At 33.3% G+C, this 244620-nt stretch overlaps 18 protein-coding genes, 3 long non-coding RNA genes, 1 other non-coding gene and 1 pseudogene across 30 annotated transcripts; 17 read left to right on the forward strand and 6 right to left on the reverse strand.

The window, feature by feature from the left end:
• Positions 1–16372: 16372 nt before the first annotated feature.
• On the reverse strand, positions 16373–19278 carry LOC144564979 (NAC domain-containing protein 90-like). Of its 2 annotated transcripts, none has more exons than XM_078314587.1 (3): positions 18992–19278; positions 16862–17154; positions 16373–16710 (listed from the first exon to the last, which is right to left on the reverse strand). In XM_078314587.1, the coding sequence occupies exons 1-3, from the start codon at positions 19188–19190 to the stop codon at positions 16447–16449; spliced, it is 756 nt and encodes a 251-aa protein (XP_078170713.1). In that variant the 5' UTR covers positions 19191–19278; the 3' UTR covers positions 16373–16446. The 2 variants fall into 2 exon arrangements, with proteins under 2 accessions (XP_078170713.1, XP_078170721.1); XM_078314595.1 differs by having other exon boundaries at positions 16892–17154; positions 18992–19226.
• An 8782-nt stretch (positions 19279–28060) lies between these two features.
• Positions 28061–29829, forward strand: LOC144564994 (NAC domain-containing protein 90-like). Its single transcript, XM_078314608.1, has 3 exons — positions 28061–28360; positions 28776–29068; positions 29423–29829. Exons 1-3 carry the CDS (start codon positions 28204–28206, stop codon positions 29654–29656), a joined length of 684 nt encoding a protein of 227 aa, XP_078170734.1. The 5' UTR covers positions 28061–28203; the 3' UTR covers positions 29657–29829.
• Positions 29830–32366: 2537 nt separating this feature from the next.
• LOC144551237 (uncharacterized) lies at positions 32367–33209 on the reverse strand. Its single transcript, XR_013510785.1, has 2 exons — positions 32911–33209; positions 32367–32870 (listed from the first exon to the last, which is right to left on the reverse strand). It is a non-coding gene; the product is annotated as an uncharacterized LOC144551237 (long non-coding RNA).
• A 179-nt stretch (positions 33210–33388) lies between these two features.
• On the reverse strand, positions 33389–34450 carry LOC144551243 (uncharacterized). Its single transcript, XM_078299138.1, has one exon. The coding sequence runs from the start codon at positions 34301–34303 to the stop codon at positions 33611–33613; it is 693 nt and encodes a 230-aa protein (XP_078155264.1). The 5' UTR covers positions 34304–34450; the 3' UTR covers positions 33389–33610.
• A 7561-nt stretch (positions 34451–42011) lies between these two features.
• LOC144564285 (uncharacterized) lies at positions 42012–44665 on the forward strand. The gene is made up of 4 exons (XM_078313876.1): positions 42012–42187; positions 42365–44344; positions 44446–44621; positions 44662–44665. Exons 2-4 carry the CDS (start codon positions 42380–42382, stop codon positions 44663–44665), a joined length of 2145 nt encoding a protein of 714 aa, XP_078170002.1. The 5' UTR covers positions 42012–42187; positions 42365–42379.
• Positions 44666–44684: 19 nt separating this feature from the next.
• On the forward strand, positions 44685–45627 carry LOC144546572 (uncharacterized). Its single transcript, XM_078295138.1, has 2 exons — positions 44685–45262; positions 45334–45627. The coding sequence occupies exons 1-2, from the start codon at positions 44713–44715 to the stop codon at positions 45516–45518; spliced, it is 735 nt and encodes a 244-aa protein (XP_078151264.1). The 5' UTR covers positions 44685–44712; the 3' UTR covers positions 45519–45627.
• A 3936-nt stretch (positions 45628–49563) lies between these two features.
• On the forward strand, positions 49564–49643 carry TRNAL-UAG (transfer RNA leucine (anticodon UAG)). The gene has a single exon. It is a non-coding gene; the product is annotated as a tRNA-Leu (tRNA).
• Positions 49644–55564: 5921 nt separating this feature from the next.
• On the forward strand, positions 55565–57622 carry LOC144551251 (ubiquitin-ribosomal protein eL40 fusion protein). Its single transcript, XM_078299151.1, has 5 exons — positions 55565–55824; positions 56213–56299; positions 56719–56821; positions 57224–57290; positions 57387–57622. Exons 1-5 carry the CDS (start codon positions 55722–55724, stop codon positions 57411–57413), a joined length of 387 nt encoding a protein of 128 aa, XP_078155277.1. The 5' UTR covers positions 55565–55721; the 3' UTR covers positions 57414–57622.
• Positions 57623–63686: 6064 nt separating this feature from the next.
• On the forward strand, positions 63687–65686 carry LOC144564294 (uncharacterized; annotated as a pseudogene). Its single transcript, XR_013514592.1, has 3 exons — positions 63687–64559; positions 64909–65052; positions 65555–65686. The product of XR_013514592.1 is annotated as an uncharacterized LOC144564294 (transcript).
• Positions 65687–66633: 947 nt separating this feature from the next.
• On the forward strand, positions 66634–147075 carry LOC144551308 (uncharacterized). The gene is made up of 3 exons (XR_013510798.1): positions 66634–67788; positions 67969–68239; positions 147065–147075. It is a non-coding gene; the product is annotated as an uncharacterized LOC144551308 (long non-coding RNA).
• Positions 71044–73293, forward strand: LOC144551284 (uncharacterized). Its single transcript, XM_078299200.1, has 2 exons — positions 71044–71193; positions 72950–73293. Exons 1-2 carry the CDS (start codon positions 71103–71105, stop codon positions 73291–73293), a joined length of 435 nt encoding a protein of 144 aa, XP_078155326.1. The 5' UTR covers positions 71044–71102.
• Positions 88488–88913, forward strand: LOC144551215 (uncharacterized). The gene is made up of 2 exons (XR_013510779.1): positions 88488–88606; positions 88697–88913. It is a non-coding gene; the product is annotated as an uncharacterized LOC144551215 (long non-coding RNA).
• On the reverse strand, positions 88623–93056 carry LOC144551201 (Polynucleotidyl transferase, ribonuclease H-like superfamily protein). Of its 2 annotated transcripts, XM_078299090.1 has the most exons (9): positions 93004–93056; positions 92708–92867; positions 92524–92595; positions 92046–92169; positions 91737–91824; positions 91410–91547; positions 90874–90961; positions 89188–89308; positions 88623–88912 (listed from the first exon to the last, which is right to left on the reverse strand). In XM_078299090.1, the coding sequence occupies exons 2-9, from the start codon at positions 92787–92789 to the stop codon at positions 88732–88734; spliced, it is 894 nt and encodes a 297-aa protein (XP_078155216.1). In that variant the 5' UTR covers positions 92790–92867; positions 93004–93056; the 3' UTR covers positions 88623–88731. The 2 variants fall into 2 exon arrangements, with proteins under 2 accessions (XP_078155216.1, XP_078155207.1); XM_078299081.1 differs by lacking the exon at positions 93004–93056 and having other exon boundaries at positions 92708–92929.
• Positions 109617–115206, forward strand: LOC144551269 (rho GTPase-activating protein 4-like). The gene is made up of 5 exons (XM_078299176.1): positions 109617–110374; positions 112032–112152; positions 112255–112374; positions 112461–112691; positions 114411–115206. Exons 1-5 carry the CDS (start codon positions 110022–110024, stop codon positions 114963–114965), a joined length of 1380 nt encoding a protein of 459 aa, XP_078155302.1. The 5' UTR covers positions 109617–110021; the 3' UTR covers positions 114966–115206.
• On the forward strand, positions 117187–118358 carry LOC144551278 (FANTASTIC four-like protein (DUF3049)). Its single transcript, XM_078299188.1, has one exon. It carries the CDS (start codon positions 117500–117502, stop codon positions 118199–118201), a length of 702 nt encoding a protein of 233 aa, XP_078155314.1. The 5' UTR covers positions 117187–117499; the 3' UTR covers positions 118202–118358.
• On the forward strand, positions 125825–134532 carry CPSRP54 (chloroplast signal recognition particle 54 kDa subunit). 2 transcript variants are annotated; one of them, XR_013510791.1, is made up of 16 exons: positions 125825–126062; positions 126441–126549; positions 127040–127107; positions 127221–127322; positions 127603–127755; positions 128052–128129; positions 128677–128802; positions 130475–130577; positions 130711–130811; positions 131085–131222; positions 132116–132259; positions 133182–133257; positions 133341–133426; positions 133860–133985; positions 134239–134434; positions 134466–134532. XR_013510791.1 is itself a non-coding variant. In XM_078299161.1 (15 exons), the coding sequence occupies exons 1-15, from the start codon at positions 125907–125909 to the stop codon at positions 134332–134334; spliced, it is 1662 nt and encodes a 553-aa protein (XP_078155287.1). In that variant the 5' UTR covers positions 125825–125906; the 3' UTR covers positions 134335–134532. The 2 variants fall into 2 exon arrangements, 1 of the variants encoding a protein (XP_078155287.1); XM_078299161.1 differs by having other exon boundaries at positions 134239–134532.
• On the forward strand, positions 137720–139680 carry LOC144551221 (small ribosomal subunit protein eS25w). The gene is made up of 4 exons (XM_078299105.1): positions 137720–137831; positions 137941–138018; positions 138633–138767; positions 139362–139680. Exons 1-4 carry the CDS (start codon positions 137829–137831, stop codon positions 139473–139475), a joined length of 330 nt encoding a protein of 109 aa, XP_078155231.1. The 5' UTR covers positions 137720–137828; the 3' UTR covers positions 139476–139680.
• Positions 140979–142973, forward strand: LOC144551292 (uncharacterized). 2 transcript variants are annotated; one of them, XM_078299220.1, is made up of 5 exons: positions 140979–141111; positions 141644–141669; positions 141931–142005; positions 142398–142502; positions 142845–142973. In XM_078299220.1, the coding sequence occupies exons 2-5, from the start codon at positions 141652–141654 to the stop codon at positions 142959–142961; spliced, it is 315 nt and encodes a 104-aa protein (XP_078155346.1). In that variant the 5' UTR covers positions 140979–141111; positions 141644–141651; the 3' UTR covers positions 142962–142973. The 2 variants fall into 2 exon arrangements, with proteins under 2 accessions (XP_078155346.1, XP_078155338.1); XM_078299212.1 differs by having other exon boundaries at positions 141013–141115.
• Positions 147076–156855: 9780 nt separating the features above from the next.
• On the forward strand, positions 156856–159308 carry LOC144551230 (uncharacterized). The gene is made up of 2 exons (XM_078299118.1): positions 156856–157293; positions 157753–159308. The coding sequence occupies exons 1-2, from the start codon at positions 156970–156972 to the stop codon at positions 159304–159306; spliced, it is 1878 nt and encodes a 625-aa protein (XP_078155244.1). The 5' UTR covers positions 156856–156969; the 3' UTR covers positions 159307–159308.
• Positions 159309–161045: 1737 nt separating this feature from the next.
• On the reverse strand, positions 161046–165007 carry LOC144565003 (alpha carbonic anhydrase 7-like). Its single transcript, XM_078314618.1, has 6 exons — positions 164890–165007; positions 164273–164487; positions 163883–163989; positions 161975–162077; positions 161600–161779; positions 161046–161413 (listed from the first exon to the last, which is right to left on the reverse strand). The coding sequence occupies exons 1-6, from the start codon at positions 164990–164992 to the stop codon at positions 161276–161278; spliced, it is 846 nt and encodes a 281-aa protein (XP_078170744.1). The 5' UTR covers positions 164993–165007; the 3' UTR covers positions 161046–161275.
• Positions 165008–200080: 35073 nt separating this feature from the next.
• On the forward strand, positions 200081–200672 carry LOC144565011 (uncharacterized). Its single transcript, XM_078314625.1, has one exon. The coding sequence runs from the start codon at positions 200158–200160 to the stop codon at positions 200587–200589; it is 432 nt and encodes a 143-aa protein (XP_078170751.1). The 5' UTR covers positions 200081–200157; the 3' UTR covers positions 200590–200672.
• A 22400-nt stretch (positions 200673–223072) lies between these two features.
• On the forward strand, positions 223073–233088 carry TGA9 (bZIP transcription factor family protein). 2 transcript variants are annotated; one of them, XM_078299238.1, is made up of 13 exons: positions 223073–223201; positions 223306–223497; positions 224519–224607; positions 224978–225054; positions 225222–225425; positions 227514–227567; positions 228062–228121; positions 228233–228310; positions 228410–228452; positions 228631–228902; positions 229356–229595; positions 231575–231717; positions 232793–233088. In XM_078299238.1, the coding sequence occupies exons 2-13, from the start codon at positions 223415–223417 to the stop codon at positions 232872–232874; spliced, it is 1425 nt and encodes a 474-aa protein (XP_078155364.1). In that variant the 5' UTR covers positions 223073–223201; positions 223306–223414; the 3' UTR covers positions 232875–233088. The 2 variants fall into 2 exon arrangements, with proteins under 2 accessions (XP_078155364.1, XP_078155372.1); XM_078299246.1 differs by lacking the exon at positions 223073–223201 and having other exon boundaries at positions 223272–223497; positions 225225–225425.
• Positions 233089–235710: 2622 nt separating this feature from the next.
• On the reverse strand, positions 235711–240099 carry LOC144551326 (uncharacterized). 3 transcript variants are annotated; one of them, XM_078299269.1, is made up of 5 exons: positions 239965–240099; positions 239620–239673; positions 238892–239040; positions 236618–237198; positions 235711–236067 (listed from the first exon to the last, which is right to left on the reverse strand). In XM_078299269.1, the coding sequence occupies exons 4-5, from the start codon at positions 237159–237161 to the stop codon at positions 235901–235903; spliced, it is 711 nt and encodes a 236-aa protein (XP_078155395.1). In that variant the 5' UTR covers positions 237162–237198; positions 238892–239040; positions 239620–239673; positions 239965–240099; the 3' UTR covers positions 235711–235900. The 3 variants fall into 3 exon arrangements, with proteins under 3 accessions (XP_078155395.1, XP_078155404.1, XP_078155386.1); XM_078299278.1 differs by lacking the exons at positions 239620–239673; positions 239965–240099 and having other exon boundaries at positions 238892–239067; XM_078299260.1 differs by lacking the exons at positions 238892–239040; positions 239620–239673; positions 239965–240099 and having other exon boundaries at positions 236618–238788.
• Between the last annotated feature and the right edge of the window lie 4521 nt (positions 240100–244620).

Raw genomic sequence — 244620 nt, forward strand, 5'->3', positions numbered from 1 at the left:
GTGTGATAATCGGGTCGTCCTTGCGTGGCGATTCGCCGGGTTTTCATGTACGGGCATGGATTCCCAGAGTGTGGAATTTTAAAACCTTTTGAAATGAGTTAAAAAGGGGCGGGAATAAAAACTGGTTATTTTAAAGTGATTTGCATATCCGAATTGATAGGGACATGGGGAAAAATTCAAAAACCTTTTTTTTATGTTATTTGGGGAATTAAATGCATTGATTTGTAAAAGCACCGGGCTGGAACTAAATCCCGCACTGAGAGTTAGTTCGATCTCTCACCGTACCACCTGTTATGTGGGTTCCAGGAAACGAAGAAGAAAGCATGGAGGAAGGCCGCGGGTGAGGAAATTAGCGGAAGTTGTTAAGATAGCCACTCTCTGTTTATTTTATATTTGTATGAACAATATATTGTGTGGACATGGCAGTGACTGTTTGACTAGCCATGTCTGACATATTGTCCCTTTTCTGTTTGTTTGTGAACTCCATTTATTTTTAAACAAAGTGGCTTGTTGAATGTTTTTATTGATGATGTATGTGATGTGCTTAACGCCTAGCGCATAAATGCGCGGCGGGTTGTCCGGGGGTGTGACAGGATATGTCCATTCTGCTGGTATACATATATGTGATCTAGCTATTTTATATATACTGCTATATATATATATATATGAGGTGGGCTACGGTGAGTTGCGAAGTAAAACGCGTTTCTACTTCACGCCGTATTTTTATTTTGAAAGTCAAAACGATCGATCCGAACTGTTAGATGTTTAATCCATATTGAAATGTGCTTGGAGACCAAATTTTACATTTTTTTGAATTTTTTTACTATTTATTAAGCATTTTTGAAAATTGTTGTTTTGCTGTGAACAGTAAAAAACAGTAAAATTTTCTGGACCATCAGATCAGCGACTTTCAAAATTGCTTAATAAATAGTAAAAAAATTCCAAAAAATATAAAATTTGGTCTCCAAGCACATTTCAATATGGAGAACAAGATGAACGGTTCGGATCGACGTTTTGAACTTAAAAATCACAAAATATGAGCGTGAAGTAAAATAGTCGCTTTACTTCGCAACTCACCGTAGCCCATCTCTCTCTCTATATATATATATATATATATATATATAGAGAGAGAGAGAGTACGGCTAACGCGCTTCCTCTAGCATATGGGCCGAAATGCTTCCGGTGGAAAGTTGAAATTTCAAAATCCAAAAAGTCGATCTGAACCGTTCATCTTCTTCTCCATATTAATATCTGCTTGGAGACCAAATTTTACATTTTTCTGAATTTTTTTACTATTTATTAAGCCACTTTGAAAATTGTTGATCTAACGGTGGCTTACCAAACAGTAAAAATCAGAAGCTACCGTTGGATCAGCGATTTTCAAAATGGCTTAATAAATAGTAAAAAATTTCAGAAAAATGTAAAATTTGGTCTCCAAGCAGATATTAATATGGAGAAGAAGATGAACGGTTCAGATCGACTTTTTGGATTTTGAAATTTCAACTTTCCACCGGAAGCATTTCGGCCCATATGCTAGAGGAAGCGCGTTAGCCGTACTATATATATATATATATATATATATATATACTAGTAATCGTGCCCGTGCACAGCAATGGAAGCAAATTATATAGTAGAAAACATTAAGCTCCTTAATAAGGAGGAGAGATAATTTAAATCAAATTTGTAGAGAAAAATAGTTAAATATTATATTTATCTACAAGATAACACATGTGAACTCTAGTGTAGTGGTAAGAATTTTGGCACCAACAGAACCCAACTGGGTTCGAATCCCGCCTTCAGCAGAAAAAAAGAAAAAGGGTGCGCAGTGCACAGGCTCAGTCCGCAGGTGCCGTGCGTGGTTCAGAGGCGCGGTCCACGGGTGCGGCGCGCGGTGCACAGGCTCAGTCCGCAGGTGCCGTGCGTGGTTCAGAGGCGCGATCCACGAGTGCGACGCGCGGTCTATAGGCACTGGGATCATATGCGGCGCAGCACTGGGATCATTTGCGGCGCGACCAATGCATACTTAAGTGTTGAAGCTCATAATTTGGAAAATTCATCTATGTGTGATCTGGAAATTCAACGGCTGAGCATCATTCCGAAAAAAAAACAGTAAATTAGGACCCTTGCAGGATCTAGACATTAAGCTCCTTAATAAGGAGGAGAGATATATATGGCTTTGTTGGTTTATAATTAATGTTCTTATGTTACTGATATATATATATATATATATATATGTTGTTTATTGTTGGGTATTATATGCATTATGCATGTTGTCTGTTTATATATTAGTTAATTGATTGCATGTTTAAAATTGTTGGTTCAAATGGTGGGGTGCAAAAATGGCTAGCTAATGGAGGCTAGCTAGCTTCTAATGGGGGCATAATTAAAAATATATATGGAAATCACCAACGGCTCAAATTAAAACAAATGCCAAAGGTAAGATACGAACGCCGACGCAAATAAAAACACAAACGATGGTGTATGTGACCTTTTTCCATCGGCAAACATATCCAAAAGTCGCCGTGTTAAGAACCTTTGCTATCGCTTTAAAAACGCAAGCGATGGCATTGAACGCGCAACGGACCCCGTTTACAACGCCTGTTATATAAGAAACGCCATCGGTTGGTTAATCTAAGCGATAGTAACGTGCGCAACACCATCGGGTATGACCAGATGGCAAAAGGGAACACATTTCCTATCGGGGCGATATGCATCGGATCGGACCCCGATGGCGCAACGCGATTCTAACCGATATAAAAGGGTTTTTTTGTAGTAGTGATATTTGATTGTGGACTAAAGCTAAGGAGGTCTAAGTTGATTATTCCAATTTAGGCCGGTCTAAATTAATTATGTTTGGTTGATGTCTAAACTTATAGTTTGACTTAAGCTATTCTTTGTTTGGTAAGAGTTTGGTGACTTAAGATATGATTTTTTGTTTTTATAAAAAAATTGCAACTAGTTGGTAAAACAAAAAGATTGTTTTCTCAAAAAAAAAAAATGCACTCTAATAAAATTGCATACTGGAACCATATATACTTAAACGTTAAAAAAAATATGAAATATGCATCATGTGGAGTGATTTTTTTTTTAATATATGTATGAGAAGTGCATATTCAATGAAAATCATACATTATTCAAACTCATACTTTTACAAAAAGAAGCAACAACTAAAATGTAAAAAAAGTCATACAATAGAATAAGTTCATACATAATTAAAGTTACAATTAAAATAAAAAGAAAATATTTAAATAAGTTTATAGGTGATAACAGTCAAAACTAGAGGGATTCATAATATAGAATGGTGACGATAGAAATGGAAGGGTAAAATTTCCAAATCTTCTCCATCACTTCAATTTGCGCCTCCAAGTAGTTAAGGTACCTCAATAGGTGGTTTAGTTTAGGCACGTTTAGACCAGCTTAACTTTAGACTTACGCTTAGTTAGACCAACCTATATAATTAATGCTTGTTTGATGGAATAACTGAGACTTAAAGATCTTATTCCATTATGTAGTCCACATCCAAACAAGATATAGGAGACTAATATTCCACCGAACAAAAAGAAGTCAATTATAGACATGAACAGATGCACTTGTACATGTCAATTGTCCTCATTCTTTCTCTGAATTTTATAATCATGTCATATTCTTATGTATTAGAAGTCAGAATACTACAAGTATTCTCTAAAATTTGCCTCCAAAATTAGCAAAAGAACTGAAAAAAAACTCGATATTGGTAATCTGTGGAGCTCTACTAATAGTTGCAATGTTGTGTATCTATTCAACATGAATGGTTTATCAACTATTGGTATGAGAATAACTTACAAGTGTGCCTTCTGCTCAAGTCTCCATTGAACATATAGCAACAATAATTAGATATACATACCAAACGTGACAACATAATGGAATATCCCCAGATCGAACAACTGCTAGTATTAGACAAATACTAAAAAACACTACATAAATATCAAACTGCAAAATGAAAGAATCTAAAAGTATTACATTTAGCACCAATACTGGATGTATACGACATGCCAACAATGTTACCTTCATGAGAGAGAGCTTCTCTAACTGGCGCCTTGACCTCTGGATCACATAAATATATAGCTCCCCCTAACTTCTTCCTGCCATCTGCATAATAGTTGAAAACACAACAGTTGGGCGAGTTACCTTGGAAGTACAATAGTTGGAAGACGCCACGGTCAGCAGGCACCGCCATGGCCAAATATTTCTTTTGTGGGGCGGAATTGAATTATGAAAATGTCTTTTCAATTGCCATACTCATTTCAAACATAATAATTGATTCTCATAGCTCAAAATTTTACCTCCCTCCTGATTATAGAGGAACATTCCAACGTGGAGAGTAACGATTACAAAGTCAAATGAATTCTTCCAAATATAAAATATAAAATAATCAAATCGGGATACTTAACTTATACTACACAGGCAAATTATCACGTTTCCATTATCGTGAAATTATGATATAAGAAAATTGAAGATTCGTGATTTTTCAGGATAGTTGCTATATAAAAGCAGTCTCCATTATTAAAAATAAAAAAAATAAAAAACATTCAATTTCTCGGGGACGCAATTTATACACTAGCAGACAATTTCTTTGCCGATTTTTTTATTTATATCCAAAATTAAAATTAAATTTCAAAAAATAACCGTTTCGTTACCGTATTTTCAAAAGTACCCAAACCGGAAAAAAAATTTCCAGAATCAACCTCTAAAACCGAAAAAAAAATTTCCGAAAAATCGATTCTAAAACCAGAAAAAATTTATCCAGTTTTAGAATCCGGCAAAAATTTTTCCGAACTTAGCTCCCAAATCCGGAAATAAAATTTCCGGACTCGGAATTACCCTACATTAGGACCTGGGGGGTCCTTCCCCATGAACCCGTATCCTCTCAGGTATTGCACAATTATTGCAGAGGATGACTTACTTAACGGTTTGAGATTAAATCTCAACCGGCTTGGGATTCGGGTCACTGTAGGGGGCCCCATTTTTGGGCTTTGAGATTCGTGCCAAGTTAAAAATTACGGTTCAGATCTAGTAATTGTAAAAGATTCCCTTATCAGGTATTGGAGAGGATATATTTTCCTTCCCCATGGTGCTCCCTCCTCACCCCCTCACTCTTCAATCAAGGTATTTTTTTTAATTTATATTTATAATATATTTAATTATTTAATTTTAAATATTTTAGAATAATGTCCAAATAATTTAGAAATTTAGAAAATACCAAAATGGTGTAAAATAATTTAGAAAAATACCAAAATGGTGTAGAATAATTTAGAAAATACCAAAATAGTGTAGAATAATTTAGAAAATACCGAAATGGTGTAGAATAATTTAGAAAATACTAAAATGGTCTAGAATAATTTAGAAAATACCAAAATGGTGTAGAATAATTTAGAAAATACCAAAATGGTCTAGAATAATTTAGAAAATACCAAAATGGTGTAGAATAATTTAGAAAATACCAAAATGGTCTAGAATAATTTAGAAAATACCAAAATGGTCTATAATAATTTTGAAAATACCAAAATGATCTAGAATAATTTAGAAAATACCAAAATAGTCTAGAATAATTTAGAAAATATCAAAATGGTCTAGAATAATTTAGAAAACACCAAAATGGTCTATAATAGTTTAGAAAATACCAAATGGTCTAGGAAATTGCCATATTAATGTAGAAAATTGTTCGATTAATTTAGAATTGTTTTAGGGATCTCTTTTCTTTTTGGGTCCCTTTCGGAGCTCTGACTGTCTGATCGATCGGCTCTTCGATTCAGGTTTTTTTATTTTTATTTTTATTATTTTAATTTTAATTTATAATATAATTAATTAGTTCATTTTAAATGGTTTAGAATATTGTCTTATTAATTTAGAAAATACCAAAATAGTCTAGAATAATTTAGAAAACACCAAAATGGTCTAGAATAATTTAGAAAATACCAAAATAGTCAAGAATAATTTAGAAAATACCAAAATGGTCTAGTATAATTTAGAAAATACCAAAATGGTCCTGAATTTAGAAAATACCAAAATGGTCCAGAAAATTGCCCTATTAATTTAGAAAATTGTTTGATTAATACCAAAATGGTGTAGAATAATTTAGAAAATACCAAAATGGTCGAGAATAATTTAGAAAATACCAAAATAGTCTAGAATAATATAGAAAAATGCAAGATGATTTACAATATTGTTCGAATTTTGTAGTATGGCAGACGAAGTACTTCAGCATAAATTTAGCCCCTTGTTGTGGATAGCTCACGACAATTATCGGGTATCTGAGGCATCTAAGGAGGTAAGCATTTACTTATTTCATTTTTCATAACTCGGTAAGTAATCAAATTATATTGTAATTAATTTTTTTCCTACTTTAGAGTAATGATATTTTAACTGTGAGACACTATCGGCACAAATGCGAGTATAACGAGAAGTACGCCCCGTAATTAATTCGAATGGGCTTATATCAGATCACGACATTGCCCGATATCGCTCTCGATGCGGCCCTCATTCACGGACTTGTCGAGCGGTAGCGTTCGGAGACGCGCACCTTTCATCTTCCCTTCGGAGAGATGACAGGTATTAACTAATTCAAATATATTTTTTTTAATTCCTTACTGACAAGTCAAATAAATTAGAGTTACGCTGGAGGATGTGAGTTGTCTGTGGGGTTTGCCAATTTCGGGGGATCCGGTAACGGGAATTATAGACTCGGCGAGTTTCCAAGGCCGACTGTATGAGTTGCTAGGCGTCAAAGATCATGAAGTCAAGGGGTTAATGAAAAAGAGGGGAAAGGATACGTGCGACATGCTTGTGGCCAAAAAAGCGCTCCGTGAGCGCTTCAAAAAATTACCAATAGATGCGACCGACGAACAATTGAAGTGGTTAGTATTTTTTTTATTTACAACCCTATTCGTATTTTATATTTTCAATAATGTACTCACATTCTAAAATTGACGATTAGGTATGTCCGTGAATTTATCATCGACATGCTAGGGAATACCATGTTTGCTGACACTAGCGGGGACGGGATACCGCTGTGGTATCTCAGCATGGTGGAAAATTTGGACGAGCCGAGGAATTACAATTGGGGCGGAGCTGTTCTCGCGTATTTATACTGAAACCTATGCCTCGCATCCAGTCCTTCATGCCACTCCATGCATGGTCCCACCATGCTTCTGCAACACTGGTCGTGGTCCCACCATGCTTCTACAACCAATTTCAAAGTCTTGTAACATCTCCTACAACCTCCTAGGTTTGCATTTGTTCACTGCAGCTATGAACCTGTCGCTAACCTCTCTCTTTCGGCCCACGTGCTTGAAAAGGTTTTCGGCAACATGTTGAGAGCAATACCGATGCACACATTGATCGGTAAACTCATCCCATCCGAGATTCGGATCCTGGAACATGGCTTTAATCTCCAAATGTCTATCCGATATGATACAAAAGAATCGATTATCTCCAATTACTTCCAACCTCAACCATCTCATAAAAATCTCCCAGTTGTCTGACAATCACAAAGGCAACCATCTCATAAAAAATCCCTTCTAATGGTCTTATCAATCGCAAGGGCAACCATCTCTGTTGTAAGCTGACAATGATCGGTACGTGTTGTCAATACTGTGCACATATGGGGAATTGCTTGTTTGGAAATAATCCAAGATTCTGAAAGACCGTTCTACTTCGCGCACACCATAAATTTACAAAATGCATCTTTGCACACCACCTCGTAACGTCTAGGTTCACTTCTAAGAACCTTACACTCACAATTCTTCTCAAGATGAAACTCATTGATTGCTATCCTTATAGCCATTTTCGACTCATAAACTACACCCTTAGCCAATGGATTATCGAATTTTTTTTATCTGCCGAAAAAATCGACATCCGCAGGCCGAAAACTGGATATGTCATTGAAACTGTCAACCGGATGTGTCATATTTTCCCGATCAGTTATCAGGTACTGTGATTGACGGGATTGCGTTTGACGGGACTGTGATTGTGACTGGTTGGGCTGTCCAATATCATCGTCAGAACCCGATGACTCACAGGAGAGCATCTGATCTCCACTCTCCAAACTATCAGAATCAATTGCATCCACAGGTACATGCGAATAATCACGTACCTGTCTGCGGACCACACTGGTACTGGGTCAGGGTCTCATTGGTACATCCACAGAGTGTCGATTGGTACTAGGTTGGGATCTAACTGGTATTGGGTCAGGATCCACAGGATTCTGACTGGTACTGGGTTGGGGCCTAACTGGTTGATCCACAGAGTTGCTACCGATAATGGGTCGGGGTCTCATTGGTACATCCACAGAGTGCCGACCGGTGTTAGATCGGGATCTAACTGGTATTGGGTCAGGATCCACAGGATTCCAACTGGTACTAGGTTGGGATCGAGGTTTAGGAATATGACTGGTAAAGTTCGGTTCCAATTCTACATATAACTCCAGAACCGGTAACCTTTGTGGAAAAGACGACACAATTCCTAAAATCATTTCGAACGATTGTTAGTTCATTACCGGTACTAATTGGTAGTCACGTTGGCCATCGGTGGACATATTAAACCTGGCTTAGATTTCCAGATTTGCTTGACTAGAATTGTACCCAACAAATTTATAAATCTCATTCCGAAGATAATCAAAACTGTAGTTCACGGTTAGCGGTAATGAGTATTTAGCTCGGGTACTGTAAAAGACCCCGTCATCATTGTATTGGGTTTCCCCTCCAATAAAAAATTTCACACAAATAGTTGTCATTTTTAGTTTCGATTGGTCTGGCAATTTAAAAAATAACAACATATAAGTAATTAAAAATTGTCCGGCCTCTGAAAACTTTTCTACACCATTTTGGATATTCTAAAATTATTCTACACCATTTTGGAATTTTAAAAATTAATAGGGCAACATTCTAAACTATTTTGGAATTTTTTAAATTATTCCAAACCATTTTGGAAGGTTCTAAAAAATTCTAAATTTTCTGGACAATATTATAAAAAATATATATATATATATATATTTTGGAATGAACTAATTAATTATAATTTAAATTTAAATTAAATTAAAGAAAATAAAATAACCTCAATCGAAGAGCCGATCGATCAAACAGTCAGAGCTCTGTAAACGAAAAGGAAAGAGGTTCCTAAAACATTTCTAAATCATTTTAGAATTTTTTAAATTATTCTAGACTATTTTGGAAATTTTTAAATTATTCTATACCATTTTGATTTTTTTTAATTAATAGGACAATATTCTAAATTTAAATAATTTTAAATTAAATAATTATAAATTTAAATAATTTAAAATTAAATAATTAGAAATTTATATAATTAGAAATTTAAATAATTTAAAATTAAATAACTTACTGTGAGAGAGTTGAGAGTGAAAGCGAGAGACGACACTCCGCGATTTTTATAAACGAATTCAATGCGAGTTCGGAAAAAAAAAATTCCGGTTAAAAACCGGAAAAACATTTTCCGGTTTGGGTACTTTTGGAAATACAGACCCGAATCGTTTGTTTTTTGAAATTTGATTTATATTTTGGATATAAATAAAAAAATTCGGATTTCTTTGTTTATGCAATACTTGAGATTTTTCTTATTTTATTGTGTAATTTTTTTAGTTGTTGTCCATCTATTTTTTTTCTGTGCATTTATTATTTAAATTATTTTCTTAATTATATAGTATTATACTATATTTTTCATCTACTATTGAGGAGGGTTCAAATGCCTCCATTTTTTGTGCATCCACCACGCCTTCATTTTTAAAAGTGTTAATAAATCAAAATTTAAATCATAAACGTCAAAATGAAACCGTTTGATATGATCTATGTTATTTTATCTATGTATTCATAAAAAAATATTACATTTTGATTTTGTTTTTATGTGAATCAATCATTTGAAAAAACAATGTTTAGAAATTATCTACATTAGTACGTTTTTACAAGATCTTAATGATAACCAAAACAAAGTTGAAATGTCATAATTTATTACACGTGTATAGATAAAATGATGTATATCATATCCAACAATTATTTTGACTTCTAAATTTTAAATTTTGAGTTATTAAAGTTCTTAAAAATGGAGGTATGATGGAGGCACAAAAAATAAAAGCATTTCAACCCTCCTCATTTACAAAATGTTCATGACAGTTGAACCATAACAAAATTAGGATTGCAGGACATTTGAAACTAATATATTGCAGAGTTGACCCCTGTAAGATATGAACTGGCCAACTGGGTACGTAGAATTCCTAGTCTGGATGTTCCCCGCAGTATCTCTCTCAATGCTCTAAATTACCGAATTGAGGTGGCACACATTATATATCCCTCTCAAGGCCTTCTACTAATTTGTGGTTTGGTTTCAAAAAAAAAAAGAAAAGTAAATGAAACTAAATCAGCAAGATGCTTTTCCATTTCGATTAAATTGGCGTTATTAGAAGCTTCTTTGGTCTGAACCCGGAAATTGCGCAGGAAATGGATGCGCGATGTTGATGCTAATAATAAAATTTGGTCAAAAAAAAAAAAAATAGTATGTCAACGATAAAGCACATAATAAACGCGGGCATCGTGTAGAAGTTGGAGAGAAAATATGTTAAAAAAGATGATATAATTAAATGAGTGAGTCTATGGTACTATGTATATCACGAGTTGTTACTGTGCTATGACTCTATATTCGAGTTTTTAAATCCTAACGGTCGATCCGAACCGTTTATCTTGTTCTCCATATTAATATGTGTTTGGAAACCAAATTTTACATTTTTTGAAAATGTTTAACTATATTTTTAGATATTTAGAAAATCACTTGATCTGAAAATTCTGGACCATCCAAAAACAGTGATTTTCAATAAATCTAAACAAATAGTAAAAAAAATTTCAAAAAATGTAAAATTTGGTCTCCAAACACATATTAATATGGAGAACAAGATGAACGGTTCAGATCGACCGTTAGGATTTGAAAACTCGAATATAGAGCCGTAGCACGGTAACAAATCGTAATATGCATAGTACCATAGACTCACTCTAATTAAATTTTGTGAAACAAATAGTTTTCTTATATATATTGTTTATGCCACATAGTCTGATGAACCAAACTCTTCAAGTCGTTATATATATGAATGGTATCAGCTGAGGTAACAGAATATTTCTGTTTGAATCTAGACCGTTCAATGACGATCCACACGACTATTAGCGGGCTCCATGTGCTCCACTTTGAACCGGATTGACTCAGATCCCGATCAGACGGCTGTGATTCAAAACAAAAATATTCTGTTACCTCATAAGACGCGTTCTGACTCAAGACTCAAAATTTGAAAGAAACCTCGACAATGATATTTTAATTTGATATGGTAGGTGTGTGTTTTACTCTACTTTTACACTCGTAAATTTATTTTATTAAAACTTATTATTAAAATAATTAAATTATGGCATCCAAAATTATTTCATCCCACCTTTCTGGAATAATATATTGGAAGCCCAGTCGATGATTCCCCGGAGAAAAACGGTCAATCCGCATGCGCCAAAACATTAAAATATAAGTCAATGGACTAGGGGTGTCAATGATAAAGTTTTAACCAACCCGTATTTGATAATACGGATATGGATGATTTTTTTTTCTTTAAATAAATGTATAAAGGTACGAATAAAACCTATGTCATACTTGTTATCTTGTAAGATAATTATATAAAATAAAATTATATCATAATGTTTGAGCAATAGTTAGTGATGATAAAATTTATTCGCATGATATTTCATATGATAATGTTTGAGTAATAATTAGTGATGTATTATTATCGTTTAATGATTTTTTTTTGCTATAAGAAAAATATTAAACATATTACTTTTTATTTAAATATCTTGTTATTTCGTTTAATACTTGAATTTGTCCGAAGAGATATTCGTGTTTTGAAATTATCCTGCTTTATAAAAAAAAAAAAAAAAAACAACAACTTAGTTGGAATTGATTGCACATTTGTTTATTTTATTAGTAATGTAATTGCATATGTGTGAAATGAAAGAGATTTGATGTTCTATTTGTAAAATATAATATATAATAAAATTAATTATTATATTAGTATTATTCGTTATCCGATAATTTTAACAGACAATAATAAAGTAGATAAAGTCATTTTTTAATGAGTAATGGTAGAGTATGAAATAAACTCAATTTTTAATAAATATGAGTACGAAAATACTTCCATCCTGACTCTACATGTATCGTATCCTTGAGACTGCTACAATGGACCCTCATGTTACCATGTTTTTTCATGTAAAATGTTGCTAGGTCGAGTTACCTTATAGCTTTCTTCCTCGATGAATAATTGGTCTCTTCATGAATTATTTGGTCTTGGGTTTGCTCCAAGTCTATATTAGACCTTAGACGTCCGTAAACATAATAACCAGACCTATATATTAGTGATAATATCTTATTTTTGGGTCCTCAATTTTTATATTTCTTGACAAAAGAGACAAATATTAACCGAACTCTCTAAAGGAACAGGACAACAATTTGCTTCTTTATTTTATTTTATTGGAAAATCAGGAAGTGTAAATAATTTAGCTTTTTCATGATGCGCAAGGATTATAATTGAATTTGGCATATTTGTTTTACTAACGCCATTATTTATTAGGAACTTACGGAAATTGTAAAGTTTGTTTTGGGGGAGAGGAAGAGGCGAATTTTTTTATTAATAACATATAAAATAATTAAATTAAACAGATTAACATGGTTTTAATCAATTTTTCAAGAACAATTCTATTGGATTATCCAGTGGAATTGAATTGGTCCAATATAACATGAATTGGCCCAATGCAACATTAATTCCGCTCGATTATCCAGACAGAAGTTTGTCTTGTTTATGTCTCTTTGTCACACTATTACCTATATATAACATTAATTTCCTGGAATATTCTTCCCTTCAATTTTTCCATTTCTGTCCTCCCTATAAAGATTTATATGTACACCTGACAATGAAATCAGAGCCTGCTCTCTTATACCGGTACCGAACTTGCCAAATGCATGCGCACCTGATATGAGAAGATCCACCTTATAACGGTACGGAAAAGAAAAAACAATAACTATTTAGCTTTTACAAAGACATAATCCTTCCATTGGAAAATAAACAGGCTATAATTTGGAAAATTCACAAAGTGCATGCTAATGTAAATGATACAGAAGTACCAACCAGACCATAGTTACACTTCACAGTACTACCATTCAGATCATTCAGTGATTCAGATACACTACTCAGAACTCATGTTAATTAGTTTCATGCATTTTATAAGTCAGCGAAAACAATAGTTCAAATGCAGGTTGTGCTGCTTCCTGGCACAACCTCATGTAAATACACATCTAACGCTCTTTCCAGTGAATTTGGATGTTGAGGGATAACTCTTGAACTTGAATTAGGCTGAGTGGTTAATTAATAAAAACTATCTGAAGAACTCTAGCTGGTTCAGTAAGATGATGTAAACAATAATTTTGATTTAACCATTAGCTCAGCCTTTTTTTCTTTTTTCTTTTTTTTTGCGGTGGACAAACTTTTATCTGACTAGCTACATAATCAGAGATAACTGAGTGATACTGAATCCATTATATATGTTGAAGTCAGCATCAAATTAAGGCCCAAGCCATTATTAATTTCCATGAAGATATTAAGAATTGTTTAGAAACTACTAAATAAAATATCTTGTAGTGGAGGATGTAGAAATCTCTAGAGGAAGCCAAAAATATCTTAGGTCTAGATATTTCCTTAGCTCTTATAGAACAAGTATAAATAGGAGGGCATGGTAAATGTTTGAAGACAAGTTCTATGGAGTAGTTCTTTCTTGAGTCAAGATGTATAGTAGCTAAGTTTTAGGATAGTTGTAGTATGTTTAGTAGTCGGTATAGTGTGAGTGTTTGAGTAATATTTTGTAATGTTATTTTTAGTAATAGTATAATTAACAAGTGGTATCAGAGCCAGGTTAGGTCATGTTGGCTAGAAGGTTCGGATAACTCGTGAGTCTGTCGTTGTGTCGAATTTGTGTAACCTCTTAGTTTGTCGTGGTGTCGAAATGTCAGACTTGAGTAGCATGAGTGGTTTGATTGAGAAGTTGAATAATTATAATTATAGAGACTGGCGTACATGTATTATGTCATATTTGTAGGGTCAAGATTTGTGGGAAATTGTGGATGGTGATGAGATCGAACTGCCATCGAATTCAATCTGAGCTTACAAGAAGTGGAAGGTGAAGGCGGGTCGAGCGTTATTTGTGCTGAAGGCTACGGTGGACAAGAACCTACTATCTCACATTGAAGATGTGGAGACACCAAAAGAGTCATGGGATATTTTTGCCGCGTTGTTTTCAAGAAAGAACACAAGTCGGCTGCAACTGCTCGAGAGGGAGCTGATGAATATCTCCCAAGGTGACAAGACTGTAAGTGAGTATTTTCTTAAAGTAAAGAATTTGTGTAGGGAGATTGAGCAGCTAGGCGCCAATGCAAAAATTGGCAAGGATAGAATGCGGCTGATAATCCTGAATGGCATGAGGCTGGAGTACAGCGCCTTCATCAAGGATGGGCAATGCAACCAACCCTGCTGGAACTAGAGAATTTGTTGGCCAGTCAGGAAGCTCTTGCCAAGCAGCTGGCAGGTTTGACGGTGAAGCACGAAGAGGAGAAGGCCCTGTATAGTGGTCAACGTGAAGAGTCGAGAAGGAACCGGTATCGACGACAACCTAAGACGGAGAAGGTCTGTCATGAACAATGCAAGAGGTGTTCATCTTCATGAGAGCTCCTAAAGGCCAAGAGGTCAAAGGAGCCGAGAGTAGTGAATACCGGAGTCAAAGAGTGGAGTGCTACAATTGCGGACGACGAGGGAGTGCCAGTTCAGGAAAAATGAAGGAAGTTTTGTGGTGATCACGAAGGAGAAGGCACCAAAGGAGGTCTCAAGTGAAGAAGAGTGGGACGCAATAGCGACTGTTGTGATGCAGTAGGTGTCCGACGTAGAGGACGTCGAAGAGGCTGATGAGCCTGAGGATGAGGAGATCGACTTTGAGTCATGGTTCTTTGAAGAACCGGTCGAGAAGGAGAACAGAGTTGTAAGGTGCGTGGTGACTGATGAGAAGAAGCCACAAGAGAGCACTGAGTTGAAGGTCATCACCAAGGAGGGTGATGATAACGAGATGACACATGGAAGTGTAGCTGTTGTGGAGAAGATTGCAGAACGAGAGTTCGTGCAAGTAGATGCAGCTCGTCAAGTGAACTGTCGAGATAAGATAATTTGACGATGACTTGTGCCAAGGTAGTGTGAGAATAATTTTCCAGAACCCTTCTATTTTGAAGATGACTATTATGGAAGATTGAGCGCAGATGTTTGAGCAATTTTATGCTCAAAAAATTGAAAGGAGCAAGAAACATGACGACCCAGATAAACGTGGAGTACCGAAAATCAAGACAACACCGAATTGGTGCTGAGGGAGAGTGTTGAAGTCAGCACCAAATTAATTTCTATGAAGATATCAAGAATTGTCTAGAAATTAGTAAATAAAATATCTTGTAGTGTAGGTTGTAAAAATCTCTAGAGGAAACCAAAAATATCTTAGGTCTAGATGTTTCCTTATTTTTTATAGAGCAAGTATAAATAGGAGAGCATGGTAAATGTTTGAAGACAAGTTATATGGAGTAGTTCTCTCTTGAGTCAAAATGTAGTAGTTAAGTTTTAGGATAGTTGTAGTATATTTAATATTCGGTATAGTGTGAGTGCTTGAGTAATATTTTGTATGTTATTTTTAGTAATAGTATAATCAACAGTATATACGAGCAAAAACAATTCAAATGGCTAAGGTTGCCCATCTGAATTATCACTTGATTAATTTAATATGTTCTTCATAATCATATATAGGAGCATTCTAGTGCTCAGACAATGGTTTAGGACTTTTTACCATATAGTGTAGCTTTCAAGTTTCAATTACCCTCTTTTAGAGATCATTTTTTATGATATATAGATTGTCTTATTTAAAATCAAACAAATTTTGTTCATGTCTCTCCCATTTTTACTTGTAACACAAGTCGCATCAGCAACTAGCCCAATTAGTCCTCTGAAAATCAAATGAGCTGCCACAAGACCAATTACATAATTGTTTCTGCCAACTTACACTGATTAAAAGAAAAAAAATAAACAAAGGAAAAATAATATTTTTTTCTGTATATCCTTAATTAAGTGTTGCCCAATTGCATAATTCTGACCATAAGCTCATCATATGCCATGTTTGACAAAGACATCAATTAGTAAGTCATGGTCAAGAATTTATATTTCTTTAGCCACTATCAGGATTTAAAAAAAAAAAAATATATATATATATATATAGGACTATGTCAAGTCTTTGAAGCTCTAAAATGATTTTAATAACCGTCTTCTATATATACTGACCAACACATTCTATACAAACAATTATTTCAGAACCAGTTTAAATCTAGATCAAGCTCATTAAGGAGACTCCAGTCTAGTGTTTGCTCAGAAACAAGAAGATCAGAGCTTTCATCGCCAGAAGAGGATCTACGGCTACATTCAGTTTGTTTTGATGCATTTGTGTTAGGTGGGGATGCTTCCTTTGTGATCTGACAGTTATCAACACTAATTGGATTGGTGGGACGGCGATCAAAGGATCGAATTGTGGCTGTTTTAACATAGACCCTGCACAGACTGAATTCCTTTCTCAGCTGCAAGAAATAAAAGCGATTCATTTTAGATGGATATAAAGATCATATAAACGGGCTATATTTTTTGTCTGTATCTTTGAATTGAATTATTGGAAATGAAGTATTATATGATTGTAAACTGATCGAATAATTACGAAAGAGAAATTCATACGACTGGCACATGATTTGGTAAACCACACACATTGTGTTGGAGTGCCTTGTACTCGTTCATCTTCCAATTGGTTTTGGTACCGGTGGGGACTCTGCCCTGGTAAAACACCATTGTTCGCTTCACACCGATAATGCTATTGCTCGATGAGAACACATAAGTAGGCGATCCTGTTGCTTTCCAGTACCCAGAAAGGGTCATGCGGGTCGGCCTCCCGCCTTGCATCTCCCTTTCCTGTCTCGGGCAAAAGAAGAACCATTGCTCTGGATCTGTTCTGTTGCCTTCTCCCGCAACCGCTGCATATAAATTAGCATAGTAAATTTCAGAAATTTGAACACTTTATAAGTTGCGCAAATGGGGAAGCTCCTTATTCCTTATAAATGAGTTAATTGTTCATAATACAAAACAAATTAAGATAAGTTAGACGTTAAACTAAAAAGTTTCTTAACTTTTAACATATTAATTTGATATGATTGTTTCCAGAGACTATTATTAAGTTAGACTTGGCCAATAGCACCATCATTGGACGTCTTTATCGGAAAAAAAAAAGCGTTGAAGTTACTAGATATGAAAGAATTGAATGGAATACGACGTGTACAGAGAGAGAACTTAATTGGCAGCTCCTCGGCTCTAGGGGTGTCAATGGGTATGATACAGGTAGAATGAAAGCATTTTCATACCCATACTCACTAAAAATGATCTTACTCATATCATATTCTTATCTATTAATATTTGACCTTACACTATCTCACTCTTATCCGTTAAAATTATCGGGTAATGAAACGATAGCAGGTGAATAACGAATAATACTACTATAATAATTAGTTTTATTATATTTTACAAACAGAACATCAAAACTCATTTATTTCTCACATATGCAATAATATTACTAATAAAAAATAAAAATAAATGTGCAATCAATTTCAACTAAATTGTATTTTTTATAAAACAAGAGAATTCAAAAACAAAAATATATCTTCCGACAAATTTAATTATTTAATTAAAGAACAAGACATACAAATAAAAATAATATTTTTAATATTTTCTTACAACAAAAACAATACACTAAATAACAGAAGTACTCACTAATTATTGCTCAAACATTATCATATTATTATATTTTATATAATTACCCTATATGGTAACGGGTACGAAATAGCATTTATCCATATCCTTACCTGTTTAGCTAAAAAAAAAAATCCTTACCCATACCCAATAAACTAATAAAAAAAAATCTTACCCATACCTGTCTAATCAAATTACGGTATGAGTCGGATAAACGGCTAAACGGGTATCATTGACACCCCTACTCGGCTCCTCCCAACATTCTTAGTGAGAGAAACAATTTCCGAGAGAGAGAGAAGCACTTGGCAGCCAAGGTTTAAAAAAATAGAGAGAGAGAAAAGTCATAAAACAAAAGAAGAAAAAAGAGAGAGAATCATAACAAGAAAGTTCTTACGTAGGTGCCTTGGGATTTATAGGAAGAAAAAAAATTCTTAGGTGGGGACGCTTTCTAGAGATGCTAAATTTAATAGGAGTTTACAGTCACAGTCAACATCTGTTGAACAATATTCTTTCAATCAAAACAAAATATTGAACAGTATTCTCAGAAAATGCTAGATAAAACTGTGATAACTAATCTAGACAAAAAGAAAAAAAGCTTGTGATAATTTTTTTAATAGAATTAGACAATAAAGGCTCGACTCATATTCCTTTCTGAAATTAGAAAAAAAAAAAAAACTGTAATAACTTGAAATTTGCTCCCCCATCACCAATAATAAATATATATAACATTTTGCATCTTGCTATTTTTTGTATCTCAAATTGCAACTGAGAGCTAAGCTCGTTATATATCGTACTTCGGCAAGAGCAAAATCAACATGATTACCATCGCCATTATGTATATAAAGAAAGAAGAAAATCATCACAAGTTGATTTTAGACTGGCATGCCTAAAGCATTATTATACGAGCAACTGGTAAAACATCATTCATGAATCTTTCCTCCTAACTTTTTTTAATGAAATCTTTATTTCGAATTTAAGCAAGCAAGGACACCATTGGGAAGTGATTGGGAAAAGAAAAAAAAAAAAAAAAAACAGTTGAGATGGAGAAGTAAGAAGTTAAGAACTAACATTGAAGATCCCTTGGGTGGTAATTATATACATCGAGCACCGGGATAATCCTTTCGATATCTGCTCGCGTGTTTTCCAATTTGTGGTGAAGATAAAACATCAGAAGCTCTTCTTCTGTCGGGTAAAATCTATAACCAGGTGTGTTCATGTTGAGCTCGTCGTTAATTTTCGACAGAAATCTATATAGATAAATGATCATATATTAACTCAAATCTAGTTATTCTTGCTTTGTAAACAAAAGCAATATATATATATGTATAAATTGGTTCAGCAACTGTGGCGATTCTGAGGAGAAATGGTATGTGGTATTGCAGTAGGAGAAATGCCTAGATAACATGTATTTATAGAGGCGACAGGGAAAATAATAAGAAATAAATTAAAAAAATAAGAAGAAACAGAGATGCAACAGGGGAGGTGTTTCTTTGAATAACTTCGACGAAATTTCAAGTCAACCGGAGAGACCAGGTCTCTACAATCTAATAAATTCAGAAGGACCCTCCAATAGTACAACCCTGATATTTGTATTGAAATTAAATATTAGCCTACGGGCTTTAAATGACAAATATATATATATATATATATATATAGTAAGGCTACGCTACTTCGCGAATTAAACAAGATGTTTTAATTCGCGCTCATATCTCTAGTTTCGAAGTCCAAATAGCCGATCAAAACCGTTAGATGTTTAATCTATATTAAAATGTGCTTGGAGACCAAATTTTACATTTTTTAGAATTTTTTTATTATTTATTAAGATGGTTTGAAAATCTCTGTTTTTAATAGTGCAGAATTTTAATAAAAACAGCGATTTTCAAACCATCTTAATAAATAGTAAAAAAATTCAAAAAAATGTAAAATTTGGTCTCCAAGCACATTTTAATATAAATTAAACATCTAACGGTTTGGATCAGCTATTTGGACTTCAAAACTAGAGATATGAGCGCGAATTAAAACATCTCGTTTAATTCGTGAAGTAGCGTAGCCTTACTCTATATATATATATATGAGCTAGTCTACGGTGAGTTGCGAAGTAAAACGCGTTTCTACTTCACGCTGTATTTTTTTTTAAAGTCCAAATTACCGATCCGAACCGTTAGATATTTAATCCATATTGAAATGTTCTTGGAGACCAAATTTTACATTTTTTGGAATTTTTTTACTATTTATTAAGCATTTTTTAAAATTGTTGTTTTGCTGTGAACAGTAAAAAACAGTAAAATTTTCTGGACCATCAGATCAGCGACTTTCAAAATTGCTTAATAAATAGTAAACAAATTCCAAAAAATGTAAAATTTGGTCTCCAAGCACATTTCAATATGGAGAACAAGATGAACGGTTCAGATCGACATTTTGAACTTTAAAATCGCAAAATATGAGCGTGAAGTAAAATAGTCGCTTTACTTCGCAACTCACCGTAGCCCACTTCTCTCTCTCTCTCTCTCTCTCTCTCTCTCTATATATATATATATATATATATATAGGACTTGGCTACGGTGCTATGGGTAGCTAAGAGGCCTCCCGTGCTACGGCTCAATATTCGACTTTTCAAAATTCTAACGGTCGATCCGAACCGTTCATCTTGTTCTCCATATTAATATGTGCTTGGAGACCAAATTTTATATTTTTTGGAAAATTTTTACTATTTTTTTAGATTTATTGAAAATAGCTGTTTTTCAGACAAATCTGGACCATAAAAAACAGCAATATTCAATAAATCTAAAAAAATAGTAAAAACTTTCCAAAAAATGTAAAATTTGGTCTCCAAACACATATTAATATGGAGAACAAGATTAACGGTTTGGATCGACTGTTAGAATTTTGAAAAGTCGAATATTGAGCCGTAGCACGGGAGGCCTCTTAGCTACCCATAGCATATTAGCCAAATCCTATATATATATATTCTCTTTTTAATTGTACTGCAAAGAATTATACACGAATGTTTGCCGTGTCTGCATGGCATGTTAAGTGTCATGAATTATATTCAACACCATTCCCTTTCGTATGAATAATCAAGAGTTGGTATAAATTATAAATGACTAATCAAGAGCCGTTAGCTCTATGGTAAACATTTCCCTTTCTCATGAATAATGCTCGTCTACTATATAGGTCCAAATTGCCATCTTGATTAATCGTTTCGAATCTTTCAAGAACATGCAATTTGGCACTTTATGTACTGGTCTGTACTCCCTAGTTAGATATATATGTTTGTAAAAACAAAATAAGTACGGACTAATGCAGGAAAGCCTACCCGGAATAAAACAACTCCGAAGAAACAAAGAAGTTTCTAGTTAATGAACAAGCAAAACTTGTCTAAAAATATAAACAAAAATGTACTTTTTGCTACAATATATTTCAGCATGCCGAGATCAAAGTGTGTACTGGAAAATAACAACTACTGAACAAAAAAATGACATGACGTGCTAGATTTTGTCACGGAATAACATGGCATGCATGTCTTGTAAATCGTCATTGATACGCACAACACATCACGTGACACAATTTGAAATAGTATATAACATGATACGGAACGGTGTGCTACACGTTATAAAACGTTTCATATGATCATGTACTTGTATAAGCACGCGGTGACAAGGGCGTAGCCATAATTTTTATCAAAAATAAGCATCTTTATGATACAACTAAAAAGAAGTAGCAAAAAAAAAAAAGAATTACCGGTGCATATCATAATTTAGGAGTAGTATTCACATAAATTGATCAATTTTAAAGTTTTCAACATAACAAAAATCACAGCATTAATCCAAAATAAACAAGAAATATCAAGATAACAGAAATAAACATCAAAGATTTCAACCAAGTCAAAAGTTTATAACAAATATTATTTTACAAAGTAGAAAATAAATATATTAATGCTACGTAGTAGAAAAGATTTCAACCAAGTCAAAAGTTTATAACAAATATTATTTTACAAAGTAGAAAAGATTTCAACTAACCAAATAATCATTATCCATTAATCTCCTATTGAATTTCTTAATCAATTCTTCACAGTAGTATTCATTACCTCGGACTCAATGAAATTGCTAATTCAGAAATTGTGGTTTGTGAATTACAGATTTCTGATTTATAAAATAATTGGTACCAATTACCAAAGGAAATTGCATATTATAATTTGATAGAATATTTAGGTTTGCCTCACTGAGCATCAAAGCACAATACACACAAAGTCAGCACGGATACGGAGGGGAATTGAGCTGTTCAGAGTTGCCTATGCGTTCGAGTCCAAGTTTTTTTCTCTGCGGTATGTCTTTTTTCTCCTCTGTGATCTATGTTCAGAGTCGCACGCATTTATCTTCGTCTTCGCCTATTTCAGTGTGCCTCAGAATTACCTATTTCGCCTTCGCTATTCTTTATGAACAAATTGGTAGTTCTAAGGCTAGAATTTCCCCTCTCTCTGCTTGTTTTAACTTTCTAGACCTCTGTCTCTATCTCTCTCTCTCTCTTTTAATATCTTCGTACAGGTTGCAAAGTCATGAACGAAGCTTAAACTCTTGATCTTTGAATAGTCACAATCTTAGAACTTTTTTTCCTAGCCTACTATACTATTGTCTGTCCCATCTCGACTTCTCGATCTCTCTCTCTCAATTTTTGCACCCTTCGCCTAAAAGGAAAATTATTAATACTGTGGAAAGATTGAAAAATTATATCAATGTGAAGAATTTTTTTTGTAATGTTTGGATCTTCTCATGCCATGACGTTACTGTACAAAAGTGGAGCCATGTTATCACAGAGATAGGCAGACATTATTTTAGGTTTTAATTTTTAGTACAAATTTAGTATAAACTTTTATTTGTTAAACATGTGCGTTTAATTTGAATTCTATTTTCTCATCAAATTTGGATCTAAAATTTATTAATTCATCTAATATGATGTGAACTTATAATTTCAAACACAACAGAACAGAAAAAAACTTAATAAAATCGTATAATTCCAAACACAACATAAACATAACTAAACAGAAGAAGATGAAGAAAATTCTGCTAAAATTCCCTACACAGCTTTAATTATGACCTATTAAACCAAGGAGAATCTGTTGTATACGTAGTCAGTGTTGCATCGAACTATCTGGCCCCACCAAAAAAAGAGTTTGCCATATTTTCTCCCTTTTGAGTTTTGAGTCAACAAGCAAGAGAAAGATTTCTCAAGGGAAGATAATTTCGTGGTAAAAGTTCGCATGTTAGGTCCAACACAGTAGTGTTGCATTAGGAACAGAGACTAGTCAGTACTAGAGAAAATTTAACCCGCCGCACGCGGCTTCTAGTGAAGATCGAAGAGAAGCAAAATTAAAGTACTGACATTGATTTTGGATCTTGCAAAATTGCATTATTGATTCGTTCTTTGAAAGAAGAAACAAATAATTGGGGCTAATTAATTTCATCCAACGACACGGGCTTTACCCGCATTAATATTTTAATTTTAACATTCAATTTTGATTTTTGACTTGTCCATTCATAAGACCATAACTATTCATAATTGTAGGAAAAACTGAGTATACAAGTTACACAAGCATTTAATTGATTATGACTTATTATTGTGCGTCAGGTTGCTTATATATATGACAAATAAATAGGTATCTAAGTCCAGAATTATACAGAAACAACTTACATTACGGTGACCAAACTAAAATCTTTATAGTTTAGCATTTCTTTTGCGAAAAAGGTAACCCATTAACACTAGAAATTAACCCAGGTTTCGAGTTTTCATACCAAAAAATTATAACCACGCATCAAAATGAAAAAAAAAAAAAAAAAAAAAAACATATTTATTTATTTAAAAAGGAGTAGGGTTAAAATGCTCATTGATTTTGTGCCTCATTCATTCTTATTTTTGTTTTTAAAGACTAAACATGCAATTTGAACAGCTCAACATGATATTCATAGTAAAATATACTTTGAGACTGAATTTTATATTTTATTTTTTATCTATTTATCCTTTTTTAGATAAATACAAAATCAGTGTTTTTGGATTAAAAAAAAACAATGATTTTGTACCTATCTATTAAATAGTAAATAATTTTTAAGAAAATATAAAATTTGATCTCCAAATACGTTTTAATATAGATGCCATATTGCCATGTTGAACAGTTTGAATCATCAGTTTGGATTTTGAAAATGAAGACAAGGATATGGAGCATTTTAACCCTACTTTTTATAAAAATATTATTAAAATAATATATTTTTTTAGATGGATTGTAGTTGGATTTTGATTTGGTGGAAACTGGAAAGTAAGGAACTGAATTGTGAATTCGGGTCCTTTAGAGAATTTTCAGTCTCACACGCCACCTGAATTAATGGCTACACAAAAGGTTTTGGGTAGAAGGACAAGGGATTTGTTTTATAAATCGTAAGTAGAAAAAAAAAAATTAACAAACTAACCTGATGGTTTTAATTTTTACAAAAACCATAAGTATTATTGAGATGGGAATTTGGCCCGGATTTTTTTTTTGTGTGCGCGCCGAAAGTTATCTCAGTTCCATGATATTTTCTATTTTTCACTAAAACCCATGTGACATGTTAGTAGGGGTGGCAACGAACCGAACCGAACCGAACTTACCTTAGGTTTGAGTTTAATTAATTTCGAACCGAACCTGGTTTGATTCGTTTCGAACCGAATCCATTTCGAATCGAATTAATTGCGAACTACACATTATTCGAATCGAACCCGAATCGAATCACGAACTAAATTATTTTTTAGCAGCCCTAGTTATACCGGTAGTTTATACATTAATTTTTTCTCGCGGGACAAAATTCACATGGCTTCCTTTTACTGGTATGAACTATGAAATAAGTGTTTTTAAGTTGAAAAATTGTTCATGAAAAAATACATCAGAGACGGCTTTCCTTGTATGAAATATGAGAGACGACCGAAGAGAGAGGAGAGACAGTCATCTAGGCCGGAGAGAGGAGCGACAGCCGGAGAGACAGCCAGTCGCCGAGAGCGTCGGCTAGATTTTAGAGCTAGAGGGAGAGTGAGTTAGGGAGAGGTGGAGAGAGAACTAGGTTATTGAGATTTGAGAGCAAGGGAGTGTCGGCTAAGTTAAATTATGACTCTCTATCTTGAATTTTAATTTCATCAGGTAAATGGATAGCCGGTGATTTTATGAGATTCGAACCACAAAAAAATCACAAACCTATTTCGATCGAACTAGGCTAGGTTTGAGTTTGGTTTGAATTAATTCCGAACCGAACCTGATTTGGTTCGTTTCAATTCGAACCTATTTCGAATCGAATTAAACTCGAATCAAACCCGAATCGAATCATGAACCTCGAATTTTGTCGGTAATTGCTTTTTTTCTTACTGTGCCGAGATGGGGACTCAGCCCAGCCTTTTTTTTTACAATTTTTTGCTTAATTGCCAATTCGGCACAGAGGTTTTTTGTTTAAATTTCAACCATTTCAGTATAATATTTCGGTATAATCTTTGAAATCGTTGAGTGAAACTACCAAAAAAAAAAAAAAATTCTTTGTGCTAAATTGAGTACTCGTTCCAACATATTTTCAATGATTTAATTCTTTGTGCCGAATTGAAAATTCGGCACAGAGAGTTCTTTTTTTTCTTTTTTTTATTCTTTTCTTCTCCTTCCAACTCTCAGCTATTATTTTTTTTCTTCTTCCTGCAAAAAACTAAGGTTTATAAATCGAGTATTAGAAAGTTGAAAAGTATTCGTCTCGGAACTTCAGTTCTCAACGAGAGCACTAATTAACCCTTTATTAATATTACAATGGGTCACATTGACCATCTCGTACAAGCCTAAATTTAACAAAGCTTCTTCCATCTGAGATTGGTAACGAATGCTCTTTTGACGAGAACCAGTACGTAGTGTATATGATTGCTAGAACAATAATTGTCATGCAAAATAAATATAACCACTAAATTTAATTCTAACTTACAAGTTTATCAGTAAATTATAAATTCAAACCGAGATTAAACAAATACCTAGTTATTCACCATTTACATTTTGTGTTGCTCCAAAGGCAATTGCAGTAACGCCATTTAATCCTAAAATTATTTGTACAATAAAATTATTTATTTAACCTTATTTTCACAATTAAATATTAACATGCAAAAAATAAATTTAAATTAGTCTACATGCAATTATTTATAATTAATTATGCTACATGTTAAAATTAAAAATTACTCTGCATAGTAAATAATTCTACAATTAGTTAAAAATAAGGTTGTGGGGAATTCTTTCGCTCTGGATAAAATTTGTAGTAAATAAGTTGAGTGAGTTGCCATTAATGACATTAAATGCTTAAGGGGATGAGACATGGAGCAGGCCGGATCAAGTACTAGAGAATTTAATATCCTTGACAGTTTTTTGATGTGTTTTAAGAGCATTGTGATGATAAGAAAAACTTGTTAAAAGGGTACTTACCTTGATTGATGTACCGGCTGAAGTTTTGATGAGTTTTACGCCTTGGGAAGGTATAAGGCCCCTTCTTTGCTCTCTTGGTCGCTGTGCCTCTGTCATGCAGCTGTTGGCGATGTTAATGATACGTTGTGGGAACAATTCCTTTCACCATCGCCTTGAAGATTGCCTGCTTAACGGGTCTCCCTAAAAGATCCGCTCCCTCTTAACCGATAAGTATAAATAATTACAAATTTGTCAAATCAACTAGCAAATGCCTATGTCCACAATGATCTTTTCATTTGTTCGAGTTCTGCAATATTTTTTAGGTGGAATTTCACTTATACCCTTTAAAAACTTCAATATTACGTATTTCCCCCTCTAAATTTTAAAATTACATATTTTCTCCTCTAAACTCTAAAAACTCACACATTTACCCGTTTTATTGTATTTTATATTAAGGCAAAGGCTTCTATGGACATAAGGACCTATTTGTAAAATGAACATATTTTTATTTTCAAAGTTCAAACAGTCGATCCGAACCGTTCATCTTGTTCTCCATATTAATATGTGCTTGGAGACCAAATTTTACATTTTTCTGAATTTTTTTACTATTTATTAAGATGGGTACAAAATTCAATGGTCTGAATTTGATATTTTTTTTGTACCCATCTTAATAAATAGTAAAAAAATTCAGAAAAATGTAAAATTTGGTCTCCAAGCACATATTAATATGGAGAACAAGATGAACGGTTCGGATCGACTGTTTGAACTTTGAAAATAAAAAGGGTGTTCATTTTACAAATAGGTCCTTATATCCATAGAAGCATCACTCTTATATTAAAACACATTCTAAATTTATAAAATACCTATTTTACCCTTTTATTAAAAAGCATAAAACACCCATCTAACTCCAATTTGAATCTGAAGATTCATCTACCGTCTGAATTGCTTTAAGATCTGTGCACGCTAGATCAATACAAATCTTGAAGCGAACACACGAATATTGAAGCAATGTGATGCATGCGGATCAAAATTGCTTTGAGATCCGTGCGGACTAGATTAGCATGAATCTTGAAGAGAACAAGCAATAATCTTATTGTGATGCGCGTGGATCGGACAGTATAGGAACACTTCAGATTCAAATTTGAGTTCAATGGGGCATTTCATACTTTTAATGAAGGGTAAAATAGGTATTTTATAAATTTAGTATTAGTTTTAATATAAAAGACAATAAAATGAGTAAATATGTGAGTTTTTGAAATTTAGAGGGGGAAATACGTAATTTCAAAATTTAGAGGGGAAATACGTAATATTGAAGTTTTTGAGGGGTATACATGAAATTCCCCTAATTTTTAAAATAATTATAAGAATGAGGATTTATAATATATTAAAATTTCCGCCCTTTAAATTACCAAGTCATTTGTCTTTTTTTTATTTTTTTATTTTCCCTCTTTGAGTCTTGACTTGAAAAAAAATCAATTTGATTTTTAAGTACGGATGTATGACTAATTCATGGTTCATACATTCCGTCGAGTGTTCACATGGGGTCTAGTCTCTGTCTCTTTCTCTCTCTTGACTAGAATTTCTCATAAATTAACGAGTACGAACTACGCGGCTCTTCATTCATTTCCCTTATTAATTTATTTTCCTCCCTTTATAAATTTACAAATGCATCTCATATTGCGGTGGCAATAGCACACTACAATTCTCCCAAAATTGCGATCAAGGATACATGCATCACTGCATAGACCGTTAGGTGGCTCTAGGAATTGATTGATTAGCACATTAATTTTTTTTACTTCACATATATAGCTACTAGTTAAACTTTCTTCCGGAAAACAAAATGAACTTCATAAGCATGCCGGGTTATAGGTTCTATCCAACAGAAGAAGAGCTTGTACTGTTTTACCTTCGACACAAATTGGATCATACGCGAGCAGATATCGAGAGGGTTATACCAGTACTTGATGTCTGTAGCTACCATCCAAGCGATCTTCAGTGTTAGTTCCTTCAGTTTTTTTTTTATTATTATAATCCTGTCTTATTTTCTGTCTGAATTATATTATATGGAAAATTGTCTGGCACCATCTGAATTTCAATCCTTGCTTTGGGCCAGCAATTGTTTCTGTTCACTGATATCTTCAAAGACAACTTCCAAGTTGAAAATTAGAAATAACTTGATTAGGTTATGCTCATTTTCCTTAATGATGACATTGTATACATGAAACAGTGAGAGAATTGCTCTATTTATCCCCAATTATACTTGTAACTGTTTAAAATAATCACGTAGTATGTCCACTATAAATTACTTAATTAACCATGTTACACTTCTTCCCCGGTATTAATAAATTCAATTGATGGGAGCAACAATTTATTGTCAATATCTCCAACATAAGTTGCTTATTGATCATGCAGCGGTGGCAGGAGTCGCGAACAAGACAGATCAAGAGCAATGGTTTTTCTTCTGCCCAAGACAACAAAGGGAGGTACAAGGTGGGAGGCCAACCCGCACAACTTTGTACGGATACTGGAAGGGAACCGGGTCGCCTACTTATGTTTTCTCATCAAGCAACAAAGTTATAGCGGTGAAGAGAACATTGGTGTTCTACCAAGGGAAAGCCCCTGCTGGTGTCAAAACAAAATGGAAGATGAACGAGTACAAGGCGCTTCAGAGTGGTGTGCATCGTGTGCCAGCTATGACTCCATCGGTATTAAAAATTTCTGATATTAAGATCATGTTTCTAGCTTTGTAGGATACTAATTAGCTTTGTTAGATATTAAGCGCATTTCAAAACTGTCCGACTATGGTATTATTTATCTAATAAGCTCTCTCATGTTTAATCTAATACAATAATTGTATTCCGACATAAATAATTTTATCTAATATACCTTTTTGACTCGTCGTTTTCATGTAAAATGCCTTTTTGGGATGCTAAGTTGGTAGAGCACTAGTGAGACCTCATAATTAATGCAGTTTGAGAACTGACTAATTATCAGGCACAAACATCTCAGAATGATGAAGACAAATTAATTGACATTTTTTTCTGTTATTCATAATTCAGTGCGTGCAACTAAGACATGAGTTCAGCTTGTGTCGGGTGTACATCCGAACGGCAACTCTGCAATCGTTTGATCGCCGACCAATCAATACAAATAAAGATTACAGCCGTAATTTTCTTGAAGCATCTACTTCTGAAGCAAATCCATTACAGTTAGTCGAGAGAACCAGTTCCGATGGAAGCTCTTCTCGTGTTGAGGAAACATTCGACTGGAATTTCCTTGATGACTTGATTTGAATTTGAGTTGGTTTTGAAGTATGACAGGATCTTAATTACGTTCATGGGTTTGTAAAAAGTGTACTTGATTGATGTATGAACAAGTTAGTATATGCTTACAAATTAATAGTTTGGTGATGGAAATATTTTAAAGACCAGTCAAGTTTTTGTCTTATATTTTGCCTTGATCTCTGTAGAACATACATGCTCATTTACGTTATTTCTTGAATATGTACTTGGGTTTGGCTGAATCTGCAATTGACTTGACTTTGTAGAATTAGCAATTCTACCAAGAATCAATAAGAAAGTTTCAGAGCCTAATTGATCGAACTGCTGGTCAAGAGGTCAACTACTTGACCCACCAGTCAATTGAGAAAATCTGGAATGCAATACTTTTTTTTTTGCGTCTTCCTTTCCTCAATATGCTATTATGCATATTGTCAAGAGTATACAATTATGCAGATTTCAGACTTTCAGCTGTTGGTTGCTCTCCCATGTACCATAAGAGTTTTTTTTTATTTTCTTTTATCTAATCCAACTTCTCAAATCCTTTATTTTTTATGAAAAATAAGGGTCTAGCCCAAATTTAATTAAAAAGAAAATGTTCTGTTACATTGAGTATGTAACTACATGGAGGTAAAATAAAAGCGCTCAAAACAGGTCAGTCTTCCTTTTTGCTCATCCGCCTATACGAGTGTTGTTCCTGCTGTTAGGAATTGTAATTGCCACAAAACCTCTTCCTTGATTGTCATGAGCTAGCGTCCTTGCTTGCTTCTGTGAATGTTCGAGCACAACGTTCCTTCCAGATTAGAAATTGCGCTATCAGAATGGTTCCTCTTTGGATTTTTGGTATTCTTGCACTTGTCACTTGTCAGCAATGTTTTAAAATGCAATTTTGTTAATGTATGCGAAAAGTCACTGCATACTGCATATGCGGCATGCCGCTTATGCGGATTTATATACAGAAGTACATATGCAATTTTACTATACTTTGTTAAAGAAATATTAATAAAATAAAACTAATTTATATCTAAAGACTTGTTTAATCTAGCGGTTTATGTTTTTTACCATTTTATAAAGGTTATAGATTTTATTCTCCTCTACCGCAACATAATTTTTAGGCTTTTTCAAGTCCACATAGACCGTATATGTACCCGTATATTCAAAATCGCATGAACTTGATTGCATGAGATTCTGTATGCAGAAGACCACTACATAAGCATATGCAGCCGGATTTTAAAACACTGTTTGTCAGCATTGCTGTTGGAGGTGTGGTGCTTGTCTGGTATGGTATTTGCCTGAGTTTTGGGCAATTTAGTACCAGACTAATCCATTGGCACTCAGTCATTTTCAAATCTTTAACATAACTATTTTGATTTTTGGCAATTTATGTTTTATTTCTAAATGTCTTATTTTAATTTATTTTCTAATTTTATTCAATTTCTCATGACTTTGTGCTATTTCAAATTTTCATAAGACATTACTTATGGCTAAATTCCTCCCATCTCCAGAGATCATAGGGGAACCCATGGAGGTGAAGGCCTCTGGCGATGTTGCACCGGCCGATCGGGGGGGTGTCTGCACCGGTTGTGGAGGTGGAGGTGGAGGTGCGAAATGCGGTGGAGGTTGACCTAGGAAAGGTCTCTCATGCGTGATCGGCTGCTGAAAAGGCGGAACCGCTACAGGGGGGTTGGGATTAGGCGAGGGGACCAGCGGAACATTGCGACGACCTGGCCGATGTCCAAAAGGTTGAAATCGCCCTCGATAAGTCCCCCGGCGAAGTCCAGGCGGCGCCATTGTTACACCAGAAGTGGAAGAGTCACTTGAATTGAGTGGAGTGACAGTTGATGCCTTTGTGTCCTGTCTGATCACAAATAAAACAAATCAAAGAGTTGCGGCCTTTCGCTATGTGATCCCGATCACCGCATTTGAGACAGACAGGATGACCTGGCCTTGATCGATTCTTGATCTCCGTCACACGAGCAAAAATCAACGAGGATCGATTAATACGTTGGCGCTGCGCTGGAGAAGAAGGTTGCCACGTTGGCGGAGTTAAAAGAGAACTTTGTATGATTTTTGCGGCTTCATCAGGCCTTCATTCATTGGGCCTTTAGCCATTAGAGAGGAGAAGTGAGCTCGGGCCTTTTATCTGGCGGGCTTTATACAGCGTCATTATTTTTCTTTTTTCTTCTAGCAGGCTCTAATCGCCATTTTTTCTCCCTAAATTGAAGTTTATCTATTGCCTATTACGGCAGAAAACTTTAAAAAATAAAATAAAAGGATTCTGAAGAACAGAAGAAATCTCAGCACGTTAGATAGATTTGCTAAATTAGAATCGGAATTTGACCTCAATACCAATCTCAAGAGACCAACACAAAGATGCGGTATGTACAAAAGTGTTATTATTCTAGTAACTCAAAAGACAATTTCGGTTGGTACTTGGTCCCAGAAATTTTGACCAGTATGTAGCCCAAGGTGTTACGATGTGTGCAAGACAACCTTAAAAGGAACCAACAACGAAATTCAAATATCATTAACTAAAATCTATAATACCCACACAGGATATTAACAAGTAACGACTAACAACCCAAGTAAAAATTTCCATACTTTGTCTTCTTTTTTTTCTTTTTCTTTTTTTTTTTGAAATGCTTGATAGTGACAATTTGCATACTTTATGTCAGCTGACTTGTTCAAATAGCAATTGCAATTTTAACATGTTAAAAATTGCAGCTTCTATCCTCATATTTTGCAGTTCATGAATAGATTTATTGCTACGCATTAAATAAGAAATAAAAATCACAAAATACGGATACATCCAGGTCTAAGTTTCACAGAAAATTCCTAGATACAATAGTATTCAAACAAGTATGCCCAATTTACAATTTACACCTAATAAATAATACAACTTTCAGTTCAATCAAATGCATACTAAGAAATAAACATCACAAATACTGATCCAGGTCCAAGTTCCACAGAAGATTCCTAGTATTCAAACAAGTATGCACAATTTGCAAATTACACCTAAACAATAATACAAATTCAGGATTATCTAATAAAAAACAGACAATAGAACGTAGCAAATGCATACTGACAAATTTTAGTTATACCAATAAGTCAGATTTGGCTCCTCACCTTCCCAGTGCCACCAAAAGGAAACAAAAGTAATGAAGGACAATTCTTTCTTGCATGCATTAAAGAATATGATCTGTTTTCAAACATCAGAAATTAAACTAACCTTTCCCCCATTAATAACTGACATTTCAACTGCCAATTACAACCTACAAGTATCTTTTTTTTCTTGCTTGATACAAAAATAAAACGAACCAGATAAAAGGTCTCATGTAATAAAAAGAACAGTTGATTCTGTATCAAATTATGATTAATTAGGGAATCAACTATATCAATGAGTAACAATAGCGAATAGCTGGTACAAAACCCACAGCAAAGATAACAGCATTTCGTGGTGCTAGTTTTTATGCTTGAGAAATTCTTTTACAATCTCACTGGTGCCCTCAAATATTTGGCAGCTTGACCAGTACCGAAATCTGGCAGTACAAGTACAACAGAAAATTTACACCTGTAATCTTTCAAGTTTCAATGGCACGTAAATTAAAAGTGGCGAGTTTTAAAAATTCACTATTTGGAAGTTTAAAGATTTGCTAAGAAAAAATATAGCAACCATTGAAACAAATTCAAGTCACAACTAGGAATCAATTGAGTGCACAATCAATTAACGCCAAGAAACAGCAAAAATAGTAAACGAATTAATTCCTTATTAGTAGCTCTCATAGTCTCATTGTTTACAACATCTCATAATTTCCTTCCTCCTCCAATGTAAAAGAAAATGAAAAGAAAGAAAAGGAAAGGACGAAACGAAAAATACCCCCAAACTCCCCCAAAATAAACAGAGAGGTACAGAAAAATAAAATCACCTCTCAACTCCCACTTTGATCGCTGGTTAGCTGATCAATAAAATCAATCAAGAAACCCTGTCTGTCTCCAAACCGCATTGCGGACCCTCCTCAAGTCTCTGCCTTTGAGCGTTCTACCAACGCCTTCTAGGCAAGAAGAAGCGGTGAGAGGAGTATTTCCCATTCTTCTCGCCACAATTTCGTGCGGTGGAAGCATCTCTGACATGTCTGTATAGTCATCCCCATCCCCAGCCTCATCAAACCAGATCCCGCTACGTGGCTTCCTGGGCGGCCCCACCGGGATATTCAGCGGAGCCGACTGGTGCGGCATCGCATACTCGTCCTTCACCTTCGGCTTCGGCGCAGGGATCATGCGCGCCGTTGATGCTGACGTGGCAGAGGCGATCGTGGCCTTCCGATGGAGAGAACTAGCAGTTGACGAGGCTATTGGCTGTTTGGTGTCGTGTAGCAACGCGAGAATGCCAGATGGGGGATCAGGAAGGTTGACGAGGCGGCGGGAGGCTGCCGTAACAGACGCGCCGATATTATTGGCGCTACGCGCTCCCGAAAGCATAGACGAATCGGATCCAGACCCGTTGTTGGTGGAGAAGATATCGTCTTCTTGAAGCTCGGGGGAGTCTTCGGATGCGGGTTTGCTCAGAATCGAATCGGGTTTGGGAGAGGCTGGCGGAGGGGAGAAGAGAATGAGGTAGCGGTCCGAACTGGACGTGCGGCGGTGGGGACCGAGGGTGTCCATTCGGTGCCACCACCGGACGGAGTCAGTGCTGCGTCCCGGCAATGATGACGTGGTTAATCCACATGAGAAGGGTAGGAGAGGAGAAAAGAATAGAGACTGAATAATGGGAAATGGGAGAGTCGTGGGCTTAATTCAATTTGGAATTAATTAGGTTTGATTCTCTATTATGTACATAGTCTCGGTAAAATTTAAACCTACTCGCTGTTCAATAATAGATACGCGGAAATTATACAAGATATGTGGGTCCCGTTACACAGATACTCAGATAGTTTACCTATTCTCTCGTAGTCAGCCGTTTGATTTCGATTTGACGGTTAAATATGAACAGTCGCACATAGTAAAATATTCCTGAAATTTCAGCGGAGGAAAGCCTGCTACGTGGCGACAAGTAGTTGGGAATTGGATAAACTCTAACACCCATCATATTTAGATATTTCTCGATCATATTTATCTCCTTTACATAATATATCCATAAGGCCATAACCCATCATATTTAGATATTTCTCTCTAACAAGTTTTAGTTTTCAGAAAGAAAGAAAAAGTTTAAAATTAACTATTCCTCTATCTAAATCCACTTATTTTTCTTAATAACTCGTTTCATAATTTAATCAATTAAAATTAATATTAATAAAAAAAATTAAAGAACAGTTTCTCCTTATTTTCAAACCCAAATTAGACTTGAATTATCCTCAATTGTGCCATTGAACACTAAAATGTAAGATCAAGAGCAACACTAATCTCAATTTTAAAATAGTTGCCTTCATGCTTATCTGTCTTCGTACCTTCTGATAACTAAAAAACGAAAATACTACATATTCGATGCACGTGTAGGTTTCGGCCATTTTTTTTTAATACTCCTTAAAAAAAAGAAAATTTTAAAAATACCCCCGAATTTAATTTTTTTTTATATATGCCCCGACCGCTCGAGCCTGGGGCAGTCCAAAATTCAAGCGAGTCGCCCCAGCTACGGGCGGGCCACGCCAACACTTGGCTGTCCCATTCACGGGCAGGCCATGCCAAGATCAGACCGCCCCGGGGACGGGCGGGCCAAGCCCAAGCAAACCGCCCCATGGATGAGCGGGCCATAAAAAATAAAATAATCCAGCCCGTGACTACTCCACCCGTTTATGGCATCTGAATATAACAACGCAATTCAATTAGTAATATAATAAAAGCATAAATTAATTTCGTACAATGCTACATACATGCCCTGCGCCTGTCGGAAACAGAACGGCGAGCCCGATTTCCCGATGGTCGCCTACCATCCATCTCGTCCATGGTCATTACAATATGCTTGTGTCTCCTCCTCCCCTTTCTTATCCATCCTTCTGAAGGGAGTATTCTATCACCGACTGTTACGTTACGAAATTTTAACAATTTATTTCTAAATATCTTAAAAGCAAGAATCGAAAATCGTGCTAACAAAATGGAAGTTTAAACCTTAATTAAGGTTCCTCTAAATAAGTAAGTCAAGTGTGAATCGAAACCGCATTGAAATTTCGAGAATTTGAGACTTTATAGGCTCAGTGCGTTCGCACTGGTGGTGAGTGCGGGTGTCTGACCCGCACTGGCCTCTGTTTGCCTTAGATTGTTATCTGAATTTCTCCTCAGTGCGTCCGCACTGGTGTGAGTGCGGATGGGTGACCCGCACTGATTCCAATTTCTCTTTTCCTCCAATTCTGACCAAGTCCTGAGTGCGGGTGACGGACCCGCACTGAAATTGAGTGCGTCCGCATTACGCTCAGACATTTCCCTTGTTCAGTGTCGTTTTCATGAAAATTTGACTAAGTACTGAGTGCGTCCGCACTGGACTGAGTGCGTCCGCAGTGGATTGAGGGCATCCGCACTGGGGTATTCTTTTATGTGTTTTCCAAGCTGCCGAAATTCTGCCAAGTGTTGAGTGCGGGTGATTGACCCGCACTGAAAATGAGTGCGTTCGCACTCGTGTATATCTCTGTGTATTTTCAACTGCTGAAAATCTGTTCTAAGTGCTGAGTGCGGGTGGCCGACCCGCACTCAGGGTATCTTTTCATAAAAGCCCAAAATTTCTTTCTTTCTCTCTCTTCCCCTCCGCCTCTTTCCCCATTTTTAGTGATTTTCACCCAAGAGAGAAGAAAAAGAGCGAGAGAGTTTCCTTTCCCTCTCAAACTCCCGATTGTTGCGAGAAATCAAAGTTGGAACCGAGCAAGCGGCCGTAAATCTCTCCTAGCCCTCCTATTCGATATTCCTTTCTCTCATTCTCTCTCTCTCGAAACCTCAAATTTTCTCAATTTCTCGGGTTTTCATTTTAAACCCGAGATTTGTGTTCGAATTGCTTGTAGACTAGCTCCTTGAGCTTCTTTGATTGTTTATTTGCCGATTCTTTCCCGATTTCATCTCGATTTTGGATATCGATTTCTAGGGTTTTGTGCCAAAATTGAAATTGGGCATAATCGTGAATTGATTAGTTTAATCCAACCAATTAGACTTGTAATCAGTAGGGTTACCTCTCGATCTTGAATTTCTAGAACAATTAACGGCTAATTTGCAGTTTTGACCAAATTAGGATTTAACCAATCGGTAAATTGAATTGTTATGAGAACCAATGTTAAACCAACTGTATGTGCAATATAGGCGTAGGCTCGATAGAGCAAGACCTTGCGGGACAGTTTGAGACGTCTGATCCATAAGTACGCGATACGCTCGTCGTAATCAGGTGCGGGATTCTTTGACTTTGTTACTTTATTTTCAGGAATTAAATTGTTATTCATTTGTCATGTTGAATATCTGATTGATTGCATCATTGAATTGTGTAAAGCATTTGCATAGCCCAATCAAATTAAACTCGAATTTATGTGACTTGAGTGATTTGCATGCTGGTATGGTTGTTGGTTGTGTCGATCTATTATGATCTGATTTTTATTGAAAGTCACCACGAACTATGTATGTTAATAGATTTACGAAGTTAAGCACTTGGATCCAATGAATTTGCAAAGTCGGGCTGTATGCTGGCTTTGATTCCCAGGATCCTTCTGGCGCATTAGGTGAACGGCCCTCAATGTTTCCCAGTATCGGTTGGGACGAGGTAGGGTGATTATGTTATGATATGTGAATTGAAATCGTGGGTGACTAGTGTCTAACGTCTGTGGCTCGGTGGCATTCTCCTACGTGTTAATGCATTTGGACGGTCAATTGAATATTACGAATATTGAAAACGATTCTAAAGAGAATTTTCTCTATGTGACTTGAACCAGACCTTAATAACTGTTAAGCCAAGCAACTGCATATGGGTGTCAGATAAAGGGTCCAGCTCGGTGGAACGTCTGTAGGTGTCAGTAACCCTACAGACGAGGGTTTGATAAATGGTCCAGCTCGAAAGAACATCTGTAGTTGCCACAAGCCCTAATGAGTCGAGTTAAGCCAAATATGTGTTGTGTTTGAAATTCATCTTGAAAATTCCGTAAACTGTGATTCAGTTTGATTAATTGTTGTCGAGCATTGGCATTCTGTTATTTATGAATATATATCTGTTTGAATTGTTTTGGTTTAGGTTTCATTTCTGAATATGGAGTCTGATTGCAAGTCCAATAGTCTAAACTGTGGCAAATTCGCACTAATAATTTTATTCTCACCCCTACCCTTCGGGTTATTTTACAGGTACGGGTACGACTGATTCCAGAGAGGCACGCAAGTAGTAGGCCTTAGTAGTTGACAATCACAGGACCCTAGATATGTTTTATTGTGTAGTTTTAGGGTAGGCCTCGTGGTTGGTATCCGGATGAGATACTTTTGTTGTATTATATTCTGACCAGACTGTGTACTCTGATTTATATTTAGAAACTTGTTTTATATTGCTTGTTGTTTGGATTAAATTGTTAATTGCCTTGTAAGAATACACGGTATTGTATGCTTATGGCGGGGGACTGTTACAACCCGTGGCCGCGGGGTGTGACACCGACATATTGAGGCCACTCATGCTGATCGGGATAAGAATGGAAAGATCCACCCCAAGTGGCAGCAAGGTAATCAGTACGATACATGTCGGCGACATAGTAATCCTCGCAAAAGTTCCTCACTCGGCATACTGCCATCACGTGACTACAGGGTATGTGAGCTAGCTGAGGTCCTTGGCGTGTACAATTTACCGTCCTGGCATCTCTGTGCTTGATATATTTTCTCGTATGCTGGTGGCTCGTTGACATCTCTTGGATTATTTTTGCCCACTTTCATTAAGTAGAGATTTGCTTTTGACATGTACTACAGAAAAATAAGGAAATAAAATAATGTAAGTAAACAATTGTACTAAAAAAATCATCTCCTGGAAATACAATAATATATGTGAACAATTGAAATACATGTACCTTTGCAAAACTTCTAGTCATCTCTACCACCCTTCTCGGCTTTTTCTTTCTGCAATTTCGTCTAAATGTTTCTAGAACCCATTTGTCACCCCCGGCTGCCTTGGAAAGGTTCTCCGCAACATGTTGCATTCACACCCTGTGCACACACTGGCCAATACGTGTTGACCAACCGTAATCTTCACGATCAAAAACGTATTTTATTCCTTTGTGCTAGTCTGATATCACACAGAAAAACTTCCCTTCCCTAATCACCCGTCTTCTTAAAAACTGCATAAAGAATCCCCAGTTCTCACCATCCTCTTTCTGAATAATTGCAAACGCTAAAAGCAACAACTGGTTCTCAGCATTATATGCACATGCTATCAGTAACCTCCCCTCGTAACGGCCAGACATGAAGCATGCATCAATGCTGATAACGGGTTTGATGTATGGCACGGCTTGGATACAAGCACCAAAAGCCCATGCTAGGCCCTTGAATTGTTGAGCTCCCTCTATTAGTACTCCGTCTTTATCAAAAAAAGGGTCATGCCATTGCTCATATACAGTGCCGACATTTGTACTTGCCATGGCCTGGAGCAATGGTGCCAGATAGCCATATGAATCCTTCCAACTACCGAATATTCTGCAGACGGCAAGTTCACGACCTCTCCACAACATGTTGTATTTTGGAGTTACATATTTGTATTTGTGTCTGACGGTCATAGCCACCGCCTTAATACTCTCGATGGATCCAACTTAATGTCCTCCTCAATTGCATCGGCAATTAGTGATGCCGTTAGCTGCGCATGGTCTGTCCTTGTGGACGCAGACTTGCATGTATGAGGTGGTTCACACTTCTTAATTATTCATGCTTCCCCTGAACCCGCAGGGGTTGCAAAAAGGCGGAACTCGCAACGCGGGTGAGTTTTACATAGCACAACTAACCTTGTTCGGTCCCTTTTGTGTATTATACATTCCCAGTTACCGTGAACATGAGTCACATTGATTTTCTTTACAAGTTCATCTATGTTGGTATAAAGTTGCCCTGCGGCAAGTTCGTGATTGTATACAACATGAGGACCAAAGAAACTAATGTCTGCCTCTTCGAAAGTTGTGGTGTCGTTGAATGTGGCGACTTGATACTTATTTCCCCGATCTCTAATCGGGAATTTTTCTTCCATGGACAAACCTGGTACATTTGCATCACCATCTGATAAGTCGTTAGATTCCCAAACCCCTTGGTATTCATCCCCCGTTTCCATTTTCCTTTCTGGTATGGCATCAATAGCATCAACATCAATATCAATACCAATTCGATTAAAGGGTACCGGTGCTGACTCGGGCATAGTTGGAAATCTAGGGATTATGGGTGTCTGTCTTAGTGGTGGCGGTAACTTTTCAGTATTTTCAGAGGAGTTGTAGTACCCCAAGTTGTCATAATCGGGGCTGTAGTACCTCTGGTTGTCATAAGGAGAGTGCTAGTGGTACCCATGATTGTCATAAGGGGAGTGCTGGTGGTACCCCCGGTTGTCATAAGGGGAGTGCTGGTGGTACCCCCGGTTGTCATAACCCGAATTGTCATAACCTGAAGGTCCAGTCCCAGCCGCACTTGAAGGTCCAGCCCTTGTCCGGGGAACCCTCTTCGAATATATGTTCATTACCGGGACTCCACTAGCTGCAAATTGAGTGTACACAACTCTCCACAAATTCGCATCTGTTATTGGAAACCTCACAAAGTAAGGTCTAGCCCCCACCCCACGTGAGTTGTCAATCCGTGTAGCCAATTCTATTTCATACCTGTTGGGGATTACAGCAGTCTTTTCGTATATTAACTGCTTAAGTTCCTGAAATGTGGTATTTTCATTAATCTCGAAGCCAAATGCGGCCTCTTTCGTGTACTGCACGCCATCTTCACCCCTTTGTAGCTTGTCGCCCACATACAGTGCAACTAACATCTTTTCCTTAACAAACTACATTTAATAAATAATTTTATATGGATTAAAGTAATTGTACAAAAATTATAACGGGTACAGTAATATAATTAGAACATAATTTCAAAAAAAACGGCTGCTACAGTAATTGTAACAGTTACAGTAATGCACAATAATTGCAACAGTCACAGTAATTGTACAGTAATTACAACAATTACAGTTACAGTTAATGGAACGGTAATAACTAATTTAGTAAATAATGAAAAAGAATCTAGAAAAAATACCTGTTGCTACAGTAAAATCGCAGGCCCGATAGTGTATAGAATGGAGTGGGCGGGAGAGAGAAGTGATAGAATGGAGTGGGGGGAGAGAGAAAAAAGGATTAAATTGGCGCTCGGTTTTACTAACGGCCCGCCCGTGGCTCAGTTTGGATGTGGCCCGCCCGTCCCTGGGGCAGTTTAGTATAGATGTGGTGGCCCGCCCGTCCTTGGGGTGGTTTGGTGGTGTAGATGGCCCGCCCATCCCTGGGGCGGTTCGGATGAATTTTGGGCCGCCCAAGCCCTAGGCAATCGGGGCATATATATAAAAAAAAATCGGAGAGTATTTTTAAAATTTTCTTTTTTTTTAGGGGTATTAAAAAAAATGGCCATGTAGGTTTGGTACATATCAATACTAGAATGAAACCAGTATAGAACAGTAATTGATTACTGGTATCACTTGACCAAAACAAACAGAGAAGTGAACTGACTAATTAGTGTACTGAACTTTGTTGGATGATTCAATCACAAAATATTCCCAGTACTTATGAGCAAGATATTATTCATGTTTCTTATTGGCTTTCCTCTGGTACTAGATATGAGACCTATGTCTGATCGCATGTATTTGAAACACGGTTGCAATTGCATTTAGGAAAAATCCACTGTTACTTTGTAAGTCTTTGATTCTTTGTTGATATTTGGATTTTATGGGGTTGTACCTTCTGTTTTATTATTTATTTAGCTCATTAATTAGCGCATAGGAGAGACTAACATGAACCTCTATAGTAGTAGATCAAACAATATATTCCAAGAACCACCCTCTGGTCTAGTGGCAAAGGCACGTGATCTTTACATGAGAGGTCATGGATTTGAAACACGGATAGGAGAAATCATTTGTTGTAATAATAAAGGTATTAAATAGTTAGGTGGCTTCACCTCCAATCTTTATTCAAAAAAAAAACAATATATTCCGAATGGTAAAAATTGAATATTTTATCTTGTGGTGTAATCCTTGTCAGCTTCTCATTTAGAAAAATAGTACCTCTGATAAACATTAAAACTATTGCAGATAGTTGCGGCCATTTTTATTAATACCCAAAAAAAAAAACATTTTTACAATAATAACCTGACAATTTTTTTTTTTTTAAATCTGACCAGACCGCCGGTAATTGGGGCGGTCCGATTCCATACCAGACCGCCAGGACCCTGGGCGGTCCAGTAGGGACCAGACCGCCGGTAATTGGGGCGGTCCACTATGCTGCCATATAGCAGCTCTGTCTGCTGTCTCTCTAGCACAGTATCATTTATTAAACCACAGAGAAGAAAGAGAGAGCGATTTTGAAGCGATTTTAAGCGATTTAGAGGCGATTGCTACAGGTATATTATTTTTTATTTAATTATTTTATGTTTAATTTTTAATTAATAATTATTATACCCGCAGTCTGTAAAAACTATAAATTAGGCTTTAAGTAATATTATAATTAACTTTTAAATTCCAAAAAATAATGAATCTATTATACTGTAATTCTTATGAATGTTTTTTTTTAAATGTAGTTTGTTAAGGACAAAATGCTGGTTGCACTGTACGTGGGCGGTAGGCTAATTAAGGGTGCAGATGGCGTGTATTACTCGAAAGATGCCTCATTCGGCTTGCAGGTTAATGAAAGAACCACATTTATTGAACTTAAGCAACTAGTATATGAAAAGACTGGTGTGAACCCCGACCGGTATGAATTAGAATTGGCTACCCGAATTGACACACAACGGGCTGGGGCGGGTAGACCTTACTTTGTGAGTTTTCCTATAACAGATGAGGAGTTGTGGAAGGCTGTGTACCAACAATTTGAGTCTAGGGGGGTCGCTATGATAGACTTATATTCCAGGAGGGTTCCCCAGGCCGGGGCTAGACCTTTTAGTGCGGCTGGGGCTGGACCTTCTAGGGCTCCCCCTGCTGGACCTTCAGGTTATGACAATTCGGCTTATGACAGCCAGGGGTACCACCACTCCCCTCATGACAGCCAGGGGTACCACCACTCCCCTCATGACAGTCAGGGGTACCACCACTCCCCTCATGACAACCAGGGGTACCACAGTCCCTGTTATGACAACCCGGGGTACCATAACTCCCGTGAGTTTACTGAAGTTGTACCACCACCACCACCACCGCCCAGACAGACACCCATAATCCCTACATTTCCAGCTATACCAGAGTCATTACCGATACAGTTATCCGTTAATCCAAATGATACTAATATTGATGTTGATGCTATTGATGCCATACCGGAAAGAGAAATGGAAACCGGAGATGAATACCAAGGAATTTGGGAATCTGATGACTTATCAGATGGTGATGCAAATGTACCAGGTTTGTCCAGGGAAGAAAAATTCCCAATCAGGGGTCGAGGGAATAGGCATCCTGTCGCCACATTCAACGATACCACAGCTTTTGAAGAGGCTGACATTAGTTTCTTTGGTCCTCGTGTTGTATACAATCGTGAACTTGCCCCAGGGCAAGTCTATACCAACATAGATGAACTTGTAAAGAAAATCTATGAGACTCACGTTCACGGCAACTGGGAATGTATATTAGAAAAAAGAGAATCAAAAAGATTGGTTGTGATATGCAAAAATGCCCCTCGTTGTGAGTTTCGCCTTTATGCAACCCCTGCGGGTTCGGGGGAAGCATGGATAATTAAAAAGTGTGAACCACCTCATACATGCAAGTCTGCGTCCACAAGGACAGACCATTCAAACCTGACAGCATCACTAATTGCCGATGCAATTGAGGCAGACATTAAGTTGGACCCATCGATGAGCATCAAGGCGGTGGCTATGGCCGTCAGACACAAATACATACATGTAATCCCAAAATATAACAGGTTGTGGAGAGGTCGTGAACTTGCGATTTGCAGAATATTCGGTAGTTGGAAGGATTCATACAACTATCTGACACCATTGCTCCAGGCTATGGCAAGTACAAATCCCGGCACTGTATTTCAGCGGTGGCATGGCCCCATTTATGATAAGAATGGAGTACTAATAGAGGGAGTTCAACAATTCAAGGGCATTGCATGGGCTTTTGGTCCTTGTATCCAAGCTGTGCCATTCATCAGACCCGTTATCAGCATTGATGCATGCTTCATGTCTGGCCGTTACGAGGGGAGGCTACTGATAGCATGTGCATATGATGCTGAGAACCAGCTGTTGCCTTTGGCGTTTGCAATTGTTCGGAAAGAGGATGGTGAGAACTGGGGATTCTTTATGCAATTTTTAAGAAGACGGGTGGTTGGGCCAACAAAGTTTTTCTCTGTAATATCAGACCAGCACAAAGGAATAAAATATGTTTTTGATCATGAAGAATACGGTTGGTCAACACATACTGGCGAGTGTGTGCACAGGTTGTGTATGCAACACGTTGCGGAGAACCTTAGCAAGGCAACCGGAAACAATAGCTGGGTCCTAGAAACATTCAGACGTAATTGCAAAAAGAAGAAGCCAAGAAGGGTGGAAGAGATGAGTAGAGAATTTGCAAAGGTATGTGTTTGTTGATTGTTTACATGTCTTATTGTACTTTGTTAACATATTTTTATTTTAATTGTTTACTTATATTATTTTATTTCCTTATTTATATGTAGTATATGCCGAAAGCAAATCTGTACTTAATGAAGGTGGGCAAAAATAACCCCAGAGATGTCCAAGAGCCACCAGCATACGAGAAAATATTTCAAGCACGTGATGGAGGTTACCGTTGGGGAATTATGACCACCAACGGCTCTGAATCGCTGAATGCAGTCTTCAAGGAGAGCCGGACGTTGCCGGTGGCTGCAGTTGTAGAAGACACTTTCTACAAGTTAAATACATGGTTTCAGGAACGGCGTGCTAAGGCCGCAGAATTAATAAGGATGAACCAGTCATTTTCAACAAGGGTGGAGGAGAAACTAAAAAAACACAGGAATAAAGGTGCAACTATGACCGTGATCCCGATGGGTAATGACGGTACAGAATTCGAAGTGCACAATCCAAATGAGTACGTTCCTTCCAGCCGTAGACCAGATGGCACTATGGAGTTTGTGAAGAGGGCTTTCAAGTACGTAGTGCAATTCGGAGAGGCAAGAGAGGTGACCTGTACATGCCAAGGACCCCAACTAGCTGGAATACCTTGTAGTCACGTGATGGCGGTATGCCGAGTGAGAAACTTCTGCGAGGATCACTATGTCGCCGACATGTATCGTACCGATTACCTTGCTTCTACTTGGGGTGGATCTTTCCATTCTTATCCCAACCAGCATGAGTGGCCTGCGTATGTCGGTGATAGAATACTCCCTTCAGAAGGATGGATAAGGAAGGGGAGGAGGAGACACAAACGTGCTATAATGACCATGGACGAGATGGGTGGTAGGAGGCCATCGGGAAATCAGGCTCGCCGTTCCGTTTCTGACAGGCGCAGGGCAGGTAGGTAGCATTTTTCAGAATTAATTTATGTTTTTATTATATTGATAACTGAACTCTGTTGTTATGTTCAGATGCCATAAACGAACACAATGAAAGAGAAAATGCGAGAGTTGTTGCTGAAGCAACTGGTAGAAGACAACCACCTCCTGCGACCCAATCATCTAGTAGCCAAGGGTCTACAAGTACTGCTGCACCTGCAGCTGGCACCAGAAAATCTTCCCGTCTATTGGGTCTATTCCGACGTCGTGAAAGATGAACTTATTATTTTGCTTGGGAGAACTTATTTTGTTTGGTTTGAACTAACTTATGAATATTGGTGAACTTCAGTTGTATCATTGAACTTTAATTGTATTCGTGGACTTTACTTGTTAGACTATGTTAGACTACTTCCGAACTACAGTTATATTATCTAGCATATTCAATAATTAATTCAGAGATAACTGATAAATTGTCTGACAAGATGATAAAATACATCAAGAAACATCTCACAACGAAAAAACCAAATTGACGAATTTAAAATCCTATTTCTTAGCAGTCGGCTTCTTACTAACTGACTTCGTAGCAGCCGAATTCTTAACAGCCGTATTCTTAGCCGCCGGCTTCTGATTGGTGACACCCGACGATGTGCTCGCCGAATTTTTTTTCATACCATATCCATATGGATTTTCCACAAAGTCATCGTCTGAAAGGGGTGGATTTTCAATGGGACATTTGACACCAACTCTTTTCAAAAGAAGTATTGCATCACAGTGACATTTGGTAGCATGAGTACATCTTTCGCTATTGTCCATCCTGTTGAACAGAACCACAAACGTAGACTAATTGTACAGTAAACATAGACTAATTATAAAATAAAAAAAAATACCTGCGGATTTAGTAGTGGAGAAAATCGTCTGAAATCGCCGAAACAATCGTCTGCGCTCTCTTTCTCCTTCTTTGTAGTGTGTGTTGGAGAGAGAAAATGCTGATTTTGTAGGACAGCTAGTGGACCGCCAGGGATACCAGCGGTCTGGTCCGTAGCAGCTGATTTTGTATTCGTGAACTTCACTTGTTAGACTATGGTAGACTATAATTATAAGTGGTGTCATAACTCTTTATAAGTTTGATGTAATTTGATTTGATAATGCACATATTTTTGGGCGATTTTGAGGCGATTGCTACAGGTATAAGACCGTTTCGATGAAATTGCTTAGTTTTAACACTTGATTACTTATAATTTGACGAAACAGATATGTTGTAGTTTCATAAGACCGTTTCGATGTAAAGTAGAAAAAACATAAAAACCATGGATCAACATAAAATAAAACTGCAATCATAATAATACTACAGTCCAAAATACATCATAAAAAACTGCAATCATAATAAAAACATCATTAAAAACTGCAATCATCTCTTATGCTTCTTCCCCGAGGGACTGAACCTAGCAGCTGCTTTGCCTTTGAGCTCCCTGTCCGGCTGCACACGCCTCGGTATCTGCTGGGAGTGAGGACTCATATCTCCTAAGTCCTCCTCTCCACCCTGACTCTCATCACCAGTGAGGTCAACCTCCCCCGGGCCCTGTGTATACATGTACGGCGTACCCGTATCGGCTCCCCATGGATCAAATGGAATGACTGAGGCGGGTTGCGGTCGGTTTCGAGATCCTTCGCTTCGCCTCCAAACCTTCCCAAAAGCACCAAATCACGATCAATGTACCACAAAGACACCCCTACGAGAGAGAGAGGGGCAAAAATATTCAAAATTGGTTAGAGAGAGAGAGAGGGAGAGTGAGGCAGAAAGAGAGAGAGAGGGAGAGAGAGAGGCAGAAGAGAGAGAGAGGGGCAGCAGAGAGAGAGAGTGCACCTGGCGGAGCCGAGCGGCGGGCGTGGCGGAGCTGGGCGGGCGTGGCGGAGCTGGGCGGGGTGGGGGGCGCGGCGCTGCGCTTTTCTTTTTTTTTTCGTTCTGGTTCGGTAAACAGAGAAAGGAAGAAGGGGAGGGGGGGCTAACGGGTCGGGTATCTGGCAGCATAGTGGACCGCCCCAATTACCGGCGGTCTGGTCCCTACTGGACCGCCCAGGGTCCTGGCGGTCTGGTATGGAATCGGACCGCCCCAATTACCGGCGGTCTGGTCAGATTTAAAAAAAAAAAAATTGTCAGGTTATTATTGTAAAAATGTTTTTTTTTTTGGGTATTAATAAAAATGGCCGAGATAGTTGAAAGCAGGAAAAAAAAAAAAACTGGATGATAATGAGCTTATTGACAGAAGGGCGCCGAATTATAAGGAAAAGTAGGCCATTAAATCTTTTTAATTTTCAAATAGTAAATCGTTTATGAGTGATCGAAATTATTGACCTTGTTTCATGTCAACAAATGCTTGTTCGTTGAAAATCATAGAAATTCTAACTCATTTTGTATAAATTACAAATGCAAAATCACGCTGAACTTGTATAATGTAATTTTAAGAAATTTTGCTAATATACTAATGTTAGCATTTCGATCGATATAATGTATCTAATTTTATATTTTTTATGTCTGGATGGTCGACCAAACATCTTAATAAAATGAGAAAATTGGTTATTTGTCACTCCAAAATCTTCAAATTTGAAAAATGTCATCACAGACTTTAAAATTATAAAAATGTCACTCTAAACTTCATTAATTCCTAATTTTGCCACTCCAAATAATTAATAACGAAAATACCGTTCTCCTCTTCTTCTTCTCCTCTCAAGTGATTAAAGGATTTCTGTTTTGTAAATTTTAATTAAAATAATAATTTGTTGTGTTATCAACCTCCAGCTTGGTTAGAGATTATACAAGTTATTTTGAGCAAAAAATGAACTTCCGTTTTGTATGTATGATCTTCACTGGGAATCAACCTCCAGCTTGGTTAGAGATTATACCAGTTCCTATGCCATGGTCTATTTGCCCTCTTTTTACTCGATTTTATGCTTAATTTCATGGAGCCTTTGCTCCAGTTGTCTTTTACAAATGTATTCTCATGCTTTTTAATTCTAATTTCATGAAAAATTTAGATGAAGATATTTTTGGATGCAATCAAAGATCTGTCCCCAATTCCGCCAGATTTCGGGTTCAACCCAACAGATCGACAATTGCTATGTTATTACCTTAAAAGAAAGATTAACTGTGAAAATTGCAAAGATATGGATGATATAATTCTAGAAGTTGACGTTTTCGATTTTGAGCCAAAGGATTTGCTAGGTGATAATTTCTTCTACCACATATCAGATATTCGCATGAGAAGAAGAAGAGAAGGGTATTTTCGTCATTAATTATTTGGAGTGACAAAATTAGGAATTAATGAAATTTAGAGTGGCATTTTTACAATTTTAAAGTTTGAGATGACATTTTTCAAATTTAAAGGTTTTGTAGTGACAAATAACCAATTTTCCCTAATAAAATATACATATCAAAACCCTGTACAGTATCAAAATTTACTCTATGAATTATAAAAATATTTTTCAATTTTTATAGGATGACTCTAATATGATAAAAAAAGAATTAATATTTGCATATCAAATATGGTACTTTTTTAAGTCAATAAAAATAATAAAATAATTTTAAAATAGAAAATTTTGATGTTTTACGAGACTTTGATATGTAAATATCATTAAGATTAACTCATAAATGGTCGATCCTGTGGTACATTCACTTTATATTCAAATATATAATTAATTTTAGCACAACTCGTAATTTCAATATACAATTAATTTTATGGTACATTCACTTAATATTACAATATACAATTAATTTTAGCCCAACTCGTAATTCAATATACAATTAATTTTATGGTTCATTCACTCTATATTTTCAAAAATATTACTCAAATTAAAAACTACAATTATAGATGTATTCTTTATTATTTAGACTTAAATTGACTAACAATTGTATATTTTTTAAGACACTTGTCGTCTCATCTTATATAACAACTACTTTGTAACTCTTTTAATAAATAAATTGTCTACCGGCTTTACACACACAAAAAAATAAATAAAAAGGACAAATACCCATCTTTTAGAAAAGAAAAAGAAAAGCAGTAAAGTTAGGAAAAACAATATAGAGTGGTAGATCCGTAGCAGAATTGGTCCTACGTAGTTCAGTATAATTAGCAAATTCTTTAGCAACATTTTAATAAGTTACCATTGGAAGAACTAAAGATGATCTGCCTATTCTTCTCTGTTCGGATATGTTTTTTTTTTTTTTTTTTTTAAATAACAAGCATGACTTCATTGATAACGAAAACCAGGTGGTAACGACACCAATTAAGAAACTAATTATTTAAAAAATATATATATAGACATCAAGACAGTTTGGCCGAGTGGTCTAAGGCGCCAGATTTAGGCTCTGGTCCGAAAGGGCGTGGGTTCAAATCCCACAGCTGTCAGTCTTTTTTCCCTTTCCTGATTTAGTTAGAAGGCACAATAAAACGAGGGAAAATGAGATGATAACAAGAAGAGTCACCGTACGGACAAATGAATTATTTGTGAGAACAAAAATTTGGTTATTATTTAAAAATAATTTGAAATTATTCAGATCATAAATTTTAATCATGTAAGAGAAAAAAAATGTTCTGCAAAAAAATTAGGTGAAATTCAGAAAAAAAAAAATCGTAATATTCGCAAATTATTCGGGTTTAATTCGGTCAAAGGAATACTTGTTTGATTCGGCATCACCAAAAAACAAATTATTCACGAATTTTGTGACAATGCAAATCACTCCACGACTAACACATTGTTATCATTTTAGGCGATTTTGAATACACATCACGATACGTATGTGATCTAAATAAAGACATGACTAATCACTACACAACATAATACAACACGAATTTATATTTCTAATCACCATAATTTTTTTGCCAAAAAGTACTTAACCTCAAGGGCCGACTCATGATTTTTGTTAGAGAGGAGCAAAAAAAATATTGAATCAGGCTTAAATAGCTAATTGGATTTAAATCCATTAACTAATTAAGTACTTAATAAAAAAAAGCAATGCTTTTAACTTATACTTTTTAATATTCTGACTTGTATTTTTTGATTGTCTATTATTTTAATTAACAATCATAATTCAAGAAATTTATTTCAATTGTAACCCTAAATTTAACTTGAATTACAAATTAAACATTCATAAGGGGGCAAAAAAAATTTCGAGGGGGGAGAGGTTGATCGGAACGTCCCGATCTCTGCTAAAACTCAAAATTCAAGGGGAACAGCTCCCCCCCCCCCCCCCCCCTCCCACCATGTGGGTCCACCTTCTTAATATGTTATAATTCTGCGTGTATGTCGTCTTTCCAATTTAGTTCTTTATTATTCTGGACCTCAAATTTTTATTAAATAATTTTTCTGATAAAATTTATAAAATAAAATAAATAATGAGTTCTTAAAATATACAAGCGATGTAATCATGTAATGCATTTCTTAAATTAAATTTAAAAAAAAAAAAGATTTTACTGCATATTTCGCTAATTGTTGCTTCCTTCTGTTTCTGTTATTGAATATTTGATTGCATGCATGATGGTATTGTTTAAAATTTTATATAGGTGTCCTAATGTTGAAGGAATACACAGGAATTCAAGACATTTCCGACGTCTTCAAAAGGCGAAATGTTTAATTTTTCGGAATGATAAATCTCGAAGGATTGTTGTACTCGTCTCCTATTAGCCTGAATTGGATTTGCCCTCCCTCTGCATACCCATCAGTCAGAATTTTTTTTGCTTGAAAACTGTATATAACAAATAAAATGTTTTTGAGGCCTCCGTACTTATATGTTATATCCAATTACCAGTTGGAGAAATCCATTGTTACTTTATTTTCTAACCAACTTTTCCCCGATACTATTTTACAGTTATAAAACAATATTTGGGGCTACAAATTCTCGGATTTAGTGGCGGATTTGGTCAATCAAAACTCAAAAACATTACAATCGTGGTCCATAAAAAAAGTTAAGTTTATTTGATGTGAGATTTGTGTTTATAAGGCAACTAAATGGAAGGAATGCAAGCGTACAATTCTAGCATTATAGTATTTTTTAGGATAGATTTTGAGTCTCAGTTAATAACTGTGCGTTACAATGAATACATATTATAAGAGAAATAAAAAAATTACTTTACAAAATGACATATTTTGATAAAAAAATAAGTATTTAACAATATTATAAATGATATTAAAATAAATTTATTCTAAATTCAAATTACAAATAAAAAATTAATTTGTATAATAAAGTTCAATGAAAATAATGTCGACTAAGAGTAAATTGAAGATATTATACTACTATTATACACCTCGTGTTTGTCAAAGAGAAAACAAATATTCAATTACTACAGTAGAAAAACATATATAAAATTAAAATTATTTAATTAATATGATTCATATCTTATTCCTCGCTCAGGATTTTCCAATAAACTATATTTTTAGTATACACTGACATCATGTTTTTTTTCTAGATAATATAATAGTAATTGATAAAAATACTTGTTTGAATTTCAAATTTATGTTTTAGTTATAAAAAGTTAAGACACAACACATAAATTTAGATATGCACTAGCTTTTTTGTAAAATAAAAAAGTTGTAGGTCGTGCATCCCTCTCTTTTGAATGCTATAAAAGATGTTACAAATGCTAATATTGATTATTACTATGTTTTATGCTGATAAGATTCAACTCATTTAAATACATAACTAAAAAAATTGTGATGACAACAAATATGATGTATTATATATATTAATTTTGAAGAAGTAAAATTGAGTAAGAGATGAGTTAATCTGGAGTAAGTTACTCCACATCTTCAAGTGGATTAATTTACTTCACATTTTCTCCACACGTATGGCTTATTTTCATAGACAAAAGTTCATTTTCCAACATCTCACTCTTTTAAATGAATTAATTTAAACAGTGATTTATACTATCAAATAAGGAGTAAGCAATTTAATCCTCATTAACTTTACTCCACAACCAAACGTGACTTAATTTTTTTTTTTAAAAGAAAGAAAGAAAGACATGACCAATCAATCAAAAGTTTCTTAAATTACATTTAAAAAATTGAAAGAAATCAGGATCAATCTCAAATTCGGGTATATGAGAATCCACTAAGTGTGGTGTGTCTAGATAAATTTAGATCTCTACACGTTAAAAAAATTCGGGTATATGACAATCCACATCAATTTAGATCTCTAATTGTCCACAGTTTGTCCACAGAAAAACTGACATTTGACTTGCGCGAATACTGTAAAACTATTCCTATATGCTGTATATTTGCACAATATATCACATAAAATATGCCAGTTAATAAAAAAATATCCAGCTAGTATTCCAAGTGGTCCCATGATAGTTAGAAATAGATTGTAAGTTGCACAACAAGACAAAAAAAATATACTTTCAAAAGTACCACTTGCTGTACTTTCAGAATTTGCAGTTATAGGAAGTTATTAGCAATTAGTGTTAGTTATTAGCGATTATTTCGACAAAATACGTGATAAAAAGGCAAAATTAAATTTTCCGAATATTTTTTTCTTTATTTAATGAATACATAAATAAATCATCAAAATAATGAATACTGTAAAATCCTTTAACTATAAAAATAAAATATACAAACTATAAAATTGCAGTCATGCAAAATTCACAGATGAAAATGATAAAATATAATGTTAAAAAATATCAAGTTAAAATGTAAAAAAAAACTATAAATTTTCAACAATGTAAAATTATCAGATAAAATTTAAAAAGTATTAATTTTCAATACTGTAAAATTGTCAACTTAAAGTGTGAAAACAAAACGTAAAAACTATAAAATTTCAATAATGTAAAATAAGCAGATGAAAATGATAAAACAAAATGTAAAAAATACAAAATTTCAATACTATAAAACTGTCAACTTAAACTATAAAAACAAAACATACAACTTACAAAAAACCAATACTGTAAAATTGTTATATCTAAATTATAAATCAATTGCATTTATACAACATCTAGAACATTCAAAATAAAAAGTAAAAAAATAAAACAACAATAGCTCAATACTGTAAACTAACACATCTTAACTACAAATATAACAATTTCAAACTGTAATATACAATTGCTCAATAAAACACATCAGTTCAGCAGCATTTGTTCCAAACTGAAATAATGTGAGATTCAATATTACTCACACAGCGGAGTTGAGCACAAGGCCTCGCATAGAGAGATGCCATCAAAAGTTATCGCCGCCAATCCCGAGAACTCGGCGGAGAGGGAGAGATAGGTGGAGAGAGACCGTTGCTGCTGTCGTCGATGGTGCTCAGCCCGATCAGTAGAATCAAAGTTCATTCCTCCTTCCGTTCTTTGCAAACGACAACATTTTTGATTAGCGACAAAAAAAATTATTAGAAGGTAGAATAGGCACCACGTCTCTATCCTTATAAAAGCAAAGGTCAAAGTCAAAGGAGATTCTGCTTTAGGCAGAGAAATAAAGGAGGTAGCAAAATAGAGGTAGAGAGAGAGAGAGAGCTCCAATCGGTGGCAGAGATAGAGAGCTCTAATCAGTGGTGCCCAGCTCGATCGGTAGTGTCCGTGCTCAATTGAGATCAGCAAGGGATTCGATTAGAAATTTATACGGAGAAAGAGAGATTCGAAAAGAGAAGAGTATGGAAAAGGCATTGGAAATTAATTTGTAAAAACCATTAAATAATGTTAAACACAAAAGTTGGTTTATTTAAGGTAGTATCGGATAATTATAATTCGTTAGAAGTGCGTGGGGAGCGAAACCTGTGGAAAAAGTGTGGACAGAAGGTTGTGGATAGAAATCTTTTCTTAAAAAATTAAAAAAGATTCATAGAATTTAAAAAAAATAGACATACTATTTGATCAGTGGATTAATATTCAATCCGAAATTTCATATTTTAATCACAGCTGTTGATTTGATGAATCAAGATAATTTTCTAAAATTAAATCTACATTTAACAAATTGAACTAATTCCTAAAGTAGTTATAGATTTCAAATAAGAGAAGCTGTTCAAGATGAACCCTGAGATTTTTTTTAGTTACATAATACTCAATAACATTGCAGACTATTTGGTCAGGGAATGAACTCTGCTGCTTTTCTATAAGAAAAGCAGGGTCCTGCTTTTCAGATCCCAACCATTCAAATTTATTGAGATTTGTGCATAAAAAAACTTCTTTATAGAGATACGTGAATAGAAAATTTTGAATGGTTAGGATTGGAAAAGCAGGACCTTGCATTTCTTATAGAAAAACAGCAGACTCGGATCCATTTGGTCAAGCTGAAAACAGCTGTTTGCTCGAGGTTAACTGTTGCATGACTATCTGGTCAGGCTGAAAACAGCCGTTTGCTCGAGGTTAAATGTTGCATGACACTAATTTAGTTAATGTTCACGGGATGTCTTCCACATTGAGTGTCGAATGATCGTTAAAAGAATTCTCTATCTTATTTATTAAAGAATCATAGATAGTAACATGATAATTATAAATTAAATTACATGAATTTGGAACAACCGTTGCTTAACAATTTTGCTAAAAGTGCATATCCTTTGCACATGCTCTTATCAATTTCAAAGATGTTATAGAAATATTAAAATATTCAAAGATGCTTTTGAGATTATAATGCATTTATAAACAATTAAAATAAGATCGTTGATGCGAGAAAAAAAAAGTTCTTGTAATTGTAAGAATGAAGGTGATTTTTATTTTTGATCTTTTTAGTTTCATAATTTATCAATCTATACTTTTGATCTTGTGTTTTTATATATTTGAATTAATTAGAATTAAACTAAGAATAACTTTTTTTTTGTCATACCATAAGCATCTGGAAAACACGAGTCTAAACAAAGAAAGAAAAAAAATTATCGAAGTTCTTATATATTTGAAGAGTGAGTCTATGGTACTATGCATATTACGATTTGGCACCGTGCTACGGCTCTATATTTGAGTTTTCAAATCTTAACGATCGATCCGAACCGTTCATCTTGTTCTCCATATTAATATGTGTTTGGAGACCAAATTTAACATTTTTTGAAATTTTTTTACTATTTTTTTAGATTTATTGAAAATCACTGTGTTTGGATGGTCCAGAATTTTCAGATCAAGTGATTTTCTAAATATCTAAAAAAATAGTAAAAAAATTTCAAAAAATGTAAAATTTGGTCTCCAAACACATATTTATATGGAGAACAAGATGAGCGGTTCGGATCGACTGTTACGATTTGAAAAAACTCGAATATAGAGCCGTAGCACAGTAACAACCCGTGATATGCATAGTACCACAGACTCACTCATATTTGAATCTATAATTTTTTGGAAAATAAAGTTTTCCAAACGAAGAAGGGCAAAAGTGTCATTACAAGTCTCTTCCAGGCCACATCGCCAAAATTTGTCCTATATATATATCAACAACTCTGACCTAGGGTTTTTTCATCAATTCTCTCTTCTGTCAGCGCCGCCGCACAAAGGGATAGAGAGGGAAAGAGAGGCGAGATGCAGATCTTCGTGAAAACTCTGACTGGGAAGACTATCACGCTCGAGGTCGAGAGCAGTGATACGATCGACAATGTCAAAGCTAAGATTCAGGACAAAGAAGGTATTTTTATTGCGGTTTTTAAATATTATTTTACATGTTCTTTGAATTTGAAAATTTGATATATAGCTTGAATATTTTTACTTTTTTAGAATATATAATCAATTAATTGCAAGTCCACTGTTTGATCATCTTTATCAATTACTTGTATTAGACATGATTGTTCAAATTTCTGTTCTTTATTTTATTTGTTGGAGCGGGTATTATAAACCTTGCTAATTTAAATGGTGAGCATATTCTTTTTTCAAGATGAAATTAAGCTTGATCCTGAAAGCTTGCTCCTTGTTTTGTTTCGATAAAGTGCATTCTCAGATATATATTTGAATATTGAATTACAGTATGCATGACCAGTAAATTAACAGTGTAATTTAATAATATATTGTAATTCTAGGCATTCCACCGGACCAGCAGAGGCTGATTTTTGCTGGAAAGCAGCTCGAGGATGGAAGGACTCTTGCTGATTACAACATCCAGAAGGGTATTTTTTGCCCTCAGATTTTTTATACAAGTTTGCTTATAATTGCAGAGTGATCCTTTATATTTCAAGCAATTTGGTTTTGACAATTCAGAAAAAAATCAAGCGGCATGTGATGCTTTGAAAAATATGAAACAATTTTAAAATTGAAGTTTCCACTTGTCTTTCTCAATGGCAGTCCTTTCCTTATAGACAATAACAATTTTGAGTGAAGAATACAACACTGACTGGAACCGACAATAAAGAATATTTTATAGAATGGGCAGTGCTAGCGAGTTTATACAGCTTGTTCTTTTTTGTGTCAAAAGGTTATGTGCACCAACGACATGTTATAACTCAAGGACAAAAGCTTATGATTGTCTATAACAATTGCTTCATTGCAATTCAAGTATGATTGATATTGTGAATAATTTAAAATACAGAGTCAACTTTACACTTGGTGCTGAGGCTGAGGGGTGGAATCATTGAGCCTTCTCTCATGGCTCTTGCCAGGAAGTTCAACCAGGACAAAATGATATGCCGCAAGTAAATTTCGCACCTTTCTTTGCATTACCACCTCCTTTTTAAATGTTTGTTGCTGCATTAAGCAAATATGGTAATCATCACTGACCAAATTATATGATTCAAGCATATATTTTTTAGTTGTTGTAATTGACAGTATTGTGATGATGTTCTTTTGAGTGATAAATTCTGATAAGTTGCAACCTTTAATTAAGCCATTATGTCTGAAAGTTTTACTGAATGAAACCACAACTAACCATTTTCAAATGTCAGCTGATAACAAAAAAAATATTGTAACTGGGATTAAGATAGGGCCCCCCCAATTTTAGCTGGTGCATACCTGGTCTTAACTGTATAGGCTGTATTTTTTAGGTCTTGTGAGTCGAAGATTGCTTATAATTTACAATAACTTTGAATTGTGTGCAGGTGCTATGCTCGTCTCCATCCTCGTGCTGTCAACTGCCGCAAGAAGAAGTGTGGCCACAGCAACCAGGTATGTCTCATTGTCAATTTTGTTTTTGTTATATCTGATTTCTAGTATATGCTAGAAGTGAACATAAACTAATTATTATCCTTTTGTTTTCTTTAGTTGAGGCCCAAGAAGAAGATCAAGTAAATTATGTTGTACCATGTAAACTGCTCCAGTAATTTTGATGCACCTCAGTTATGTGTGCGTAGTTTTATTCTAAGAACTTTTTGATTTAGTTTTATTTATGGGTTGTACTCTTTTGTTGTGAAATTAGTACTGTGAGCAGTTGAAACTTTATAATGGTTAACCTTGTTCAAGAATCTGTTGTTGAGAATTATATTGGTACTGTTGTTCTTTGTGAGTTGAAATTCGGCTCCAGGTGTTTGTCTTAATGTGTTCATTATGCATTATGTGATACTTAAAACTGGAGAACCGAAATAAGGTTAATGGAAAATTGAGTTTTGGATTGACAAAATTGTTTGCGTTTTGCAAGCCTCTATTACAAATAGGCTGTTTTCACGGATATGAGTAGCTTTGCTCCAAATTTCTTATTAATATAATGCATATTTGTATAAATATGTATATATTTATACAAATATATAATATTCTATTTTTAGAAGGGGATATATATGGAACTATCCCTTTTATAAAATTATGTTAACGAGTATGGAATTCATATGGAGTTGATATGGAGAGTAAGGTATATGTAAATTGTTGTAATTAAGGTCTTCAGTTGACGGAGGATGCGGATTTTTGTGGAAAGCAGTGTTGTAAAAAACGTCCGTTTAGGCCGATTAATTTTGTTGTTGGCGGGGATCAAACCGTCATGGATTTTCCTGACTAATTAGTTAATTATTTCCGATTATTCCTGATTAATTGCTTGGCGGTACCATGTCCGTACGATGACTGCATACCGTTATTTACAACACCGGTGGAAAGAGGTAAATATTTTTTGGGCCTCCCTTCTAAGGGTGCAAACGGATTGGATACGGATCGGATAGTTCGGATAGTGGTAAAATTATATCCGTATCTGTTTTTATTTTCCGGATACGGATACGGATCGGATATTAGACGGATACGGATACGGATATCCGCTTTTTATAATAGCGAATAACATAATTTTTTTCATAATTCATATTAAATTATATAATATATATCTACTATTCGGATACGGATAATTAAAATTCAAAATCATATCCGTATCTGTATCCGCACGGATATTCGGATATCGGATATTCGTATTAAATTTCCGGATACGGAGTCGGATACGGTCGGATAATATCCAACCCGTTTGCACCCCTACTCCCTTCACTTTATGGTTTGAGATTTAACTCTCAGCCGCTTTGAAATTCAGACTAGTCTAGCGGCATTATTATTGGACTTTGAGATTCGTGTCAATTTAAAAAGAACGGTTCAGATCTAATAATTGTAAAAAATTCTCTATTACAGTACCGGGGAGGATCTGAATTCTATTTGGGCGTCTGGAAGCAAAATTTTGGGCCGGAATTTCTCATGGGAATAACCCATCAAATCCCAATTTTTGCAAATATTTGGAGATGAAAACTTTCGCTCAGAGCCTCAGAAGTCAGACCTAATATTTTTGTTCCCACTTTCTCTCCTCTTTCTTTCAACTAATTTCAGACTTTTTAATGATTTTGTCGCGCTCTCTCTCCCTAAATTTTTTTTTTATAACAGATACATAGAGGTGTAATATATAAATAGCTCTATATTTGTTTACTCATCTGCAGTGGGACTAAGTCAAAATTCAGATTCCAAACTATCTCTCCTTATTATTTTTATTTTTTGGAACCACACCCAGCGACAATATCTGTATTTGCTTGTTATGACTAATTTTAAAAAAATAGTATGCACGGTACCTCTAATATTTTGTAATTTATCCAGTATATAATATTTTTTTCTCTTCTGAAAATAGGCAGAGATAATGTTATTACTGACTTTATGAACCACACCCAGCACAACTGCTTTATTTGAAATGTTAATTGTTGTTACTGATTTTAAATATTATTACTTTAATTGTTGTTTTCTTATTTTTTCAATTACATATTTTAAATGTTTTTTTTTTCTTATTTTTGTAATCATATATTTTAAATGTTTGTTTGTTTATAAATGTTCATTTTTTTTTAATGTTTTTAAATGTTTATTTTTAGTAATGTTTCATCTATTTGATATTATTACTTAATAAAATTTATTTAATTATATTATTATAGTTTTATTACTAAATATAATTGTATAATTTAAAAAAATTAAACAAAATAGAAGTCTTGTATTAATCACTACAATGATCAATTTGTTAATTTAATTTTAAATATTTTTCCGCGATTTAATTAAGCAAAATGATTGTTATGTTATTGTTTAATTTAATTAATAATTATTTTAGATAAAAAAATATAATTTCCGACAACTATTCCCATGATACAACCAAACAAATCATTTAGTACATTCCTATAATTATTTCCATGCATACTTATGAGTATGGGTTCCCACAAATAAAAAAGTGGGTTTCCGAACCCGTCAAATCCTATCCCGCACAATCTTGTGACAAACAAACAGGCCCTTAGATGAAAACTTGGGTTAGGGAGAACAATGAGCTAATTCGAAATTGAAATTGAGAATATGCACTAATTCAATTTTTTGTTGGGTTAGTAGAATAGCATGTTAACACATAAAAGACAAATATAGAATACTTCTTATTTGCTAATAGTTGAAGGATTTCAAGATGCGTTAAGGTGGTAATTTTTTTTTACAACCCTTTTACAAGCATCCATAGATCTACTTTATTATGTTAATTCTATTCAAGTAATTCTTAAGCACAAATAATTGTTTACTCATTCATCCATCATAAATCTATTTACAAAATAAGATTGGGATATACCTCTATCAAATGTCAATTTTGCAAGTAGAGAGAAATTGTATTGTCTTCTAGATCTCTTGAATCCCTTCGTTTGTCAAAACGACCTCCAAGAACATCTTGCACCAAGTTGTTCCAAGAACATCTTGCACCAAGTTGGGAACATCTTCCACGGTATCCACTAAGAAATTAATTATAAACTGAAGTTTTCTCTTGCTAAGGAGTATTATTTCAGTCACTCCTTAATCTTTATTCTCCAATAGAACTAGATCTTGAGTTTAGAATTTATGAGTTCTCAACCCATAACTTCAACTCTCAAAAACGAATTCTAATCAAAAGGAATGAGAATGAGACTATATATAGCAAACAAGGAATATAAATTTTGCTTCCAAAATTAACCCCACGTTCTACCCCCTTTTGACCACGATCTAATTTGAATTGGGTTCTTTTACAGATGGCAATGTTATAGATCTTTCTTTTAATTTTTCATCCATATATAGAACGCCAAAAACGGACATCGTATGAGGGCGATATGGTTCGAATACAAAACATGCGCAACAGTTTTTTAGAACATGGTATTCTAAATTAAGCACCATGTTCTACCATGATTTAACCATGATTTATTTCTAATTTGGTTTCCCTCCAGAGAGGCACAGTTATAGATCTTTTTTTTTAGCTTTTCAGAAATATATAGAACGCTAAAAATGGATATCGTATGAGAAAAATATGGTTCAAATTAGAAACATAACAATTTTCAGAAAACGTGGTAAACTATTTTGGACAAACTTTTAATTATGAAAAAAATTCTTAAATAAACATGGACCATAATTAATAACAACAATTAGGCTTTGTTTATTGGACCAAGTTCTATTTTTTCTTTTTGAATTAATCAAATACAATTAATCTAATTAATTGTAGTATCATATATAATTATCTCAAATAATTATATTTCTCATGTTTTGGTGGATAAATTAATTTATTTGTCATGTCATACATGTCAAATAAATCTACGAGCATTTCTAATTAATTCCTTATTAGTGTGATCATGTGGGATCTATGCCATTTAACAATGGAATAATAACATTTTATTATCATAAACTATAAGCGATACTAGCTATACATATGTAAAGTATCATTTTATAATACACGATCCCTTAAAGTAATGCTATAAATAACACCACTTGTGTTTATTCCTTACCTCATGATATTATGAATATTATACAAAGTATGGTTGTGTCATCTTTGTATTATATTCGTTTCTTGGTCTCTTAAGTAAATTATTAATTATAACTGCACTTCAGTTATATTACATGCATAATAATTCTACTTTATCAAGGGACCCATAAAATATCATTACTCATTATAGATGAGGGGTAGTGATATTATTGATACATAACTTTCTCTATAAAGAACTAATATTTTTATCATTACTATTAATGATTTTAATATTAATCACATTATATATTTCTCATGTGAAAAAAATGCATTTCATATCTTGAAATTCTGAGACACAATAAAAATATCAATGACACTAACATAATCCATATAATATTTTTAAATGATATATGAAACCTTTGAAATACTCATGTTATTAAACGATAAACCTTTATCAATATTTATAGAACTACTATGTACTTTAATCAACATGACAAACTTATCATGGCATATTAGTGTTCCATGCTAATAATCAAGTTTGTGAACATTTTAGAAATTTATGCTTATAATCATATAGAGTTTTTATTGTTCAAGATCAAAAACATATTCTTAAATACTTCTGCAGATAAACATAAAACTCATGTAACAAAATATACATAGCATCTAATTTATAAACATAACATGTAAAAGTAATCAACATAAAATAATTTTTAGAACTCATAACTAACAATAACAATAGTAGTTTGAAATAGTCGCTAAATCGAGTAGTTTGAAATAGTCACTAATTCGAGTTAGCACTATTCTTTGTCTCATTTAAACGCACTTGTATTTGCCCAAAAGCTTTTCCTAAAAAAACGCATTTTTGTATTTTAATATGTTCGGCACCAGTATTGTACAAGTATTCATATCAAATATATACATCTCCAACATCTACATCGTTATATATTGCCAGCGTTAGCCAGCAAATTAAGATTAACATGTGGAAGCTTTAAAGACAAAATTCTAAGCCAACAGGTACCTTTGGCAAAAAAAAGAAAAGAAAAAAAAAAGAAAATAGAAATTTGTTCATTTTAATTCTATATTACTAATATGTCATTCATTTAAATAAAAAGATGTAAATACAAAATATGTAGGTGCATTTGGATGAAACAAAGAATAATCAAATAACAGAGCTAATTTAAAATTGATAATAGTAGCTAATTTAATTTTTGTTGGGTTAATAAAATAGCAATCTAATTCACAAAAAACAAACAAAGAATAATTGATAGCTCTTGATCTAAATGTGAATTAGCTCTATTCTTGCTTGAACCAAATACAACCGACTTTCTTATTTGTTTTTTTTTGAAAAAATTGGTAGTGGCTACCAATATGACTTTCTTATTTGTTGATATCTAAATTTTGTTGCCCAATAATCCCAGATACCGTAAAAGGGAATCTTTTACAATTAGTGGATCCGGACCACTCTTTAACTTTACACAAATCTCAAAGGACAAATAATACTGGCCCCTGCTCCATCTCGAATAGGCACTGTTTTTGAGTTAATCTGAAGCCTTAACATAGTGGTGTTAGAAATGTACTAATAGGCCAGAATATTATGGGTCATATTAATAATTAATATGGATCAGGTCTTAATGGGCTAGGCCTGAATTCTTATTCTCATTTGATCTGATCTGATCAGATAACGTTTTCTGAATGGGTGCAATGAGATGGTGCGAATGAAAAGGTGCATAGTGTTATAAATATACATGCAGAGTTCGGTTTTTGGGTGGTTCCAGAAATTCTGTTCTATACACATCAGAAAACGTAAGAGAGAAAGAAAGAGAAAAGACAGGGCTATCAGTTCGGTACTAGCATACCGAATTACAGTTGTTTGTCAACCTGTTCGTGTAGATACTAATAGAGGCGTGACTGCTGAGCTGTTGCGTGAATCTGACACGAGAAGAAAAAGAGACGAAGGCTACTGCTAGATTTGAAATTTCTGCTGCGCGTCTAGTGATGAACTCTATATTTAATCCTGAACTGATAATAAGAGCTTAACTGATACAGTACCATCTTGATGTTATGAACTTGATATTTTATTGCAATCAAGCCATACTCTATAAGAAAAAAACATCAATGCTGCTAAAGGTCTAGCAAAAGAAGAGAAATGAGACCAGCATAGTGTTTTAAAAATGCATAACTGGTACCATAAATGTAATGTAATATATTTGTTATTAACTTTAGTCCTTTTTTTTAATTATTTAATCCAGATAGAGATACTTCTAAAGCTAGTCTATGTTCTTACAATGCCATTGTGTGTATGTGTTTTTTTTTCGTGTTTTAGGCAAAAGACCGCATCTCGGAACTACCAGACAATGTTTTGTATAACATCCTAATCCTATCAATCCCCAATCTCGCGATCCTTTTCCACATCTGAAATCTCAAAGAAGTTTTGGAGATGCTTACCTTACATTTCTCTCACTTCCCTCTCACTGCTCCAGCAAGACCCACATGCCCTTTCTCTCTCTGACAAGACATACCAGCCTGGCATCCTCGAAAAACGTGCTCAACAATTTGTGCAGAGGGCTAATGAGTTGCTCAAGCACCACCATGGGAAAGCAATCGATTTTTTTAAAGTTCATTTCTCACTTAATTCAGAGCATGCAAGCTCTATAGATGAATGGGTCAAGTTTGCCATAGAAGCAGATGCCAGAGAAATAGTATTGAATTTCACTGAGGGTCTACAGGCACCATCCGGCAAGATCTACAAGTTCCCATACTGGTACTTCATCGGTACTGTAACTGGTAAGGTACCGTATTTGAGGTAGCTAACCCTAACCAAATGCTCGTTTAAGGTTCCGCCAAATTCCTATGGGTTGAGCTCTCTTCGATCCTTATATCTTAAGTGCGTCAAGTTGTCAAATGATGATGTGGCAAACCTCCTCTCATGTTGCAGCAGATTAAGTTGGCTGAGGCTCAATTCCTGTACCGGGTTTCAAGAACTGACAATTTCACACACATATGACGAATTGCGGTACTTGCGGGTTGATTGTGATAGAGACTTCGATGTCACTATTTCAGATTCAAATCTTCAAACATTTGAATACTATCCATATGACTGGTATTCCTCAGATGTTAAATTTGAAGGGGTACCAAGACTATCTAGGGTTTCGGCATTTTGTCCTATAATAGGCACCTCAGCTTCTTTGGATACTGTTCTGAGAGGACCTATAATTTATCTTTGCAGTAGTCTTGAGACCTTATTTTTCTCGCTGAAGGCTACTTTTGAGGTATGTTGAATGTTCTTCTTGTTGAGAAATGTTAGCCAAATAATTTGAGGCAATCATTTCCTGTATGAAGAATTTGGGTCAGTAAACTAAATCTTCTAAAACTTAATCTATGAAATAAAAAATTCAAATTTTTACGGCATTTTTAGAAGTTGATAGGTCGACAGTATACCACCACTATTAAATTGATTTTTATTTTATTTTATATTTTTCATAATTGATGCTTAGACGGAAAACTATAGCCAAGATCACAAAAACAAAGACGAGAAACTCAAAATATGCAACTATTAAAATTTCAATATCTAATTTTTGTATACCTTCTAAATTCCAATTTCTTTCTTTTCATTTCCAGCTGCCGTGTGCTCCACATTACTATGGCAGATTTTCTCATTTGAAAAAGTTGATTCTGCATATCAAAACAACTCCATCTGTGAGCTTTCTTGACGTCGCTTCTCTCTTAAAATCCATGCCAAATGTTGAAAAGATTCACTTTGAAGTAAGTATCAAATTTACTTTTTCTTACACTTCCATAGGGAAACAACTCTTATTAGTGTGTCCTTGGCATGTGGTTTTAACTCTTGGATAATTTTTAGTTATAAAAACTAAGGACGAATTGAGGTGTTTTTCCGGTGCTATTTGGATATAATTGTTCTCATTTTTTTTAGTTGCAATGGGTTCTGTGCTACCTGTGCCTTTTAATTTCTACTCTTTGGACTTTCCTGGTGTTCCCGTAGCTTAGCTGAGACTGTTTAATTAAGTTTCATCTATGTAACTAATGTAAATTTGTTACTGGTCACAGATAGATGCAGCTGGCAAACCACAGAGTAAGAAGCTACAGAATATCTCAGCCGAAGACTTTCTCCTTGAAAGCCTCCATTCAATTCGAATTGGAGGGTTCAGAACTGACCCAGGCCATATTGAACTTGCAATGTTATTGGTCAAAAATGCCCCCAACCTTAAGTCCCTGGTTATTGATACCCAGAAGCATGTCTATATAGGAGATGATCAGTGGGAAAAAGTTGATGTGGGGAAGGTTGCGGTGCATCTGGATGCTAGAAGGGCAAAATTGTCAAGCATTTTTTCTGACAAGATCCCTCCAACTGAAGAGCTGAAGGTCTGGTAAGCTGGGTATTTTTCTGTTTTTGGTACAATGAGTATTGGGATTACACACAAATTATGTTAAACTAGGAGGGATTTGGTGCTACTAGATGTCACAATCACTGTTCTGTTTTAAAATTTACAATTAAAACGTTATATTCAAACTGATAATATTGTTATTTTTTATGATGGTCTATCCACGTGAAATTTAGTGTTTTTTGGAAGCTTATTTTGTATTTAATCAAGAGTCAAAATCAGGGCCGGTCTTGAAAATTTTGTGGCCCAAGGCGCGCGGGATAAAAATTTGAGTCCTTTATATAGGGTGTAAATGAATAAGATATTATCCGATTTCGTTCGGATCTGAATTTGAAAAATTACTTAAATTATCTGATCTGTATTCATATCCGAGACTATCGGTATTTGTATCCATATCCGAAAAGTTATAACGGATAAGGATATTGTTTAATAATTAATTATCTGTATCTGCATCTGTATTCGTATCCGAAAAGTTACAACGGATAAGGATACGGTTTAATAATTAACTATTCGTAACTATCTGTATCTAACCGTTTACACCTCTACTCCAGAAGAAATGATTTGTTAAATACCAATGATTTATTACTTATATTTTAGTTGCATAGTATTGATATATGATCGTTAATGTAGCTAGTTCAAGACTCTTTTTTTTTGTTCTATATGGTTAGAAAACAACATTATTGATCTTGAATTGATGTGTTATGATTAACAATATAACATTATGAGATGAATAGTGACTAATATTTTGATACTATGATATATGTTTTGTATCCAACAAATTTATTATGAAAAATATTAGATATAATTAATGAATGAAAAAAAACTATATTTCGATATTATACTTTACTAGAATGCATATTAGTAATTTTTTTTAATCATCCGAATTATATTCATATCCATATGATATCTGATCCGTATTCGTATACATTTAATATCCAATCTGTATTCGTATCCGAGACTATCCATATTTGCATCAGTATTTGAAAAATTATAATGGATAAAGATATGGTTTGATCACTATCTGATCCGTATCCGACTGTTTACACCCTTACCTTTATTTTATTAATATGCTAATAGATCATTCCTAGTATTTTGTGTATTTGATGGGCTTTATATGCTTTTAATAAAGGGTAAAATGAGTATTTTAAGATTTTAGAATGAGTTTTAATATAAAATACAATAAAATGGGTAAATTGGTGAGTTTTTGAAGTTTAGAGGGGGAAATATGTAATTTCAAACTTTAGAGGGGGAAATACGTAATTTTGAAGTTTTTGAGGGGTATACGTGAAATTCCCTCTTATTTATTAGAGATAAAATACGATGTACTGATAAAATTGTATTGACAATATTTGAGGGGTTATGAGTTCATTGAAGTAATTACTGAGTTCTTAAATTTTTTATTATTACGAACAAAATAATTCAAACAATATAAAAATGAGGTCCCAGCTGTACGTCTGGCAGCAGTGGCAATGGGATATATATAAATCTGCTGTTATTCTGATTCCAACCGTTCAAACTATTCTATCCAGAAATCTCAACAAAGACTAACGGAATTGGGATCGGAATAACAGCTTCATGTTATTCACAAGGAATAACAGCTTCATGTTATTCACAAGGAATAACAGCAGATTTATTCCCGTGGCAATGTGGCATGCTTAGCAGTCAGGTCCCAATTTATTTATTTGCTTCAGGTTATTATCAGCCCTATGTTTCCAATTTAATAAAGATTCTTGCCTTCATGCCCAATATATTCTCCAAATTTATCCATGTCGTCGGGGACACGACGTTACAAAATGGATCTTTCAAATTTAGGCAATGAGGATGTCTGCGCGCGAGTTACGGCAACTTAAAAGACTTCAATTCGATAAAATCGAGAGGCGAGCAACCTAAACAAAGCAAATAACTTGAAAATAAATTAGAGTACACACAGGTGAGGTTTTTGAACAGTTTGGTAATTAGAGTCGGAAATATTAAATGGAGGTCAATAGAAATTGTATCCTTCTTCTGTTGTTCTCATTTCTCCTCCTCTTCACTCTTTTTGGTGCAACTCAAGCCCATGTCAGGTCTCTTCGATCCGCTCACGCCATTAATGAGTCAGGTCAAGCTTCTCTTCTTCTCAGAGTTTTCACGTTTTGGTTCTCTCAATTTATTTTAAATTTTAATATTAATGTCCCACCTGAGGTCTGTGCAAGTCTTTACCTTCCAGATTTCATTTTAAATTTGATTCTATGACTCATTGTTTATTGTAAAAAAATTGGACTACTCTACTTGATTGTAGGCAAAGAAATCAATTTGGCAACAAACTTTACCAAAATTAATAAGCTAGCAGATGAAGGCAAAGATGGACATGAATTAATGAGGCGCGCTATTCTCAAATCAACTGAGACTTCAAAGAAGAAATCCGTATCTAAAAAAGACAAAAAGAAGAAAAAGAAGAAGAAGAAGAGTGCAGCTACCACTTCCCGTGGCAATCCCTCATTGGCTCTTCTCTTTTCCACCTTCCTGTTAGGATTTGCTGCGCTTTTGGTCTGTTAATTGCGTACGTGTTGGTTTTTTTTTAACAAGTTCTTTTAAATTTTACAATTATACTTTTTATTTTATTTTTTATTTTTATACAATTAATACTTCATGTTTCTGTTATATGTGCTATGCCAAACTAAGCAAATTAGTTTGGATTTGTGATTGTACGGAGTGTCTCCTATTAAACCTAAACCTGGTGATGTGATTTAAACCGGCTAATTAAACGGCTGGGACTTCAGCGTACTGATTTAACTTAATGGATCTCTAACGGGCCTTTTTGGGCCCATGCAAAGTAGTTAGCGGGCCCGTATTCAGGGGAACATTAATGTATGCAACGAGTGAGTTTGCTGTTCGCAAGGTGCCTTCCCTATCAAGTTATCATAGAAGTTCCTCTCATTTAATTAAATTTTCCATTTAGTTCTTGAGACAAATTATTAACGAACCGTCTGAAGAAAAGCTGGTTGTGATAAGATGTATAGGGAACGAGAGAAATATGAAGATCAGGGTAGAATTTTTTTTTCTTTTGTATTTAGATATGTTTTACTATATAATTTACAGTAAAATAATATAAAATAATATAAATACTGTAAAATTGATTCTTATTTCGATTTGAAATTTTAATTACATGATTAATTTGATTTCATTCATATTTGATATCCATAGTTTGAAGGGCTGACTCTACTTTGATTGAAGACGACATAAATAATTCAGAAAATTTTAGAGAATGTATATTAAGCTGCTTATCACAGTTAATCATAATATCAATATTGACATATTCTTTATATTTTCGATTGCAAATAGAACGTGACAATTTCTTTTTAAATCGTCGAAGTGCATTAGTGGTTTACTAACCAAAAAAATATTTTTGAAACAAAGGGAAGAAAGCCATGCTGACAAATAAGTGTTACTTCACCCCTAATCAAAAGACGCCGACCTCAATAAGTGTTATAACTTATTGATTGCAAATTTGGTGCAAAGACGAGTACTGAGTAGATAGATACCTAGTACATCTATCTTTGTCTTTAAGATATAGCAACAAACAAATAATTAGCAATGCTCGGTAACAAATTGTCTCAAGATGAGTACTAATTGATGACCCCACTTCCGAGACTATCTAAAATAATTAATTATCTACATAATAACTCTAGCTGAGTACATTACATTGGCACAAAAACTGTACCAATAAGAACTGAAATCAAATTGATTTTATTCTCCTACAACATAAAAATTTACAATTAAAATACTTATCTGCTGCATTCTATAATATACTTCTCTCTGATAATTTTTTTTTTTTGCGAAGGAACGGTTACAATAACAATAAATAACCAATTTTTAATAGTTTGTCCGCAATCTCTCTTACTTGTGTTGAGTTTTGTAAATATTTTTTTTAATCATCAATGGAATTGACAGTGTTCTCACTGTCTTTCAAAAAAAAAAAACTTGTGTTCAATTTATCAAATCAAAAGCACAATGTTGAAAATGGAGGCAGCAATTGGAGCACGAACATGCATTGGAGGTAGAGCTTTAGACAGAAGAGGAAGGTACCGACTCATTCAAGATGGGTCCATCGGAAGAGGCATTGTCCCTGTCTCTTGCTATCTGATTTATCTCTCTCAAGACAGAACATGGAGATAAACAAAGATAGAATGCTGGCATGGACATTAGAGTAATTATATTAATTTCACAACTACAACATTGCTTAGGGATGTAAAAAATATATGTCATGACTTAACACAATACAGAATGGCACGGCACATCATGCATGCATGTTGATTATGTGCCGTTTTCATTCATGTGTCGTGATCACTTTTAGAAAAATAATGAGATTGTATGATATGGAACGATACGGCACGTGAACCGACCTGATTACAACAAAGCACAACACGAGACATGAGAGTGAGACACAACACGAGAATGATCAAAACAACATAAAATCAATGTCATTATGTATTCCAAACAACCATTCAAGTTTTAGTAAATAAATTTATTTTTTTAGACATATTTTTTTACAACATTGCTTTCTTTTCCTTTACAAGTTTTTTTTCACATACTTTTTCATTTATTTATTTTATCTTCTTTAAACAAATTTAAATGTAAAAAAAAAGATAGTTAAACATGACTTAACTACATGTGATTAATTGTGACAAAACATGATTATTCGCGTATCATAATCATATCCTACGATTTTTATCATGACATGTAATGTAACTAGTTACGTACGGGCTTACGGCATAGCACAATGCATCCATGTCGTTACTGAAATCAAGATTAAATTAATTTAAATTATTTATATAACAATTTTAGTTAATTTCATTCTATTTTCGGCAGTGCGGATGCGCATTTTAATTAAGGGGGCAAATATGAAATTCCTTTCATTTTATGGGTCTACATTTTCTTTTTCTTTTTTAGAAAAACTTGATAAAATGTGTCCATGCATGAATTTGTTTCATTATTTTTTATCCATGAATTTCTTTCTTTGCTAAGGTCGTAACTTATATATTCGAGATTTTGCGTATGTAGATGCAAAATTGCATTCTTTAATTGCAATAAATTCACTCTTAAATTGGAGCAGAAATGCAACAACAACAGAAAAACCAAAGGCCACGGCCCACGCCTCTTATTTTGGGAATCTTCCATGCAATAAATTCACTCTTAAATTGGAGCAAAAATGCAGACAACAATAGAAAAACCAAAGACCGCGCGTCTTTTAATTTGGGAAAGTAGCTTTCTTTTTGTAAGTTGCATTTTTGCTTTGTCAGATGGACTTCTCTGGAATCAACATTTTTCGTTGTCTTCGATATTCTTTTCTTCAGATCATTGATCGCTTTCCTCTGCAAAGGTGCAATAAATTAATAGAAATTTTCTGGTTTTTGAGAATACATAGGGAGAGACATGGCGAGCTACAAATGTGCTACCATTTTAATTATAGCTATTTGCTTATGCTTTTTTCATCTCTCCTCATCCCTGGATACCATTATCAAAGGTTAGTAGCATACTTGTCTCTTTCCCATATTTTCCTCGGAAAATCAGAACAAAACATTATAGAAGCATCTCTAATTCGATTCTTTAACTTTTGAATGAAGATTTTACTACATACTGCAATTAAACGTAAGCAATAATCCTAAAAGAACAAGAATCCAAAGTTCCAAACCAGATAGGGAGATAATAATTTTTTTATTTTCCATTAGCGTTGGCTCAACGGAAATCGGATTCAAATAATTAATCAGGTTCAAACCTATTAGCTAATCGGGTACAATTAGCCTCATTTAAGGTTCCATTAAATCCATCCCAACTTTGTATTATTCTTTGATTTACCAGTATATGTGCGAACTTGATACCAGTTTGTTCTCTGATACATACACACTCTGGATTGCCTCATTTGTGTCAGTTTTGTGTTTCCATGCTTGCCACATCTCCATATAAACCTTCCAGTCATGAAATCAAAGAGGCACAATGTTTAAAGAGTCAATAGTTTCCAGAGAAATAAGAAAAAACAACACAGTCAGTGCTTGGAGAGTTGTGAGACAGAGATTGGATTTGGAGTTCGAAGTCAGAGAGCAACCGGGCAGGGCGATAGCGAGGAGCGAAAGAGAGCGCGAATTTAGTTTTTGGTTCATCTCTGTACGGTGTGTACTAAGAAAGGAAGGAGGAACGATTTGATTTTGGGGCGAATTCAGAAGAAGGTTTGGGGTTGAATTTGATTTTGACTATTTGTATTTCAGGCTTCATCTATTGTGATTGGGTTTCATTTCTAGCCTACTCCAACTTATTTAGAACTAAAGACTTGATTGTTGTTATTGTTGCCATTTCTCAGGCTTCATCTCTTAGTCTTGGTCCATTAATACTTTTTAAAATTGACTAAAGAACAGAAAAATAACTTGGACATACATGGAGGGGCAAGCATGAACTAGGCTCAAATTTTCTACTAAATTGCAAAATCCAAGGGGGCTGCCCCCCTCTGAGCCTTATTAGATCCGCCCCTGCATAATGCTCATGTTACATCTCACTGGCTCCTTTTTATTCTTCCTAGAGATCTTTTCGCTCTGATCCACTCCTGCTCCCATCAAAAACTTGCTTTTCATATATACTTTTAAAGTGGAAATAAAACTTACACCTCAAGGATTTCAGCAGATTTTATTTCCACTTTAAAAGTATATATGATTTTAGGACCTGAAATTCCAAATCCAACCATTTAAGTTTTCTCATACACGAATCTCAAAGCAGACAAAATTTTATGCAAAAAATCACGAAATATATAGATGATTGAATTCGGAATTTCAGGTCCTTGAAATCCCCATGAATTCCAACAAATTTGTTAATTGTTTCCTTTAGAGTGAGGCTATGGTACTATGCATAGTACATATTGGTCCGTGCTATGGACTCAAATCTTTGGTTTAAAAGTTTCAATGATTGACCTGAACCGTTTAACATGAACTTCATATGAATATAAAATTTAGTTTACAAGTACATATTCATATGTATATCATGTTGAACAGTTCGAATTGACCATTATAATTTTGGAAAAAAAAAATATATTGATTCGTAGTACGGACCAATCTGCGTTATGCATAGTACCACAATCTCACTCGTACTTTTAAATAAAAGATCTTTAAATATATGTCAGACCATGACTTGCTGCTTCTCTTTCATCAAAGGAAACTTATATTTGAAACGGGATTTACGAAAAAAAAAACCAAACAAATTTTCGAAATCAAGTGACAGATTTGTCCCAAGTGCAGGGAAGAAAGAATACCCAGAAGGGATCCATAATACCACAGACAATATTAGAAGAGTGCTCAGAGGTGGTGGTGGCGGAGGAGGCCATGGTGCCTCCGGAGGGGGCCACAGTTCCAGTGGTGGCCACGGATCTTCAGGTCATGATAGTGGTGGGGATTCTAGCAGGAGCACTATTCCTAGGGGTGCTGCAGCTGCGGGGGTAGCTGCTGCTAGTGCTGGCGGCTACAGCAAGGGTCACCCCAAGAAGAACAGTTCATCGATTTGCATGGGAAGCGATTTTCTTGCAATTTCTCTTCTTGCTGTTGGTCTCAGTTCATTTGCCATTCTAAGTAAATTATCATGGTAGTGTTTGGCATATTCTTTTTAGAATTTCTTGGAGTCTATGTTACTATGCATATCACGGGTTGTTATCGTGCTACGGCTCTATATTTGAGTTTTCAAATTCTAACGGTCGATCTGAACCGTTCATCTTGTTCTCCATATTAATATGTATTTGGAGACTAAATTTTACATTTTTTTAAATTTTTTTACTATTTTTTTAGATATTCAGAAAATCACTTGATCTGAAAATTCTGAACCATACAAAAACAATGATTTTCAATAAATCTAAAAAAATAGTAAAAAATTTTCAAAAAATGTAAAATTTGGTCTCCAAACACATATTAATATGGAGAACAAGATGAACGGTTCGGATCAACTGTTAGGATTTGAAAACTCGAATATAGAACCGTAGCACGGTACCAAATCGTAATATGCATAGTACCATAGACTCACTCTTTTGAAATTGTCAAAATTTTGAAAGAGTTGTTCTTCTTAAAGGTGGTGTTTGGTTGTGGACTAAAGTTAATGTGGTCTAAGTTGTTGTTTTAACTTAGGCCTATTAAAATTATTTATATTTGGTTGTGCCTAAAGTTATGCTATGATTTAAGCTATTTCTTGTTTAGTATAAATTTGATGGCGTAAAACATGATATTATTATTTTTGTTTATTTTTTAAATTTAGTTATTACTGCCCCAGCTATGTAATATATTATTTTGTGTAGTATTTATTTTTATTTTGTGGACCAATATATACATTAATTACTGCAACAATGTTTTTTTATAGCATATTACAAAATTTATGTCATAACTATGAAATAATAATTTCATTTCATAGTACATTATAATTTTCATATCTAAATGACCTTTCAAGGGATCCATGTCTCATTTAATGCAGATTCACATATACTTTGAAGAACTTAATTGGTAATAATAATTTTCATATCTAAAATTAAACATAATAATTAATAACAGATTTTCAACAAGCACTAGTCTAATAAATAGATAAAAAAAAAATGATATTCCAGCATTTATGCATCAGATAATTAGAATTTCAAAACGTCAAGTAACGATAATTAGAATTTCAAAACGCCAAATTTAATTTTGAATTTTATATCTCAATTTTAAAGTCTTCGATGTCAAAAATATAAAAAATAAAATATCAAATTTGTTTTCTTTTATTATAAGGGTCAACTAGAGTGATCAAATTCAACGAATATTTTGTTGGAAAAATGTGATCATTCACCGGCTCAATTTGTCTTGGAGTTCAATTTTTATTTTTATAATATAATCTCGCGGCACTTCTGTACTAATTATGATGTAATGTAGCACAACAAAATTGTCAAGACAAATTGTGCCGATCTACAACAAAATCATTGTACCAGTTGCTAGGCGATTCACAGAAAAGGTAAATCTATTTATTAAATTAAGTTTCAAAAAAAGAAAAAAAAAAGTAGAGATCGCAACGTACCGTCTCGTACGAAGGAGAAGAAAGTTGGAGAAGTTAGAGACCGCGGCGGAGAGAAGAAAGTCGGAGAAAGTTAGAGACAGCAGCGGAGAGGATTGTGTTTGTAGAGATGAAAGTGAGGGAGGCGGCTCGATTTTCAACTTCTCATTTTCTTGTGCGCTTCTTTCTTCTCCTATGAGAAAATAAGAGATGAAAGTGGGTGAATGATGATTAATGAGGAGAGAGGAGTGAAATGGTTGAGAGTCAATGACAGTGGGTCCCAGTGGTATAAAATTGAAGAAAAATTTAAGACACCTAAGGATGCGGTTTAAGTTGGGCCTGTTTAGGCTAGTCTAAAATTTAAGCTATTTCATGTTAGGCCAATCAGTTTAAATCATGTTTGGTGGAATAATAGTGGCCTAAAGCTTTTATTCCACCTTTAGGTCACAACCAAACATGGTAAAAGTTCTTTATTAAGGTGAGCAACCACTTTTTTTAAATTTTTTATTGTCAAACATCTCTTCTTTAGTGAAACTTAAAATTTAATCCTACTCAACTCGTCGAACGGTACTCTGTAATGTGAAAATTTTGTGATCGGTAGAGCTTTAGATGGGTAGTAGGAATATATGTTGGGGTGAATTATATAGGTAGCATGTTTTTTTTGTTGAATGCTTAATTGTTTTTCTTTTGTTCAATGTGGAGTGGTCGTTTTAAAAAAAAATTCTCTGTTTATGTTCTTTACTTGTAGGAGGTGTACTTTGTTTTCTCTGTGCATATGAGATGGTTTATAAAGTTTGCTACGCTAACGGTATATGATGCGACTTTGTGATTCATGGAGTTCAAAATATTATACAGGTACAACTTTTTTTTTTTTTTGACATTAGTCCATAGGTGTATACACACTCACTAAATTCTGTTAGCCAAGATCGAATCTAGGAATTCCCACGTGAGGGCATATGCCTCAGCCACTGTGCTACTAGGGGTGATTAATGAGCAAGCATGAGCGAGTTAGGATATGCTCATGCTCGCTCATTAAGTAAATGAGCGAGTTGTTAATGAGCGAGCTTTTAATGAGTGAGTTATGAGCAGCTCACGAGTTGTGACTTATGACTCATAACAAAATTATATAGTGTGTCCACGCATAACAAAATTTGTTAAAAGTTATCATAACAAAATTCAACAAATTGTCATAATTCATTTAAATGAGCGAGTTGTTATGGCTATTACTTGTTTTGGGCTTTAGGCGGAGGTTTTGGTTCTGTAGATTTACAAAAAAAAAAAATATTAGTATATTACATATGATTAAATGTTACATTGTGCTCACTATATTACACAGTATTAAATATGAAACTATGCTCACTATCTATCAATCTTAATGATGCAAGGTTGATGTTACACAGAATTACATAGGATTAAATGTGACAGAGATTAGATGTGACAAATTCTTAATGAGCGAGTTATGAGCAAGTTGGATCATGCTCATGCTCGCTCATTAAGTAAATGAGCGAGTTTAAATGAGAGGATAAATGAGCGAATTTAGGCGAGCTTTTAATGAGCGATTTACTCACCCCTAGTGCTACACAGTGCTTGGCTATAGGTACAACTTTTAATATTGTAGACTACGGGCTTTTCCTAACCAAAAAAAAAAAGGTGTTCGGGCACCTGGAATAGAAAATTTTAAAATAGAAACTGTTGTAGCTGAAGGACTGTGCAATACTGCAATAAGATTTGAATAACATGTAATGATAGCAGAATAGCAGATGGAACCGAAATTTGTTTAGTTATCCTAGTTTTTTAAAAATACTCAAATTTATAAATATTTTATTATAAATAACCATATTTTTGTCAAAATTTTATTTTTGTCCAAACCGTACAGATTATTTACGGTTTCAATTAAAAATTCAAACCGTAAATATTTCTTACAGTTTGAATTTTTTTTTATTTAAAAATTCGGACCATATATATTCCTTAACTCAAACCGTAAGGAATATATACGGTCCGAATTTTTAAATCAAAAAAAAAAATTTAAACCGTAAGGAATATTTACGGTTTGAATTTTTAATTGAAACCGTAAATAATCTGTACGGTTTGGGCAAAAATAAAATTTTGACAAAAATGTGATTATTTATAATAAAATATTTATAAACTTGGATATTTTTAAAAAAACTCGGTTTAGTTATCATCTCAGTATTTTTTTTTTAATTAACATCGGTTTCTAAAAAATATTATTTTTACCATCCACGCATTATGTAGGTGCGAGGAACTAAGGGTTCCACGCAACCTAAGGTTACGTGTGTGTGTATTTAAATGGTGTTTCATACTTCCATGAACTCTATTTTTGTGAAAAATAATTAATTCTAAGTCATGGTATAGAATGATAGAAACAAAAAAAAAACCTCCAAATATTAGTATTTAATTTTAAAATGTTCGTTATTGTTAAATTAAATTTTCAGATGAATAATTAATTCGCTAATGTTTTATGCTTTTAATAATTTCAGCACAAGTGTATTGATATTTCATTATAATAAAATATTGATGAAATATTTGTTATAAATAAATTAAGTTATAGATGTTCATTTGAAACTCTTCACTAATAATTACTTCAAAACTCTCCTTAAAGATTTGTGTTTTATTTCTTCTCATTTATCAATACAATTAATTTACAATAGCTTGTTATTTATATTTTTTACCTATAAATAAAGGATGATAAGTTTGTATTAGAAACACATCAAAAGAATATATGAATAAAAGATAGTTATTGTTTTAACAGCTCCCCTAATTTGTTTTTTTTTTTTTTAATTTCCATTAGCAAGATGAATTCGGACTCTCCAAGAAAATAATAGAAGCATCTCAATAGGACACTTGTATACCCACCGAATAAGAATTTAAATTGATATATTATTATATTCATTATTATATTATTCTTTTAAGAAAAGAGAAAGAAATGGGTTGACCATCACATTATGAAATTAATATTATATTGATCTCAATGTGAATATATATAGTTAAGACAAATCAAAATTTCAACCTAATAAAATTTTATGCAGCATTAGGAAAGAATTATTTTATATGATTTTGCACATAGTCCCTGGTAACACTTGAAATTAATATTTGCTACAACATGGTTTCATGGTTTAAAATTTGCAGGATTATATAACTTCACAAAATACATATAAATTTCAAGATGAAAGAAAACATGTATAATCACATACGTTATTTATAATTAATTTTTTACACATTTCATTTTAACTTCAATAAATTTTTCATGTATTTAAAAAATTGATATGTTACAGACAATTTCCATCTTTAATTACATAACAAACAATCTCATCAGTTAGCTGATAGTGATATCTTGTTAAATATGCCTCATAATTCAACATCCAATCATTTAATTTAACCACACAAATCGAAAACATAGATTATAAAGAAGTCTAGTTACTTGATATTGATCAATTCAAAAATTAAATTCGAGTTGGATCAATCATTCAAAATCATTCGCGACATAAGATCGCAATTTCAATCGGACATACAATCAAATAACAATCGATATCAGAATATTTATTAAATTACTTCTTTTATTTTTCTCCAATTTTTCTTTCTCTATTCTTTTTCTCTTTCATTTTACCATTTTCGGTTTCATTTGATTTTTCTCTCATGAATTAAAAATGAAAGAGAATAACCGTTTTAAGGCTCCACGGGTAGGGGTGTACACGGGTCGGATATTATCCGATTTCGTCCATATCTGTATTCAGAAAATTAATTAAATTGTTCAATTCATATCCATATCTGAGACTATCTGTATCCGTATCTGAAAAATTATAACGGAGAAGGATACGATAAGGATTTTAACTATCTGTATCCTACATCTGACAGCCTCTATCAGGTTTTCAAAAAATATATATATATATATGTATTCGACTGTTTACACCCATAAACCACAAAAATTATACTTTATGTTCTTAAATTGATTTATTAAATTGCATATACATACCATTGATTTATTAAAATGTATATACATATATATTTTAGATGAACAATATAACACTATGACATAATTAGTGATTAATGTTTTGATAATATGATATATATTTTGTAACCAACAAACTTATGATGAGAAATACTAGATCTAATTTGCGAATAAAAAATATTATATTTAGATATTATTTACTATAATGTACATTTAGTAATTTATTTTTAATTATTTGAATTATATTCATATCCGTATTTGTATCCGTCTGATAGCCAATCCGTATTCGTATCCATTTAATATTTGATCCGTATTTGTATCTGAAACTATTGATATTCGTATCTGTATTCAAAAAATTATAACAGATAAAGATATAGTTTGATCACTAACCGATCCGTATATAATCGTTTACACATCTATCCACATGGATCAAAGGAGATCAAAAGAGTTATGGAATTATGCCGCGTGGCAAGAGTGCCACCGCATTCTTTATTTTTTTTTAGTTTGAATATTTACATCTGCACCTTTCCATCTTTTATTATTACAAATACGTCCAAAATAAATAAATAAATATGTTTTACCGGAGTGTTACAAAACCAAAGGCCACGCGTCTCTTAATTTGGGAAAGGAGCTTCTATTTGTAAGTTTCCTTTAAGGCTTTGCCAGATGGACTTCTCTGGAATCGACATTTTTCGTTGTCTCGCCTTTCTCGTTATCACATTATATCTTTCCTCTGCGAAGGTGATAAACTAACAGAAATTTTTCCTCAATTTTGATACATACATAGGGGAGAGATGGGGAGCTACAAATGTGCTACCATTTTAGCAATTGCCGTATGCTTATGCTTTTTTCATCTCTCCTCATCCCTGGATTCTATTATCAAAGGTTAGTAGCTCACTTATCTCCTTCCCTTTATTTTCCTCGGAAAATCAGAATAAAACCTTTTAGAAGTATATCTTATTCAATTCTTCAAGTTTTAAAGGAGATTTTTACTACATACTGCAATTAAACGTAAGCAATTTTCTTTAGCAAAACCATCCATTCAAAAAAGAAAAGATCCAAACCAAATAGGGAGATGTTAATTTTTGTTTATTTCCCATTGGCATTGGGTCAATTTTAAGCACGCCCCCATTCAAACCAGTGTCAACCCTATCAGGTTCTTCAAATCACAAGGAAAAATTAGATTCAAAAGAGAGGTATTATGTGAATCTCATGAAATGAGGTTAATTACCATTCATTTTGCAAGGTATACTGGATATATATATACATTTGAATAAAAGATCTGTAGATATTTATCAGACCATGCACTCGCGGCTTCTCTTTCAGCACATGGAACTTCACATTTAAAACGGGAATTACGAACAAACGATTAGGGGCATTTTGCACAATTGTAGGTCCTATACAAACTCAATTTCTATAAATGTTCAATGTCACTCATTGTTTTTATGTCAATTGTATAAAGTCCAAAAGTAAGGAATATCTGGTGGTTATATACCTGCAACAAAGAACATTTTGAGAAATTTTATAATGTTTGTATTTTACAAGGGTACAATACAATCTTAATATCTCTCAAGAAAAGGAATTAAAGAAACTACGGTTAAATTTCTAAACTCTGATATTTACACTACTACAAAATAAGTGATTATACACGGACATAAACAGGGGAGCTACACGGATTTTCTGCCATGTGGAATGTGAGAGTGTAGAAATCCCTGAATATTTATACACGGATATTTACCCGTGTGCGATTATTGAGAGTTACACGGATTATTACATAAACAACTGTGTACAAACACTTGCCAGCGTCGCTCTCAAAATAACCAAGCTACACGGATTATTACATAAACAGCCGTGTACGATTACTCTTTCTACACGAACATTTAACTAAATTTCCGTGTACGATTACTCTCTCTACACGGATATTTAGCTAAATGTCCGTGTAGCTCTTTTATATATATATATATTTTATGTTTAAATACATTTCTGTATGGACTTTAGTTAAATGTCTGTGTAGAATTGTTTTTTTTCTCAATTTTTTTTAATGTTTAAATACCTTTCTACACGGATTTTAGTTAAATGTTCGTGTAGAATTATCTTTTTTTTCCATTTTTTTTTTGTGGCTAGGCTCCAATTTTGCTAGCCATTTAAAATTAGAATTCTAAAACAGAGAAACATTAAACAAAGGCCTTTTAAACTCAGAATTCTAAAACTATATGACAGTATAAATAATTGATGTACACTAAATTATACAAAATTATACAAATCCATATTGAGCATTACAAAATTTAAATTGAAACCAACATGCCCACATACATCTGACATCGTTGATCTGCTCCTTGGTGTAACATTTTTGCTTTGGTCCTTGCTACAATTATAATTTGGTATTAGTTAGTAACAAGAAAAGGTAGAAGATTACAATTCATGCAACATATATATATACAAAGCCTTTTGTACATGCAATCCCATGTAATAAAACATAACATATACTCTTCAAGATCCAATACAATGTTTGTATAAAAGTTATATCCTTACCACTTAGTATAAAAGTTGGCCTCAAATGACATGCAACATATATCCTTACCACTTAGTATAAAAGTTGGCCTCAAATGACATGCAACATATATCCTTACCACTTAGTATAAAAGTTGGCCTCAAACTGTCAAAACTCTTGATTATGATCTAGTTTGGACTGACATTTCATACAAACTAAGGCGTATTAGATCCAACATATCAAAAAAGAGTATGCATGTGATCCATGACATGATGTCTCTTGGTTAAAGATCTCTAACATATTGTATCTTCAAATAACATTCATTACCATATATGTGCATACATAATAGAGAATAAATAAAAATTCTCAGTTAAAATTTTCGTCCAAAATTATAAGAAAATATTTATACATAAAATTAATTGAATCTGTATAGCTTTTATACGAACCACTGAAATTCAATTTCTTAAAAAAAATTATTGCATATTATATGAATTTACGATTGCTCTGATATCAAATAATAGTCTTAATAATTCATGACGTGTTTTGCAATTAAAAAATACAAGCAATCCAGAATCCGTAAATTCAAAATAAAATAGCAAAGTAATTTAAATCTTATAGTTCTGAAATGCAGACATCTTTATGCGGAAGCGTTAGTACTGATTTTCAACGGTTTTCCTCAGATTTGATGATGGAGACCTTAGGTGTTTTCTTTACTTCTCACTTTCAAAGATCTCAGATCTGGCCTCCTTATGCACAGAAATCAGACCAACATTCAATACAGAGAGAGAGAGTACTAATTGATCAAAACGACGCTAGAAGGAGAAGGCCTTTTATATAACCAAAACCCTAAAATAACATTTCAACACGGCTCTTTATTAAACGTCCGTATAGCTCTTTCAATGCTTTCTACACTGTTATTTAAACATAAAACCGTGTACAATTTCTACATTTCTACACGGCTCTTTATATAAAGGTCCGTGTAGCTCTCTCAAGCTTTCTACACTGTTATTTAAAAAAACATCCGTGTACAATTTCTACCTTTCTACACGGTTCTTTAATAAATATCCGTGTAGCTCTCAAGGCTTTCTACACTGTTATTTAAACAATAATCCGTGTACAATTCCTAATAAACGTCCGTGTAACTCTCTTAAGGCTTTCTACACTGATTCTTTAATAAATATCCGTGTAGAGATCCCACAGATATTTCGGGCTTCCAAAAAATTACAATTTCTACACGGTTTTTATATAAAATTGCTAAATTTATATACAATGTGCAGTGTACAATGACCATTTTTGTAGTAGTGATATCAGCTGTAATACATTTTAGATTAAAAAACAAATTTGAGGGAATGTAATGGCCACACAAGAAAATGGCTACTATACCTCCAAAACCTAGACTAGAAAAATTGAAACATATCAATTCACATATTTGTTAAATCAAGTGACAGATTTGTTCCCATGTTCAGGGAAGAAAGAATGCCCAGAAGCGATCCATAGTACCACAGACGACCTTAGAAGAGTGCTCAAAGGTGGCGGTGGCGTCTCTGTCGGGGCTCGTTCCTTCTCCGGAGGGGCCCGCAGTTTCTCCGGAGCTGCCCGAAGTTCCAGTGGTGGCCACGGATATTCAAGTGAGAGTGGCGGGTATTCTAGCAGCAGTACGATTCCTGCTGGTACTGTAGCTGCAGGGGCAGCTGCTGCCAGTACCGGCAGCAACAGCAATCATCACTCAAAGAAGAACAATTCGTCGATTTGCATGGGAAGTGATTTTCTTGCAATTTCTCTTCTCGCTGTTGTTCTCAGTTCATTTGCCATTCTGAGCAAAGTATCATGGGTGTAATGTGAAAATTTTGTCATCGGTATATCATTATTCATATCTGAAAATTAAATACATATATCTAATATCTAAATATCTGTGCGGATACGAATACTAATATGATTTAAAATTTTAATTATACGTATTGGAATAATAGATACGTACCATATAATTTAATAATATATATTATAAAAAAATATTATACACTATTATAATTAGATAAATATTACAATTTAGTTTTTGTAATATTACTAAGTATTCAAAACAGATATTTGATCCGTATCTGTCTATTATTTGATCCATATCAGTATTTGAAAAATAAAAATAGATACGAATATATTTTCATTATCAGATCCGTATCCGACCCGTTTTCACCAATAGATGGAATAGAGTGAATTTTGTCAATAAGCTCTTCACAATTTAACTAGTTCTAAAATAGTCTATTTCACTGCGGCATGAAGAGAAGTTGGAATTGAAATTCATAGAGGCGGAATTTTCAATTTTCAATTGAAAAATGGTTTTGGATCTATTTCAAGCTGAAGAAGTTGGAATAAATGATCTATTCCAAACGCATTAATTTCCACCGTTTATTCTGCTATGCTGAGCAGGTCCTACAATTTTCGTTTGTGCTTGTGTTATTTTCCACCGTAAATGTGTCATCTCTAGGCATGTACAGGTGCACAACAAGTTCACATTTCTTTTTTTCCAAAATTCATGAAATTATATTAAGTCCTATTTTTTAATAATAATTATTATTTCTGCAAATACTTAGTCAATTATCTTTAACAATAACTTGGGAATATCACATGATATAATGGTTCTGGACTCTGGACCATTCTATATAGTGGTTTGTTATCTATCTAAAAAAGTAAAAAATAAATAAAAAATAAAAAAATTAAATTTGGTATGTAAGTCAAATTTGTATATAGATCATGTTGAGCGATTTAGAGAGCGATTGTTCAAGTATTTACAATCTAATCTGACAAATTAAAATGCCTCTCCAATGTAATCTAATCTGATCGATATAACAACATATAATCTCTCTATGATTACAATATACTCATCCAGGATAGGTGTCATATAATATTAAAATCTCTCTAAAAAAATTATTGTAGCTGACCGCCCAAACACTGAGCGATTTGGTAAACATCTGTAAAAATAAAAATAAAAATTGACCGCTCAAAACACTGGACGATTAGGGTATTTTTAAAAAAAATTAGCTCAGAGGGCATATTTGTTTTTTTTTGTTGAAGGGTATTAATAAAAATCACCGTAAAATCGTCCCTACTATTGAATTATTTAAATTATTGTGTCATAAAAATATTAATTGTGTTAATATCATCACCTATTTCAGACCCGTAGGAAAGATGGGTAAAAAATTAAAAGAGTAGTTTTGACTTAATACAGTATATATGAACAATAGAATTAGAACAACATTGCATATCTACTTGTTAAAATCTTTACCGAGAATGATTCAGGTTAGATCCTCAGCACAAGCAGTTTTTGGAAATAAATAGACATGAAATCGAATTCTCTGTATTAAATTATTCTGAAACTTCTTGGAACCCAGCAGTCTGTTATAAGGAATGTATTTTTGGGTGTGATTTAAAGGTTGGTTTCCATATCTTTCGCGCTCATCTATAAGTGGTGATAAAAGAAGTTTTTTTGCTCGAATTTCACATCATCTCTTTCCTCTGCAAAGGTGCACTAAATTAATAGAAATTTTCTCAGTTTTGAGAACTACATAGGAGAGACATGGCGAGTTACAAATGTGCTACCGTTTTAGTAATTGCTATTTGCTTATGCTTTTTTCATCTCTCCTCATCCCTGGATACCATTATAAAAGGTTAGTAACTCCCTTGTTTTTTTCCTTTATTTTCGTCGGAATATCAAAATGAAACATTTTAGTATATCTCAAGGATTCGATTCTTTAATTTTGAAGGACGATTTTTACTGCATACCGCAATTAAACGTAAGCAATTTCCTCCAGAAAAAAACATCCATTAATCCAAACCAGATAGGAAGATCGATGCTAATTTTTGTTTATTTCCCATTGGCATTGGGCCAATGATGTTTTTCCATTTGAAGAGCATGCCTCCCTTCAGGTGGAATTAGAAAATTTTAATAGAGCTGACTTAAAATTAAAATGTATATTTGTTGTGAGTAGGGTTTGAACTCAAGACCTCTCAATTACAAGATAGAACTTTAACCATTAGACTATAACTAAATATTTATTGTTTATTAAGGGTGATCAGACTATATAAAAAGTTTAAAAATGATAAAATTAAATTAAATTTCTACATACATGATTAAAATATTGAAATCATAGGTAAGCCACCTTTGGCTAAGCCTTAGATCCACACACACACACAAAACCTATTTATTCAAGTATTGTGTGAGTCTCATGAAATTGAGGTTAATTATAATTCATTTTGCAAGGTATATATGCGGGATATTATTTTGAATTTGATGGTGTTAAGGATTTGGGAGACATTAATTACCCCCCTTTTAAAACATTAAATTATTCCTTGTACCTGATTACAAAACTTGTTTTTCATATATATACATTTGAATGAAAGATCCTTAATTAAATATTTATCAGACCATGTACTCGCGCTTCTCTTTCAGCAAAGGGAACTTTAAAACGGGAATTACGAACATACGAATAGGGGGTATTTTGCACAATACAAACTCAATTTCTACGTGTTCGGTTGCTAAGCGGGAATGGGAATGGGTTTAGATCCAATTTGAATAGCCAAAACACTATTCGCGTGGGAAAAAAAAAATTCACTAAGCCTGTTCGGCCGACAAATGGGAATGGGCATGGGCACGGGAATTGAACTGAAAAACATTGTTTCCGTGGGAAAAAAAAATTCAGTTTTCCCACATGAACAGTGATTCGCTCGAACAGGTCCTAATAGTGAATTTTTATTTTTTCCACGGGCACAGTGGCACACCGAACACGCCCTAAATGTTCAACGTCACTCAGAAATTGTTTTCCTGTCAATTGTATAAAGTCCAAAAGTAAGGAACATCTGGTGGTTGTACCTGCAACATAAGTACATTTTGAGAAACTTTATAATGTTTGTATTGTTTATTCTTAATCTTTACAAGGTTACAATACAATCTATACCTCCAAAACCTAGACTAGAAAAATTGAATCCTATCAATTCACAAGAAAAAAAAAAAATCAAACAAATTTTCTAAATCAAGTGACAGAATTGTTCCCAAGTGCAGGGAAGAAAGAATGCCCACAAGAGATCCATAATACCACCGACGACCTTAGAAGAGTGCTCAAAGGTGGCGGTGGCATTAGTGGAGGGGCTCGTTCCTTCTCCGGAGGGGCCCGCAGTTTCTCTGGTGGTAGCCACGGATATTCAAGTGAGACGGGTGGGTATTCTAGCAGCAGCACTGCTATTGCTGCAGCTTCTGCCAGTGCCGGAAGTAACAGACATCATCACTCAAATAACAGTTCGGTGATTTGCATGAGCAGTGTTCTTGCAATTTCTTTTCTCGCTGTTGTTCTCAGTTCATTTGCCATGCATTCTGAGCAAATTGTTATAGGTGTAATGTGAAAATTTTGTCATCGGTAGGGCTTTAGATGGTAGTAGGAATATCCGAATATATGTTGGTTTTCTTTTGTTCTATGTGGAGTGGCCGTTTTAAAAAAAAGTCTCTGTTTATGCTCTTCACTTATACGGGTGTATACCTTGTTTTCGCTGTGCATTGAGATGATTTCTAAGTTTGTTCCTGCGTAGGCTTCACATAAAAATAAAAATAAAAGTTTGCTCCGCTAGCGGTTGTCTGATGTGACTTGTTATTCATGGGAAAAAGAAACTCTGTTGTAGCTGAAGGACAGTGAAAGATTAGAATAGGATGTAATGAAAGCAGATGGAATAATGTGGATCTTGTGAATATATAAAATCTTCACAATTTAACTGATCTAAAATAGTGTATTTCACGATGGAGCGGGAGCAAGTGATGCAGGAGTCTGCCAACACTGACGACTCTCTCTGATTTGCTGTTATCTTTGCTTTAGAACTCATCTTAGTGCTTTTGATTTAGTTGGATGTAAGAACTGTTGTGTGTTATATTTTTTTTTTATTTAGTTGAATCAGACAACATATTCTGGTCTGATTTTTAGAAAACTTGTAATTTAAAAAGTTTCAATCAATGAAATGGGTCTCTGTCTCTCTTTTTTTTTTTTTTTTAAAAAAAAAATTGTCTATTTCACTGCCGGAAGATAAGGTGGAATTGAAATTTATAAAAGCTGAATTTTAAATTTTCTAGTGGCTTTAAATGCTGGAACCGGATCACCTGCCCTCTGGGGTGCACGAAATTCCTATCCCTAGAGCCACTGCCGGATGGAGCCGATGTCACTTTTAACATTTAAATATTTGATCTGGGGCCACCTCAGATCCACCGACAATGACTCTAGGGGCAAAAATTTCCTGCCCCCCAGGGATGCAGGAGATTCGGTCTCTTAAATGCCTACTAATAATTTCATTAATTTTAAAACATATTAAAAATGGGAATTTTCAATTTTCAATCAAAAAAGTTATTTTGGATCTATTTCAAGCTGAAGTTGGAACAGATGAAATAGTCCATCTAGTTCAAACGCATTCCCACCATTTATTCTGCTATACTGAGCAGGTCCTACAAAATTTTCGTTTGTGCTTTTATTATTTTGCTCTCATGTAGAATTGCTATATATATTTATCTCCATTTACTTAAAGAAACATAGCAAATGGTATCTCTTGGATCCAATAAATGTGTCATCTCTAGCCTAGATACTCCAGGCAACACATGCACGTCAAGTTCACATTTCTTTCTTTCTGAAATACATAAAAAATATATCAATTCCGTTCTTTTAATAATTATGTTATTTCTGCAAATACTTGGTCAATTATAAATGAGTGACTTTATATGTATTTAATATGAAACTAATTACTCAAAATAAGCAATCTTTATTGTCTTAGTGTCAATCTTTATTTCGTTAAATAGTTTGTTGATAAAATAAGCAAATATCTTGAATGATTCCTTTTTTAGATCTTATTGGGTCATAAAAACATTAATTGTGTTAATATCGTCACCCATTTCAGACTCATGGGATTGATTCGTGTTAGATCCTCAGCACCAGAAGTTTTGGAAATAAATAGACATGAAACAGAATTCTATGTATTGAATTATTATCCTGAAACTTCTTGGAACCCAGCAGTGAGCAGTCAATTGTTTATACTTTATAAGGAATGTTTTATTGGTGTGATTTATTGGTTGGTTTCCGTATCTTTCGCGCTTATCTATACTATAAATGTTGAGAAAAGAGACCTAGCTCTTTTGCTCGAATTTCAAATAGCAAGGAAAAGAACAAAAGGAAATGGAACCCTTTTAAGCAGGCTGTACAGAATACCGGTTTTAACTTATAATGAGACTCTACTAATCTGAAGTATAAAAAGTATCCCGTTCTAACCAATAATTGAACTACAATATAGGACATTTTACTAATTTTAGACAGTTCATGTGAGACTACTACAAATTCAATTATGTTTGACTTTTGTTTATACAACTACAAGATAAAGGAAAAACAAACCAATTTTAAACGATTATCAATAAAAATGTTCAGGGTAATTAGTAAGAGGAGAGCTCTCCTTCAAAGAGAGCAGGTGGTGTTGACCATTTTTTAAAAGAAAAGATGTTTTATGACACAGTATCAGGAAACTGGTAGATGAAAAATTAGGAAAAGATGCAATTAGTGAAATTTAGTGACTAGTTCAAGTTTTCGGGCCTGGAAGAATTTGCACCTGCCTTTTCCGCTTGATTCAATATCTTCAATCTTTCTCTTGCATCCTGTAAAGCCGACACTTGATAATTTCAGTTGCTTCTTGCTATTGCAAGCATTGGAACCTTCTTCCTCGTCCTTATCACACTCCCTAAATTTAATGAAAATGATGAAACTTCCTAGTTATATGTCAAACCCCCAGTATTAATAATTTTTAAACAGAATAACAGTATTCATGAATTTTATGGTACCACAGGGCAATGGTCTTCTTTGTCCTTTCTTATTAAATTGTGTTTCTTGATGTTCTATAGTTCAATTACTTCTTTTCATTATAATATAAACGAACTGTGCTTAGTTGGATTTTACATCTAATTCATAAAAGTAGAAGGAATAATTTAGAAGTTACAATGAGTAAAACAAGCTCACCATAAAACCTGAATACAATCTTTGAAGAAGGGAGTGCAAGTGCCCCAGCTGAATCGCACCAATGTTGGAAACCCAAAAAGCTGGTGCTTGTTTTCCACCAACCATGCTTTCGTAGCTGGGTCTAAATTTTCATTTCATGTTAATTATGTAATATATTGAATGCCTTTTAGCAAAAGAGTCCCACTTTATGCAAATAACACAGAATATATCTCTTAATTCCACAAAATCCAACAAATATTAACTGTGAATAACACCAAATATCCCAACTACTGAAACTTCTTTTAACACCCAAAACTGTCTTTGCCGCTGACCATAAAAAAAAAATAATAAAAATCCTCAATGTGGGCAGACCAAAAATATAATGGGATGGTTTTAGTGTTTATTTCTCAATATTGAATTCAGAAGCTTAGATGCTGAACTCAGTAGAAGTCTTGTCAAAACCCACCAAAAGAATGTTGGGTATTGTTGCGAGCAAATCAAGTTTAATTGATGAATACACTAAATTCAGTTGATTAATCTATGAGCTTTACAAAGCAGTAGTAAAATTATGAATGTATTTAGCTGCAATTTTTGGCTGCTTGTGGTAAGGCTTGTACCAGTATGTAAAAGTAGACTGTACAATTTCCAGAATTTTTCAATCAGTAACGATTAGACTGGTGGATTCCAAAATTTATGTTCTCTAATCGATTAGCCTATAGGTGATTAGCTTAGCTACACAACAGATGATATATGCTAATTTGGGTTAATTAAGGATTGAGAAATTGATTCTTAGTTGACATAGAATTGCCCCACTTCATTGATGCTAAATGGACAATAAAAAATTGATTTATAAATCTGACTTGATAGAAACTCAATTTTCAGCATCATCACGGTTAATTTTTGAAAGATCAAGAACTTTTGGATACTGTACCTTCCACACAAGTGGGTTCCTAAAGGTCATAGTACCACTATACCAGCAAGAACTGCTTAAAATTAAAACAGAAGTCTTCAAATTCATGGAAACCATAACAAAGTAAAAAAGTATCCCGTAACAATTGCAAAGTTAGAAACGTCCCATATACCCCCTCAATAACAACTGAGCATTTACACTGCCCGATCTTAGCCTAAATATTCACCAAAATAAGAGAGATCAAAGACAGCTGGATAGTTTTGGCATCTTATGAGCCTGGAAGGACATGCATAAAATTCCTTCTGCATAGGATTATATCAAGTACCTTTATGTTTTGTAGATACAAACAAAGATATTTCTCATTTTACACTAGTTTATGGAACAAAAAGATTCTCCCAAACTTATCCTATTACAATTTATACATCGTCGAAGTCATGAGGCAAATTGCCGAATCACAAATCACAACCATAATAAATTAAATTAAACTCAGAGGCGTCACAATCACCAAACTCAAACATTCACTGTCCACTTTTGGGGACCGAAATGCCATCTCGGCACAAGCACATAATTGATGATTTAGGATTTTCTGTGGCTTGTTGTTGAAAATTTTGTGAAAACACCACCAGGCCGAGATGCCATCTCGGCACAGCAAAAAAAAAATTCTGGGCTGATTTGGCATCTCAGTACTTGTGGTTTTTGGAAAAACTGAAATCATCAAGTTGGTTTGTTAATTTTTTATTTATGGTTTATAAAAAATATTCGAGGGGAGGGAGGGGGGGAGAAGAGGGAATCCTTACCTCCTGGATAACCAGATCCGAAGTTTCTGTTTATATTCGGCACAGTCTCATCAAGTACCCAATCCCGCAATGATCTATCCCTTGTCACCTTTGTTTTTTCGACAATATGAAAACTTGGTCAAATTCACAAACAAAAAATTATAAAAGCGATATTACGGTAAAAGAAAACTTTATGTTTATTACCTTAAGGTCATCATGTTACAAAATAAAAAGGAAATATATAGGACAACATTATGTTTATTCCTGCACAGCCTCAAAATATCACACACAATTGTAATGAAAATTGAAATATGTACAACTCATATCTTCTAAAGTACTAGATATACCCAAATAATATGCAACTCGTATAACCCCTACAGCTTATAAACCTCATTGCCCCTGGTAGCTTAATGAGGGAAAAGATGGAAATTTCAGATAATTACTGGAGAAAGATCCAGAGGAGCACTGTGTAAGCAAAATAACAGTTCTCAATTAATGAGCAGTGTAAGTGATATTTTGAGGTTGATGAGGGCATAACTCCAAGAAGCAAAAATTACCTTTGCAACTATACTTGCGCCACTCACAACAGGGTAGAGGCTATCAGCCTTCTTTGCAACCACAAATTTTATACCCGGAAATCTTTCTGACAATTTTTCCCTGTACTTGTCTGCATCTCCCACTGTGTCCACATAGACCTTTGAAAGCAATAAGTGCTGACTTAGTGATAAGATGAAATTGACAACACTGCAACTAGCTGTTGTAAATTTCCATAATTATACTTATAGCAATAGTTAATTAAGACAATGGTTGCAACTAAAACTACATTATTGCAAAACTCAAAAGGTGAAATAGATACCCAGTCCAGCAAAAATTTAGAATTTTACCTCAGTTAAGAAAACTCCCAAGGCAAGCACCCTCCGTACAAGACCCATAGCTGAGTTGTGTGATATCTCGTTTAGGTTTATTTTAGTTCTGGAATTTCAAAAGAGAAACACATGGGCACTGACTTGTAAATACGTGCTTTAAAAAGGTAAACAGTTTAGAAAAGTTTCCAGTCATGCCAGATTGCATACTAGCATCTAGAACAAGCTAAAACAATAATAAATTTATAATCAACCATACCATGGAAATTTAAAAGATTGACGAGTCGTATGAGGTTCATTTTATTCATTTTTTATAGTTCAAAGAGAAACCTTTGAAGCATTTTGGCAGAAAGGTCCCTAGGATCAATGATATCAACTTCCCATCCAAGAGACGGTTCTGATTTTAAATTTTCAAAAAGCTCCTCTCTCTTTTCCTCTTTCAGAGTCTTTGAATCTACAGTAAGAAAGAATAAAAAAAAATTGCAACCATTGATTAAATTGGGTGAAATTGAGTTTGCATCAAGTTACAATTGCATAGTTACGGTTAGCTGTTCTAAATTTAGATTAAGTTAGGCTTAATTGTACAATTGCAGCTCAATTAGGTCTTGGGGAGGAACTAGGAAGAAAACTTAAGCTAGATTTTCCTAAACCAACTCAGCAACAGCCATTTTTTTTATGTTTCAGCGCTCGTGTCAGTACCGCAATGGCTATGCTACGTTAGACCACCCATAAAATAAAAAAATGATACATAATAAAAAAAAAATTATTTAAACAAGAAAAAATCAAACTGTTGGTGAAGAATTATTACCTGCAAAGTTAAGGGAAGCCAGGGTTTTCTGGTAAGAGAGTGCGCAATACAAGCAACCATAGACCATTGGACCTGTGAAATAAATCCATTCAATAAAAAATCGTTGTTAATCAGACGACAGAGAAAGAGAGAAAGCTCTTGGCACTTGGCAGCCACTGCCAAATTTTTCGAGAGAGAGGGAAACCTAGAACGGGGCCTCTACCCGCCTCGTCTATGCCCATAATACATGGCTCCGAAGCCCATTGGGGTAGTGGAACTGTACCCATAGCAATTGATTGATTTCAGATAGCTTGGGAGGTGAGGGAGAGAGAAGAGCCCTAGAGGATTGAGGCCAGGGTTTCAGATTTCCTGACAATGTTTCCGAGCAAAAGCGAGGCGGAACAGTACAATGAGAATGAATTGGGATTCTCTGTTTACTGTACGGAAAAGCAAGCGTGAGGTTTTACATTAACAAGCGGTATTTTCATGGCATCTTCCAGTTTTCGTGGAGAAGTGTGAAGAAATGGCAGCAATGTCCATTTCCAAAAGGTGCTAGTGTGATGCAAATATTCAAAGTGCTATTATTTGTCCTCATAAACATAAAACATGGTCTATTTAATCGCGTATTCAAAAATTTAGACAGAAACAATTGAATTCTTAATTTTTTTCATGGAGCCTGATAATTGTACCTCAAATAAAATTTTCAAGCGCGTCCGACAAGTAGTTTAACAGAAAAAAAAATTCAATATTATCTAATTTCCATTTCTAGCTCTAATATTCAAACATTTAAAACTCTGTTTATAGCATTTTACAATGCTACTCGTAATCATTTAAACCTCTGTTTGCAAAAATTAAAATTCTAAATCTGTATAGTTTTAACTCATAACTACTTTTGTTTTCAAGCCAAAAATGGAAAGATTCATTTCACCCACTTTTTTTAATTTTCTCTCTGCTTATTCTTATCTATTTTCTCGACGATCCGTGATGGATCTTGCGAATCTAAAAATATGAACGTTTATGATCCGATTTTCTCTTTCAAATGAGATCCATGAAGAATAACTTTCGAGTTATATTTGTGTCATGATTTTTTTTACCAATTTAAATCTTTGTGACTTTTAGTTTTTTTTTTTTTGCTTTAAAATAATTTAAACCTCATGTACAAGCATATAAACCTCATTAATAACACTTTAAATCTCTAGAATAAAACATATAAAGATCATCTACAAAGAATTTAAGCCTCAACAATAACACTTCAAAACATATAAACCTCAACAATAACACTGCAATTACAAATCTCATTTACAAAGCATATAAACCTCATATACAAAGCCTTGAAAATTTTAATTGTTATAGACTGAGATTTAAAAACTTGAAAATTTAAAGTGCTCATAAGTTTTACTTTAAAAAAACAAATGGCTTTAAAATTACTCAAAAATATTTTTTCATGGATCTTATTTGAAAGATAAAATCGAATAGAAAACGTTCATATTTTTATATTCGTAAAATTCATCACGGATCGTCGAAAAAATAAATTATAATGGTCAGAGAAAAAATAAAAAAGAGTGGGTGAAAAAAATCTTTCTGTTTTTGGTTTGAAGACAAAAGTAGTTAGGAGTTAAAACTATACATATTTATAATTTTAATGATTTCAGACGAAGGTTTATATGCTTGCGAGTAGTATTGTAAAATATTATAAACATAACTTTAAATGTTTGAATATTAGCGCTGGAAATAGAAGTTAGACAACATTGGAAGTTTTTTTTCTGTTAAACTACTTGGGGAATGTACTCGGGTATGATGGCTCGGCTTACCAGAACATTTCTTTTTATATATATATGATAACATGAACGCTGGTGTTAGTAGATATTATTTTGCAACTTTTAAGGAAATATAATTTTCACTTTTGGTAACATGTATGATGGAAAACAAATTCGGCCCTCAACTTTTATTTTTGATTTGTCAAATATTTTCATTAAATTTAAGTTGCTAGCTATATTTAAATTCTCATATTTCCACTGTTTGTAGTTATGATGAACGGAGATTTGAATTTTAAATTTTTTTGAAGCTATCTAAATTCCTCGTGATTTCTCAGTATATTCCGAGTATTTTCTTCTACTTTTTTGTCATTTAGGTTTCTCAGCCAGGCCGTTACCACGCATCTGTTCACACCATCCCGGTCCACATGTATATGTCCACGCAACTTTTACTTGGGCCAGCAACATTGTTTTTCATTTTTTATCCATATTAGGCCCATATTGTTCTAAAAGGTACACATTTTATTGCGATGGTCCCAGCGGCCAGCCTCCCGGGCACTTGGAGAGGCTGAGAGGCGAGGACATGCCAATACAGGATATAGCTCCAACTCAAGACATGTAATAACCAAGTTGGAAATTAGAATTAAATAAATGACTTGTAAATTCCCAAAATTTATTAATATCCAAAATTTATAATTAATTTCAAAAACTACCTTTTGAGCTGGACTTCAAAATCTGTCCAAACTAATACTTCGAAATCTGCCCAAAACTAGAGCTGGACTTCTCGGTTTTTAGCTAACTTTCCGGAAATAAAGTTGCCGGTTTGAAGACGGTCAAAATCGGTGAAAAAATAACTGGCTTTTAGCACCGGTTAAAATCGGTGATAAAATTGCCAGTTTTCAATTTTTTTAATAAAATAGAAAATATTATAATTTTTTTTTGTATTGAAATATTAGAAATATTTAATATATTTCTTTGAAAATAGATGGAATACTATATAATTTGATTTATTAGAAAGACTGCGATAAATTACCCAGATTAATATTTTTCAAGTCGGATTTTTCGTGGATGTAAGAAAAATTAATATATTTCTTTGTGTTATTGGAAAAAAAAAATATGCTTTGAATTTGAGTTATTGATCGCGGTTTAAAAGTTGCTTCTAAGTAATACATAAAATAATGCAATCCTTCTAGTACATTTAATTTATATCTACTTTGATAATTCTTTTTGAATAACAATCATTAAATAACTTCAAGTTTTTATTTTTTTTTCAAAAATAGAAATATCACAATATTTTATGTATTAAGTGACTTTTTAACTGGATTAATAACTCAAAATCCAAATATTTTTATTTTTTTTCTAATAACACAAGAAGAAATATATTAATTTTTCTTACAGCCGTAAAAAATCCGCCCTAAAAAATGTTGATCCAGATTATTTGTCACAATCTTTCTACTAAATCAAATTATATAGTATTTCATCTATTTTCAAAGAAATATATTAAATATTTTTTATATTTCAATACAAAAAATAAATAAATTATAAAATTTTCTATTTTATAAAAAGAAGAAAAATCTTTAGAAACTGATTATTTTTATCACCGGTGTCAAAATCTGAGTAATTTTTATCGCCAAAATTTTTTTGCCGAAAAGTTGGTTAGAAATTGGAAAAAAAAATTATCGGTTTGGACAGATTTCGAATTCCAATGCAAAAAAATAGTTTTTAAAATTAATTATTAATTTTGAATATTTATAAAAATTTCGGTGTAAATTTCATCATAGATTGCACCTACAAAAATAAAGATATCACAAAAAGGTTCAATTACTTCCCGTATTATTGATACGGTATAAACAACCACACGGAAGCACAAAATAGCCCTCGTCTACCTTGGTAAAATTTATTATTTCTAAAAAGGTTAGATTTTTTATTCTTTAACTATTCAAATTAAACCATGAAATGAATTACGTACAAAAATATTCCAATAAAGTGTACAGTTGTCTGAATAATTTGTCGTCATTGATGGACAAATCAGAGACTACATTAACTTTGCATGCAAAATTATTTCCCTTCCTAAAAAGCTACAGGAAAAGAGAGAATAAGAATTATATGCTGCTTTCATGGTCGTGCACCCAAACACTCATGCTACAATTATAATAAAAATAATCAAAGCAAGTTTACTTTCCTTAATGATATATTTATATTTGAATCAAGTGCGCTAATAGAAATAATTATGCGTCTTATATAATTTGCTAGTATCAGTATAAATTTAGTATGTCGGAATGGATTAAAATTACAAAATTTATTAACAGATACTGCACAAAATAATGTCTCACGGCGAACTTATCCAAACCAAGCTCTTATTTTGTTGCCAAAATTTAATATCTGTACAGTTATTTTTTTAATATTAAATAAAGTCAAGTACAGTTGTTCTTGTTATTCTAATTGATTTCAAACAAGAAATATATATATATTTTATATATAATTGACAACTGGATCTTGAGAGTAAAGGTTCTTATTTGGTTGACTTTTGACCGTATATTTTTTATTATATCGTCCAAAGACACAGAAATAGAATGTCCCCAACTTCCCTTGATGGAAGAAATCCGAATCTCAATATAATATTTGACAATAATAATAAAAAAAAATATGAATAGGTTCCAGTTTCAACGGCTCTACTGTTATGCAAGCGACAAATGGTCCTCTCCTGAACCTCGGTTTGCTGCCATGTTAATTCTGGTAATTTGCAAAAATTGTTGGGACTTCATTTGTTCCCTCAACATCGTTTAAATAAATATAATTGTTTACGTCTTTTCGCAGTGGAAACAATATCGATAAAGTAGTACTATAAATAAAAATAAGGTTTGATAACTTTTCGTTGTTATATCCATAGTTGCGCTGATACAAACCTGTTTATTATATCGATATACGTACAGTACTTATTTATATTGATAATTATGTCATGCGATTTTAATCAGATCAAAACGCATTTTGACAGTTGTCTACTTCTCTTGATCTTTCTCACTTATTTTTTTTAAATGTTTAAAATGCACATTTAACTATTGCTCAATGTACACTTAAGTATTATACCAATACAATATAAACATATGCTTATTCTATGTTTTCTTTTAAGTTGACAAAGAATAATTAGAGGTTGTTGGCACTGGTACAACAAAGAAAAAAATACTCATTATTGAAATGACCATCAGTTTGCATGGCAAAAGAATTTGAGAGTTTAGGAATATTATACTTGAGAGAGATGAATATTTTTTTATTAGTTAAATGGTGGGTGAAATATAAGAATTCTAATAATAGTTGTCAATGGAAAACATTGATATTACATCTATATTCCATGGTTAGGCTCTGGAGGGACATTTGGTTTAACAATTGTGCTTTATCATCTAGCTACCCTCAGCTTTATAATATTTGTTTAACTAAAAAGATTTCTATATATGATGTTATTAACTCTCAGGGGCATATTGTTTCTTTTAGGATAATTCTGACAGGGGTCTGTCTAAATGAATGGAATCACTTATTACACATTATCAGTCAAATATCATTCACACATACGAGAGATGGGAAACAACATGGAATTTTACAGTCAAATCCTTATATAAAATACTGAATTTTAGACGGGTGCAGGGGGTAGATTATCCTCTTCTTATATGGTCTTTACCTGTGTCACCAAAAATTAGAATTTTTATGTGGCTCACATTTAAAAATATGATCATCTCTAAAAAAAACTTGACTAAGAAAGAATAGAAAGGAGATATGACATGTGTTTTCTATTCTCAAATATAAAATGTTAATCATCTATTCTTACAATATCAGTTTGCTAAACAAATTTGATTTTGGATGGGACGTCGTCAATGCCAATACATTTCTTACAGTGGTCTACTATGTCTGATGTTAAAGAATTTGTTTTAACTTTAATTACCAACAAATAAGAGAACAATTTTCCTGTTAGTGTTTAGTGCTACTTGCTAGACATTGTGGAAACACATAAATGATATATGTTTTCAAAAATATAGTTCCTAAGTCAGCTAGAAATATTATATTACTAAGTACTAACTATGTCTTTGGTGATTTATTAGACATGCCATAAAAATACGAAGAAGAAGATACAAGAGGAGACTCAAAACTGAACGTCAGATGAGGAGTCTATAGAGGCCATTCCACTGAGAGTCTGATTGCCATGAGATGGCATGATTATTACTTACAAAATAACTGCAACACATCCCAAGCCTATGATTTAAAATCATTATCTATTTTTGAAAGGAAGAAGGAAGAACTAGTTAGACATGCTTCATTCCATTAAAGAGCCCTAGAATTTCTCTAAATTTTTTTTAATCACCTTCAGAAAAGTAATGTAAGAACATCTGCTGAGAAATAAATAAACACAAATTTAAAAGCATACTCATTGCAATCTTCGCGAGAAAAAAAAAATTAAGCTCATTTTCATAGAACTGCCAAATGCATAAGAAAAATATTCTACACCTTCTATCTTGTTTCTTGTTGTCAATTCATATCATCAAGAGAGATAGCAAATTAGTTTTTTGAAATTATAGATTAGAGGTCAAGTCATCCAACACACTTTCAAACTTCTTTTTATTTTCTCGTGTTTGTTTCGTTTGTTTATTCAATGAATTTAGTACCAGTTCACTTTGCGTCTTCTTCCCCTTTTTGAAAATTGGGTAAAAGAAAAGGAATAACACGAGATGAGATACTCCCTCTCAACTTATGCACTCCCCTTAATTTAATAATATTTATAAATTAAGGTGTCAAAATAAATAATTTACTTTAAAATCTTACAGTTTTAAATTATGAGAAGAGCAATTTTTCATATGAAAATTTAAGTATTAACTTTATGCATGAATTTTCAAATGATGCAATTGGTCATGGACAACAACAATTCGGATTCGAAATTCGGTTATATTGCTATATTTTAGTGAAATACTTGATTATTTTCAATAACATTTTAATCTTCAGTTTTACAGGATCAAGTATGTGTTTTATATTAAAAAAAATATTCAAGATTTCGACAAATCTCGGATTGAGTTTGTTTTTTCTCGAATATTACTAATTTTGAAATTTTATGGAAAGGTATCTAGATATTCAAATTCAATGCAAATGACAATGTGAATTAGGTTTTTGTCATTTGATATTTATGTGCAAATGTGTCAAATTAAAAACTATATTTTCAACCACATAATTAAATAAAGTAGACAGATTTTAAGAATGTATTTAAAGCATTTAAGGCATAAGATTTTGTAAGATTTGAACCATAAATAATTAATTATGTTCATTCTGTCTACTTTATTTAATTATTATATTCAAAATATAATATTTCTTAGTTTTAGGGCTTTGTGTGCATGTCTTTTTAAGAATGATGTTTTCATTTCTTGATTTCAAGTTTATTTTATTTGTGTGTTATGTTTTAAGAAAATGCATCACAGAGAATGAAAAAAAACACACACACACATATAACTTTGTAATAACAAAAGTAATACAAGAGAAAATTAAGCTACTTAATCAAAAATTTAGCCTTTGAAATTTGAAACCAGCTGAAAATCTAAATTATTCTAAAAACTCTAATACAACAACTACTATATATCTAGAATTAAACTGCGTCACTCTCTCTCTCTCTCTTGTTTGTCGTCCTCATCTCTTCATTTTCTCGTCTTCCTTTTTGCAGAGCTTACACATCCATCCTGCACGCTTGATGTTCTTGGATGGCCTGGTGAAGATGCAGATCGGATGGAATGATCTGTCGCACTTGTAGCAGTAGAACACGTCCATCGGATTCCCAAGCCGACGGCACTTCCCGCGCATTTCCCAGTTATGGGGGTGGTGAATCGTGTTCTGATTCACTTGTGTCCGACCATTTTAGGTAGAAATTATCATAGGTGTCAAACATGTTTTGAGTTTTTGAAGACGTAGAAATAAAGAAATTGGAATAGGCTATTTTTGCGTGAAATATGAAGGAGAATGAGTGTTAAATAGTCTAATGTAGTGAAGAGTAGATATAGTAATAATGACAATATTAATTTCAGCAATTTAATTGATATGACTGAACGGAATCGGAATATGAAACAACACTTTATCGAAAATTAACAAAATAATTTTTTTAAAATAGATATAGTATTTTAGAATTTGAATGTATCAATAATTGAGATTTAAAATATTTTTATTTTTTTCAGTAACACATTAAGAAGTAGTTCAATTTTTTTTTACAGCCGCAAAAAATCCTACCTGAAAAATATTTTGTATTTGTAGTACTTTTATTTCATCTAAATTATAAGATATTTTATATATTTTATTTGATATTCCTTATAATATATTCAAATTATAAGTCTTTTCATCTATTCCTTGTAATATATTCAAATCAGCTGAAAACATTTGAATTCCAAAATTCTAATTATTCACCATTTCAAATGACGGACCATTTTGTTGTTCCCTATTTGAGATTGCAGACACTCAAAAAGTTTTTGCCATTTGAGATTACGAACGTATCAATTATGGAATTTTCAAAATTCAGTGGTTTTTAGTTACTTGTTTTGGACATGAGTATTTTTAGAAAAATTGGCATAATAAAGTATTTGTCCTTCGATTGGAATAAATAAGGAAGAGAGCATGATCGAGGGAGAGAATTCTTAAAAATTTGAGATAAAAAAATAATATTTTTATTGCAAGCGAGCTTTTATTTATTGATTACAAAGCCGAAAGAGCCGTTGCAGTGTTCTCTAATATTACAATATTCCTAGATATTTATGAAATATGTAATTCAACCAATAAGAACAACTACGTCAAATCAAATTAGGGATGTCAATGGGTACGATACGGGAGGGTGGAATCATTTTCATATTTATATCCATCAAAAATTGATTTTATCCACACCCTACTCATATCCATTAAGGATTTGTCTTATCCTACCCTACTCATACCCGTTATGATTAACGGGTAACGAAACGGTAGCAGACGAATAACGAAAATACTAATATAATAGTTTTATTATTTTTATAAATAAATCATCTAAACTCATCATGTCATACATTGTTTAAATGGTTTTGTTGTAACACTACAGTGCAGCACTACTATGCAGTATCTCTTTTAGTTTGATAATACAAAATACTGACACCATTGGAGACATGTACCTATCCCCATCAGCACAGGCACTACTAGATTTGACTGTGCGGTTTTCAACAAGCAGAAAGGTTGAACCATTATTGATATGAGAAAGCAATGACACCACCTTAATTATACATAATGGTTGCTTTGAAACAAAATATGTTTGCAAACTAAACTTCATAGTACGCAATATAGCCGTATTGCTAAAATTAGTAGGCCTAGAAAATGAATTTGCAAAATACATCCAACAATTTGTACTAATTTGTAAGAAAGATTCAAAATCATCTTACAATCCAATTAACACCAATCCACTTTCGAATTAAAAACATGAATCTTTAAAACACAGCATCAGTACGACTATACCACCAACATTTATATCTCCTTACCTTGGCTTGATTTTATTTCACTTTAGATAAAAATAAAAAACTTCATCAAATATAATGGAACACACCTTGTCAATACTAATAATTTAAAACTGATCCTAGAGAAATGAAAAGTACACTTACTGTGTATAGAAGAATAAATCAAAAATATCATATTGTACTGTAATACCCAAGAGGCTAAGAATAGTTCAAGAGGAAAGAGGAAGATAATTGAAATGTGAGTTATATTGTACAATAGAATATTTTCATTTTTAGAATTGAGAAAAAGCCAACAACCATGAATAAGGAAGAAAATAAGAAAATGAATTAGTGTTGATACATCTCTAGTATTGATAAAGCAATATGAAAAACAGGCAAATAAATAAATTGAATACAATATTGATATATCTATATATAATTTATTTCATGTAATTACATGTTACCAATGGGTACGAAATAACTTTTACTCGTATCCATACCTGTTTATCTAACGAATTTTTTTTTTACCCATTATTCATACCCATACCCATACCCATTAAGCTAACGAAAAAAAAAACTTGAGATCCGCTGCTATTCTTTCCATACTCTTCCCATACTCTTCTCTCTATCTCTCTCCTCTTTATCTCTCTACCTTCTCTCTCCACTTTCTCTCTCCTCCTCTTTTGAAGAGAGAGATAGACATAAAGAAAAGCACAAAGCTGCTATTTTTATAAGAATAGCAGCAGATTCGTATCCCTAAATCAAATATTCTAAGGAAGATAGAATTAATACATTTTCACATTTTGTTTTTGAGATTCCACATTTTCAGATTTTGTTAGTTCTCTCAATTCTTCATCTTCAAAAAGAATGTTAATAATGTCGAGTGGACAATTTTTTTTTAAACCTAACATATTCTTAAAGTAGATATAAGCACTAAAAATTGTATGTATTAGCAATTTTTTTATACCATCACATTTTTTTTTCTTTCCCTGAATCGAGTGATCTAGTTAGAACAAACTAAAAATTCAATGAATCCCATTTATCCTCAAAAAGTAAATTTGGTGAATCATGGAGAAATTCGGAATAAATTGAGGTCAAATAAATTCTATTGCATGGATTTCATTATTAGCAAGGCATTTTTTTTTTCAAATGTCTTTATTTTTGTGTTTTCTGCCTTCACTGTATCTTTACTTTTAAAACGTTAATAACTCAAAATTAAAATATAAACATCAAAATAAAACCGTTAGATGTGATCTATGTTATTTTCTCTATGTGCTCATAAAAAATTATTACATTTCGATTTTGTTTTTATGTGAATCAATAAGTTGAAAAATCTACGTCTAGAAATTATCTACATTAATACATTTTTTCAAGCTCTCGGTGACAACCACAACAAAATTCAAATGTCATAATTTTTTACACATACATAGATAAAATTATTTAAATTTTGAGTTATTGAAGTTTTATAAAAATAGAGACACGATGGAGACACAAAATTAAAGGCATTTGAACTCTTATTATTACTTTTTTTAATCAATACCACATTAATAACATATTGAAGAATCCGAGCCCCTCTCATCACTTCACAACATCTACACATATTTTAAAAAGTAAAATAAAAAAACATATTGAAAAATCCCATCTACTATAATTAGCTTGGATTATGAAACAAAGGCGTTTATGAGCCGTTCCTTTATTAGAAAAACCCATATTCATCATCTCATCGATACAGAGAAAGTACCGTGGATTTCTCAATAGTAGCAGTGTTGTAAAAAACGGTCTTAACGACCGATTAATCGGCCGTTTAATTAGAAATGGTGGTCAAACCGTTACGAATTCATTTAACGGAGAACATTTTGCGGATTTTTCCGATTAATCGGCCATTTATTCCCGTTTATTTCAGTAAAAAAAAATTCACATTGATTTTTTTTTATGTGATAGTGTGTGAAATAAGTTTTATAAATCATGTATTGCAATTTTGTTTGTACTTGAACATACATTCAATATTTTTTGTATATGTTTTTTCTTCTTACTTACTTTAAAATTGATTAATTCTCATTCTATTTATTTATCATATATTTTTCTTACTAATTAGTGATATAATTTTTTCAATTAGTATGACATACTCATTTATGAAACTAAGTTGTTATTATAAACTAAACTTAGTGATTTTATGTTGGAATGTTTCATTTCTTTCACATAATATGTTATTAGTATTTGAAAAAATGTTTAACTCTTAAATTTTTTTTTTCATTAAATAAATATGTTACTGACACATGTAAAGTGCTTATGCGTTAAAAAAAATAAGTGTAGTGTCATGTTATAATAATAAAATTAAGTTAAATTAAGTTTATTTCATAAGTTTAATGAGTTAAATAAATTATTTTTAATAAATTATGATATATATACATAAATTTAATAAAAACGTTTAATTGTCCGCATAATTATGATTAATCGCTTGATGGTATCCTGTATGTCCGACAACCCCATAATGTTATTTACAACACTGAATAGTATTCAGCACTATCGCACATAATAATGGTGCATTAAAATGTTGTTGATATGACAGCATAGTTATTCCTGTCATAAATTGATTCTACAGGAATTAAATGGCCCAGAATTATGGAGACATGGAGCATACTAAATTAGCAATTTAATTAGCTTGACCTTAAAAGTATCGATCTCAATTCTCAAGCGAGCACGCCAAAGCGGCAAAGCATATGATTGCTTTCATCATAACCAATTAACCATAAAAAAATTAATACAATTAGCTTATGAATTAATAAATGCAGCAATGCTTTCGAAGTCTTCACATTAATATAGTAGAATTGTAGAATAATTTTAGTATAGCGAATTAGATATCCTTTTTTTTTTTTTTGAAATGTTTGGCAGCGGCGCGATCCATCATTGCATTTTTAGATCATAATTCAAAAGAAAGAAAGACAGATATAATTTAATTTCAATTTAAATAAGTATGCATGTTAGTTGAACTGACTGTTTACTTTAGTTATTTTGATTATTAAATGTAGATGATTCAAATTTATGAGTTAAAAAAATTAAAATAATTACTTGTTGAGTACTGTGAAAAAGTAAAAAAATATTGAATTATCAGTTTTTTTTGGGTTGAAATAAACGAGTGTTAGAGATACAGAATCCAAACGGACGGTTCAGATTAATCCCAGCTGGGTCAAAGAAGTTGGCACGAATCTCGAAATAAACCCCCTATAGTTTCTATAAACACTGGATTGATTTTGACCCGGATGAAATTAATCTAAACCATCCGTTTGTTACTTGAGTGAGGTATCTGGGGTGATACGAATTCAGACGTACATGCCTCAGTCCCAAAGAAGAGTAACTCAGAATTTGAGTTTAGATCTGGACCGTCTGATTAAAATTCAAGCCAATCCGTTTTGGAATGGAATGCACGGATCCCTTTTAATATTCGTTTAAGAGTGGACTGGACGGTCCAGATTCCATGTGAAATCTTTGAGTTAATTTAGGGGAGGAGAGGCTAGAGACTACAGAGGTTCATAAGTTTATTCCAACCTTGGAAAATGGGATACCACTTTTTTCTTAAAAATCATCTTTTTTATTTTTTTTTTATTTTTTTTTATTTTTTGGCACAGGCGCTGAGGCGCACACAACTTTTAGTGCATCTTAGGCGCTGCAAGCACGACCCCACAGGGACAGTAAAGTTGAAACAGATAAAATTTTCTTTTGCTTCTTACATGATACGTAGGCCTCAAGGCTCAAACAGATAATTTTTTTTTTCTTCAAACACGCCCATGGCTCCGACATTTTTATTTATATCCATTTTTTTAATATATTTTATCACAAATAATTAAGATTTTAAATTTTTATTAAAAATACCCAAACCGCAGAAATTTCTTCCGGTTTGAAATAAAATTTCCAAACCTCTAGAAATTTTTGCGGTTTGAGATTTTTTTTTTTGCACTATACAAATCCTGTTGCACTATATCTTTTTTAATTTTGAAAAAAAAATTATCATGTAAAGGACATATATTGAACAATTATAGATAATTTTAATGATCTTTGAATAATAAATGAAACTATAATCCATTAAAAAAATAAGTAAACACACACAATAAATAGTAAATGTATTTTAAATAATTATATGGGTAATTCTTGAATAACCTGCTTTTGAAAAACACTATTACCGGTTATGGTCAATCTGTATGGGTGCGTCATCAATTTTTTGACAATAATAAAGTTATGGCCATTTAGAGAGCATGAACGCGTCATCGATGTTTTGGCAATGAAACATTGATGCACTTCTGCTATCGTTAAACCGAGCATAAAGCATCGATACGTTATCGGTGTTTTTGCACAGAAACATCGTTTTTAAAAAAAAAAAACTTTAAACAGCCATAACTTTGGCTAAGAAAGTTAGATTTTCGCGTATGACCCTAATTCGAAAAGGGGGAGACGAGACGGATTCGGATTTTGCTTGGGGAAGGATCCCCGGGAATTGACGGAATCAGAATTGCAAAAAACGTCGTCTAGTGCCTCAAAAATTCAGTTTAAGTTTTCTATCAACGGTTGACATACAACGACCGGTATTAGTGTTTTCAAAAGTCTAAGAGATTATTCAAGAATTACACATATAATTATTTTAAAATGCATTTACTATTTATTATGTGTGTTTGCGTATTTTTTTAATGGATTACAGTTTCATTTGTTATTCAAAGATCATTAAAATTATCTATGATTGTTCAATATGTTTTCTTTACACGATAATTATTATTTTTTTCAAAATTCAAAGAGATATATACTATAGTGCATCAGGATTTCTATAGTGAAAAAAAAATTAAAAACTAGAAATAAATCTCAAACCACAAGAATTTTTTGTGATTTGGAATAAAAATTTTAAAATCTTGGTTATTTGAGGTAAAATAATAAAAAATAGATATAAATAAAAATGTCGGCCCATGGCCATAGGCAATTTCCATTAGAACATCAACATATTACATCTCTAGTGGGTACATTTTAGAATTGGATAAGTAAACCTCGCAAATCCAACGGTTTGAATTTTAAAAAAAAAATTTACGGTTAAGAACTTCTATTTTTTTTTCCCCATTTTCCTCCCCCTTTCGTTTAAATTTTTGACAAAAAAATTATAACTTAAAAAAAATGAATTTCAAATTTAGGTAAAAATACTTAAACAAGCATCTAGACATCTCATATTGCTGGACATATATATTATCGTTGTCTTATGAAACCCGACGTCACAACTTAGCACCGCACAATTGAAGCACACATCAATGAAAAACACTAGAGATATTTTTATTGTTAACATTAGTGTATCTCACTCAAACAAAAACTGAACTACAGAAATCTTTGTTGTCGGAATTTTGTTTTGAAATAAAAAGATGGAGGTCTCGTCTCTGTAATTTCAAAAAAAAAAAGAATTTAAAAAAAATTAAATTCAAAGATGACCTATCTTTTCTAAAATCTCGAATTCGTGCAGATACCCACACTAGGTTTGCATGCAGCATACCTAGTCTCTGTGTCCTTCAATTTTTTTTTTTATTCTAAAGTCATATTGAAGTTAGGAATTTTGAGTATACCTTTTTTATTTTAAAATTTCTAGTTAGCATATAGTTAAGTCACTGTGTTGTACAATATTGATTGCTAATCATCAAATTATACTGGTTAGAGAGTAACATGACGCGATTTTCTTTTTACAATTGATGAAATAAATATATATACATGCACAAAATAGAAGATCAGAGGTAATTAATTCATTACCAGCTACGGTCGTGACGAGTACAACGTCTGTTATGGCAAAACGAAGCACGAAGGCAAACACAATGAAGCCAATGCTATTGTGTCCCGGGATGGTATGCACATAGTAGGTATGCGCATCACTTGGGTGGTCTGGGTCACCTTTGAATCTGTGTGTTTGCTAGTATTGGAGATTTTAAAAAAGACATGCTACCTTTAAATTTTGAATTTTTGAAAATGCAACCAATAAAATATTCAGATCTAGCCTTCTGAATTATAATTAATATCCATAAAGAACTTCCACATGATAAGGGACTTCCACACAGAGGGTGCTACTATTTACTATAAGATCAAGGTAAAAAAATTAAATGATTTGTAGTTGGAGTTGATCATCATTGCTATTAGTTTTGAGAAAAGGTAATATTCCCCCGGGCTACAGTCCCTCAAAAATCTCCGTGTATAAAAGTCTTCATTTTTTAGCTTAGTTCTGACGCATTTTTAACTGCCACAACTGCCATAATTTCAGCTGCTATAATTTCAAGTACACTATGTATGTTTACAGAATTATATGTGTATGTTTATAAGATAATATGTGTATGTTTACATGATAATATGTGTATGTTTACAGGATATTATGTGTATATTCACAGAAGGTGGTCCCCAACAGCTGTCACGCGTTTTCAACAGCTGTCATGTGTTTTTAACAGCTTTCACGCATTTTTAACAGCTTTCACGCGTTTTTCTGTTTACAGGATTTGTTGAATTAGTTTACAGGATTTAGTATTGATGTTTACAGGATTTAGTTGAAAATCTCCAGAGATTTTTGGAGGACTATTAGTTTTAGTGTTCAAATTAAATGATTTAGAACTCATATTGTCTACTTCATGAACCAATCGGCTATGACTCAAAAAATTTAACTTTTCGAATTTATTTTCTAAAGATCAAGGCAAAAAAATATATTGACTTCTAAACATACAAGATAATTTATTTTTTGCAAGTAATACAAAGCGAACTTTCAATACAAAGAATAAAATAAAAAAGTTGAATGCTCGGCTTATCAAGTAGAGTCGAGTTTCATTATTCAAATTACCAGTTGAATTTTTTTTAGAGAAAATGTTTTTGTCCACTGAATTTTGTCCACCATTTGTCCACAACCTTATCCACTCTCATCTAACTGTCTTTTTACAGTATACAAGATTCAATTGAAAATTTACAGTATTATTTGAAAATTTTACAGTATACGAGATTCAATTTTACAGTATGCAAGATTCAATTGAAAATTTTACTATATACAAGATTTAATTTTTACAGTATACAACATTCAATTGAAAATTCTACTGTATACAAGATTCAATTTTACAGTTCTGCTGATTCAATTTTACAGTATACAAGATTCAATTGTAAATTTTACTGTGTAGAAGATTCAATTTTATAGTATACAAGATTCAATTGAAAATTTTACTGTATACAAGATTCAATTTTACAGTATACAAGATTCAATTTTACAGTATACAAGATTCAACCCAGTGTGGACGCTAATAATTAACTCTAATTGCCAATAACCGCTAATAACTAACTCTAACTGCCAATAACTTTCTATAACTGTAATTTCCGAAAGTACAGTTTGAAAGTACATTTATTTTGTCCTGTTGTGCAAGTTGCAATCTTTTTCTAACTATCATGGGACCACTTCAAATAGTTGCTGGATGTTTTGTGATTAACTGATATATTTTATGTGATATATTGTATAATTATACAGCATGTAGAAGTAATTTTACAGTATTTGCGCAAGTTAAAACTGTGGACAAATAGTGGACAAAAAGCTGTGGACAATTAGACGCTTTCTTTTTTTTATTTAATAAAGTTAGGTTCGCTCTTTGGTGAACTTCAGTTACTGGGTTTACCCTAGCTTTTGAAAAGCGTACTAAATTACAACATTTATTTGGAACAAACTCAAAATTGAGTGATCCACACACAACATATTTTAACAAGTTAGTTATACATGCACTGATGCAGTCGTGCACTGATGTCTGGAATGGGTACTGAACAACGCCGTTTGTAAATGCACTGGAGAGGGGACCAAACGGAGTAAAGTCAATCCAACAAATTGACCAATCTCACCACCAAAAAAAACAGAAATAATTGAAAAGCTAGTGTTACTTGTTCCAAAACTCACCGCGTCTCTTCAACTTCAAACAAACCCCCAAACAATCCAAACCATGAGAAATGTTCTCTGTTTAAAATTTCTCCAATAGTTTTAAGCGTAAGAGAGACCCAAAATATAAGAAAATAAAACTTGTAAAACAATGCAACCCAAGTTATGATTATCACGTCCCACCACCACCTCCACCTCCACCTCTCCTAACAAACCCCCTTTCCTTCTATCCAACTCCAATACAAAGCAAACGAAAGAAAAGAAAAAACAAAAAGACAAAAGAAAAATCAAACAATTTTCCACAATTCCCAGTTCCAATGGCATAAAGATCCAATATTTTTTCCAATTTTTACTCCTTTGGGACCCTCCAACCCACTCACTACCCACCACTCACCCGCCATGGCCGAAGTGGCGCTTCGGTCCCCCTCTCTTTCCAATGATGGCACTGTCCCAGCTACCCATTTAAGCGACGAAGACAGGAAGCGAACCAACCGAAGGAGGAGAATCTCTCTACAAGAGCAGCAGATCGCGGAGCAGGATTGGTCTTTCTGGGCTCTCGTGTTCGATCTGGTGAGGAGGTCTGTATTCGGGTGCAAGACGGAGGGAGGAGGCGACGCACGGAGAACGATGGAGATCGGTTGGCCTACCGATGTCCGTCACGTGGCGCATGTCACTTTCGATCGGTTTCATGGATTTCTCGGTTTGCCAGTGGAGTTCGAGCCCGAGGTGCCTCGCCGTGCGCCTAGTGCCAGGTCTCTCTCTTTCTCTCTACGTCTTCTCTCATCTCATTGGTGTTGACGTGTTGGAATTAATTTGGAGCGGCTGAGTTTAATTTCAAAATTGACAAAATTTGACAATATCTTTCAATTGTTTCGTGTTCTCATTTTGAAAAGTACTTGGCTTTTGAGTTTGGAAAAACTTTACGGAAATGGAGAAAGCAAACCATAACGAATGTGACATTTGTTTTGGGGAAGAAATGATTCGGGTCTTTTTAGTGTACTATATTGGTCTGTAACCATTAATGAACTGATTTTTTCACAATCGTGGTTAGTTACATGCTTTCAGAGTTTCACGAGTTAATGCATGTATAACATTCTTTTGGTTTCCATGTGAAAGGGGAAATGCAAAACATTTTTGGGAATATTTCACTGTAGCATATGTTCATTTAAAAAAAAAAAATGTTTTAATAAGTATATATATTTTTTTTCAATGTATCAGCTTCTTTTGACAGAATCTTCTGTAATCCTTTCTTCTTCTTCTTTTTCCTCCTATGCTTTCCAGCTTCAAAACTCTTATCAAATGGCTCCAAAAATTTCCCACAAGTTGCCTTTTATGTTCAAACCTTCTTAGAAGTAAGAACCATGTAGATTTTTTCTGAGATTTGAACTTTTTAAGTGAGCTTTTCCAATGATATTCGCAGAAGATAACTGTAAAGGTTTCTGCCTTTAGCAACGGTGAAGTACATACCCACTTCTGTATTTGAATGGTAGGAGGTCATCACATCATCATACGGCGTGAATTATGACATCAAGCCATGCATGCACCGTTTGTTTTTATTTCTAATCATGTCCTTTTTTTCTGTTTTCAGTTAATTGTTTTGCTGGATCAAATTTGAGTGCAAATTTTATCTTTCTATCATACCATCAATTTAAAATTTACTAACAGCTGTTTAATTGCAGTCTTTCTGAAATCCATTAGGTATCAACTTTGCTAATTACATATTTTATGCAAAAGCATAACAAAGACATAAGAAGAACAGTGTGTTAAATACTTGTATTCAAAGACTTAATATTGCCTGAAAAAAATATTTTTATACAAAAAAGCAATATTGTGTACTTAGGTGTATGCTGGTAGTTAAAATTTACCATTATGATATATTGTATACAAGCTGGCCATTTTTTGTAGTAGTACATTTATATGAAAGTTCACAGTGGTTTGTTCAACCTCAAATCATTCTCTTAGGTTTGTCATATTCATCATTGTACTATCATAAATTGGCCTTGTTTCATTGATTAGCCTAAATCTGATTGAAATTTTCGCAGACTTCTTTATCTGTGAGTTCCCTTTGTTTGCTATATACTGTATAATTTGCTTCCTTCATTGAATTATCATAAGCATTAGAAACTTTCGGTCTTTGTTTATTCTTTATGTTGTTCAGTTTTATTTGGTTTATTTTGTTCAGTTTTAGGAAGTAAAATTGTTCTATATAATGCAAGATATAATAAGATATCTATAAATGATTGGGTCCTATTTGCTTGAACTAAATAAATTGAGCGCAATATGGTCATTTTTTCTTCAACACTGTCTATACAATGCTAATTGATGTTTCCAATTACCTTTTGCATATAAAAAGTGTCATTTAGATAAAGTAAACTTCTAACCCTTTTCTTTTTGTTTTGCCATGTGCAGTGCAAATGTATTCGGTGTATCAACTGAGTCCATGCAATGCTCATATGATTCTAGGGGAAACAGTATACCAACCATTCTCTTGCTCATGCAACGGCGTCTCTATGAACAAGCTGGCCTTCGGGTATTACTCTTTTTTTCTCCGTATTACACTAGTTCATGATAGGCACACAATAAAAGGGGTACTGCTGATTATTCTATAACATATGTTTTTTAATAATATCAGTCAGAAGGAATATTCAGAATAAATGCTGAAAATAGCCAGGAGGAATATGTGAGAGATCAGCTCAACAGGGGGCACGTGCCAGATGGTATTGATGTGCATTGCTTGGCCGGTCTGATCAAGGTAAATTTGTTGAACTTTAGCTATTTTCACCATTTTCCTTCTTCATGAATGATCAATGAGTTCTTTTTCTTAATCATGTTGTGTAGGCATGGTTCAGGGAGCTTCCACAGGGGGTTCTGGACTCAATCCCTCCAGAGCTGGTGATGCAGTGCCAGACAGAGGATGACTGCACGCGGGTGGCCAAATGCCTGCCCCCAACTGAGGCACAGCTGCTCGACTGGGCCGTTAACCTTATGGCGGACGTTGTGCAGGAGGAGCAGACTAACAAGATGAATGCCCGCAATATTGCCATGGTCTTCGCCCCCAACATGACCCAGGTTTGTACTACCCAAGGATTGCTGACTACTCTTCTCATCTCTTTCATTTTATGAATCTAATTATTATGGGCCTTGGTGGATGTTTGAGGTGATATTTGAGAAATCATTCTTGGGTCTGATTTACTTTTTCCATGTGTAAATGTCCTTTGAGCCAGTTAATTTGGGCTTTATTTGGCAATGAGATGACGGTATTTATCACTTTATCCTGCCAAACATGCCAGTAAACTAGAGGTCTGGTTTGGGATAAACTAAATCTGAGGGATAATTTGGATATGCACATTTCATCAGTGATAGAGCTCTTAAAAGTTTCTAAATATCTTGGATAATTTCCATGGTTAGGCCACTCTCTCATTAACCCAATTTAGCTCTGTGAATTGATGTGATCATTTTAAAGTTATTTAACATTATAGACTTAAGTTGGCCTTAATGCTTCTAATAAATAGAAGGTGCATACTTAAAGCTTGCTTTTGTTAATTGTAAGAATAAAGTTTATTTAATCTGGTCATTGTTTTTAATTTAACTAGTACAATTATGCTAATTATTGTACGAACTTATTTGTACTATTATATTATTTGATCATGTTATTTTGTAATTGGAATTAATCAAATAAATAATTTTTCAAATTGTGCTGTTAAGGTATAACTTAGTTTTCATTAAAATAATTAATCTTATTAATTTTATCTGATGTTAATTAATTTGATGTGAATTTATAATAAACATTTAGGTAAACTAATTAATTAAATAATATTAATGAATTTATCTCCACTTAATGAGCTTCATTACATTTTGTTAATCCATTTATGAACTGCAGTTTTTTTTTGTGATTAGTGTTTACTTGAGTAATAGTTTTTTCCTTAAAAGCAATTTGCCATTAAGGGTAATTTGGTCTTTTGGAAAAAGATGAAGGTTCAAATGCCTCCAGTTTGGTCCCTCTATTTGTTTCCACTTTAAAAATATTTAATAACTCTAAAATTTAGAACTCAGATTTCAAAATAAAACTGTTATACGTGATTTATGTCATTTTTCCTATGCATGCATAAAAACTATGACATTCTGATATTTGTTTGGATTAGACAAGTAGCTTGCAAAATTTCAATGATGGCAACAATTTCTGGATGTTGATTTTTCAAGCTTTTGATTCCCATGAAAACAAACTTGAAACTTGAAATGCCATAATATTTTATGTAATTGTACATAATTAATATGGAGAAATTATATTTTTCTTGTAATTGAAAATCTAGATCTTTTTGTTATTAATGATGTAATAGTGGAGGCATGAAAATGGAAGCATTTGAACCCTCCCCTCAAAGTTAATGTTTTTTATTTCACTACTATTTTGATAACTACCCAAAACATGTTTACAAACGCCTTTCAAGATCTTTGTAGATAAGAATCTGATCCCAAACTGGTGGTCCAAATTATCAGTGCCTCTAATAAGGCCAAATTAGCAGTAATTGTAAATAAAAACTGATAAGCAAGAGAAACCATCCAGTCAACTTAACAGTAGTTCGGTAGAGTGAAATGAAGCTTGGTCTTTTAATATCACCAATACTGCTACAAACCCTGGTTGATTTGGTGTAAAACCAGAATTATGTATGATATTTTCTGTTTTTTCTTTTTTTTTGCCTTTGTTGCTTCGTGCATGTGTTCTTCAGATGATTTGATTCCCTCTCTCCCTCTCTATTAACAACTTACTGATAATTGCATTATATATTGTAGATGGTTGATCCCTTGACAGCACTAATGTATGCAGTACAAGTGATGAACTTTCTCAAAATGCTCATACTAAAAACTATCAAAGAAAGGCAGGAACAAAATTTAGACCATGTCTCCTTACCAGGTGCTGACTTAGCAGACCAAAATGGGGATCAAACTCCTCAACTCCCTCTTAATGGGTCCACCACTGACAATGAAGAACCAAAACCTGAAAAACCTTTCCTTTCAGAAGATCCCAGTCTTTCGGAATCTTCCCCGAGACACCTTGATGAAAAAGAAAATCTTGAAATGAAAGATGTTCAAATTGCCCATGACAATGAACTCTCTCGTGGCCCTCTGCAAAATGAAGGTTCAACTAGTGATGCTACTAATGCCATCAATGTAAATTTAAATTCATTACGCAAGAGCAAGGCTCCACGTAGCCCAAGCCACAGAAGGTCAAGGAAAGGAAAGGGACAGTCTGTTGTAAGAATGATGGTCCCAGGTGAGAAATCAAAAGGAACGAGCATTGTTAGTCGTATTAACTCGAAAAATGAAAGGATTGAAGCATGGAGGTAAAAAATGTAAAATGTACCTTTTGTTGGCCCCTTTGTGTTCTTAGACAGCTAACTTGTTTTGGAAAAATAGGGTTTGGATGTGAGTTTTGGGTGCATTTCATTTGAATATTTGTAATTTAAATTTGGTTTTGAGTGTGATTTCACAAACCATTTGTGATTTCGGCGGAATTGAGGTTTGAAGCTCCACAGCTAACCATCAAATATATTCAGTTAATTCTTTTTTAACCTTGATTCTTTCCTACTAGTGCTCTTGAGTTTTGAATATACCTTTTGGAACTATACCGAGGCATGTTTTAGACATCAAAGTTTACATATTGCTTCACCCTCAAAAATAAAAACAACAGAATATTATAATCCTTGTTATGCGTTGTTCTTTCTATCTTTTGATTGAGGTACCATAATCTTGCTCACATGATACATTGGAAGTTCACACATCAGCTACTATACGTACGATGATGCCATAATTATAATGGCATGATTGGAGCTGACTGTTTCAAATTCCAAGAACTGTTCTAACAAATTCTTTTTTATTTTTTTGAAAACCAACTGTTCTAACAAATTCACTGCCAATTTCGCGTGTTTGATTAGAATTGAACGAATAGGATGGCATGGTGGTTGATTGCAACTTGTACATTTGTAGTATTGTACTCAATTTTTAGACTATCAGTTTGACATTCTCTCTACAACTGCATATGGTGATCTTGCTAGTTAAAAAAAAAAAGGAACTACAAGATTGGTGTCACCTGTAGTATCTAAACCCCATTAAAGTTAGCTGATTGCTTTTTGCATACAAAATATGAATTGTATTTGAAGGATTTTGCAATGGGCAAGAAGCCAAGGATTCAAGTGAACATCTATCCCTAATATTAATAAGAAACAGCTCGATCCCATCCTTGAAAGGTACATTGCATGAATTATTGAATTGTGTTTGTCAGGGGCATATTCTTTCTCTATATTTCCAAATTTGTTTTTCTTGTATCCACAAACCAACCTTTCACGAAAGGTATGTGTAGGGACATAGGGGAGAGACTATTTTGAGTCGGATACGAAAGCATGCAGCCACAAATTAATTCAAAAATGGGCCTGTTAACTCCAGTTTTCAAAGGGGGCCAAGTCTTATCCTCACCACAGTCAGAAAATTTCTGTCCCCATCAATAGCGGCCTTGTTGAAGAATCAATCTCTTGTAAAGTTGCCAGTCAAGCGAAGCGAATAGCTTTTCCACTTTCTATCCTCTAGTCTTTGTTTGAACCTGATACCAGAGATCGAACAAAAAGAAAACAGCAAATCATGGAGGAGTTTGAATTGCAAAATTTGACTGATTAATCATTTTATTAGCGCTAACAAAAGATCGCTTGATATAATATGATTAATTTTGTTATGGAATATATATAATACAGAATACCCCCAGGTTATTTTCTCTTTTGTATTTGTTTTTGTTTTTTTTTTTCTGAAAAAAGTGGGTATTTGCCCACCGATTTCATTAGAAACCAAATAGTTTTGCTGTTACTAATTACTCCAAACAATTGAAGTAAGAAACAGTTACAGATTAACTGGAATAAATCAGTATCATAACAAAGATAAAAACTGCGACATGCCAGTATCACAAAAAGAAAAAAACATAGATGAGTCACAACAATATTTTCTCTTTTGTTTATTATGGTATAACTGCTATACGAATATATTAGAGCATCTACATCCCTGAAACTATTAAAGTTTATAATCTAACGTGGCAGTTTCTAATCCAGTTTCAGAGATGTGAGAGAGTTTCTTATTTAGAAATTATGTAGGAAAAGTTTCTGAATCTGTTTATAAACTCTAAGTTGGTAAAATGATTGGCTCAAATTGTTTCTCCTTTTTAATTTGTTGCTAATGTGGCTTAATAAAAACTCTAAAATGAATTTCAGAGATGTGAGAGTTAGAAATTTTAGAGACCATAATTTTTAAAAACTTTAGACACCACAATTTTTCATTAGATAGGACTTGATCGCAAATTATTATTCTAAGGGTATGTTTGATTGCTACTTAAATATAAATTTAAAGAGAATTAAATTACTTATTTTATTTTACTCTTTACACTTTACATCTCGTTTGACAACTTAAAATCATGACCGAAAGAGTAATTAAAATGTTGATAAATGAAAAAATACACACACCTATGACATAAATCTTACCAATGAAGTAAGTTGACTTACTCCGAATCAATTAATTAACTCTCCTTTTATTTTTATTTTATTCTATTTGACTTCTTATTTGGCAGTTTAAATGTAACTTAACGAAATTATTTCACCAACCAAACATGACCTAAAGATTTCCGACCCCAATATATCTCGTTTCAATTTAAATCATTTTGAAGCGTTGAATAATCACTGCCGTTGAATCGAGTGAGTGGTGGATCCAACGGTTATCTAACAGCCTTACTGCGCCATTATAAACACCACGATCTCTCATTCACAAGTCACAACAGACCTCACCTTTTATCTCCTCTATCCAATAGTCAGACTAGCAGTAACCACCCATCCCCCCCTCCTCTCATCATGGCAACATGTGGGAGCTTGAGGTCTCTCTTCGAAAAACCATTGCCGGAAAACCCAACTCTTATGGAGTCTCTCTCCTCATGGCAAAACCTAATGCCAAAAAAACCGCTTGATCCCGCCTCCTTTACTGAGATCTTTGGGGAACTCCACTTCCAAGAAAAGCCGCTTGCATCGACCATCTTCTCTTGGAAGAGCTCTGACTCACTGCAACATTGCACAGAAGGTCTTGGCTCGGAGAGCTCAGACGATGTAGATGACATGGCCAATATTGAGTCTGACGATCAAGAGCTATATGCGCAATTCAAAGAAAAAATGGACTTGGAAAGACTACAACTTAGCAGCAACAAATACAACAACAGTCATAGTTTGAGTGCCAAAAATGTAAAAGGGTTCCCACCGCCAATACCAAGCATCGGGAGGAGCGGCAAGCCGTGGGTGTTTTTTAAGGCGCATAGAGAGGAGGGCAGGTTTGTGTTAAGAGAAATTAGGATGCCAAGCAAGGAGATTTTGCGGGCCTCAAGGCAGGATGGCAGGTTGAAGTTGAAGTTTGCTTGTCCCGAGGAAGATATCATTGAAGGAGAAGAAGGGGAACAAGGAGGAGATGATGATGATGATGAAGCAAAAGAAGAAGAAGAAGAAGATGATGATGATGTTGATAATGAAGTAGAGGAGGCAGAGATGGAGTGTGTTTCAAGTGGGTAATTTTGTTTTTGACGAAATATATTTTGAAGTGTAGATTACACACCTTGTTAGTGTCTACATACTGCTATTTTGTGTAGGAAGACTTAAAATTGTGAAGTCTAGCTAAGAACATTTTGTCTAATGGAAATGAAGATTTATATGAACGATTTTACATGTATTACTTTCCACTTGAAACAGAACAAGTTGAGCTCAAACAAAATGTTAATTGAACTTTCACCGCCTTGTAAGCTTAATTTATACGTTGATCTAGAGATTCTTGCTAATTTAGAAAATAAAAACGTACATAATAATCTATGGTACTACAAAAGGAACCCCATTTTAATCCTCAAATTTATTTTTAATATTTCCTTATTTCGATCAGGGAGATATACAAAATTATTCTCAAATTTCAAATCAAGTATAAAAAGTTAGTCTTGTCAATTGTGTACCACAATAGCTACCCGATTTTCCATCCTTAGCTACAAAATATCTCAAGATGAATTGTGATATCAACAGGAATACTAAATATGATGTTGCACAAGCATCACTCATTTTCACCACAAACATAATGGCACTTGCAACCATCAGAACCATCAGATAAGCATTCACCAAAGGCTATGAGAATAACTGTCTTACTCTTAACACAATCTATATGGCATAACTCTAAATGCATGGAGTATGACTTATGTACATGTTGAAATTGAAAGCCGTTGAATTATACAAGAGAGTAAGGTTTGGTGGGTGGGGCATGGTGAAAATGTGGATCAGGGGACCCTCGACACAAATCGAAATTTGTTATTCAGTTCTGGGGCCGGAGAATGCCACTCCTGGGCCACTCCTGATCACTGATACCAGGGATGGGGATTTTCCTGTCAAAGTACACTCTGGTGGTTTACAAATTAGTGATCTTCTGGTGGTTCAAATTTGTTATTAGTTTGAGACCACAGAGACAGAGATCTTAAAATTACATAAATCACAATGAAGCCAGTAAAGTGATATATTGCTTCGCTGGCACAGATCCACAAACAACATGCTTGTATTCACATATATATGAATATCAGAATATTCACGACTTTAAGGCTTTAAGCTTTAATTGCTATTAATGTCTTCACAAAGCAACAAAAAATTTAATCAACTGAGCTGGCAACAGTGTGTGCATAAATGTTGAACCAGTAAAATATCATGCATTTATACAACCCCAAAAAATTGGGAGCAGATCACCTGCCCCCCGGGGTGCAGGATTTTCCTGCCCCCTCAGTCACTGTGGGGTGGGGTCGGATTTAGGGTGGGTGGGGCCGGGTTTAGGGTTTGGGGTGGGTGGGACCCACTAACAGTGACTCTGGGAGCAGGAGATTCGATTCCCAAAAAATTGGAGATGATGGTTAATCCTAGAAAATAATTATTAAAAATTTAAAACATTAATTAAAGAAATTAAAAATTGTGATATGTGAGAGAGAGAGAGGCTTGATGGCCTCTTCGCTTCAGCAACGTCAGGAGCGACTCCAAGCAACCCTCAAGGCGATCTCTGACAATAAGCACATCCACCCTCAACCTACGAAGCCCAGTTATGCAGCGGTGACAGCTAGGCATACAATACTGGAGAGAGACTTGAAGGCACAGGAAAAAAAGCTTGCGCAGAGAGCAACAGCTCATACCCAGGGAGTATCTCATTTCAACTCTTTTAAGACCATTAATGGCAATACCAACCAAGGTGAGAAAGTACCCCCAGTTTCTGCACGTACTGCACAATACACTCAAAGTGATGAAGAGCAAGGTTGGACAAAGGTGACAAGCTAGGAAACGTAAAACCAGGCAACCCAAGGACACTAGACACAGGAAACCCATCAACCCCTATCTCAAAAAAAGACAGCTGATGCTGAAAGCTCAGGCTAGATGTTTCAAATGTCTTGAGAAAGGGCACAACAAAAATCAATGTAGAAATGCTTTTAAGTGCCATAAGTGTCAAGGGATAGGCTATCAGTCTAGCAGATGTACTTTGCTTAACAAATCTCCTACTACAAATAGAACTACCCAACAAGAGACTAAGTATCAAACTCACCACAAACCTCCACCAGAACTTGAAAACCAAACCAACACAATGAATCTTGAGAACTGGGAAACAATGGAACTGATTAGCCCAGAATATGTTAATGTTGGCCGGGAAGATGATGTTAGAGTTTTCATGCCGGCAAGAGCAGACCTACGCCCGGCTAACGAAGCTTTAGCAAGGGCAGCTATTGTCATGACAGGGCATCGAGTCGATGAGAGAACCCTACCACATCGCTTGGCTGCAAACCTTGCCGTGTATTTCAACCGTCACCCGCACGACTTCAAGGTTCTTTAAGGTTTCAGCTTTAGTTTATTAACTTTAATTAGATTGTTACTTTGATTGTTACTTTGGCATGAGTTTAGTTTATTGATTTTTTTGTTATTTTGGTTGTTTGATATTTTAGATATGAATAGATGATTTTTTATATATTAATTGCGCATATAGACATCCATATTTGCATCAAGTTATTTTAGAAATATGTTAGGTACCTCAGGTATGAATACTTGCATTACGAATGTATACATATTTGCTCGATGTTGTATAAATACTTGTATTCTAAATTTTAAACAATTGTCGTATCGTCCTATTTGTATCGTATCTGATACGATATCCGTACCTGTATCCATGCAACATAGTCTACAACGTAAATATTAGTACATAAATGCACAAGTGTGAATAATTTCCATATTACGCATTAATACAATCAAGCACCAAACAGAGTAATTTATAAAAAAAGAATTAAATTAAGATACTTTTCAACGTAACAATTCATACTTCAGTTATAAGTATGAATATTTACATTACAAGATATGAATACTTAAAATACTTGATATTAATACTTTCAAACGTCATCTAGTGCCACAAGAAAAAAAAAACGAAGATAGAGAATATGTTAGATACAAATACTTGATACACGAACTATTCATACTTGCATTACGAGATATGAATACTTGCAATACTTGACATCATCCAGTGCCATATGAAAAGAATTGAAAGAATTTGTTAGATACAAACACTTGATACATGAGCTATTTATACCTACGTGACGATGTATGAATATTTACAATACTTTATATTAATACTTTCAAATATCATTCAGTGTCATATAGTAAAACAATTTAATAGAATATGTTAGATACATATACTTGATAAATGAACTATTTACACTTACATGACAATGTATGAATACTTGCATGACGAGATATGAATACTTACATGGCGGACACCCCGAAAGTATGTCATCATGGATCTCATTTGAAAGAGAAAATTATGTAGAAGACGTCCATGGTTTTAGATTTACAAATTTCCTTACAGATAATCAAAAATATTGACGAGATTGAACGGAGAAAAAAAAATCCAACTCTAAAAACGTGTAAAAGATGTGTGTGTGATGTGTCCAGTTTTTTTCGAAGTACTTGGTATCTTAAGTATGAATACTTGATATATTATATATTAACACTTGCACGTATAAGTATCCATATTTGCAAGTGTCAGTTACAAAATCTATCAAATATTAGATGGTCCTCCAAGTAATTAATGAAGTTTAGTTAGTTAACGGTCCCCACAAGTAGTTATTGACTGGAGGGTGAATGGAGGAAATTGACTGAGGGATAGTTAGTCGATCCCTAACTTTTAAAACCTTTATAATTTTTTCTTCCTTTTCTTTCCAAATTCTCCTTCTGCGGCACAGATATCAATTTTAGGATAAGAGAACGTTATATCCTTTTGTCAAAGAGCACCAAATGAGGCTAGCTTTTTGTCATATTTGTGAGGCTTCTACAGGGATTTTAAGGAAATTTCAAATACTTGCAGGTGTATATGTGATAGTTTGAGATTTTATAAGGGGTCGTTGTTCTTGTTCCTTTTATATATATGTACTATGAGGTATCTATGTATGTACTCTATACTCTTTAGATGCTTGTAATTCAATTTCAGACAAAACTTTGAACAAATCCGGTCAAAAGATGAATGGATTTAGAGTTTCAATTTTATTTTCTAAAGGAAGCAGCTAACAGTCTCCCAACTCCAGTCCTCCAAAAATTCCCATATATTTTCAACTAATTCTGTAAACATCAATACTAAATCATGTAAACTAATTCAACAAATCCTGTCAACATAAAAACGCGTGACAGCTGTTGGGGACCACCTTCTGTGAACATACACATAGTATCCTGTGAAACATACACATATAATTCTGTAAACATACACATATAATCCTATAAACATACACATATTATCCTGTAAACATACATATTGTACTTGAAATTATGGCAGTTGTGGCAGTTGAAAGCGCGTCAGAACTAAGCTAAAAAGAGAAGACTTTTATACACAGAGATTTTCGAAAGACTGTAGCTCGGAGCACATTACCTTTTCTCTTTTCTAAAACATGGTGAAAAAGATTTTTCTAATCTATCACCAAGAAAAAAATTTAAAGCATGAAGATTCGAGTGTATTGATTCCTACACATGCACTACTCGAAATTGCAAAAATACAAAGTCCCCTGGTAAGTGGTAACAAGATATTCCTATTTATAGATGCTTCCTGAAGAAAACTATCCAACATACTGGCACAAAAAAACAAAAGGAAATCAATCAAACAAAACAAGTTTTTGAAGCTTTGTTATTCGAATGGTCTCTTTCTTGCTATTGTAGAAATCATAGTAGTGCTGATTCTATCTGCAATTAAGTTATATTCTTATCTCATTGGTTAAATACCGAAACAAGTGTGTATTAGCTTAGATTCTATGGCCGAAAGTGAAACTATTACCAGCGAAGAAAGCGAAATGTTTATTCCCCTTTAAAAAAAGTCAAAGATATATATAAATTTTTACAGTACATTTTGGAAGAGAAGAGACAAAAAAGCTTTAAATGGAAAGTACGTTGATAAGACGTTCAACTAAAATAATGATACAAGAAATATAATTCTAGCGTTCATATAGCTTGCTTTCTCTGCAATTCATTTGATATTTTATAGAAGTATTGTTAAAATAAAAAAAATTAGAATTATAGATGGGTTCTCAATTATTTAAAAAGAGAGTGTATCAAATTTGGGCTAATTTGAAATTTGATAGATAATCAATTAAAAAAAATAAAAACTTCACTTAAAAAATAAAAATGATTTCTTGGTAGTCTAAAGATCTTGCAATTACGTTGAAATTTGATATGAACATGTTTAAAAAAATGAAGAACATATCTACAATATAAAATTTATAATTTAATAACTTTTTAAAAATATCAACTGAATGTATATAAATTTGGAGATACGCTAACATAAAGTTAATAATATGATTATGAGACTTAAATAAACTAGTCAACTAAAAATAATCATTAGGTTGCTTGTCAATTAGTGAAGGCAATATAATAAACTTGAACACATGTTTTGTGCTCATTTGTGCTCAATTTACATTTAGCTTGAAGCGGAGCTCCATATCTTGTGTAATGAAATAGTAACATTACGTTGGTATATGTTTTTTTTTTTTTCTTCTTTTAGAAAAAATAAGATTCTACTCAGTACAATTCTAAAGGAATGAAAACTTTAAAAAGGGCAAAAAAAAAAAAAAAAAAAAATTCTATTCGGTACAATTCTAAAGGAATCAGAACCAACGGTGTCAGCTACGTGTCACGTGTTTACACAAAGTGGGAGAAAGTCAACTGGAGTCACACAACTCTTGTGAGATTCACAGGAATCCCTCCGTCCTTTTCCAATAAAGGAAAGTGAAGGATGCTCAAGATATCAAACTACCATCCACTTGATTGGAGGCAAGATCTTTAATTTTTTTTTTTTTTTTTTTAAGTGCATGCTCGCTTGTGATTGCAGTTAAATCCATATATATATGACTCGTTAGTTTCTTTTCCTGGAGATTTTTCCTCAATAATTGACATTTTGAAGTATTCTCATCTCATGGTTTCATGTCTTGAAATGAAGAATGAATTTAGAGCCAAAGATGTGGAAAAAAACCGTCACGCATACAGCACTGGCTCTTTTCACTCTGTAGTAAAATCAAATCTTAAATTTAAACGAAAATTTAGAATTGGTGATTTTTATAAAATGCATTGATGTCAAAAGTTATGAAATTGAGACATCACTTTAAACAAAAATCAAAATCAAAAGTTAAAAGGATATATTTTTTTGAGATATTATGTCGATATGAGAACATTTTAACTTATAATAAATTACAAAACCAAGTTTCATAATATTCGTCTCAGACATATTATTCTTGATTAAAATAAGAATAACTAATGGTTTAAAATTTTCATTGAATATTTCTTATTAAATTGTTAGCGATTAAAGTAATTAAAAAGTGCGTAATATAAGATTCTTAACGCAAATCCAACTTAAAAATCCCTAACTAGTTAATTAATTCAAAATCCCTAACTAAACAAAATAGAAATATTAAGAGGAAGTATAATATGGCGCTGCAGCAGAAGCATATCTATATAAATGGACAAATATGGGTATATGTCCAGACTAAAATTCTAAATAGTTATATATCTTTTATTTTTAAACATCTAACCTTCAGTGTACAATAACTACATAAGAAATAAACTTTAGAGAAATTTAATAATTATAGGCCATTAGTACCTATGTTTGTGTTATCGCCTGGATCTGCTTGAAGTAAATATTGTCCTTAAGCTAATCAGTTGAAGTAAATATTGGCCGAATATTTAAGACAGAGATGTTAGAAGTTAAAAGCCTATGGATATTTGGCAGCCCATTGGTGGCTGGGGATCTCTAGACGATTGGGCCCATGAGATGGAAATCATGGAAATCTTTTTCAAAAACCGGATTTTAGAAGTGACAGCTATCTAACCATTAAATTTAGCGCTACACTGAGCCAGGACCAGGAGACATCTTTCTCCTTTTTGTTTTGGTTTTTTACTGCTGTTTTATTTTTTCATTGTTTGAGCGCTTCTTTTCTAGATTTTGATTGTTGACGTGGATCTTTTTTAAATGACTAACGCCTAGCAGTGAATGGGAACGAAGTATTGGGCTACAGCCTACTAATATGGCAAAGTCCGCTTCATAAAGAATGTTGCAAAACTGGGCTATCTAGGATTTTTTTAAATTCCTTGTAAATGCTGCAGTCTTGTAGAGGATAGAAGGATTTGTGACATCTGTCGATCTAGCGGTACATATCCCGTCAGCCTTTGTCTAGATTTGTGCTGGGTATCCATCAGAAATCGTCTCTAAATCGGACGGTCTTCAGTTAGTTCAGTTCAGTTCAGTGCTGAATCTAAAGAACCCGTATCCTCTCAGGTATTGTAGAGGATTGTTAAATCTCAACTTTGGGATTCGGGTCACCATAGGGGCAGTGTTTTTGGGCTTTGAGATTCGTGCCAAGTTAAAAATAACGGTTCAGATCTAGTAATTGTAAAAGATTCCCTTATCAGGTATTGGAGAGGATGTGAATTCGAATCTAAATGGGCCGAGTATCCTGTGGTACGGGTACCCAAGTACCCAACCGAGACAAATTCATTTAGATGCCTTTCGGATTACGTGTCCTCTTTACGATTCGTGCCAAGTTAAAACAGACGATGCAGATCTGATTATACACACAAGGTACCGCACTTGATCTGAAGTTCCGAACTCGTGCGGGCTGAAGGTGTATCCCTGCTAAAGTGATTTACCAAGTGTCAGTGAGACGGTGCCTTATCTTTCTATTTCCTCCTCCAATCCATGGAGACACTCTCCCTCTCCTCTGTAGCTTCCCGCGCTTTTTCATGTACCCGGTCCACGAGAGCCACCTCTCGCTCCTCCAGAAGCTCCCTGCTGACGATCTCCTGTACCCGGTCTACCCGCTCGCTTCTAACTTCTTCTCGACATACCAACTTCGTAAGTTTTCTTTTCCTCTCAAACTGTAAAAGTAGGTTCTATTGACAGACCATTTAATGATGAATCGGTATGTACAAAAACGGCTGAGGAGAGAGGAAGTAGACTAGCAGCAAAAGGCCTTCCGCAAGAGGATAAGAATAGTTTTAGTTAACCTGACAATTACTGTTAACAACCCACAAACGGTACCAGATCAAGAAAGAGTATACATATGTTTCTGTAGATAGGTTTGTGTACTGAATTTGGTGCAATTTGAAAATTGAGTGACTCAAATATTTAACAGTTCAGTTTTATGAGCACTTGATCTCAAATTGAACCAAATTTAAGACACCTGCAATTCTACATTGTTTATTTTTAATAATTGTTCTGTCGGTTGTAAAGGGCAAAATTCAAGGTCGCACCAGATGTAACCGGTTGAAGGTGAGAGCTGAGATGTTTGGGCAGCTTACAACTGGCTTTGAGACAGCTTGGAATAAGCTCCGAGGTGTAGGTATGTTAATTCTTACATTAATTTCCCAACTCTTCCAACAATTCTTAATTGCTTCTGCTATGTTTTAAACAGTTTTCTGCATGCATTGTGATTGTTTTGGAAAATAAAGATATTGCTATGAAGAATTTGGAAGTGTGCACAAATTTCTAAGTTAAGAACCAGTAGTCTAGTGAACTTTATATATGATGGATAAATATGATATTTTATGTTGTTGATGGAAGTGGTTATTTGTTTTTTATTACAAGGGGAAATTTAAAATAATATAAAGGTAAGAGTTGTCATTTCTCTCATAAATGAATTGCACTTTGTATATTCTTCTATTCTTCCATTCTTTTCTATGGTAGACTCTGGATTGTATATATGATTTTTTACGCTAATGCAGTAATGCCAATACACAATGATCTTCATACACACAAAAGTATATAGCTTTAATTGAAAGTACTGATTAGTCTTATTTATTTGGAAATTTCTCTTGATTATGTTTTTTAAGATGTTTTGACAAAGGAGAACATGGTGGAGCCAATGCGGGATATTAGAAGAGCACTTTTGGAAGCAGATGTGAGCTAATTCTTAAAACCCCACAAGCTATTCAATTCTATAATTTCACAATTTGTGGAAATTCTGATATTGTTATCCTTCTTTCTTAAGTATTGACTAGAAAATTTCTGCAGGTAAGTTTACCGGTAGTAAGACGATTTGTGCAATCTGTAACAGATCGTGCGATTGGTACAGATGTGATTAGAGGAGTTAAACCTGATCAACAATTAGTTAAAGTATGTATAATTTCTCTTTTCCAGAAGTATGTATAATTTCTCTTTTCCAGTTTATATTGTCAATTGACCATAACGTTACTTAGTGCACAATTATCTATTGCTATCTACCATAACGTTACTTAGTGTATAATCTTGGTTCATTCCAGTACTGAATACTTTACATATTGGTATGAGATGCTAAACCTGACTATTATGTTACTGACCTCTATACACTCTTTTGTCTATCCAGTAGTATCTATACCAGTGCGTAACCAAGTTAATTTTTGTCTTTTCCTGACAGATAGTGCGTGACGAACTTGTACAACTGATGGGAGGTGAAGTGTCTGATCTAGTGTTTGCAAAATCAGGCCCAACAGTGATACTACTGGCTGGCTTACAAGGTGTTGGAAAGACTACAGTTTGTGCAAAACTTGCATTCTATTTGAAGAAGCTGGTATTGTTCTGTGCCAGTTTTATTTTGCATATGATATTTTGAAGTACACGTCTTCCTCATATATTCCCATGTATGCCCAAATTATTCTTTAGTTCTTCAATTTCTCGAGATCAATCAGAGATCAAATAGGGTATTATAGTCTTTCAAAGGAAATACAAGAACAAAATAGAAGTGTTATTTCCATGTCTTAGGGTTACGGGTTACCTCTTTTTTGCTTGTTATTCATAATAATTCTAGGTTTAAAAACTTCTTTCCCTTGAAAATAAGGATACTGATAAGTGCCAGACAGATAACAGGGGAAGAGTTGTATGCTTGTAGCAGGAGATGTTTATAGGCCAGCTGCAATTGACCAGCTAAAGATATTGGGTGAACAGGTAATTCTTTATTTTTTTTAAAAGATATGTAAGGTGGCTTGTAGCAGTAATTATGTCCAACTCCTTGTTATTAGTGCACAACACCTTAATAATATCTGTGATGCAAAGTTTAAACATACAACAACAACAACCAAGCCTTTAGTCCCAAACAAGTTGGGTTAGGCTAGAAATGAAACCCAATCGTAGTCATGTACTCATGTTTAAACATAGTTTTTTTTTTATGTTGCAAATAGTTTTTATTTTTTTTAAACATAGTTTCCTTGTGATGCAAAGTTTAAACATAGTTTCTGTAAATGCATATTCAAATTAGCATATAAAAGTATGGTTTTCATGGCTCAGCCAGTTGCTGTTCGCCAAGATAAGATACTGAGTGAAATGGCTGTTCTTAATTTCTGTTCTAATACAAGTATTTTGTAAAGTAGCTGTATTTTACATTGGCATAATAGCACAGGGTAACAGTAGGTCTCTTGCTCCTTTGCTGTAACAATACTGCACAAGGGAAACTATCTTTGGTTTTCATGTTTGATTTATTGCCCCTTTATGACAGGTGGGAGTACCGGTCTATTCTGAAGGTACAGATGTCAAACCTTCTCAAATAGCTCGAAATGGTGTCGAAGAAGCAAAAAAGAAGAAAATTGATGTGATTGTTGTTGATACTGCCGGTAGGCTTCAGGTAGGGGTTTAAGGCGTTACTTCATCTTACATCCCCCCCAACCCAACCCAAAAAATTATATTCTCAGTTTATCACTCTTTACCAATTAACCTTAATTGAGCCCTTAATAAGCTTTGGTTATTTAATTTATTCTTTTAAGAGTTACAGCCTTATTAATTAAGACTCAATGTTGTATGCCTTTTGCAACCCTAGCATAAAATTACTATGCTGTAATGCTTTTTAAATTAATTTTTCTGATCAATTTTCCCTGGCATTAAGAAGCATTCTCTTTGTGAGCTCAATTACAACTTGTAATTATGCCAAAGAAGCTCTGATATGACATTTCACGCTCACTGATAAAGAAAATCTAGACACATTTTTGTCATTATGCTGACTTATAGTTTAACCAACACTGGCATACTTTTATTTGGTTTCCAAAGAAATGGAAAAGGCATATTTTGAGAAAATTTGAGTGTTTGTTGTGGCCTGTACATACAGACATGTTTGTCTACAATGCAATATGGTTATATGAAATTTCACACTCACTGACAATGAAAATCTCAACACATTTTTGTCATTTTGATTACGTATAGTGTTGCTAACACTTTTATACTTTTAGTTATTTTCCAAAGAAATGGGAAAAAAAAAAACATATTTTTGAGAAAAGTCGAGTGTTTGCTGTGACCTGCACTTGTAGACATGTTTGTCTTGGTTGCAATATGGTCAAGTGTTGGGTATAATTTGCAGAGCCATACTCTCTAGGCATCTGATTAATCCAGCTTTCATCAAATGACATTCAATTGGGCTATTTGTGAGCACAAAATTAAGAATTGTTTTAGCCATAATTTACCATTCTACTCAAAAAGCTATCCTGATACAATACAAACAATAAAAATGAAAAACTGGTACAGTACTAGTATATTTAGGCTTGGCAATACTTGACTAAACATGATTATTTTATATTATAATTTGGAGTTGTAAGGTATAATTTTGCATTATTGATATTGATTTTTGTTTCCTCTGCCCATGTACCATTGTACATAGAAGTGTAAACGGAACGAATAGTGCAGAGGATACAGATAAAGGTATGGATATTAATAGAAAACCAAATCCGTTTTTAAATAGATACGGATAAGGAGTAGATAATCGAGAGATTCAGATACGTATACAAAACATTTATTTAGTGGATATTAGTAACAAATATGCACTTCTAATAATAGTAAGTATTTTAGAATATTAAAATAAAAATTAATAATGGAAAAATTCATATATTAATTGATGTTCATAGTAGATAAAAAGTATAAAAAATATGATGGTCTTTGAACCAAAATAGGAAAGAGAAATTAAAAATGGAAGTACAAATACTTTTTTAACAATTTGACAATGTCTTGCAAATAAGAATATTATATCATCTGCTTTCTATTTCGGATTGTGATAATCCTGATAGGTGTACTATTTTGACAATTCAAAAGCAAATTCATATCAGTATCTGCATAATTTTTCGAATAAGGAATAATTACAAATATGGATAATTTATTTACATATATGAATAATATATTTATGGATAATATACGAATGTGGACATGAACGAAACTGATATGTATCCATTCTGTTTACACACCTAGTTGTACAAAATTCTAAGTTTGAATTATACTAAACATGATTCAAATATTTTGGTCCCAATGTTTTCCAGATAGATAAAGCAATGATGGATGAATTAAAGGAAGTAAAAAAGGCTGTTAATCCCACGGAGGTGTTATTGGTGGTTGATGCCATGACTGGACAAGAAGCTGCCGGTACATATTCTATATTTAAAAAATTGTAGAAGTTTAGTTGGTCAAAAGCAAAATTAAAGAAGTTATTTTTATGTACATCCTCTTGTGTGTTTTCTCATTTGATACTTTTTTGTATTGTTTCATTGACTATTAGCATTGGTAACAACATTCAATATTGAGATCGGCATTACTGGTGCCATACTGACTAAGCTTGATGGTGACTCGCGTGGTGGGGCCGCTTTGAGTGTCAAGGAGGTCTCTTTTTCTTATATTTTATATTTATTTCTGTTTTTGAATGGTCTGTCATTTCTTGACATGCTTTGGTAGTTGTGAGCTATGGTTTCTAATCTTATTATATAATAGTGTTTATTTTACTGGAGATTTACATTGGCAATGCTTTATGGACCATAAAATGATACCACTGTGTTATGAATGACAATGGATCCACTGATATATAAGTTCCGTTTAATGTATATGAATTATACTCACATGTAATTAGTTAGATGACTTGTCTTTTGGCCTGTATAGGTTTCAGGAAAGCCTATAAAGCTGGTGGGGAGAGGAGAAAAAATGGATGATTTGGAGTTATTCTATCCTGACCGCATGGCAGGTCGAATCCTTGGCATGGGTGATGTTCTTTCCTTGGTAGAAAAAGCTGAAGAAGTAGTAAGTTGACTAGCTTGCTTGTCTTAAAAAAATTAGTATTTTAGTGTAGTAAACTGACCCGCAGTTTCTCATATTAAGTGAATCAAATTCTCTTTTTTTAATCAAACAATCAAATCCTCTTATTTGAAATCTATTTAAATTTGGACTTGGTACGAAAGTGTCTTTTTATAATGCCATTTCCTCAATTTACAAATATGAGATGTGCCAGATGTTTGCAAATTAGGGTTTGATTTGCACATATTCTCATACATATTCTCATTTAAATCTCCTGATAAATATACAAAAGAAGTGCAAACTGACTAATGCACTCTCAAGTCTGAAAATGCTGCGTAATGCATGTCAACTTTCCTCGTATAATAACAAATGATTTACTTCTATGGGAAGTTGCATGCCAGTGTAGTCACAAATATGTTACCCTTGCTGCTCCTAGTTGTAACTGTTTGAGCACACTCTTTGTATGCAAGTCCTCTACAGTTGCCCGTGAGTTCTGTTGAGTAGAGTCGCATGCAAATAAAAGTGCATACTCATAATGGATTTGCTGCTGCATGTAAATGTTCTTTTACATAAAGCCAAGGCTGCATACACATACTTGCTTGAAAAAGTTAATGCAAGTGCAGTTACAAGTAACAAACTTCTCTGATCAACAGCTATCCATGATTTAATTACATTCCATATAACTTCATGTAATAAAGACTGTTGTTTTAATTTCTATGTGCAAATTAAAGTGTAGTAAAAAGTAGGAAGCTTCAGTAGTTATCTGTGCAATATTTGAGTAGGTGATGATTGATACTGCCTGTTTTTAGCTCCACCTGCATGTAACTGCATTTGCATGTGACCAGGCTTCTTATTTGACATTGTGATATTGGTCGCTTATTGCCAAATTTTGGGAGCAGATGAAGCAAGAAGATGCAGAGGAGATGCAGAAGAAGATAATGAGTGCAAATTTTGATTTTAACGATTTTTTGAAGCAAACACGAATGGTTGCGAAGATGGGTTCCATGAGCAAAATACTTGGCATGATCCCTGGCATGTCTAAGGTAATGCCAATTGGCATAACAAATCTATATGGCCAATTGTAACTGATACTTATAACCTGTTCAGAGTTCCCATCAAATCTGCATGAACTTTAACCTGACTTAAATATTTTTAAACCAAATGATCTGAATCTGATTAATGTGAAACCCAGAGTATAATGCCCCTGTAACCTAAATAATAACCCAACATGATAGCTAGCAAAATTTGATCTGACCTGAAGGATCCAACTGACCTTCCTGAACCAAACCTGACCTGAGAAACTGAAATATAAAAGAACCAAAACTAGAGCTTTGTACTCTAAAATTGACCCAAGCCAAAACTTCATATAACTTCAATTCAAAATGAGAAATGACAAGAATCACTTTCACCTTGTTATACTGCCTCGTTTTAGCTACAAGAATGTAGTACTTGGTAGAAACCATTGCAATCTTGAGTGGAACATTTCACAGCGGTCCTTACTGAACTAGTATGGCATGGCCATATGGTACTGTTATACCGGTTTTTAAACTTCTTTTCTTGTATCTGGATTTTAAGCATTAAAGGCAATCTCTGTTGAGAAATTGATTGTAACATTCACAAATTTGAGCTATTACATGCAGTGTTGAACGGGAACAAATTTATCGGCATACCGTTTATTTAGAATTTACACACGTGTTTGCTTTTTGCGTTTTGTATTTTGTATTTTGTGTTTGTGTAGTAAATCATTTTCTTTTGGCTCACTTTGGTTTCTGTTATTTGATTGTTGAGTGGGTTTGATTTCTAGCCTACACCAACTTGTTTGGGACTAAAGGCTTGGTTGTTGTTGTTGTCGGGAGCAAAGCATAATCTTGAGTGAATTTAGGACAAATAAATCTCTTAAGGTTATGATTTGCTCCCGACACTGGCAGAAAAAAAAATTAAGCTTTTGTTTTTCCTTGTCTGCAGGTGTCACCAGCTCAGATACGTGATGCAGAGAAAAATTTAGAACTCATGGAATCTATGATAAATGCTATGTACCCTGGTACCTCAACAAACTTGTTTAACAAATATTTGGGACTAAAGTGAAAAATATGGTAACCAGTTTGCTGTTTTTAAAACTTACAGAGGAAAGGGAAAAACCTGAGCTGTTGGCTCAATCGCGCGAGAGGCGAATTAGGGTTGCCAAGGAGTCTCAAAAGACGGAACAACAGGTTTATACCGTTTCTCAAGCTTCTTAACGTGTAGAAGCATTTAGGCATATATGTACCCGATATTTCTCAGTTTTGGGATAAGATGCTGGATGTTTATATTTTGGCCTTCCATGAAGATAACCTTACAATAAGCTCAAATTAAACTATGGTCAAGATAATCTTAAAAGTAAATACTGGACTTCAAGAGTTGAAATTGGACCCTGATAACATTTTCTTTCATTGATTAAGTAGATTGAGCAAATATTAAATAATCAAATGGGCCTTTGGTTTCTATGGTTTGTCCTGGGTGTTATTTTCAAATAGCCCAACATTTTGCATCTTATTGGAAAACAGCGGAAATGTTGAGGTCCTTTGAAACTTCAGTACATTAGTGTATTATAATGACACAACTATAAAATATAGCACACGTGTAAATAATTTCATGAATGGTTAGGTGAGCCAACTAGTGGCCCAGCTGTTTGAAATGAGGGCAAGGATGAAGAAGCTGATGGGTGTCATGCAAGGAGGTTCTATCCCTGCTCTTAGTGATCTTCAGGATTCTTTTAAAACTGCGATTAAGGTTTCTCTCTTTATCTTTTCACATTTCTTCTCTTTCCTTATAGTTGGGTTTGGGGAGGGGATAAGTTTGGACCAAAGCTGGCTTTTAAGTTGTTATTATTCTTCTAATTTGCTAATGAGTCACTGACGAGTGAGATTAAAAATGGAAAGAAAAACAGATAGGAGCTTGGTCGGCAATGATTTTCATAAAGACAGCACATATATCTATGGACAACTCGTAAGCTTTATTATATGATAAATACTTTCAATATCAGGCACCTCCAGGTACTGCAAGAAGAAAGAGGAGACCACGCAAGAGCATGGACGATGCAATTGCAGAACTTCGAGCTCAGAAACGCGCTGATTCCTAGGTGTGACTGAAGCATTACAACTGGAGATCAAGTCACGGGAAGTCCATTCTTCGAAGCGCTGTTCTAATTTTTATTTGTAAAATTTTTGGGAGGTCCGTTTGTTTTATTATTTTATTTATCTGTTTCACAAGGACTTCAGTTCTTTTTCATTAGTTTGTATACACTTGTTGAAAACGAAATCATATGCCGTCTAGAAAATGTCGAGTTTGACGTGTGATTGAAAATATGATAATTCTTATGCTTTTTTAAGAATTTTAGAGCTTATTATAATGTTCGTTGGCGAACAACTTTCCGTATAACTCTCAGAAACCTTAATATTTTAGGCAAGTTAATAGAAATGTACCTGTTGTAGGAAGTCAGGAAGTGCCTCGACTCTTGGAGTATATGAAAAGTTGTTGAGATCCATTGACAATGTTGATGAATTAATTTGAGAATCTTGATAATTGTGTACAATAACTCATAGCTTTAGATACGGGCAGATTTAAACAATGTGTATATTTTGCGCATTAAAAAGTAATGAAATTTGATCCAAGTCTAGTCATTTATTAGATGATTTAAAATTTGTAAGGGTTTATATTTAATGTTTTTTATGAATTAACAATAATATTTAAAGTATATGAAATTTGGTACACAATCTCGTAAATTCCAGTAATTTGTTTAGCAACTGGTCTGCAATAAATTTGACTATAAACATTTTAGTGTGATACTTATTCCAGTGATTGTTCGATAACAGTAAATCAAATTTGTGTGTGTATTGTGTAACATTCTCAAATGCATTTAACGTTTTCCATGCAAAATTAGGTTTTATGCTTGTCGTTAAAATTATATTTTAATAGTATTGACAGATTTTGTGATTATCAGACATATCGAGTCATTATGGTATTAAAAACCACAATTACAAAAAAAAAAAAAAAAAAAAAAAAAAAACTAAGGTCTGGTCCCTAAAACTTTCTCTAAATATACCAATTTAGTCCTCAATCTTTCATTTGCGGCAAGCTGGTCTTTGAACTTAAAAAAATGGTCCTTAGAACTTTAAAAAAACAACAAACTTTGGTCATTGCACTTTCATAAAATAAAAAAAAATAAAAAAATAAAAAAATAATCTGATAATGACTAATAAAAGACTTTGTTATTCTGAGAGAAAATAGGACTAAATTATTTCAAAACTTCAAGGTCTGATGTGATGAAACTGAGTTTTAGGGACGAACTTAGTTTTTTTTTTTAATTTAAAAGACTAAAATCGAAAACAAATATAAAATTAGCTATATCTTTCAAAGTTTCGTGCTGAGAATTTCATCTAAAAATTATAGCCCGATTTTTTTATTTTTATCCAAAATTTAAATTAAATTTTAAAAATTAACCGAACCGGTTGGTAAATTATAAAACTACCCAAACCCAGTTGTTTTTCGAATTTATAAAACTTAATTTACCAACCGGTTCGGTTAATTTTTAAAATTTAATTTAAATTTTGGATAAAAATAAAAAAATCGGAATTATAGCTATACTCTGTCAATTAGTAAATGGCATTTCAAGCGTACTTGCAACAAACATTGTGTTACTATTTTGTCAAACATGTTAAATTAGCGTACATAACATGTTAAAATGTGTTTTCTCAAACATTTTTGCATCTAAATTTGGGGATCTAAAATTGTTATTCTAACTTAAACTGGTCCAAGTTATTCATATTTGGTTGAGGTTTAAAGTTAAATTATGATTTATTCTATTTTTAGTATGGTTGGAGTTTACGCCTTAATTAATGTTTGGTATAATTTATAATTGAATTATGATTTTTATTTGGTTGTAGATGATAATTTAATTTAAGAGGTCAAACTAACTCATAATCTCTTTTTAGAGTGAAAAAATTATAAAAAGATGCAAAGTAAAAAAGAAGAAGAAGCAATTCAATATAAAGAAATGAAGTTAAAATTCGATTTTCTACATGTTTGTCTCTCTCTTATTAGTGTTACAATGAAGTTAAAATTAACTCATATTCTCTTTTTAGAGTGAAAAAATTATAAAAAGCTGCAAAGTAAAAAATAAGCAATTCAATATATATAAAGAAATGAAGTTAAAATTCGATTTTCTACATGTTACACACTAGCGATAGAAATTAATATAAAAAGTAAAAAAATAAATAAGAAAGAACATAATTCTATAATTAATTTTAAATTAAGTATATTGTTATAATATTTTATGTACAAAAGCATACTATAGAGATATATTTAATGAATTAAATTCTCTTGATTAGATAATTTGATATAATTTAGCAATTCTCATTAATTTTCTTTGAACCAATTGTAGGTTAAACCACAGGTGTGGACTAAATGTTAAACCATCTTATTCTTATTCAATTAAATCATATTTGACATGACGGTTTAACTGAGACCTAAACCTTTTATTTTATAATTTAAATTTCAATCAAACATAATTAATGTGATCAAACTGTTACCAATTTTAGGGTGCGTCATTTTTCCACGACTCATGAATTTTGGCCGAAAAATAGTCTTTGGAAACCCTCTCACATTTGTTGACATTTGATTGCTTCGACATGACTATATATATACTACATAGCATTTTTATGACGAAAAATACACTGTCATCTCATGTCATCTCATGCAGGTAGGGCTGCACAAAAAGTTCATAGTTCAATTTAAATTTGATTTGGAAAAAGTTTATAATTAATTCGATTCGAAATTACTTGAAACGAATTAAATCAATTCGGTTTGAATCTTATTCAAATCAAACTCACTGGGTATAATTCGTTTGAAATTGATTCGCGAACTATTTAGGTTCGAATCTCAAATAATGCAACTAATGGATTCAACCGTCAATCTTTAATAATGCAAGAACCAAACTTATATCAGAGCTCAAAATTGTTAATATAATAAAAACTTATTATTGGAAAATGTTTCAGCAGCGTAACAAATTAATAATGTAATAAGTTCTATTTGACTAAGTCCATTCCGTGATTTTAATCAATCCAACAATGTAAAAGGTAAATGAATCTTGAACTGGCTCATATTCTATCAGTGTGAATCCGTGAAAGGTAAAAGGAAACCGTGTGAATTTTGTTTCGTGAAAAAAAAACTAATGCATAAATTATCGGTATAACTAGGATTGTCAAAAAAAATTGTAGTTTGTAATTTGATTGACTTAGATTTGAAAAATTTGCTCGCAATTCATTCGATTCGAAATTAGTTCATTCTGAAACAATTAAACAAATCAAATCATTTCGGTTCAAATTCAAACTGGAGTAAAGTTAGATTCGGTTTGATTCGTTTGAAGCCCTGCATGCAGGCAAGCTGGAGATGAAAACCTTCTGAACTAATTGGGTCGAATCCGATCAAAAAGCCCAAATAAGTCCATCAAAGCCCATTTGAGAAACCCTTGTCATAACCAACCTATATAGGCATCCATGCTTTTATTCTGAGCGCGCCGTCGTTCCTTTTCTTCCAGCGCGAGACCATACTCCAGACCCTCGAAGTTCAAATCTCATGGTAAGAGTTGTTTCATAGCATTTTTTTATCTCGTTCGAATTTAAAATCTGGTTCCAATCTGGTTTTCTTTGGTTTAATCCCTGATTTTTTTTGCGATTTCTCGAATCAGGCGCCGAAGAAGGACAGCAAGGCACCGCCTCCCTCTTCCAAGCCCGCCAAGTCCGGTGGTGGCAAGCAAAAGAAGAAGGTTCGGTTTTCGATTTATCTTAAAGAGTTTTTTTTTTTTTTTTTTTATTCTACTGAGAGCTCACTAAGTTGCGTATAGAACCAAATGTAAAATTGCGGATTTGTCCCTCTTAATCAAAGTAAACCAATGTAAATAGGTGTTTTCATTTCTCCATCTAGTTGATAAGTGGATAACGTCTGAGTATGGTTCTGATAATGCAACTTCAACTCTAGATATAACGGGTCAATTGTGAAGAATACAATTTTGAGTTGCTTTATTTTTATTACTCTTGAGCGTTCATCTAGTTTATCCATCTAAATTGTTGTATGCCCATCCCCTGGAGTTCCTGTTTTTTTTCTTTTTTCTAAACAAATGAAAGCAATTGTGGTACAATTGAAATGTAGCACACAATGCATTGTTGCAGAAGTTATACATCGTAATCTGTTTGGTTCAGAGTTAGTTTTTGAATATCTGAATCTTAAAAACAAGTTTTCGTTTACATAGGAGTTTGTAGTAGATTGTTAAACTTGACTACATATTGTAAAAACTCTTTTGTGAAGATGCTTATTCACATGTGATTCTAATTTGCACCTTTTTTTTGTTTCTCCCTTTCCCGGTATCTGTGGTGAGAGCAGAAGTGGAGCAAGGGAAAGCAAAAGGAAAAGGTGAACAACATGGTTTTGTTCGATCAGGCGAGTTACGATAAGATGCTCATCGAGGTCCCCAAGTTCAAGCAGATCACCCCCTCTGTTCTCTCCGAGAGATTGCGGGTTAGTGCAATTATAAGCAAACTTTGAAAGTTCTGTCCCCTGATTTGGATTTCTCTATGATATCTTTATGATATCTTTGAAAGTTTACATGATGTATAAGATAACAAAGGTTTCTGTTATTTCATGATTATTCAGTGTTGCCTACAAAATAGTGTTAATATCAAGTTACACACGTTGTCCTAAAAGTATCACAAAGCTCCAAATTCCCTAGGACTGTATGTTTTGGTCTTCAGCCTTCCAGTTATACCAAATTGGTTCTGTTATATTCCATCAAATAGGGGATCCGAATCTATCGCCATCCAGGTGTCTTATGTCAGCATGATGCCGTTGGATTGTTATATTTGGATCTGCTGATATTGATACTGCTTTTAGCCTGATTTGAAAATGAATAAATCATTTATTATCATGATAATGTGGAGATATGGTGTTTTTAGGGGGGTATGTTTAATTCTCCACTGTTATCACACATGTTCTATGGTACTTTTGGATGTTTATTTCAAATTGGATCAGCTGAATCACTGCTGTTTATGGAGTTCTTGGATAATACAATCTGGGTTGGGTTCTAATTACTACATCTTCTTGTGAATGTATCAGGTAAATGGGTCATTGGCAAGGAGGGCAATCAAGGATCTGATGGCAAGGGGTGCAATTAGAATGGTGTCTGCTCACTCCAGCCAGCAAATTTATACCAGGGCCACAAACACTTAGATTTCTGTTAATTTATTTTATTTTACATATTTGACACTGGGAGAGATGTGTGCGCACCTAATGTCATCTCTCATCGGCTTAGTTGGTTTTTTTGGACTGTCTCAAATCATTAGAGTTGTGACTTTTTTGAAGTAGAATTCTCCTATACCTGTTTTATTTTGGATATCACATTTAATCTGAATTGTTGTGTTTTTTATCTGCTTGCTGCCTCCACTGTTTATTAGTGGTTTGTTGGTTCTACACTTCTGGTAACATTAGTTGGCCATTTACTTGCACCCGTTCTTCTGAAGTGTTTTTATTGTAAATAATATTTAGGTGTATTTTGACATTTCAGATGGGTCTATTTCTCATTGTGTATTACAGTACTAGAATAAGATAATATGTCTTCGTTTTTAAACTAGACCTCGATATTATGAAAAAGCTTTGGCGAATGAATCATACATACAAACAAGTAATCAATGTATTCTAATATTGATTGCATGACATAAAGCATAGTGCATTCTTAATTTCTTTTGTTTGGAGATCATAGAATGAACAATCCAAACTTATGCATTTGTTTCGTGCATCATAATTTTGGAATTTTTGAGGTTGGTATGGAAGAAGATATATTTTGCTGTTGGAAGTAAATTAAAATAAAAAAACTTTTAATACGTAGTTTGCTGTTTTCTCACTTGTGTGGAATCTAAAGTCGCTCCTTTAACTTGACGATGAAAATTATGGTCATTGTGTTTTTTTTTTATCTATTTAACCCTGTATATTGCAACCTCTAATAAACTACCTTGGTTAATAAATGGAATTGAAAGAATAAATTATGTACTTATTCCATTTTAGTACAGAAAAAAATATTCCTAGCACTTAATAATGGTTTTGACGATTTTAAAAGTATGACAAATCAATATATTTTATATTTTCTACATCGCATTTCTTGTCACATCCTTATAAGTTGGATATCTCTAGATGATAGCATTAAAACATAATTTAAAAGTAATTAAACAAAACAAAATTTGAAAGTACAAGAAATTTTAATTGAAAAAATACAAGACTATTTTTTAAGTTTCTATTCTGATATCACTACAAAGTGTAGTCAATTCACTAATTTTTTTTTTTTTAGAATATGATATATACAATTATATTGATCATAATCAGTGATTATTATCAATACATTAATATAGTTTAATTTTAGTATTACATCTTCTATAAAAAAAATCAACATCCTAATAAATATCTCATGTATTTGCCGAACACCTATAACAACAACAACAACAACTAAGCCTTTAGTCCCAAACATTTTCCGAACACCTATATTATAAAATTTTCAATGGATTAAATGACTTTAGTTCAGACAAATTGAAATTTTCTTGTCATAGTAAAATTTTTTATTAGTACAAAATTTTCATGTTGCCAAACAGACCCCTAGACTTCAATTTGATTATTTTTTCACTGGCCCGGCCACTGTCCTAGGCCCATAAATCGTGAACGAAGCTGTGAGGGCATAAACTTTTAAGGGTATTTTGGAAATTTCCTGTTATCTCCGCAAGTAAACCCTAGGCCGCCACACTCGACCTTCTCTAGGGTTTTGCTGGAATCGATCTGTGCGTCTCGGTTTAGTTCTCCAACGCCCGTTTTTTAGTTCAAGGTGCGTTTTCCTCACTTTCTTCGCTTTGGCTCCTGTTGTACTAATTGGCGGATTTAGGTTGGCTTTGATTTAATTTCCCTATTACTACTTCGTCGCGTAATATAGTTCATTAGGTTTTGTTATAGTCAAGTTCGTTTGTTTTAATTTTCGGACTTGTTTCTCCAACGGTTCAGATAGTCTTTAGCTTTCATACCTGTGAAAATTTTCACGAAGGATATTTTTTATTCAATTGTATAGGTGAGATCAAGCTTCAAGTCCTTTGCCTGTAATATTAGTATCTGAAAGTATGGTAACCCTTGGAATTCTGTTTTAGTGGAAGAAAAATGATTCAACTGAAGTTCTTAAAAAACCATATTTATAGCAATGAAATAGTTTTGTCCTTCCCAATATGAATATATAATCAATCTATTTTATGTTTTCTCTATAAATTTTGGAACAGTAATGTGTATTCATCCCTTTCCCATTTAATACTGTTGTTATATTTCTTTCTTCTTTTTCTAACACTGTTTATGTTATTGTATTCACTATTCAGGAACATCAATGGAGGATGATACAAATGTAAGTTAAATGTATTTGTAATACTTTGTTTATCAGTATCTTGCACTAGGGAATCCCATGCTTTAGGTTCTAGATTTTCTATTGGGGATCTCATCCAGAAGGCCTCAATTATTTTTTTAAATCCACAAATTCATAAATAATAACTTGTGGAGGAGTTCAGCATGGTACAAATTGTGTAATTTAAATAGATTCATGTTATTGGATGTATCTATGGAGTGTTAACATCAATGTTTTGTTATGTATTTGTTGATATATTGCCAGACTAAGAAAGAGGAAGAGGAGTTCAGCACTGGTCCTCTCTCGGTTCTAATGATGAGTGTCAAAAATAATACTCAGGTTCTTTCTAAGTTCCTTTTATATTTATATTTTGTTTATTGTGCAATATTGTTTTTTAATACTTGTCAGAAACTGCTTAACTGTCTTGTGATGTGACTTGAACAAGCTGATAGCATTCTAAATTCTCGGCTCCCCCTGTTTTTATCTGTTCTGGCAAGTTTTTGGGTGTACATAAAAATGTCAAAGTGATTAATTTTCTTGGTCAGGTTTACTAGCATCGAGTTATAGGTCATATATTGAATGAAGAGGATCGATCTGTACATGACCTGATTAGTACATGATGTGGATATAGTAGATTGATTGGTTAGTTTGTTGGCCAAATTTTGGGTGCTGGACGGGACTTGCCAAATTTTGGTGTTAATTTTTTTTTTTTATTCTTCTTCATTATTTAGGTGCTTATTAATTGTAGAAACAACAAGAAGTTGCTTGGACGTGTGAGAGCCTTTGACCGGCACTGCAACATGGTTCTTGAAAATGTCAGAGAAATGTGGACTGAGGTATCTCCTAAAAACAATAGATAACAAAATTACATCAATATGCAGGTGTAGTGATATGCATACCTTTTACTAAAAAAGAAAAGAAAAAAATAGTATATGCATTCTCTTCGCTTTCTTTTTTTTCCCAAAAGAGAAGTACCCAAACTATCATTCGATGGCCAATTATACATACTATTTATGTATATAAAAAGGGCTATTTGGATTATTTTAATTTTTAATGTATTTTTTTTCCATTTTGCAGTCTAAGAGTGGTTTCTATTATGCAATTTTTATGCACACAAGATATACCGAATCATTGTATTTTTGAGATGACATGTTACTTTGTTTTTATCTTTTTTCAAGGTGCCTAAGACTGGAAAAGGGAAAAAAAAGGCACTTCCTGTGAACAAGGATAGGTTCATCAGCAAGATGTTTCTTCGCGGTGATTCTGTAATTATTGTCTTGAGAAATCCCAAATGAAAAAACCTTGATGGAGATGTTAATCCCAAGTGAAGAAACCTTATAGAGATGTTGTGGGTGCTCTGTAGTTGCTTGGAGCTTTAGGGTTTGAACATTCATGAGTTGAAACAAAACTAGACTTTTTGGTAATGTATTTGTAAAATCTTTACTAGAATTAATTTTTAGCCTTAATTTGTCAAAGAGATTTATCTTATATGCTTCACCATATGCGTTGTTTTAAGCTCTTGTCTAACTTGTATTGATGATTTTTTTAATTTTCTTATTCTTTTCGGGGGGGGGGGGGGCGGGGGGGGGGGGGGGGGGGGGGGGGGGTGCTTAGTTTATTAGTATTTGTAAGGATTGGAACCACATCTAGTAATCATTGATTGAAGAGCATAATCTCTCTTAAAAAATTGGCTTCGGCTACCAATGATTGCCTGAAGGTTAAAAACAACAGTATGATATGAGATCTCTAGGATATCAACAACAACAGTATCTACAAACAACAATGAATATAAAGACTTCAGTAGACCCAGCACCTTGCATTGGCAGTTCAATCTGCTCCTATCACGATTAAGAATTTAAAATAAACTATAGACCATTGATTCACTAAAAAAATAAATAAATAGACCATTGATTGAAATTATCGTCTGTTAGTCGCTACTCTGAAACCTCTCTAAATTCTTGCAGCATGTTACATTGTCTCAGGAGCACAAGTCAGAGAATTCCTAACACTGTAACACAATAGGTTCGGCCCCAGCCCCGACCCCGGCCCATCGGTACAGCCAACCTAGGAAAGGGAAACAAGGTTAGGGGTATTGCAGTAGCACACCGAAAAAAGAAAGGAAAAGAAAAAGAGAAATAAGAAATAAGAAAAAAGAAGATGAGAAAGAAAAGGCAAAATTCTCTCTTTTTCTTTAAATTATCATGCTGTTAGAACTGCGATATTGGAGGAGTTTGGCAGCACCATCTCTCTTCATAGAGTTGAGATTCTCTTTGTTCAAAGCTAGTAATTATACAGATCACAGATAAAACAAATATTTTATTTTATATTGTATACAACCAATACTGAATTTTTTTTTTTCAAAATTAGCTAAATAGCGGGGCAGGTGGTTTATCTGCAGAAATCTAATAATTTGGGTGGTCGTACTAACAAAACATCCTCTGGCAGGTTTCCCCAAATACGATGCTTTTTAAAAAAAAAAAAAAAAATCTTCTAATATTTAAGACTTCGATTAATTCTAGGGTTAAATTGACTATTCTTCAGATTCATTTTTCTTTAATTCCAAGAAATTAAACTCAGTTAATTGGACTTTTGTGTTGGTAACTTTAATCATACAATATAAAGGCTATGAAAAAGTCAAATTCTATGGTTATACAAAAGTCCAAACCTATTCTGGAAGATCTATTGATGTATAAACAGCTCTCTATTGATTGATGGAACATATTTTGTCTTTTAAGATTCTACTTTGAAAATTTGGCAGCAAATTTACTGATACAAATGTAATTTTTCACTAGCTGTTTCTAGAGTAGTCTGGTTAGCTACTTTTTTGTGTACTAGTTGACCCCTAATGAGTCAAGTAATAAAACTTTAACACAGAGACCTTGGATGAGGAAGACACTACGAAATGAAAAAAATGATCATTTCATTAAAAGAAAAAGAGAGCAAGAAGAGATTATTAATTGATGACTAACCAAGTTTAGTCATGAAATGGATCAAATTATTCTCTCCGTTATTAGCGCAGAATTATCTAATGTAGATTTCTGTCAGTATTTTCTTTGTTTACTACCTAGAAAATGTTACACTTTAAAGCTCAAAATATTGATTAATATGAAAAAAAAAAAAAAGGTATTGGTTGGGTTTTGCAAACTTGTTCAAATGTCATTTCTCTTTATGGAATAATATATCACATATAACAACCATAAGCATACAAAAGCTTCTGGAAACGACCGACATTTTAGTGAAATTCATAAATTACTAAAGGAACAAGAATTCAAGACAAATTAACTTCTTCATGTGACTACTTAGTGTTTTTCCTTGGAGCCTTTTTTACATGGCTAACAATCTAATGCTGGGGTCTACCAGCAAAAGCAGCACATTGATTTAAATCACTTAAAAAATACACACACGTAAAGAAATTTTATTAGGAAAAGAAAGACACACTTAAAGAGAGCTTCTAGAAACTGTCAACTTTGACATGTTTTGACTTCTCGATCGGCTCCAGTTTCTTCTATAATAATTTACATTTCTCAGTTACTGTTGTCATTTTAAGTTGCTTGAATTTACTAGCTAATTGATCCTCTATATTTTTAAAATGGATTTTGTTATGATATTCCTTTCTTTATTAAATATAGAAACTAACGAGCATTAAAAGTCGTATGTAGTCTTTTATATCAAATGGTAAATTATATATTTTTTATGAGGGTTCAAATGCCTCCATCATGCCTCCATCTCTCTCCATCATTTTCAAAGTTCAAACAGTCGATCCGAACCGCTCAACCTAACCTCCATACTAAAATATGTTTGGAGACCAAATTTTATATGTTTAGGAATTTTTTTACTATTTTTTTAGATAGGTAAAAAAAATACTGTTTTTAGATGGTTCAGATTTACTGATTTTGTACCTATCTAAGAAAATAGTAAAATTTTTTCTAAAAATATAAAATTTGGTCTCCAAACATATTTTAGTATGGAGGTTAGGTTGAGCGGTTCGGATCGACTATTTGAACTTTGAAAATGATGGAGAGAGATGGAGGCATAATGGAGGCACAAAAACATGGAGGCATTTGAACCCTCCTCATTTTTTATTTTGTAATTTTGAGGGATTTTTTTTTTTCTTTTGAAGAAAAATAAGAGGTCTAGCCATATTTAATTTATGACTTATGAGTGTCGGTTACATAAGAGGTGTAACAATTTGAGGAATTTTCAAAAGCAGTAATTCGAAGAGAATATGTTCTCTATATTAATTATTAAATGCTACATGTACTTTGACTATTTTGTAGCATATATTTTAGATAATAATAGAGAACACTGTAAGAAAAATCACAAAAAGAACATAATACAAAACTTCTTTTTTGTTTTTTAGAAAAAAAAAACTGCAGTATTGTTTTGAAGTCAACATTTTATTTCTTCTTTAATATAATATTTGTTAATGCTTTTCTTTGAATTTTGTTACAATCAACGTGTCATCTCTCCCAAAAATCTTGAAGAGAACAACATTAATGTTTTTAAATTGACCAGACCCTAATAAATCTCGCACTTCTTGGTCAAGTTTAGTTGGCTATTTTGTACTCATATGTTTTTTTGATAGATTGTAAGCTAAATGTATTATGATAGATGGCAATAAGGTTGAACTACAAATACATCTTTGAAATTATTTTTCATGAATAAAAAAATAAGAGTCATTAATTAATCCTTCAGTGAAAACTATATATGACATCCATGATTATAGCTTCAATGCTATAGTTTCAATACGTAAGTTTAAATACTTGAAAAGGTATTATTTCATATGAACTTATTTTTTAACTGACAGTTCAAATAAAGTCAAAATGCACATATTATCATATCCGAACCTACTCTGTTCTCTAAATTCAGACCATTCTTAAACCTGACACAAATCTCAAAACACACCCTATAGTTACAATAGGTAGGGGGTGCATAAAAAAGCTCACGATTTGAAATTCAGTTCATAATTAATTCGGATTCGACTCGCTAATAACTCGAGTTTACTGACTCGGTTGATTTATGAGTCGAATCCAAGTTATCTCCAATTCAGTTTAGAATCAATTCGGTTGGACTCACATCAAATCTTAATCCATATATTCCTAATTTTTGCGTCTCCAAATATTATACATGTTTCCCACAATCTACTGTATTGTAGCTTGAAACTTAAAAATCATCGCTTCTCAATGACTAAATCTTATCTGTTTGGTAATTTTTAATTATGTACTATTTTGATATTTTTGTAATTTTTAATTATGTATTGGCCATTATCTCATTGTGTACTGTCTTCAATTGTGTATTATTTTGATAAACTATGTAATATTTTTTTTGTTAGAATTAAATTAGATTGTCTCACTTTGTACTACATTATGAATCACGAGTCGACTCACCTTGACTCGAGTTGTTCACGAGTTGATTCCAAATTAGAATTTCTGACCCGGAACTGGATTAACAACTTGGACTCAACTCGGCTCATGAATTTGCGAGTTGAATCCAAATTGTTCTCAACTCGGACTCAACTCGGACTCAACTCAGCTCATGAGCAGCCCTAACAATAGGCACCACTTTTCTTTTGGCCTAGCTGGGATTAAATCTGAGCGGTTCTTTATGTATATTGCATGTGCAATATCTGAGGAGATATGTTTCTTAGAGACAGGTACGTCCGGACCTGATGCAGGATGCTCCGGCCTCCAGGCAATGGCTCCAGACTCTAAGATTTAATGGACAAAAACAAAAAATTAGTTTATATATATTAAAAAAAATTAATTTGTATATATTAAAAATAAATAAAATATTAAGGTTGAAATTTTGTATATATAAATGATTCAAACTTTTCTATAAATATATATAATCTATTGACATATCAATAAAAAAATTGTTTATATAAAGATTTCAAAATTTTCTTTCACTCTGAATCTCAAAATCTTCAGAACCAGCTTTGTCCAGAGAGGATGCCACACAATATTACACACCACATTTTTGCTGGTAAAACCATATCCGTATCCGTTTTTATTTTCCGGATACGGATACGGATAGGATATTAGACGGATACGGATACGGATACGGATCGGATATTAACCGGATACGGATACGGATATCCGCTTTTTATAATAGTGAATAACATAATTTTTTTCATAATTCATATTAAATTATATAATATATATCTACTATTCGGATACGGATAATTAAAATTCAAAACCATATCCGTATCTGTATCCGCACGGATATTCGAATATCGGATATCCGTATTAAATTTTCGGATACGGAATCGGATACGGTCGGATAATATCCAACCCGTTTGCACCCCTAGTTTTCGTCCAATTGTGAGAGGTCTCATGAATAGGGAGCGTAAATTTGGTAATTTTGACAAAAGAAACCACAACTTTTTTTATTATAATTTAAAAGGTTTCTCTATAAAGAAAAAAGAAGTTTGAAAAAGTGCATTAAAATATTCGGTCCATGTCATCCTTTTGAATAGGTGCATAGATGATAGGTATACTTAACTACAGATTCATATATTCTAACAAAACTTAACAAAATGGTCTAATTAAAACAGCTCAGATAATTTTATCTGACCAAGCTTCTCTTTGTAGTTATCGCCAAGAATAATATATAGCAGGACTAATTTGATGGTGACAATTAAAACATCCAATTTTATTATCCCACAAATTCAGTATAATATATTTTCAAATTTTGTGCTGATCATGGATAACATCCACATTAGAAAGACATGTTCTTCCAATTAACTAATTTGAAGAAATCTATTTATATAATAAATATTGTGTGACACCTGAGCGTGAATATTTACTATATCTGGGCATTAATTATTTAATAGATTATTAATTTAAAAAGTTAAAAACCGTAATATAAAAATATAAAAATTATATATAAAAAGTTGGGTCTTTATGTATACCATATGCTTAAGTTTCAAAACTGTAGTATTTTTTATTAACCTAGAAGCAATAACTTTCATCTTTTGTATATTATGCTCCCTCCACATCTTTCATAATCTTTCCGTCCACATGCAGTGCAATTAATATTTTTTCTTCACCAAACTACATTGATCAATAAACCTTTATCAATGATCTACTAATTAAAAAAAAATTGAATTAAAAAAATAACCTAAAAATCAACCGAAATCCCCTTACTCTTCTTCCCCTTTCTCTTCCTCCTCAGGTGGAATGATTTATGAGTGGGCAGGAGAGAGAAAATGGAAATTTATAGGGGTCCAATAGCTGTCCGTCCCTCAGTGCGGTAGTTCAGTTCAGGCAGCAGACCGCCCCACTGAGGAGAGACCGAATTCCATAGCAAACCGCCTCACTGAGGGCGGCTAGGTTATTTTTGAAATTATTTGAAAATCAAGGGTAGATTTGCTATATTTTTTAGGATATTTAAAAAAATTTGGCAATTACTATTAGCATTCAATCTTATTTATTATTGTAATGATTCCTACTGTATAATTTCTATTATATAAATAGAGGCTTTGTAGACAGAGAAAAGATACACAAAAATAGAGCATAAAATTATGTTATTATTCTCTATGTCTCTCTTGTTATTCATTTTACTTTTGTTGCAACTTTATTTAATTTTAGAACAAACGGTTCAATAAAATAGCCACGCTAAAAATGACATTGAATCATCTAAGAGCATCTGCATCCTTGGTACTATTAGAGTTTCGAATATGATGTGACAGTTTCTAATTTAGTTTCAGAAATGTGGGAGAGTTCCTTATTTAGAATCTATGCAGTAAAGTTTATTATTAAGAAACTATTTATGAACTTCACGCTGATTAAATGATTGGCTCAATTTTTTTTTTTAATTTGTTGCTGATGTGGCTTAATAGAAACTCTAAAACTAATTTCAGATGTGAGAGTTAAAGATTGAAATTCACGGACAAATTAAATTGATTTGATTGAAATTCACGGAACAATTTTAATAGAAATAAACAACTTCTGCTATTTTGTAACAGAAAATAATATCCGGATTCAAACTCAATTTTTGTGTTACCTTGTGAATCTGAATTCCTTTGTACGACGAGCACTCGCTCGTCAGATTTGGTTATCACAACTTTGCAAGTCATCGTGTTTTCTGTGCTAGACTTTCTATGGTGCCTTATTTTATTAAAATGACAGCAAATCTTCTGATTGAGACATTTTAAATTAATTCATAATCAACGAGTCTCCTTCTTTTTGTTAATGATATCGTGTGATATTGTGCTTTATATTATCGACAATTCATCAACCTTTCAGTTATTTATGACTTTATGTTAACATATATAAATTTGTTAAATTTATTCGATAATTACTGTTGTTCGCTTATTAAAACTAATTCTTAACAAGAAACTGTATGATATGTGTCATGATGTAAATAAAATAATATCAAATAGAAATGTGGGGGTAATACAAGTATATAATATTTACCCCATACACATCTGACATCTTATCAGTTGATAAATCCAGTTATTATCTGTTGATGGCCTATATAAGGATAATGATAAGAAAATCATAAGAATGGGCACACATCCTCTGATGTCCATCCTGTGTAAAACATGTATTTATCTTTTTAGAAGGGTAAATTTTTTCAGAGGTAACTAAACTTTGTACTTTGTTACAAATTAGTCATTCAATTTTGATTTGTTCCAATCAAGTCACTCAACTTTTTATTTGTTCCAACTTAATTACTCTATAACTTTTTCATCCACAATGCTAACAGAATATTCTCATTCTGTTAATATTTTGGACAAAATATACTCACTCTGTTAGAATTTTTGACGGAATGAGCATATTCCGTTAGCGTTTTGGAAGGAATGAGTATATTTCTAATGTTTTGGATGAAAAAATTATAGAGTAACTTGATTGGAACAAATCAAAATTAAATGACTAATTCGTGACAAAGTACAAAGTTTAGTGACCTCTGATGAAATTTACACTTTTCAGAAACTTCTAGAAGACAGAAGGAATATGCAAAGGGGAAGTAGATTAAAAATTCAAGTTAAACACTCCACATTCCACAAGGATGTGATTAGCTTTTGACTGCAACTGGATACTATACAGTAGAATACTTCTACGTGATAATTGTTTAATCAAATTTTGTCATTTATGCTTCTCTTGTGCAGATTGCACATGTCCATATCAGTCCTTCCTTTTGGACATCCGATTATTAACATATAATTTAGTCATAACCTTTTTTTTATTTTGAAAATTTAATTAATCTAGTCAGGACTCTTGAGTATTTGTATTTGAATTTGTCTTCTAAGTAAGATTTATGCTTTAGTGTTCTCAATGGAAAATGACTCACCTCTAGAGAGAGAGAGGGAAGCATGCAATCTGCTTAGAAGCATGTCATGAAAAATTTACTTAGAAGACAAATTTAGGGAAGCATGCAGTTTTGAAATTTTGAAAAAATTAGGGTGTAAATTATTATTTGAATGTGAGATAAGATTAAATTATTATTTTGTAAAAAACCCTTCAATTGCGATGGAAGTCAATTTCTCCTCGTCCTGCTAATAGTTTACTACTATAAAAAAAAAAAAAAGATGGCATAATTTATTCCGGAATCCGGACTCCCATCCTGGAAACTAATTGCGAGAAATCTGCCCGGTTCCGTGTGAGGTTGCCGCCATCCTTTTATTTTTGTTAGTAGTCTAATATAACTCTTTATGGAACGGGTCATATTATGTTGTAAGTTGAGACCCATCACGTCTTGGGCATGACAGACATATGAAGACTAACCGAAAACAGTGTTGTAAAATGCGGCCGCATATATTTATACAGTGATCTTCTGCATATAAAATTTCACGCAGTCAAGTTCATGTAGTTTTGAATATATGAGCATATATATGGTCCATGCAAACTTGAAAAAAACTTAAAAATTGTTTTGCATTTGAGGAGATTAGAATATATAACCTTTATAATATGAAATATAAATTAGTTTTATTTTATCTATATTTCTTTAACAAAATATAGTAAAACCGCATATGTATTTCCGTATACAAATCTACATATACGGCCGCATACCGCATATACAGTATGCAGTGACTTTTTGCATGCATGAACAAAACCACATTTTACAACATTGTCCGAAAGTGAGTCTGATTAAGGCCTAATTAAGTGTCCGTGCGGGCGGTGCTCATACGAATGGAATCTAGTGTATTGAAAAAAGCCGGCAGGTCTAAACCTGAACCGTGGACCGGACCTGGATCAACTTGACCCTTGCTAGCAAGGGTTTGGGCCGAATTTTTCCACTAGACCTGGCCAAATCTGAGACCCACCTAGACCTGGACTGGACCAAACTAAACAGAAACAGACCTGTTTCGGCCAGGAACAATCCACTATTTTTTTTTAAAAAAAAAAAGAAAGATCTGGACCAGACCAGGACCCTACCCGGACCTTGACCAGACCCGGACCAACCCGTGTGAATTTTGGACCATTGGTCTAGCACGGGTTTGGACCAAGTCCTCCAAATTAGACCCGTGCTAACCTGTAGACTCGCCAGACCTGAGGGCCGTGGGAACCGTAACCTGGCCGAGTTCGGACCGACCCTACCCGACCTGACCCGTTTTCAATTTACTAATGGAATCTGAGCTGCAGCATGTGAGGAGAACCTATTAAAAGATATTTGAAAAAACTCTTTTCAAAATATTTTTAAACCGCGAAATTATCAAGATTATAATAATTAATGTTAACATAGATAGTTTCTTTTCCGTAAACAATAAAAAAAAAACCTCTTTTCTTCTTTCTCTTTATTAGTAAAAGAAGATAATTATTTCTCGCCAAAAAAATTAAAAATATATATATATTTTTTGAAAACTTGGTAGTAGCTACCAAGATTCGTGAGGGGGAATCGAACTCTCGACCTTTGAGTATAACAACTTTAGGACATTTTCTTAGCCAATTGTGCTACCTCCTCTTTCAAAAAATTAAAAATATATGGAGAAAATTTTCAATCCATCGCCTATCCCCTGAGAAAGCACACTATGCTGTAGTCTTTTAATTATAATCTAAATATATATTTTGTCATGCTCTGACAATCTTTCTTATTATTTAATTAAGGTCAAATGCATGTTTTAGAAAATTTTGTGCAAATCAGTTTTAAATAATGATGTTTGCTAAAAGTAAATTTTGAGTTTTTTTTGTTAGTAAACATTATTGAAAGTTGCTTCATTGCATCATTGATATCATCTCAAACTGGTACACATATATACAATCAAATGACAGTAATTCTGAGTCAAATGTCATTTTTGAACAAAAGGCCATGAGTTAATCTTCAACAGGTTATCTTAACTATGTAAAAATCTAAATTTTAATTTCTACAGTCCAAGAACCAAATTTTACTAACTTAACTAAAATGTTAGCTACATATTCACTAAGAGATGAACGAAGTGCATGATTACAACTGAATTTTTTTTATGTCAAATTTTATTTTAAGATTTGAAAAAAAAAGTAAGAATTAGGTAGAGAAGGGAGACAGAATTAGCAAGAAAAAGGGGGATAATTTTGATAAGATCGGATCGTGTGGTTTGGAAAAGCTTCGGCAAGATTTCAGTTCTGGCTCCAAACCCTTTTGTAGTTTATAAATTATGCTCATATTATTACTTTAGAATAGGTCAAATTTACAACGAATAGTCGTGTGAGCAATTTAAATATTACTTGATGGTGCAATTTAAGTATTGTTTGATCTCTAAGTTAAAATATGCTTGAGATCAAATTTTATAGTTTTAAGATTTTTATTTTAACAAAGATGGATATTTTAGATGATTCAGAATTTTATGAAAAATAATGATTTTACCTATCTCAAAATATAGTAATTTTTTTTCAAAATATATAAAATTTGATCTCCAAGCACATTTCAATATAAAAATCATTTTCAGTAGTTTGGATCGACGATTTAAACTTTAAAACATAGATGAGAATGTGAGACATAATTGGAATACAATAACAATGAGAAATTTTAACCTACTCATTAGCATTTTAATTGCAATGTTTTTTCTTCATTAGCATCTATCTCAACGGCCTTCCTTTAATTATTTTATTGATTTTAATTGGAAAAAATAGGAAAGGCAAATTCTTAAGTGAATATGTAGCAAATCTATAACTAGTGTCATTTGCAATCAAAAGAGGTATTACTATCTTATTGAAACAAATTCTATCACAATTGAACAAATGCATTTATTTAAGGGAATTTTTTTTTGAACTTGAACTTTTTAATTATTAGCAAGTTTTTTATGTAATACATAATACACCTTACTTTCATTATATAAATTTCACTGTACATGATGTGCCTTTTTTTAAAAAAAAATAAGTGACAATTTTGCCACCAATTTCATTATTGAAACAAAGAATTTTGTACAACCTAAATATACATTTTTTTAATAAGAAAGATAGAGATCTAGCATACCAACTTTCATTTTAATGGCTATAAAGAACTCTCATTCAAATTTTGAATTCACCACCTTCCACAAAAAAATGGATCCGAATCTGCTGAAATCCGAGGTCAGTACTGTTCACCCTGAAATCCCTGCAATCCGAATCCAACCGTCGAACTGTTTCGAGATACGTGCAAGGAAAAACCAACTGTTTTGAGATGCGTGCTAAAAAAAAATTCAATGGCTGGATTTCGGATTGCAGGAATTTCAGGGTGAACAGTACCCAATTTCAGAATTTCAGCTGATTTATTTTCCAAAAAAAATACAACTCAATACTTACAATATAATCTACTCCCTCCACCCCCCTGGCCCCCTCTAATGCAAATCAGCATTATTCCCTCCTATCATCACTTCTACTCCAACTCAATACCAGTTTGTAGTAAAAGCAATACTTAAATTAGATGAAACTTTATTGTTAGTCCATCTAAATGTTCAACAACACACCTATATATAAACTTAATTTTAATTTTCAACTTTATTCGTGTTGTTTTGAAAAAAATACTGTCAACATATATAGTTAAAATAACCATTGTCAAATACTGAAGTATGTTAAAATTCTTTTCGGTATAGTTTCTCATTAATTAATATATATGCAATTATGCCTTATATATTATAATTTCTTTATCACGATTGCATAAAAAAAAAGGGGGAGAATGAAGCGGTCAAGTAGCAGGATTAGATTTTGTTTTGCAAACAGCAGGATTATATAAAAGGGCAATATAGGAAGTGGAACTGCCAATCAGGGTATAACTATAATCCAATTATTTTACTTTTTGTTTTTTGTTTTTTTGCATCAAACAATTATTTTACAATTGATGATAGGCAGGCAGGTAGCTTCTATTGGTGAAACATGCTGATTTGAAATGTCCCAATAATTGATCATATTGCAAAAGGATGACCCATTGAAAAATGTCATTTCCATACTTTTGTTAATTCGTTTGTTCATTTTTTACTTCTGAACTAGAGAGATTTCATTACCAAGAGGAGATGTACGCAAACGCAATTTCCAAAACCATAATAAAATAAAATAAATTAATGTCAACAGCAAGGAAAATGTGATTCGGGAATTAATTATGGTAGTTGACTTAAAATTAACTCTTTGTAATTTCAAAATTAATTATGGAAAATTGTTTTTGTTTTTGTCAAATGAAAAGTGGACTATTTGACAATTTCAAGGTAATGAAATTGTCCAATTAATGCAGTAAGGAATTTAGAATTTTCTATTTACAGTTCATTATACATGCCCCACATTTACTAGCCTCTTTTCTAATTAAAGAGTATCCTAATGGAATTATAAATTTATAACAGAAGCTTATAAGATAATTTTCTCTAGTTTTAAAGACTATCAAATTCGAGTAGTAGAACAGTATCTTCTTCTATTCTAAACCAAGTCTAAATACCATATATTAAGACAAGATAGGTGAAACACATTTAAATTAATAGAAGATATTGTTAATTTATAAACACAACGCTAGAAGGGAGTAAAAAACAAAGGGAAATTTAACTTTTGATGCTGAACATTTCTTTAAAGAGTAGAGTTAAAATGTATTATTGGTTTTGTGCCTTAATTATACCTCACGTCTCTATCTTTGTTTACAAAGTTTTTAGAAACCCATACTAATTCGCACCGTTCATCTTGTTCTACATATTAAAATGTTCTTAGAAACCAAATTATATATTTTTTGAAATTTTTTTACTATTTTTTTTAGATAGGTACAAAATCACTGCATCTGGACCATCCAAAAACAGTGATTTTTGTACCTATCTAAAAAAATAGTAAAAAAATTACAAAAAAAATATAAAATTTGGTCTCTAAGCACATTTTAATATGTAGAACAAGATGAACGGTTCGGATCGACTGTTTGAACTTTGTTGACTGAGATAAAGACGTGAGGTATGATTGGAGCACAAAACCAATTATGCATTTTAACCCTTCTCTTCTTTAAAAAACCAAATTAGGTATCAAACTTTTAATTGTGCAAATTATTACTTAAGGATTTATAGTTAAAAATAAAATCAATTTAGTCTTAGACAAAATTGACATCTAAATTTTTATTTGCACCGAGTTGGTCTTTGAAAAAATAATAAACTTAAGAAACTAATTAATAGAGGAGTAAATTAATTATTTTGAAAAAGAAATCAGTACTAATTTCTTTTTAAATTTTTTTAATCATTTATAATTTTATTAAAACTATAATTAATTTTAATTAAATTAGTTATAATTTTCTACCCCTCTATGTATAAAAAGTATAACCAATATTTGTACAATTTGTTTCAGCATAGTACTTTCTTGTTTTTTGTTTGTTTTTATTATTTTCGCAAAATGCTTCGACGGGGAACCATGGATCCTAAAATCACGTCCATTCTTGTCTTCGCTTCTAGTCTTCTAGATGATACGGCGGCATAGGTTTGTCAAACGCAATTCTCCTTTTCTTGTTGATGAATCCACCTATCCAATTTTTTAAAGGAAACAAATTGCCCAACTATTCTAAAGTATAGTAGCTTGTTTTGACTCTATTCCATGGACCCCACACTAATTCTCATTCACAGAGATATCTCATATTTTGCGTGACTTTTAGGAAAATCTCAACCGTTGTTGTACGTTCTGCGCGAATCTCAAAGTGCAAATAATACTGCCCCCCTACGTCACCCCGAATAGGTACCGGACACGTCGGTCACGCAAAATTTGAGACATCTCAGAGGATACGTCAGAGGATACGCACTCACCCCACACTCCCTCTGTTCCATGATGAAATACAAAACGTTCCTAATTTACCCTTGACCTCTTTAAAAGCTTTCAATCTTTTTCTCACCATACCAGAGCAGCAGAGCTCATTTTCTCTCCTAAACTCTTCTCTTCCTTCCATCTCATCCCCACACAGATGTCACCATCCAATACAGAAATCAAGAGCGATACCTCTGGAGATGTAGACCCACCGGCCGAGTCATACCGGCTCCCATTTGGAGCAGAAATCGATTGGATTGATGTGCACAAGGTCTACGAACGAGATGATTCGGTGAAAGAAACCACAAATCCTAAGTCTCATAGTCATCTTCATAACTCAAAGAACGTCGGGTCTAACTCGCAGAGGTTCTCGGGTAACCTGAAGCCGGGGATCATTGGTCTCCCGGGAAATATACAAAATTCAAGCATATTGGGGCACAGCGCAAGACGACCTTCATGTGTTCGAATGATCCCACAAAAGGTTTGTTAGACTACATTTTTTTGTTGCCTTCCTTGAGGCACAACTGGTTGTGCAACTGAGTTATGTTCCTCTGTTTCTCACGCAACCCCCTGTTTTTTTTTTGGTTCCAACTTTGAAGTCTCTCTCTGTCTTTTACTTCCGCAGTCAACTATTTGAACCAGAATACCAGACAGTAGCAATAAAGAAACGTTTATTCTATGATGCACCTCAAGTAAATGCAAATCATACTGGCTGAAGATATAGTCGTCGAATTATTGCTTTTATCATCAATATTACATAGAATTGTTTGGGTAAAACAAATTAAACTTGACAACACCCCTAATATCCTTCTGAAATATGAATTATTGAGTTATGTTAAGACTATTGGAGCTTAAAGTAATCAGTAACGCAAGATTTTGATGTGGAAAATTCAAATACTTGCAAAATCCTAACATTTTCCAATTTCATGTGCACAAGCAGAATAGCAGCGGTGGAAAACTGTCTGCACTGGAGGCAGAGCCGGGATCACCGAAGGTCTCGTGTATGGGGAAGGTTTTGTCAGAGAAACCGAAAGGTCCCAGTCAGCTTCGCCGAAAATCTAAAGCCAAGAATTCTCCCAGATCAGCTGCCAAGAAAACACCGGCGAAAACAGAACACAAGGTACCTGGGTGCCTTTCTCGAATGGCCAGGATCTTCTGTGGCAGCAAGAAAAGAGCCATGGATGTTGCAGACGAATCAATACGCCTGGATAATGGAGGTGATTTCTCCGTGAGTGCAAGGATCAGTTTCGGGAAAGATAATAAGATGAAAGGAAGGATATCTTTTGAGAGAGATGTTGATGCAAAAGAAACAGTCATTATAGAAAATGAAAGGCATTCTCCGGTACCGGTGCCGGGAATTGGTGGAATCAAGAGGTTTGCATCAGGGAGGAAAGTTGAGTGGAATTTTGAGGCGGAAACCGATAATTTCAATGTAGAGAAGGATGTTGATGTAAAGGAAAGGAGCACTTTGGACCATGAAAAGGATACTCCGGTTCCTGTGTTGGTTCTAGGACTCGGCGGATTGAAGAGGTTTGCATCAGGGAGAAAAGTTGATTGGAATTACGAGACAGAGATCGATGGAGGAAACTATGTGAAAGACGAGTCAAACGAAAATAACAAACTTGAAAATAATGATGTAAAGAAAATAAATAGTTTGGAAAAGGAAACTGATACTTCTGTCGCTGTGCCAGTATTGGGTAGTATAATGAATAAATTTACATCAGGGAGGAAATTGGATTGGAATTTTGAAGTGGAGGATGGAGGATGGATGACAAAAGAAGAGGCGAAAGAAAGTAATCCCTTGGAGAAGAGTGATGATGATAAGAAAATGAATACTTTTGAAAAGAAAATTGGTACGCAATTACCTGTGCCAGTTCTGGGGATTGGTATGATGAAAAGGTTTCCATCGGGAAGGAAGGTGGAGTGGAGCTTTGAGGTGGATACTGATAAAGGATACATTACAAATGAAGAAGCCAAAGAAATAAAGACTTTGAAAAAAGATGATGATGTCAAGGAAAAGGATCCTTTGGTGGCTGTGTCAGTACCAGAAATTGGCGCAATGAAGAGGTTTGCATCAGGAAGGAAGCTAGATTGGGACTTTGAGATGGAGGCTCATAATACAACAGAGGTGAAAGAAATGAAAATTTTGAAAAAAGATGATGATGCGAAGGTAACAAACACCGTGGAGAAGGAAAAGGATACTGCAGTGGTTGTATCACTTCCAAGGATTGGCTCCATGAAGAGGTTTGCATCTGGAAGGAAGGTGGATTGGAACTTTGAGATAGAATTTGATAATGCAGACGAGGCAAAAGAAAATGATACTTTGCAAACGAATGTTGATGCCAAGGAAAATAATATTTTGAAAAAGGAAACGGATGCACCGGTGACAGTGACACCGCCTGGGATTGGTGGAATGAGGAAGTTCAAATCAGGGAGGAAGCTGGATCGAACCTTTGAGGTGAAAGGCGCAAGGCAGAAGTCTGGCATGAAATGAGGGTAATTTTATGAGAAAAAGAAAAAGCAGGGTAGTATGGTAAGATTGTAAAGTATTAGATTATTCTGATTTTTGCGATTTGTGTGTGTATACGTGCAATACCTGTATGATATGATGTAAATTTTAAATTTTGATATGGAGATGTGTGCTTTTAGAAAACATATACAACTCTAATTTTAGAATTATTTACCTCTCTTACCAGAAATATAATCAACACATATATGAAGTCTGATATTGTTTTGTTGCAGGAAATTAAAACTCCAATTTTGTTCATTTCCCCTTCTCCAACGAAAATTGGAACATATTTTAAAATCGAAGAATGACACGAATAATATTAGCTCAAGTAGGAATACTCCATTTACTTGTAAGAGAAATTTTTTTTTTTTAAAAAAAAAAAAAAAAAAATCTCTTTCATCTACCTCATAACGAGTATGGATCAATAATTTTTTTTTTCGGAAAGTAAATTTTATTACAGTGTATCTTGCATGGAGTGAAACACATCCCTTATTCTTTTTTCAGTTTCTCCTTTGTCTTCGTTAACTCTTAACATCAAATTAAAGCATCCTTTGAGCTGCAATGGGGGAAAAAAAAGCTGGAATGAAGTGCTGTGCTGCTGATTGCAAAGGATGAATTATCATATTTTTCTTCAAGTTCTTTAATTTATGCATGGTTGCTCAGTCTATAAATCAGGTTTTCATGACTCATAAAAGATCCTTTTTATGCTTTATAATTCGTGCAAGATTCACTTTTCAATATACATGATCCACCTTTTTCTGGCATCATAATCATGTCACTGCAATGGATGAGGAATAGGCGATAGGTCATTGCCGGGCATTCGCATTTCCTCAAAAAAAAAAAAAAAACAAAACAAAATGACTCAATTTGTATAGAAATAAGTTCATCAATCAAGTAAATGAAATTTTGGATAACTCTATATCGATCATACTTTGGAAAGGATCGGCATGAATCATGAAAAAACGAAACATAAACAATTTAAATTAGAACACAACTACAATGTGAGGTTTGAAATAATTAATGAAGCCTGATTTGGCAGCAATTTTCATCCTAGTGCATTCAAATTAGGCTTATTTATTCTTCACGTTGGCCACCTTGTCGTAGACTTTCACAATGTATACCGATATTGAGAGGTTGAGGGTTACGAGTGTTATATGCTTCCTCAAGTGGGGTCAGCAAGGCTGAACCTTGCTCCTCGCTCAATGTCCTTTATCTATAAATTTAAAATTAAGGGCGATGCTATTTTGAGAACACTATTTTGATTATTGAAAGCTGAGAGAAATTTTTCTTGCTCGGTTTTTAATGTACATAGTCTCCCTATTTCGTGCATCACAATCATGTCACTGCGGCCAGTGTTCACATTCCTCCCAAGATAATAAATAATTTGAGTCACATCACACAAATATAGTTCACATTTTTTTTTTTAAATCCTAACAAATGTTACAAAGTCATGAGCGGGTCTCGAACGTAACAAGAATGAGATACTTTTCGCGAGGATAAAAAAATGACTTTTTGCGACGGATTACTCTCATTGTTCAGCTTTTTCTTTTTGCGACAGACTACTCTCATCACACAAAAGTGTCTACTTTGTTGTAGTAACTCTCGATCTTTTAGCCACAATTCTAAGATTTTTTTTTTTAGCTAATTGTGCTACCGCCTCATTCCAATATAGTTCACTTTTTCATGTAGAAATAAGTTTCATTAATCCAAAAAAATTAATTTTGAAAAATTCATTGTCATACCTTGAAAAGGAAGACATAAATCATGAAAAACTGAAACAAACAAAAACATTACAACCGGTGGAATGCCAAGCACTTCTCTCAACATGCTATTCTTGCCAAAGTACATAATTAATTCCATTATAATTCAAATTAGAACACAACTACAATGTGAGATTTGAAATAATGAAGCCTGATTTCACAACAATTTTCATCCTAGTGCATTCAAATTAGGCTCATTTCTTCTTCGCGTTCAAAACCCTGTTGTAGGCTTGCACAACACGGCCATTGAGAGATTGAATGGGACGGGCGTTCGGTGCTCCCCCGTATGAGGCCATCAACTTTTTACCTTGATCCACGCTCATGGTCCTTACCTACACAATTTAAAATTAAAGGAAGATTATTATAGAAATTTAAGTAAGACATGCTAACAATCCGATGCAAACAGAAGGGCTAAATTGCATATGTGCTACTGTGGATATATAGCTGACAGACCAAACAATGTTCTCACTTCTCAGTACTGATTTTTATAATCTTGGTGTATAAAATAATGAAATTACCTCGCTCAAGATGTTCCAGAGGATGTTCTCAGTGCATGGCGGGGTAGTGAGTGAACCGACATAGCGGTAATACTTGGAAGTAGTGACTTTCAGTGAACGAGAGTGAATAAGACCAGCTGAGATGCGTGCCTCCTGCTGCTCACTGCATGACTCCAATAATTGAGGCAACTTGGCGTCAATCTATATATATATGCATGTCAATTGAACAAACTTATGTCACGATAACTTTCACAAATGATAAGTGTGAAACAAATTAAGTTGCTAAATTTAGCACTTTACATTCCATGTAAAATCTCAAAAATTGACCCTTGGGTCATGCAAAAGAGAGAAAAAAAAAGGTAGTTTAAAACCTCGAGCTAATTAACTTGAATGTACCTGGTAGAGGAAATGGTCGGCCTCTCCAAAATTGTACAGGATTGACACTATCGCGACCTTGTTGTCCGTGCTCTCATGCAGCAAATGGACCTCAGCCGCGAAACTATATATTTTTGCAATAAAATGACCAAAAAAATGATAAGAATTCATAAAGTATATATATTAATTTCTCATCAATTAATGTTCTAAATAACTATTAGCATGAGTCCGTGGTTGAGGCATCAACAAATTAGGCTATATATATTAATTTGTGTTGCTTTATTTTTAATTATATGAACCTCAAATTAATATCAAAAGTCTTACGCTCTTATTCAATGTTTTTTGGAGCATATATAAATGAGGATAAGTCACCTATTGACCAATGATGACGTTGCCAAATTAACATTGATAAATCAAGCATATATAGACAAGTGGTAACATGATTAACTGAATTAATCATTATTTTTAATGCAATTTACCACATTCTAATCAATTTTAATATATATAAACACACACATACATATTAAAAAACTAATGTTCATATATAAGCAACTTGCGTTATATATGATATGCGGATGTGAAGTATAACAATAATTTAGTACCGCATAATTTCTCTCGATTAAATTAAAATATCTTTCACAAAAAAAATTAAATAACTATATATTTATATTTATTTTGTTGTAGGGAAAAATTCCCGTGTCTCTATTGATCATATCTATAAGGGCATGTTGGTCTATTATGAAATTTTGTGGATGGGATTTTACGGGTTTGAGAACTTACTATGTATTTAATTTGCGTGAACTTATATTTATAGATATACATAAGAATGTGATGAAATGAGTGTTTTTACTATGAGATTAGTTGTGAAAAATCTTAATCTATATTAAAAATATGTATTTCTATTTAAATTTTTCACATATTTAAAAAAAAAAAAAATAGAACAATAATGTGCTGTAAAAAAATATAATGTAATTTGTAAAACAAAACAAAAAAACACTAGTATATATCCAGATCTGGTCAGAACCGAAAGGAAAAATTAATAGGGGATAACTTATATATAAAACCCTTGTCCCATAGACTTTTAATGTAAAGTATGAGAGAGGAGAAAGAGTGACTCAACTATTTAAGTAAAAATTAGAGGTCAGCCAGCTATTTAATTATTTAATATTTAAAAAAAATATTATTTGCATTTTGAATATGCGACCTTTCACACAGAATATTACTTGTCTTTTGAAAATTTTCACAAAAGCTGCAAAATTGTAAGAAAGAGTCAAACTCTCAACTTTTAGATAACCAATAATTCTAAGACTTTTTTTTCTAACCAACTGTGTTGCCTCTCATTTCTTAAGATATTGCTTATGTCACCAGAACAAATGTCAGTTCTTAATTTTAGATCTTGACATAGTTACGGACAAATCTGAAGTACATGAGATATTTGTATTTCCGCAGATTATTAAAGTCTAATATTCCTCTAATTTGGTTTATTAAAGTCTCAAATTTGATTTTTCTGTTACAGCCTAACTGATAAGTACAATAAAACAGTAAATCGTTATCCTGTCGAATTAAACCTAATGTTTATAGTATCCTGTCGAATTAGGCCTTTTTACAAGGCCCGTACCTTATGTTATATGGGCTGGGCCTGTCAGTGTACATCGTGAGTTTTTTATATCATGTACCATACGGATGAAACAGGGGAAAAGAAATGGACGCTTGTCATTTGCCACGGAATCACATTATAATTCTTAAGAGAATTTTGATCCAAAATAATAAAATATAATAAGATAATAGTAGTATTATCTTAAATTTATAAATCACAGATGTCATGTCATCAATTTTATATACATAACAAAATGATTTTTTTTTTTTTAAAAAGTAGAGTTTGTTATTGCATATGTGATGCATGCGGTTGCAATTTTATATACTTCATACCTTTTACCATCAATAGTATGTTCAGAAGGAAAATGCCAGCGCAATTGCTTCAAGGCGTATTTCTTTCCATCAATAACAGCTGAACCAGCATCACTTGTGTAAACTAGCTACATATTTAACAATAATTGCATCTGTATCAATGATTCCACCCCTCTAAATACGCTTCTGAGGCTGACATGAGGATGTATCAGCCCCACAAGTATTGGTAGTCTATGAATGATCTTTAAAGTACTTTAAAAAAAGGAAAGTTTCTTGTTCAATTTCTGATTTATAGCACAATATATAAGCCCATTTGACGGATAATTCAATTTGGCTTCCTATTGGAAGAACTACAAATTGACAATATCAATCCTTGGTAGCATCAGGAAGAAATGCAAGATTTTTGCGTACCCCGAGGTTATGTCCATTAGCAATGAGGGTTGCATTGGCGGCAATATAGTCTCTTTTCAGACTTTCTATCGAGGAATTGAATGCAGTTGCATTGGTCTGAATGTTGATGGGAGATTGTTGGGCCCCCTTTTCGCATAGTTCAAATGCTGAGGTGAGGTGGCCCCAGTTTTTAGGACCCAGCTGCACTTTATCGTCGTAACTGTATTGCACATATCCTTGAACATTGCATTTTGAGAGAGAGAGATTGTTAGATATTTAGATACTGGATGGTTATACTTCAGCATGGTGAGTATAGTTATTGTCTAATTTGTAATGCATATCATATCTAATAGTTATATTAGTATTGTATAATCACAGCGATGTTTAACAAACTAACCATATATATAGTGTAATTAAGGTGCACAGACATGCATGCAAGCAGTCAAACTATTTTTTTTTTCTAACAAAGAGACTGCTTTGTTTAACACTTTTATTTTAAAAAAACTAGTAAATTGTGCACCAATTAGAGATGGATCTAGAATCGATCAGTTTTAAGATCTTATGAAGAAAGAAAATAATTAATAAATAAATTATATTTTATAAAATAATCCTGAAATCAAATTAAAAATCTTTCATACCAGATGAATAAGGACTGTCAAGATAAGGATTGCCAAGAGCACAGGAGAGAGCCAAGAGATATGATATGATTGCAAACGCGAAGAAGACATTGTAGGAAGCCATTTCTTGTCTTTTTCTCGGATCTATCTCTTTTGAAGGCTGTATCTATCTGTTAATGGCTATGTATATGGAACTAGATAGAAGATTAAATGGTCATCAGTTGTGCATCAAGCCAAATTTAGACAGAGTATCAACTGTCAAAAGGGTGGCAGCGGTTCAATGGCCAGGTTTATTCTCTTTCTTAAATATAGCTAAATATAGGAGGTTGAGTCTTTTGGTCTCTGCCCTATCTGTTGCATCTAATGTTCCTAGTCTTGCGCAATTGCTGATACACACAAAATAAAGATTGATTCGTGGGTACGAGCAACTTGAGTGGTATGTACAAAAACCTCGCTTAGTTATCATTTTTGGCATGAAATACTAGACAAATTTGTTTTGTATTTTTTTTTTAATTTCATGACAGGAGCATAAAAGTAGGTCCGATGAGCTTTTTTCCTAGGTAACAAATAGTTCCATTGTATATTGCATTACAAAAAGATGCAGATAACTATGGGACTCTTGACAATATCTTGACAATGAAATATGAACCATCGGATTTAGAATTTGATAATCATGATGAAAGACAAGCATTGTTAGCAACAACACGTCCATTTACAACTTCCATCAATTTTGTTTATTATTTGTTATTGTTTTCTTTACTTTTCCTACTTCTAAACTTGCTTTAGCTCAAATGTATTGAGCACATTGCATTTATCTTGTAAACGGTTACAACACCGCATCACTAGTACAAAAAACCCCTTCACTGACTGTTCAAATACCCCTACACCGACTGTTATAGCGGCGTCAGTAAAACCAGCGCCAGTGAAGATTACCATTTACTGACTCCCTAAAAACAGTCAATGTTGGACTCAACACTGACTGTTTTAAAGCGTCAGTGTTGAGCACCAACACTGACTCTTTTGAAAAGCAGTCAGTGTTGAGTATCAACACCGACTCTTTCAAAAACAGTCAGTGTTGACAGCAACACCAACACTGATGCTTTGCTTAAAATAGTCGGTGATGAAGGGTCGGTGAAGGGGTTTTTTGTACTAGTGCATGTAACTGAATCAATCAATCAAATATATCCGATACACGGGTATATGCCCCTCTCCCGTCTCTATCTCCTTGAGCGAAGAAGAGAATGAGAGAGGGGAGAGAGCAGAGCCGATCGGAGCCGAAAACGCGGTATTGTCGGAGTTTGGAGAGTATATACAGTCTCTATCCATCTCGATTGGAGCTAGGCAGTGAGTTGATCCAGCCGTCGGAGCGCCGCGGTGAGTAGATCGGACCTTTGGAGTGTGGCGGTGAGTAGATAGGACTGTCGGAGTGCAGCGGCTATCAGACAAAAATAAATCCAACGTGGAGAGGGTTAGAGAATGATGTATTAGGGTGTTTAAGAGTGTAAATAAGTAGGATCGATTAAATGATTAGAGTAATTTAAGTAGATTAATGAGAATAAAGGAGTTTAGATTTATAAATTAGAGTTATTTGATTCAATGTAAATATATCTTTTATCAATTAATTTGTTAGTTGGTATCTAAAGTCACTAACTTTCAAAAAAAAGAATTCAGTCAAATATGGACATTACCAAAAGTTAAATTTATTTGGTCTAACGGCAAAAATATTAATGCATTTCGAGCGAGTGAGAGAGAGAGAGAGAGAGAGGGTTTTTTCAAAGAGAGAAAGAGAGAGACATTTTCGTCGCTCAGAATTGAACAAGTAACTGAGATTTATCCATTTTGTCGCTCACAGATTAGCTTCTCCTAAAAAAGTTGTATGATACTCTCTTCCTCGCACAATTGCTATTTGATATAGATATTTTTCTTTGCATTTGTAGCTTATCCCACATAAATTTTCAGTTCTTGGTTCTTCCAAATTAAGTCATGTCCTTCATGTACAGTAACTCTAACGGACACCACCATATTATAGCTTCTGCCAAGTTCTCAAAAAGAAAAAGAAAGTAGAGACTGAAGAGAGCTTTCTTTCATCTCAAAAGCTCACGGGTACACTGTCCGGTCCAATCCATAAGACCATTAGGCATTGTAGAGAAGCCTCATTCGAGAGATAAAAATTAGGCCTATCAAATTCCATCTTTTAACTAATTTTAAATTATTTTATTTGGAAACCCGAAAGTTAAGGATTTAAGGAGCACCAAACGAGGGGTCCGAATCTCCTAAAGTAATCCAACTTTTGAGTTTTAGATCGAGACAGTCCAATTCAAATTCGTTGTTCGAGATTGTCTTGGGATTCGAATTCATTGCTTGGGATGTGTGCGCTCCACTTCGGATGGATTGTACGCCTACTTCACTGGATCTTAATTCCCAAACGAGAGTTGGGCTCCATATATATATTTACTGTTTTGTTGTACCAATGATAAGTTGGGCTGAAACAGAAAAATCACATTGTAAAGATAAGCGTACAAGTTTTATTAGATGAATATTAGAATTGGTGAACTGCGGAATTACTAATATGAATATTTCATCTACTTCTGATTTTTCAACACAAGATCTAGATTAACCCTTTATTTGATATAGTTTATAATTGTTTCTTTAGAAATATTTCATTCAGCATGTGCATGTCTAGATTTACTAAATAGCCATCCCGACAGGTACATATATACTACGATATTCATTAGTCGATTCAGTTTAAACAAATTTAAAAATAGACTAATTAAGCAAGTATGCATAAATACAAGTCAATTAAACAAATATATTTATCAGCCAAATTATAAAAATGAACCCTCTCGGTTTTGTTGTCCGGATCTCGGCACTGGTTAGCGATGCAGTCGGTGCATCATACCCGGTGAGCCCAAAATTCATGCTTTTAATATCTTTCAAATCACCGCATACTTTTGATATCTTACAAATTGCCGAAATTTTAAGAATAGTACTGGGATTACTCGGTGAGCCCCGTTTAAGAATAGTACTGTGATTTTACCTCTTATTCCTTATCAGGTTTTCACAATTCCTTCTCTGGGCAATCTCCTTTTTGTTATAAAAATTCAGAAAAGTTAAAACTGTTTTTGGGATTCTTTTGTAGAATTGAGAAATAAAAAGCTGGTCCTCTTTGGAAATACTGCAAGTTAAGGTTTTATCACAAGAATAAAGACTGTCTCTATGCCTGCCGCTTCTTCGATGACCAGTGCAAAGTAGGATGAGGGAATCCACAGTCGTTGACAAGAGGAGAGAGAGACCACTGCTGTATCGAAAGGAGGAGAGAGAGCTTGTGACGTGGTCGGATTCTATCAGAAGAGACGTAATCAGTCTGGTAAGAACTGGAGAGCGACAGCAAAGGAGAGAACTGGAGAGACCGCAGATGAAACGAGCGTCTTATTTGGAAATAGAAAGTCTCGGACAAACATAATCTGAGCCTTTAATCTGAAATTAGATGTGTTGTTCAGATTTTGGGAGAGAATTGGGGTACAAGTTATTGGGGCATTAACATAATATATATATTTCTAATATTTCAGTGTACGTATTTAGTAGCTTCAGTTTATTTGTCCTTTAATTAATTGTCAAGCCAACGTTGTAAAACCGAAATTTTTATTTATCTCCATTATATTATTAAGCACGTTGGGTGTCCGATCCGCCAACGGCTACGATTGAAAGATAAAACTTCGAATTTAATCTCAGCCCTTCAATTACATAATTTGTCTTCTTTTGATTAAATGCATCTGTTTTATGTATAGAAGTCTAAATTTAGTTAAAAACATACCCACCACATGTGCTGCCACACGATACGTTACAATTAAAATTGAACAAATTCTAAAATTTAGCGATATATTTATATGTTTCCTTATTTATTTGTTTCTATATTTCTCCTCTTCAATTGAGAAGACTCCACTTTTCATTTTCTTATTTATTTGTTTTCTTACTTCTTCTTCGTTTCTCTTTCTTTGTTTCTATACATGTTGGTGTGGGCAATTTAGAATATATTTCCAATATAAAATATATCAATGTGTGTGTGTATATATATATTCTATAAATTGGAAACAAAGAAGAGGAAGAATATAAATTGGAAACAATGAAGAATATAAATTTGAAACGTGTGTGTGTGAATATATATTTCTCTTATAATATGTGTGTGTGTGTGTATATCCTATACATACACACGATAACACTTTTTATTTATGTTTTTTGATATCATATTATATATTGATATTGAATTGTTGTATGATATTTAATATTAGATTCAAATCGAGCTATTATTTGATACCATTGGTACTTAAAAATAAAGAATCATCACATCATCAAATTGTTATCAGAGGTCACGATTAAAGTTAATTAAAAATACATAATAATTTAATTTTTCTATTGACTTGTGTTTTAATTTTTAAATAGTTATTAGTTTTATTGATATATTTGTTTCTTATAATATGTCCCGTTGCAACGCACGGGTATGATACTAGTATCATAATAAACGAAAAAAAAATCATGATTTCGGGAGATTTCTAAAACTACTCAAGCTGCTAAGTCAATTTGCGGCTTCAAAAAGAGGTCCGCCAAATGCCCTTGAGGACTCGCCAAAACTAAAAGAAAAAACTTTGATAAGATTCATTTGATTTTTATAATAATTGTTTAATAATTTTTAGAAATATAAAGAACACCATAATTTCTATGTTTATTAGAAGTGACTTTTGAAATGAGATCAATAATTCAGATACAAAGTATTTTTATTTTTTTACAGTGACACACCAAGAAATTTTTTTTTTTTACAACCGAAAAAAATCCTGCTTGAAAAATATTTCAGAGTCCTTCCAGTACATCTAAATTATAAAATATTTTATCTATTTTATTTAATTTTCATCTAACATATTTAAATTATTAATTATTCTTTCTATTTCTGAAAATTATTAAACAAATATTATTTTCCTTTGATCAAATTGTGAGGCTTTTTTCTGTTTTGGTGGGTCTGCAGGGGCATTTGGCGGTTCTCATTTTTGAGGCCGCATATTGGTTCGACGGTCTGGGTGTTTTTAGAAATCTCCCAAAATCATAGTTTTTTGGTCTATTTTTTTTAATATAGTATAAATAAAAATTTCGGGTTGTAAAACGATGACCAATTCTTCATTTGTATTATAAAACAAATTGAACAAAATAAACTAAACAATCGAACTGAGCATTCTAACCAAAATAATTTGATTTGATTAAAATTGCATTAACCAAACAACTTTAACACTCTCTAACCATAAAAAACTTTAACACTCAGATGTATACATATTTGTAATTGTAGTTAATTCAAGTAGTTTATACTTTTACTAATAGTTGCATGCATTGCTTATGATTTTGTAGCTCAAGTTTTAGATTACTAATTAAATTAGCTCCCCAACGTTATAGATATGAATATAGACCTCGTAAACTTTTTTAATTCAAAATAATAGGTAGTTAATTTTTTTTGAGATATTTTTTACAGCGGTATGAACGAGAGGTACGTATCCATAATTTTGTCATTTTTCTTATCTATTTTTCCCACTACTATTTTTATAACATACTTACATACATTTTAATATTTTGTATTTTATTTATTTTTTATGTATTTTTACGTAATTCCTTATAGATTTTCTGATTTAATTACTTGGAGTATTTTGTGTGTGTATATTCATTTTTGTCTTTTTTGTGATTGAACCTGTATTTTAATAAAATTGAACATACTTTTTTTGTTTGATTGTAATTTTAGAATAGTTAGAATAGTAAAATTGACATTTGTCTTATTTTTTTGAGAAAAAATAAGGATCTAGTTCCTATTTGATTCATTGAAACGTGTCACAAGAGTGTTGTAACACAAAATGAGAAGATACAATTTGGCTTAAGATTTTGAGACCAATCAAAAGAGAAAATAAGAAAAGGTAAATCTATTCTATAAAAGCCGGTAAAATTACCAGTAAAAAAATGCAGTAAATCATAAAAATTCATTTTCATTTTATCCTTGCATCATGCTGTATCTTTTCTGTTGTTTGACTTCTTCTATTAGGTCTTGCCTGTTTTTAGTTGTATCTGTGAAAATTCTTGCACATCTCTCCCTCCACCATACAAACTGTGCAATGAGAAATACTGATTTTTCGTCAACTGCTATTGCCGGATCCGTGAGTGGTTGTATTGTTGGTGATCTTGTATTCATTGCTCCTTGAACAACCTGATACCATATTTTGGGTGTAGATTTTAACAACTAAGTTTTGGCTCAAAGCAGCAAGAGGTTAGAGAAATTTTTAAAAATGACCATTTACTCCTTTAATAGCTACCCTATTAATTGAATATAATCAATTGATAATTCTTTCTTTAATTGGCCATCAATCATAATTGAAATTTTTGGCTGAATAAAAAAAGACTGTTGCAAGAAAAAACGAATTCATCCTTTGAATGCGCTGTTTCTCTCTTCTTCGTTCAGAAATTCTCAAATCAAAATCAAAGATAATTTAAATATTTAACTAATTTCATTTTCAAAGGTAACAACAGTTAGTTTCTCTAATCAGATGTGGACGAATGTTTCAAGCAAATATTTTTTATGCAAATTTAATTAAATTTTGATGCTTGAAAGTCTAGCATAATAATAAAAAAATAATTTTCTACAATATTTTAAGAGGTCATTTGATTGTTAGCATAATAAATGAATTTCCTAGTTTTTAATTTTTTAGTTTTATTGTTAGTATAATAATAAAATCTTTATCGAATAGAGTATTCGAATTATTATTGTTAAAATAAAGTTTTTAGGATTAATGGTTGTTATTTTTATGCTATTACGTTATAGATTGTAACGGCTCAAAATATGTATGTGATATGTTGGTTAATCTAATATTGTTAAACTCATTCTTGATATAAAAAAAAATATAAAAATAGACTCATTTGGTAGTACTGATTCTTGAGATAATAGCTTCATCAAGAGAAACAAAAGCATGCAGTCCTAAAATTTATTTTTGAAATCAAGTTATTTATTTCATGATCTACTTGTATGCGTATCTTCAATAATTAATTATGTAGTTCACAAAATCAAAAGAAAAAGACAACAAAACATGACCCAGTTAGAAATTTTGAATTGTACAAAAAATATATATATAAAAATCAAACTTATATGATGTTGAAAAATAATAACGACAGAAATCAGGATATAAAAATTTCAAATGCAACAACTCAATATTTAATATAAAATAAATGGGTCGTTTTTTCGAACAAAAATAATGTTTGATTTTGTAACAATAAAAGGGAAATACAATACTCTGGATTTCATATGTATATCTTTGAATTTATTTGAAGAAAATATTTCCATTAAGAGGTGATGCTCCATTAATACTTATGATCGTCTAATATGCTGTTATATTAGTTTCTTTTTTAAAACATGGACATAATGGTCCAAGTAAAAATGTTCTCTTACTGATCGCTGCATGGAGTCATTTTTTTGCTGTTAAAATCCGTACCCCATATTTTGACCTGTGGGCATCTGAGAAATATAGATGTGTCAATATTCTATTAAGAATCATTAACTATCCAAACACCTTGAATCTCGGCGGCACCTTTAGTTTCCATATCCTGTGTATGGATGATTTAATTGTAGGGGAGTTCTTCATTTCCTGGTACACCGATCTGACAGTAAACACCTCGTCCGCCTTCTACTTCCAATTCGCCCCATCCCTCCGATCCTCATTTAGGATAACCCCTCGTACAATCCCTTCTAATTCCACCAACTAGGGCTGTGCTTTATCTGATCTGTTTTGTCTAAACGCTGTTCTCTGAGACAACTGTTCCATCATGCGCCTCAGTGTCTGTGGTTCCTGTATTGCATAAGTGTATAGTATCTCAAATCTAACTTTCAGTATCCCTTCTGCACAATTTTCCTCCCAAAAGTTGATCTCGTTGCCTTCCCCTACTACTCTCTGTACCGAAATTCTGCAAAACGACAGTGATGGTTTCAGTATTGTCGTGAAAAGTTGCGCGTTTGGTAGTAGTCCCTCATTCCTCCCCATGTGTACCAGTAACGATTTCCATAGATTATGCTCAATTCGTGCCCACTGCCAGTATGTAGTGTTTAATTAGTAGTACCTTATTAGAATAGTTTGTTCTAATTTTTTGTGAGAATAATTTGTTACAATAATAAGACAAATAAGTTTGGTTCTCTATTCTAGCTTATTCTAATTCAACCAAACACCGAATAACTTGTAAAGGTTGAAAATTAGTAAAAATATCTGGTTTCGAACCTGCAACCTCTCATATAGAGAACATTATCTTTGCCACTAGATTAGAAACTAATTTCTTTTATATATATATATAATTATTTAAGTTGTTATAGAACTTCACATCTGTTAGTTATAAATCGAATGGGGATCAATTTCAGTGTTCATTTCTTTGTTCTGCAACACCATTATTGTCAAATCATTCAAGACATATACTAAAAACGTAAAATAAAAGGAATTATTGTCAATATTAAGATGAAATTTTAAAAAAAGTTGGTGTTTAATTAATTCGTATTTGAAACGATCCGACGGTCGGATCCGAACCATGCAACATGGATGTGCTGGATTGTATATTTGTATTAAAGTTCATACACTAGTGGAGAACTTGGAATTAGTGTCGGCTGTTTATGGGTATTAGTGTCGGACATTAGGCGACACTAATCAGGCTGATACTAATACTTTGTAAATAGCCGACACTAAAAGTAAGGCATTAGTGTCGGCTATTTATTAAATGGCCGACACTAATACTAACATTAGTGTCGGCTATTTATTAAAAAGCTGACACTAATAAGTATTAGTGTCGGCCATTTAATAAATAGCCGACACTAATACTTATTAGTGTCGGCTTTTTAATAAATAGTCGACACTAATGTTTTTTTTTTTAAAATAAATTTCAAAAATTCACTATAAATCATAGAAAATTCTAAAAATGAAAATTTTTGTTCTGGAATGCTCATATATTTTTGCTAAACTATATATAAAACAAAGATATCAAATAATTCATCGTAATTTACAAATAACACTCACTAAATAAAATATCATCCAAATTGCTTATTTATTGTTATCATACAAACCCTAAAACAGAAAATACATAAAAGATACATAAAAGACCATAAATAAAATATCATACAAACCCTAAAACAGAAAATACATAAAAGATACATAAAAGACCCTAAAAACTCTAAAATTATAAAGACTATACCAAAAGTCCATGAAGGAAGACTCGGATCGCGAATCTGAGCCCGCAAAATGGTGAAACAAATCAAAGATTTGTTTCTCCTCCGGTTTTGGGCTGTGGAGTTCCTGTCAAAATTTCAGCCCGATCCGACGGACGGATCAAAAGTTACGCCCCTTTTCGTGAAGCATGCGCAGGACCATATCGGAGAGAAGCGTGAAGCGAAGTGAAGTTCCTATGGAGTTCCTGTCACATCTTCTGGTATTTGTTGTTCGTACAATAATCTTTTACGTCTATTTGACTAATTTGCAAAAACATACAATTATTGAATTTTACGATTTCTTCTATTTTTGAGAACATATAGGTCCAAGAAGAGTAAGAACTGCGATATAATAAGCTTGGACTGAAGAAATCACGAAGACTTTTATCAAGAATACAAATTGTAAAATCAAAAGCTTGGTAAAGTATGTGTGAGGTTGATTAAATTGAGATAAAACGTTATGAACGTTTTCAAAACGTTGGTAACGTTTTATAATAATCAGTAGCAACAAACTGATCAAAAGAAGAATCAAGTTATAACGTTATAACGTTATACAAACGTTGTGACGTTTTACAAACGTCATAACGTTTGACAAACGTTGTAACGATTAATAGCTTTAGAACTGCTGAAGCACAGCTGAACTGTACCAACATGAAACGTTGTAACGTTTATAAAACGTTGTAACGTTTATAAAACGTTGTAACGTTTATAAAACGTTGTAACGTTTATAAAACGTTGTAACGTTTATAAAACGTTGTAACGTTTCTAAAACGTTGTAACGTTTTATAAAACGTTGCAACGTTTCAGGAATAATTAAGCTTCAAATAACTTCTATTTTGATCAAGTTTTTACAGGTTAAAACGTTGTAACGTTTTATAAAACGTTGGTAACGTTTTACTAAGCTTTCAGAGATTTAAAACCCTAAAATCGCATTTGAATAAAACGTTGTAACATTTAATAAAACATTGTAACGGTTTATGTCAAACAGCTCATTTTTGAGCTGCCACTATAAATAGATTGAAGGGATCACTTTCAAATCTATCTCAGCCGACCCTAATTAATTCAAAAGCGATTTTCTGAGAGCTTAGCCTACTCCATTGTTGTGAGAGCTTAAAACTTCAAAATCCCTCAAGCAACCTCAACCCTACTTCACTAATCTTGATATAGATTAGGTTAGAGTGATCTATTGAGTGTTTCTCTTGTGTTTCTAGACAATCGAGACCTTGTTCTCATCTCTTTGAGTTGGCCGTTTGACTTTCCGCTTGGTGTGTAAGGGCTCAACGGTTCACAAGTTGTAATCCTTTCGTATTGGGTAATAGGAAGGCGCACCTCACAAGGTTGCGAAGCCCCGGAGACGTAGGCCTTTGTTTTGTCGAACTCCGTTATCACCCCGCGTGTCAAATTTCTCTAAACTCATATCTTTACTTTCAATTGCAATTTAATTTCAGTTTTTGAGCAATTAGAGGTGCCCCTAAGTGTAACAAAGTGGTATCAGAGCAAGTTACTCAAATTAAGACACACTTAATTGGAGATTAGATCAACTTGACAAATGGCACCCTATTGATCCGTGAAAGAACCCCTAATTTTTGGTACTACCACCAAAAATTTCATGCATTGGAAGAAAACCATGATTAACTACTTGAATATCCTTGAGGTGTGGTATGTGGTTGAAAAAGGGTATACACCAACATACACAAGTGTATCTACCGAGGGTTCAACCGATGCCAAAATTGAGACCGTCGATTCCAAACAAACCAAGAAAGACAATGACCTAGCAACCAATGCCATATTCAATTTGGTTAGTGAATCGGTAGCCTCACTCTTTGGGAGTGCATCAAGTGCAAAAGAAATGTGGGATGCTCTTGTAAACCGGTATGAAGGAAATACCCAAATCAAACGAACCAAAATAACCAGTTTAGAAGCAAAATTTGAAACCTTTAAGGTTGAAGATGGTGAAAGCATTGAGGATATGTATAATAGACTTATGCATATCCAAAATGAGTTTACCGAATTGGGAGAACCACTTTCTAACAATAAAATTGTAGGAAAGCTATTGAGAGTGATGCTCATGAGGGATAGGTGGTCCGGATTGGTGAGTGCTCTAGAAGCAATCCAAGGCACGCACGACACATTCACACCGGATGACCTCTATGCCCATTTTAGAAGTTTTGAAGAAAAACTTCGACAATCCGGTGATTTGAAGCAAAGCTCAAAATCAAAAACCGTAGCTTTTCCGGCACAAAACCGTAACTTTCCAAGTTCCTCAAACACCCGTCTCTCAAATGATCAATTTATCAACAAAATTGATCATGAAACATCCAAGGATGCTCTTCTCTTATCCAAGATGTTTCAAGGAATGCTTGACTTTGAAAGAAAATACAACAAGGAACGAGAAGAGAAGAACAAAAGGGTAATGTGTTTCGCATGCCATAGAGAAGGGCATTCCATTCAAACATGTTTCAAGCTATTTCCACAATTGAAGAATACGGATGGCGAAACACAACAAGATCGAAAACTAAGACAAAAGTATGATGGGTATAAGAAGAAGAAGGCCAAAGCCATGCAAGCTTTGTTCTCGGATAGTGAGACGGAACAATCCGACACGGAATCGGAGAATGAAGAGGAGATCAACCTTGCATTGATGGCAAGTGTAGATGAAGATCCCTCGAAAATTGATATAGATTCAATTATAGCTAGCAAGAACATCACCGATGAAACAACCATCAACTTTCTCATGGAGCTTGTTAAATCAAGGAATACCAAGGAGGGAGATGAAGGGGTCAACACCTCAACAAACTTTGCTAGTGAGGTACATTCAACTCTTAGTCTTGATGGTTATGAGACCGAACTTGAATTTGTAAATGAAGGTGGTGAAGAATATAGTGGTGAAGTTGATATTGAAAATTGTATCATCACAAATGAGACCAATAATGACTTGAGTATAAATCGGTTAGACACCAATGATGCAAGCACTTTCAATAATGAAATTCTAATGCACGATGATAATGAATCTAGGTTGAAATCACTCCTTGATGAGTCCAATAGAACCTTGGTTGAGAAGAAATGTATTATCCAAAAATTAATTGCTAAAAATGACATGCTAGAACTTGAAAATAAAAAATTAAAAGCATCACACTTAGGTGAAATAGGCATTTTAAAAGTTAAAGTTCAAACTTTGGAAACCGAAATCCGGGCATTGAGATCTCCTAGTGAATTATCAAAAGTCACTAGTCTAGATCCCTACTATGTGAGCAAGTTGATAAATGATCAATCCTATTATAAAAATGATAGAGTTGGTCTTGGATTTTTGAAGGGTAAATCCTCACTTAAATCTAATCACATGCAAGGCCCTAAAGAAAAAGGGGAACATTATCAAACTTCAAGTATTCCAAATGCCAAACTAAAGTTTAATTGTGAACAATACTCAAATTATCAATTTTTTACTAAAAATGGTCTAACTCCTTTGAACAATGAGTCATCAAAATTGAAGTCTTCTCATGCCTCAAATGCTAAACAACCAAACTATGCATTTAGGTACAAGTACAATAAAAGAAATTCCAAGAACAAGAATGTCTCTAAAGATAGTGAGAGGGACACTCTTAATCCAAAGAGGTCAAACAAAACATATTTCAAAGGACCCGATGGATGGTTTTATGAATTCAAAAATAAAAGTGCTTTACAAAACCAAACTCAAAGAAATGGTTTAGCTAGAGATGTTTCCCAACATCACAATAGATTTAATTCTAACAAAATCAAGAGTGTTGCATCTAAAGTTGCAAATAGGTCACATGATAGTAATAAGAGTAGTTTGTATGAAGTGAAGTACCAATCCATTCTCAAACAAGGTTCTACTACACTAAAGCAATCAACTACAATGTGCAACTATTGTTGTAAACTTGGCCACACTTCCTTAGAATGTGGATTTAGGAATGTAAACAACAAACATAGTGTTGTTTGGGTTCCTAAATCTATTCTAGCTTAGGTTCACACTTAATCTCTCCTAAAATTTTGTAATTGCCAAACATAAAGGGGGAGATTAAAAACAAGGTATATGTTAGTTACTAACTCAATAATAACTAATATATACTTTGTAGGTGTGTTTGATTTCATCTCAAAAGGAAAGTGCTTGAATCATTGATAGTGGATGCTCACACCATATGACCGGTGACAAATCTAATTTTAAATTCTTAGAACCATATGATGGAGGTACGGTTACCTTTGGAAACAATCAAAGAAAGAGCTCTATTATTGGTATAGGCTCAATTGGTAACCAACACTTGACCATATCCAATGTATATCTTGTTGATGGATTAGACTATAACTTACTTAGTGTAAGTAAGTTATGTGATTCGGGATACTATGCCAAATTTGATGCTAATGCTTGTCACATAGTTAGATCTTCGGATGATGCTCTAATCTATTCGGGTAAACGAAAGAAAAATGTTTATTACTTGTATTTTACTTATTTTGATTCCGGTGAAACTTGTCTAAGTGTCGTATCTAGTGGATCATGGTTATGACATCGTAGGTTAGGTCATGTTTCAATTGATACCATTAAAAAATTGGTCAAACTAGACCTTGTGCGTGGTTTACCAACACATAAATTAGAACTTGAAGGATTATGTGATGCATGTGTTCAAGGTAAACAAACCAAGAGTAGCTTTAAATCCAAGGATATGGTTTCAACCGATCAACCTTTGCAATTATTACATATGGACTTATTTGGACCAATAAGTGTACCAAGTTTAGCAAAGAAGAAATATGCATATGTAATTGTAGATGACTATAGTCGCTTTACTTGGGTTTTGTTCCTACAACACAAGGATGATGCAATTAGCAACTTCATTGAATTTTGCAAACGTGTTGAAAATGAAAAGGGGTCAAAAATCATTAGGATTAGAAGCGACCATGGGGGGGAATTTGAAAATGCAAAATTTGATCAACTTTGCTCTAAAAGGGATATAAACATGAGTATTTGGCTCCTCGCACACCTCAACAAAATGGGGTAGTTGAGAGGAAGAACCGAACCTTAGTTGAGCTTGCCCGAACCATGCTAAATGAATACTCCTTACCCAAACACTTGTGGGCCGAGGCGGTAAATACGGCATGCTACGTGGTAAATCGCGTAAGCATAAGGACTATATTGAATAAAACACCATATGAGCTATGGAAAGGGTACAAGCCTAAGATATCTCATTTTAGAGTATTTGGTTCAAAATGCTTTGTTCTTGATGAATCTCCCAAAGTAACTAAATTTGATTCTAAATCAATTGAGGGAATGTTTGTAGGGTATTCAAATTCAAGTAAAGCCTATAGAATTTACATTCCATCTCAAAGAATTGTAATTGAATCCGTGCATGTTAAATTTGATGAAAATGCTAATCAAAAGGTCGAGAAAGGTATTGAGATTGTAGGTGTTGAAGTGCCAATTCTTGATCAAGATGAAGTTGAGACAAGAACCGACACAATTGAGATTCAACCCGAGCAAACTCAACCCGAAATGGATACAACCAACATTATTGAAACGGATCAAATAATTGGAGATGCAACCAATAATGAGATGGATCCAATAGTTGAAGGAATACAAACCGAAGAGATACAACCTTCACGAATTGAGTATCAAATTCCCCAAGACCTAAGAGAAGTATCTTCTCATCCTCTTTCTAATGTAATTGGTGATCCTAAGGAAAGGGTTAAAACAAGATCTGAATTAAATCAAATGATTGGTCATTGTGCATTTGTATCTCATATAGAACCTAAAAATTTTAAAGATGCAAATGTAGACCCAAATTGGATTTGTGCCATGCAAGATGAACTTGCTCAATTTGAAAGGAACAAAGTTTGGGAACTTGTACCTAAGCCAAATGATAGAATGATTATTGGAACCAAATGAGTCTTTAGAAATAAAAAGGATGAAGATGGAAATGTAATTCGCAACAAAGCTAGGTTGGTAGCTCAAGGGTACAAACAACAAGAAGGTATTGACTTTTAAGAAACCTTTGCACCCGTAGCTCGCCTTGAATCCATTAGAATGCTTTTAGCATATGCCTCAAACAAAAATTTCAAATTATTTCAAATGGATGTTAAAAGTGCATTCTTGAATGGATTCATAGATGAGGAGGTGTATGTTAATCAACCTCAAGGCTTTGTTGATCCAACATTTCCTAATCATGTGTATAGACTCACCAAAGCACTCTATGGACTCAAACAAGCCCCTAGGGCATGGTATGGTAGGTTGAGTACCTTTCTAATTGACAATGAATTCATTAGAGGCAAAAATGATACAACTCTTTTCACCAAGAAGAGAGATGGATCACTTTTGGTGGTGCAAATTTATGTAGATGATATAATTTTTGGTTCATCTAATGCGGCACTTGCCGAGGAATTTTCTTCTCTTATGAGTAGTGAATTCGAGATGAGCATGATGGGTGAATTGAATTTCTTCTTGGGACTTCAAATCAAGCAACTCATGGATGGCACTTTTGTGAGCCAAACCAAGTATGCGAAGGAGTTGATCAAGAAATTTGGGATGACCGATAGCAATACAAGCAAAACTCCAATGGCTACGAATGCAAATCTTGACTCGGATCCGAATGGCACATCGGTGGACATCACTCAATACCGAGCTATGATAGGTAGCCTACTCTATTTAACTGCTAGTAGACCCGATATAATATTTGCGGTATGTCTATGTGCTAGGTATCAAGCAAATCCCAAAGAATTGCACTTGAAAGCCGTTAAAAGAATTCTTAAATATGTCAAGGGTAGTTTAAATTTGGGATTATGGTATGGCAAACAATCAGATTTAGATTTGATAGGATATGCCGATGCCGATTTTGCCGGAGACCGTATGGATAGAAAAAGCACAAGTGGTACATGCCAATTTCTTGGTGGTTCACTTGTATCTTGGTCAAGTCGCAAACAAACCTCGGTTGCCCTTTCCACAACGGAAGCCGAGTATGTAGCGGCCGGTAGTTGTTGCACACAAATTCTTTGGATGATTCAATCCCTAAATGATTATGAAATTCGCTTCCGCAACGTACCAATTATGTGTGACAATACTAGTGCCATTATGATATCCAAAAATCCGGTCCTTCATTCTAGAACCAAGCACATAGAGATAAGGCATCATTTTATTAGGGATCATATAGAAAAATGTGAAATTGAACTCATACATATCGACACCAAAGAACAAATTGCCGATATATTCACAAAACCCTTAAACACTCAACAACACAATGAATTGAAATTTAAATTAGGCATGCTTGAATTTAGAGAATAAACATATTCATAACTTATTTCAAAATAATCATTTGCAATCAAAATAGTTCATTTAAAGAGTGTTCTACATAAATAAAACGTTATAACGTTTTTGAAAACGTTGGTGACGTTTTGTGAAACTTCAAAAGTCCGAAGGCACCATAAAAACGTTACATAACATTTCTGAAACCGTTGTAACGTTTTTACTTCTAATACTTAGCCAAAATTCTGAGATAAACTACACCATAAACGTTGTAACGTTTTGGGAAACGTTGGTAACGTTTTATGAAACTTCAAAAGTCCGAAAGGTGCACCAAAACGTTACACAAACGTTTCAAAAACGTTCCAACGTTTAAGAAACGTCACAACGCTTTTAGAAACGTTGCAACGTTTGTCTGACAAGGGGCTAACATTGTAAAAGTTTCATTCAAAACGTTGGTAACGTTTGTAAAACGTTACAACGGTTACCTGACAAGGGACCAAAATTACAAATGAAAACGTTGTAACGCTTTCCAAACGTTGGTAACATTTTATGAGACTTCAAAAATCCGAAATCTTCACAAAAACGTTACACAAACGTTACAAAAACGTCATAACGTTTTAGGTAAAAACATAGTGTTTTAAACAAACGTTGGTAACAATTGTCAAACGTTGGTAACGTTTTATAGCGAAAAGGCGTTATATTGGATCCGGACCCGTCCCTTCCTTATCTTTTCTCTCCAAAACCTCCCTCCTCTTCCTCCATTTTCTCTTCTTCCTCTACTCCGCCGTTCTCTCTCTCTCTACCCATTCCGGCCATCTTACTCCACCAAATCAAGAAATTTTTCTTGATTTCTCTTCTCCTCTCTTCTCTCTACTCTATTCTCTTCTCCAAATCTCATTTCTCTCTCTCTATCTCTCTCTCCAAAACCCTAGCCTAAACCCTAGACGCAAATCCGGCGATCCGACCGTTGGATTGACGATCCGGCTTCACCACTGCACTTCTAGGGCTCTTCTCGGTTTAGCGCTTCACTTCTCAATCGGTAAACTTTCTCTCTAAACCTAATCTAATAGCTCCAAAGAAAGATGCGGTGGCTAAGGGTAGTAAGAAAAGACGTGTGGACTGGGAGGGTGGTCAAGGAAGTGGGGGGAATCTAGAACCAAATTGGACCATTCACCGGTCAAATAGATACTTATTCCGGGATATTGTTGCCTATGAGAACTATGTGGGTTCTTTCATGAATAGGAAAATAACCGAATTCTACCGGTTTGACAAATCCGTAGTCACCTTCTCCCAACCCGAGGATGACAAGTTAATTGATTATGTGAATCATTGGGGTTGGGAACCTATTGTGACTTGTTTTGAACCCTACACTAAACTTCTTACCCGCACGTTCTATGCAAACATCAAAACTAGTGATGAACCCTTCACGATCACCTCTTGGGTTGGCGGGAAAGAAATCGTGCTTTCTCTAAATAATGTGGCTCAATGGCTTGGGGTTGAGAATGACGGGGAGGAAACCTACCCCTTGAGGAGTTGGCCTCTTTATGCCGATGGAACCTCAAATGATTATAAGAAATGGTTTGACCGAAACTACATATCCGGGTCTTCAATCTATGTTTCTCACCTTCCGTCTCTACATCGGTTGTTTTTTCTCTTCATCAACAACATCCTCATGCCCAAAGCCACAATCAAAACCAATCTTGAGTGGGGACCCATGTACTTTCTTCATCATCTCATTCAAATGGATGGAAAAAGGATCAACATACCCTACTTCTTTCTTCGTCACATTAATGGTGCATTTTCAACCACGAACCACTCTCTACCTTATGCCCATCTCATTCATAAAATCATCCGCCTCAACGGTATCCAATTACCTGAAGATGCAGAAGTATCCTTCCCGACCAGTTTGGTTGACCACTTGACAAGAATCGGGTGGGTCCATGGTCATTCAGAATCGGGTCTGAGGCGCTATGAACCCGATGCAAGAGCCATCAACCAATGGATAAACCATCCGGAAGCCCTACCCAATCAATATTGGGATCCGGAAGAAGAAGTGGCACCGGCTCAACCTCAACCTCAACCTCAACCACAATTTGTGCCACAAGCGGGTGCATTTGTCCCTCCACAAGGTCAAGAAGCGCAAATGATGTGGCTTTGTCAACAAATGCATGCTCAAAGTCTTGAGATTCAACGGAATCATCAAGCCACGCTAAGGAGGTTCGACAAGCTTGAAAAGGGGCAAATGAAGATTAGGCAACAACTGCAAGCACATGCTCGAGCTCTCAATACGCTTGATGAAGCACAATCCAGTCTCTCCAATCGCTTTATCAAGCCATATGGTCCCTCGGGAAGCCTGGCACGAGCACGTGAGCATCTGGTTGAGGAAGAAGACATGGATGATGAAGAAGAGGACATCCCAATTGAAGGTCAAGAAGAAGTGGCCGATGCACCAAACGACCCCATGAATGACGAGTAGACCGCACTAGTTTCAAAATTAAAAACTTGCTAATTTAAAATTGTGTGTTAATTGCATGAATTGTTTGTTGATTGCATGTTTAATTTTAATTGTTTGAATTGCTTTTAATTTAGTTGTGTTAGTTGAATTGTTGCTTTGAAATGGTTTAAATTTGTTTTGAATTATTAAATTGGTGAATTTCAACTAGTTTAATTTGATTGAATTGCATGACTTGATTGAATTGTGTTATTGGAAATTTGGTGTGGATATGTATGAGATGTAGATATCTTAAATATGGTGTATGAATTGCTAACTTGTAAGGGGCTATTTTGCGAAATTGTAAAATTGGATATTTTGGCGCCTTGACAAGTCTTATTAAATTGCTTGGATTGCATGAATCGAAATGTCTTATATGCATGGTTTATGCATATTGATATATATAAGTTGATATGGTGAATTAAAATTGAATTGTCTTGCATATTAAAGTTATGCCCTCAACTTTATTTTTATTTGTAAATTATTGTTGCTATATTACTAAATTAAGGGAGAGTGCATAATTTGAGGGGGAGCACTTTAAATTAGTGTTAATTTTTCACCCATTCGTCGATTTCCAAAAGGGGGAGAAATTGGTACAAATGGATTGAAATGCAAAATCAAAATTGGATTAACTAATTTTTGAAAATTTTCGATTTATGCACTTACTCACATTGTATGTTTTTGCAAATCGCCAAAAGGGGGAGATTGTTGTTCGTACAATAATCTTTTACGTCTATTTGACTAATTTGCAAAAACATACAATTATTGAATTTTACGATTTCTTCTATTTTTGAGAACATATAGGTCCAAGAAAAGTAAGAATTGCGATATAATAAGCTTGGACTGAAGAAATCACGAAGACTTTTATCAAGAATACAAATTGTAAAATCAAAAGCTTGGTAAAGTATGTGTGAGGTTGATTAAATTGAGATAAAACGTTATGAACGTTTTCAAAACGTTGGTAACGTTTTATAATAATCAGTAGCAACAAACTGATCAAAAGAAGAATCAAGTTATAACGTTATAACGTTATACAAACGTTGTGACGTTTTACAAACGTCATAACGTTTGACAAACGTTGTACCGATTAATAGCTTTAGAACTGCTGAAGCACAACTGAACTGTACCAACATGAAACGTTGTAACGTTTATAAAACGTTGCAACGTTTCAGGAATAATTAAGCTTCAAATAACTTCTATTTTGATCAAGTTTTTACAGGTTAAAACGTTGTAACGTTTTATAAAACGTTGGTAACGTTTTACTAAGCTGTCAGAGATTTAAAACCCTAAAATCGCATTTGAATAAAACGTTGTAACGTTTAATAAAACGTTGGTAACGTTTTATGTCAAACAGCTCATTTTTGAGCTGCCACTATAAATAGACTGAAGGGATCACTTTCAAATCTATCTCAGCCGACCCTAATTAATTCAAAAGCGATTTTCTGAGAGCTTAGCCTACTCCATTGTTGTGAGAGCTTAAAACTTCAAAATCCCTCAAGCAACCTCAACCCTACTTCACTAATCTTGATATAGATTAGGTTAGAGTGATCTATTGAGTGTTTCTCTTGTGTTTCTAGACAATCGAGACCTTGTTCTCATCTCTTTGAGTTGGCCGTTTGACTTCCCGCTTGGTGTGTAAGGGCTCAACGGTTCACAAGTTGTAATCCTTTCGTATTGGGTAATAGGAAGGCGCACCTCACAAGGTTGCAAAGCCCCGGAGACGTAGGCCTTTGTTTTGCCGAACTCCGTTATCACCCCGCGTGTCAAATTTCTCTAAACTCATCTCTTTACTTTCAATTGCAATTTAATTTCAGTTTTTGAGCAATTAGAGGTGCCCCTAAGTGTAACAGTATTCGCCTAGAAGAAGCGGCTAGGTTTGAGAAGATCAGATCGGAGAGAAGCGTGCGTTTTTAAACCCTAGGCGTGCGTTTGAAAGAGGTGCGCGGGACTTAAAATGAAATTTTTTTAGCTTTAGTGTGGGCTGTTTATAAATAGGCGACACTAATAACTGAGAATTAGTGTCGGCTGTTTATAAAAGCCGACACTAATTGTTAAGTATTAGTGTCGGTTGTTTATAAATAGCCGACACTAATACATTAGTGTCGGCTGTTTATAAAGAGCCGACACTAATTCTCAGTTATTTGTGTCGCCTACATATAAATAGCCGACACTAATATTATTAGTGTCGGTTTTTTATAAACGACCGATACTAAAGTATTAGTGTCGGTTTTTTAAGGCGACACTAATTGTATGTTCTCCACTAGTGATAGCAAGTTAGTGTGGAAAAAATGACATGGCAGAGCTGACTCTGTCACGGAACGGCACGGCACTGTTACACTAAGGGGCACCTCTAATTGAACAAAAACTGAAAATAAATTGCAATTGAAAGTAAAAGAGATGAGTTTAGAGAAATTGACACGCGGGATGATAACGGAGTTCGGCAAAACAATGGCCTACGTCTCCGGGGCGTCGCAACCTCTTTCTAGGTGCGCCTTTCTATTACCCAATATGAAAGGATTACAATTGTGAACCGTGAGCCCTTACAAAACGGGAAGTCACGGCCAACGAGAGATGAGCGCCGGCGAGCCCTTACAACCAAGGGAAGTCACACGAGCTACTCAAGAACAAGAGAAACACTCAATAGATCACTCTAACCTAATCTAATTAGAGATTAGTGAAGTGGATTTGAGGTTGTTTGAGATTGATTGAGAGATATTGAAGTTTTAAGCTCAATCAACAATGGTGGAACCAAACTCTCAGAAAATCGCCTCTTTTGAAGTTTAGGGACGGCTAGGTTAGATTTGAAAGTGATCCCTTCGGTCTATTTATAGTGGCAGCTCAAAAATGAGCTGATTGAGCTAAAACGTTACAACGTTTTCCAGAAACGTTGGTAACGTTTTATGAGCCTTCAAAAGTCCGAGAGCTGCACCAAAACGTTACACAAACGTTTCAAAAACGTTACAACGTTTATAAAACGTTACAACGTTTATAAAACGTTACAACGTTTATAAAACGTTACATAACGTTTTGCACTGTAAAAAACTTGATCAAAATCAGGAATTTCTGAAGTTTGGAAATTAATTAAAACGTTACCAACGTTTTAAAACGTTCAGAAAATGTTACCAACGTTTTAAAACGTTACAGCACCGTTTTTTGACTTTTTTTGACTTTGATCGAGTTGTTTCACAGCGTTTTCTTAAGGTATAATCGTTATAACGTTTTACAAACGTTACCAACGTTTTTATCCTGTTGAAACAACATCAAAAACACTTTACCAAGTTTAGATTTTACAATTTACATTCTTGATAAGTCTTCATGATTTCTTTAGTTCAAGTATTCCATATTGCAATTCCATTTGACTTGAACCTGCATAATTCTAAAATAGAAGAAATCGTAAAATTCAATAATTGTATGTTTTTGCAAATTAGTCAAATAGACTAAAAAGATTATTGCTAGAACAACAGGCACGTGTTACTGTTCCGTGATCATTTGTGTGCCGTGACCATCCCTTGACATCAGGGGCAGAACTCAACTTCAACTATAGGGGTGGCTGATCAAAATAAATATCATATTTAAAATACTTCTATATAAACCCAATTTTATATCACACAAGATAGTATTGTTTCTTCATTATTTGCTTTCATTTACCTTGTAATAAGAACCTTAGATCTTTCTTTTAAAGATAATTTTATTTAGATTTAAATTAGGTACAAAATTTCAATAATCTCTTCTATAATTCCATACAGAACATTTTTATCATAATTTATTTATTTTTACAAAAAAATAAAAATATAATAAACAATCTTTTATGAAAATAAAATATTAAAATTAGCCTTTATCTAAAAGTTACAATGAACAACAATTTAAAAATTTGTAAATAGTCGATAAATAAGAAACAAACTCTAATATCAAATGAAAAAGATATTACATTCTTCACATCAATTTAAATTTCACCTTTATAATTTTGATTTTTTTTTCTCTTCAGAAAACCTCTTAATCACTTTTTTCTCTCCAATAATTTTCTTGTTTTCCGCTACAATCAATAATACCTTCTAAAATGGTTAAGGTGACCTCTCCAAAATGCTTAATGAAGATAATATTGTAATAGGTATGGTTTTTTTCCTTTTTTTTAGTTTCTTTTTTCTGTTTTACTATTGAAAAAATTAGCAAATGAAAAAAATATATTATCCTATATTCAATCCCTTTGATTATTTTGTATTATTATAGGGTAGCTAATATATATAATAGAAGTTTTAGTTTAATTTTTATATACTTGACAAAAAAAAAATGAAATTGTTGGGGGCAGCTTAGCCACCCCTTGATAGGCTTACCTTCCGCCCCTGCTTGACATTTTGGTCACGGCACGACACGGCACGTAATCACGCGAGTCACGTGTAATTAGGACCGTTAGGTCTTAATCAAATGGTGAATCTTGAATAAACTAACTTAAATTATGAAAAAAAATAGTTAAACGTGAGAAACGTGACCAGTTACGTTTGGACATGACACATGAATAGTCACGGCAAGCGAGTCACGGCGTGACTAGCATATCGTGACTATTCGCGTGCTGTGACCACTCCTTGACATTTTGGTCACGACACGGATCATTGTTCACTTGATCATGACACGACACGACACAACACGAGACCAAAATCACAGCGTATTAGTCACGGCACGGCACTTTTTTTCAACTCTATAGCAAGTAGTCTAAAAGGAAGAGAGCAAAGCGCACGCTTGAAAGTCTCGAAAGATAAAATCTAGACCGCAACTCTCCGTTTACTGATTTTTCAAGCCTTAGAATGAGACGTGCGCATGGGAGCTAGGTAATTAGAGGCACTTTTCATGGTAGTCTTTGCGGCGGTGCCGTCCCACTACAACTTTATCCATGCATGTAGATAGTCAGGTTGAAGCTATAGCTAGCATAACCATCCATTCACTACCGGACGCGGCCGTTTATCTAGTCATGCAATCGATCCTCCAATAATTGGTTACTGTTAAGTGGTAACTGACTGTTGCGTAACATATTAATTAAATCTTCGATCAACATGAGATCAGCATGAGATCAAAATAGGTTGACTAGCTAGCCACGTGAACTGATGGGCCTAAAAATCAAATATTAAATTGAATTTACTTTCATATCCATCAGATCTTCTGGTCATGGGATATCAACTTGACCATGACATGTGGAGTGGGAAATAAATCTGCTGTGATTCAAAGAAGTGGCACGATACTTGTTATTTTAAATTCAATATATTTTTTTTTGAAATGTACGAATTTTAATAGAAATTGTTTTTTATGTATAAATTTTAAAATAAATGAATGGTTAGATTTAAAATAACAGGTCCCTCTAATTCTTTTGGATCGCAACATATTTATATCCTATGGAATGAGCCTACTCTGAATCAGAAATCTTTTCTTTTATATTTCCGGATTTCATAAAAAAAAAAATCCCTTTTCGAAAATTAATAAATGTATGCCTCAATTCTCAATGCATATGCATATGCTTAGAAATTAGAAGTGTTAAACGTTGACTAATCATATGTTTGTCTGAGAGGTACGTACAGACGCGCAGAAATTTATATAGAATATATATTTTTGAAGTCCAAAGCCAATGCATGTAGGTAGGGATGTCAATGTTACCTTTTTAGCCGTTTACTCAATCCGTAACGTATTCGATAAGGCAGATATGGGTAAGGATTTTTTTTCGTTAGCTTATTGGGTATGAGTATGAGTAATAATTTTTTTTCATTAAATAAATGGATAAAGGTATGGGTAATGACTATTTCGTACCCGTTATCCTATAGGGTAATTATAAAATCCAAATATATATTCAATTCAATTTTCAACCCACTTAAATGTATACTCAATTCAATTTTCAACCTACTCAAATGTATATTCGTGTTTTTGAATTTTTATTCTTTATAAAAATGATTTAGTTGGAATTGATTGCACATTTATTTTATTTTTTTATTAGAAATGCAATTATATATGTGTTAAAATGAATGAGTTTTTGATGTTTAATTTGTAAAATATAATAAAACTAATTATTATACTAGTATTATCCGTTATTCATCCGCTACAGTTTCGTTACCCGATAATATCAACGGGTAAGGGTAGGGTAGGGCAAGATCAATTTTTAATGGGTATGGGTAGGGTATGGGTAAGGTCAATTATAATGGGTATGGATATGAAAATGTCTCCACCCGATCCGTACCGTACCCATTGACACCCCTACGTGTAGACTTGTGATTTGTGAATATAAATTTATATTCTGAAAATAGAGATATATTGTTGTCACTTTTTGGTTCTTACAAACTTCGCATAGGCAAAAGCAAGACGAATGGAAAATCAGTTTTGATTTAATTTCGTCGCGAAAAGAGTCAAAATAGCGTGCTCAAGTGGCAATAAGATTTTTTTTTCAATATAATTAGCGGAGGAAACGTCGCTTTCTCTATTGATGATTGTAATCAAAAGCATCACATCGAAATCGCTATCAGACATCTGCACTTCTTAATTAAATATAGACATATTCTTCCATGTACTCCTTTAGTTAGGACCGTTCATTTGTTATTCATCAAACGGTTCAAATATTTCTTACTACCATCATAGATTTTCTTTCCAATTTATTATCGGAAGGTTAAAAGAGTAAACACATTTTTTTACTACCATCATTTTTTGATGATATTTTGTATTAAACACATACCAACAATTTAATTTGCTTCTTTGAAGTTGATCTTTTGAAGCTTCCGCAATTATTATTATTTTTTTTCCTCTTTCATTAAAAAAACTATTGTCTTTTCTTCTGCATGTTCTTATTCAACTTGTTGTGCTTTCATAAAACAATAATTGACATAGAACTGATCAGCAGTTTGGATACATTTATTAATTAATTGTGGACATTTATTTTTCTCTCACTTCATTTTTTTATTCTTCAATTACATTAATTGTGAAAAACTACTAATCCATGAGCTCAACGCATATGTTAGCAAAGATAGATCGATAATGTATACATGTTGTGTAGATTAATTTACATGGCAGTAATAAGTAGATTTTATAACATACCGAAATTATGTTAATTAATCCTGCTGAGAATATTATATATTGTGCTAGGATGTTCTACTTTTGTGAGTTTGTTTATATGTAATAAGTAGATTTTACTTTTTCTTTATTGCAAGGATTTATATACGTATTAATAACTTTGGTCCCTTCTTTTACTTTTTCTTTATTGCAAAAATTGTATTATGAAACCTTCAATTAGCTTTAATTCATATGTAGAGATTACTCTAACATCAAATCAGTACATCCGTAAAGACTCCCAACTGATTTATTATTATTTTGCATAAATAATGGGTATTTTCATTTATGTTTTAATAGGGCTGATAAGTGTGTATTGACTTTTGTACACACATTTGACTGCAAGGCATCTAGGAAGTATCTATTAGTAAATTTAATTTAGTAAATTTGTTTCTATTGCATATGGATCTGCTTTGGTAAAATATATACTCGACAACACCAACATTACGGTATGTGAAAACCATAATTAAGATGTATTGCTTAATTGCTAAAAGTTAATGAACACTATTCTTTTATTTAAAATGACTCAATAAAAATTATTAGTAGCTGATTTTTATTATAGCTTTAGTCCAGGTATTTTAAAATTGATGAATTTATCAACTTTATGAAATTAATTAATCAACAAGTTTATGAATTTTCAAGTTTAGATAATTGAAAAACTTAATATATACAATATGGTGTCTTGTGGTTTAATATCAAACCCTTCTTAATTTTGTTTGTGTAAGTGAAATGAGTAGTCAAAATAGTCGTTACTTATCAAACCCTTCTTACAAGAGATGCGATAAGCCAACTAAAGTGATGCTTTCGTGGACCAAGAAGAAAGATGTGAATTAATTTTATACTTGTACATGTTGCAAGTGGAATGGCTAGTGCGACGTCACTACTAGTTTCAATAACGGATCTAAGATGCAACATCATGAACAAGTTGCAAAATATACATTTAAAGCAAAATTCACTTCGATACCCAGGACACTTATAGTAAGATTAATTTTACTTTGTGTGCTAATTGTGGTTATTAATTAGTGTAGTTTTGTTTATGGTAATTGTTGAACTTTGTGTGAATCGTTGATTAGTGTAGTTTAGTAAGTTGACAAAATGTTACTTGACTGTCTGAAAATTAGTTGCAATTTAATTTCTCTTTAATATTTATTTTGATAATTTTGTAAAGCATGATTAATTGTTATCTTTTTTATGTTTTTGCAATTTTGTAAAGCATAAGACACTATGTATTTTCTATTTTGATCATTTAGTTATAAAGTTCTCAATTTGGTCTTTCTATGTCAATTGAAAATGTTCTAGTTTTATTAATTTTTTTGTCACCAACAAGTTGCATAACTTCTTGTAGCTTAAATTGTTGAGTTGATTTACATTATGAAATGTAAAGATTTTTCTATTTTGAATAAAAAAAAAACATGAGTCTTGCCCACATTTAATTGATAATTGCAGTTAAAAAGATTGTATCACTGTTTATAAAAATCCAATACGCTCAAAACAATTGAGATTGAAAGTAAGAATTGAAAGTTAAATGGTAAATGAAAATAAGGTGAAGTCATAGAATGGGAATATCTAAAAAACAAAAAATAAAATGCGTACAGTGTTTGAATTTTTCACGGACCAAAATGCCCCTACAGCGAAGGCGGGCAGCAGAATAAATTAACGGTCAGAAAAGGAGAAAACAGGGCAGGGGATCGAGCTGGGCAGGGGCCTTTTGGTCCATCAAAAGTTCAAACACTGTACGCACCAAAATTCACTCTATACAAATGAGTTCCTATCATCTCCACTAAGAGAGGATGTATCCTCCAATCCTCCTTCTAAAATTTCCAAATACCAATTACTAAGTATACCTTTGTATTCATGACATATCTTTTTGGATTGTTTACACTAACAAAACAACATCATTGCATCCTAACTTTTTGTATACTAGGTAAATAAATGAAAAATTTTAAAAATTGCATGCAAAATCTAATATACTAGGCTTGGTACCTCGAAATTTACCACAACTATGTGCATACCATTAAGTTACGGAACGAATCCTCTGCCTCAGTAGGATTTTTCTGCCTCCATTCAATTCAACCAATCTAAAGATGACACATGGCATATTTTTTTTAATTGATTTTTTTTTTAATAGAAAGTGATAGCTGTAATATATTAAATGGTCTAACACAGTTTCATTACCATAAATAAAAAATAAAAATATAAAAGGAAATGAAGTAAATTCCTTCTTTAATTTTTCTGACAACCCATCCCATTTTCCAGTAAACTGAAACTGCTCCTGATCTGTCTCAATTTTTACCAGTAAATGGTCCTTCACGTCTGTATCCAAAATTGGTAACTAATTTCCCAGTTTTTACCAGTAAATATGTCCTGATCTTTTCTAGCATTAATTTTCTGGTTATTTTGTTATTTTCATTGATTTCTGGATATAAAATTGGTAATTTATTTTGATTGTTCCGGTGTGTATCTAATTAGCAATTTAATTATAGAAACATTGGTCAATTCTCATGTACTGAATAAAAAAAGAGGGAATTTTATAAGATAAACCACAAAAAATCAGATTATATGACGAAGGTTCTGACACTATTAGACCATTTCCCCTTATTATTATTTCTTTATGTTTTTATGATAAACAGTAGAACATTTTTCAGAAGTGAGAAGTAAACCTATACTACAGTTTCACTTCCTATTAGTACTAGCAAATGGTAAATTTATATGAGTGAAGCTATGGTACTATGCATAGCGCATAATGGTGAGTACTATGGATCAATATATCCATTTTCAAAGTTTATATAACCAATCTAAATAAATGATACTCCATATAAAAACGTACTTGTAGATCAAATTTTATATATTTGATGGGCTTTTGCTTGAAGTACCAATTTGTTGAATATTATGCGGAGAAGCCACGTCAATATTTAAATTCAAGTTCAATTTTTGTTTTTTTATTCCATCTCTAAATGGTTTAAAATAATTTGCACATTAGATTTGTCTCCCAATATACACAATAATTATCATAGAGGTATACTCTGAATGTAAATTCTCAATATACACAATAATTATATACAATATAAATTTCTCTGGGTGCTTTTACTTTTACTGGTTTCAGTTTTTGTAAATTCTTTTAAACTGGAACGCTTGATTAATACACTCTGAATGGAAACCATGTAGTTGAATCAATGAAAGCTGCAAAGGGGCTATTTGCCAAAAAAAAAAAAAAAAATTAAGGAACCGGTAAGTTACTAATAGGAGATCTGCTTGGGTCCGATGCCCATTGGACCCAAAGTGGTTCCAATGGGTTCGGTAACCGTCGGATCTGCTTTAGGATTCGTGTATACGGATTTTAAAGCAGACGCGAAATTGCAGGCACGAATCTTAAAGTAAATCCGACGGTTACCGAACCCATTGGAACCACTTTGGATCCAATGGACATCGGACCTAAGCTACTTCCTACTAATAGATGTTATTTTGCAAGTTGTAACTCATTACACATGTAATGGTGTTTCAGTTTAATGCATACAGCCTACGGGGTTTCTCTCTAAAAAAAATATCAAAGATTATAAAATCATTATTTTTACAAGGTGAATATTGATATAGATTTTACTCAATAACCTAATCTTATTTATTGTACTAATCATCTAGCCAAGTGTCAAAATCTAGAAGTTACAACAGAAAAATATAATATATAACTTATAAGTAAAATATTTTGTTACTTGATTCAACTCAAAAATTTCTCATGATAAAAGATTGCTTAAGCTTTGAATATTTTTCTTCAAGATAAGGGGAAGAAAAGGGGAATATTTATGAATTTAGAAGGTGAAGAGACAGGGAAAGAAAATATTGCAGCTATCACTTTCTACTCAAAAAAGAAATTAATTAAAAAGGTATGCCATGTGTCATTTTTAAATTGGTTGAATTGAATGGGGGCCAGGATTTTCCTGCCCACAAGGTGGCAGAGGATTCGGTTCCTTAAGTTACACGAACATGCAAGATTTTATCAGTTAATTAATACTCCGCAATACACTTCAAGAAGATATGCTAACAATTTATGTGGCTTTGAAAGTGTTGATATGCAATTAATGAATATTTTTACTTTTAGAAATTAAAAATATATATAATTATTAGAAATAAGATGGATTTTTTTAGTTCAAAGATGAGTCCAACCTAATTATTAGAAATAAGTGTTGATTTCAACTTGTTTCATCATTAAAAAAAAATTAAAACTATATATATCATGATCGGTAAGGATCGATTGTGAAATTTGCATGCCCTCTTCTCTTCTTCTTTTTCTCTCATCCACCCTCTATTGATTTTTTTCATATTATGTCGTTGTTGATATGATAATTTAGAAAATTAATGAGACCGAACCATTGACTTAGTTCCATGAAAACATGCCTTTATCGAAAAAAAGTAACTCATCTTATTTTTGAAATTTTTAATATATATTTTTTAAATTACAATGAATGTCCCTTATTTCGATCAACAAGAGATCATTGAGAGTTGATGATAGACAAATTCCTTTCCCCGCAAGCAAAAGTAAATATATTTTTCCTATTCCATTGTCTCAAAGAAGCATGCGTGCTGATTTTATTAATGGACAACAAGTGAACCCCACCACAGCAGTCGGCACGACCCTTTTTGCACCTCTTTTTGTCCCCCCATCAAATCTTCATAGACCCCATGATGTGAGATTGTGAGTCCATGGTACCATGCATGTCACGATTTGGTTTTAGTTTGTAATACAAATTAATATTTTTGTTTTAAAAATTCTAACGGTCAATTCAAACTGTTCCAAATGATATTCATATAAATATTTACTTGTAAACCAAAATTTTAATTTTTTTAGAACTTTTTTACTGTTTTTAAAGATAGGTAGAAAATAACTATTTTTGGATTGTTCAGAATTTTCAGATCAATTGATTTTCTATCTATCTTAAATAATAGTAAAAAAGTTTCTAACATATTTAAAATGCGGTTTGCTACTATATATTTATATGAGATCATATTCAACAATTCGAATCGCCTATTAAAATTTTAACAAGAGAAATATTGATCCGTATTACGAACCAATCCATAATATATAGATAGTACCAGAGGCTCACTCCCTCATGATTCATGCCTTCTGGAATGGTAAGTGGTTATATTAATTTGTTGCGTTCATGTACCAAGTTGTGAATAAATATTTTGTAGTATATAGGATATAACTTATATAAGCTGCCATGAACACGTGTGCTACAAGAATTAGTTGTATTATACTTGTACCATGATACAGCCTTAATTTATATAAACTAAATGAGTGTTTGCAAATAAATAGGCGGATAATTGTATTATAATTTTATTTTACTAAATTGTCTAACGATATATAATTTATATTTGTATTACTACTAGTGAAATTTCAAACCTTTTTGTTTTAAAAATATTGGTCTTTTAGCTAGGATATTACTTATATTGTAACAAAAATAAATTATTTCGAATAATAATTGTAATATATGTTAATCGTGAATTTTAAACTTCACCAACCTATGTGAATTGCGGATTATTATTATGGTTACTATTGAGAAATAAAATCATAGCCTCAGAAAATATTCATCATAGGCATAGTTAGGCAATAAATGTACTGGCATTCAAATATGGTACCTAGCTTGATATATGTAAATAGGATATGATTAGGGTGTAATTAGGCAATAGATCCTGCAATTGTAAAATAGAAATGAGCCCAACAGCTAGTAGAAATACATATGAATTTTAGGCTATAAATATTCATGTACAGGCTATGTAAAGATTAGAACAAATCAATGCAATAAGAACAATTATTCATCATTTCCTTTCTTTTCCTCTAAAATTAATAGTTACAACTATAACATATATATTTTATTTTGATCTCATTTCAAATAGTACCTCCTCCAATTATATATTATCAATATTAATTAGCCCTCCCAAAGTCTGCTTTGCGATAACTAAGCGGGTATATATGACTAAACTGTAATTTGTGTGGTTATTGTTAGATGATTTAGATAGTTTATTAAATATTTTATTCCAATTTGTCAGATTTTTTTTTTAATTTTATCAAATAGGCGTGCATATTGTGTTGTTCAGATTAACTGTTTTGATTTTAAAAATAAATATATTGATCTATATATATTGCGGACCAATATGCATGGTACGATACTATATATAGCACATATTGGTATGATAGGAGATATTAGAAGCAGAAGAATTAGGCCTACAACACAACTGGGTCATATATAACCAGTTCGCCTTAGATTTTTAATGCTTTTATGTAACTCTTTACATTATCTTATTTTCTGCATTTGGTTTAAGTTAGCTGTCTAGGTAATTTATTTTCGGCACTAAGATATGTTAACTTTCTAGGAATGTAATCGTAATTTAATTCAATAAAGCACACCTACGAGTTTTTCTAAAAAAATATATAATATTATCATTGAATCCGAATTCCAATATTATTTGTTTGTTGACCGACTTACCGAAAATTTACCTTTTTCGTGCTATTATGTGTTTGTGATAAAGTTGGAACATCTTTTACTTGTTTTGCCATGGACAAAGATCGGGTGGACCCTTGGCAGCCGTCAATGCATCCACACAAAGTGGTCACTTAATATGTAAATTAAAGATCCGAGAATTTTCTGTAACTGGGAATAGCAAAACAGAACTTCGGAGCCGGAAGGGGCACAGGCGCACAGCCACACAGAAATTGAGATTTGAGAGCAAAAAAGGTGACAGCCACTTTGTAAAAGGTGGCGTACTCCATACTACCTTTGAGGAACAAACATTGAATTCAAAGATGGAAAAAAGTTATATTTAAGTTGTCAGGCGTGCTTTCTGTTGTTGCACTTGCACTATAGTCCTCATTTATCATGGATTTTATGAGGCTTATCTCAGTGCAACCTGCAACCAATCCTTTTTGTATTTTAGAAAAATGATACTAAACTGAAATAGAATTGTAAAGCTCTCTTGATATGTATGCTTATACCAACAACATAATCAAGAATAAATTAATTAAGCCCATTGGTACATGAATATCTAATTAATTATATGCTAGTATTTCTTTCTAAATTGTGAATACTCGTTACAAATATTACCAATAGCTGATATATATCTTTATTAGTTTCTTGCTTACGCAAGATGACGCGGTAATTAATTTAATGATAATGGAAAATAGGTTGCAACATTCTTTTCAAGCTAGCTTTAGAAACATGCAAGAAACCAAGCGCAATCCTTGGTGCTTTGCTTATCATTTTGTGATTGGTTGGTGCAAAGCACTAAGTGCTAATGGGGAAGTCCTCATCGCCAATAAGCATCCACTTTTTCTTTCTTTTTTACCTTTCTATCTTTCTCTATTTTTTTTTTTGTTATATTTTGTTTCATTGAAAAAAGTTTCATTTTATTCTCCAAGCCACTTATATGTAAGCAGAAAGTTCTAACTATTTATCAGTAGTCCCATGACAATTTTTATTCACCATAAGATGCTGATGGGTTTCTCTTTTAGTTTTGTTTAACTAAATATTACAGCATCTCTGAAATTGCAAATCAATTTCAAAACAGCTGTCAATTTGAAATGAGCAATTAATTGCAAAGCAGTTACATTTTTGAAATAACACTAATTGCAAAGGTTTATATTACACGAATCTTAAAGAGGAGCGGACCTTCCATTTATTTCTCCCACCATTCTCTCTCTATTTTATTGAAACTCTCTCTCTCTCTCTCTCTCTCTCTTTTATTGAAAACTTGGTCAAAGGCTGTGAAGGGCAATGAGAAGAGAAGAGAATGAGACAATAGTTTTTTTTGTTCAGAACTGGGTTTTGGGCTTTTGGCAACGAAGGGAAGAGAGAGAGAGAGGATGATTTTGGAGCGAATAGAAAATGTTTTTTTTTTTCTTTTTTTTCCAGCGTGTTCATTTGAAAGCTTTTAAATTCTCTTTCAAATAATGAAAGCTTTCAAAAATTAAATGAGTTACGCATTGGTGAAAGTGAAAAAACAAGTGCCACGTCGGCATTTGCAAGTCAATTTGAAAGGCCTTCAAACACGAAATCAAATCCTCTGCCCCCCGGGGGGGCAGAAATTTCCTGCCCCAGAGTCTCTGCGCAGTGGGACCGGGGTGGGACCGTTACTGTTTAAGGGTTTAATTTTTGTTACTGTTTTTAAATGGAGTCCCACCCGCAGAGACTCTGGGGGCAGGAAATTCCTGCCCCCCGGGGGGCAGACGATTCGGTCTATATATGTTAGGTAAATGCAAACTAAATTAACTCTTTTTGTCTTTGGTAATATATTTTATTTTAGGTTAATATTTGGCCGTGATTGGAGATAGAAGCATACTTCTTTTTAGTGTACCTTTTTTCATTGAAATAATAATAAAAACATAATATTGGAAAATGAGGACGGATTCAAAGTCACAATTTTTTGCCAGAAAATTCCACAACTTTATTTTATTGTTAAATTAAAAAATTTAATAATCAAATATCAAATTCAAACTGTTTATCTTGTTTTTATCTCACGAAACCTATATCCGCATAAATTCTTACAATTTTTAGAGTCCATTTTATACTAATCGATATATCAAAAAGTAGCTTTATATGATGATTAATTAGATTTAGTTATTCTAAAATAACATAATTTTGTATTTTTAGTAAAAATTGGAGGTCATTTGGTCAAGTCACTCAACTATTATTCACAAAAGAATGCTTCTTTTGATTTCAAACATGTGACATCTCACACTGAAAGTATTATTTATGCTACTGAATCAAATGCTGATTTTTTAAAGATCTAATTTTGTATGAATTGAACTTTTGAAAATATTAAATTTTGAATCTACTTTTGATTTCAAATTTTGACATATATCCTGTGACACGAAAAACTTTGAGACATGAAAACACTTCTCTTTAAAAATATCTGAGTGATCGAAAATAACAATTTGTTCAAGCATTCTTGCAAAAGAGGATCCACTAGATAAAGCGCCGGCCCAGTTGACGAAGTCAACGAAACAAAGCAGGATTCATGGGATCCACCAACAAAGCATGATTTATGGGATAAAGGCATCAAGTGGCTTCTCCAATTGGTATTTTTGTAATTAAACTCTGTAATGGATGGCATTTCACGAACCCATTCTTTTTAAGTATCCACTATCAACCCCTCCCCTCCACTTTGCTATGTTCAATAAAAACCACCTCTCCATATAGCTGTGTGGTTGGATCCATACACCCGTCTAGTGCTTCCATGGGAAATTGTTTAGTTGTTCAAACAACAAGATCGGAAGGGATTAAAATCATGAGAATGGATGGCAAAATGATCACATATGAATCACCTCTAAAGGTTTACCAAGTTCTTGAAGAGTTTCCGGGTCACATAATATCCGACCCGTTATCCATGCCCCAGCAGCTTGGTCTGATGTCTGACATGGTATCTGATCGTCAGTACTACATACTTCCAGTAGAAAAGAAGATCGAGACAGGATTCGATGATGACAGTGTTGTTAGAGTAAAGTTGGTTATAACCAAGAAGGAATTAAAAGCGATGCTAACAAAAGAGGAGGTATCATTAGATGATATGGTTTCTCTATTCCAAGGAAGTGATCAGAGAAAGGAAAGTGATGAAGAGAGTGTAAGAGGATGGAGGCCTTCTCTAGAGAGCATACCTGAAGGATGCTAGTCATAATTAAATTCGAAGGTTTAGTTAGATTAGCAATATACATGTAATATAAAGTTCTAAGAATTTGAGGGGCAAGACAACATGAGTTCTCTCTGTCCTTTTTTTTTTTTTTTTTTTTTTTTTTTTTCTTTTTCTTTTCCCTTTGTGATTAAAAGAAAACGATGGAAGTTAATAAAACAGTAACTGAACCAAGCTGAACTTGAGATTATTATTATTTTATAATCTTTAATTTCTTTCTTTTCATTTTTCTTTTCTGAAGAACTCGATCCAAATTAAGAATCTGTGAGTTACGTCAGACTTCTTAAGCAACCCTCTCTAGTTCTGAGGCAATAACTCTACAGAGCATTTGAAGTTTTGAACCCTCTAAATTCTGAAAGTAACCATGCTAGCTGTATTGAAGCAAAAAAAAAAAAACCATGCTAGCTGTACCATTTCTTCTATTTTTTTGGTAATCTTCATATTCCAGGTTCAGGTTCCGGAGGTTATTGAGATGATCTGACCGTTTATTAAAACAAACAAAATCATACTATACCTTTAAAGTCTGTGTTTCTATTTTACTAATAATTGCAAGTTTATTCAAATTGTTGTGATAGTTTTTTTTTTTTTTTAAATTGAGAATTTTACTACTAATTGCAAGCTTATTCAAATTGTGGTAATAGTTTAAAAAAAATCGAGATAGTATATATGTAGGTCTTATAATTGTTAAGAACAAAAACTAGAATATTTCTCATTTTCTATTAGAAAAGTTAGAAAGTCATTTTTCTGAGTACGAACTTTCATAAATTTAATTTCGAAAATGATGGGAAGAATGTTGCGTAGTTGTAGTTTACTAATGGAGACGGATAAAGAGACAGAAAGGTTGTCGTGCACAGAGGTGTACAATTCTCAAATTACATGACAAGAGCTGGGCATTGCTAACAAAACACAAATTATCCTTCATGGGCTTTGAAAAAAAAGAATAAGGGTTAACACTTAACAGGAGGAGTTTTTATGGGATATCTCAACCGTTCAAATACGTTATGCACAAATCTCAAAGCATAAATAATACTGGCTCTACGTTATCCCTGAAAACACGTAAGTCACGCAAAAGTTGATTTGATACTAAATCCGAATTGTTTTTTTAATCTGATACAAATTTAAAACAGACTCATATATCTTTTATAGACACTGAATTGAGTTTGATCCAGTTAGAATTGATTGTTCTTCAGATATTGTACCCCTCTAATACCAGAGGGGAGACAGATCTATTCCACTCGAAGTAAGGAAAGAGAAAAATGTTTGTGTTTTCTCTGTTTTTACAATGCAGCATCTTGCTGAATCCTGCCATATTCGTACCAGATCTAAATGGATCGTATTGGCCTTGCTGATAAACGAGTATTTCTTGTCAGATCGATTTTTTCTGTTCGGTTAATCGGTGTACTAGTGTTAGTATAAACTGTGAATAAACCCTTTGGTTGAGGACTCAGAAATAAGAATTAATAAGTACCATGTTTGTACGACTCAAGGAGTATTGTAAATCGGTTAATTTTTGTTAATTAAAGTGTTTTAGTGCCCCCACATCCGGATCATATTCTTTAGTATCTCTGTTGTTTGTTGGGATGGTTGATGTTATATGGTTCTGCACGTAAGGTGTTCGACAGAATTCCTCATAGATTAATTACGTCGATTTAAGGGAAGAAGCCCAACAAATAATACCTAAACTGCTCGAGCCTCTCAGTTGTTTGCAAATATCTCTCTAATAAAATTCTCTTTATTGAGATTACATTTTCTAAAATTAGTTTGAATTAGATATTTGCTTCTAATTGTTAGAGACTACACCTCAATGGATTTCGTTACTCATAAATAAAATAATTAACATATAAGTGGATTATTTTGATGAAAGATTATTTTTATTAATAATTTTTTTCTCCATTTTTTTAGATTGTAATATCTTGGCTACTTTATATTGAACATTTGTTGAAAGGAGCATTTTAACAGATTATATAACAAATGAATACTTCTTTTTGGTGTTGTTATATAATTATTTTTTAATTAAGTTCTCAGAGTATCCATGAGGGATTCTGATCGGACGGTATTAATCTAGAGCATGGCTAATATAACATCAGTATCATTTCAGTCTATATAACACCAACTCTAAAACCTATCAAATCGAGTTCCAATGGTGAATTCAAACCATTCAAACCAATTTACTTTATGAGTGATGCGTTTACATGCAAACTTTTTATATTTTCATGTTATTTTAGTATCAAATCAAGCGGCAAAAAAATTGAAAAATGAATGTATTAAAATTAACTTAAAAACTCACAAATTTGACCGCTTGACTTGATACCAAATAAACTCAAAAACTTATAAATTTTACATGTAAACGCACAACTAATGAAGTATATCGGTTTGAACGGTTTGGATTTACCATTTGAACTCGATTTGATAGGTTTTGGAGTTGGTGTTATATAGACTGAAATGACACTGATGTTATATTAGTCATACTCATTAATCTAAACATAAATATTCTTTTACCTTAGGTGATATGAATTTCCTTTTTGGCTCTTTTCCACATATAGGCTATTTTTAAATTCCAATTTCTTTTTTGATTGAAGCCCGTAGGCGTATTCCAATTTCTCAAAGCCTAAAATATATAAAAGTTTACTTTTCTTATATACAAATTTATTAACATACAAAGAAATATATCCTGCAAAAAATCTGGAGATACAAGAAATGAAGCGATATAAATATATCTTAGAAGATTTGAGGAATAAATTTGTCGGCCATTTTTATTAATATCCTTAAAAAAAACTTAATTTTAAAAATAACCCTACATTTAATTTTTTTTATTAAAAATACCCCAACCGCCAGGCCCACAGGCGGCCCAAAACACAAGCGGACCGCCCGTGACTGGGGCGCTCCATACCAACTAGCGGAGCGCCCGTGGCTGGGGCGCCCCATGGTTTTTTTTTTTTTTTTTTTTAGAGATCTTAGTATTTTGATTTGAATAATTTTGTGAAAAAAAAGTTTTCTTATTTAGAGTGTATGCCAAAAAATAAAATATTTGATATATTTACGAAGTGATGTCGTAAATTTTTATAACTTTGATTATTTTTTTTATTTTTTGTGGTGAACCTTGATTTTTATTTGTATGCCAATAAGAACTTGACATTTATTATGGTTTTTATAATATATGTATAATACACACACACACACACACACACACATACACATACACATACACGTACACGTACACATATACATACACATACACATATATACATATACATATACATATACATATACATACACATATACACATATACATAGACATATACATATACATATACATATACATATACATACACATATACACATACACATACACATATACATATACATATACATATACATATACATATACATATACAAAGCTACATATATACACATATTATTTTAGTAGCTCTAAACTACTATTTTGAATAAAGGCCAAGTCCTTAATTAGTGTTATATTTAGACTTGTGATATCCAACTAACAAATAATATTAGTATACATATACACATACACTTTTGCTTTGGTTCATACTACAATTATAATTTGATATTAGTTAGTAACAAAAAAAGGTAGAAGATTACAATTCATGCAACATATATATAGACAAAGTCTTTTGTACATGCAATCTCATGTAATAAAACATAACATATACTCCTCAAGATCCAATACAATGTTTGTATAAAAGTTATATCCTTACCACTTAGTAACCACATGATCAAGCTTTGGCCCAAAGTTCGGCTCAAATTGTCAAAATTCTTGGTTACGATCTAGTTTGGACCGAAATTTCATACAAATTAAGGCGTATTAGATCCAACATATCAAAAAAAGAGTATGCATGTGATCCATGACATGATGTATCTTGGTTAAAGATCTCCAACATATTGCATCTCCAAATGACATTCATCAACATATATGTGCATACATAATAAAAAATAAAAATTCTCAGTTAAAATTTTCGTTCAAAATTATAAGAAAATATTTATACATAAAATTAATTGAATTTGTATAACTTTTATACAAACCACTGAAAATCAATTTCGTAAAAAAAAAATTATTGCATATTATATGAATTTACGACATCACTTCATAAATATATCCAAATGTTTTATTTTTTGGCATACACTCTAAACAAGAAAACTTTTTCTTCACAAAATTATTTAAATCAAAATACTAAGATCCTTATCTTAAAAAAAAAAAAAAAAGACCATCGGGCGCTCCGCTAGTTGGTATGGAGCGCCCCAGCCACGGGCGGTCTGCTTGTGTTTTGGGCCGTCCGTGGGCCTGGCGGTTGGGGCATTTTTAATAAAAAATTAAATGTTGGGTTATTTTTAAGGATATTAATAAAAATGGGCCTAAATTTGTCGACGTATTAAGAAATTTGAATACTGTCGTATTAAGGATTTGAACTCCATTAACTGATGTATTGTACCAGAAATTGAAAATAAGGCTGATCAGAGTTTGCTTTCTCTTCATGGACAAAGTTTACCAATATTTGGGTTCTATGGGCCGGGAATATGTAGGAATTGGGCTTTGATAGATTGGATTCTAAAACATGGCCTAATAGGTATTACTTTCAATGTATTAACTATTAAGCAACTCAGTTGAGATATTATTTTTACTTTTTAAAATAAATTCATCTGAGATGAATACGATAGAAGTCACTTTTGTTATTAGCAAGGCATGTGGGAACTACTGTACAATTTCTCAAACACTTGTTACAGTTTCTTCTCTCCCTGGATCCCAAATTATACAAACACAACTGACAACACTTTGTCTAGCACTGTATACAGTGAAGATATGATATAGCTAGCCTGCCATCTAACTTATTCTTCCCTCATATTTTAATTCCCTGCACTTCGCCAATTGTACTGTATCATTTTAATGGTTAAAAATTCATTTGAACTGTATCATTTAGATCCGACTTTGTATGTCGGATATGGTACAGATTAATTAGTTTTCATATATAGATCCAATCAGTCCGTTCCCATCCAATTCTAAGTTCAAACTGGTCAAAGCCATAATAAATTATCTGATTTTGATTAGATCATCTAACTATTTCTGTCTATCCGTATTTATAGATCAATAACAACATTTTTTTTATGAATTTTGGTTCACCGCATCATTTAGTTGTTCACGATTAACCAAAGGAAACATAAAAATCTAATTACGTATTCAATTTTGACTTCTTTGTTAACAAATCAAATTGATTTAGTTGTGATAACTTTATATGAGCTATATATGGAATCCGTGCGATTCTTTGACCCAGTATATACATTTTTCAGGAATTCCAAAGATTAAATTATTTTAATAATCTTAATTGTAGGCATTTTTATTAATTTATAGTCGTTAGATAACATTATGGACCATCCACAATTTTTGTAGATTTAAGTTATGGACGCCCACGCTATTTTTTTTTTTTTTTTTATAAAAAAAAGCAGATGTCTGAACTCTGAATTATATCAATTGATTTTGAATGCATGCATTGACAACTGTTATTTGAATATGTGTTTAGATTTATATATATATATACTGTGTCATATTTTGAGATTATTATGTGGATACATGGATGTGCATTCAACTAATTAAACTTTTCTTATTGTATGCATGCAAAATTTAGATATAATTTTTAAAAAAATCAATTAAAGATATTGCTGCTATTCTTAATAAAAGGAAATAATGTGTGAATAATTGGATGACCGTTTCTTTTTCTTTTTTTGGTTTCTGAATTGGATGAATAAAATAACAAAATCAGATATGATGTAATGTGTAGGTGTACAGTTTTAATGACTCTGCGTTGCATCTGTACAAATGGAATTTCAAAGACCTATGCACCGAAATTTTTAAAAGTATCATTTTTTTCAAAAATGATAAATCAAAAGATTACGATTCTGTGAAATTTCAAAAAATAGCATAGCCGCATCTCCTAGATGCAGCAACTTTTTTTCGGACCGCATCTAGACGATGTGGCCACTTTTTTTTTTTCTCCTTCAGGTTGAACTGCCGCACAAGAAGGCAAAAAAAAAAAAAAAAGTGGCTTCATTTTCTAAATGCAGCCATGCTATTTTTCGAAATTTCTCAGAATTGTAGTCTTTTGATTTATTATTTTTGGAAAAATGATATTTTTAAAAATTTTGGATGCATGACAGCGATGATGATCCGTTGCACATTGTATAGCATCTCATGCGACACATTATATCAATACAAGCTCGTTGAGGAACCAAAAGATTAGTTCATTGTAAAGAAAAGACACGACACAGGGTGCTGATATTCCCACCACAAAAAAAAAAAATATTAACTCAACTCACTTTAAATATTTTAATGAATAGACAGTTTTGTCCCTCAATTAGATTTTCAATCAAGTTATCATTTATTTCCTTGTTTTTTTAATTAACAAGCTTCTTAAATATCAATTTCGAAATTTGTTGCCTCCTTTCATATTCTCTTCCTTAATAAATATAGCCTACTATTAGAGGAAATAAGAAAAAAATTATTCAGCATGTTATGACCAAATTTAAGTTGACAATATTTTTTGTTAATTGTAAATTACATTATCTAACCAAGTTCTTAGACTAATATATCTTTAAATCTCATAAATTTTAATTAATTAAATCTACTATTTATTATATGCTAACTTTATTACCTTGGTGATCTTTTAGCACGCAAATAGACTGTTGATTTTGATTAAAAATATAAGTATTTAACGGACTAATTTCACAAATATTATACAAATAATATTTATTTTCTATACAAGGGGACTGTTGTTGATTAAAGTAATATCAATTTTGAAAAAAAATTTATATATTTATCTAAAGACAGTTTCCAATAGTGTTGCTATGTGAAATGATATGCCTTGGTCCATTAACTTTTTTCTTTTGTGAATTTTTTTAATTATTTAATGCATTAATTTTAAGTTTATAAGTTTTCAATTAATTTGTAATGAAAAATCTTGTAGCAATGATATAATAACAATTAGAGGGTTTTTTAATTTTTTCCTGTACTTTTTGGCTGTATTTGAAATTTTGTTTGTACATTTTTTATTCATCAATTTCAAATCATACAAAAGATTTTTCTTTCTATGGAATGAAAATTTTGTTTCTTATTGGCTACAAGTACAGAACAAAAAATCTACTACAACAAGCAAATGTATAGGGGTGTCAATGGGTACGATACGGGTAGGGTGGAACCATTTTCACACCCATACCCACTAAGAATTGACCTTACCCATATCCTACCCATACCCGTTAAAAATTTGTCTTACCCTATCCTACCCATACCCGTTAAGATTAGCGGGTAACGAAACGGTAGTGGGCGAAATGTTTAGCATAATATAATAATTTTATTAATTTTTCAAATAAACCATCAAAGCAATCACAAATTCACAATTACTAATATAAAATTTAAATATAAATATGCAATTAATTCTAAGTAATAGTTTTTTTATTAAGCAAAAGAAAATCAAAATCACAAATATCTCTTCTAACAAATTCAATTACTTAACTAAATAATAAAACATTCAAATAAAAAAGTAAAATGTTTAGCATAATATTCTTCTTATGATATAATTTATTTTATATAATTACCCGTTACCCAACGGGTACGAAATAACTTTTACCCGTACTCATATCCGTTTATCTAAAGAAAAAAAAATCCTTACCCATACCAATACTCAATAAGTTAACGAAAAAAAAATCTTACCCATACCCGTCTTATCGAATACGATACGGATAGGGTAAACGGGTAAACGGGTGCCATTGACACCCCTACAAATGTACAAGAGATTTATTTACTTTATTGGAATGGGATTTAAAGAAGTTAATATTGTGCGTGAATTGTTGAAAAAACAATAATAAGCTGTTGAAGAGGCAATTAGGGGCAAAGTTGTCAATCGAAGATAAACTTTATACGATGTTGTGGCAATAACAAATAAGGTTGTGTAAATATCAGCACCCCACGAACACATTGACTCTAAATTTGGATTTTGTAGTTACTTAATTAGTACATGCATGATTACATGGAACTAGGGGTGTCAATGGTACCTTTTTAGCCGTTTACCCGACCCGTATCGTATTCGATAAGGCGGGTATGGGTAAGGTTTTCTTTTCGTTAGCTTATTGGGTATGGGTATGGGTAAGAATTTTTTTTCATTAAATAAATGGGTAAGGGTATGGGTAATGACTATTTCGTACCCATTACCCTATAGGGTAATTATAAAATTCAAATATGTATTCAATTCAATTTCCAACCCACTTAAATGTATATTTAATTCAATTTCTAACCCACTTAAATGTTTATTCGTGTTTTTGAATTTTTATTCTTTATAAAAAATAATTTAGTTGGAATTGATTGCACATTTATTTTATTTTTTATTAGAAATGCAATTATATACGTGTTAAAATGAATGAGTTTTTGATGTTTAATTTGTAAAATATAATAAAACTAATTATTATACTAGTATTATCCGTTATTCACCCGCTACCGTTTCGTTACCCGATAAGATTAACGGGTAAGGGTAGGGTAGGGTAAGATCAATTTTTAATGGGTATGGGTAGGGTATGGGTAAGGTCAATTTTAATGGGTATGGGTATGAAAATGTCTCCACCCGACCCGTACCGTACCCATTGACACCCCTACATGGAACAGCAAAATTCACTCTGAACTCCACCAAGTATTGTGTTATTCCGTGAATGCCATTCAAATTTATATTATCTAATTAATTTGGTCTAAAGCCAATTTTTATAGGCATAAATGCGATTATCAAAAATCAAACTTAATTCAGTTAATTAGCCAATGAAATTTATATTTATACACGTCATTTATCAATTTCAAGCAGAAAAAAAATAGTATATATCATATAAGAAAAAATTAATGACTGGTTATAAAGCTCAGTTTTTAAAATTAATGACTTGTTACAACATAAAATTTTAAAATTAATGACTTGCTATAAAGCTCATTTTTTTATATAAATAAATAAACTGATCAATAAGAAGCATATATACAAGCAATTATCTTACTCCATTGCTACCAAAAGTAATCAAAGATACTTTAAAGTATACTTTAGTTCAGTCAACTTAAAAAATCTCGATGGTGCTTCAAATTAATTTAAAGCACCAATTAGAACTAAATATATATGACTTAGAGCAACCAACTTAAATTGACTTCTTTCAGCAAATAGGAGCAGAGTAATTAACGTCTTTCAATATGTTCTGAAGTGGATTTTTGCTTCTAAATTATTAAATAAGATAATTAATTGGATAGGTGATCAAATTTAAAACATCAGTTAATATTTTCCAAACTTATGACAAGTAGACATTAATTGTCTTCAATAGTTGTGCTAATTGTAGAGTTAGGCTGGGGTGCTATGGATAGCATAGTGGCCTCTATGCTACGGCTCAATATTCGAGTTTTCAAAATCCAAACGGTCGATCCGAACCGTTCATCTTATTCTCCATATTAATATCTGCTTGGAGACCAAATTTTATAATTTTCTGAATTTTTTTACTATTTATTAAGCCACTTTGAAAATCGCTAATCCAACGGTTTTACTGTTTTGTGCAGCCACCGTTGGATCAACAATTTTGTAAAATACTTAATAAATAGTAAACAAATTCAGAAAAATGTAAAATTTGGTTTCCAAGCAGATATTAATATGGAGAATAAGATGAACGGTTCGGATCGACCGTTTGAATTTTGAAAACTCGAATATTGAGCCGTAGCATAGAGGCCACTATGCTATCCATAGCACCCCAACCTAACTCCTAATTGTAATCTGATCAACATTTCAAATAATTTTTACCGTGGCTATTTATTTTTTGTACATAACACATGCAAGTAATTTAATCTTACAAATTAAAACATATAATAATTACATCTTATTCTATTACATTATGACACGCTTATATTTTTCAAAGAAGAAACTAATAGTTAAAAGTGAAATACATTTCATTTTGGTTTTCCTTTCGTATGACTTAAAATAATTATATTACTAAAAATTATGACACACTTAGTTATTTTAAAGATTAATTACGTTCTTAGTGTGCACTAAAATATAATGTATGTAAAAGTTAGATGTGCACTAAAATTATTATTTTTATTTCTACCAACCACACTTCTAAAGTTGGTGATTTCAATATGAGAAAATGTTTCTATCCACTGAATTTTGTCCACCATTTGTCCACAACCTTATCCATTCTCATCTAACTGTCTTTTTACAGTATACAAGATTCAATTGAAAATTTACAACATTATTTGAAAATTTTACAGTATATGAGATTCAATTTTACAGTATATATTTTACAGTATGCACGATTCAATTGAAAATTCTAATGTATACAAGATTTAATTTTTACAGTATACAAGATTCAATTGAAAGTTCTACTGTATACAAGATTTAATTTTACAGTTCTGCTGATTCAATTTTACAGTATACAAGATTCAATTTTACAGTATACAATATTCAATTTTACAGTATACAAGATTCAATCCACTGCGGACGCTAATAATTAACTCTAACTGCCAATAACCGCTAATAACTAACTCTAACTGTCAATAACTTCCTATAACTGTAATTTCTGAAAGTACAGTTTGAAAGTACATTTATTTTGTCCTGTTGTGCAAGTTGCAAACTTTTTTCTAACTATCATGGGACCACTTCAAATAGTTGCTGGATGTTTGTGATTAACTGATATATTTTATGTGATATATTGTATAATTATACAGCATGTAGAAGTAATTTTACAGTATTCGCGCAAGTCAAAACTGTGGACAAATGGTGGACAAAAAGCTGTGGACAACTAGACGCTTCCTTTCAATATATATTTTCCATTCCTATTGTGAAAAATATCCGTTCAGAATTAATGCTCATCTGGTTCGCAATTTTTAAAGCTTCTGTTTGTGTAAAGAAACCTTGTTTTAGGTGTTGTTGACAAGGCATTGATGTTGACACATCAACTAGGGATAATTTTAAGTAATTAAAATCTCATCAAGAATATATTAGATTGTGAGGCTAAGTGCTATTCTGGTGTTTTAGTTGAGACTGGCATGCTCCAATATTTTATAAGCCGAAATTTTTATTTATATTCTTTAAAAAAAAAAAACACTTCCAAAATGAGGGAATTCCACATTTATTCGGGCCACAGAGCCAATCTGCGGTTCATTTATGTGGGGCCGCAGATTGGTTTAGAGGTCTCTCAAAAATCTAAAAATTGCACTGTAATATGAAATATATTTAACTTTTAAGGGACCTTTAAGCCAATCTGCGGCCCCTCATAAATGAACCACATATTAGCTCTGCGACCTGAATAAATGTGAAATTCTCTCATTTTGAAGTGTTTTGGTTTATTTTTATTTTTTTGATGCTTCTAATAAAATTTTCGGTTTTATAAGCAAGGGCATTTATTTGTCAAATTAGCACGAGATGCTCTGAGAAAACACAATGGCCGTGAACGAAAATAAATTCCAAGAATGAGAAAAGAAAAGATAGAAAAAAAATACATATCAAGTATGTAATATTAGTGTGGAAAGTCGCAGATTAAAATTTGAATGTGGATATTCTTTATCAATATTTAATAACAACGTACAGACATTTATTTCAGAAATCAAAACTCAAGACTTTCAACTTTTCTCTTAAGTTTAAGAACTATCATTTGGTTTAGTGACAATAATAGTACTTTTTTTTGTTGGAAGTCACAAGATTCGAAGCTTAAGAAACACAATTTTTTATAAATATTAAATAGTTTAGTGACTTAACCTCCAATCTTTACTCAATAATTTTTCTCTTAATGAGTTTATAATAAAATACTTTCTCTACTAACTTTTTTATCGTTTTGATTCTATGAGTTTTAATTCTACTTTGGAGTATTGATGTTACTTTTATCCGACTATCAGGATCTGTTTAATTTGGATAAATTATGGTTCAAAAAATATAACCAGTTAAATTATAAGTACAGCTACAAAATTAATAATTTAATATCTGATCTGGATCCCAACCGAAACCGATATTGAAATGGATAGGATATGAATTTGATTTAATTATCCGACTCATAACCGAACCCAACCTGATACCTATATATATATTTCATAAAATGATAATATCATTCTTTATAATTATTTAATATATTATTTAATATGAAAACATATATTAATAACTATAAAAATAATAATTATTTGTAATATTTTTTAAAAATAAATCGTAATATATATCATATCTAGATTAATAATTAATTCCTTCATTTGTTTTAAATCAAATGCCACGCCACTCACATTTTGTCTATTAATTTTTTGAATGAAATTTATTTCTCTTCGCACATATCATTGAAATCAAATACCACGTTCATCTTTTGTTTATAAATTTCCGAAGTTAATAATTCCTTCTTGATCTCTTTGTCTACCATGTACCCACTTTGAATCTGCCCTGAATTTGAATCGGACCGATAATTCACAAATAAGTTATGGCCATGAGTATCTATCTATCCAGAACCGAAAGACTTAATTCTAAATATCTACGAGTAAATAATTTGGTCTCCAAGCACAATTTAATATGGATATCAACCTGAACGGTTCGGATCAACGTTTTGAACTTTAAAATCGCAAAATATGTGTGTGAAGCACCATAGCCCAACTCTCTCTCTCTCTCTCTCTCTATATATATATATATATAGAGAGAGAGGGGGGGGGGGGGGTTGGCTAATATCAAATCGATTGTTCCTGAGGTCCCATGCAACTAAGTAGCTTTTCAATTTTCAAAGTTCGAAACGTCGATCTGAACAATTCAAGTTGATCTCTATATTAAAATGTGCTTGGAGACCAAATTTTATATTTTCAAAAAAAATTTACCATTTATTAAGCCACTTTGAAAATCGTTGATCCAACGGTGGCTTTTGATTTTACACCAATTACACCATTTTATGGTGACACATCTTAATACCACATTTTTATAATTCATTTTGGTGATTTCAAAATTCAAATAGTAGATCCGAACCGTTCAATGTGATGTCCATATTAAAATGTGCTTGGACACCAAATTTTATATTTTTTGGAAATTTATTACTATTTATTTAGAATTTTTTAAAATTGTTGTTTTTCAATAGTCCAAAATTGCCTGAAAACAACAATTTTGTACATATCTTAATAAATACTAAAAAAATTCCAAAAAATATAAATTTGGTCTCCAAGCACATTTTAGTATGGAGATCATGTTGAACGGTTCAGATTGTCTGTTTGAATTTTAAAATCGCAAAAATGACTTATAAAAATATGGTTTCAAGATGTGTCATCATAAAATAATGTAATTGGATCGCTCCTCATATATATATATATATATATATATATATATATATATATATATATAGAGAGAGAGAGAGAGAGAGAGAGAGAGAGAGAGAGAGGCTAATGTGCTTCCGGTAGCATATGGGCCGAAATGCTACCGGTCCAAATTTGAAATTTCAAAATCGAAAAAGTCGATCTGAACCGTTCATCTTGTTCTCCATATTAATATGTGCTTGGAGACCAAATTTTACATTTTTCTGAAATTTTTTACTATTTATTAAGCCACTTTGAAAATCACTGATCCAACGGTGGCTTAACAAAACAGTAAAACCGTTGGATCAACGATTTTCAAAGTGGCTTAATAAATAGTAAAAAAATTCAGAAAAATGTAAAATTTGGTCTCCAAGCACATATTAATATGGAGAACAAGATGAACGATTCAGATCGACTTTTTGGATTTTGAAATTTCAAATTTGGACCGGTAGCACTTCGGCCCATATGCTACCGGAAGCACATTAGCCTATCTCTCTCTCTCTCTCTCTCTCTCTATATATATATATAGAGAGAGAGAGAGAGAGAGAGAGAGATGGGCTATGGTGCATTGCAATGCATGGAGGGGTTTGTGCATTGGACCATAAATCTAAAATTCAAAATCCAAATGACCGATCCAAACCGTTCATCTTGTTCTCCATATTAATATGTGCTTGGAGACCAAATTTTACATTTTTCTGAATTTTTTTACTATTTATTAAGTATTTTACAAAATTTTTGATCCAACGGTGGCTTAACAAAACATTAAAATCAACAGCCACCGTTGGATCAACAATTTTGTAAAATACTTAATAAATAGTAAAAAATTTCAGAAAAATATAAAATTTGGTCTCCAAGCACATATTAATATGGAGAACAAGATGAACGGTTTAGATCGGCCATTTGGATTTTTAATTTTAGATTTATGGTCCAATGCACAAACCCCTCCATGCATTACAATATATATATATAGAGAGAGAGAGAGAGATGGGCTATGGTGCATTGCAATGCATAGGCATCCTTGTGCATTGGACCATAAATCACCGATTCAAAGTTCAAATGACCGATCCAAACCGTTCATCTTGTTCTCCATATTAATATGTACTTGGAGACCAAATTTTACATTTTTTGAAATTTTTTTTACTATTTATTAACCCACTTTGAAAATCTGAAAATTCGGGTGAATAGTAAAAACAGTAAAAATTTCTGGACCACCGGATCGGCGATTTTCAAAGTGGCTTAATAAATAGTAAAAAAAAATTTAAAAATGTAAAATTTAGTCTCCAAGTACATATTAATATGGAGAACAAGATAAACGGTTTGGATCGGTCATTTGGACTTTGAATAGGTGATTTATGGTCCAATGCACAAGGATGCCTATGCATTGCAATGCACCATAGCCCATCTCTCTCTCTCTCTCTCTCTCTCTCTATATATATATATATATATATATAAATAGAGATGGGCTACGGTGAGTTGCGAAGTAAAGCGACTATTTTACTTTACGCTCATATTTTGCGATTTTAAAGTTCAAAATGTTGATCCGAACCGTTCATCTTGTTCTCCATATTGAAATGTGGTTGGAGACCAAATTTTACATTTTTTGGAATTTTTTAACTATTTATTAAGCAATTTTGAAAGTCACTGATCTGATGGTCTAGAAAATTTTACTGTTTTTTACTGTTTACAGCAAAACAGCAATTTTCAAAAATACTTAATAAATAGTAAAAAAATTCCAAAAAAAATGTAAAATTTGGTCTCCAAGCACATTTCAATATGGATTAAACATCTAACGGTTCGGATCGGTCGTTTGGACTTTCAAAATAAAAATACGGCGTGAAGTAGAAACGCATTTTACTTCGCAACTCACCGTAGCCCATCTCTATATAAATATATATATATATATTATTTTTATTAAGTTTGCAAATTGTATCTAATGAGTTCCGCGTCTTTATTTTTTATTATGTTTTTAAAGAAATTGGAATCAAGTATAAATAGAGATATCCAATCCGGTTTTAATTATTTAGTATTTATGTTTATATTCATCATGTAAATAGTAGTTTACCTGGATAACTAATCGCATCTTTTTTTTTATTCAACTTACTTTTCTGAAGCACATTTTGCCAAATGCGAGTCTTATTTTCCCAAGAATTTTAATCCAATTCATCTTATATATTCAGATTTACACCATATAAGCCGATCTAATTTCTTACCTCTAAAGTTTTAATCATGTTGTACAATGGATAGACAATATTATATGACAATCTCCTTTTTATATTAGACCACAGATAATCCCATTAAACTGTGAAAGGAAATTCAATCCCTTTCTTTGTGCACAAAAGGCGAAGAAGACAAAAAATAATGTGGCCCCTTGTTACATCACAGTAGTATGTTATTGGAGGTGCTTTGTCCCCCTATTCAATCCTTGTTTTTCTTGTTATTTAGTTCTTTCAGACTGCAGGTAAATAATACATCGCTGTGCAGAAGTCTACTCTGATAGGTGATGCAGTAAATTTAAAAAAAAAAAAAAAAATAGGTTCCCCAAAAAATGTAATTTTCTTAAATATTACATAAAATATTACATAATATTTTCATCACAACACTCAAATTTCTTATTTACCAATTTTAAATTAGAATAATTGTTATCATACGTATCAAAAACTTTCAAATATTTATTCTTCACAAACAATTTAAAAATTGCGTATTTTCCCACTAAAATAAGTAACATTTATGATTTCTTCTTTCTTTCATCTAATTTTAAACTTTTATTCCAGTTTATTATTAATCTTTAAATTTAAGATGCAAGGGCTAATTGACTCTTCTCTTCAAACAAACACATTCTTACTCATGTCCAGCTATAATCAATATTATTTTGAATTCTAATCAATAAAATATTGATGCTAATCTGCAAGTTTAGCAGCTTAATTGGCATTGATGGAAAAATTGAGTTATTTGTTTGAAAGTTTAAAACTCCTCCATTTACACTTGGTCAAGATAAGTTTAACATGAGTTTAATTATCTCATGAAATTTCATAATTCCTAGTATTGTTAAATTTGATTTTGTTATGTTTTGAAGTTTAAAGATTGATGTAGTTCCTTCTGTTGTAGGGCATGCTTGTTGGTGCTTTGTATGCTATTGGTTTGCTTCTTTTTTATTATTTGAAAATTGTAGTTGTAATAACAATTCATAAGTGAATATTGGTACTGTTTCAGTATCAGAATTTGTGAGTACAGTGGATTTCTAATGAAATCGGTGGATTATTTCATTTTTATAAAAAATATAGAAATTTAAAACATTAAACTTCTAATCAATCAAATATTTGTTTAAATTAGATTAAAGAAAGGTTACTTATGTAATTTTTTATGACAAAAGTTTAAAATTTGTATTGATGAAAAAAATATATTTTGTTTGAGTGGAAAAAAATTAATTTTTAAGCTTTGATGGGAAAATTAAATAATTATAGTTTTTTCATGAGTGTGACACAATTATCACAAAAAACTAGAGACAAATATATTAGGATTTTATTTTTGTGCATCTTTTTAATTACTGTCTTGTTTTTTAATTCTCACCGCTCTTCTGTCTAATCAAATAATTAATTTTCTCCTCTCCCTTCGCTCTTCAATCATCTCTCTTAAGATTTTGGTGTTGTTCTGTTTGAAAGCTCGTTGTCTTGAGATTTTGACAATTTAGATTGTGTGTTGGAATTGCTTTGTACTCAGGCCGCACAGGTTTTTGTTAGAAACAGATCACCTGCTCTCTGGGGTGCAAGAAAATCCTGCCCCCTCAGTCATTGCGGATGAGACCGGTCACTATTAAATGGGGCCAATTACTGTTACTTTTTAAAATGAAGCCCACCAACAGTAACTCTGGGAACAGGAATTTCCTGCTCCAGGGGACAGACAATTTAATCTCTTTTGTTAGTAAATATGAGTTGAGCTATATGACCTGACTCAAGAATCGACACCATGCATGACTGAAGTCAGAGCTCCATAATATTTTATCCTTCATTTTTTAATCCTCAACAAAACTAGAACCTATATATAGCTATTGGCCTCCCCTACAAGAGTTTGACAATACTCCAATTATTGTGTCCACGTACAAGTAATGAGGACATTAACGAGCTAAGAATTGTATCCAGGTTTACTCGTAGTTCAAAGTAATCATGTATATTGTTCTGCCTGGTGTCGACTGTCGAGTGTCGAGTGTCGAGTGCCGACGCAACTCTCTCTCCTCTCTCTTTTTTATCCGATTTATTCAAAATTTACTTTTCATGCGATATTTTGTATTTAGAACCCTTCAAAATAATATGTAGTAGGTAAAAACAACATGCTAGCGAATGAGTTTGGCCCGTTTCACAATTGAAGCATACAAAATCGTCGCTCAAGACACGCGTACCGCACGCGGGTGGGAACCACGGTACGTGGTGGTACCACACAACTTGTGACATATATATATATATATATATATATATATATATTTTTTTTTTTTGATATTGAACTTGTGACATTTGAATGATTCTTTCCTCCACTTCTAACGCGATCTTCTATGTTTTTTTTTTATATTGTCTTCTGTGTACAAGGAGGTTATTAGTTAATGAATCATCCGCCACACGAAAAGAAAGTAAAGTTTCGTTCGCAAATACTTCCATGTACTGTTTGTAATTACGAAAAGTTAATGCAATTTCATAAGTAAATCGTTAAAAAGTTGGTCATCCAAAATTATTTTAAATAAAAAATTTGTTAAATGTTTTCATTTTTGGTATGTATATCCAATTTTGTTCGAAATAATTTTTTTTGAGCATTCAAACTTAATTGAACCGTTAAATTATGTTTTTAGATTGTTTGATATATATATAGTGTCTAAATTAAAATTATTACCAAGCTTGAAGACAAAATATATACTAATCAGTAATTCTAACTAAATTTTAAGATGCATATAAACTTTTATTGATCATTAAATTTTAATATTCCTGAATCATATATACCTTTGATACTATTTGGAATTCGAGAGGAGGCGGTAGCACAATTGGCTATGAGAAAAAATTCTAGAACTATGGTTATTCAAAGGTTGAGATTTTGAGTCTCGTTCACAACTTCGCAGCCTCTGGAAAGGCTTATATGCATATTTTTCTTTTTTTTATGATACACTCAGGGCCAGATCCAAAATTTTGGTCAGAGGTAGGCACAAAATATTAACAAGAGTATATTTTTTTTTCTCCTAGCGAATTGAAACAGAGTAGTGGATAGGGATAAAAAAAAAAAGTCACTGTACGACCGGATACGTCACGGCACGACACGCTTTCGTCACGGCATATGTGCCAGTTACATGTCGTGGTCATTCACATGACTTGACCATTTTTTGAAAGTTTAACACGACAATTGCAGGGGCAGACCTAAAATTTTTCGGGGGGCAAAAAATATTAAATCGAGTTTAAATAGCTAATCGGATTTAAACCCATTAACTAATTAGGTACTCGATAAAAAATAATTCTTTAACTTATATTTTGCAATACTTTGACTTGTAATTTCTGATTCTCTAACTTATAATTCTAATTACCAATCATAATTCAAGAAATTTATTTTAATTTTAAATCTAAATCTAACCCGATTTACAAATCAAACATCCAGATGGGGGCAAAAAAAATTTTAGAGAGGAGCAAAGTCGATCGGAACGTCCGGAATCTCCACTAAAACTCAACCCCCCCCCCCCCCCCCCCCCCCTCCAGGACCATGTGGGTTCACCCCTGACAACAAGGCACGTCACGCAAAAAATTTGGTCATGGCACGACATATGGTCACGTGTAATTAAGACCATTAGATCTTGATGGAATATTGAATATTAAATAAACTAATCTAAATTATGAAAAAAAAGTAGTTAAACGTTACCGGTCATGTTTGGACACGTCATGTGTAGTCACGACGTGCCACGGCCAAGGCATGATTAACATGTTGTGACTATTCACGTGTCAAGTTACAACGTGATTAGTCACGACACGGTACATATTTATATCTTTAATAGCGGACCTCTTTTTTCTCCTAACAAATCAACAATTCTTTTAAGTGGAGTAACGAATTGGACTGTATCTTTTTTTTTCCTTTCTTTTACATGAATTAGTTTGAACTGACTTTCTTTTTTGCACAATTTTCTTTTACTGAATCGTGAATTAAATCTAGGAGTAGACATTATATCATACAGGAGTAAGCACAAGTATAAAATACCACTGGATATAAAAAAAATTTGAATTCCGAGATAAACAAATGCGAGGGATTAAATAGTAATCCGCGTTAAGGAGGGGCTGTTCGGTAAGTTAAAGGAAAGGATAAGGGGTTGAGATAGCTAAAAGAAGCTAAAGGAAGGAGAGGAGGTGCCTTAAGAAAGGAGCAGGGGATTAAGATCTGGACAAAAAGAGATTGTCTTAATCCGTGCTAAGGAACTGGTGTTCGTCAAGATTAAATAGCTAAGAAAACTAAAATAGAATCCTTTAGTCTCCAGCACCACTATGTCTTGCAATTGCGGCTATGTTGAGCCATTAGTTTCTTAGTAGTTGTTTGTTAAATGTAATGATTGTGTTGGTTACGACTTTGTGAAGACATTCACATGCGGTTGTGTACGTACCAGTTATTTGGTATCAGTCTACTATGCTGCATGATTAATTTCATGTCAATGAAATCGGTGGGTGCTCCCTCAGTACTTGCAGTCAAAAGATAATTTCTACTTTTATGATACATGTATGATATCTCAAAATATAGTTCAATTTTATAAAAATAATACAAAAATTTTTTCTCCATCATACATACATTATTAAATTTAAATTAATATGTTGGATTCCTCGTTCATAAAAAAAATCGTTTAAATTAAATATTTTAGTTTTTGTTAAAATACTCTAATGCATCCAACATCTTTTAAATCGATACTATTTTTGAGAATTTAACTTGTGTAATTTCCGAAAAGGACTACTCATGTCACTGCATTAACCCCTGCTCTTATTTCAATGAAAGTTTAAACTGTCTTAATTTTAAGTTATCCTAAGTTTTATACATTATAATAAGAGGGTTCAAATGTCTCCATTTTTAAAAACTTTAATAATTCAAAATTTAAAACTTAAAAGTCAAAATAAAACCGTTGGATATGATCTACATCATTTTATCTATGCACGTATAAAAAATTATGACATTTCAATTTTATTTTGGTTGTTATGAAGAACTTGTAAAAAACATACTAATTTGAATGATTTCTAGATATTGATTTTTGAACTCATCATTGATTATTCACATAAAAACAAAATTGAAATATGATATTTTTTTATAAACACAAAGAGAACATAAGATAGATCACATCTAATGATTTTATTTCACTACAGCAAAATGGAATTTCTGCGACCGGTATTAGCGACCGGGGATGACGCCGGTCGCAGAAATTCAATTTCTCAAAAAAAAAAAAAAAAAATTCCATTCATCAGGCGACCACTGGCATCTGCGACCATATCAGCGACCGGCGCCATTACCGGTCGCTGAAAGTATTGGGTAAAAAAAAAAAGGCGTCAGCCTTCTCCCCCGCGCCAGACAGAACCCTAGTTTTTTCAATTTTCCCCCGCGCCCAATTCAAATTTCAGTGATTTTTGGTGATTTGCTGCGATTTTGTGCTCAAATCTCTGCTCAACAGGTTAGAACCTCGAATCTCTTCTCAAATTTCTGCTCAATTCGATTTTCTATTCAATTCGTATTTTTTTCAATTCGTGGTTAGAAGGAAATTGAATGGACCAGCAGAGGCTCGGTGAACCAGCAGAGGCTCGGTGAACCAGCAGAGGCGACACTGGTATCTTCTCTCTTTTCCCTTGTTCGATTTTGCTTAGTGAGATTCTGGATTAATTTTTTTTTCGTTAATTTGATATTAATCTAGCTATTGGAAGAGGAGACTGCTAAAAGAATTGAAGAAGCAATTAGGAAGAGGGCCAGCAGAGTTTGAGTTCAGAAGCTACCTTGATCGCAGCCAGAGAACGGTACTTAATTATCATGTATTTAAATAATTGTATCCGGGTGGTACCAAATTAGAACGGTACTGGTATTGACAAGTTAGATATAGGTTTGTGTAGTTTAGATGTTATTTGGTATGGTACAATGACTTATGTAGTTTAAATGTTTTGTTTAGATATTATTTGAGATATGATTGGCATTTATGTTTGATTTTTGGTATGTTTAATTTGTTATGTTTTTTTGGCACTTGTATGTTTGATATTTGTTGTCTTATTTATGTGTATTGATGTAATGTTGTATGTTTGTTATCAAATATTATGGAGAAATGTAAATAATAAAACAAACAAAAAAAAATGTTGGTAGAATCATCAGCGACCGGTTTTGAGTATCAGCGACCGGAAAACCGGTCTCTGATACTTTTTTCTGACGTCAGCAAAAAACAACAGCGACAACAAAAATTAGTCGCAGAAAACTTATCAGAGACCGGATGACATCAATCAGCGACCGGTGACGTCATCAGAAGAGTATCTGCGACAATGCTTTCAGCGACCGGACTATCAGCGACCGGAATCGGATATCTGCGACCGGGATTACTATCAGAGACCGGCGTCTTGACTATCAGCGACCGGAAAACCGGTCGCTGATAGTCTTTTCTGCTGTAGTGTTTCCAGTTATTAAAGTTTTAAAAAAATTGAGTCATTTGAACCGTGCTCTTATAATAATAATGAAATATCTATAATTATAAATTTTAATTTAATCATTATTTCGAACAAAACTGAATGAGTTTACTCGGTACTCTTTTTGAAAATATTTTTTGCAACTCTCCGGTCTTATTTTCTGAAGGCCCAAATGTGACAAGGACAAAGGGCAGTCGGTTATGAGTGCAGGAGTCGGTGAACTCCAGTCCCATCCTGGCAATCCTCAAAAGAAAGTTGAGACCAACCCCCAACCCCCTCCTTTTTCTCTCTCTTCGCTCAAGGACAAAACTTTTGTGATCTGTGTGATTACTGATTAGCTTAAAAAGGTCAAATTATTACTTCCTTAATTAAATCTCACTCTGTAGAGAGATGGGAGAGAGAAATTAAGAGGTGACAAGAAATCAAAGTCTCAGACAGAGTTCAGAGAGAGAGAGAGAGAACCCATGAACGGTCAATCCCTCACATCAGCCGAGATATATACTGTATTTCTGAAACCCTTAGAAGATCTCTTGGTTACACTTGAATCAAGCTGACAAGCGACGAAACGAATTATATACATCCTCAATTCTAGCCCTCAGTCTTCAGATCTCTCTCTCATACACACTGCTGGGTATCATTTTCTCACCCCATCACTTTAGGTCTTAAAAGTGTATCATTGTTTATCTCACCTGATTTATTGCATCTTTGTGTTTCACTCGGCGGCGTTTCTTTTAGGTGAAGAAAAACTGTTATTGCTTGAGTTGTGACTGAGGAGAGATCTATCAAGGTGATATCAAAATTTTCAAGTCTTCTCAGATAGATAAAGAAGAAGATTGCGGGAGAGATGGGAAGTCATGGAGTGGGTGAAACGGGTCCATCAAGGCAACCTCTTGGATATTCTCTAACTACTACTCCCTCCCATTTCTTGTAAATTTCTCATTGTCACCTTCTTCTTTCCTTTTTTATTTTTAAATCCACTTTTTTTTTCTTTTCATTTCTTGCTTATTTTTGGATAATTTGTTTGTTTCCTGTCTCCAGAATAGAATATGAAAAAGTATTTATATATGGATTAATTAGTTAAATGCCCATGGTTTCCTCTGCATAAAAACCAATTTTGCTACAAAAAAAACTTTCTATTTTCTACTTTGAGAAAAAGACTAATTCAAATTTCTAAATTCTGCTGCAAAACAAAGAACGTCTCTTGCTGTGGGTCATTTTTTTTTTCTCTCTTGATAATTAATCATCCAAAAGTTTGAAACTTAGAAGGAATTCCTAGTTTTAATTTTATTGGTTGAACGTCTACTATAAAGCCATCTTGTATATAAATTTACATATCCGTTAACATTTTTATAATTGGCTTAATTACCATCTATAATCATTCTTCAAATCCTTCTTTCTTTCAAAAAGTAAACTTTTCAACATTAATTATCATTATGTATTTCGTCAAGCTAAACACAAAAAATGTTTATGTAATCACACCGTCTTCTTTTTATTTTTCTTTTTTAAGAGGTTGTATAGGTGATTACACCATGGACTCTTTATTCGCTTGCTTCATTCTTCTTCTCTTTTTTTTTTCTCTTTTTTTTTTACTTTGGAAGAATATGATTCTTTGCAAAATAAAAATTTCCTTTGTTGACAATTACAACGTATCTCTTTATTTTTTTCTAATTAAATTAACACATCCTTTTCAATTTTCGACTATTATGCGAACAAAAAACATGTGTAACTGTAGTCCGTAGATTCCTTGCAAGACATAAAAGAATACAAAAAGGCAACCAGAAAGTTATATCATTTAAGATAAGATTGCTACCATATCACTGCTTTCCCAACATATATAAGATATTTTTTCCTTAACATGACCTTGTCTTGATCTTATTCTCCTCTTTTTTGCTTTATATTTTAAACTACGCATGATTATTTTTTAAATGACATTCTATCTTTCATTTAGCGATCATGAAGGAGCTACATATTTTGGAGAGTTGGAAGAAGCTCTCATGCAAGGTGTCTCTGGCATTTCCACAGGCTCAAACAAAAAGCGTACGTCTCTCTCTCTCTGGGTTGCATATCTCAGATAACCCTTTCTTGGCTTTTACAATTTTGGTCAAATTTGTAAAAAGTAACATCACAGAAGACAAATGGTGTGATCGTCCCCCCTCTCTCTCTACTTGAGTTCTTATAGTACAAGTCTACTACCACTTCTTGGAGCTGGTGCAGAGAGAGAGAGAGAGAGAGGGAGGGAAGGAGGGAGAGGGGAAGGCCAGAAACAGAACAAAAGTTTCTTTACAAACACTGACATGCATCTTTGAATAACTTTTCTCTTTTTTTTTTCTGATACGTCTGATACGCATGCAGCTTTTCTTCATTTTCTGACTCTTTCTCTCTCTCCCTCTCCCTCTTTATATTTCAGCCTTCTTTGCTAATACCAGACCTCCAACCCTAGAAATCTTCCCGTCTTGGCCAATGAGATACAATCAAACAGCCAAGGTATGTCTAAATTAATTTTCACATGAAAAGTATACAACAGTAAGAGATATTCGTACAAATAACTTTCATTTTATAAATAATCCCAGTTGCTAACAATACGTATTGTCCAATCTCTCTAATTTAATTCAATACATATTAAACATACTGATAAGAATTATCATCTATAGGAGAACGGGGAAAGAGAAGAGAGCACAACGGACTCAGGTTCGGGCCAGAACACAGCATCACAAGTTGAATCAGAATCGCCAGTGAGTCGAAAAACGGGCGGTGGATTGTCTGAACAGGAGGAGATGATGGCAAACAGAGCTACAGTAAGTGGAGATGCAGGACGAGCAGGCGGACCAAATTATACTGCCAGGAACCAAGAGAAGGTACATTGAGTTTGTTACTGTTACTGTTACTGTTTATTAATTTGCTAGATGAATGAACGAACGAATGTTTGTGTATATATTTGTATTTTATCATTTCAAGGTAAGGCCCAAATCCCAATAAAACTCCATTTTTTTTTTAAATTGTCCGGTACGTTTCCAGTTTTTAATTCCTACCCTCTCGATCTTTGGTGCCATATATACGTAATATTGAATTAGGCTAATATGACATTGCTGTTATTTGAAACTAAATAACACCAAATCTTAAATCCTTAGATCTGCTTTAAGATTCGTACAAAATAAAGTGTTTGAACAGTAAAAACGGATATTACGAATCTTAAAGCAGATCTAAGAGTTTAAGATTTGGTGTTATTTAGTTTCAAATAACACCAATGTCATATTAGCCTAACTCCGTAATATTTGTTTTTGAAGAAAATATATACGTAATATTTATATGCTTTCTAGTGATATGCTGCGGTCTGCGGAAACAATGGTTAGTTATATCGGAGAATAATATAACATTAGAAAATAATTAAGATAACTTTATGAATAAGAGACTCTCATGGTCTTTCACTATGCATGTAAGCTTGATGCGTTCATCTGAAAATTAAAAAAAATATAATAACCTATGATGGCAAATTAAAAATCGGTAACCAGCAATAAATTAAATTACAAAAGAGATTATTGATAGATAATTCTTTTATGAACAAAACACGAGAGCTAAATCATAACTTCGTGCAAATAGTTAATTATCAAATTATATATAGAAGTAGCTATCAATTACTTCCGAATGGTGAATTTATTTGCCCAAATTGCTCTAATAAAATGAAGGTCTTGATATGAAGCCTTCATATTTCAGAGCACAAGAGACTGCACAAAAGAGTTCACAAAGGAACATATAAGAAAAAGGAGAATGCATTAACCTCTCCTATTTAATAGTGAACAGTTCTATTGTAGTGGACGTATCCTAACATTTTTTTTTTTAAATCCTAACAAAGTAATTGTTGTCGTTCCAGAGGTATGTACATTTATAGCACTATTAGTTGCTACGTTGGCCCTCTTAGCATATCGGATGCATGGTCAGTGTACTGCTGCGTTAAAATTGTAGTAACTTCTGTAGTGGGTCAGTAAGCATGGACCATAGTGACAAATCAAAAGTTCGGGTTCGGTTCGGCGAGTTCAAAAATTCGTGATTCGGGTATAATTCGGGTATAATTCGGGAATGATTCGGTACACTACGGAAGCAAAAAAAAAAAAAATTTCAACAGAAAACACCAGGGAAAAAAAAAAAAAAAAAAAAAATTCCAAAAAAAAAAAAAAAAAATTTTTCCGTTTTTTTCGCGTTTTTATCGCGAATAAAACGTGATTCGCGTTTTATACGCGTTTTATTCGCGAATAAAACGTATTATACGTTTTTCCCCGTTTTGAACGGAGTTCGGTTCGGGAACATCAAAAAAACGTTTTATACGCGAATTATACGCGAATTATTCGCGTATCATGTCACTATGGCATGGACCTTCAAACTTTACATATCTTGTTAAGAAAAGGACACAAAAGAATTTCATTCGTTTTGTCACTATCGACCTGTTACATGAATAAGATTAATTTGAGTATTATAGAAGATCTTATATTTTGACTGAATCTTTTGTGCTCAGGCGTATAAGTAGATTTCTAACTATTTCTGGCTTTCGGGGCAACCTTTATGACTGTTTATGGATGTTATTTATTTTTCAAGGCACATTTCTCAATTATGTATATATATATATATTCAGAAAACTGTGCTTGTCCTATAGAATATAGGGGGGAAAAAAGCACATAGCAATATATCCTGTTCTTTGCATGCGTTGCATCTTTTATTTCTCTTTTAATGAATGTTAGCATTTATTACTGAATTATATACAAGAATAAAAGGTGCTACCTCTTTTATTGCATGACCTAAATTCTTGGTTATATTTTTCTCACGTCTTATATTCTTGATTACTAACTATCGTATATATGTTCTAGCTAGTGTTAATTAATACATGCATGCTATTTTATCTCAATTGCTTCTAACTTTTGCATCCCTTAATTGTATATTTTATCTTGCAACAGAAGATAATTACTGGGTCAGCTGGCGAAGAATCTGGAAAGATACTTGATGCCAAGGTATTTTTCCTTCTTCTCTCCTCTCTCTTAACCAGAGTTAGTTGCTCAACCAAGAATATTATTCTTGCTATTTCAAAAATATTTTCAATATGATTTAGCCACCCTGCCAGATAGCCTATTCTATACAATTCAAAAGAGTTTGGTCACCAACCGAAAAAAATAGCAGGTATTAATTTTTATCTGGTTTAGCTCAATAATTGGCTTAACTGAGCTCCAATTCCACTTAAACGGAATTGCTCGTCTACTGGTTGCCAAATGGGGCAAGCTATCACTATAGTGGCTATCAGTGGTTGGACCATTTTTCCCATTAGTGGATTCAAATGAGCATACATGCAATTCCACTAGCTAAATATATATATAGTTCTCAGAATATAATACTAATGTAGTTCTTGTCACATAGAAGCAGATTGTTCCCCTTCATTAAATGGATATGAGAGAAAAAAACAATATTTGTACAATTCATTTAAACCTTTTCCTCTATTATATATTGATAGACATTGAGAAGATTAGCTCAGAATAGAGAAGCAGCACGCAAAAGTCGGCTCAGAAAGAAGGTTTTTGAAACAATTTCACATAATTAATGTTTTTTTTTTTCTGTACATATAATGCTATAACTATATGATATGTACATGTTTGTTCTATTAACTCTCTCCTAATTGAAACAGGCATATATACAGCAGCTGGAGTCTAGCAAGGTTAAGCTAGCTCAGTTAGAACAAAATCTTAATAGAGTGCGTTCACAGGTATCTGCTGTCGCATAAAATTGAACATAACAATTAACAAACTTCTTAAAAGATAATAAAATTCAAATGCATGAGTTGACTCCTTCCTATTTTATGCAGGGTCTTTTATTAGGAGGAGCTGCAGGAGGAAACCCAAGTCCTGGTATTAGTTTGATCATTTTTAAAATTACAAATGTACTTTAATTACGCATATCAAAATGAGAAATTGAGATCTAAGAACTTAATTTGAAATTCTATACATTATCATTCTAAACTATTTTAAAATTCGCCATAATAGCATGCTAACCCTAGTTCACCAACCAAATATATATCTTGTTTAGGCGCAGCAATGTTTGACATGGAGTATGCTCGGTGGTTAGATGAGAGCCAACGCCATATAAACGACTTGCGAGGTGGCCTGGTAGCTCACCTCTCTGATGGGGACTTGAGAATCATAGTCGACGAATGCTTAACACACCATGATGAATTGTTTCAACTGAAGGCTGTTGCAGCTAAGGCTGATGTTTTTCACCTCATAACTGGATTGTGGGCCAGCCCTGCAGAGCGGTGCTTTCTTTGGATGGGTGGATTCAAACCATCTGAGCTCATCAAGGTCTATATTAATAAGTTAACATACTTTTTTATTAATTCCCTTGGATAGGCGTGCTTTGTCTTAATTTTTATTTTGGTGACCACCTTCAAAGAAAACTATATATAATGTTGATAATTAAGAAGGTTCACGATGAGAAACCCTAAGGTTAATGCAGCTGTGGTGACTCATTACCATCTTTACCTGGAAGGCAGAAACCATGCATGACTTCTATATACACAACTTGTATCCCAACGTCTATTTGAAAAGAAATCATTGCAGAAATTAATATATGCAGGTGACTTTATCTGCTCATGAACCAATCAAAGTGCATAAACCTTAGTTACAATACCCGTGTCTTAAATTAAGTTTATTATTAATTAGTTCTCACATAATTCAGCAATCATGCTAACTAAAACGTAGTAAATTAAACATTTAGCTAAGGAAACTTTATTAATGTGGCATTTTTCTTTGCAGATACTACTACCGCAATTAGACCCATTGACGGAACAACAAGTAGTGGGGATATGCAGCTTGCAGCAATCATCACAACAAGCTGAAGAAGCACTTTCGCAAGGACTCGAACAGTTGTACCAGTCACTTGCGGACACTGTGGCAAGTGAGTCCCTCTGTGAAGTCACCGATATGGGGAACTACATGGGACACATGGCCATGGCTTTGGGGAAGCTTTCTAACTTGGAAGGATTTGCTAGACAGGTAGTTTCCTTTCCCATGGGTGAAGTAATTAGTTTATGCATCGTGTTTTATTTCTCTTGAGAACACATCTTGAGGGGTACATGCACCAAGGAGGATATGTCCACTGTTTACCTGGGAATATTAGAGGTATTGTTGGTTTGCGGTCCTGTCTCTGACGAGAATGTTTTTTTTTTACTTTGGTGCATGTTATATAGATAGGCATGATAAGTTGGAAATAAATCTGCTGTTATTCCAATGGAATAACAGCTGGTTCCTGTTAATCCGATCCCAACCATTCAACCTCGTTGAGATTCATGTTTGAAAACTTATCTTCATTGAGATTCGTGCATTAAATTTTGAATGGTTGGGATCGGAATAACATAAACCTATTATTCTAACAACAGATTGATTTCCTGATAAGTTTAGAAACCGGTCCTGAAAATATCTGTTCATGATTTTTATTAATTGCCTTTCCCTTAGGCATTTAGTTCGTTGAGTTAAGACTTAGGCTACAAATTAATGTAAAAGTTCAGATGTCAAATCCAATATTCGAAGTCAATCCCTTTAATTATAAATACACATGACCAGAGGCGGAGGGAAATAAATTTGTTGTGATTATGTGAAAATCACAGAACCCTTTATTTCAAATCCATCATTTTATCCATTTTGAGATTTGTACATAAAAAATAACTTTTTTGAGATTCGTGCATTATTCCAAAAAAAATAAAAGAATAGAGTCATGTGATTCTCAAAGAATCACAACATATTTATTTACAAGGCAGAGAGACATTCAATGAATGAGGGTCAATTGACTTTAATTTGTTTTCAATCTTTTTGTACTTTTGTCCAATTTTTTATAAAGTTTAAAATAAAATATTATGTATACTGAGAACTAGCATTTGGTCTAGTGACAAAGGCACACGGTTTCTATGTGAAAGGTTAAGGGTTCGAAACCCGAATGAGGAAAATCATTGACCTTTATTTGTTACATGAAAATTTTAAATAATTGACATCATTCACGTTTGACATCCATAACTTAAAAGTCTAGTTTCGCTCCTGCACATGACCACAAGAGCATGCATTAATTGTTGATAGAATAGATAATAATCATTTTCAAGATTATATTTAATTAATTGTGTTTTAATTTAGTAAGAATCATATTCTTTAGCTAAAAATTAAGTAGCATGAAAGAAAAGCTAACGCCAATGATTGGTGAACACCAATGATTTGGGGGGGTTAGATTATAATTAATGTCACATCATGAAACAGTGATTACCTAATCATTATCTTTTAGTTTAGTTGCGAAGAGGTAGATTGCAATCAACTTTGATACTTACCCACTTCTCAGTTAGGTATCTTAATTAATTATGAAAATTAAAAGCTGAAAGTCTTGATCCTTTTTGTGACCTCAATTTTCTTTACGAAAATAGAATTATGACTTGTGATTTTGACAATTCATAAGAATATAATGCCCTGTGGCCTGAAAAAAATAAGTTTGTTGTCACTTTATTAGTTTACATGTACAGATTAATGAACTGCACCTAGAGTTGCACCTCATGTCCCTTTTTTCAATTTTGTATTGATTATCTCTTAAGAATGATTTAGGACCACCAGTACCATAAAATGTACTTTTCGAAATAATTAATCGTATCTATCACAATTAATATTAGTTGGCCTTCGTATGTTAATTAAAACATATATGTTGCTAAGAGTATGGATTTTGGTTGGCACTGGAAATTTGTTCCTACCTTTTCTGTGCATATACCACTTTTCCAATTTGTTGTCCGGCCATTGTGCTTTGTTCTATACTTTTACGTACATGCATATAGAGCATATTGTTCAGAAACAAAATATGTTTTTGTATATCGCTTTAGTATAAAGTATGTTGTTATTTACATAAAACATTAAAACTTTTGCAGGTACGTGCTTGGTACTAATTTTTTGCACCATGATCGTATATATTAAGTTCTACAATATGTAAAAGCAAACTTTTCTTACAGGCTGACAATTTGAGGCAGCAGATGCTTCACCAGTTACACCGTATTCTCACAGTCAGACAAGCGGCACGATGCTTCTCAGCAATTGGAGAGTATCAAAGTCGACTCCGTGCCCTTAGTTCTCTATGGGCTACTCGTCCCAAAGAGTACCTCTTATTCTTCTTCTTCTTTTTTTGTAGTAGGCGAAAAGCCTACTATATTTCATTAAACATCATCTTGAATTATTACCTAGTCTTTTTTAGTGGTAGCTTTTCCAACATATATTAAATGTACCTAGGGTCTAGTACCATCAAATTAAGTCATTATTAAATCTCAGAAATCTGAAACTATTTTGTCATGGGATTATAGGTTAAAACTTAAAATTACCTTATCGAATCAACTGGTTTTTACTGGTAGGCATTATTATTGTTGGTGCTTGATGTGATTAGGACACCCCCACCAGACACACACACTGCCCACAAAATATGCTATGGGTTGCATAGAGGCCTCCCGTGCTACGGCTCAATATTCAACTTTTTAAAATCCTAATGGTCAATCCGAACCGTTCATCTTGTTCTCCATATTAATATGTGTTTGGAGACCAAATTTTACATTTTTTGGAAAAAATTTACTATTTTTTTAGATTTATTGAATATCGCTGTTTTTTATGGTCCAGATTTGTCTGAAAAACAACAATTTTCAATAAATCTAAAAAAAATAGTAAAAAATTTCCAAAAAATGTAAAATTTGATCTCCAAACACATATTAATATGGAAAACAAGATGAATGGTTCGGATCGACCGTTTGGATTTTGAAAAGTCGAATATTGAGCCGTAGCACGTTATATATATATATCTAACACAATAGATATGAAAAATGAAAAACAAAAGGCCTAGCATTAAAAGTAAGAATTAGTATAACGGATCATGAATTTGTCAAGATGGACAGTTGGAACACTTGTGTTCCTTTTGCTCTTTTGGTCTTGTTCGTTGTTCGTTAATTAGTTAATCTAACAAGAAACAAGCCATGATATAATCCTTTCAATTGTTTAGTGAACAAGTTGAAAAAGATGAAAATGGATAAATATTATATTCCATAATTAAGTACCGGGATGAAAATAACATATGATATAAGTCTTAAATGTTCAATATAATATACAGAAAGAACTCTTATATATGTTGGAACATTTCAACTAATTTCTTGATGTCACATATTAATATTAATTATACTTGTTTTCTACAGGACAATGGTAGGAGATGAAAACAATTGCAACGAACTTCAAGTTATTCACCAACCAACCTCAAACCAATTCCAGGCTTTCTGATGAAGAAATTAATATAACTTAATTTAGCTAATTGGCAACCAATTTTGTTTGGAACTGGTGCAAGAGATGGAGTCAATGGAGGATTGCTATGTAAAATGCTAGGATTTTAGAGAAGCCAATTGATATGTAAAATGCTAGGATTTTAGAGAACCTTAATTTGAACTTTCTAGCAGAAGACTTGGCATTAATCAAATTAATCATAATTGGCTTCTTATTGAACAGCTATTTTAATTTCCATTATACTTTCATATTTCATGTGATCTAATGGCGGTACAAACATTAATTTTCCTACTCTGTATATTGCTGCATAGTAGGCATATATCATCAACGTTGCAGGTATTAAAATAAAAAAAGAAGCTGCCCAAAAATAAACACCAGTTTCTTCATGTCTGTTTGTTTGTTTTTATTAATGAGCATGAAATGGGGTTAAAATTCTCAACTCGTCTCTAATGGCATGCACTGAGTTTCAAGCCTACAACCTCTTACATTGCTGAGTGCAATACGTTAGCCTACTGTACAAGATGTGGTGCTCCATTCCGGTATTTGTTTCTCTTATCAATATACAACTAATTTCTTTGATCAAACAAATTAACTTGAGTTGTTCCTCTTTTTTTCTTTGCCTTGTAATTAAGTATCTTGGTAGGGTAAAAATTTCAATAATGCTTGTGAAGTTGTTGGAGTTGATAAGATAAGACAACTGAAAATTTTCAATTTACATTCTGGCATTACAATTAATTATCCGTCTACCCTCATCTTTCTGTAAAATTGCAGTTGCCGAGTTTCTTGAACAAGTACATCATAAGTGGTGCAAACATACATCTACTTTCGATCGGAACATGAGTGGAGCTTTTGGTAACATCTATCATTGAAATATTTTTGTACACGAGAACTATACATACCCATGGAGCTTTGGAAACATTATTAATTTTCGAAACTGCCTTGGATATATATACAATAAAATAGAACACAGTTTGGTTAATTAGTTTACCTCTAGCTACTCAAGCTTTCCTGCAACCAATTATTCACCTTATCCTTTGTATACATTTTATGCAAGAGTTTTCCCTCATAGCGTTTTTTTTAATACACACCTCTTAAATTGTTTTGGTGACGATACCACAAATTTGAAGTGCATATATGTAGACTGAAATGAAAAGCTCCGATCAGTGTATTTGTCTAATTTTGTATAGTGATCTAACTAATCAGAGATCCAAGCAATATTTCCAAATTTCAATTTAACTAGGGTCTAGGGTGAATTAAATTACATAGCCTTAAGTTTAGGTGTACTTAATATTATGATGCCTGAATTGCCAGGGGGGGCATAATTAAATTAGTCAGAAAAAAAGTTAGAAGTTTCTTTTCTATCCTCAGAGAAACTCCAGAAAGGCCTTATATTAAATGGTAGGCCCATGAGGAGGGCCCATAAAACTTTAAAAAGGTTTAAAGCTAGAGCATCAGACATGACACAATGGCCACTTGTGGGCCCAAAGATACTAAATAAAAGGATATCATGTCAGAGATCAGCACAGCCCAAAATGTGGTCCTAATCCAGAACACTGTATATAGGCAGCTATCAATATGATTTGTTTTCTATGCAACGTGTGGTTGGGAATCCAATGCAGAGAGAGAGAGAGGGAGACACCCGGGGTGGAGGGGTCCGTCCTATTTCTGCACCAGCACCAATCGATGGAAATTGTAAATTGGTGAATGATAGATTGGCATAAATGAACAATGTTACAAATCAGAGATGGTCCATTCTTGTGTTTTAGACTTGTGAAGTGACATTATTTAGGATCAGAGATAGTTGGATTATATTACTTCTCTCCCATAATTTCTGGCCCCGTGTTGGGTACAAATGTCAAAGAATGTTAGTTATGCTTCAATTTTATACTATTTTACAAAGAAGAATACACTGTTCTTGAGAGTGTGCATTTATAAGATTTGTTACCATAAAAAAAAAAGAATAGCTTTTGCATTCAAAGGATACGTGTAATCTAAAGGATATTTGTTGATTTTTTTCAAAAGATGCTGAAGAACAGCAGCAGTACAGCACGAACATCCTAAAGTCAAGACTAGAGAGCAAAGATGGTAAAAGCGATGGGACCTCTGGTGGGGCCTCTAGGTTTCTGCAACCAGCGGAAGTGAGGAAGCCAAGGTTAGTATGGGCACTGCTGTGGTCAGAAGAATATGGGAGAAGTAAGACCTTGTTCTGGTAGTAATGAAAGAAGTCTTTGTTACTAGAGAAAATTAATTTTCTAAAGTGTTGAACCATTACTGGACACTTCTGCTGCATATCCGCAATACTGGGGCGACTGCCCCCTCTGGATTTCGAGTTTTAGTAGTGATTTATTAGTACCGATCGACTCTACCCTTCCCTGAAATTTTTTTTGCCCCCCTTTAGGTGTTTGAGTTATAATTCGGATTAAATTTAGTGTTAAAATCAAAATAAATTTCTTAAATTATGATTGGTAATATTAATTATAAGTTATAGGATTATAAATTATAAGTCAAGATGTTGAAAAAATAAGTTAAAACATTATTTTTTTATCGAGTACTCAATTAGTTAATGGATTTAAATCCGATAAGCTATTTAAATCCGATTCGATATTTTTTTGCCCCTCCCTAGCGAAAATCCTGGGTCCGGCCCTGGCGGTGATGGTGATAGTGATGATAAATAACACCACACAAATACCCAACCTTGGCTCCCAAATTGTTTATGCATCAGTTATATAGACTTATAGTGCCTATTGTACGAAATCATAAAACCAAACTAAATTGTATGTGATGACTAAATGAGGTCGCCGGTGATAAAAAATAAAAAATATTTCAAAGAGTTAAATAATCAAAATTGTGATTGATGCATATATTAAAAAAAATGCAGAACCTTGGAAAAAAAATTAAAATCTATGAGGCCCCAACATTACAATTGTCAGCAAAATTTGTTACAATAAATACTTAACTTCCCTTGTAGCTCTAGTAAAAGAAAATTGGAAGAGTTAGTGAGGTGAGAATATATCCATCATATTGTTCTATGAAACTCTAATTTTGGACCATTCTTCTAAGGTGCTTCTGTGAAGCCTATTCATTTTAATTCTAGGCCTCCTTTTGCAAATAATTTTCTCAGCCTCCTTCCAGTTTTCAGCTATGTCCAACGCAACTAGCAGTGCGCACATTACACATGCGCTCCTTCCATGGCCTAGATTATGATAAGGTAAGAATGACACAATTTATCATTGAAGTGTGGAATACAAAAATATAATCATTAGGCTAATAAGATGTTTTCTTTCAGCTTTCAACAAGAATTCATTACCAAGTGCAAACTTGTGTGATCCAAGAGAAAATACCATTAGTTCCACAAAGTTCCAAGAAAACATCATCTAATCCCAATCCAACAACAAACAAGTTGTCTTAAAATGGGTCAGATGATCAGTTCTACCTAATGGATCTAATCAACGACTGTCGGTCCTAGTAAATGGGAATATCAGACCACGGGTCCTCAAATATTTCAAACAGAAGTTTCAATGGCAATACAAGAAAAAAAAAATTGGTTTTGCCACTAGGTTTAGTACAAGTACCAGTAGATAGTAGGACACTTTGAAGCGTGCCTGATGATACCATACGGGTTCGCCAACACATAGCCATTTCTTATTGCAGCATATCGTTAAAGGCATAATTAGGTCCAGTAACAAAATGTAACACCAAGAAATTCAAAGTTGGACTTGGAATTGTAATTCCATAGAACTAACCAAATGCACAATGGATGTAAATTTTTCTTCCTGTGTCCCTTTTAGCACATGCCCATAGAACTGCAAATTCAATCTGCCATGGTAATGGGGCCCGCGTGTCAAAAGCACCTATACATATGTAATCTTCTGGGTCAACTAGGCCACTATGTGGGAGTTCACAAGTGCAATCAATGACTGACAAATCACCAGGCGGCATGTCTCCCTTGCTACATGGCCAGCCACCAAGATATAACTCATCACATATCTCATTATACAAGGGCTCATCCCTTCTCTTTATTCTTTTGAAATGATAGTACAATCGTGATAGTAATAGAAAGGGGGAGAAGAACATAATTGACCATAAGGGAAACTGTCCGGTTTTGGGGCTTTTGCTCAGGATTAAGGGGAAATTTATGGTAGTGTTAGAGACAATTGTGATTATAAATAGAATGAAGGAGGTATAAAGAAAGGGGATGGTGAGTAGTGGCAAGCCAGCTTTTGTCAGAAAGAAAGATGGTACAAGGAAAACAGATGCGGCTGTTCCGACAAACTTGGATATTCCCATTTTCTTTCAGAGCCTTATTTCTTCTTTTACCTCTCACCTGGATAGACCACGTGATAAGAGAAAAGAAAATGTTAAACAGTATAATAATTTTCACAAGTAGTCTGCAATGTTCCAGCAAGCCCCATCAAGCAGTGAACTGGTAACAAGGCAGCACTAACATTTTCTTTAAGATTGTTTTTTCATTAAAGACTTTTTAAGTGATTTGGGATCTGCCAAAGGCTCCCAAGTCTCCGTAGAAGCTTTGGTCAAGACTAACAATATAGAAAACTAATATAATTAATTCTCTGTCTACCAGTAGGAGCACCATCATTTTTCTAGACAAAGACAAAGTACAAGTACTAATTGACCATTACAAAACTAGTGCCAAAAGACAATTTTCCTGGTACCTATAATAGACACACTATGTCGAAAACTAGAGAGATGGGGTGGATGATGACAGTTTTCCTGTCTTATAACAATATATGTTTAATATTCTCAACGGTTTTGCATATCAGACTCAGTAATTCAACATGTGTGAGCACAGATAATTTACGATATCAGCAATTAAAACAAAAAAATTGCGACTATTTGCCAGAAAACAGGTGATAATTGTAATGAAACACGGGAACTCAGATCTGCCACCCCCACTTTTATATTCACGTGGATTTGAACCTGCAACTCTTGCAAAAGAGGCAAGGCCCATCACCAATTGTGTTGGGCTGCAGTGCTCGATAGCAGGTGATGTTAGATGAGTGTTCTGAAAAGACGTGATTTTAATTAAACATACACCCAGCAAACCCCCAACCTCACCATCACCCAAGTTGAACCAAAAATAAATTATTATATGGTGTTCGGTTAAGGCCTAAATTTAAGAAGGCCTAAGTTATTCCTTGGTTGAGGCCTAAAGTAAAGTCATGGATTAAGCTATTCCTTGTTTGGTTGAAGTTTGTGATATAATTCATAGCTTAAGTTGAATTTTCCTTCTATTACTGGTTCGTACTGGTGCCATACTCGTACAATTTGCTGAATAAGAATATTGAGTGCAATTAAATGCTAGGTGAGGGTTTAGAACTGTATAATTACTAGAATGCAAGTACTGTTCCAACAAAAAGATGATAAATTTCATTTATAACAAGGACAGTATTTTCATTTGTAACACTAAGCACTCAAGTCCTTGAATTTCCATCAATTTTGCAGATAAGTCTACTGAAAAATGCTAGCTTAGCTAGCAAAATATAGCAGCAAAAAGAAGACCAAGTGTACTGGGTACAACAACAATTGATTGAATTGTTGCATGAGGTACATTAGTAGTGTGTGAGGCCAGCCGATCAGTTAAAATAGGAATTTTCTTAGGAACTGTTTGTAACAATGAAGGAGAACAGAAAATTTAAAGGAAAAAGAAGCTTAATTAAAACCTTAATATGGCTTGCAAGATCACTTAATATTGATATATAATTAGTTTTAATAGAAACAGACAATTTTAATGTACATGATCTGAAAGTTTAAATGCAAAATGAAATTTAGATAGAAAACAGGTGGTACTGGTCTTTTATTGATCATGGTATAATATCCTAGCTGAGGGGTATGTGCTGTTAGGGAACAGTACCGATCTTTTATTATATTACACATTGGTTTAGTTAGATTGCATAAAACAAAATACATAACTAAGGTAACTAATAAATCTAACATGAATAATAAAAGTATGTTAAATGAACCTAAAATAAGCCAATTTAACAATAAAGGAAGCATACAGTTGATTTTAGGTTCGGTAGTGTCTGATACGGTGGCGAATTGAGTAGTGGTGAGCAGCCAGGATCAGAATCAGATAAACCATACTGGAATTGACCAAACCAGTCGAATCAGACCGTACTGGCACTGCCTTTTTCTCCTCGATCCCATCCTGGATTCGAAAAAAGCGAAGGATCCTGTGAACTCTTTTGCCCCACTATAATTATGGTTTTCTATTTCAATTTGCAATGGAAAAAAAAAGGAAAAAGTACTTAAGGCCCTTTGTACAAGGGAAACTTATACACCCACCCTCAATTTTTATAATTTACATGGAAGCCCTTTTGGAAGGAATAATTAACAAGTAAGCCTTTCACAGTTGTATCAGGGACAAGGTAACAGGAAAAATTACGGTCTGAAATTGAACATTTAATAATTCAAGCCCAACAGAGATTGTGCCTGAAATGTGCAACGGCACGGTCTAAGAAAATTAACCCGATTTTCTGACAACCACAATGCCTGTCGGCATAAGATTGTGTACATTGATCAATTAATTTTCTGATACTATTACTGATTCAATTGTCTTCTTGAACCAATTCCTTGTATGCACTATACTCAACATATAACCTCTTCAACTTTATTCTTAACTATAGCAGTTACAACTTTAATTATCAATTTGTATGCTCAGAAACATATATTCAATAGAAATTTTCTTTTAACAGTCAGTCTAGTCATTCAATCAATTTTGACTAACCTTCGAATTGGACAGATTCAACTGGAATGATGCAGTTTCTTGGGCCTCAAATCCCTGTAAAAGAAATCAAATAAACAATTACGTACAAGGACAAATAAAGCCACGTAATAAGGAAATTGGTAGCAATTTAGAAATTACAACAATCGTAACAAGGACAAATTATAGCAGTTTCTAGGGATTTCTTCGAAGCCCAAATCTAAATGGATAAGAAAATGTACTGTTCAAAAGGTAATTGCATCAAAATTTCACAAATACCTCTTGGACAGTATTCACAATTTCGCAGAGGAAGGGAGGATCACGAAAACGGGGAGGAGAGGAGGGAAGAGGAAAAGAGAGAGAGCAAACCTGTTGGGGAGAGAAGTTGGGGACGGGGAGGAGAGGAGGCCGACGTGGAGGCGGAGGGTTTTTCTCGACGTGAAACAAATCGCGGAGAAGAGGAGTTTTGCTGAAAAAAATTGGAGAAGTGTTTGGGTCTGATCGGAACCTCAATTCTCTCGCAAAAAAGTTTGATGTCTCAAATTTTATTCCAGTGATACCCTTTCTTTTGCTTTGATGAGTGCTCTTTTTTCTCGAGCGCGAGACCTAGCGCGGGAAAATTGACACGGCAGAGCCGGTTCTGTCACAAAACAGCACCACGTGTTACTGTTATGTGATGTGATCACCCTTGATATTTTAGTCATGGAGCGTAAAAGATCTGATCACAGCACCGCACGTAATCACGCGAGTCACGTATAATTAGAACCGTTAGGTCTTAATCAAATGGTAAATCATAAATAAACTAACTTATGAAAAATAGTTAAACGTGAGAAATGTGTCCGATTACGTTTGGACACGGCACGCGAATAGTCACGGCACGGATCACTATTCACTTGACCACGGCATGACACGAGACCAAAGTCATAGCGTATTAGTCATGACACGACACAGCACGTTTTTTCCACACTAGCGAGACCTACAAGCTTGGCCAGGAATTTTTTTATAATCCATAATTAATTAAATTAATTTTAGCAAAGCAACATAATTATTTTTTTTTTTAGATTAATTTCTCATATACCCTTCAAGAGTTATTGAATTTCTTATTTACCCTCTCTCCTCTTAGTTATATCTCATATATCTCTTAACTCTTATTTTTCTTTTTTATCTACTCTTTGAATTAACAACCCACAATTAAATACTATCTAATTTATTTATTTTCCATTATACCCTTATTCTTTCCTTTATTTAAATTTTGCAAAGGACAGTACCATTGTTGTGCTCTAATGAAAATGGTGGAGGTAAAATGCTTGAAATCCAAGGACCTGGTGTACAAAATGGTCATGGACCTACTCAAACATGCTGGTCAGCTGCAAAAATGCAAGGACTTGAAGGAGATGATGGTTAAACGGGGTTTTCTTGAAAAATTGACAGAAAATGCAATGTTGTAGTGAATATTGTTTTTTTTTTGTTTTTTGCTCCCTTTTTCCCTTTGAAGTAAATGTTGTAGTGAAATTTTGAATTTGGTAAGAAAGATTAGAGAATGAAGGTAAAATAAGATTATTTCTTATTATAACTGTTTGTAATTGCTACATTTATTGAACAATTTCAATGTTGTACGACACTATGAAACTATGAGTGAGTCTATGGTACTATGCATATTACGATTTGGTCTCTAATACGGCTCAATATTCGACTTTTCAAAATTCTAACGGTCGATCCGAACAATTCATCTTGTTCTCCATATTAATATATGTTTGGAGACCAAATTTTACATTTTTTGAAATTTTTTTACTATTTTTTTAGATTTATTGAAAATCACAGTTCTGGATGGTCTAGAATTTTCAGATCAAGTGATTTTCTAAATATCTAAAAAAATAGTAAAAAAGTTTCAAAAATGTAAAATTTGGTCTCCAAACACATATTAATATGGAGAACAAAATGAACGGTTCAAATCGACAGTTAGGATTTTGAAAATTCGAATATTGAGCCGTATTACGGACCAACCCGTAATATGCATAGTACCGTAGACTCACTCACTAACTATTATATTTACTGCTAACGAGTTAACGACATATTACTTTAGTGTGCACACCCCTAATCATCAGAGAACTGACTCGTTTTCCCTAGCGGCAGATTTAGTGTGCTTTGTTGGGATATTTTTTATGAACTAAACCACTTGTTATAACAAAGATAGAGAGTAGTGCATGGTTTTCTACATGTTCTCTTAGGCCTGTTCGGCAGATTACTGTTCATATGGGAAAAAAAATTCACTCAGATCAAAGTTTTTTTTTCCTACGATAAACAGTAAAAATTAGTTTAAAATTTTTTATTCTCATTCCTATTTCTTAGCATGTTTTTTGCTTTTGAAATTTCAATCCAAATACATGCCATATATTTGGAGATATTGGCTTGGGCTTTCATGTGGAATTTACTTCGGCGATTTTTATTAATATCCCTAAAACAAATCAAAATTTTAAAAATGCCCCTGCTCCCAATTTTTTTTTAAAAATGCCCTGACCGCCTGGGCTTCGGGCGGCCCAAAAAAGCCTGTGAAGCGCCACCCCCTGGGGCGCCCCATAAGGCAAGTGAGGCGCCACCCCCTGGGGCGCCCCATAAGGCAAGTGAGGCGCCATCCCTAAGGGCGCCCCATGGTTTTTTTTTTTTTTTTTTTATATAGATCTTATAATTTTGATTTGAAGAATTTTGTGAAGAAAAATGGATTAAAATTCATAATAAATCCAGGAATTTAAAATTCAAATACATTACTAAATAATACAGTACCGTCGAGTCCATAGAATAAGGTAACATAAAATTCATACAGCAACAACCAGTTCAAATATCAATTATACAAACCGTTACAGTTAAAACATAAAATACTACAACAACATACAATTGGGGTCTAAGCCTTACGAGACGAGGAGCTTGCTCCCTTTTTTTTCTCAGCCCGACGGACGCACGCAGGACACTCCCACGTAGTGAGACGAGCGTCGTTCAGCAGATCTGCATGCGGGTCCATGCAATTGGGATGAACAGCTTTGCCACATTTATAACAGAAGAACATATCCACCATATCTCCGTTCAGCTCACATAAGCAGCACTGTCCCCATCCAGGTGGAGGGACCCTGTCCACCCAGCCTTCCATCAGCATTTTTCTAATTGATGGATCAAGAGTGCTTAGAAATGCTTCTTTATTTTTGGGTGAAAACAATCTTTCCAAATTCCTCATCGCGTAGGCTTTAGCCGTCCAAAAATTATTAATGAGTGCTCTTTTTGCTTCGCGTTCGGTTTCAGTTCTTCCTCTATTTTTTCCAACTTTGGGTGCCATTATAACTAGGGTTTCAAGTGACAGCAATTGATTAGGAAGGCTAATTATGTGCGTAATTAAATACTAACTGTACAGTAATCAACGGCTAATTAGAAAATAATTAGAAAATATATAAAAAATAATTGAAATAAATATTTTAAAAATAATTAAAAGAAATATTTAAAAAATAATTACCAAAAATATTTAAAGAATAATTTAAAAAATATTTAAATTACCTGTAGCTGTAGTCGCCCAGAAAATCGCCCGAAATCGCCTTGAGCGCTTTCTCCCTTCTTTCTGCCTTTGAGGTGGAAGGTAGACTGATGTTGGAGTGAGAAGAGAGAGAGAAAAAACGAATAAATAAGCATCCCTAGTGGACCGCCCGTGGCCCAGGCGGTCAGGACCCTAGCAAACCGCCCCTGTCACAGGCGGTCTGCTGGGAGTGTGGGTCGCAAATAGTGAAGAAATTGTAATTACTTGAATATAATTTCTTAGTTTGAATGTAATTACTTGAAGTATACTGTTAAGCTTTTAATTATATCGTTGAACTTTAATTGTATTGTTGAACTTTAATTGTATTGTTGAACTTTAATTGTATTGTTGAACTGTGTTATAATAATGAAATGCAAAGTGCAAACAACATAATACCAACATGAACATAAAATAAAAAAACGTAATGTCAACATAATACAGCAGTCCCATAGTCAAAATACTACAGTCAGAAATATATCACAATAAACAAAAACTCTACAATCATCATCTTCGTCTCCTTCCGGATAGAGACAACCTAGGAGCCGCTACGCCCTTGCCATGCCTGTGCGGCTGCACGCGCCTCTGCGGATACAATTCTGGGTTTACTTTTTTTAGATTTATTGAAAATCATATACATGCAAACATACAATTTATATAATTTTTTTTTAATAAGAATTGCATGTATATAATCCAAAAATAATTGTATGTAAATAAATTGCATTTATATGATGTTCAAAAATATACAATTAATTTTGTTGCATGCATATACAATTAATTTACACTTTGCATGTAAGTAAATTGCATGCATACGCATTTTACAAAAATTAATTTTGTTGAAAATAAATAAACTTTACAAAAAAAAATGCATATACAATTCTGGGTTTATTTTTTGGGTGTATATGCAATTTGTTTACAAAATTAATTTTGCATGTACATGCATTTTTTTTTTGTAAACAAATGCATGCAATTTACTTACAATAAAAAAAATGAGATATAGATGTTTTTTATAAACAAATGCATGCATACAATAAAAAATTATTTTTGTGATACTTCAAAATAATTAGTTTTACTTCAAATCTTTTATATTCATATATACATGTTTTTTATAAACTATCACAAAAATAATTTTCAAAAAATAAATATGCATATTTTTAAATCATAAACTCTAAATTGAAGTGTAAACCCTAAATTTGTAAGTAATTCACAATTGACAACCATAAACCCTAAATTTAACTATAAACCCTAAATTTAAAAAAAAATCACAATTCACAACTACAAACCCTAAATTCAACCATATGTCATTCAAGCAATTTTACCATAAATCATAATCCTAAATTCGAGCAATTGCACCAATTCAAGCAATTCAAGCATCCAATTCAAGCAATCAAGCAATTCAACCATCTAATTCAAGCAATCAAGCAATTCAACCATCTAATTCAAGCAATCAAGCAATTCAATCATCTAATTCA

This window comes from Carex rostrata, chromosome 1 (genome assembly GCF_964058835.1).
Source record: "Carex rostrata chromosome 1, lpCarRost1.2, whole genome shotgun sequence".
Lineage (NCBI taxonomy): Eukaryota > Viridiplantae > Streptophyta > Magnoliopsida > Poales > Cyperaceae > Carex > Carex rostrata.

Excerpts from the sequence above, each read along its gene's own strand:
- LOC144551230 (XM_078299118.1), top strand. The coding sequence starts at position 156,970 with ATGTCACCATCCAATACAGAAATCAAGAGCGATACCTCTGGAGATGTA. Across the intron at positions 157,294-157,752 it reads TTCGAATGATCCCACAAAAG|AATAGCAGCGGTGGAAAACT; the intron begins GTTTGTTAGACT and ends GTGCACAAGCAG.
- LOC144551278 (XM_078299188.1), top strand. The coding sequence starts at position 117,500 with ATGGCAACATGTGGGAGCTTGAGGTCTCTCTTCGAAAAACCATTGCCG.
- LOC144564994 (XM_078314608.1), top strand. The coding sequence starts at position 28,204 with ATGAACTTCATAAGCATGCCGGGTTATAGGTTCTATCCAACAGAAGAA. Across the intron at positions 28,361-28,775 it reads CCATCCAAGCGATCTTCAGT|CGGTGGCAGGAGTCGCGAAC; the intron begins GTTAGTTCCTTC and ends TTGATCATGCAG. Across the intron at positions 29,069-29,422 it reads TGCCAGCTATGACTCCATCG|TGCGTGCAACTAAGACATGA; the intron begins GTATTAAAAATT and ends TTCATAATTCAG.
- LOC144565011 (XM_078314625.1), top strand. The coding sequence starts at position 200,158 with ATGGGAAATTGTTTAGTTGTTCAAACAACAAGATCGGAAGGGATTAAA.
- TGA9 (XM_078299238.1), top strand. The coding sequence starts at position 223,415 with ATGGGAAGTCATGGAGTGGGTGAAACGGGTCCATCAAGGCAACCTCTT. Across the intron at positions 227,568-228,061 it reads GAAAGATACTTGATGCCAAG|ACATTGAGAAGATTAGCTCA; the intron begins GTATTTTTCCTT and ends ATATATTGATAG. Across the intron at positions 228,122-228,232 it reads AAAGTCGGCTCAGAAAGAAG|GCATATATACAGCAGCTGGA; the intron begins GTTTTTGAAACA and ends TAATTGAAACAG.
- LOC144546572 (XM_078295138.1), top strand. The coding sequence starts at position 44,713 with ATGAACCAGTCATTTTCAACAAGGGTGGAGGAGAAACTAAAAAAACAC. Across the intron at positions 45,263-45,333 it reads TTCTGACAGGCGCAGGGCAG|ATGCCATAAACGAACACAAT; the intron begins GTAGGTAGCATT and ends TGTTATGTTCAG.
- LOC144564285 (XM_078313876.1), top strand. The coding sequence starts at position 42,380 with ATGCTGGTTGCACTGTACGTGGGCGGTAGGCTAATTAAGGGTGCAGAT. Across the intron at positions 44,345-44,445 it reads TGAGTAGAGAATTTGCAAAG|TATATGCCGAAAGCAAATCT; the intron begins GTATGTGTTTGT and ends ATTTATATGTAG.
- LOC144551284 (XM_078299200.1), top strand. The coding sequence starts at position 71,103 with ATGGCGAGCTACAAATGTGCTACCATTTTAATTATAGCTATTTGCTTA. Across the intron at positions 71,194-72,949 it reads CCTGGATACCATTATCAAAG|GGAAGAAAGAATACCCAGAA; the intron begins GTTAGTAGCATA and ends TCCCAAGTGCAG.
- LOC144551269 (XM_078299176.1), top strand. The coding sequence starts at position 110,022 with ATGGCCGAAGTGGCGCTTCGGTCCCCCTCTCTTTCCAATGATGGCACT. Across the intron at positions 110,375-112,031 it reads CGCCGTGCGCCTAGTGCCAG|TGCAAATGTATTCGGTGTAT; the intron begins GTCTCTCTCTTT and ends TGCCATGTGCAG. Across the intron at positions 112,375-112,460 it reads GCTTGGCCGGTCTGATCAAG|GCATGGTTCAGGGAGCTTCC; the intron begins GTAAATTTGTTG and ends CATGTTGTGTAG.
- LOC144564979 (XM_078314587.1), bottom strand. The coding sequence starts at position 19,190 with ATGATCATTTATCTATATAGATTTCTGTCGAAAATTAACGACGAGCTC. Across the intron at positions 17,155-18,991 it reads CCACCCAAGGGATCTTCAAT|CGGTTGCGGGAGAAGGCAAC; the intron begins GTTAGTTCTTAA and ends ATTTATATGCAG. Across the intron at positions 16,711-16,861 it reads TACCAAATCATGTGCCAGTC|CTGAGAAAGGAATTCAGTCT; the intron begins GTATGAATTTCT and ends TATTTCTTGCAG.
- LOC144565003 (XM_078314618.1), bottom strand. The coding sequence starts at position 164,992 with ATGGCTTCCTACAATGTCTTCTTCGCGTTTGCAATCATATCATATCTC. Across the intron at positions 163,990-164,272 it reads CTAATGGACATAACCTCGGG|CTAGTTTACACAAGTGATGC; the intron begins GTACGCAAAAAT and ends TTAAATATGTAG. Across the intron at positions 161,414-161,599 it reads TCTGGAACATCTTGAGCGAG|GTAAGGACCATGAGCGTGGA; the intron begins GTAATTTCATTA and ends TAAATTGTGTAG.
- LOC144551326 (XM_078299269.1), bottom strand. The coding sequence starts at position 237,161 with ATGGGAATATCCAAGTTTGTCGGAACAGCCGCATCTGTTTTCCTTGTA. Across the intron at positions 236,068-236,617 it reads TTACATCCATTGTGCATTTG|GCCATGGAAGGAGCGCATGT; the intron begins GTTAGTTCTATG and ends ATCATAATCTAG.
- LOC144551292 (XM_078299220.1), top strand. Across the intron at positions 142,006-142,397 it reads GTGTCAAAAATAATACTCAG|GTGCTTATTAATTGTAGAAA; the intron begins GTTCTTTCTAAG and ends TTCATTATTTAG. Across the intron at positions 142,503-142,844 it reads TCAGAGAAATGTGGACTGAG|GTGCCTAAGACTGGAAAAGG; the intron begins GTATCTCCTAAA and ends TCTTTTTTCAAG.
- LOC144551251 (XM_078299151.1), top strand. The coding sequence starts at position 55,722 with ATGCAGATCTTCGTGAAAACTCTGACTGGGAAGACTATCACGCTCGAG. Across the intron at positions 55,825-56,212 it reads TAAGATTCAGGACAAAGAAG|GCATTCCACCGGACCAGCAG; the intron begins GTATTTTTATTG and ends TTGTAATTCTAG. Across the intron at positions 56,822-57,223 it reads GACAAAATGATATGCCGCAA|GTGCTATGCTCGTCTCCATC; the intron begins GTAAATTTCGCA and ends AATTGTGTGCAG.
- CPSRP54 (XM_078299161.1), top strand. The coding sequence starts at position 125,907 with ATGGAGACACTCTCCCTCTCCTCTGTAGCTTCCCGCGCTTTTTCATGT. Across the intron at positions 130,578-130,710 it reads GACTGGACAAGAAGCTGCCG|CATTGGTAACAACATTCAAT; the intron begins GTACATATTCTA and ends ATTGACTATTAG. Across the intron at positions 130,812-131,084 it reads CCGCTTTGAGTGTCAAGGAG|GTTTCAGGAAAGCCTATAAA; the intron begins GTCTCTTTTTCT and ends TGGCCTGTATAG.
- LOC144551221 (XM_078299105.1), top strand. Across the intron at positions 138,019-138,632 it reads GTGGCAAGCAAAAGAAGAAG|AAGTGGAGCAAGGGAAAGCA; the intron begins GTTCGGTTTTCG and ends TGGTGAGAGCAG. Across the intron at positions 138,768-139,361 it reads TTCTCTCCGAGAGATTGCGG|GTAAATGGGTCATTGGCAAG; the intron begins GTTAGTGCAATT and ends TGAATGTATCAG.
- LOC144551201 (XM_078299090.1), bottom strand. The coding sequence starts at position 92,789 with ATGGGTACAGTTCCACTACCCCAATGGGCTTCGGAGCCATGTATTATG. Across the intron at positions 92,596-92,707 it reads GGGTAGAGGCCCCGTTCTAG|GTCCAATGGTCTATGGTTGC; the intron begins GTTTCCCTCTCT and ends TTTATTTCACAG. Across the intron at positions 89,309-90,873 it reads CGGATCTGGTTATCCAGGAG|ACCCAGCTACGAAAGCATGG; the intron begins GTAAGGATTCCC and ends ATGAAAATTTAG.
- LOC144551243 (XM_078299138.1), bottom strand. The coding sequence starts at position 34,303 with ATGGACACCCTCGGTCCCCACCGCCGCACGTCCAGTTCGGACCGCTAC.